Below are 288,358 nucleotides of genomic sequence, written 5' to 3'. Positions count from 1 at the left end.
GGCCAGTACTCCCCGCAGCTACGTGGGGGTCACACTGCTTTTTGCCTTTTCAGCCTTGGGAGGCCTGCTGTCCATCAGTGCTGTGGGAGCCATACTCTTTGCCCTTCTGCTGGTTTCCATCTCATTTCTCTGCCCTTTCTACCTCATTCGTCTGCAGCTTTTTAAAGAAAACATTCATGGACCTTGGGATGAAGCTGAAATCAAAGAAGACTTGTCCAGGTTCCTCAGCTAAGTTAGGGACCCCATTACATTATTAAGGCAAGTGATAGACTGGCATCCTAACCAGCATAAAATCTGAAGCAGAGTCCATTCTGGAAGCAGCAGGCTGATGTGCATGAGAGAACAAAGATCAGAAGAAAAAATTAACCAAAGGCTTGGGTGGTGAAGGTGCTTTCTGGTGCCCTCTTGAATTACTGCCTCTCATCTGTTATTCACTGTAACCTATGAAGTTATGTGGTCTCCGTTTACAAAGTAACACACACACACACACACACACACACACACACAAAAGAAGGAGAAGGAGGAGAAGGGGAGGGGAGGGAGAAAAGAATATCAGAATATAAATCAAATTATTTAAGTATATCTAAGAAAGAACAAATAAAATTCTTAAAAAAAGATTTCATAGGTTGACTGCCTTGTTAGTTTTGTGAAAACTTCAGGCTTTCGTGTTGTAAAGGTAATATATGATTAATAGAAAAAAATTAAGAAAATGAAGTTAAGTATTAAAAGAAATAATAATCATCAAACCTCCTGATTCTCCCTTTTTCTCTACACACACACACACACACACACACACACACACTAGAAACTAGAATGTTGAACTGGAAACTACAAGTAAAACCTCAAGAAAAGATACCAGATATAAAATTGAGTTATGAGACACCAAGCTGCAAATTCCAAAGGAACTTTTCAAGAATTACATATTCACCGTTAGCTTCCTTCCCGAATGGAAACTAGTAGACATTTGTAGGGAGGATTTATTTGAAGAGAGCTCCTCAGATAAGAGGTCACAGCAAGCCCTGAAGCACAGGTCAGTGCCCAGGGTGCTGACCTGCTCCCTCACTCTGGCTTCAGGCATGTCACAGGCCCACAAGTAATTATGTTCCATAATTAGATCTCCAGTTCCAAATCCCTGGATTTAGTACTTCTTTAATTGAACAGCATGTCTGGGCCAGACTTAAAAATGGCAATGGCCTCACGGTGACAGCTACATGCATTACTCCCCTGAGTTCAGTCTCTGCTCAGCATTGTTTAATCCCTGTGGAGGTAAATCACTAACTGACGTGGAATTTGGGTTTTTTTGTTGTTTTGTTCTACTTGTTTTTGCAGTGGTGGAGCAGTGTGGGGAAGAAAGGGAACTGTTAAAACAAATTTCTCTTTCCTAGATTTTGCAGTGCTGGCAGACCTCTGGCAAACCATTTATGCACCAGGAATCGACAGGCAATGTATGGTAGTGTGTTGCACAAAACTCAGGCGTCACGCTAGCCTTCTCTGCCTGCTTGTGAACTACTCTTTCCATTTCATAAAATGGGAATAGACATAATCTGTTGTACCAAGCAACAAAAGAGGCAGCAGTCTGAAATTTTCTCAAGGAAGGCTCAGCTGCCAATTCACTCCCTGGTGAAAATTCCTGGCGTGCACTGAGTATTGAGTTTAACTACTCAACAGGGCTCGTTATCTGTCTTGCTTTTCTTTGATTATTGATTATTTTTTCTTTCTAATTGGAAACTATAGTTCAAAGTTTTCTTGAAAGAAAAAATACAACACACGCCCTCAGATTTATCAGAGCTAGACTGTAAGACAGACATAGTTTAAAGCCCTTCAGAGATAAGATGCTCATCATCATCATTGGATTGCTAAGTCACCTCAGCGACCCTAAGGAATCTTGCTTTATTACCATTTCTCTAAAAAGTACTTTCCTTCTTCAAATTTAAAATTTAGAGAGAGAGAGAGAGAGAGAGAGAGAGAGAAAGGGAGAATCCTATTACACCTTAAGGGTCTGGTTTACAAACTTAGTCCTCTAAATGGAACTTTCAACTTGCACCAGCCTGTTCCCTTGTCCACCGATGCTCAGTTTATTTTGAACTCACCAGAGAAGAGAATTTTTACACCAGTCACTTCCCACCTCCTCCCTTGCCCCGCCCCCCCAACCCTGCAGTACAGGGAACAGAACACAGGGCCTTGTACATATTAAGCAAGTGCTCTACCACTGAGCTACACCTCCTCTTGAACCACAGTAAAGGGCCCCCTGCTTTGTCTTCTTGTATTCCCGGGCATGACACACACTTTTCACTTTAGCTGTGTAATGTTCCCTAACCCCTCAATTTTTTAGCCTCCCCTTATATCTATGCCTGAAGTACAGTTAAAAAAAATAACTCTAATGTCCCTTAAATAAATTAAATTTAACTGGGCATGGTAGTACATGCCTATAACCCCAGTGACTTGAGGGGCCAGGGCAGGAGGATCACAAGTTTGAGGCCAACCTCAGCAATTTATCAAGGTCCTTAGCAACTTAAGAGACAGACTCTGTCTCAAAGAATAAAAAAAGACTGGGGATACAGTTAAGTGGTAAAGTACCCCTGGAATCAATCTCCAGTGCCAAAAAAAAACAAAACAAAAAACAAAACAAAATTAAAAAAATAAATAAATAAAGGAAATTTAAATGAACCAGAGCTGAACATCTGTTTCATGATTGACTAATCATTGTGGTATTGCCACCAACACGTGCATCTTTTTAAGAATACCCACTGAACTGCAAAGTGGTGCAACCACTCTGGAAAGCAGTATGGAGATTACTCAAAAAACTAGGAATGGAATTGTGTTTTGAACCAGTTATACCACTCCTGGGTATATAGCCAAAGAATTTAAAATCAGCAGACTACAGTGACACAGCCACATCAATGTTTATAGCAGCTCAATTCACAATAGCTAAGCTATAGAGCCAACCTAGGTGTTCTTTACTTAGAACACCTAGTGGATTTAAAAAATGTGGTATATATACACAGTAGAATATTATACACAGTAGAATATTACTCATATATCATACATAGTAGAATATTATACACAGTATATATACACAGTAGAATATTACTCATCCATAAAAAGGAATGACTTTTGCAGGTAAATGGATGAATCTGGCAACTTTCATGCTAAGTGAATAAGCCAATCCCCCAAAACCAAAGACCAAATGTTCTCCATGATATGTGGATGCTAATACACAGCAAGCGGGAGTGGGGAAAGAACAGAAATTCAGTGGATTAGACAAAGGAAAATGAAGGGAAGGGGCGGGTACAGAAATTGGGAAGACAGTAGAATGACTCTGATCCAACTTTCCTATGTACATTTATGAAACACCACAATGAATCTCCACATCATGTACAAACACAAGACTGGGATTCTAATTAGAACAGTCATGTATATCTAAAAAGAACAAAGAAAATTAAAAACAAAAATAATATCCACCCTTCCCAATCCTTCCCAACACACATGCATCTATATATTTCATAGATAGAAATAGTTTTGACATGGGCAGGGTTTTGACACTTAAGGTAAATTTTGTTCTCTCTCCTGGAAAAAGGCAAGCTCTTCCCAGTCATCAGCAATTGACTTGTACTTATTTTACTGTCTGGGTCATGAAACTAGTGCCACATTCTCTAGCGGTGAGGAAGTCTACAACACTGCCTCTCATTTTAATTCCTCATCTGGCTTTGGACTAAACTGCAGGTCAGAACTTGTGCAAACTTCAAAATACTTCATTTATTCAGCATGTGGAGCTTCCACTATTGCAAGGAAACTGACATTTTTAGATGTCTACTATGTACCAGCAAATAGCATGCTCAGTCTTAACTCCTCACAACAGTGCAGAGAGGCAGCACAGCATTATTGAGGCCTGTCAAGCCCAACACGTTTGGCTTCATCCTAGCCACTCAGTCATTATGATTACAGATGTACCATTTAACCTCTGTACTTCATTCCCTCCATAGGTCAGTTTCAAGGTTACTTAGAAGACCAAAAGCAATAAATGTGAAACTCCTGGCTATAGACTTGGCTATTACAATTGTCTCCATTTGCTTTCAGAGAAGGAAATTGAGGCATAAAAGCATGCAAACCAAGGCCACTCAACTCTTTGATTTAAAATTTGGTCATCTTTTGATTGATACACATGTGCTTGATTGGATTTGTCCAAGTTAGATTTTTTCAAGTAAGGTATTTAAAAGAGCAGTCCAGGCCATAGTCTGGGGAAAGCTGCATGCTTCCCACTTGTCAGCACTACCCTTCATTGTCGTCTCTCCTGAAGCCAAAACACCTTCCCAGATGCAAAGTTTGTAACCCAATCACTACTACAGAACTTTCCTCTCAGCTACTGTCAATTAATCTCCCTAGAGTCTATCACACTGCTCTGTAGTTCATATTTTACATCCATTCCTGGATGTGACTATAGATAAACATCATCCACAGGAAAAAATTTCCACTCAAATAAAAGAATAAATCTATACTTAACAGTCACTATTAAGTATTTCAGATCGTCTTTGAATGAAACAGCATTTACTGAAAATCTTATGATAGAAACATCTTCTGTCCTTTCATAAACTGTTTTTTTCTTGTTACATGTTCCTTTCATTTTTTTTGGCTTATTTTTTTTTTTTCCTCTTGGTCATTCCAGTGTTGAGAAATTTAATAGATGTTTACTGAAAAGACCTGGACCATCTTCAGAACTTGTGCAAACTTCAAAATCCTTAGTTTATTCAGCATGTGGAGCTTCCACTATTGCAAAATTGCCACACACTTTCCAAATTCCTTAGAGACCTGTAAATGTGAAACTAATCAGGGATGGCTAATTTATTTTCTTCAGTCCCAACTGCCAAAAAAAATTTTGTTCTCTCTCCTAGAAAAAGACAAGCCCTTCCCAGATGTCAGCAATAGACTGTACTTATTTTACTGTCTGGGTCATGAAACTAATGCCACATTCTCTGGTGGTGAGGAAGTCTAGAACACTGCCTCTCATTTTAATTCCTCATCTGGCTTTGGACTAAACTGCAGGTCAGCTAAAAAGGGTGTATCTAGTCAAGTTGACCACCTTCATTAAGTGTTTACTATGCAGCAGAATCTGGGGACAAATAGGTAAATAAACCCGATTTCTGCTTTTTAGGATATCAGGGTGTTAAGAGAAACATACCCAGAGAAGAGTAACTATAATACTAGGGGAAATAAAAAACCACTTCTGCAAGTACAAAAGAAGACCAAGTTTTTCTGGCTTTGTAAGGAAGAACTAGATATCAGGAAAGAAACTAGAAAAAGTCTGAAGTGTGAATACAGTATGCCCTTCAATAATCAAATGGCTAAACAAACTGTAGTCCATGCATACACTGGTATACTCAACTCTAAAAAGGAACTGCAAGAGGTAACAACATGGATGATTCACAAAAGCATTATGCTAAGTAAAGGTTGCTGGACATAGAAGACTATGTGATGGAGGATTCTATTTAAGTGAAATTCTAAAAAAAAAAAAAAAAAAGGCAAAGCCACAGTGACAAAAAATAGGATCGGTAGGTGTTAGGAGCTTAGGGTAGGAGGTGGCATGAGGGAGACACAGCAAAGTGACAGGAGAGTTTTTTGAAGTTCTGTATCACAATTTGTGGTAGTCATCACATGACCATATATATCTGTCAAAAATTGTGGAATTTCATCTACAGTTAAAATTGGGAAATTTTATATGTCCATTAAACTGATTTTTAAATTGCATGAATAGAACTTTGCTATGTAGTAAAGGGGCATGGAAGTTTTCAGAAAAAAAAAAAAAAACAGCAAATAGAGGCATCACAGGACTAGGAAATGTAAAATAGCACTGGGGGGGAGGCAAGGAGCAGAAGTAAGGACCCAGGTAGGAATTAGATTATGGGGGACTTTCTGGCTGCGTTTTAAAGTTTAAGGCAGGAAAAGTTATCTTTGCAGAGCATTTTTATATTTCTATACAATTCTGCCTACTTTATCAGGGTAATAAGTTTTAGCCTAAATGCTCTTTTAATGAATAATACTTTTTAAAAATCTCTTCAGCCTCCTGCCTCTTAAGGATAATAGGGTAAACATCCTCTCTCCCCAAATGTATGTGGGTTTGAAAGTGTTCCCCCTTCCAGTATGGGGCAGGAATAGTCATAATGGGAAGGGAGGCTTTTGCCTATGGCTTGCTTATGCCCATGCTGGAACTTACTGAGGATTGTTTGACAGGCAAGCCATATGAAAATATTTGAGCTGAATTCCTAGATGTGTGAGAACTGAGATGGAAACGCAGAGAGGAAAAGATAGTTTAGGAAAGTAAAACAACTTGCAATGGGTTTGGTGCAAATTGAGGGAGGGTCTCTGAGCAACAGTACTCCTTTAATTGAGCTCATGTAAATCATACAAACAAAAAAAGGCAGGTAGAATCAGAAGTTCAGGAATTTTTTCTGTAGAGTTAGAAAAGATGTGTGAGAAAGAAACATGGTAGCACCCAGGGTGGATAGACCAAAGCAACAAGTTCAGGAAGGGTTGAGGTCAAAGGAAGCTGCAAAGTAGACCACTAACACAGACCAGATAGGAAGCTAAAGAGTGACTTTTTGTAATAGGAAAAATGTATATATTCTGTTCAGATGGTGAAATTTATTGGACATCACTCTATATCAAGCAGTAATGTTTTATGTACTTTATATTTGCTCATGATGTTTTCACAAGTATCTAAGTTAAGTATTACTATCTCCACTCTATAGATGAGTAAACTGATGATTAAGAAGTTGGGTGACTTGCTCAAAGTCACCCCACTGATTGAGAGCAAAAGTTGAGATTCTACCACAATCTCCTGACTCTGCAACCCAAGTGTGCAGGCTCTCTGCACGTAGAACCCTGACTTTGCACTCAGCTATGTTACATTGCTCCAGATCATCTGTTATAAACTGGATAGTGTCCTTCCAAAATCCATGTGTTGCCCTAACCTTCCATAAAACTTCATTTGGAAACAGAGCCTTCGAGGTGGTAATTCAGGTTTAATGTTGCATAGGATAAGGCCCTAACCAACAGGACTGGCATCCTTGTGAGAGACAGACACTAAGAATGATCATATTTGTGAGAACACAGTGAGAAGATGACCATCTACAAGCCAAGGAAAGAGGCCTCACCAGTAATCAACCCTACTGGCACCTTGATATTGGACTTCTAGCCTCCAGATTGCAAGGAAATAAATTTCCATTGTTTAACTACCCAGTCCATTGTATTTTATTACAGTAGCCCTAGCAGAACAATATACTAACAGTAACAAAATCTAACCTAAGATGTAAGATCAGATAAATTACAGACATATGATCTGGAGAAAACTCAAAGTACAAAACCAAGTAATTGTTCTTGACCCTCACCTGGACTATATTTTTTTTTCTTTTTTCTTTTCTTTTTTTTTTTTTTTTTTTTTTTTTAGAGTTTATACCATAACTTTGGAAGGTAGCTGGTGAGGAAAATTGAGCAGTAGCTCATTTATGTAACAGGAATCTATTGTGTTCCTGCAATAAGCTAGATGCAGAGAATCTTGCACATAAATGAATGAGATACACACACGAATAAATAAATATAATGCCATAATGAAGGCACAGTAGATAGGACATGGAATTGGAACCAGGTAAGCTTGTTTGAATTCTTGCTCTACCATTTACTGTAACATTATGAACTAGAGGAAATTTACCTCATCTCCATCCCCAGGGCTGTATTTTCACATCTATAAGATTAAAAGGCACACTCATACATTGCTGGTGGAGTTGCAAATTGGTTCAGCCACTCTGGAAAGCAGTATGGAGATTCCTCAGAAAGCTTGGAATGGACCCACCATTTGACCCAGCTATACCAAAGGACCTCAGCTTATACCCAAAGGACCTAAAATCAGCACACTACAGTAATGCAGCCACATCAATGTTCGTAGCTGCTCAATTCACAATAGCTAGATTGTGGAAACAACTGAGATGCCCTTCAATTGATGAATGGATAAAGAAACTGTGGTATATATACATAATGGAATATTACTCAGCCATAAAGAAGAATAAAATTATGGCATTTGCTGGTAAATGGATGAAGTTGGAAAATATCATGCTAAGTGAAATAGTCCAAGCCCAAAACACCAAGGTCTGATAAGTGGATGATGATACATAATAGGGATGCGGGGGATAAGAGAAGAATGGAGGAACTTTGGATTGTGTAGAGGGAAATGACAGGAGGGAGGGAGCAGGAATAGGAAAGATAGTGTAATGAGACAGACATCATTACCCTACGTACATGTATGATTATACAATGTTTTCTCTGATAAGTGGATGACAATATATAATGAGTGGATGACAAAATATAAGGAGTTGTGGGGAGAAGAGAAGAATGAAGGAACTTTGGATGGTATAGAGGAAAATGCAGTGGAAGCCGGTGGGGGATAGAAAGATAGTAGAATGAAAATGGAGTCTGTAAAAACTTTAAATTTTTTTTTAAAGCCTCAAGAGAGTTTATTTATATGAATTCCATCAATCAAGATTTACCATATTAGAACTTGAAATCAAGAAAATTTTAAAAATATGGACTGCATAAGCGTACACTCCCTTGGCCACCAGAGAGGATGGTGTCATTATGCATCATGTAGCCTCTGGAATTTTCCATTGGGCCTGCACAAGAAAATTGGAGCAAAAAAGGCAAATGACATCTTCGCATGATAATGAAAGCAACTGTGACCTTGAGGGACCCCTAAGAAGGTCTTGGGAATGCTCTGGGTCGGGACAATGCTTTGAGAGCAACTACTGCAAGAACAGCAGTACAGAAAGATGGGAAGAACTCAGCAGTTTGATGGGCAGACCGTTCCAGACTTCCATTTCTATGAAAATTGAGATGTTGCCAGGTGGTGGCACATACCTGAATCCCACCAGCTTGGGAGGCTAAGACAAGAGAATCGTGAGTTCAAAGCTCACCCCAGCAAAAGTGAGGTGCTAGGCAACTCCATGAGACCCTGGCTCTAAATAAAATACAAAAAGGCTAGGGATGTGGTTCAGTGGTTAAATGCCCCTGAGTTCAAGACTTGATACAAAAAAAAAAAATTAAACACACATTAGGGAGTTTAAATAACCTGTTATATGTAAAATAAATTTAACGTGCATGGCACATAGTAGGTACTCAATAAAGTGTATATAGTGTCATTCCTATAATTACAAGGTACAAAGTCTAGCGAGGGTAAAGGGATCATTTCCTCTACATGGGAATGTCAAGGAGACTTTTCAGAGAGTACAAACATTTAATCTGAGTATTGAAAAATGAGTATGCATTTACCTGACTAACAGAGAAAATGTATTTGAAAATGCAGTTCAAGTACAGAGAACAGCATGGGTAAAGGTGAAAACATACAAAACCAAACTGCAAGTTCAGGGAACTATATAAAATTCAACATGACCTACATAGTAAGGGGATAGCATATTAGGATATGGCACAGGCTATTTATGACAGACACAAAGCAGCAGTGGCTTATATCTGATGGTTTATTTCTCTCTTGCATGAAAGTCTGAGCATGTATGGGACTGCTCTATAAAGTCATCAGAGTCTGGCTCCTTCTATCTTTGTCCTCGTCCACATGGTCCAAGGTAGCTCTCCACCATATCTACATTCCAGTCAGTGAGGAAGAAGAGAGAGAGAGAGAACAAGCAATAGAGGTACCCACTATTCCTCCCAAGGGCAGAAGTCCCAGGTTGTGTGTCTTCCACCCACATCATTTTAACCAGAAGTTAGACACACTGAGCACATGGAGCTGCAAGGGAGCCAAGAAAAGAAGACCTATGCAGAGATGTAATTTTCCTATACCAAACTCTTACTTGGAGAATTTCATATTTTTGCTCTGAAACTGCCCAAAGTTCCCTAGAACAACAATGTTTTATCAGTAGTATTTCTAAGGATATTGGCTACTTTTGATAAACAACCAAGTGTCTCACTAATTATGTGTTCCCTCAAAACTGACTTCTGTCAGCAGGACTGGCTGGACTCTAAGCTATGCACTCAGCAGCCACCCTGTGTCCTCTTCAGTTGTGGGCTTACTGAGAGGAGGGGAGGGGCTTTCTTGCACTTGAACTAAAGAAAGAAGAGCAATTTCCAGACCAACTGTCTGAACCATGGCGTCTCCATTGAACAGGAACAGAATGACATGATATCTCTGAGCTTTGTAAGTTTATTGTCGAATGATTTTACAGCAGTTTGATGGGAGTTACAATTACAATTTTAAACATATGAAGCACATTTAAAAAGATAATTTAGATGTCATACTTAAAGATCTACCTGACTAAACTAAAAAAGTGTGATAAGGAAAAAAATCAAGTTAAAAAAAATATCAAAGTAAAACAAAAAGAATTGTATACATACTAAATGTATTTAAATATCATTAGAAAAACTTTGCCCATAAAAATGTGAATTAGATTTAGATTTCAAGAATAAATCAAGAGTTTGAAATTCAAAAACCCAATACATCAACAACTATATTCATTATTTCTTTTTAAAAAACAGACCCCAAAACTTCCTTTCAGTTGGGACAAAAAATTAATCAGCAAAAACAATTGTTTCATTTGAATACCATCCAATGATACTGAGGAGGCAACTTAGCCTAGTAACAAATTTATCAATTGAAGAAATGTTTAATTCATTACATTCAAAACCCTGTGTTCTGAGCTTGGTGCAATATGGAGTAAAAAGGGAAAAAAGGCATATTACTGCATTTTCTTTCTTTTTTTATTATAAGACAATGTAATAATACAGGTGTACCAACCTAATTCAGTGATTTTTCAATCTGTTTTCACTAGAATAATCTTGAATGCTTTGAAAAACACATATCAATGCCCAGGTCAGACTCTGGCAGAATGATACAGAATTCCAAGAGATTCTCATATGCAGCCATGGATTAGAATAACTGCCCTTACTGAACTATAAGCTTCTTGAGAGAAAAGTTTGACTCATTCACCCCTAAGCCCATCACAGTGCCTGACACATCTAGATATTCACATGTTCAATAATTGGATGAACAGATGAATGGACGGATGGATAGACGTATGCCTGTATGTATGTATGAACAAGTAGATGGATGAATGGATGGATGGATGGATGAATGTACAGAAAGTTAGCATTTCCTGCCCTTGCAGTGCCTACTGTCAATTGAGAAAAATATAACTTGCATACAGATAATTGAGTAGATACAAGTAAGTAGATGTTGCATGATTACCACTGTATTTCACAACAGAGATTATGATCTGAAAGAAACAGTAGTTAAGTGCATATAATGGGGTACTTTCATTTTAAGCCCAACAGGAAAGGTTTCAATTACACTGCTGATTAGTACTTAATTTTAAGAGAGAAAAAAGGAGTCATCACACAGATATTATCATTTAGAAGAAATAAAAATAAAAATGTTATTAACAATGAGGGAGTGCAAAGACTAAATCTGAAAAGTGAGGTTGAGAGCTACCGTAAGCCCTTTTCCACTATTACCTTTCCTGGAGTCAGTCATGGGTTTGGTTGAGTTGGGTTTTATGGTGAATTTCCTCCCCTCTTATCATTATTTCCAGATCACTTGTCCACTAATTTACAATCAGTGCTTCCATCCAGCTGGATAAGCTAGATTTGGATGGTAACCCTTCCAAGCCAGCACCATTCATACCTAACTCCACCACACCCTCTTGTCACTTAGCCTCTAAACTGAATCCAGATTCTTTGGTACCACACTCTTCTCCCAAGGGACCAGACAAATTAAACAACTCATCATAAACAGCAGGGCACTTATAATTAATATACCTCCCATTATAAATTAAATGAATAAATAAACTATGAAAACAAATTTGAACCAAAATCTTATTTTCTTCAGTTAAGCTTGTATATTTACATCTGATGAGGAAGAAAATTCTTACAGCTTTCCTGAAGAGGAATATATTAGAAAAATTTGAAATGTTTTCCAGCATAAAATTGTATAATGCGTGTACTCAAAAACAGCTCAGCACAATAGAGCTTTTTGTCAGAAAAGTGATACTCAACCAAACAAACCCATTGTACAATTGAGATTCAGGCATGGAAATTGAAAAACTAGTTTAAGTTAAAGCTAACATATTATTATCCCTCCCAAGATGCAAAGATTACGTCTCACATGTTTTTCAGCTTCTGATGAGTGGTGTACCAAGGTTCTAGAATCTCATTTTCAGGAATGAGACCAGGCTAAGGATGTCCTAACTACATTCCAATTCCTCACTGATAAGGAGCGCCAGAGACAAACAAGACATCACCCTGGGTGCAGCCTTCAGTGACAACTTCCCAAGCCTCAGGTCTGACAAGTGATCCTTATTATAGCTCTGTCTTCACATAGAACTTTGGTCAACCACAAAGTAATACTCAGGTATTTGACCTTTTCTCCCTCCCAGGAGGCAAATCCTTGCTGATTTTTCTCGTGATTTACTGTTTCCTCATTCATGGTGAACTTTTTCTTCATATTTTTCAAGTATTTGTTTAATATTCTGTCCATTTGTCTCTTTTATAGCCTCAAAAATGGGACTTCAGGGGCTGGGGTCATAGTGCAGTGGTAGAGCGCTTACCAAGCATGTGTGAGGCACTGATTTCTGTTCTTAGCACCACATATAAAGAAAATAAAATAAAGGTCCATTGACAACATATATATATATATATGACTCTGGCCGATCTTTTCTTCCTTTTTAGGTTGAAATCAAAGTCTCCAACTGCCTTCTGTTGATCTTAACTTGGACATCCAAATCTTTAAAACAAAATTCAGCATTATCTTATTTTCACAAAATCGTTCCTCTCTTCTCTTCTCCCATCTCAGATTTACAACCTCACCACACCCCGTCTTCCATACAAATGGCTGGCCAAGTGTTCTCAATTCCACCTTAAAACTACATCTCAGAATTAACTTCTGCTCCCTGCCCCCTCTTTCAAACTCTCCATTCAGACTCTATTCAGTTCTCATCTAGGCTAATTCAAGTGTCCTAACTGACCTCCCCCTTTTGTCTCTTCCCTACTCCCTCAATTATCCTCCTGGTTTTTGTCCTAAAGATCAACAAATCTATTTTTGTTGCAGTCTTCCTTATACATTTTTTCTGACTTTCCTTTGCCTCCAGGATTAAATCCAAACTTAATCAGAGAAACTATCCAAGACCCTTCCCAATATGCCCCAAATCAGTGTCGCTCTCAGCTACCCCTCATCACACTCTTCAGTGGATCTCTCTTTGTGCACCCAAATGGCCATGCTCTATTTTTTGCATGTATTACTTGCAGGAGACCCATGTGATCTCAGAGGGACATCTACCTGCCTGGGGTTCACCCTGAATATACATTCCCTGTATAAAATACTTGATCTTCCCCAGCCCCTCCACCTCAATCTATAAAACTTCTATTTTTTTCTTTAAAAAAATAGATCGAATGTCACACTTGAAAGTCTACCCTGGTTTCCTCAGGATTTAAACCATACACATTAGACTAGACCAAACACATAATACTAAGAACTTTGGAGCATCCTGCTGGAAAGTAAGCTCCTTGCCATAGAAATCTGCTGGATCCCCAGCATCGAACACTTTGCACAGTATGTAATCTCTATTCAGTTTATATCTTTAATGGATGAATCTCTTGCTCTCAGACTTTTTAGGACAGAGACAAGAAACAAGAATAAGACAGGATACTGGTGGGAGGGAGAATGTTAGGGAAAGAGGAAAATATCCCAGTAATTAAACTTTTTTAAAAATTGAGTTTGAAGACTATCAAAGAGACTTACTGAAAGACCAGATAGAAGATAAGGTTCAAAGGCTCAGGTGTGGACAGAGGAAGTGGTTAAAGATGCTAATTCAGGGTGAACCCCAGGCAGGCAGGTCTCCCTCTGAGATCACATGGGTCTCTTGCAAGTAAGAGCTTGTGTTGCAGTTTATCTGTTCACTTGTATCCAACACTCCTCACATCGTAAGTTCTTTGAAGGAAGTCACTTTATCTCCTTTTTTTGTTGTTGTTGTGTGTGTGTGTGTGTATGTATGTGTGTATGGTGCTGGGGAACCCAGGGAATTGTGCATGCAAGGCAAGCACTCTACCAACTGAACTACATCCCCAGCCCAACTTCCTTCATTTTTATTGCCTGAGACCTGATATCATGCCCACTACTGAGCCAATGGGTTACTATAAACACCTTCCTGTACTGAAAACTATTAAGATCAGTTCTTACACAGAATTATTAGCCTACTTAGCCAATTAAGTATATTTAATAAAATACTAATATATTCTTTTCAGATAATATATTATACATGAGGTTTCTTATGGAGAAATTACAAATTCTTTATTATTCTTCCTCTAATATGCGGATGCAAACACACAATAAGAGTGGAGGGAAGGAAAAAAGTTCATTGGATTAGACAAAGGGAAATAAAAGGAAGGGACAGGGATGGGAATAAGAAAGACAATAGAATGAATCGGGCATAACTTTCCTATGTTCATATATGAATGTATATGAACCAGTGTAACTCCATACCATGTACAACCACAAGAATAGGATCTTAATTAGAATAAGTTATATTCCATGTGTTTATAATGTCAAAATACACTCTACTGTCATGCATATCTAAAAAAAACAAACTTTAAAAAGAGGATTTTTTAAAAAAAGAGAGGTGAAGCCCATGTGCCTATGGGTGGGCTCGGACATCTCTGACCAAAAGGGCACAGAGGAGGAAACACCATGTGATTTCTAAGGTGAGGTCATTAAAAACTTCATTGCAGCTTCTGCCTGGCTCACCAGTGGAGACACCTGAGTCAGCACAGAAGAGCTCTGATTACCCTGAGCCCACCATGCTGGAGGGGGCACAGGCAGGCACTCCATGGACAATCCCTGCCAAGCAGGTTGTCCAGCCATTTCAGCCCTGGTGGGACACATGAGTGACCAAGCTGTCTTAGGAATTAAACTCCAACCCCAGACATCTGGGTGGTCCCAGCTGAGTTTCCAGCTCTTTCTCTGCCATACTCTTTCCAAGTTCCTCACCACACCTCATCTCATGGTTCTGACTGGGTATTGCAAGCACTTGATATCTAGAGGAGAAAAAGAAAGTCCAAGTCAGGTCCAATGAATGAGTAGAGGAGTGAGTTCCAGACCTACGGATTTCGACCTGAACTTCCTGGGTCACAGGGACAGGAAGGTAGACAAACCTATCACCAGGTATGCCTCTGGAGTCCTTCTTTCTGAGCATTCTTGAACACAGTTATTATTTCCAGCTTCACCTTTTTCTCTTCCCTTTGTCCTACATTCTTCATTGTTATGTAGAGGAACTTTTCCAAGTCATTTTAAATATTCTGATAAAGCCCGACCTTTCCTCTGTTTTTGGAATAGATGCTATCTTTTTTACTGACAAAATACTGTGGGCTGAATATTTGCTTCCCGCCAAATTCACATGTTGAAATCTTAACTCCCAATGTAACAGTATTAGAAGCACCTGAGAGTGAGGCCTTTGGTAGGTGATTAGGTCATGGAGGCTCTGCCAATTTATTCATTCGACAATTTGTAAGGGCACAGTGACATTAGTACCCTTATAAAGGGAAACCCAGCGAGTTTCCTTATTCCTTCCACCATGAGAGGACATAGTGAAAAGATGACCATCCATGGAATAGGAAGTGCCTTGAACTTGGAATTCTAGCTTCCAGAACTGTGAAAAATAAATCTTTTGTTATTCATAAGCCACCCTTTCTATGGTAGTTTGTTCCAGCAACCCAAACAGACTAAAACATCAGAGTAAGTGCAATCCTAGCAACACATCAACTTGTTTGGTTTTTCAGATCAGTGAAAACAACCTGGAAGTGGTAGGAATGTTCAAAGTAACTGAGACATTCACAGCATGAACTATTAAGCAATCTAAAGGAAAATATGGAGTTGTCTTGAAGAGATGTTCTGGAGGTGTGGGAACAGAAAAAGATAAACTATAACCTAGTGCATGTACTGAGACCCCATCTTTATCAAAACAGTGACAACCACAACACATACATACACACACGAGCTTGTAGAAATGTGTGAAAGACACTCTTATAAAAATTAACACTTATTGTTAATATTTGCCACTAACGGGGATCCAGAAGATTGGTGGTAGATGAGGAAACAGAGGTGAAAAAAAATGATGAATAGCTAATTTTTCTCCCTTATTGTTCTTTATATTATTTTGCTTGTCACACAAAGTTGATATATTTGTAATTTTTGAAGAGACATTAAAGGGAAATAGTTATTGTCTTTATTATATTTAACATTTTTATTAATTCAGTATTGTTACACATAATATTTGGGTTCATTTCGACTTAATAATTATTTTTTAAATGACTTTAGAACACACATGCTCTTTTTCTTCCCCCTTCCTCCCACCCTCCCAGGGCAATGTCTATTGACCTAACCCTCCCATTCCACCTGCTGCAGCACCTGGGGTAGAATTCAGTACTTCAGCAAAGATGTGAGGTCCCTGGCCAGAGGACAGCAGTCACCCCATAAGTGACTGAGCCAAGACTCAGATAAGCAGGTCCAGTCACTGAGAGCTCCTCTCATACATGCTGGTTTGGTCCATAAGGAGAAACTCAGAGGCTACTGTGTACTTATTTTAATTATCCACCCTTCTTGGATAGTTGTGTGGAAAATTCTAACACTTATATTTGTGAATAATTTATTAACAAACACACAATTAGCAGCAATTTCATTGTGATTATCAGAAGTTAAAAAGAAACCAATCTTAACTTTATAAGTCAAGTATCATTCATCTTGCCAAAACAAAAAAGAAATATGCTGTAATAGTATCGGATTCCATACACAATTTTGCTACCATGTATCCAATCAGAAATAATTTGCTTAAGGTCAATTATTTCCAAACACAAATTTATATTTTTTAAAGATAGCCTCTCATGGCTTAATTGGTTTACAATTTTAAACAGCACGTCAATCATTTTTATTAGCAAAAGGTATATTTCACAAGCAGTTTTCCCCGGAGGGTTCACTGTGAAGCTCTCAAACTCAGATATTTCACAAATGAATTTCTGAGATTTTTCTATGGGTGATTCTGCTTTGAAAATTTTCCAGGCTTAAATTGTGAAAACCATGACCTACAATGTAGAACTTTGGAACCATGATGATTGATTTGCCCTTATCCTGGAGCAGGCTCAGAATTGTTTTCTGAGAAAAATCTATAAACTGTCTACAATACTCTCCAGTCCTCCTCCATGCACAGTAAGCCAATGTCTACTCAAGACAAAGTCTAGGTTAAGCACCTTCATTTTCATAAGGGGACACTAACTTTTTTCTCTTTGTTCTGCTGATTTTTTGAATATATTTAGTTTTTGAAATATATAAGTTTTTAAAAATACAGGTTCTTAAATCATAACATAAATAATTGCTCCAAGACATCTGGAAGATAATATCTAACAGTCACTGCCCAACTTTTATCAAAAGTCAAGATACTAGAAATAACATAAGTGAAGGACTCAATAAAGGGTATATCATCTACCCAACACTATAAATTTCTTAGATTTTTATTCCTGGATCAATCCAGGCATGCATTGTGGCTTAAAGGCCACATTTCCTTTATGAAAGGGAGAAGCTAGGTTGGTTGCAGAGGATCATGGAGCCCTTCTGCCCATTTACCACCATAAAATGCTCTGTCATCAAAGGACTTTAAATAAGTAGGGCACTGTTACATAAAATCAGGTAGAAGGTGATTAATACCCGAGTGAAACAATAATTATATGGATTTAAATCCAATAGCATTGAAAACCAACTGAATATAAAAGAGGAAATGAAACAATTAAGATGGCTTCCATGGTATGGGCCCTGAATGGAAAACAAAGGAGAAACCTATTGGGGAAAGAAGTTATTGAGCTCAACGTTAGAAATGGTGATCTCAATAGCCCAGGGGTAATGGACAGAAATGAGTTATTAACATATCCTAGAGTCTGAAGTTAGAGAAATACACGCTGGAGACACAGGTTTGAGAAAAATCGCAAATAAATGAGAATTAAAACTGTAAACAACCAGGGCTGGGGTTGTACCTCAGTGGTAGAGCGCTTGCTTAGCATGTATGAGGCACTGTGTTCAATTCTCAGCACCGCATACAAATAAATAAAATCTCCATTGACAACTAAATACTAAAAAAAAGAAAAGAAAAAAAAAAAAACAACCCTGTAACAACCACCAACCTACTATGTCTTCTAGCCTAGTCACTTAACCCCTCTATACCTTGATTTCTTAATATGTGAAGCGAAGCTCATCATACCTACTGAGGATTACAAATTGAGAAAATCATTATACTTTCACTTAATAAGCACATGTTTAAATAACTAATTATTCAAATTATTGCTAAGATATCCTTGGAAGATCATATAGAATATAGATTATTAAACTTTTGGACATAAGTAAACAAACGACTTTGAGAATAATTGTAAGACATAGACTTTTTCATTTGAAAAATGGGACATCGCTGAATACCCAAAATTCTGCATACAATTTCAGAGGTTTGTGGATACCTTTTAAAAAATCTGTATTTGAAAATTGGAGCAGGAGGGATACCAGGGATTGAAACCAGGGGCACTTAACCACTGAGTCACACCCCCAGCCCTTTTTTATATTTTATTTAAAGACAGGATCTCACTGAGTTGCTTAGGTTCAGTAACTTAGTGACTGACTTTGAACTTACAATCCTCCTGCCTCAGTCTCTCAATGTATTTGAAAATTCTTGATGTACAGTGGTAAGAAGGAAAATCTGGAAATCAAATGGGGAAAAACTATTGACATTTAAGGAATGAGCAGCTTATGAAAAGACCCAGAAGCTACTCTCAGAAAGCTACAAAGAGAAGAAGGAGGAAATTGTAATCAATTCTCTCAAATTTGTCTAAGGGGTCCAATAAGATAAATTTAAAATGGTCATCAGCAATCTTCACAAATTGCATCAGTAAAGCGTGAGGTAGAAAACTAGAGTTTAGTAAGTTGAGAAGTGCAAAGGAGGTGGAAAAGTAACTCATGCACAAAAAAGGAAGGATAGAATCAAACAGGAAGGAGAACTTGGGATCAAAAAATGATGTTTTGCTTGCTGTGTCTGGTTTTGTTTGTTTGTTTGGTTTAGCTTTTTGTCACAAGAATTTATCATTTTGTTGACTTGTTAGCTTTTTAAGGATGGGAGAGTCTTTGGGTTTTCATTCTTGGCATTAGAACCAACAGCGAGATCAAGGTGGAAGACACAGAGCAGAGGCGGAATGTCTGATGAAGCAACATTGTGGTGATGGAGATGGGGAGGGAAGGATCGCAACCAAGGGCTGCAGGAAAGGGTTTGGTTCTGAGCAAGAAGAGGAACACATCATCCTCTGAGCATGGGGAAAGTGGGCAGGGAGTGACTGTATATCAGGGCATGCAGGGTAGGGCTGACAATTGACAGATAACCACAACTTTCCCAATGAAGTAAGATACTAGAGACCCTACTGAGAACATTGGGAGTTCAACATCAAGAAGACTGATGAAGATTTGGAATGAAAGCCAAAGAGGATGATAAAGAAATATAATCATAACACAGAAAATTCTATTACCCTGCAATAAGCTATCAAAATTCATTTCTCATAAGCCTTCAAAATCCAGAGAACCAGTAAATCCAGAACACACCCAGGAAATATTTTGGTAATTAGTTTTCATGTTTTGCTATGAATGATTTTAGGTGGAATCACTGTAATTACATCGTCACCAAGAATATATTAGACATACAAAACTTCAAAAATCATAGTAGGCATCGTGGTTGGATATGTTACAATGACAGGATGAATAGATATAGAGATAATATGTATTATGTGCTCCAAAGTATGGAAATTTCATTTGATATTTTGATGTATTTAGTGTACAATTTTTAAGCCAGCTGTTATATAGTCGAACATTCAAATATTGGTTTGTTTTATCCTTTTCTTCCTTCCAAAATATAAGGAAAGTTAATTGATTTGAACAACTTCTTCAGGAATATGTTTATTAGAGTAAATGGAATAAATTCCATTTCCATCATTACTAGTACCAAATTTGATGGTCCCAAAAGCAAAATGTAACCCAAAGATTTTTCATATATTACTAAAATTTTTTAAGTAGCATTCATTTTTAAAATTTTAAAATTGGTGCATAGGCATTTTCTCTCTCTCTCTTTTTTTTAAATCCAAACTTTGTGTCCTTTCATAATGAGTCATCATCTCAGGCAAATACTCTGGTGAGAAGGTAAATTTCTCCCACTAGATTTGTGCATAAAATGGAAATTATTCCTACTACCACCACACTTTCTAGATACAATGATAACCTGTTATAAAATAACTTCATCCAAGTTGCTTCTTTCTTCTTTTAGATTACACAGGAAATGTGTTGTGTGTTTGCACTCAGTATTTGTGCAAATGTTTAAAATTTTTCCTCCTTGTTGAGTTACAGCTATCCGAATAAGAGAAAGAAAGGGGAAAGATAACAAGCTAGTCTTAACTATTGAAAGCCTTAAATTTTCAAAATCAGTAATCAAATCTAAAGGTGTTTAAATTTCTCATGACCTGTGAGGGTTTAAAAAGCAAAATATGGCAGGTTTCTTAGAAAATGTTATGTTTTCTTAGAAAAATATGTTAGCTTGAAAAAGAAAACAATGTATTTGTCACATTTAACAAACTCTGAAGAACCAAGATAAAACAACTAGTTCATAAATTTGGAATTGTGCCCTTAATGTACATGTCCATAGTGCCACCAAGCGGTTGTACCAGTTTTACAAATATTTCGAACACAGTAGTTCAGTTATTCTGGGAGTTAGACACTAGGTGGCAATAGATCTCCTTTTAAAGGGACTTTGAGAAACTTGATAGAGTTGGAAACCATTTACTCATATTCAAGGCCATTCAACCAGAAAGAAGGAAAAAAAAGAAACGAAAAATAAGAAAGAAACTGGAATAGCAATAACCTTGTCTGAAAGCAGAGAAAATGTTACTTTTTTTTTTTTTACCACATGCTTTACAACAGAGGTTGATCAAGTTCTAAAAAATAAAGGACCCATTTCTCATACTTGCAATCATCCTTAGTTCTTGAATAGAAGCAAAATATGAAAACAACTACTCATTTCCTTTATTAGCAAGCCCAGTCTATGAAACAGATTCTCACTGATTTTCTCTCCTATGAAAGTCCTGTAACTAGAACAATAAAACCCAGTCATATTGATTCAATGTAAATAGTTACTAATTAATAAAACTGTACTAAGACTTAGAGAAGCCAAAGAGAAGTTTATGCAACTAGTTAGCTTAGATTCATTCATGTACTGTTTTCAATGACTAAAATTGAAATATAAGATGGTGACTAGGAGTATCATTTTTGTCTCCTTTCTATCCTGCTTCTAGGCTAGGAATTCCTGATTTATCCTGCTAATCAAAGAGAAACACTCTGTTCTACCTTGAAATACAACTCCAAGATGCATAATTTAGGAAGTTTCCCTAGTTGCAAACAGTACCACATAGTACATGGGAATTCAAATCATGGCTTTTTTTAAAAAATTGTTTTTTTCTTTAATAGAAATCAAATTCAGATCTTCCAAAACTATCAAGGGATGCTAAGAATAAAAAGGTATCAAGGGCATGAAGATTCGTCTTTAGTTGTCAGATTAATTTCTCCTAGGGATCTCACCTGTGACACACTACTGGTGCGGTTTAAGAGAGAAGTAAGGGCATGCGCATTCCCCTCAACATTCTATTTTTAGACACAGATCCTTCCTTTTATACCAACAAGCAGAGTTACAACAGGGCTAGCATAGTTAACAAGACTTAACCAAATAAAAAGGAAAAACCATAGAAAGCTTGACAGAAAAAAAACAATATTAGCTCCACTGGGGAGACCAGTGGAGTAGAGGAAGGGGAACAAGAAGACAGAGGAGGGGAGGGAAAAGAGAAGTACTGGGAAATAAAATTTTCCAAATTATACTTTTATATTGTGTGAACTTATTAATATGTAACAAAAATGTCACTATTATCTATAATTATAATTCATCAATAAAAAGGAAAAAAATAAAACTTCAAGATATTAGAATAGAGCCAGGTGTGGTGGTGTATGTGTATAATCCCAGCAACTCAGGAGGCTGAAGCAAGAGGATCTCAAGTTCAAGACCAGATTCAGCAATTTAGTGAGACCCTCAACAATTTAACCAGACCTGTCTCAAAACAAAAAATAAAAATGACTTGGAAAGATACTAGAATGAAACAGACAGTATTACCCTATGTATATGTATGATTACATGAATGGTGTGAAAATAAATAAATAAATAAACACAAAATTTAATGACAATGACTTGGGATGTCACTTAGCAATAAAGCATGACTGGATTCAATCTTCAATACCAAAAAAAAAAAAAAAAAAAAAAAAAATTCCTCAGCACCAATCATGCTAGATAAGATCCCAAAAACACAAACACAAAAACAAAAATAGACAAATGTGATATTATCAAACCAAGAAACTTCTACACAGCAGAGGAAGTAAATCAATAGAATGAAAAGACAAACTATAGAATGGGAAAAAACTATCTGCAAACAATCTATCTGATAGAGGGTTAATATCCAAAATATATAAGGAATATAAACAACTAAATAGCAAAAACTAACAAAATCCTGATTTTAAAGTGAGAAAAGGACTTCAGTAGACATTTCTCAAAAGAGGACATAGGAATAGTCAAGAAACATATGGAAAAATGCTCAGCATCACTAATCATCAGAGAAATACAAACCAAAACCATGAGTTGACACTTCACACCCACTAGGATGGTTATTATCAAAAAATTTTAAGGTAACAAAGGCTAATAGGGATGCAGAAAAAATGAAGCTCTTGCACACTTTTGGTAGGAAAGTCAATTGATGCAACCAGTATGAAAAACAGTATGGTAGCCCCTCAAACAATCTTTTTTTTTTTTTTTTTTTTTTACAGGAGACCCGTTTAATGTGGATGCTCAATACCAGGAGGAACAGGAGGGCTGAGGAGCTGGGCAGGCAGGCCAAGTGGGGGGTCGCAGGTCCCCACCTGGCCCCAGGAAGGATGCTGGGCAGTGGGGGTTGGCCCAGACAGCAGACTCACAGGAGACCAAAGGCCAGACCAGGAGGAGTCTAAGTCAGGTGGTGAGTGCTCACGGCAGTCTGGCCCAGGGAGGCAGGGTTGGAGGCAGGGTTGGGGCCTGGTTGGGGGCTCAAGGAGCCTAGAGGCTGGCATCACCAGGGGTCTCCCCGAGCTGCTGCTGGAACTCAAGGCGGGTCTGCCGGTTGGACTCCAGCAGCTCCTGGAGACGTTAATGGAGGTGGTCATTCTTCTCCTCCAGGTGATCTAGACAGGAGTTGATGGCCGCATACTCTGCTTCCCCAAAGCCATCATCCTCGCCTTCCGCGCCCGCCGGCTTGCCCAGGTCCCTGTTGGGGCCGGACATTGCGGGCTGGGGAGCCATAGGGACCACGCGACCCCCTCAAACAATCTTAAAGAAGTACTACTATAAGATTCAGAAATCCCACTGCTGGGTATACATCCAAAAGAAATGAAATCAGTATTTCATAGAGATATGTGTACCCTCATGTTCACTAAAGCACTGTTCACACTAGCCAAGGTATGTGAGCAGCCTAAGTGTATGCTAATAGATGAATGGATAAAAAAAAAAAAGTGGACCTAATGTAATACACTTCAACATTTTTCATTTGTTTTTGTACCAGTGATCAAATCCAGGCGTGCTTAACCTTTGAGCCACATACCCAGCCATTTTTATTTTTTATTTTGATACAGAGTCTCGCTAATTTGCTCAGGGCCTTGTTAATTCCTAAGGCTGGTCTCAGACTTTCAATCCTCCTGCCTCAGTCTCTAGAGTCACCGAGATTACAGGTGCGGCCCATCAGTTTTTTTAAAATGAAAGAAATCCTGCCACTTGTAACAAAATAGATGAACCTGGAGGTCACTATGTTAAGTGAAATAACTGACACAGAAAGACAAACACTGCATGATTTCACTCATATGGAATCTAAAAAAGTTGAAATCGTAAAAGCAGAGAGGAGAATAGTGATCCACAGGGGAAATGGGGGGGGGCGGGGGGGCGGTGGATTGGCCTATGGATTCGAAGATTCAACTATACAGGAGGAATAAGTTCTGGATAGTCAATGTATTTACTGGAAATGTATTATATACGTGAATCTTCTAGAAGAGTAGGTCTGAAACGTTCTCAGCACACACACATACAAAATAACTACATGAGATGATGAACATGTTAATTAGCTTGATTGTGGTACTCTTTATACAATGTGTAAGTACATCAGAACATCACGTTGTATACCCTAAATCTGTACAATTTTTATTTGTCAATTATACCTCAATAAAGCTTCAAAAGAAGACCTCATCCAAATGCAGCCTCCCAGATTTGGCAAAGCATCATATACAGAATACACCATGGGAGCCTGAGCCCCAGTGTTGTATCTGGGAGTTTCAGAAGTTCCTGTTGCTCAGCATAGCACAAAAGAAGAAATCACAGACCAAGTCTTTACTTTGGGTGGACTACAATGTCATCCAAAAGAAAGTGATAGCAATAACAATACAAACTGAACACTGAAAATGTCCCTCATCTTCCCAGATGAGTAAGGACCAGGTTCCTCATACAATGCAAAATGGAGAAGGTATCCTTTCCATTTATGAACACTGAACTTCTTGTCCACACTTTTTGTACCAGGGATTGAACTCAGGGTCACTTAACCACTGAGCCACAAGTCACATCCCCAGCCCTTTTATTAATTTTATTTTATTTAGAGACAGATTCTCCCTAAGTTTCTTAGGGCAGTGATAAATTGCTGAGGTTGGCTTTGAACTCATGATTCTCCTGTTTCAGCCTTGGAGTTAGTGGGCTTACAGGCATGCACCACCACGCCTGGTGAGAGTGATGCTTTTTTACTTAGACAACAGAACTTACAAATGATGGTATGCACTCCTTGAATTCTAGCTGAAATGAGGTTCCAGAATCCAAGTGACAGTCACTGTCTTGGAACCCACCTCCCACAGCAATGGCCAGTGTCTCCAAATTAGACTAAGAAATTAACGTCCAAAAGAAGAGGGGACTCCCTTCCTCCAACCAATGGCATTCCCGCTCAGGACTGTAAAAGCTCCTCTTCCCAGAATGACTTACTCCCAGGGTACCACCCCATTGAGAGAGGATCCACACACTGGGTCTGTGACCTTCCAGCCTCCTCAAAACCTTGCAACAAAACTCACCACTTTTATTCACACAGAAGACATGCCAAAAAAAACTTTGTATAATGTGTGTTCTGTTGTAGTCCCAAATCCCATCATCCTTGCATGATACAGTGTAATGATTACAAAATAGTCTTCTTTCAGAGGAACACTTCTTGTTCCAATCTTTAGTTTGCCCTAGGTTGATGTTGGGGAATATCTGTGGAAAGAGGAAATAAAGCTTCTGTTCCCCACTGTACTACTATTAAAAACATTTTGTTTTCAGGTTAAAGAATTTCTGAATGTGTATTCTCAATAAAATTTGACAAAGTGCCTCTTTTTTGCAGTCCTTGGAAGTAGTACTTCTTGAATCAGCACACCAACCTGTACAAGTAGCCTGGAAATACTACAGGCCTCAGATGACAGACTAAATTTTAGAATCCTTATGACAAAGCATTTTGAGATCCCCAGATGAGCCAGGCCTTTACCAAGTGGCCTTTCCACACTTAGAGTTAGATTAATATTTTCTTTGGGTAATTTGAACATTTTAAGCTCCCTGGGCTGCAGATCCTAAAGCCTTTTGTATATGTGGGGAATGTTTATTACTTCAGTGAGTCCTGGCTTAATTATTACAACAATTACTTTGCACACTTATATAAAATGCCAAGTGTCACCTACCTGCTTAATCAGCACATCAGGAAATAATAAGCCATTGCCAGTATAAGAAATCCTGACCTGATGAAACATCTTGGAGGCACTCCTCAGTACTAATTAAAATAATAGACACTGTCACATGGTGCAATTATTTTCCAGAAAACAGCTGACGTGTACACACTACACTTGGCAAAATTCCTGGCCTGTTTCGCAAGAATGTTTATTCCAGACTGAGATCATCTTTTTAAAATGACAAGAAAGAAAAAGAAATAAAGACCAACAGAAGGGATGAAGACAGAGAGACTCGAAGCAGTGTAGGAAGAAAGAAGGGAGAGAAGAGAAGGGAGGATGATTCTCAATAAATCAAAAGAATATTTTAAAGTTGCCTTTTCTCATTCTGATCAGATACCTACTGTAATTTTGATAATTACAGAGGAGGCACAATATTTTTACAGTAATTCATGAGCTTAAAAAGTTCTAACCTCAAATTCACATTAAAGAATTGAAGCATTAGGATTTGTTTCATTTTGATTTTAATGATCTTCCTGACATAAATGATTATAAGAAGAATGAATCAAAATGAAACTATATTTAGAAAGACTCATGGAAGGGAAAATATAAAGTGAATATTGACAAATAAAGACACAGAAATGCAGAATTGTGATTTACACACTCCACTTCTGTGGGTGTCTGGAATATATCTGGGAATCCTGAGCTCAGCCTCTGGAATACTGTACATCCAAAGACACAATCACTCACATACCCAGGGAACTCAGGTCATTGTCAAGTCATTCTGATATGTTGGTCCCTTATCTAGTAAGAAAACTGTGTTCTGCTCTATTTGTTTCTGATTTCTGAACCCTACCAAAAGGCAAAAGAGGATGAGATTTCTTCTTTTCATTTTCTTTTGATTCCAAGTTTGGAATTTTGACTACAAAGAAAAAATGTCTTTCTTGTTACTCAGTCCCAGGGCTTATATTTAGGGATTGAAATTTATTAGCTGCTCATGTTTTGGATTGATAGAAAATAAATATCAGAATTTTGGGTTCTGAAGAAGAAATACAAGTTTGTATTTGCCTCAAATGTACTGTAGTCCCCAAAATATTATTAAGATTTTAAAGTTTTATTATTCTTAAAATCTTCCTTTTGTTCATTTGTATTCTGTTTTTCTAAATGTTTGGTTCTAGAGAGATATATTTAAATGGCACTTACAACTACCATGAGTTTTAAAGCGATCCCAGATAATTTGAAAGATATATATAGTTTTAAGATTTCACACAAAGTTTTCCTTAAATGCTCATTCAACAAGATGTGCTCAGAAAATACAGAGAAATTGGTGAAGAGTTGGATTAAATTGTGGACTTGCTGACTTACCTTCTTTGTAGATTCTCCTTCAGAAAGTTTAATGTGGAAGACGTAGCACAGTGTTAATATTAGGGGATGAAGGAGACCATTGAATAAACATTTCTTTTGCTAGTTTTTAATCAATAGGATCAAAATGTTCATGGTAATTCTTTTAAGTCTAGTCAAGATAAAATATTATCAACACAGTAGCATTTTCTCCTTGCCATATTTTCATTTTATAGAGATTCTATTCTTAGAAATAAAAAATTTCCCACTACATTATAATATGGTACAGTTTAAGTGTCCATACTGTAACTACACTTTTATTAAGCTTTCAGCTCTGTTACTGTCTAAGGGGAGATATTTCTGTGTGTGTGCATATGGGGGGGGACAGGGGGCCCCATGTATAAGGGATCAAAGTCCAAGCTTCTACCCCTGAGTTACATCCCCAGCCCTTTTTATTTCATTTTGAAACAGTTTCTAAGTTTCCCAGGCTCTCCTCCAACTTGCAATCCTCCTGCCTCAGCCTCCCCAGTAACTGGAATTACAGGTGTATTCCCCTGTGCCCTGCTGAGATATACTTTTGACAGGAGAATTTTAAATAACATTAACTCACTTATGTAACTACCTTTTTTATTGTTTTCTGAAATAATAAAATATATTATTTTATTGTATTTTATGAAGTTTTCTTGAAAAATTTGGTCTGCTTTTTTTCTCTGCACGAAAAAACATTGAACCCACTTTTAAAAATGTATTTATTTGTTTGTTTGTTTGTTTGTTTATTGTGGTGCTGGGGATCAAACCCAGGGCTTCACACACACCAGGCAAGTGCTCTACTCACCTACTTCCCACCGCAGCCACCCCTATCGCTGCCATTTATATTCTTTAAGAAAGCATTCATGAAACCAGAAAATCAATATTATTGAGGCAAAATAAATATTATAGTTTTATTCCTTCAATCGATCATGTATTAAGCTCCTATTACATGCCAGGAACTGTATTAGAGATTGTGCATAGAAGTTAAATAAGACATGTGAACCCTTACCCTAAGAGGTGACATCCTTCTGGAAAGCACTCCAAACCAGAATATGGTGTGATTTTTGTGATTGAGGTAGTGTAACAGTTGGAAGTCTTTGGTTGCAAGTGACAGAAAACATGATCCAAAGTGGCTTACATGATAAGGAAAATTTGGTTTTCACAACCCAAATGCCTCCGGAGGAGGGGAAAGGTGCAGATAGTACATCTCAATCCTGGAATTCCAGTGGGATCCAGCAGAAGGGTGTGCTCCTCTCTTCCCTCCAACTCCATCAGCACTGGATTTGTTCCAGACCCCAGTAAAGGCCCCTGGCAGCACTCAGCTCATTCCTTACCAGCTATTATTTGAGGTTACCCTTTTACTATCCAATACTGACAGAAGAGTAAGTGATTTGTAGAACTTTAGAAAGCACCCTTATTTTGCCTTTCTCTCTTTCCACACTGGTTCTGTAATTCTGCTTTCCAAGGATTTGCTTTCTGAGAAATTTGCTATACATAAGTCTTTACCCTAAGCTCTCCTTTGAAGAGATCCAAGCTAATTCCCCAAGTTTGCCTCCTATGGTTTACTAAAACACACTTCCAACAACTTCTACCATTCAGTCCTGGTCCCCTGGTCATAGTCTCTCTGGGAACAAAACCTGACAGACAAGCTGGGCAACACAGAATTCTCCCCAGAGTGTTGAAAATCGATCTGGAGAAAGCCATTTCTTCTCTGTGGCGGATCATGTCTAGTGCAGTTAATGGCACCCTCCTTTCCATGGCGTACTGGAGCTAGTGGTTAAGCACTCAGGAATTTTGTCAGCAAGCTGTTGTTAAACCACCGGGAGCTGGAAACAAACCACAGCGCGGGTATTTACAAAAATCAGCAACTGTTACAAATCTGGTCCTTTGCCCCAGAAAAAAGGTTTACTCACACACCACCACCTCCCTTCTTCTGTATTCTAAAACCTGAGTAATACTCATAATAATCCAGAACAAAGTGGGCAACAAGTATTACAGGTCAGGCAAAACCAAATAATTCCAAAACAAATGGCCTTGGTAACTTGTGTTAGGCAGCACAACTGTGGGCGGACACCTCTCCTGAAATGAATTCCCCGGGGCCACAGAGCAGGCGCCATTTGATTTACTAACTCATTATAAACTGGGCTTGCCAGAGGCTATCCTCGGCCTGGTCTACTTATGGCTAGGAGACAAAGGATAAATGACGACACAGGTCCACAAGTGAGCAGGAAGCCAGAGTGACATGGGACCTGTGCTGCCCCCATTTCAAAGCCATGAGCTCACTGCTGCTTAGCAAAGCTCAGTGTGTGCTGCTCATTGCTCCATGCCACCTACAAGATAAACTAGTTTCCCTCTTATGAGGGTTAGAAGGAAGGAAAGAATCATTTCCTCAATATCGCTCCTTTGTGGAGAGAAATGGAGAAGGACTCACAGCTCAACAGAAGCTCGAGCAGCTATATAGCAACCACGTTATCTGAGGAGCAGAGGCAGCCTCTGCTGCTGAGAAGGAAGCGAGGAATGAGGTGAGGTACAGGACATTGCTGGCTTGCTCTCTGGTAGCTTTTAGATCCTTCCTGATGCCTGGCGTGTGAGGCACTTAGAGCAGTTGTGAACACGGTACTAGGCTGACCTCTTATTTGTCTGTGAATGCCAGAATGCTACTGGAAAGTTTGTTTTTGAATTCATTTAGCCAAACATATTTAGACCGCTTCCAGTTCTCTTTTCTTTTTCTCTTCTCTCTCTCTCTCTCACATATATGAAAACTTATTCTGTTACTTATTTTTAAAAGATTTATTCAAGATTGTTGCAATATAGATATGCTTTAGGGGAAGAAGATGAGGCTTAACTCTGAATCCAGCAAGGACAGGTAGGGATTTATCACCAAGGAACAGGATGAGGAGTCAGTGGATAGAAAATTACTGAGAGGAGACATCAAGGGTAGGGGGAATTCTTACTAAACTGACCTAACAGGATTCTTGCTAAAAATGAACCAAGGATTTATGCATCAAAGGTGAGGGGATGAGGAACTTGATCAGACATGAAGGGTGACCCAATATTAATGGGGAGTGGGACTCTTGCTAAACTGGGCTACAAAAGGGCAGGACAGTCACAGAAGGCTAAGGCTGAAGCACAGTGGAAGACTCAGAAGAGCCTGACTAAGGTTTGGTCAAGGAGAAAGTCTTTGTCAAAAAAGAGAAAGAAAAATTATTTGATTTGAACAAATTCTCAGAAATAGAATTGAGTCAAAATGCATGAAGTTTTTTTTATGGTTCTTGTTGCACATTATCAATGACTTTCTGAAAGAACTGGATTTAGGAACAAATACATGACAATGTAAGTTTCTCCAATTTTTAAGTTTTATTTTGACCAACTATTAATATACATGAGTGTCAAAAGTCCTTCATTCTGAAGAAAAATATCTAAGCCCAATATTCTAATTTTGAGTTGGATCAACACATTTGAATGCTTTCCTCATTAAACTTAGGTGCTTCTGAAGCATTTTTGGAGTTGTGGCCAGCATTTCTGTAACAGAGGTCAGGCATTCTGAAGTACACATTGGAATCTATTTCAGATGAAATGTTTTCTACTTTCCAACCACTTACTCCATTCAAATCTAGACCACTGCTCCACACAGGAGAATTAGCCTCCTGGTATTAATATTCTGCGTGACTTTTCTTTCTGACTCAGTTCAAAGCAAGGCAACTTCTCAACCACAGCCCACTGTTCATGGGGATTTTCTGTCAGTCGCTGAACCATTCACTAGGTATCTGCCCATTTTCTTCATTCAGCTTCCTTCCCAATGCCATAGATTCCATCAAATTGAAACAGCACAGAGAATGCAGGTTTAATAAGAGATCTCTTAGTCTCTAATAGATGCAGCATCTTCCCATTTTCTTCTTGCTAACAGTTGGGAAGGGTTTTGACAATATAATTCACACAACACAGACAAATCTAGCAAGTCATTAGAGCATTCCACAGTGAAGTTCCTGCAACACAGGAGAAAAAACATATCCCTGTTCTTCCACTCAAATATCTCTGCATTATCTTTCTAAAATGGAGAACTCCTACCTTGGACAAAGGCAGGCAGTTCATGCCATCCTGTGCATTCACAGCAGCTAATAGCAATGGCTAACACTGAATGTGCCAGTCTCTGTTTTAAGCATTTTTCATGTGCTTATATGCAATAATTAATTTCATTCAAAGTAATCTGATCAATTTTCTCTACACCTGTGATGTGAGGATCATTAGTGTCCCATTGCACAGATGAAGAAATTGAGGAAGCTAGAAATTAAGAATGTTGCCCAAGATCATGTAACAAGGGGCAGAACTAAGATTCAAACCCAGGTCCATCTAATTCTAGACAACAAGCTCTTCCAAACTTTAAGGACAAAAAATTGAGCAACAAAGTCAATCTTTCCTCAGTGAAACATTAAAGTGTCCATATTCATTAAAGACACATTCATGAATTCATTTCAATTGACCTAGTAAGTCTACTAGTTTATAGTACAATGTCTAAAACTTTATTTACAATGAACTCTAAAAACAAACTGATCAAGTTTCGGTGATACTTTGGAGTTGTTTTAGAACTCAGTTCTATACTTTGTAATTCTTAGATGTAAAGCAAAAACACATTCACCATCAGTTCTTGTCTTCCTGGACTGAAGCACACTCATTTGCTACCATGCCTACAGGCAACTGCTCTGACATCCCTTTTCCTTGTAATTGTTGGGCTTTCCCCAACATCTTCATGTATTTTTCTTAAAATGTGTTGACCAGAGCCACAAAGAATATTACAGGATTATACCTAAAAAGGCTTTGTTGAAGTTTCAGGGAGTTTTATTTTGTTTTTACTGTGCCTCTGATGATGAATCTTCCTGACCTTTTTGGCACTGGAGATACACATTGACTCTTCTTGGAAATTTCTGTCTCTGGGGTCATAATGAAATATCTAGAACTGTGGTATGGTGGGAAGAACCTTAGTATACAGATGGGTATCTCAGGTCCAGTTAGTTACCTACTTTGCCACAAAAGTGCAATTATGGGAAATCTACTTAAATTTGAAGTTCCTCACCCACAAAATGGGAAAACCAATGAGCAATTCTATTTGAGTCGTAAACAGCATGAATATTGGAGGCAAGCCTCCAAGTTCCAAGCCTCGCTTGATTCTCTATGGGCATTACCTTGAGCAACTTTACCCTTTTCTGCCTCAGTTTCCCCATCTGCAAAGAAAAATTATAATAGGAATTCCTATTTTCAAACATCAAATGGTTGTGAAAAACATCAGGTGAGTGAATAAATGAAAAGCATTTAGAACATAGGACATCAGCAGAGTAAGTGTTAGTTACTGTTACGTTATAGGAGTACTGTGAGAATTAAGTGAGGAAATGAGAATGTGCAGGGCCTGAACTATTACCAAGCACCTAGACATTCACCAACACTGAGCAGAAAATATTACTGAGTGAAAATATCAAGTCTCACTCAATAATCACATTCTCATGAAAAAAAAATGAAACTATAAACCAGTACATAAATGCACCACAACACAATAACAAGCATTTTTTGCACACCTCCCATGTGCTGGCCCCCTTCTCTTCCAGGCAGATGCACACCTTCAAGGTAAGCCTTTATCCTCAAGGAGTTTTCAAACTAGGGAAGCAGAGCTGATTCTTCATTGAACCACAGTTCAACACTATCGCTGCTAACATTAAAAAAAAAAAAAAAAAACGTGATCTGGAGTTCTGAGGGGATCCATGATGTCCCAGGACCAGATCTGTCTGGATCCAAAGTCTCAGACTTCTCTACCGCCCTTTATAACCTTCTAGCAAACAGATTTCTCCAAAGAGTGATAAGTACCAAGACCTACACTACACACGTGGGCAGTGCCATTCTTCCCAGTATGTTTTCTTTCTCTTGCCACCAGCTCCACAACCATCCTAAGGGTCTGTCCTCAGGCAGAAGTTGGCCCAGACTCAGGCATAACTTAAGCTTGTCTTTCCTCTGAAGATGCAGTAACACAGGAGGCTTTGTATGCAGGAGCTGACTTTGAAGATACCTAGTTTAGATCATTTGACTTCATTGAAAATAAGGTTATTAATGACCACTGTAAGTACTTTTCTAACTTTAGGCGAGTTAAAAACAGACATATTTTTTCCCTAATAAAACGTCATGTATATTCAATTAGAACAAATTTTAAAAATTCAAAAAAAAGTAAGCATGTGAGTTGATAACAATGACTAGAAAAACAAATAAAAATTAGCAATCAAGTGATCCAACCCCCTCCATAAATTTACATGATCTCAGAAAAAGGTTTTTTTTAAAGATCTAACTGATGTTAAATAATTACTTTCTTTTTGAGGAGCTGTTCTAAAAATTTTGTGGCAGGAAATCTTCCTTAAGGGTAGTACTGAATGTGCACCCCCACAAGCATTCTTTTAAAAAAGAAAACTACAAAAGCAGCACTGTTTTAATAGCCAAAATTGGTTCAATTATTTTTTTAAAAAAATATAAGGGAGTTTCCCTTATAAAAAGCCCCCTGATTCACAGTTCAGGAGTAGGAATTCACACACTTTCTAAGCTTGAGCAACCCTTAGAAATGAAAAAAGGAAACAAAGATGTGAAAAACATTTTGCATACACTCAATCAGAAAATAGGAAAGTCTGGTCAGAGTAATTGTATTTAGGAAAATAGAAATCTCAGAGGCAATGGATTTCTATGTAGCTAGCTAGAAATATTAATGGTGACTCAGGTGCCTCTCAGACTCTAATGTGCTTATGAACCACCTGGGGATGTGGTTGAAAAGGCAGATTCTGATTCAGTGGGTCTTGGTTAGCACCTGAAATTCAGCATTTCTCATAAGTTCCTTGATGATGCCAGCCAGTCTGACCTCTGAACCACATTTTCTCCAGTCACATGCAAAGAAAACACAGTTGCTTATTGTGATAACCACATCTACTGTTAAGTTTAAACATGATTTCATAAATTCATCTGAAGAGCCAGGCATTTTACACATAAAAATGTTAGAAAGTAATCATTCATTCAGTTGACATTACTGAATTTACTATATGTAAGGCCTCATGGTGGGTATTAACCACTGAACAATAACCAAAGCAAAAAGTACCCTCGATAATTCTCTTTTTGACTATTCTCCCAAGAGAGCAATAGGCATGTGGATGAAGACTTTTCCTCATAATTCAAAATGAATCAATCGTGTTCCTTGTGTTAAATTTTTCTTGGTCTGCTGTTTTTCATATAGGTAAAATTCAGATTCTTTACATGCTGAAAATAATTGACAATTTAATTCAATCAACTAATATTGCCCAATTATGTGTGAGCTAGTAATAAAATCTTAAAGGTTTTTATATACCTTTTTAAAGTATCATTTATTGGTAACTACATTAAATTTCAATCGGATCATTTCAATTAAAATTAAAGCAAGCATGTTTAGTAATGAGGCAAAAATGTTTCACCTAATTTTGAGTGCTCCAGATGAACACCACTGTTTCTGACTCAAACTTGTATGCACTCATCAAAGAATTCACCTGTTTTTTCATAAGCACCAAAAGGTACTGTCCTGCTACGTATGAAATGACAAAACAGAATCAGCAGTTAGTTTCAGATTCCATCAGATTGGACATACTAGGAGAATGGATGACCTATCTGAGCATTTTTTGTTCATTCCTCCAAAATTGGAGGAGACTAAGCAAGAAGGGAGAATAAATACATGAAGAGCCCTTATATTAGCAAATAGCATCTGAACCAAGTGGAAGTCTTTGCCTACTAGATTCCACCTCTTCAAAAGGTGCCAGGAGGTGGCAGCATATGTTGCAGCTTGTATGACTGTAGGACTCAAAGCACCCGCTCTTAGAGAGAAGGGTCTGGTGTATCTGATCTGGGGATGGGAGTGGCAACAAAGATGAGGCGGGAGTCCGTTTGGACTGAAAATGCATTGGGACAATACTCTAACATGATTTTGGACTTGAAAGCAAAACCCAGTATCACTGGGGTTCTTTCCCATCTTAAAAATCTTGGCTTGTGGGAATACACGTAAGTTATTGCCATTTTCAAAAAGGGGGAGAGGGACACAAAGGGAGCATAGATTTTAATTGAGATATAAATGACTGAACTGTAGATGCAGAACTGACTCCATGAGCAATTTGCTTCCCACATATTTACCAAAGGTTCGGCATGGTGCCAAGTACAGAGTAGAAAAGCTCAGTAAATGTTCATTTCCTTTTCTTAACCGATCCTACTACTTAGGGAGATTTGTCCCAGGGCAACTGCAACTTCATCAACCCCTAAGAGTTCTATTTTTGCTTCTCATACTTTTCTCATAGGAAAATCATTTAAAACGTAACAGCCAGAACAGATAACCCTGGCAGGAAGATAATCAGGATGAGTGATTCTTGCTGAGCAAAACTTCAGACCAAAAGTCAGTCTGCAAAATGATCACAACAAATATAATTGTCCTAATTGCCAGACTATCTTAGGGAAAAAAATACCCATTCTGAGGTTTTAAGTTTTAAAAAAAAGTAACCTGAATGTATCCTGAAATACATACTTTAAATGTCCTATTTTTCTTCTTTTCCTATAAAATTTTACTTCATCATCAGTGAGTAATATTTTTATTATTAGAAACATTCATTAAAACTTTAGAAACTAAAATTTGTTCTGGGGTAATGTCTCTGTTTTTGCACCTTGTAAATTCTTCATCTAGCATGAACTAAAAATGAACAAATAGTGAATCATTCATGGTTCAGAATGACTCAAAATTCTAAAGAACAGATGTGCTAATTGTTATATTTTATTTCCCAGAAAAATATCATGCATGTTTGTGACCTAAACTGCTTTCAAGAAAAACTCACCAAATTTTATTTCTTCTAAGGTTTCAAAAAGAAATTTTAGTGCTAGAAGGGGTACATAGAAATAATAGAATCTGGCATTTTTTATATGACAGATGAGAAATTGTTAAGAATGCAACCAGATTGTTATTCAGTTTTAAGAATTTTATTTTGAAATATTCACAGCTACACACAGTTACTATTATTATTTTATATATCATATATGAGAATACTTAAATATCTGGTTTTGATATATTACCTCTTTTTATGAAAAAGAGAATGTGTTGTAAAAATTAAGAATAGAAATAATATAGAGTGCATGTGTTCCATTCCTTGATATGGCTGTTTCATGAGATCTGACTCACCTGGCACACTAGTAGAGCAGACTTAAGAATTCATGAACCAACATTTGTGTACCTATATAGTTTGAAAAGAGGAGAAAATGCTTAAGGTAGAACAAATATTTGGAAAAGCAAGAGGAAAAGAGACAAAATGGGATGGTACATTTTTGTGGCAATATGAAGTACAAAGCAAAACCTTCTTAGGTCAATCATCAGAAATAAGAGGGAGAAGAGTACTTCAATGTTTGTGAATAACCGTAAGAAAACTACAGAGAGTTTTTTTGTTTTTTTGTTTTTTTTTTTTTTTTCAGGGATTTTATGAAGCAGGTTAGATTTTCCCAGTGTACTTCTTCCCAATTTTTCATTAAAATATCTATTAATATAGATGTTTTATTAAAATGGAAGTAGTTCAGTAAACTCAGAAGGCTTTATGACAAATTTGGGGTGAAATTTTCACTAAAGGTGATGTCCAGGGAGTTGGATGGACTGTATGCCAATTTCTTCCACCCTCTGAACCAGAACCACACAACTGCAATGAAAAGGAAGGGAATATACTCACCTTTATTTAGTGTATCAACTAACTTCATCTGTCTTCAAAATTTAGGAACAGAACACCTGAATATTCCTCAGATCTCTCTACTGCAACCCAGACCACAAATGTGACCCCAGGCTCAAAAGTTGGATGTAAAAATACATACATTTAAAACAAAATGTATCTGTACATTCTAATGTACAATTCCTGTAAAAGGGCAATGAGCATTTTGAAATTATCAATGTGGTTTTACTCTCTCTTTTGAGACACATGACTTTCAGTTAGTCTTCCCTAAATAACTACTTGCCTGGGTTACAAAAGAAATGCAAAAAGAAAAAATAAAATATTTTTGACCATTTCATCTAAAAATAATATTTCATACAAGACAATGAGCAGCCTTGTAAATCAGTTTAGACCACAGAGTTTAATATCAGTATAAGCAAAGCCCTTCCTATCCCTGGGAGGAAGAAAAAGAAAGGCAAATACATTATAAGTATTGTATTAAGGCTAGTAAACTGAATGCAAAAGCCTATAACCTTAAAAGTTGAACCTGACATATTTTTAAAAATAAATAAATATATAAATATCAAAATAGCTCTCTGAGCCTTGGTTACATCAGAAGGGATTGAATTTTGAGTTGAAGGACTGAAGCTTAAAAATTAAAGTTCTATTTTCCCATACTCCTTTGACCACATCCCATAACTATTAATAGGATGTTTTCTGAATTTGAATTTTAGTAACAAACTTAAATGTAGCAAAAATAAGCCACATTTATTTTTCTACAAATCAACTTAATATCTGCTTCAAGTACCCCTTCTACCAGGAGTCATTCAATTTGGGTCTTTCTTCTCTCTTTCGTTTTTTGTTTGTTTGGTTTTTGTTGTGTTTTGTTGTGTGTGGGGGGTAGGTTTGTACCAAGAATTGAACCCAGGAGTGCTTTACCACTGAGCTACATCCCCAGACCTTTTTTTTTTTTTTTTTGATACAAGTCTTGCTAAATTGTCCAGGATGGCTTCTGCTTCCCAATCACTGGGATTATAAGAGTATGCCACCCTGCCCAGTTCCTTCTCTCCTTTAACTAAAGTCATTCATGTAGCTCTGGGGTGAGAAGCAGGGTGTCTGTTCTTCATGTGGGCAAACCACACGGACACCTACTGAGATTTCCATCAGCCAGTATGATCTTCAGGGCTTAAACATCATTAGTCCAAACAAACTAGCACTGAGGTGCCACGACACCCACAGGCGCTCTGGGGCACTTTCTGTGATCCCTCTCAGCCCCGCCCTGCCCTGCCCTGCCCGCCCTCCTTGGAAGGTGCCCTTTTCCAGAACCCCAGCTCCTGAGGCAGCACTCACAGCTCTGCACAGAGCTCCAGGGATGACGGCTGATGATGGCTCCCCCTTTATCCCCACTCTTTTTCCAACCCGAGAGTATTTTTCTATTTTGAGTGAGACAGGAGAAAATATCTATTCTTCTAAAACAACCAATCGTCAGATGTTTTCTCTGTACCTCAGTCTCTCCCTAAAGATCCTAAGCTTTTCAAAGACAAATTACAGAACTGTTTAAAAGAAAAAAAAAAGTATAGGAAATAAATTATTTCCTCCTCACAACCCTTTCCAAAGTCAGTCAATGCAAATGGGCCTAGATATCTGAATGTTGAAGTAGCTGAAGAGAAGAAAAGGTTACATAGAGAAACTATATCCTTAGTATCCCCTTAATGCCGGCATTTTCATTTTTTGTTAACTTCAGATTTTTTTACCCTATCATAATTACAGAAAGACTTCTAAATTCCACATAGGTCTTTGTATTTCTTTAACCTTGGAAATTATTTCGAGATTGGCTACATATTAGAGAACATGTTGCTTAAAAGTTATGTTTGGAGAATAGAGCAAGGTTGCTTTGTAGCCACTATATTACTTTTAAAAGAAATAATGTCCATTTTATTTCCAAAAATTTTCTACTATTTACACATTATTAATTACTGTTGTCCCTTTGTGTCCTTAGGGGATTGGTTCCAGTACCCTATAGATCGCAAATCCCTAGATTTGTAAATCCTTTATATAAAGTGGTTTAACATTTGTATAAAACCTGCACACATCCTCCTATATACTTTAAATCACCTCTAGATTAGTTATAATACCTGATACAATGTAAATGACACGTAGATAGTTGTAATATTGTTTAGAGAAACGTAACAAGGGGAAAAAATCTGCACAGATACAATTTAATTTTTTTTTTTTTTTTTTTTTTTACCTTCAGTTGATTGAATCCATGGATGTGGAAACTGTCTATACAGGGGCTGACAGCATATTATGAAAATTCTCTGAAACCTTATTTATTCTTTTCCAACTTAGCCTACTATGTGGTTATAAATCTTTTTATTGCAAATAATATGAGCCCAATTCAAAGTAGCATAATTTATTAAAAGAACTAATTAAGTAAAACTTAATATAGTTAATATAACTGGTATTATCAAAATATAAATTTCAGCAAAGGCTAGATCTAGAGATGCAAATGATGCCATTGTTGCTGTGTTTCTTCATCTTTGAGTTTTGCTTACCTCTGTCTTCTTTTCTTATGTTCTGTATGTAACAAGATAGCTCCTGGGTAACCCAGGCTTATGTTCCATGCATCTATTCATAGGAATAGAAAGGCACTCCTGTCTAATCACTCGAATCAAGACATTGAAGGCTCTAGCCAAGCTTTAATAATTTACTCACCTCTGGACGTGCTTGGGTCAGAAAGATAAAGCCTTTTGATCAGTTGGCTCAAGTGATGTACTATCTCTGATCAAGTTTCACAGATTCAAATCTTAGAAATGGTTGAGGGTTATTTATTAAGAGCATGTTCTCACGAGAAAGTTGTAATAGTATGGAGAATGTTAGTGAAGCTGGGGAGAGCCTAGCATTTCCCAAAACATATATGGGAACTCGGCATAGATGACACCACAGAGCTTGTCAGTTCTCTGGTAAAGGGGTCCAAAATTAGGAGAGACTGAAGGGCCATAAAACTTCCTGGCATTTTCAGCTCAGCATTTGATCAAAGCAGATTTCAGCACCAAAAGTCCAGCCTCTGAAGGGCTCAGGTGCAAAGCCTTTTCAGCAAAACACACAAGAACTGGAAATAGGCTCACAGAACTGATTTTTTAAAAATCCTGCTGGGCGCAGTGGTACACACGTGCAATCCCAGCGGCTCAGGAGGCTGAGGCAGGAGAATCTCGAGTTCAAAGCCAGCCTCAGCAAAAGTGAGGCACTAAGCAACTCAGTGAGACCCTGTCTTTAAATAAAATAAAAAATAGGACTCAGTGATCAAGTGCCCCTGAGTTCAATCCCAGTACCCTCCCCCCTCAGAAAAAAAAAGAATCCCAAGGAATCTGAGTGGGGCATCCAGTGTCCACTGAATCTGCCCAGTCCTGTGGTGGAGAGGATGCAGCTCTTCACCAACATCAACAAGCATTCTCAAGGGCTGGAGGAAGGGAAGTTCCCAAAAAGAAAGAATATGGAGCTTAAAAAAAAAGTGACCACCGCTCTTTCAAGATTGAGATAACACCCTTAAATTTTCCTGCAACTATAGTATTTCTGTACATTTTCCTTTTCTCCTAATATTTTTTGATGATAGCATTAATGCTAGTCAATGCATAAAGGTTTGTGATTGTAATAACTTGATATTGTATATGGTATGCATGATTTAAAAATCCACCCTCCTTCTAACCATTTAAAGTTCTGACCATTGATACCTATCTATCTGATATCATTAATTCCATCACTTTTACATTTGTCTTATAAGCCTTTTTCTATCTTCTTATTTTTAAAATTGTGTTTCAGAGGTGCTCTTTGAAAGCAGCATGTTGATTCTGTTTTTTAGCCTTATTTGGAGAAACTTTGTTTTAATTGGGTCATATAAACCATTTAAAATTATTGTCAGAATTGATATACTTGGTCTTACTATGCTATCTTGGATTATTCTTTCTTTTCAGATTTCTATGCTGCTTCATTTGTTTTCTGTCATTTGCTCTTTGAGTTGATTTTATCTTTTGCTGATTTGAAAGATATGAATCCTGTTTTAAGTTCTACTGAAACTAAGTATTTAAAAATCATTCTTTTTCATTTTTGACTAACTTTCACATGAGATTTTTAAAAGTGGCTATCCTTTTTACTTTCTCCCTGTTCACATATTTCTCACCAGTGCATGATTTTTATTCATGTTATCTAGATTTAGACCCACAACATTGTAATTTGGTTTTGTTTGTAACTTTTACATTATTCTCTTCTAAGAACAATTTCTAACATCTGCATTCATTTTGTAGTCAAATTTTCAACAGTCATTTAAGCCTAGCATGATTGTTAATTTTAGGTATCAACTTGACTGTCATGGGGTACCCAATATTTGGTTAAGGATTATTCTCCATGTATCTGTGAAAATGCTCCTGGATGAAATGAACATTTGAATGGATAGACTGAGGAAAGCAGATTGCCCAGGGTGGATGGGCTTCACCCAGCCCATCGCAGGCCTAAAGAGAGTCAAGTGTAAGAAAGGAAGAATTTGCTCTTTTTGCCTGATCTCCTGCCTTAAGATTCAGACACAGACTGGAACCTACCAGGGTCCAGGGTCTCCAGCTTTCCACTGTGCATCTTGAGACACCTCAGCCTTCATAGTCATATAAGCCTATTCCTTATAATAATGTAGCCAATGATGTGGTAGCCCTACTTGAAGAGGTTTTACAAAATGTAAGGGCAGAATAAAGAAATATATAGTAGAGAAGATGATAGGTAGAGAGTAAAAATCTATGTTAAGAATTAGAGGTGTTCAAGGTGGAAATCAAAAGCAAAAGTCACAAATAAAAACAGATAAACAAGCAAACACTTTGCTGAGCAGAATAAAGAAACCCTAAGTATATTGTTTTAAAATATTTATCTTGTTACAAACAAAATTAAAGCATAGTGATCCATATCTTAGAAAATTTCTTCAATTTTAAGGATATAGAAGAATTTTAAAACAATCTTTTTTGAAATAAAACCTACACATATATTAAACATATGGGTGTGTAATACACACACACACAATTGGTTTTGTTATTCTAAAGAAACCTCACCATACACCTAGTTTTATACTTGAAATGTTTCAATGATTATTTAAGTATTTTCATAGTATGACTCCCCTATTTAAAAATTTTGATTTTCAAGATCATCTGAAAGATTCAGTTAGGTACATCTTTTTTAACACAAAACACCTGAATAATATGTTTTCTGAGTCATTATATATTTGTTAAGTATCTTTATGCAGTCTTTACAGATAAACAGAAATTGAATGAACACAGAATTCTTGGATTAAAATTTTATCCCTTTAAAATTTTCTAGAAAATATTCCATTATAAACTGATATTTATTACTGTAAAAGAGAATTCTCAAATCTGTCTGGCTTTTGTTTCATAATTAACATGTTTTAGATCAAAAAGATTAATTTAGCAAGATAAGTTTCTCTCTGTACTAATTTTGCTTGCAATATGGTAAGTCTTTCAAATTAATATACTTAGAATTTCTTTAAGCTCCTTTCCATGTCCTTTGCTTGTCTAAAAGAATCCTACCAGTATTTGAATACTAGTAGAATTACCATTACTACAACTGAATTTTTTACTCAATGTGATTTTCAGAATAACTAACACAAATTGTCAACAAATTTCACTAGGAACACACATGGGAGAAAAGTAGACACAATTGATAGTAGAGCTAATTAAGGTAAGTCAATATAACATTTGCCAGTGTTAATGGCTACACAAAGATAGACTCAAGGGACTGGGGCTATGGTTCAGTGTAGAGCACTTGCCTGGCACATGTGAGGCCCTGGGTTCAATCCTCAGCACCACATAAAAATAAAATAAAATAAAGATATTGTGTCTATCCACAACTAAAAAAATTATTAAAAAAAAAAAGATAGGCTTGATCTGTGATGCTGGTTCTGATGGTAAAGAGATAGTATTTTTTTCAGTGTATCACGTCATTAAGTGAGTTATTTCCTGCATTCAACTTCCTTCCTTCAGCAGGATTTAAGCTTGTTGATAAGAAGATGCTAAATTTGTGAAGGAGTAAAGTTTCTTATTCCATGACCTTTCAGTTAAAGATCAGATTCATAATTATTAAGAACAAGTGATTTAGCCCTGTCTATAAAACTATATATTAGACCTTCCTATAAAGGAATTGATTTTAAAAGACAAGCTCTTTAACTCTTCACCATGTAGCTGTTACTAGTTTTTTTTTTAAAGTTTAAACTCTAAACAATACCTAAAGTATTGTTGTAAGAATGTGAATTTCAACCTCAATATGTCATTAAGTACTTCACAAAAGGATGGCTGGAAATAAATATTTCACTTAAGTACAAGCACAAGTCATTCTGAATCACAGTAGTTAACAGAGTGGTAGGTTTTTAGGATAAAAATGATCTTAATGGGTTAAAAACTCTCCTCCACCCATGACCAGTTATAATCTAAATGGGTCAAACGGATATATCTGGAATAAGATAAGGTATATTACTACAGACCCTGCAGAATCAAAAGGAATACTACCAGTAACTCCATGCACAAAAATTTGGCTTAGATGAAATGGAATCAACTCCTATAAAAATATAAATTACCACAACCCCATCAAAAGAAAATAGATATAGATTTAGTATTCCTTATCCCAAATATTTGGGACCAGAACTATTTTGAATTTTGGATTTTTTTTTCAGATTTTGGAACATTTGCATGTACATGGGATACCTCAGAGATGGAATTCAAGTTACTATAGAATTCATTTATGTCTCAAATATACCTTATACACATGGCCTGAGGGAATTTCATATACTACTTTTATTATGTAATTTTTATTATATAAAATTTTGTTTCTATATTTTATTATATAATGTTTTTATTACATGTGACATATCACATGAGGTCAGATGTGGAATTTTCTACTTAGAACTTTATAATGATTCTCACTAAATTTTGGATTTGGGATTACAGATTTTCAGATTAGGGAGGCAATAGCATTACACTATTAACAAAATTGAATTTGTAATTTTGGAACTTCTAAAGGGAAATCTCCAAGTGCAGAGGTTTCCACCTCCCACTCACCTCCCTACCCCACCATACCTTCCCCGCTCCCACTCCAACCCAGAACTGGGGATTGAACCCAGGGCTTCACACATGCTAGGCAAGCACTCTACCACTAAGCTACATCTTCAGCCTAATTTTTATCAAATATTAAATGAAGGACCCACACTAATTCTATGCAGTTTCATGCAGAAAACAGAAAAGGAATGAATGTTGCTTAATTCATTTTATAGAAATAGTATTATCCTAATGTCCAAACCAGTAAAAAGACAATAGGAAAAATAAGATGGTGGAGGGAGAGGAAGGGGAGGGAGAGAGAGGGAGAGAGAGAGAGAAAGAAAGAGAGAGACAGAGAGAGAATAAACACTATAGACCATTATCTTTCATGAATTAGACAAGAAAATTTTCAGATAGATTCAGTAACATTTAAAAATAATTATACAAAGTGGGATTTATTCCTGAGATGCTTGACTACATTAATGTTTTAAAAATCAATCCATATAATCCACCACATAAACTCTGAAAAAGAAAAATTACATGATCATATTAATTGATGAAACAAAAGCATTTGGCAAAATGTAACACCCATTCATGATTTAAAAAGAAAACCTCTCAGTAAAATAGAAATAGAGAAGAGCTTTTCAACTTGATAAAGAGTATATACTAGAAAAAAAAAAAAGAAAAAAGAAAAAAGAAAGGAAGACCTTGCCATTAACATTACACTAATGGTTAAAGATGAGTGTTTTCCCCCTAAGACTGAAAACAAGGCAAAGACTCCCATCTCCCTACCATTATTCAACATAGTACCATAAATTGTAGTCAGAGTAATAAGGCTAAAAAAGGGTAAAAAAGCATGCAGACCAAAAAGGGAAAATAAAACCATTTCAATCTACAGATGACATTATTGATTATATAGAAAATCCCAAAGAATCTACAAAAAGAATTTGTACAACTAATAAGGGAGGTCAGCAATGTCACAGGATACAAGATATACACTCAGAAATGAATTTTGGGAGCTGGGGATGTGGCTCAGTGGTAAAGCACTCACCTAGCACTCATGAGGCCCTGGGTTCAATCCTTAGCATCACATAAAAATTAAAAAGGTAAAAATAATAATAAAAATTGCAGTAGAGCACAGAGGATTTGGGAAGCAGTGAAAATACTCTGTGAGATACTGTAACAGTGGACACATGCCATTACACATTGTCCAAACGCATAGAAAGTACAAAAACAAGAGTGAATTCTGAAGTAAACTCTTGACTTTGTGTGACAATGAGGTGTCAATGTAGGTTTAACAATACTACAAATGTAGCACTCTGTTGATACTGGGGAAGGCTGTGTTGGCGGGGGGGTGGGCAGGAGATATATGAAAATTTTCTTCAATTTCTCTTGGTTTAATTGTGAGACTAAGTCTGTTCTAAAAAAAATAAGACCTTCAAAAAAATCTGTTGTATTTCTATATATCAGCAAGAACACGTAAACATAATTTTCTTTTTTTTTGTACCAGGGGTATCTTACCACTGAGTCACATCCCCATCCCTTTTATATATATAAAATATATATATATTTATATATAAATAATATTTTTTTTTTAACTTAGAGACAAGTTCTTGCTGAGTTGCTTAGTACTTCACTAAGTTGCTAAGGCTGGCTTTGAACTCACAATCCTCTTGCCTCAGCCTCCAGAGCCACTGGGATTACAGGAATGCACCACCACATCTGACCAGAGCACAACATTTTAAAATGCAATACCATTTATGATCACTCAAAAAAGATGAAAAAAAGAGAAACAGGTGTACATCTAACAAAATAGATGTATAGAACTTACATGCTAAAAACTACAAAATGCTGTTGAAAGAAATAGAAGATCTAAACAAATGAAGAGATGCTGTGTTCATGAATTTAAGATTTGATATAACAAATAAATCAATTCTCCTCAAACTGATATATAGTTTTAATGCAATTCCTACTAAGACTTTTAATAGACAAATTATTCTAAAATATAATGAAAAACAGAAACTATAATAGAAACAAAAAGGACAAAATTATTCTTAAAATATATTTAAAAAGACAAAGAAATTAGAGTAGCCAAAATTATTTTGAAAAAGAATAATGAATTGAGATTCACAACCCTGTAAATTTCGGGAATTAAGACTGTAAGTTATTAGAAGTTGGATAGACATAGATCTGTGGGGGAAAATTAGAAAAATCCAGAAATAAACTCACAAGAATAGTCCCAGCTGATTTTTGACAGAGGTGCACAAGAATTCCAATAGAGGAAAGATGGCTTTTTCAAAAAACAGTGCTGAAACAATAATATATTCATAGATTTAAGAAAAACACTAACTCAAAATAGATCATGAACATAAATATAAAATGTAAACTATGAAACTTTAAGAAAACAATATAGAAAATCAGGGGAAAAATCTGGGGAATGATATTGGCCAAATTACATTGTTATTTTGTGTCCATGTACAAATATGTAACAATGAATCTCACCATCAAAATGCATAAATTAAAAAAAAATAGGAGAAAATCTTAGTGTTTAAGGGTTAGGCAAAGAGTCCCTAGTCTTGACAACAAAAGCACAATTCATAAAAGGATAAAACAATGATACATTGGATTTCATCAAAATTTATGCCAAAAAAAAAAAAAAAAACTTAGTTAAGAAGATTAAAAATCAAGCTACAGACTGGAAACTTATGTCTGCAAACCACATAGCCGAAAAAGGGCTGATATGTAGAATATATGAAGAACTCACAAAATTCAGTGTAAACAAGTAAGTAATCTAATCAGAAAATGTACAAAAGTCATAAACTGAAACTTAGGTGAAGAGGATAACCAGGAGGAAAGTAAATACATAAAAGTATGTACAACTTCATCAACCCTTAAGGATGTACAAACTAAAACCACAATGAAACAGTACTATATACTTAGCAGAATGGCTAAAATTAAAAAAAAAATTTATAAAAAAACAGTGACAACACTCAATGCTGGTAAGGATGTGAAGAAACTGACTCACACAAGTACCTCTGGTTGAAATGTGAGATGGTAGAGCCACAGGAAAGCAGTTTAGCAGTTTCTTTAAAAATCAAACATTTAGCTATCATGCAATCTAAAAATTACATTCCTGGGCAACTATCCCAGAAAAAGGAAATTTTATGTTCATACAAATACCTATCCAAGAATGTTATAGATGCTTTATTTTCAATAGTCAAAAAGTAGAAACAAGCCAGATGTCCTTCAATGTGTGAATGTATAAACAAACTGTAGCTACTTCTCAGCAATAAAAACAAAGGACTCTATAAACACACACACACACACACACACACACACACACACACACACACATACACTCCTCTAGATGAATCTTTAGGGAACTATACTGAATGAAACAACCCCTTTCTGAATGTTTACATACTATCCAACTCCATTTATTTAATATACTTGTTGTGACAAAATTATAGAAATGCAGAACAGATTAGTGGTTGCCAGGGCTTGAGGAGGACTGGAGGAGGGGGAGATTGGTGGAGCTGGAAAGAGCAGAAGGAGGGATCTTCCTAGTAATGGAAACGTTTTGTATCTTGACTCTATCAATGTCAAAATCCTGACTGTGATATTGTATTATAGTTTTGCAAGATATTACATTGGGGAAAACTAGGCAAAAGGTACATAGAATCTCTGTCTTCTTCCTCACAAATGCATGTGAATTTACAGTTATGTGAAAATACAAAGTACAATTTTTAAGTGGGTAATAAGGAAATACTATGACAACTTTATGATGACAAATGCAAGCACTTAGATGAAATAGCAAATTCTTTGAGAGAGATTAATTGCCAAAACTCACTCAAGAAAAATAGCCTGAAGAATCCTAGATTTATTGAAGATAATGAATTTGAATTTAAAATTTTTACAAATTAAGTTCCAGGTCTAGAGGGCTTCACTGGCGAAACCTATTAAGCATTCATGAAGTGGGGAGGCAGGAAACATTCTACACAAACACAAAAGCAAATCGAAGAGGAAGGGAACATGTTTCAACTCATTCCAAAATTCTAACATTAACTTGAGCCCAAAACTAGATAAAGATGCTACGAGGAAAAAAGAGAAAGAAGGAAAAAAGTATGGTTTGATATGCCTCAAGTATATAGATATAAAAATTCCAGCAAATTGAATTCAATAATGTATAAAAAGGATAATAAACATTAATAAGCAGGATTTAACCTAGGATTTATTTAACATTCAAAAACCAATGTAGTTCAATATATTAATAAACTAAAACAAAAAAATTCATATGATTATTTCAATGGATACAGAAAACACATTTGACAAAATCCAAGACATTCATGATATTTAAAAAATTCTCACAGGACACAGTGGCACATGCTATAATCCAGAAGAAGCTCAGGAGGCTGAGGCAGAAGGATCACAAGTTCAAAGCCAGCCTCAACCACTCAGTGAAGTTCTAAGCAACTTAGTGAGACCCAGTCTCAAAATAAAAAATAAAAAGGGCTGGGAATGTGGTTCAGTGGTTAAGTGCCCCTGGGTCCAATCCCTGTTATGAATGAATGAATGAATGAATGAATGAATGAATGAATAAATAAATAAATTCTCAGCAAAGTTATAATTAGAAGTTTATATCCTTAAACTGACATAGGGCAGCTACAAAGACTTACAGAAAATATCATACTTAACAGTGAAAAACTTAAAGATTTTCCCATTAAAATCAGGAGTAAGACAAAGACGTCCACTCTCACCACATATATTCAATGTTGTACCAGTGATTTCTAACCAGTGCGATCAGGCAAGAAAAGTAAATAAAAGATGTCTCGATAAAAAAAAAAAAGACTACTTTTTAAAAATGGCATGATTATCAATCATGAAAAACCAAAGGAATCTACAAAAAAAAAACCCTATTAGAACTATCAAGTAAATTTATCATACAAATTCAATAAATAAAAATCGGTTATTTTGCTACATACAGATGGTCCCTGACTTATGAATATTTTTTATTTCATGATAGGGTGAAAACATTATACATTCAGTAGAAATCATATTCTGATTTGAGTGTCAATGTTTATCTAAGATACCAATATGCAGGATGATATTTTCTCCCTGCGCTGAGCAGTGGCAACAAGCTGCAGCTCGCAGTCAGGCATGAGATCTGAAGGTAGGCAACCAATACTCCACAGAGTACTCTGTTGCTGAGCTTCGATGGCTGGTAGTTTAGGTGTGGTAGATACATTTTTTACATATAATAATTTCAACTTATGATGGGTTTATTGGGATGAAACTTCATCAAAAGTCAAGGAGTATAGGTATTAGAAATGAAAAAGTAAAACTAAACATTAAAATTTAAATTCCATTTAAAGTATATCAAGAACATAAATACTTAGTGGTACATTTTTTTTTTTGAGGTACTGGGGATTGAACCCAGGGCACTTTATCATGAGCTACTTCCCCAGCTCTTTTTATCTTATTTTAAGACAGGATCTTGCTACGTTGCTCAGATTGTCCTCAAATTTGGGATCCTCCTACCTCAGCCTTCTGACTAACAGTTTGTAGCATGCACCACCATGCCTAGCACTTAGGGATAAATATTACAAAAGATGTAAAAGACCTAAAGGCTGAAAACTAAAAAAAACAATGCTAGGAAAAATTAACGAATGCCTAATAAATGAGACAGATAAATGTTTATGGGACAGAAGAAAAAGAAAAAGAACATCAATACATATCTTTCACTGCTATATGCAAAACTTAACCCACACTGTACCATGGATTAAATTTAAGTCCTCAAACTATAAGAATTCTAGAAGAAACATAGGAGAAAGATTTTGCAAGTCTGAGTTAAGCAAAGATTTCTTGGATACAACACTGAAACCACAATGCAGTAAAAATCTAATAAATTACACTTCATCAAAATAACATTGTCTTCCAAAGATGAAAGACAAGCCACAGAACAAAGGAAAATATTTGCAAATCATAATCTGATAAAAGATTTATCCAGAACAAAAATGAGCCCTCTAAATTCAGCAAGCAAGAAAGAAAACAACCCACTAAAAAATGCGGAAAAAAATTTGAATATGGCTTTCACTGAATGACAAATAAACATGTGAAATGATGCTCATCATCATTAGACAGTAGGAAAAACAATGAAAGTCAGTGAGATACCAATACACACACCAATTAGAATGATTAAAATTAAAAAGGCTGGCCATATCAAGTGTTAAAAGTATTTGGTGGAGCTCCTAGAGGGAATATAAAATAATAGAACCTCTTTAGGAGAACAGTTTGCAGTTTCTTAAACTGTTACACACATGCTCACCATATGCTCCAGTCATTTCACTCTTGGGTATTTCCCATGAGAAGAGAAAGTACTTGCCTCTAGAAACAGTTACAGACAAATGTTTTAGTAGCTCTATTTATATAACCCCAAACTGGTCATAACCCAAGTATCCCATCAACAGAATCATACTCAGTTGTAAAGAGGACTGAATTATTGATACACACAACAATTGGAATGCATCTCTGGATAATCATGCTCAATGAAAGAAGACGAATTTAAAAAGAGTACATGCTGTATATGGGCAGCATATGTTCCATTCATATGAAACTCTAGAAAATGTCAACTAATCAGTGATGGGAGAGTGGGAATGAAGAACTATGGAAGGTCATGAGAAGACTTTTCAAGGGACCTGTATGGTACTATCTATATTGTGGTAACGATTCATGGAGTTATACGTACATGGACTTGTGTACTTTAAATGTGCTAAGTTCATTGTACATCTGTTATAACTCAATAAAAGCATTTTCAAAAACGAATAGTGTATGACCCAATTCAGGTCAATGAAAACCTAAAAAAAACATTGAAAACTTCTGGAAAAGTTCTTTGATCTGAAGTGAGAGCCCTAAGAACTGTCTGTCTCTCAGCCTCTTTCTCTGTCTCTCTCTCTGTCTCTCTCTCTGTCTCTCTCTCTCTCTCTCTCTCTGTCTCTCTCTCTCTCTCTGTCTCTCTTTCTGACTGTCTCACTGTGAAGAAGTATTTTGTCCATAGTACAGCTGGAAGTCATCTTTTGGCCAGCAGGAAAGCCAGCTTGAGGAAATTGTTAACATAGATACAGAAAAGCAGAAACAAATTCCTCTGAGAGGAACAGAGCCAAAGTTTTGATTTAACAGAATCTGAAGTTCTCTTTATCTAAGAATTGTTAAATACCTGACCCAATAATATTCTATAATGATTAAGTCATTTTGAGTCAGGATTCTATGGCTTCCAGAGTAAGCATTCTAACTAAGACCAGCATATTCTCATGTGAGAACCATATTAATAATTGTAATATACCATCAGAATGTAACTCTAGTATTTAATTAAATTAATTATTTGATGTAGTAAAAAAATGGGTATGTATCTGTGGATATGGTTATCAGTAAAATTGATATGTATGTTAATCTATGTATGTCAATATTTTATATCTATGGTGTATAAAATGAATAGGTACTATAGAATAGGGGATATGAGCTGTTTATATTCTTTCCCTCTCCCTTCTTCCTTCTTTTGGTAACAGTTTTCCCATAGTGAACCTCTGATCAAGCACTCTTGATTCATAACTTTTAGATTCAAAGAGTACTTTAAGAATGTGGAAGACTGAGCCCAGGTCCACCAAATTTCCTTCCCGATACCCTCTCAGTCACTTATTTCTAACAAGAAAAATGTTAAAGTAAGTAACCCCGGGCTCAAGAAGGATGCATCTGAGATCATAGGCTCCAGAATCACTGAAGGAAACCCTTCTCTCTTTAGGATAGGTGGGAGGATCCTGCAACAGACAGGCCAACAACAAAAATTTGAATTTCATGGCTCCCAATGAAAGCTAGCCTAGGAAGTCTGTAAGTCCCTCTAGGAAAAAGCTACATATGCTTGTTGATGTGGGTTCTTGTGAAGGATGGCCTAGTCTGGCCCTGGGCAGGTAATATCAAGGGGAGCTGCACTCATGAAATGCATTTCTCCCAGCCCCTGAGGCTAGGCAGGAGAACTCACCTGCACCCAAGGAGAGCTGGGAGAAGAAAGACTGCCTTCCAAAGCTTCAGCTGGGTGTTGACAGGTTGCCAGCTGGTTCACTGCCAGCCCACAAGAGCAGAAACTTTCCCCTGGTAGGTTTGCCACTGCATGAAAGACCCTAACTACTTGGTCTGTAATTATAGGTCAGTGTATACAGAGCAGGAAATGGAAAATAACAACTTGCCCTTGTAGTACCAGCAAGCCAAAGAGGAAAACCAAGATAAACACTTCAAACAGGTGTTTCATTTAAACTAGAACTGTTGGAAGAGTCAGATAAGAAGTTTTTCAAAAGCAATAAATACTCTCAAGAAGATATAATTAAAGATTAGAAGGTAAACAGTTAAATATATAATGGATACTTTAAAAATCATTTTTAAAGTGATTTTTAATAGCCATGTTTCTGACAGTGTTGTCCTCCTAATTAAATAACTAAAATGAAAAAACTGATGGAAATAACTGAGATACTGCATATTTTTTAAAATTAATACATTGCTTAGTTGGCATGAATGTTAATAATTCATCTATATCCAAAAGTGAAAACTATAAGGAAAAACTGAGAAATTTCCTGTCTAGCCCTTGTCACTGGGTAGGAAGAGAAATTCTCATCTGTGACTTCATAACTGCTCACACTACATGTGATGATCAAAAGCATTCAAAGGAAGAATTTAATTTGTATAGTGTACACAGAGTACAGGCAAAAAGAAACAAAAATTCTATAGAGGACTCAGTTTCAACCTAAGCTTCAAAGAATTTCACAAGGTAACATTTTAAGAAATACAAGCAAATTATTATCATTGAAAACTTCGTTTTTGTATTAAGCAGCTTATGAGACATGGTCGAAAAGTGAATTCGTGAACTGGAAGATAAATCTAAAGAAGTTATTGAGAATGCAATATAAGAAATAATGATATAACACATATTAAAAGTGAGGAGGTCTATAATATGCCTAATTTAAATTCCAGTAAAAGAGACTAAAGAACATGGAGGAAAGAGAATAATTGCAAAAAGAAAATGGACTTTTTGAAAGTCATTTTGAGTCAAGATTGATCCAATCTTGAGATCCAAGAAGTCATAAAAAACTCAATGAAATTCAAATAGGGCATACAAAAGTAGAATTGTCTGGATTTATTTTTCCTTCTTCTCTTCCTCCTTCTTTGTGTTGGGAATCTAACCCAGGGTCTCATACATCCTGAGCATGTGCTCTGCTACTCAGTTGCATCCACAGCCTCCAGACTAACTTTTTAATAGCAACAATGAAAACTAGAGAATCAAATGAAATCTTTAATTTTTAAAAAGAAAGTGATTTCTAATCTAAATTTGCACATCAGTAAAATATCTCTTAGGTACAATAACAAATATACTTCCACCATATGATATCAAAGGGAATCCTAAAGTATAAGGTTTTATATGTGAATCTGACCAGATTGTACTATTAAAAAGAATAAAAAAAGGAGCGCTGGGATCATGTCTCAGTGGTAGAGCGCTTGCCTTGCATGGTGAGGCACTGGGTTCCATCCTCAGCACCACAAAAAATCAATAAATAAAATAAAGGTATTGTGTCCATCTACAACTTAAAAAAAAAAAAAGGAATTTACACTCTAAGTTAGATAAAATTGTACCTCCGTTCTAGAGGCTGAAGGCCTGTTTCTATTTTATACTGTGACATTTGAGCAGAGACTGGAAGGAAGTGAAGTAGTGAGCTGTGTGTGTATATATGGGCCAACCATAGAAAACAGCTGATGTGTAAGCTCCACAGGCTGGGGAGGGGGGTTCAGGGGTGTGTTTAGGGGCATCAAGGAGACCCTTTCTGGAACAGAGAGAGTAAGCAGCACAATGGTAGAAGAAATGAGAGTCAAAATTCAGATCACAAAGAGATTTTTTATATGGTTGACTTTGGTATCTGTACTGAGTGATCAAGGAAGCCATTGGGGGATTTTGATCTGAGAAAGGATTTGATCTGACTAGTGGTTGAGATGCTTCAGAAATAACCTTGATTCAAGTCAACAGAAATTATTCTTTCATTGGCCAGGTGTGGTGGTACACGCCTATAATCCCAGATGCTAGGGAGCCTGAGGCAGGAGGATTGTAAATTTGAGACCTGTCTCAGCAATTTAGCAAGACCCTGTCTCAAATAAATAAATAAACAAATCATAAAAAGGGCTGAGGGGGAGCTGGGGAGATAGCTCAGTCGGAAGAGTGCTTGCCTTGTAAGCACAAGGCCCTTGGTTCGATCCCCAGCACCCCAGGGGGAAAAAAAAAAAAGGGCTGAGGGTGTAGCTCAGTGATAGAGCATACCTGGGTTTAATGCCCAGGTCCCCCCACCTCCAGTTTTTTGTTATTCTATGGACTAAAATAATCTGGTCTTTTAAAAACTTCTGTGGATACAGAGTTTGATACAAGGATAGAATTTAAGAGAAACAGAGCATGTCTTCCTTATTGATAATTTTCAACTAACAGGGTTTTGACAGGAACTGGTCACTAGGAGTACACTCTGTGATGAGGCCTATGATGCGCTCTTCACACTTTGATCATATGATGATGTTTCCAGGCATTATTCCACTCTGTCTCACTGCCTCCTCTCCCTGTCAGGATGAATTAGCTGCAACATGTGCCTGAATGGACCACGACACACTGATTGCTTGAGTACTTGTTTTACTGTAATTCAGTAGTTGTTTGGGGCTTTGCATTCTGTTCTGGAAGCCCTGCATTTGTCCTCCAGATCCTCTCTTCACCATACTCCATCCTGCTTCCATCTGGGTACCCTACTTTGGGAAACACTGAAGATGCGAGTGGTGGGAGGAGAGTTTGCCTAATACGTCCTCTGGCTCCCTGCCTACCATGTGGTGAGTTGTCAGGGGCTGGTTTCTCTAGTAAAGTGCCCAGCTCCTTTCAGAAATTCTACAGTTGCAATATTTTTGGTTCCAGCAACCATTCTCTCTCCTTGCACTTCTTCCACATGTAGGGGTGGTTAAGGCTCCCTGTTCTTGTGAGCCCTAGGCTGCCCTGGCATTCCTTCCTGGATTCCCTTAACTCTGCCCACAACCCTGTAAATAATCCTTCATCAAGAGTTCCTTAATTACTCTCTGGAGTGTGCCATTTGTTTTCTGTTCACACTCTCATACACAGAGGAAGTATAAGCTATATTTATTAGTTTTGCCTTTTTAAAATGTTTTACTTTTGTATTTATCTTATGAAATTAAATTTTGGAACTTTTACCTATCTTTATATTCAAAATTAAACACAGACTCAATAAACATTTATTCAACACAGTACAACTCAAAACAAGGAACTAAATGCAATGCCCTAAGTGCTACAGAAGCAAAGAAGAGGGGTGGGGGACTCTTAGGCAACTTTGGGGTTCAGTAAAGATTCCCTTAAGAAAGTGACATTTGAGCTGAATCCCAACCAATAGGCAGAGCTCAGTCATATCTCAGTCTAGGGCAACCACTTTCAACTCTGAAAGTGTGGGTCACAGCAGCAGAACCATGCAGTAAGTGGTTTGTACAAGCTCACTCCAAACTTCCATCAGGGTGCCTGCACCTCTGTAGACTCAAGGACATTCACCTAAAACCATCGAACTCCCCAACAATTTTCAACACTCACTTCATTCACCAGGGAAGAGGCAAAGCTGTTGTCCAGGCCATTTTCCTGTACAAAGAGAACCCCCTCCTGCACCAGGTACTAAGTGGGATTGGGAACAGTTTTGCTCACAAGGGCGCTTCATCCAATAACCCCAAAATAGTACTGATAAACATAAACTCCTTCAATTATACACAATATTTGTGGGCCTTCTAAGTACACTGTATGGGTAGAATCTTCAGGAGAGGGCCCCATTTTAAATTAAGGAAAGTAAGGCTGAAAGTGGGCAGAATGGAAGTGGGACTCACACACCTGAAGCCCACTTTAGAGGTCAGGGCTTAACCACCAGACCCTCTCTGACTCCTGCTGATGTGTAACCTAACTGCAGATGATCAATTCTTTCTCTGTGCTTTGGGTCTATTTGGGCCCCAAATGACATCCCACAGCAGGCACTATGCTAGGATTACTCTTGCATTATGTTTCTACTTGGGGGTAGGAAAAGCAGTCAGACTTTTGAGTCAGCTCTGCAGGGCTCAAGAGGGGCAAGAGCTACCTCTGCTTTTCTCATTACATCTCACCCCCAAATTATACTCCTGATTTAATCAGTAAACCTGAGTTCTTATTTCTACTTGTCACTTGGGACCTTGGACAAATTACTACACTTTTCTTACTTCCATTTCCTCATCTGGGAAATGGAGTAATAAGACTATTGGGATGACTGAAAAGCCACATGTAGATAAAACTCCCAGCATTCAGTGGGTGACAGTAAGTACCAGAAATTTAGAGAGGTATTAATATGTATCTTTAAGTGTCTTGAAGGACTGTTTCATGAATAAAGGAGTAAAGTTGTCTTGATGATCTATAGGACAGAAATAGGGAATAGGGCACAAAAAAACAAAAACAAAAACAAAAACAAAAAAAACAGATTTGTCCTCAACATGAGAATAATCTTTCACAGTGACCTCTTCAGGAATGGAAAAGATGCCTTATAAAATAGTAAATCCTTAAGCCAGTCACTGGAATTATTCACAGGCTTTGGGATACTGTACAAAAAACTCTCACCTTGTGTTTCAAGTTGGATTTCAAGGTCTTTAAATTTCCTTCTACCTCTGTTAAGTTTTCTAAAATTATATAGATTGATTTTCAGCAGACAAATGAATGAATTAAGAGCTAAAATATCTCCTTTCAAAAAAAATACAAGCTTTATAAAAAAATGCTTTTGAAAAGAAATAAGTAACTTACTCTAGTAGAAACATAGTTGTTCTCTAGTCTAAGAAATTAAACATTTCTCAAATATTTCCATCTACTTCCTAAGTAAGAAGAATCAATAGGATAGAAATACTTCTTCAAACACACATGTGCCCCCCCACACACACACACAATATTTACACACACACAGAGGAAGGGTTAGCTGTGAAGATTAAGTAAGTGGTAATTCCTTTACAAGCAATGAGTGTACTTTTAAAACACACTGGATCTGAAGATTTTTGTTTGTTTGTTTGTCTTTGTTTTTGGTACCAGAGATTGAATGTAGGGGCGTTTAACCACTGTACCACATCCCCAGCCCTTTTATATATTTTATTTAGACACAGGTTCTTGCTGAGTTGCTTAGAGCCTCACTAAATTCCTGAGGCTGGTTTTGAATTCTCAATCCTCCTGCCTCAGCCTCCTAAGCTGCTAGGATTACAGGCATACACCACCTCATCCAGCTTAAAGTTTCTAAAAACAGTGAAATTGCAAAATAATCAATGGATAAGCAACATTGCATGAATTTTTAACAAGCCCTATTGTTCTCCTTAAAAGTCTTGCTGCCAATATAACAATAGAGATCTATCATAACTAATATATTATAATGAGTTCTTTCAGATTTCTATAAAATCTGGTCAGGAGATGTATGCATGGAAAGGTAATATATCCTACCAGAAAGATATATATATATAAGCATCAGAATATCACTTTAAAATAAATTTGACAGCCATATATGAAATCTTTCAGAAGAGAGAAAACCCATTCATAAAAACATAACTAGCAATTGTCTCAATGGGATGCCCACTAGCTATGCCGATTTCACTTGAAACAACTTTGTCAGCTTCATGTAGCATGACCAATCATCACAGTTTATTGGGGACTGAAGGGTTCCTGGATGAAGATCCATATGTGTTAAAACCATGACAATCCCAGGTAACTGGAATGAGTTGGCTCTCTAGTTCTGTATTTTTATGCAAATTGATAAAAGATATCTATATTTTCTGAATTTTATGCCCCCAGACTTCATGGGTTGAAATAACCCCTAGAACCTCACAATGTAACTGTTTTCAACATAGGATCTTGAAAGAGGAGATTAAGTTAAAATGAGGTCAGTGGGATGGACCTTCATCTAGTGACCAGTGTCCTTCAAATAAGGGACTAGAACAGGGAGAAGGTGACCATCTGCAAGTCAAGGTGAGAGTCCTCTGAAGAACCCAGCCCTGCTGATACCTTATTCTCAGACTTCTGAACTCCAGGAAATAAATTTTTAGTGTTTAAGCCACCTAGTCTGTGGTATTCTGTTATGGCAACCCTTGCAAACAGACAGAACTCTCTTATAGTTATTCCTGGTTTTGGTTTGGTGCATTTCAGCTGGTGATTAGCGCCCAAGCTTTGCTTCCTCCAGCTGTTTTCTTCTTCACTCTTCTCATTTCCTACCAAGGAAGACCTCCCTTCCACCTTCACCTCGATTATGACCTCCACACATTCCACTTCTCTCTTCTGGCACCTCATTCCTTCATTAGTCTTTCTCTTATTAAATCCGCTAACTCATTAAACTATGTTTCCTCCTTTCTAAACTTTCTTTAACCCCAGCACTCCTTAAGAGTTAGTCAAATAAATGAAGGGTCACACTAACTTCTGCTTCCTTCTTTCTCACTCCAAACTTTTGGTGCCCTCCTTTTCCCATTCCCTCCTCACTTGTCAGCCTCCTAAAGTCTGGTTCTTGGCTCTCTTCTTTATATGGAAACTGCTCTCAGAAGAGAGCACTGCTTCAGTGCTGAGAATTAATAAAGTCCCCTTTTCCAAGCAGAGTGAGCAGGAATGAGCAAAACAAGAACCATTGCTGCCTCAAGCTTCACCAGCCATCCCCTAGGGCCAAGTTCAGAATTTCATAATTCCCAAATTCAACTGCCCTTTCTCTCTTCGTCTTCTCTTAGAAACTGGTTGCAGTATCTGATAGTGTTGAGCACTCTGTCACCCCTGAAAACCTTCTCTGGTTTTCCAAGTCTTCTCCCTACCTTTGATGGCAGGAGCTGTTGCTGTTTGCCATACAGGGATGAAACCCAGCAGCTCTCTACCATAGACCTACACCCCCAGCCCTTTTAATTTTTATTTTGAGACAAGGTCAGGCTAAGTTTTCTACTCTGGCTTCAAACTTGTGATCCTCCTGCTTCAGCCTCCTGAGTAGTGTGAATTATAGGCATGTACCACTGTGCCCAGTCATTTCAGGAGTCTTTAAGGACCAGTCTCCCTCTCCCTCTCTCACATCAGTCCCATGATAAAGTCATTCATCAAATTTATATCTTGGTCTTCTTTTTTTTTTTTTTTGCAGTGCTAGGGATTGAACCCAGGGCCTTGTGCTTACAAGGCAAGCACTCTACCGACTGAGTTATCTCCCCAGCCCTGTCTTGGTCTTCTTTTCTAATTTTCTGTGGCCCTTTTAGAAACACTCTCAAGACAACTACCACATTTTTAAAATAATCTCTCAATTTAGATTTCTAACCCTGTGTTTCTCTGAGCATCAGACTTCAGTTTCCAAATGAACTTTAGTCATTCCCACATGGACATGAGCCTATCACAATTCATATGTCTAAAACTGAACACATCCACATCCCACAGATCCTTTCTCAGTTAGTGTTACCATTTTAATCATCAAGATTAGAACAGAAACTCAGAGCCAAGTAGTCCACTCACTGAAATTACATATGTAATCTGTAAACATGTCCTATTGACTCTATCTTCTAAAATCTCTTATAGTGTCATTTCACATCATTGGTTAATAGTTTAGCAAAGTGGTTAATAGCATGAACATTTTTGCCAAATCTATGGAGTTTAAATTCTGGCTCCCCTACTACTTAGGAGTTATGAAAACTTAGGAAAAGTGTTCAACTTCTCATCTAAAACAGAGATGATAATGATGACCTACTGTATATGATTGTTTGAGATCACAGATGTTTATACATGTGTAACACATATCATATATTAGCCATCTGCTTACTTGATCTAAAAAAAACCATCGTTGATGGGGTCTCAGCATCTAATTGGAGGGATAAAAATGTGAGCACAAGTATTGTGTCACCTTCAGTCCAAAGCAGTTAGAAGACATACTTTTTCTATGTGCTCTCTTCCCCTTCTGAGGCACCTGTGGAAGCAACGCTTGATGACTTTCAGCTGGTGGAGGGATTCTGAGTCACTGGCTCACGACACTGAGGCAAACTGCCAGGTGAGCCATGCAGTCAGGAGCTTGGTGTGTGAGAGAAATAAATTTTTAAGGTGTTAAATTACTGATATTCAGTTTTTGTTTTTAAAAACATTTATAATAGCTGCTAGTATTATTTACCCCAAACATCATGTAAATACAATGGAAACAGTATCCCAAATAGTAAATACCCAATAAATGATAGAGCTCACTCTTCTACTGCTACTGAGTCCAAATCACCTTTCACTTAGAATATGCGGACTACATAAACATCAACTCTTCCCTGGGTAGTTAATTTACTCAGGGTAATTATTGTGAAGAGCAGTAAAAGAAAATTATTTTGTGTCTTCTATAAAAAGGAAAACATCAGGTACTCCATTTCTGATTTACTCCTTGAAATAAGCAGGATAAATGATACCAGGCCTTCCCCTACATACAGCAACTTCTCTCCCACCACCTGCATCTAGGACCCTGGATGTAGATGTTGAGTTGACTTAGGTTCAAATTCTGGCTCTCTCACACTATCTTCGTCTCCCTGAGTCTGTCCATGTACAGGATATGCTTTTATAGTCAAATCTTTGGTAAAACAATGTGTATTTTCTTTGTTTTCATCAGGTCCTACGTGTGTGTATGTTGTTGCTGAGGATTTAACTCAGGGCTTTTTGCATGCTAGGCATGTGCTTCACCACAGAACTAGAAAGAATTGGGTCTTTCTGAACATTGCTACGTGATTTATGGAATATATTTTAGGCACTATAAAACTGTGCTATAAACTGTGTTATAAACCCTGACTTCATGTAGGTTAGTCTTACCCCTACTCATCCATTTTCTTTCTCCTGTTCATTTTGATATCATAGCTTATCCACCATTTCCAATATCCACTAAATACTAACCTTTTCATCAAAATTTTCTTCTGAGAAACAACAGAACCAAAATAAATGAGGGTTTCCTGAGAATCTGACATTTTAGTAAGGCTTTATATACATGATGTCATTTGATCCTTATGCCACCACTATGAGCTAGGCATTATCATCATCCCATTTTATAGGTGAGTATAAAGAGGCTTAGGGTGGTTGTCACAGGGCAGAATAGGAATGAATTATTTTCTGTGAAGGTGCATTCAGGCTCTGACTTCCAGTTCGAAGGTAACACTGGATTTCACAGCCTGAGATCTGAACTACCAGACACTGCTCCTAGCACTGATCTCTCTCCCCATGTATTTGAGTATACCTCCATGAAAGCATTTACTGTGCAATTACATGCTCTCCTTTGTGCTTTGCGAACCCTTTGAAGTCAGCAGTGACAGTGTATAAATATTCATTTAAACTGATAGAAGAGATGCTAGTGTCTGAAAAACTAGTGACAGTCTCCATTCCAATTTATTCATGTCTCCATTCAGTGTGTCTTCATCATTTATTAAGGGAATAAAATTTTGAACTCTCTGGATGAGGAAGAATCATTCTTTGCTTTCTTTTGTTGGTTCACTCTCAGTGATAAAACCTATTGTACAAATCACTTTTGTCCTGGCTACTATACAAGTAGTCATTCTTCCAAGCTTTATGTTAGAAGTAGAGATCATATCTTCTTTTTCTTTTGTAATGTCTTATATAGGCTAGTGGAGAGTGCTCTCTCAATAAGATGTGCTATTATACAAGCACAAGATAGAACATGGCGATTGTTTTAATGGAGGTTTAACAAAATACTCCACTATGAATAGGGAGTGATGTAACATGATGCACATATGTTCTGGTGGTCAACAGTTCAAGCATTTATCTTTTAGGACTATGAGGAAATTAATTTCAATTTGTTTTAATTTATAAGTTCTTATAAAAATTGTTTACACTTATATAGGCCTTTGGTATTCTTTTTCTCCTGTGATTTAGGGTTATTACAATGTAACATGTGCTGTTATTATATATTTGCACAAGACAATATATATGTTAAGCATATATATTTATATAAACATATAATGGAAAGCATTATATAAAGTGGTCATATAGTTTATAAGCCATAACGATATATGCTTAATGAACAAGTGAAGAAATTGAGGCCCAGACAAGTTATTACTCAGCAAAAGTTACACGAGTAATTCAAGACAAAATTAGGATTCCACTTAAGTCTGATTTTAAGTCTGGTGAGGTCTTTCCATTTCATCCTGACTTCTTATAGTTAAGACCTGAGAGCACATATTCCTTAAGCATGTTGAGGTTGTCTTCATAACTTGCAGCAAGTTGTATCCTTTACAGAAATACAATTCACTCCTGTTCTGTTCTCAGCATGGTTCTTAAAAGTTTGTAAGACTCAGATATGTGTCTGAATCCCTTTCACACACTGTACAATTTCTCACTGTCAATGAGTATACTATATAGATTTTAACCTCAGAACCCTCTGTACACCATTTCTACTTCTTAGCTTCATGAGAAGGAAAATTCATGTGATTTCAAAGATTTAATGACAAACTCAACCTACCATTTCTACAATATCAGTGCCTGAAATCCTACACTTAGGCATTTTTTTTTTTCCTTTGCAGTCTGACAGTGGCAAATACCTTCTGACATGATAGAGTGGATGAATTTTTCAGAAGCTTTCCTAAAAGCAGGTTTGTATAGAGTATACAGAAAATGGGAAGGTTAAATGGGGAGCCCAAAAGGGCAAATGGGGGGCTTTTTTGGATGCTGTACTGCAGTAAATTACATACCACTCCTCCTTAAATAGAAGATATGTTCAAGTCCTAACCCCAGGTATCTATGAACATGATCTTATTTGGAAATAAGATCTTTACAGATGAAATCAAGTTAAGAGGTAATCATAATGGATTAGAGTGCACTCTAAATCTCACCAGTAGTTTCATAATAAAAGAAAGGAGATTTGGATAGGAGACAGAGAGGAGACAAGGGAAAGACAAAAGGAAGAAGGTCAGGTAGCAAGGGAGGCACAGATTGGAATGACACAGTCAAGACAAGGAAATGTCAAGGATTGCCAGTCAAGAGGAGCTAGAAAGAGGCAAAGGATTTTTCCCTAGCTTTTTGAGAGAGCATGACCTTGAGAACACCTTGATTTCAGACTTATAGCCTCAAGAAATGTGACAGAATAAATTCTTGCTCTTTTACACCATCCAGTTTGTAGTACTTGTTACTGCAAATGTAGGAAACTAATAAACCTGCTTCAATTTTAAGTTCATTAGAGATCATTTTGAGTTTGAAATTTAATCCCCTTCACTAATTAACACTCTTCAATTTTTGTTCCCCAAATATGTCATAATCCTATCATTGTTTGGCCATGCGGTGTTATAGAATGAAGGGCCCTTGTAGAATACTCACAACTGGTCCAAAAGAGGGGTGGGTTCACGGACATTAGCAAAAATCGTTTTATATAAATTATATAGCCATCTACTACAACTTAATAGCAGCACAATTTCTAATAATGTCTCATAAGTAATAACACAGACTTTCTAAAAAGCCATTGCCTTCAAACTGTATGAACGCTCTGAATTCAACAGTTTTGGGAGCTAAATAACTTGGAAGCATATTGTTAGGCAGCCGCAAGCTCACCGCAGAGGCTCACTCAATACCCAGTGAAATGGATCTCTCTTCCTTTACCAACCCTCAGCCAAGAAGCTTCTTATAACTTCATAGGGAAGAGGTAATGGGAAGTAGGCGTGAAAGAAGGAGGGCAAACATGCTGTGGGCGATCTGGGTACCATAGCAACACCGCCTAGTTACTACCTATTCTTAATGTTTCCAAGTGAAATTGACCCTTGACCTCATTAGTGAAACAGTGCGCTCTAAGATATCTACTTCCGTTTAAAACTTATTTGGGGAGCTAACCCACCCCATGACATCCCCAGACGTGTCTGCCTGATCCAGTGCCCGAGGAAGGAAGAAGCTCAAACGCCAATGAATGGTCGTCACTGGGAGGCCTGTCTGTGACACTAGTAGTGGATTCTCCAGATATAAAAGAAAATTCACCTCCAGCAGATGTAGATTTCTTTCTGAGCTGTAAACCTAGACCATCGTTCCCATAGCTATAATTCTCTCCACAGCAATTATAAAGGCCTGACAAGGCCCTGCAACTGAAAGTTCTGAATAACTGACATAACCAAGATATCACCCAAACCCAGTAGATGTACATACTTCACGGGTCACAAGTCAGTAATGATATCGAAATTCCGGTTTAATCTGTGACGAGATCTGAGTGTAACTGAGACACACTTAAATGGAATATACAGATGAGATTTATTTTTATATGCTGCACGCTTGGATCCATGCCAGTCCCTCTCCCCCTCCCGCTGCCGGGGCCTGCCCTTAGGGGCTCTGGGAGGCCCTCCTCTAATAGCCGCGCCGCCACCGCCTCCGCATCGCCTGCTTCCCCACACAATCCAGCCCCGCAGGCGCTTCCTAGGGCTTCCCTACCCGCTGTAGACCTGAGAGTTTCGGGAGCGCCAGGCCAGGAAGCGGGAGCCGCGCCGGACCCCAGCATCCAGGCCGCCTAACGCGCGCCCTCGCCCAGCGCCGGAGCGGCCCTGGGGCGGGAGCGAGCTGGGCGACCAGGCCGGGCTGGGGGCGCCAGGCGCCCCCAGAAGTGCGGGCTTCCCCCACCCCCGGCGGCGACCCCACCTCCCGCCCCCGCTGCGTGCGCGCGTGTGTCCGTCTGTCTGTCTTGTATCTCGACGTCAGTGGGAATTTCCAGCCAGGAAGTGAGAGAGTGAGCGAGAGAGAAAGAGAGAGAAGTACACCAGCGAGCCGGGGCAGGAAGAGGAGGTTTCGCCACCGGAGCGGCCGGGCGACGCGCTGACAGCTTCCCCTGCCCTTCCCGTCGGTCCGGCCTCCCGCCGCCGCCGCCCTCGGCCTGTACGCCGCCGCCGGCCCGGCTCCGAGAGCCCAGCGCAACCCAGGCCTGAGACCCGCGGCCAGGAAGGCGGCACCGCCGCCGCCCGGCCACCGCGCGCCCTGCGCTTCCCTCCGCCCGCGCTGCGGACATGGCGCGGCGCTGAGTGGCCCGGCACGACCCGGCCCGGCGAGACCGCGCGCCCGCTCTCCAGACCCGCTCCGCACCCGGGCTCCTTCGGGCTCCGGCTCCGGCTGGCCGTTGCTCTTCCTTCCCCAACCCGCTGGCCCTTGGAGCGGCGGAGGGGGAGCCCACAGGCGCAGGGAGGCCGAGCGCGGACCCGCCACCAGGGTAAGCCAAACTCGGGCAAGTGGGGGCCACTCTGGGGAAGTGTGGCCCGAGACCCGCTGCCCACCCGCTCTGCGCCCCCTCTGCAGCACTTGGACTTCCTCATTCCAGCGCTAACCGCTGGGCTAGACCATGGGACAAGGTTGACAGTAGTTCAGAGACACATGGGATTGGCGACAAGGGGAAAAGGCACATCCGGACCTCGTAGGTGCTGGTCGGCCGAAGGGCCGCGGCCTCGCGGGCCGTCATTTCTCTTTAGGTGTCCACTGGCGGGAAGAGAGTCAGAGGGCAACTCTTGCAAACTTTTTTTTTTTTTTTAAATCCCCACCTCCAGCCCCTGCTGGGGGGTGGGGGTGGCGAGAAGGCTGAGGTGCGCTGCGGTGCGGAGAGAGGGGAAGGTGGTTGGTGCAGTGCAGAGCCAGATTTCACCTAAGGGCGTTCCATGAAATGAAAGCAGAAGTGCTTGTCAGTCCTCTTGGCTAGGAAAGCCCTTCCCAACTCCCAAAAATTGAACAGGAGATCCTAATCCTTCCTTTCCGACTTCTAAAAGAAGCCACCACTTCTTTCTACCTCTTACACACACACACACACACACACACACACACACACACACACACACACGAGACATCAAGCATTCACCTGCTAGAGGACCTGCATGATGATTTTCAAAAAACAAGAAGGGCCTAATACTAATCCTTCAACTTCTGGCATTTGAGAGAGAAAAGAAATTACCCACGGAGAGCACTGTTTAGATACTTGATTATGTAAAACTCTTGGACAGTGGCACCATGCATTGTGCATGACCTCTGAAAAATATTGATATAAACAAAGCCTGTCCGACATAGGTTTTTCCAATGGTCTTTTAAAATAGACATCGATGGAGATGTTGGCCCTGGTTTATTGGTCTATTCTGTACCTTAAATGGGACTTAATGATACAGGATTCAATCATCAAGATTTAAGACATTTTTATGGACTCTGTTAAGTAGAGCTTAACATTGCCACTTATGAAATAACCATATTTAACTCTTAGATTTTGTTATAAAGCTCATAACTGAATAATGGCTGTGGTATTACTAAGATATTTAATAGCTGTGGTATCAACAAACTCTTGTACTAACTGATGATGTTTGGTAAATACTAAAACTTGGGATCAAGATGCTCAATTAGTTTTCTAGCAGAATTCCTCAGCTGAATATTCTTGTGTATTCATATTTATTAAAACTTTATAAGAGAAACTGGATTAAAATAAAGCCTTTAACTTAAGTAAATTGTTTTTTCTGATTTTAACATTGTGCCTTCTAGAGATGAATCCTTTTAATGTTTGATATACTAAAAAATTATGTCAATAACTTAAAGCATTTTTTGAGCTTATGAACTTGGAAAGATAGGAAATATAGAACTTTGTTTCCTGTAGCATTTTACATTTATCATTTAATTCAAGTGCTAAGATGAAGAGAACATATATAATGAATAGAAACATGAAATCTCCTGAAACTGTTCATCCATATCCAAATACCCAGAACTGCTAAATGTTCTCCCTCACTTGTTTAGATAAAATGTCTTCCTGGGTTGCAGACTACTGAACAAACCTGAACACAAAGGAGGACTCATATGTAGATTTAATGCTGGAATTAAAATGCTACTTGTTGGGAGAAGTAAACCACTTCTCATCTGTTTGAAAGACTCTTTAAGCAAAATAGTATAATCCTATTGAAGGTTGGTGGCAATTTGACAACCTATTATCTTTGTTTTGAATTTACAGTTTTATCTTGTGTTCTGCAGTTGGCAATCACTTGAGCTGAGTAAATGTCCCTGTTTTTCAAACTCAGTAAATACTGGAGTATACATACAAAAACAGTCGTTCCCCTTTGTAAATACTGCTTTGATCTTTGCACTTCCTTTTTTACTTGAACCAAGATCATCTTTGATGACTTGAGTTGCATTTGGTTAAAGCCCAATTAGTCTGAACTAGACATAACTCAGATTTAGTGATCATGTTCCTTACATTTTTCTTGTCATTGTTTCTTGAAACACATTGAAGCCAAATTGAGAAACCAAAGTTTCTGCAGACTGTTTTTATTACTCTTTTAGACTTCCAAATAACTGATGAAGTAAGTTACTGCTTTGACTTTCAGGGATTGCTCATTGTGGTAGGTAGGAGGTCTAGATAAGGGATTGGCAGCAGCGTGGATCTTGGACTATCATTCAATCAGCAAGCCCATATTTTTACCTAATTTATGAGAGAGATAGTCCCCTGTTCAGAAGAGGTGAAAGTTCTTGCTTCTGGGGGGAAGTGGTTACTTCATAACCTTCAATTAGTTTGAACTTAAGCAAAGTAAGAAAAGTAGTTGACGTTTTTAAACAATAAATTAAAATAATTAAATCAAGTTACTATAGGGATTTTTTTCTTATAGCTGCTGTTGCTTTGCAGTGTTGAGGATCAAACCCAGGGCTTCACACATGCTCTCCCACCAGCTATGTATTGCAGCTCTGCCATTTGGATTTTTGATGAAGTATTCAAAATATTATTTTCTTTTTTGTTTTCAGAATTTATTAGTAGATCTTCTGTTCTGAGTATAGAGATGCCTGCAGTAGGAATTATACCTGGAATGCAGATAGTTCATCAACAGAGTAAATACTCAAATTATATTCTTCTAGTCTACAGACTGAACAGGAGTCCCTGGAGCAGGAATGGATGTATATGAATCCATGGCTATGCAAAATTTCTCACTAATTTGTTGTATTTTTAGTGGGAAGTTTGTGTTGTTTGGTTGGCTTATTGACTTTCTCTTTATAATATGAATTACATAAGGTCATGGGATTGTTATGTTAGAAGAAGATAGGGAGGAGGAAAAAGAATACAATTTCAGAACTGGAGGACACTTCAAGATGTCTGCTCCTGCATCTACATTTATTTCTGATCAGGGCTAATTGACAAATGCTTCTTGGTAACCAGTAAACCACATTGGAACAATTTATCCTGTTTTCTGGAAATTGATTCTGATTTGTGATCTGCATCTCTCATAAGTGCTCAACCTAATTGTGGCATTCTCAGAGGTGAGCAGGTAAATCTTTAGGAGAATTTATATAAGATGTGAGGTTTTAAACAACTAGAGGCATTATTCAGCCTTGGGAAGGATGCTTGAATCTTGTGGCACAGTCTCTCAAGTGAGTTTCTTCCTTGAATATGTGCATGTATGTGTGCATGTTGTGTGTGTAAGAGTAATATTTGAAATGACATAATTTCACAGAGTTAATAGTTAAGGCAACATAACTAAGCCTTTTGTCTTTGTACTATTTCTTTAATGAGTATACAATGCCTTACTTTTAAATAAAGAGAGAAAAAGGAGAAAGTAGTAATATTATGTTCATAATGATGAAATTGCTTCCTATCTTTGGTCTCTGCTGTTTTAGAGGGTGTCCCTGGTGCAAATTAATAAACTCTCTTTTAGGTAGACCTGGCCTTGAAGATCAGCCAATTGTTTAGGAAGTAAATTGTGAAATAAAATTGTATTGCTTTGCCACAAAGAATTTAAAGCCTAATAGTTTTACATAAAAAGAGTATAGGGTGTAATTTGTTAAAGATTATAGAAACCATCAGAGTAGAGATTATGGATGAAAATATTAGTTTAGAGAACTAATCATAACCAATGTATTTTAAAATTTAAAAAGAAATCTATCAATATTCAATTCTTATGGCTTGTATAGTAACAAATGCAGATTTATCAGTAATACAAGTTTCATCTGCTTTAAGTCATTGCCTGTTTTTGAAATTGAAATAATGGTATATATGCTTTAATTATCCATTACAAATTGACTTGTTATTTTTCATTTCTCTTTCACCATTAGACCAAAAACCTTATCACCAGATTTTATTCTGACTCATGCTGTCCACAAATATCAACAGTTTTAAACTATCTGTAGAGGCTATTTCTTGAAACTGTGACAAAAATATTTGAACTTTAAAGAAGAATGTAGATGTCCTTGATGACTTATTCTTTTAAAGAACCTAAATTAATTTTTAAAAGGAAAAAAGAAAAAAGCTATTTGAAAAAATCAAATCTATAGTTCCAGCTAAAAAGAAAGAATAATTTAGACTGAAAAGAAATATCTGAGACTTAGCACTGTGCTTGTTGGCACATGGTGAACAGTAAATGTTGAATGAATTAATTCATTTAAGTTGTTTTTGTTTTGCCTTTTTAAATGAGCATCCTTTTCTATGTGGAAAAAAAATTATATGTTTTTTTCTTGCCTTCTGGTAAGAAAGAAGCCAAAAACATAGTTATTGCCTTCTAGACACTGTATTATCTAAAGTGCACTTGAAGATTTGTAGGACAAGTAAATTATTAAAAAGTACCCAATATCTTCCTAAAAGGAAGCATTTCATTCTGAAACAGAAGTTTATGAACTGAGAGTTGTTTTGTAGTTTCAAAGTTTTAGAGGCACTTGGTAAATAAGGTAATAAAGTAATTTAAATGATAAATGGTGCACATAAAAGAGAAAAATGTTTCTTTTTGGCAAAGTTAGAATTTCTCTAAACTCCATTGAAACTGTAATTTCAATACTAGCATCTCCAAAAAAGGAAACAATGCTGTAAACACTGCTTTCTAATCTAAGGATTATTAACACTTAGGTAAATTCATCCACCAAAAAATGCAAACAAAATGTTATGATCTCCAGAATTAAACACTTGCCATCCATAAATCTGTGACCGTTAGAAGTTCTAGATGGGAAACCTCAGAAACAAACGGGCAATTAGCAGGGTTTACAGTACTTTCCACGTTCATATTTTAATGGTTTTGCGAAACTATAAAACCCGGACCTCCTCATGGTGAGGTTTGTGTGTATTCTTTCTCAGTTGAAGCATTTTCAAAAAATTGACCTTGAAACTCTGCATCTGACTATTTATTCTTTGTGGATACAATTTAGAAATGAAATATACCTTTCAGACTACAAAAGAGCAAAATGGCAATACTCCTCATCCTTGCATTGTTGTGTCCCTGGAGAACCCTAAGACACTATGCAGGAAGACAGAACCATTTAATTGAACACTACTCACTCAGCTTTGATGCCCACCTAATTCTTGCTCTGACCCTGACCTCTCTTTGTGTCCCTCACAAACACATTCAAGTTTTTCCAATTAGTTTTAAAATTCAGTGTTTATATATATGTGTGTATTAAATCTTTTTGTTGTTGCCAACAAGCAAATTAAATGTGTACATATATAACAAGTACATTGTTAATCTCTCATTACTGAAAAGTACTCTGAAGGTGAATACCTGCACTATTTGTTCCTTAGAGTAATAGAATAATCCAGGCACTTGCTTCTGCTTCCCCATGGGATGGCTATCAGAGAATGATAAATTTTGCTATGTTCCATTACATGATCAGTTCCACTTCTGGGCATAAACAAAGCAAACGAATCTGTAACTCTGTCCTAATCTTCACTGTGCTATTCAAAAGTGTATGGAAAATTCATACATTTCATAGTAGACTTAATAAAGCTATTGAACTTTATTTGGATGGGAATGTTTTTGATAAATGAGGGTCACTGGAGTTTCTAGGATAAATTTACTTTTTGAACTAAAGAAAGAACAAGACCTGCAAAAAGTTAAACACATTTCTAGAGAAAGATTAGAACATTAAAAATAATTTATTGTTTTATTGTCTGATGCATTTTATTGGTTAAATAGCAGGCATTTCAAAAAGTATTATTTGTATTGTGTATCATCATGTGGTTTGAACTAGACAAACCATATTTGAATATCGGAGCATACTCATTCCTCATATTACCTGCTACTGATTCTAACATATATCAAGCATGCAAAGAAGAAAAATTAAAAGTGATGACAGACTCCCTAATAGGTCTATATATTTATTGGTTCTCTGCCCAAGCCTGCAAATAATTTAAATAGTGAAAATAAATTACTTAATCATCTTAGAAAATATGCCCTCCAAGACAAGAATTTTAGGAATGCAAAAATGACTAAGTTTGGATGTCTTAACATAAATTCCTAACTCATGTTTTATTGATATTTGAAGTACTTCTACTAATTCTTAAGTATAGGTTTATTTTTTAAGGTTAACCCTACAAAATTGGGTGTTTGGTCTTTAAGACTTGATTTATAAGTTCCACTGTCTTTTTCTTTTAAATGAAGTATGGGCATCGTATTGAGGGAAAAGAAGAATTCTTTACAATTTACAGTTGTAGTGTAATGCTCTGCATATAATGCAAGCACTTTTATAAATTAGAAAATGAAAATCAAGATGATGTGTAAGGTGGGAAGAAATATAAGAAATTTGAAGTGGAAAGGAAAAAACATGAAGAAGGTTAAAAATAAAATTAATTTGAATTTAATTGTGCTCTATTGGGTATTCAGGAAAGTACTTTAAAGGATTGCATAAAATCATTGATTTACATAAAATCAGAACTGAAAACTGAATACAAAATCTAGGAAGTAGGAAAGATTTTTTTTTTAATGCACTCAAATTGCTAATTTCAAACCAACCAGAAAACCTGGAAAAATACTTTTTGGAGAAGACGGATTAAAATGAATCAAATATAGCCAGTTTTGTACCCTACTCATTTAATTCATGCATTCATTGTGCTGCTAATACACATTAAGATATATAAGTATTATGTCTGCTTAGGTGTCTGTGTTACTAAACCTAAGAGATTTGATAGATTTGTTCAAAACAAAGGATAATAAAAGAATAGATAAGACTTAAGGGGAGAACATCAACAAAATTAAGTCTTCAATGTGAAGATAAAATAATCTAGAAAATGAATCAGGTGGAGAGTGTTGTAGTGCACATCTATAATCCCAGTGACTTGGGAAACTGAGGCAGGAGAATTGCAGATTCAAAACCAACCTCAGTAATTTAGCGAGGTCCTAAGCAATTTCATGAGACCCTGTCTCAAAATAAAAAATAAAAAGGGCTAGGGATGTGGCTCAGTGTTAAAGAACCCCTGGGCTCAAACCCCAGTGCCAAGAAAGTAAAAAATAAAAAGTAATAAATCCGAATTCCAGAGAAAAGGATCATTTACATATCACATGGTTAAAGGAGGAGGGGTTATAGTGAAAACATCAGAGAGGTTGTCCATCAGTAGAACTGTTTTGTAGGCATTCATGGCATAATATTTTATTTTAGATAAATTGAAAACCATGGACCCTCTCCTTATATTCTAAGAGCATGTTAGAAGTTTGTTGTGATTGAGTAAACATCAGTACACCTGGGAAATTAAATTTAAAAGCATGTTATCTGGTCACAATTAAATGTACTTCCTTGCTCTTATACCATATTATAGCATTCGTTTGACACGTTTTGATGGTTTCTCTCCCTGAGTTTACCCAATTTCCCATGTAAGACATTTAACTAAATTTAACAAGCTCACAGAACCTTTTAAATATTTCCTGATTATTTTAGAACATTACATTATCAGTTGTTTACCCTGCAATTATGGTTCTTTTTTATGATGGGTGGGGAAAGCATCCTGTTTCTTTTAGAAAGTCTACTGTAATAATTAAATAGGAGTTAGTCCAAGTTGTTTGGAGAGGTAGTTTAATCCCATTGTGAAACAGATAGGTGATTTTTTTTTTAGGTGATTGTTCTGTATTTACTAAATATTTGTTAAACTGTAGAAGTCTAGCCATCCCAGGCAATCCTAGAAAAAGATCTGTTTGCTAAGGCACTCAGGTATCTTCACCAGGACATATTTTAATATGCAATGTTAAATTTATCACCCACATTGTTACCCCAGCACATTAGGGAATGCAGTTTGTAGCCCACTGTGATCCATGCAGTGGGTTTCCCAAGCTAGCAAACTCATAGCCCTTCCTTCTTACTCACTCTTGGTCTCCTTCAGTCTGTCAAGTTCTATCAAGTCAACCTTCTCAACCCAGTGTCCATATCTTCCTCCACGAGTTTCTAGCTTCTATTTCTGCCATGTCTCCTGACATCATCTCCTGCTTCCTCATGCATCTTTCTTTTCTGTGTAAGGGTGAGCTTTCTAAAGTGCAAGTCTGACCGGGTCATTGTCTTTAATTTCTGAAGTGAACTCAGTTGTCCTCACAAGTGAATTCCTGCAACCTCACGTCCCATCCGTACTCCTCATCATCCCCAAGTCCTTCTTATCAGCTGTCATGTCCTTATCCTCCTTCTGTTTTTCCACTTTGGATGCCTTTGCATGTGCCTTCCCTGTGCAAGAATGCCCCTCCTTCTGACCACAATTCTCAGGTCTGATCTAGTAGCATCACCGCCTCTGCACCCCTCCTTTCTCACTCTCCCTGACCTCTCCATCCGGAATTACATTGTCCCAGTCTGTGTTATTTGTTCCAAAGAAGGAAACATCTTGAGGGCAGGAATTTATCTTATATTTACTTTTTATCTGCTCAATATCCATGTTTACTGAATGAATAAGTAACTGAACAAAATACTAGGAAATGATGCTACTGTTTAAGCTCTGTGCCTCAAGTTAATAAACTTCTCTGTAAAAAAAAAAAATGAGAGGGTTAGACTAAATGGGCATCTATGTCTAAAACAATTTGTTTCTTTGAAGTAGTATCATTAATTGGAAGACTTCAAATTTGCCTACTATATTGAGATAGATTGACTTAAGAAAAACACTTGAATAGTAACAAAGTCTATTCTTGATTATTAATATAAATATATGATCAATGGTCTATTTTATGGATAATAATTATAATCTTTGGTCCCAAACTAATTTCTTCCTGACATTGAGATATTTTATTCTTTTTTTTTATTTATTTTTTATTTTTTTTTTACATTTACATAGGGTAATGATGTTTATTTTATTTTTCCCCTCCCCCCCACCCCTCCCACCCCTCTTTTCCCTCTACACAGTCCTTCTTTCCTTCATTCTTACCGCTCTCCTTAGCCTAACTCTAAACCTAACCCTAAACCTAATGCTAGCCCCTCCCGCCCCCCATTATATGTCCTCATCCGCTTATCAGCGAGATCATTCGTCCTTTAGTTTTTTGAGACTGGCTTATCTCGCTTAGCATGATATTCTCCAATTTCGACCATTTGCCTACAAATGCCATAATTTTATCATTCTTCATTGCAGAGTAATATTCCATTGTATAAATATGCCACAGTTTCTTTATCCATTCATCAACTGAAGGGCATCTAGGTTGGTTCCACAATCTGGCTATGGTGAATTGAGCAGCAATGAACATTGATGTGGCTGTATCTCTGTAGTATGCTGATTTTAAGTCCTTTGGGTATAGGCCAAGGAGTGGGATAGCTGGGTCAAATGGTGTTTCCATTCCAAGCTTTCTGAGGAATCTCCACACTGCTTTCCAGAGTGGCTGCACTAATTTGCAAACCCACCAGCAATGTATGAGTGTTCCTTTTTCACCACATCCTCGCCAACACCTATTGTTGCTTGTATTCTTGATAATCGCCAATCTAATTGGGGTGAGATGAAATCTTAGGGTAGTTTTGATTTGCATTTCCCTTATTACTAGGGATGTTGAACATTTTTTCATATATCTGTTGATTACTTGTACATCTTCTTCTGTGAAGTGTCTGTTCATTTCCTTAGCCCATTTGTTGATTGGATTATTTGTATTCTTCGTATAGAGTTTTTTGAGTTCTTTATAGATTCTGGAAATTAGCGCTCTATCTGAGGTATGGTTGGCAAAGATATTCTCCCACTCTGTAGGCTCTCTCTTCACATTTCTGATAGTTTCCTTTGCTGAGAGAAAGCTTTTAAGTTTGAATCTATCCCAGTTGTTGATTCTTGCTTTTATTTCTTGTGCTATGGGAGTCCTGTTAAGGAAGTCTGATCCTAAGCCAACAAGTTGAAGATTTGGACCTACTTTTTCTTCTATAAGATGCAGGGTCTCTGGTCTGATTCCGAGGTCCTTGATCCATTTTGAGTTGAGTTTTGTGTAGGGTGAGAGATAGGGGTTTAATTTCATTCTATTGCATATGGTTTTCCAGTTTTCCCAGCACCATTTGTTGAAGAGGCTATCTTTTCTCCATTGCATATTGTTGGAACCTTTGTCTAGTATGAGAAAATTGTATTTATTTGGGTTTGTGTCTGTGTCCTCTATTCTGTACCATTGATCTACCTGTCTATTTTGGTACCAATACCATGCCGTTTTTGTTACTATTGCTTTGTAGTAGAGTTGAAGATCTGGTATTGCGATACCCCCTGCTTCGCTCTTGCTACTGAGGATTGCTTTAGCTATTCTAGGTTTTTTATTCTTCCAGATGAATTTCATAATTGCTTGCTCTATTTCTGCAAGGTACATCATTGGGATTTTAATTGGAATTGCATTGAATCTATATAGCACTTTAGGTAGTATAGCCATTTTGACGATATTAATTCTGCCTATCCAGGAACATGGGAGATCTTTCCATCTTCTAAGGTTTTCTTGAATTTCTTTCTTTAGTGTTCTGTAGTTCTCATTGTAGAGGTCTTTCACCTCTTTTGTGAGATTGATTCCCAAGTATTTTATTTTTTTCGATGCTATTGTGAATGGGGTAGTTTTCCTAATTTCTCTTTCGGAAGATTCATCACTTATGCATAAAAATGCATTGGATTTATGAGCATTGATCTTGTAACCTGCTACTTTACTGAATTCACTTATGAGTTCTAAAAGTTTTCTGGTGGAATTTCCAGGTTCCTCTAAATATATAATCATGTCATCAGCGAACAGGGATAGTTTGAGTTCTTCTTTTCCTATTCGTATCCCTTTAATTTCTTTGGTTTGTCTGATTGCTCTGGCTAGAGTCTCAAGGACGATGTTGAATAGAAGCGGTGAAAGAGGGCATCCCTGCCTTGTTCCAGTTTTTAGGGGGAACGCTTTCAGTTTTTCACCATTTAGAATGATATTAGCCATGGGAGAGATATTTTATTCTTAACTATTCTCTCACTAATGTTTCTCCAAAGACACTCATGACAAACTTGAGACTTAAATTGAATATAAAATTTAATATTTGACTTCAAATCAATTCTAGATCTCATTAATTATCGCTTTATTTGGAGGTAGAAAAAGGGGTAGTGATAGTAGTCTGAGCTGACTCCTCATCTGTCATAGAAAGAATGTCTAAGATTGATAAATCAAGAGAAAAGATATAATATTATTGGATATATGAATAAATCCATCAGATAAATCAAACAAAGTTGAGTATTAAAAAGATAGTATCTTGGACTGGGGATATAGCTCAGTTGGTAGAGTGCTTGTCTCATGTGCACAAGGCCCTGGGTTCAATTCCCAGCACCAAAAAAAGAAAAAAGAAAAAGAAAGGTAAGCGAAACTTTGGTTATTTATGTGTTTCCATCTTTGTGTGGTAAAAAATTGTTATTATATTCTTCTTTATTTTCCCTCAGCTTTATTACAGTGCAGTTGAAAAATAAGAATTACATATATTTTTGTTGTACAAGGTGATGTTTTTATATATCTGTGTGTGTGTGTGTGTGTGTGTGTGTGTGAATGATTAAATCAAGCAAACCAAGAAAATTAACATAAGTAGGATTTTAGTTTTTTAGCAGTAATTCATTTAAGTGTATATCAAGATAGTTTTATGTGCTGGGCACAGTTCTGAGTACTGGGAACACAATGCTGAGTGGAACAGAAATCTAGAATATCAGGGAACTTAGGTCATATAATGTTTCTTGTTTTTACATTTTTTTTTTAGTAGTCCTTTTTAAGTTGAGGAATCACCTAACCAGAAAGTGCACAGATTATAATGGTCCACCTTTAATGGCTTATCTCACTGTGAGACACTTAACCTAGGTGGTGGTCAAGGATTAGAAACTGCCATACCACAAAAGCCCCCTACTACCCCTTCTTAGTCAGGACCCCACCCTCCGCTCATATGAAAATTTCCATGAATGACTTGGATTACGTGTGCCTTACTTCCATGACTCATAAGACAATCAAGAGTTCACTGAATGAATTCATAACTCCGAAGTGCCAATAATGAGCTTCACAGAAACAAGAACTCTGCTATGGATAAAGACCCTAAGGTCGGTTCAGATATTCCTCACCAAACAAAATATTTTTTACCTAAGACATTAGTAAAAATATAGAACAAATCACATTCTCACATTAATTTACCATTTATGGATTTAAGACTAAAATTATGTTTATTGCAAAGTTGTCAGGGTCATTGACAGAAACTTGGAAGAAATAAGTATACACATCTCACTCTCTCAATGTAAGACAGAGTAGTTCATCTCTTCCTAGGGCTTTATCTATATGAGTGGTCAGTGTGGAAAGGGCTCCATAACTGGATCTAAGGACGGAAAGCTCCCCGTGTAAGGCCTGATTTTGATCCCTGCAAACCATTAAATTTTTATATGTGTAATTGGAAGGTCTTTGTTGTGATTGTTCCCTCAAGGGAGCCCTTTCTCCCTCCAGGCTGATGGTAGCCATAACCATAGAACCAAACATTACTGGTTCACATGATGAATCATTTTCTTTTAAAACATAAAGGACAAGGGGCTGGGGGTGTGGCTCTGTGGTAGAGCACTTGTCTATCTTGTGTGAAGCCCTGGGTTTCATCTTTAGCACTGCTAAAAAACAAAGGGTATATTTTTATAGATTTTTGAGGATTAACAAAATGAAAATCCAAAATAAGTCATATTCAGAGTCAAGAGAAAAGGATTTGTTTCTCTATATTTGAACAAAAGAATACTAGTCTCTAACTCATAATCCATGAGGTCTACTTCTACCTTAATCTGATAATATAAATTCTTCAAAATGGTACTGAAGGCAAGACTTCAAAATTAAATTGTCATACTTATTTTTTTAGGGAAGGAAAAGCATCTGTAACATTAGAAAAGTTAGAAGCAAAAGGTCAGAACAAAGTTCAGTATATCAAATCTTTTTTTAATGACACCTGAATAAAATACTTCAAATCATAAGTAGATGCATTGAATTGGTTTTTTTGGAGGAAATGGAAAGCAGGACTGTATCAAGAGTGACTTTAGTGATAACGTAAGTTTTTATCTAATTTGCTATAATCCACAGAGAACTTCTACAGCTACACAAATTATTCTCAGCAGGTTTGTCCTACTAAAATTAATAAAAATGAATTTTATTTAGAATGGAATCTTCCATTTGATATAAGTGACACAGTAATTAAAAAGTGTCCAAAACATCTTTTTGATCCTGTGAATGTTAGCTGTGATTAAGAACACAACCATAGGCGAAGATTTGTTTCTCATGGAACGCTCTGGAATGCATTCTAATCACTTCACTCAGAAAATCCCTGTCCCCCTTGGTTATAGTGAACATGATATGGCAGGAATTTAGATGTTTCTTTCAGACAGGGTAAATGAGGTTTTATTTATTACATTTAATTGATTCTAAGAAGCACTTTCCCCCCTTTGACTTAATTACATATGTTGAGGACTTTATTGATATCTTCCTGTTATTAGTTTCTGGTTTTATTTCATTATGTTTAGGTAACATACTATATTAGTCAAATGTCAGTATAATGAAATACTTGAGGTGATTTACTTATAAGAAGCAAAGGTTTTTTTGTTCATGATTTTGGAGGTTCCAGTTCCCAATTAGGTGGCTTATTATTTTGGGCCTCTAACAAGGCAGTAGTCAGGGTGGGAGCACATGGCAGTGAAAACCACTTACCCATCAACCAAGATGCAAAAGGGAAGAAAGACTGGACCAGGTTCCACAGTTTCCTTCAAGTGACATTAAGGATGTTCCAGTAGGCCCCACCTCCTAAAAGTTCACCACCTCCCAATGTTACCACCCTGGGGACAAAGCCTTTATTTATATTTAACATATGAACCTTTAGAAGGCCCTTAGCCAAACCATAGCCCGTACTCTGCATGCTTTATCTGAAATTTATATAGACTTGTTTTATAGCCCAGTGTGTGGTCTCTCTTTGGGAATGTTCCATGTGCTCTTGAAGGGAGTGTTTATTCTGCTGTCACTGATTGTAGTGTTCTATACATGCACTTAGGTTCATTTGATTCAGGGTGTTGTTCCTAAATCTTATATCCTTACTGATTTTTTAATTTAAAAATGTATCCACTCCCAGATTCACATGTTGAAATTTAATGGCCAATGTGATGGTATTGAGAGGTGGAGCTTTTAAGAGGTATTGAGGGCTCCTCCCCTCAGGAAAGGAATTATAAAAGACCTTGAGGAGGGAGTGCATTCCCTCTTGCTCCTCCACTTTCCACACCGTGCAGTACAGTGTTCTTTCTTTTGTAGGATCCATCTCTCACCAGACACCTAATGCCAATCCTATGCCCCCAAGTAGTTGGAATTACAGGCATATGTCACTGTGCCTAGCCATACACTACCCTTTTTGTCTCTTCATGCTTTTGAGATTTTTTTCTGTAGCATTAGTTTTTAACAGTTTGACTGTAATATGCCTAAGCATAGTTTTATTTGTCTTTATCAAACATGGGAATTTTTGAGAGTTTTTTTTTTTAAATCAGCTTTGGAAAATTCTCCATTATTATTTGTTCAAATATTTGTTCTATCCTTCCTTCCTTCCTTTCTTTTTCTTTTTTTCTTTCTTTATTTTTTCTTTCTTCCTTCCTTTCTTTCTTTCTTGGATTCTGAATTGCAAATATGTAAACTACTTGATATTGTACCACAGACCACTCAAGCAGCCTTTTCTTTCTGTCTTTTCTCCATACCTCAAGTTGGATAGTTTTTATTGATCTGGTTTATTAATCCTTTCTTCTGTGTTATTAAAGTTCTCAAAAAATCCATTTGCTGAAATTTCATTTCAGTTCTAGAATTTCCATTTGGTTATTTTAAAAAAGTTTGCTTTTCATTGCTGATCTGTATCTGTTCACTCATTATGTCCATCTTTTCCTTTACACTGTTGAATATACTGTTGTTAACTATTTTTAAATCATTCATTGCTAATTTCACTATTTGTGTTGTATTTGTTCTTCTGGGTCATATGTTTCTGTTTCTTTGCAGGTTTCATAATTTTTTATTCTGCATTTATGTATTACATTGTGGAAAGCTTGTGTTTTGTCTTCCATTATACAGTTTTGAGTTTGTATTAGTAATCAGTGATACCTTTACTGGTGAATCAGCTGGTTTTATAAGATAGATTTAGAGTAGCTCTTATTTTAGGGTGTGTTCCTAACTCTCATTGCATGGTTTTTGAGAGGTCACAACTGAATCCTCAGAGTGTTCAACAGTGTCTTTCCACTCTGGGATATTGGCAACTTCATTGTCTGTGAGCACCATTTGACCTCTTGAATCACCATTCAACTCTTATATCCCCAGCATCTGCTTTTTAGTGGGCTTTTCAGGGTCTTGTCTTACACTAGTATAGCTTAGTATTTGACCAATGACCAGTGGTAACCTCTATGCAGATTTCTGAGACTCATTTCTGTTATAAATCTTTCTCTCTGATACCCTGCCTTGTGAAATTGCTACTGTATTTGGGCTCTACTCCTTGTGTCATGGTTCAGAAAGTGACCATGGTTCAAAAAGTAAGGATGGACCTGGAGCTGATAGCCTATAATAAATAGCACTATAAAATCTGTTGTTCAGTGTCTTAACCTATTGCATTAAGTATTTTGTGTAGTTTTACAGTTGAATGTGACAAAGGTACAGGTTCAGATAACTGTTAATCTGTCATGATCAAAACCAGGAGTCTACATTTTTACAAATTTGATATTGCAATGCTTCTTACAATTAATACAATTTATTTATTTATTTTGGTAGTGCTGGGGATTGAACGCAGGACCTTGTGCATGCAAAGCAAGCACTCTACCAACTGAGCTATATCCCCAGCCCCAATTAATACAATATTAATCAAAAATACTTAGTGTCTACCAGTTGGGAAGTACAGAAAAACAAAACCCCCATTTATATTTTTTAGGTACTTATGCTCACTTGAGCAGATTATAAATATATAGGAAAAGTTAAGTTTCAGTAAAACAGTATGCAGTAAAATGTAAAATCTCTAGGACTATAAGTGTTATAGACCTAATATGGATTAAATGGCTATAAATTACAAGGAAAGGTATAAGGTTTTATGGCAGAGGTTGGATTTAAGTAGAGCTTTGAAGAATGGATAATACTTAGATAGGAAAGATGGCATTTCAGGATGTAGGACACACTAAATGAACACAAGAGATGGAAATGAGCAAGACATTTTTGAATGGCCAGTCTACCTGTAGTAATGGGTTTGGATTGGAACATGGTAATAAGTGCTGCTTATAATATGCTTATATTATAATATCATTTGATATAATATGATAATATGCTGAGCAATTGAGAGCCTTGGACTTATTCTTTTAAGTAATATAGCAAAAATGGGAAAGATTCTTAGAGTGAAAAAAGACTGTGATGAGGGAGAACAGTCAAGAGGCTGCTACCGTCATTCAGGGTGCAGCAATAAAAGTCTCACCTAGGGTGTGTCAGTGGAAATGGAGACGAGAGGAAGATCAAGAAGCAACTTGAAGAAAAAAATCAGCAGAAATTGGTTATTGACTGGATGTTTGAGAATGACATATTGGCAGACATTGGGAAGTCAAGAATGGAGCTTACTGCATCAAGAATGATAAATTGGCTTTAGAGATTAGAGAGCTGAAGAGATTGGAACATCATTAATTTGTTGTAAAGCTAAAATGACTTATTAATATTTGCAGTTTGTTGAAAGTTTTAGTAGTTCTAATTTTGTTCTTACACCACAGTATTTTTTACTAACTGTACTTGTTTCTGCTGTTCATTTGGGAATTGAATAAGACAATAAGAATAAAAACCAGACAGTGCAGAGAGGTTCTGGCAAGAAGTGAAATTACTGAAGTGTATTACCAAGATAACCAACTCATGCCCCACATATTCTCCATTTCCCTTAACACTTGCTAGGTTGCACTTTTTTTTTAACCTGTTCATCTTCATACTTACTGATCTGTACAGGAGTTAATTTCTGCTGCATAAAAAAATTACCACAAAGCAAATTGAAACACCAACATTCATTATTTCTTCTAAGTCTGTGGGCTGTGTGATCATCTGTCTGGGCTTGCCTGGCTGGTCTCTGAAGTCTTCAGCTGCTCAGCCGGTGTTGCTTAGTCCAGGGGAGCCTCATCTAGCCTTGCCCTTTCTGCTCCATGTAGTCTCTCATCCTCCAGTGGGCTAGCCCAGGCTGGTTCACTCAGCAGCAGTGTTCCAAGAGAGAAAGAATGTGATCACTGCAAGGCTTCTTGAATCCTGTATGCAGTACCCACACTTTTCCCTCATTCTCTTGGTCAGAGCTAGTTACAGGACTGCCAAGATTCAAGTAATGGAGACATAGATTTTTTTTCCCTCTGTTGGGTGGACTGTAAGAAATTTCTGGCCATTGTTTTCATTCTACCACAACTATAAGTTCTGTGAGTACAAGAACTCTGCCACCCTTATCATGCACTATCGTGTCTTCGGAAATGGACACACAGTAGGGATAACTGTTTTTTATGAATGAGTAAATTAATGAAGGAAGGAAAACATTCAGGTAACATTTCGAATGCACCTTAAACACAGTGCAGAACATGTGCACACACGTGTGCCACAATAGCCACTGGCTCTCCCCTCCTGGCTGCCACTACTGGCACCACTCAAATACACTTTACCTTTAAATTTGTGTATATTTTCATACTATCATCAGTAAGTATATTTTTCCTATAGACATGTTTCAGAGAGAATCTATTCTCCTACCCTTTGAAATTTACCAATGGATCAAGATATATAGATATAGATATCAACTATATACATATATATCAAGTATGTATGTTTATATATGTTTTCATATGTATATTTAAAATGCCACTTGAACTGACATTACTTGGTGTTTTCACTTTCACATTTGATTGCCTGTGAATAATTCATTTGGAATTCATGCATGCCAGAGTCCCATCCTGCTTTTCTGGCTATGCTACTGTAACCAAACACTATGTAGAACTAAGGGTTCGCAATTTTGTGGGTACAGAGCCAACAAGCATAACCAGGAAATCAAAGAGTGAAAGGAGGTTTGCAGCAAGTAAGGAGAGCATGGGGTGACTCCCAAAGTGGTATCTCCCCCAAAAAGGAGGCAAGGGAATCTAATTGGGGAGACTTGTCCATGTGTGTCAAAGGGCACACATTTCTATGAAAGTACATTTTGAGATCATGCTTCTTCATGTATCATGTGTTCAAAATGGTGAACTGGAAGCTTCTGGGGTGAATTTAGCATTCTAGGAGAGTGTAATGAGCAAGTTCACTCCAGGGCCCCTGATTGTTTGGGGCTGCTTTAAACAAGTTCCTTAATGGTCTTCTCTGGAGGACCTTTCCTGAAAAAAACAACTTGAATGGATGTTGGCTTTTATCATGGGAGGCAGAGGCTTCTTCCCCACAAGCACAGGTGGTTGATCCTGTGAGTTTCTAATTAGAAGTTTCTAGCTATAGCAGCTACCTTTGCAAGTAGACCAGCTCCAACTAGAACAGTTGGGAGACCTGGAGCAAATGTCTGTATTAAAATAATGAAGTCAAGAGGAAAATCCCATCTGCCTCTGAGAAAAGTGGTAGGAGTTAGATTAGCCAGCATTACTCTGTCAACCTGAACAAATTATTTTTCTCTGTAAACCTCAGTTAGGGCAATATTTCTCAGGATTGATGTGAGAATTAAGTGAAACATGTGAAGCACTGTCTACAATTCCTTTCTTGTGGGAGGTAGTCAAAGTTTAGTTCTTGCTCTGTGTTAACAAAAGTACAGTTCTGGTGCCATGGCATCCATCAGGGTTTTTCCTTAGCATTATTGATATTTGGGGCTGGAAAATCCTTTAACTTGAGGGGCTGTCCTGTGCTAGAGGATGTTTAGCAGTATCTCTAGCCTTTGCACACTAAAATCCTCTAGGATTGCCCACAACAGCACAAAATGACTTCAGACATTGCCAAATGTCCTCTGGGGACAAAATGCAAACATTTTATTTAGCAGTGACACATAGCCAATTTAGAGAAAGAATATAGCAGTGTACACATAATTGTAGATGGAAAAGAAATAAAATACTTGATTCTTCTCAGAATATTTAAAACTTGCTGTCTATATCCTCTTAATAATTTATGAACACCTTATTATTCTATTTTGCTAAAACAGCTAACATTTGCTAGGAATCATTCACTGTTCCTTTTGCTTTGCATGAATTAACCAGCTGAGTATTTTCTGTGTGTCTGCCATCCCTGTTAGATTGACATTCCATCCTCAACAGGGACCTTATCTTTTACTAGTGCTGAGCACGATGTACTTGTATTCACTAGGTAGCTATTCTACATGTCAATTGGTCACATTACACCCAAATAAAACAATATAAAAATGCAAAGAGGAGTAGAACAAATCAAAAAATGAGTTTATGCATACTTCAGTATGGTAGCATACAAATAATTATTGTTTTCAAAAACTTTTAGAAATCAGCTCTTCTGAAAAAAGTCTAGTGTTAATTTATCCTTCATCATCACTAGCACAATGTAGTATCAGAAGGATGTAAATAAACAGACATTTTATTTTATTTTATTTATTTATTTTTTGGGGTGCTGGGGATCGAACCCAGGGCCTTGTGCTTACAAAGTAAGTACTCTACCATCTGAGCCATCTCCCCAGCCCCATAAACAGACATTTTAAAGTTAAATTTTTTTCATTTGTATTTCTTATGAAAACGGTTTCAGAAGTACTTAGAAATTTGGGGCTCATTCATACTTCATGTTTTATTCACTGTATGTCATTATTAAGATGTCAAAGTTAAACTTTAAATTCAGGACAGGTTTAATTTTATCTTTTTTTTTTTTCCTGTTAAGAATGTATTTCCAATTACATAATTGAGTTAGAAAATTAAGATATAGGAATATATAACTAAATGAAATTTTCATGTTACTGTATATATCTGAGTTATCGTTTTTAACAGTTGCATAATATTTAACTTATTCATTAAGAGTCATGTAACTGTTAATTTGTTACCAAAGAACATTTAGATTGTTTCTAGTTTTTTGCTGATGTGAATATCCTTACATTTATTTATTTATTTATTTTTGCATACTTGCTCAGGTAATTCTTTAGTACAAATTCCAGAAAGTGAAATTATAGAAGAAAAGATCCTGTCACTTGATGTTTTACATTATATACAGTGCACGTGTACATTACCTTATATCATGTGTAAAAAAAAGGCTTTTCAGCAAATTTTTTTTGTTTATTACCTAATAGAAATGGTGTAAAGTCACCTTTTTTTCTTATGATTTCATCCTTATTGCTCTGCAAGATGACAAATGAAAATTGCACCTAAATGGTGTCTGTTGTGGCTGAATACACTCTTGAATATAGAGACCCCCTCATTTAATTCCCACTGTATCCCTGGATGGCACCTAAAATTCTATTTTCAAACTGAAAATTGTGAGCCAAACATAGTGAGTCATGAAATCACTCTAATGAGTTTGAAAGAGAATATATTTCTTCCAGTGGATCATAGTCAAAAAGTGTTTAAATATCTCTGATTCTAGGAGTTTTCCTGTTTGCAAGAACAGGAGTGCCCAACTCCATCTTTAATGGTTCAGCCTCATGGCTTTGAAGTTAATCCACTCAGTTTAGCTATCTTCACAGAGAAGCCCCTGAGGTGTTGGGGGTGGGGATCACAGATGTGTAGAAAGTAACCCACCAGGCATTTCATTGAACTCTTCACATATTCAGAACTAGGCTAGTTGTAACCTTTTGCTTTTCGTGTAGAAAAACAAAGTTCACTGGATATTTCATTTGTTGCTAGCTAGTTACATTTTCTGTTTCTCTTTTCATGTATGAAAATCTTCCTAAAAACCTCACCATTGCGGGAGGGAGAGATGCAGAGGTTAAACCCATCTTCTTCTCAGACAATTCAGTATCTCCTTTTCTGTTTCAAGGTCCTTCCTCAAAAGCACAGAGCTGAGCAAAAGGAAAGTGAGGGGAAGAGCTGGGGACCAGGGGCTCGGAAGGGGCTTTCCCTGGTTTTTTCAAATCCTTCAGTTCCAAAGGCGTAGTTGGTATTTCAACATTTTAGAAGTAAAACCTACCTTTACAATTAATGCAAATATTACTTTATGATTCATCCTTTCCAAATGATTCTTGGTTTCTCTTGACATTTTATTTTAAAATTTGAATTAGCATTGACATCATCCTAGGAGTCGCTCAGTGAATTTAGCTATCTTAAAAGGTGGTACAAGTTCAGTTTTTAACAGTCACCCAGGTGTCCCTCAGGTTGCTGTTGGGTTTTTAAAACTTTTTTTTTTTTTTTTAGGTACACAGTAGTGCATAAATCTTGTGGCAGGTTGTTATTGGTGGGAAGACTATTTAGTTTGGTGGTTTGTCCATATGCTTATAATTTAGAGCTCTTCATTAAAACTTTCTCTACAATAGTGATCATGATACTTAACCTGAGTCAGTTCTGCTAAAGGAAGTTGAGTTGACTTTTTAAAGTTACAGTGAAGGCTACTTTATGTTAAGTCCACACTTAACGATATAGGAAGCCATCCACACTTTTAGTATATACATAAGTCAGTGCCATACAGATACTGAATGGGTTTTATCGGTTTAAGAAGTCAACCATCTCACCTTCTTCACAACCTTGGAAGGCTGTGGACCAAGATTGTTTGGAAAGAATCAGGACAGCATCCCAGATTAGTGGAAAGTCTAAAATGAAAAGAATGGTTTCTAAAATTTTAATGAAAGTTTGGGCTCCTGTGGTGTTCTAAGGTTAAGGATTTTCAGAAAAATTGTTGTAACTGATATTAGCACTCTATTTCAGTGTAATCAGTATTTTTCACTGGTATTCTCCATATAACTGAAATTTATGATAACAATTCTTTAATATAGAAATATGCTTCTCAACAAATGTGTATACAAAGTTTTAGTGTAGCTATGCAATTAAAAATGTGTACAAAAATTCAAGTTTACTGAAGAATATTATGACTTAGAGCATGTATTCTTTGGATAGTCATTTATTAACTAGTACATATTCCAAACTCAACAAAGTTCTACCTTTTCACACTTCCATTCCATCCAAATCTCTCATTTTTACAAATGAGAAAACAGACCACAGTGAGTTGGTTAATTTCCAAGGTCATCCACCTAGCCGGGGCAGAACTCTTGAATTTCGAATTACTTAATTCCTCTTTACTATATCAAGTCAATTTTCCCCTTTTAAACTGTTTATCTTAATAGATATGTATTTAATTGCACCGGTTTGAATATTTGCACTCACTAGTTTCTTGTAGAAAGCAAATATTTCCCTGCCAATCTTCCTGGACTTCCTGTTCTATAGACTGGGAGCTATTTTTTTTCTCTTTTGTTAGAGTCGGACTCTGCTTTGCACCCCTGGGAGTTCTCAGTAGGCTGTCTCCATCTGTCATTCAGTGCTCTAGCAAAAGAGGATTTCATTGGAAATCAGGTTCCTCTTTTGAGGCTTTTGTGCTTATCAGAGTATTAGATGAAGTGTTCATGGGTGAGAGCTAAACTGTTTTAACAGAGACCTGACAGTACATTAGTTTAAAGAACACAGAAGTTTGTTTCTCACATCACCACCAGAATGAGCTGCTGGAGTAGTCAAAGGCGCTATCTCATGGTGTGGTTCAGAGACCTAGACTCAGAACCTCTTACTTATTGGCCATCTGCTAGGCTGTTCTTAGTCACCTGCGTGGTAGAAGCCACATCTGGATTTTATCCATTAGGAAAGAGAAGCAAAACATGGAGGGAGCTCCTCAAGGACCTTAAGCCCACAGCAGTTATGACTTTCCACTGGTGATCGTTTTGTCAGATGGCCATATCTAACTCCAGGGAAGTGTGGGGCAGTTCCAGCTGAGCTGATACAGTCCCCACTCCAACCCTGCTGCTGTGGAATAGGAGAGAGCACTTGTTGGTAGACAGCTCACATTCTTAGCTGCAGTCCCAGGTGCCCTTCAGTGCTTTGTAGACATAGAAAAAACTGACAAATTTGTCTCAGAAATTAGTTTTTGCTCTTGGAAACTCCTTTTTTCATGTCACATAGCTAATATTTGATCTAAATAAATTTCAACAAAATAACCTATATTTAAAATAATGAAAGGATATCTCTTAATTAAGTAAATCCCCAATGATACATGATTTTAAGTACTATCTTTATCTGAATTCTTTTTTTATCTGATCATTTTCATGTTGTCAGAGCCCCTGGTGTAATACAAGATTGGTAGGGCCTGCAGTGTATTAATACCTGGCTGGAATTAAATAAGTTAAGATCTATAACATTGATAAGAAGGACTCTTATTTTTTTATATTTAATTACACTTTTGATATTGCAGAGTTTCTATTCCAGGTGGCAGGGAAATGGCTTCAGTGGAATGCACCAGAAGACAGCCTGGTGGACTGTAGCAATCCTCCACTGTGCTATGCAAAACTCTGATCAGTCCCTCTGAGCTTCTCAACTGGAGTGACTTATAGAAAAGTTGGAGACAGTTCTAGGACATCACAGAGTTCTTGAGGGCTGAAAAATAATATACATAAAAGCCAAGACTGTAAATCCTTGAAGTTTGGAAGGTGATAAAAAGAAATTGCCTCAAGTATGCATAATTTTTATGTAAAGGATAAAGACCAGTTGTACCAAACTCAGGACACCGTGGGAGCTCAGCAAGAGGTTTCAGATCATACATATGTGATAATTCCTTCATTATGCAATCTTCCTGCTGTTAGATTTAGATATCAAAGAGGAACTACATCATGTCTTCTTCTAAAGTCTTTAAAAGGATTGTGTTTGGTCTTAATATACAGTTTACCACTGCATGAATTCCATGGTGATGGAATTTTTAAGGTTCATCCCAGTGTTACAGTTTTGTTTTGTTTTATTAACAGCTCCAGAATGGCAGGAAACAATCCATATGGGGGAGTGCCTGAACAAGTAAGTGTTATAATCTCACTGTGAATTTTATTTATTTTTAAATTTTATTTAAATGTATTCACCTTTCAAAATATATAGAGGCAACCATAGTAATTCAATACAGTACAACTCTAAAATTAGTAAAAATTTCAATTTTTTCTTCAGTTTTCCTGTCCTTCCAGGTAAGCTTAGAGAGGACATGTCATATAAAATGAGTCACTTAAACCACCAAGTCTTGTTGTGTAAGTATTGTATATGCTGTAGTTAAAACAATAACCCTTGGTTTCCTCAGGCTACTGTAACCAATTATCACAGATCTGTGACTTGAAACAACAGAAATAGAGTCTCACAGTTTGGGAGGCTAGAGGTTGAAATCAAGGTGTTGGCAGGGTTGGTTTCTTCTGGAGATTCTGAGGAAGACTTGGTTCCGTGACTCTGAGGTGGCATCTGCTGGCTGCTTTCACTCCATGGCATTCCTTGGCTTCAGGACACATCACTACAATCTCTGCCTCTCTTGTTACATGCCCCTTTCCCACCACTCCGTGTGTCCCCTATGTCTCTGCTACCAAATCTCTCCTTTTTTTCTTTTTTTAAGAATATAATAAATTTTATTTAGTGCAAAGACAGTTGAAATTCAAATGAAAATACTAGCTATTCTGAACTTCCATCTTAAATAAACCTAAGTAGAAATTAAGCAGTAACAATGATTCTCTTTTCTTAAAAAGGTATTAGTCATTGGATTTAGAGCCCACCCTTATCCAATCTGACTTCATCTTATCTTGCTTATTTGCAAAGAATGTTGTTTCCAAATAAGGGTACATTTGTAGGTTCCAGCAAATAGAAATTAAATATAGAAATATATTTAATTTAGTTTAACTTAGTTCAACTCACTATAGCCCTTTAAAATATATATTTAATACTCTATATTAAAAATATATATGCATTAAAACTCTTCTAATGAGGAGCCAAATTGGTGTAGTTGAAAAGAGCCTTTTGGACTTTAGAATTTGAAGATCCTTATATAAGTGTTGACTGCTACTGACCAGCTCATCTAAGTGAAAAAATCACTTATCCTGCACCCCCATCCTCATTTTTCATTTGAAAAATAGAAAATGCTAGCCTTTCATGCACTGGAGTTTAAAAATACTACATGTTTAAGTAATGTGTTTGGGAGCATGAAACTGTTCATTCTTATTAAAATTAGCAGTTATGAAGGGACACCAGTGTTCTTTTTGTTTTTCCCTTACTTTTTACTTTGAAAGATTCCAATAAATTTTTGTTAGTTACTAACACTTTGCTTCTTTCTCTATCTTCTATTTCTTGAAGCATTTTTATGTACCAGAACTTTGAAATACAAAAATAAGTGATACAGCTGGGCATGGTGATACATGCCTATAGTCCCAGCTACTCAGGAGGCTGAGGCAGGAGGATTTCAACTTTGCAGTCAGCTCAGAAACTTAGCCAGATCCTGTCTCAAAATAAAATAAAAAATAAAAAGGGCTGGGATGCAGCTCAGTGGTAAAGCACCTCTGGGTAAAAATGACCAATACCAAAACAAACAAAAAACCAAGTAAGTGGTACATAGAGTCTAGTCTCAGGAACTGCCATTCTAATAGGAGGGATGGAGACAGTTTCCATATGGTAATAAATACTATAGCAGTAGTGATCTGCATCAGCAGGACCAAAGTGTTGAGAGGGATTACTGGGTGCCACTGGGGGGAAAAAACAGAGTTAGGGAGGACTTTCCAAAGAGGTCTTTAAAAGCTGAGATTTGAAAGATGTGATTTGCTAGGATAGACCAGAAAAGAGAACCCTAGGTACCAGGACATGCTGGTCCATTATCATTTTCCACTAAAGTTTAGTGGCAATCATCTAAAACAATGGATTTCCCAAAATTATCCATGCACAAAATCAGCAGAAAAACAAAATCAAAAGTGAAAAGTTTTGAGGAATCTGGGGTTTCCTTAAATAAAGTAGACTTATCTTGATGTAACATTCTGATTGATTTAGGAAGAATGAGTAACTTTTCACATTAGGATATTCTTTCCAATTTTTTTGTAAAAATAGCAATATCAGGTAAATCTAGGAACATTTTCTTTGATCGCTGCATGAAAGACATTTGACGACACATATTATCAAAACCCTTTGTTTTACCTTTCACTTTTAATATGTGATTTCTAACAATTAAAGGCAAACGCTAACCAGCATAAAGGTTGTTTCTACTTGGTTTTAAACCATGCTTTCCTGTCTCTATACACAGGAAATCTTATCAATAAGAGATGGTCCTTTACACCACACAAGAGTAAAACCAGCTGAAAACATTCATTTTGAAAGCTTCTTATGTGGGCAATTTTGTGCTCATTAGCAACAAGGCTGGGGCATATTCTGGTAGTTCCATTTTTGAGGGGAGAGGTCTTTGAAGATTTTTTGTTTTTTTTTGTTTGTTTTGTTTTTGTTTTTTCTTGTCTTGAGCATACTGCCTGTATTTCCTAAGGTTTACATGTCCTTGGTGAGCTATCCTCTGTGTTTTATTTGTGTGTGCTGGAGTTTGCTCTCCATTCCTGAACTAATATTTTAAGCTGCAGCACAACATGGTGTTATCTTTTGGTGCTTTTGCTATCAATTCAGTCATTTCAGTCACCTCCAGGCTCAAAGGAAAGGAAATTTTTCTTCTAGGTCATCCTCTCTGCTCTGAGACTGGTAAGGTGGCACTCATTTTTACAGAAAATGGAACATGTTTTCTCATTCCTGTATTTCCTTTTCAGCAAAGAATGAATAGCATCAATGAGATTCACTCTGAAGCATTGAAGTGAAGCACACTTTTTGTTCCTCAATTGAAAATTTGCATCCCTAACAAGTAGACTGAAGTGTTTTTTTTTAAATTTTTTGAAGTATAGCTGGCCTTTATTTTATTTGTTGTGTGATGCTGATGATCAAACCCAATGCCTCACACTTGCTAGGCAAGCACTATACCACTGAGTCACACACCAGCCCTTAGACTAAAGTGTTCTTTATTTGAATACTGCCTTTCTTACTCTTGATTTAACCAGGTTCTTAGGTACCCAAGAGCCTTCGGTAATTTACGAATAAGAACCGGGGACTGAATATTAAAGAAAAGTATGGATTTCCAGCATACTTACTATCCTGTCATAAAAAGTAAAATATGGTTGGTTTCTGTGCTGTCCACAAACATTTCAAACAGATGTGAACTAAATGGAAAATAAATTTCTTGGAATTTTTTTGTTTGTTTGTTTGTTTTTTGTGCCAGGGATTGAACCCAGGGGTGCTTAACCACTGAACTTCATACCCAGCACTTTTTATATTTTATTTTGAGACAGGGTCTCACAAAGTTGCTTGGAACCTGCTAAGTTGCTGAGGTTGACTTTGAACTCATGATCCTCCTGCCTCAACCTCCTGAGCTCCTGGGATTACAGGTGTTAAAGGCATGAGTCACCATACCCAGCTGGTATTATTATTATTATTATTATTATAAACTTTAGGAACTTATCTGCTTCCTGGACTGAAAATTCTCTTTTCAGTTATTTTGAAATTGTTCCAGAGCTGCTGTCAATAATTCTTTTAAGCCTTGAAATTGAGGGGTTAGATTAGTGATATTTGCCATCATAAAAGAAATATTTATTTTAGGATTATATTCTTATATTTCTGAGAGTACTAGCTTCAAATAATTCATTCAAATAAATAGTAACCTATCAAAAGAGTTTAATTCCATCAAAATATATTGTGTACCTAATATCTTAATTTTCTGTTTTGTTTTTTTGTTACTGCTATAAAAATTAACCACCAATTCATGGCTTAGAACAACACACACTTATTCTCTTGTAGTCTAGATGTCAGAATTCTAAAGTCAAAGCAGCTTGGGAGGCTGAGGCCTGAAGATTGCAAGTTCAAGACCAAAGTCAACCTCATCAACTTAGTGAGCCTCCGAGCAGCTTAGCAAGACCCTGTCTCAAAAAAAAAAAAGAAAAAAATCACAGATGGTCTGCGGATGTGTCTCAGTGGTTAAGTGCTCCTGGGTTGAAATATTTATTGAGCATCCACTATATGATAAGCATATACTTGACTCTGAAGATGTACTAGTGGGCAAACCAGGGCCGTGCCTTTGGGATTTCTGGCTAGCCTGTTCTTCTCATTCCCTTTACTAGGTAAATTCCATACACAAGAAAGTTTAACTAGTCTTATTTAAAAAAATTTTTTTAATCCTGATTTAAAATATTTTCAGGTCTTCAGTTTTCATTCTTCTAATTTTTAGATATATCAACTTCATTTTCTTAATATAATGTTGGAAAAGTAATGATTACATGATTTATAATTTCTTCTTTACAGATATTTCATTTGAATCCTTTGTCTCATACTATATTTAATCCAGAATTATTTCCACCAGAGATGCCACTGCCCACAGGTAAGAGAACATCGTTTCTGCCCTATTGTTTTACTTTCACTTTTTAAAAAAAATTCAAGCTTTGCTAATAGTCTCTTAGAAATTTGGGCTGCACATAGAAAGGAAATGGTGATTTATATTTTAAAAACACATCTTTTAATACATTTTCTCAACATATATTTGCACAAAATTGTTTCACCTCACTTACCTATTATGTTAGCAACCACAATTGCTCTATCTGCTAGGACAACTCAGATGGAATTTCTTTTCTCAATATAAGGATTTCCTGTTTCTCCCAATTTTACTATCTCAGTTCTTTTTTTAACTCCTCTGTTGTGTCCCGCACTCATGTGAAGTCTCTACTCCTCAACTCCATTCTAAAAACATATCTGACAGCCTGTTGTGTGCCTGCCAGTCAAAGAAAACATTATAAAAATCAACTCAATAGAAAAACCATCTTTTAAAAAAAGCTCTTTTAGCTTTGCATTCTGGCCAATTGGAAAAAAATTACAATAATAATCCTTCCATGTAGCATGGCATAGTTAATTATCTGAATTCACAAATTGTTTAATCTCATATGTAGTAAAAAATTCAACCTCATATGGCCTCTTTTTTACTGATTTGTGCGAAGGCTTGGTTTGATGGCTCTTTCTATTTTGTTTCACCCCTCGCATCACCAGTGGAACTGAACAGATCAGATGTTCAGAAGAAATGTGGGTGAACGACAGAGATTGTGTACCAGAGAGTTTGGTAATCACTGGTGTGGACAACAGGTGTTTTGTTTACTGTGGATTTTCTTGCCTCATGGGGAGACATAATCCAGTTTTTATCACTGTCATTGAAAATTACATGGCTACGCTGGTACTCACCATTCATGCTTTAGATCAGAACGTTTCTCTGCATTTATATCTTTAATATTTCTAGGAGTTCATGGGAGGGAAGAAAGGAAATCTGCCACACTTTCATCTTCACTAGCAGAAGTTATATTGCAAAGGCCCTTCTGTCTTCATCCCACACAACATACTTTTCAGGCTACAGTATTTGTGGTCTTGTGAAGTGCTGTCCAATTTGAGTTCTAGGTCAACTTCCTGTGAACAAATAAATGTCTTGGTAGCATCTGTGTTTCCTGTCAACTTTTTTATTCTGGGACTCAAAATATTTTTCTTAGTATTAATGTTTTTCTTAGTATTAATGTTTTATTGAAAATGTAAGAACTTGGTTCTGCCCTCAGGAAATACACACATTTCTATTTAATACCTTGTGAATACCAAACAGTTATCTTGAGGCAGATCTTTCTTTTTTAAGTGGTTTTTTTCCCTCCCTTTAGGTTTATGGACATAGGAGTAAGATTATCAAAAGAACCATCTCAGTGAATACTCTGGTCAGAGCTTCATGTTGTAATTATTTTGCTGTAATATTGGAAAAGCTTTTAAAATTCTTTCTAAAATCTTATTTTCTGATTGGTATTACCATCATTTTTATCTGAATATTTCACTCTCTTTATTCCAGTCATATAGTTCTATTTTTATAGTCTAAGATATACGAGATATTTCATTCAAATCTTAAAGGAGTAAAGAGGCTGTCTAAACCAATATTAACTTGAATTTTTATATAGATTTTTGATTTCTAGAAATCTAAAACTATTGGTAAATCTGCTATTTGTTGAAAACTTTATGGGCTATGGGACAACTGTTAATTCTGTAACACTCTACTGTAATTTAAATTTCTCTGCGCACTGGGATGCCACTTTCATGACACAGAAACTTGGCCAAAAGAAAGTTGGTTGGCCTTTAAACAAATATATGCATATCAAATCTAATTTTCTAGTTGATTTAACTTGGTGTTCTCTGAAAGAGAAAAATGGAGCTATTTCACATAGAATTTCACATATTTAAGAAGATTAAGTCCTACAGAAAAAAATAACACCAAAACTGAAAGTATTTTTAGTAGAGTTAACAAGAAGGGAGATACTTAAAGTTTAATGTAAATGTGCTCCTAGCTCCCAATACATTTCCCATGGCTTTATCCAAATATTGCTTTCTTAGAAGGCTCTCTTCTTAATGTGTTCTTTTAACATTCTAGAGGAAATGTTTCTATATCTTTTACATTGTCCTACAGGCTGTATTTTAGTGGAGTGAAAATATTTCTATTTCTAATCAGTTTTATTTCCTTAGCAAAAATTAAATTCTTGCTTTTTTTTTTTAATTCTTACTTTTCTTAGTTTAAAATGTTCCAGGGATAACTTTCATACAAACAAAAATAAAGTAATTTTCTACATTACCGTGTTGGCCAGCGACTCCCCATTTTTCCTCTCTTATCTATGTTTCACTTCAAATCCAATCATTTTCAACTGACTTATAAATTTTTTGAATATTAACTAAATAATTATACCTTTTTTCCTATAGTTCTTTAGTTTTATCCTGATTCAACAAAATGCTGAAAAGACAAAAAATTCTGTTAAGTTATTTTATTTTAAATATCAACCTGAAGATTTATCTCTTCTTCGCAAATTGATTTATCCAAAATAAGGCTTAAAGTCTCTAGCAGAGAAACAGTGAAGATTCAAATGAACACAGAAGCATTCTTCTAGAATGTTTTTAATACCAAATATCTTCATTCACATTCAGACAAATATGAACTTCCATACATCATAATTTATTCCCAGAGGTTATGGTACTTTTGACATAAAAACCACTTGAGGTATTTAAGGACTTTCTCTCTTTGAACAAATTTATATTTATGCTCTCAGAGTTTCTGATTATTTGAATTTTCAAGTCAGATAGTCAGTATGTGGATTAATCCTGTAGGTTTCATTGTGTTTTTATAGTTATTAATGGGTATGCACCTAACTTCAATGAAATTATTTTCAGGGTTTTCTAAAATGCTTGTGGGGTTTATTTAGAACAGAGTACATATGATAGCACAATATTGAGAAATTCCATAGAAATGTCAAAAGCTACAGATTAATAGCTTTTGATAAGAATTCATAAGACAAATTCACCATACCTTGTAGACAAAATTAAATTAAAAGGGGGAAAGAAAACACAAACTAGTTAGGTAACGAATGCCATATTCAGGTAAAGGAAAAGAACAGAAATGTAGCATAAGGAGAAACAGGTAGCCTGGGATCATTATCTGTGTCTTTCACACATGTAGATGGCTAGCTCCATCTCTTAATTTTACATTGAGCCCATGAGGACTGAAAGTCAGTGTCCAGTGATATAAGGCAAAAGAACATGTCATAGTGCCCAGGAAGCAGTTGCTACATGTAATTGATATTCATGTTGTTTTGAAAATGCTGTGCTGGGAGACAAAATGGCGGGGTCTGTTGACTTCCCATGCTTGCCCACCAGCATACCCTTCCTTGGGTTGGGCAGTGTGCCATTGTCAGTCAGCAAACTTTCACTTATTGTGACTCTCTAGAACTGTAAAACTATTAAAATAAGGGTAATATTGGAAATTTAATAGTTCAAAGGAGGAAGAGAAATTATGCCCTAGAAGAATTTTAACTACAAAAGTGATTTGAAACCTCTATTTACAAATATAATTTCAGTTTTTGACTTGCTTTACATTTTATACCGCATTTGAGAAGCCTCACAGTTTCTTTTTGGTTTCTGTTTGTTGTTTTTGTTTTTAGCAGATGGCCCATACCTTCAAATATTAGAGCAACCTAAACAGGTAAGAAGATGAAAGGGATGGGACTTTTTCTGAAATGTTAGAGTCCTACAGCTAATATTAAGCATTACATAATAGTAAACAATGGTAAATAAACGTTATGAAGGGAAATAGCTTATCTGGAAGATCAAGCCTGCCAAATTATGTAACACTTTGTTCATCCACTTTACATTTCTCTTAGTCATTCTTTAAATGGTCTTGAACCTCAATGCATAGTTCTGTGGAACTCCACTTAATTATAGATCCTTAATATTCTCCTATCTCTGCCAACTTAGTTCATCAGCCACTCCCAGGAAAGGCATAGTTTATTTACATTCATTTTCATTGATAAAGAAATACACGCAGTTCACAGCCTTTGAGTTAAATCAATCATGTCCACTCATGTGTAGTATTTTCTAACCTTCTTCTTTGCTCTCATAGTTCCAACTTTTTCTCTTGTCTGTGGAAAATGTAACCTAAGACCTTAAAAGTACCAGACAGAGAGAGGTAAAATATTAGAATGGACTGTTGAATTCTCTTCCCTCTGGTGTTAGCTTTAGGCTCAGTCTCTTTGCAGCAAAGAGAGGAGCATTTTATTTAACCAGGCTCTTCCTCTGAACACTAGATTTTATAGAGGATGACTTGAAATGGAAATAGCCTCAAAACCATGTCTCAGCTCTGTGCATGTATATTTATTGGAAACTGCATGCCTCCATGCTGTAAAAAAAGGAGGAAAGAGAACCTTTTTTATTTGCCCATAGGTCATTCCAGTTATTAGGGGATGGAAGTAACAGTGTAGTCTCTCACAGAATGACAGTCACCAAATCACTGAATGGATGTGCTTTTCATATCTGTGTAGGACTAAGCATACATATACCTATCCTCCTACAGTTATATTATCCAATACCTTTTCTAAGTGTTCTTTGTAGTAACCCAGGTGAATGAGTGTAGCTTTATATTGTGTAACATTTAACAATTGCAAGAACTTAAATGTCAAGAGCTATATAAAGCGTCCACTGCATTTGTGGTTTCCAGAATCATGGCATTATGTATGAAATAGATTCGGTCAGCACATAAAGAATATAAATATCTTATTGATAACCAGACTATCCTTATAAGGTTGAAATTAGATGAAAGGTTTTGTTGTGGGGACAGGAATTCCATGAGAAACTTTGAGGAACATTCTAGTTGCTTGCAGATGGCACATCCTGACTCAGGGTTGCCAAAAACATTTTCCTTTGCTTTACCTCCATGTTCAACTCTTGTACCAGTGATTTCTCAAATTAATTCACCTATTCTTTCGAACAACCGTTCAGTGAAATTTTATCCCCTGAAATTTTACACAGTGATCCAGCATCCTGAAAAATTCTGTTTGTAAGATTGAAGAATACATCAACTGTTGAGTCAACGAAAATTTTTCTGCACAACAAAGTATTTTATCAAATACCTATTTTTATAAGGATAGCACTATAATAAAGATTTTAACATACAGTTCTTTATTAAGACCCAACAGTAGTCACAAGGAAAATTTGACATTAATGATTTATCTGAAGAGTTAATGTTATTCCAGAATTCAAAACAATTCATTGTGTGTGAGAATATAAAAACTCATGTGAGTAAAGCAATGTGTTTGTTTACCAAAGTGGTATTGTTTCCATATCTGACTTCAGTGAAAGTAGGCAGGTTGTATTTAAGTCAGTCTTTCTAACTGGATGGATGTAGGCTTGCCTTTGAGGTCGGTGACTCATTTTGAGCAAATGGAGTTACTGAGATGAGTGGCTGTGGATTGGCAAATCTTTAATCTCAGAAATTTAGAATAAAAATTACATCTAGACTATACATTTGAGAACATATATCTTCCTGAATTAAGAATTACAAATTTCCATCCTTCATTTAAAATCGCTTTTTATTGCCATTTAGATGCTCTTTTGCAATCAAGAAGAGTATCTTTTAAATGTCCTTAAAATTATAAAGTCTTGACTATTTACTTGTAGTCAATTTGACACTTGGGTCAATAAGATAAAAAAAAATGTATATATATATATTTTTTTCCAACTGGAAAGTTTCCAAGGAAACTCTGTGATTAGAGATAATGAACTGTTTTATTAATTTTTTTAAGTTAGAAAATGTTCTTTTTCTTTGGGGCCTTTGTGGTGTAGGTTTTCCCTGGTCAGATGGAGATGAGTCATAGCATAGACTACTAATCTTCAGAATACCCAGTTCAGTTGTGTTTTTATTTGGTGTTAATTATCTAATACTGTTTTTAAAGTGAAATTGTATTTGAATTGATTAGCAGCCAAGTAAATGTCTGTCTTCATGGTTAGCCCATTCTGGAGGCTGTTTTACATGCTATTGTTTTCTCATGCTTTTAGAAATCTTATTTAATTATTGGATATAAAACAACTATTGCTTCCAAAAGATGTAGAGCTGAATTTGCAACTTGTTTTTTTAATTTTGATTTTAATAATAGAAGAATTGCCCCTAAAACCTTACCTTAGAAGGCTCCCCCAGTATTCAGACTTGGGATCTCCTGTGGAGCCATATGCAAGAGTTGCTTTAGGTCTTACTTCAATGAGTTGAACCCATGTGGAACTTGAGGAACTTTCCCAGACTAGGGGATTTACTTCAGGCCTTCCTTTTCTAGAGGACCAATTTTCTTTGGAAATCAGGAAGTCCTCAGAGAATTTAGAGACAGTTGCAGATGCAAATGCAGAGATTTAAATGAGTGTAAGGCACCTGGACCACTTCAAGATTTTAAGACCCCACTAGGCATAATGAACCATCTAGGGAGACAAAGATTTTACTTTGAGCTATGAGCACAAAGCTGTTAAAACCTTCACATTCGCTGTGGATCTGTAGTATATGAGCCTGTGAGGCAGAAACCCTCATCAGCAAATAGTGAGCATGGGAGTTCCTGATGGCTAATGATCAGCACTGAGTATGGGGCACCTGCCCTACAATAAAAGTAAAAAAAAAAGATGAAAATGTTTCTTAAGTTAGGGCAGTAAATTATTCTTTTCACTGATAGGTGAAATTGAAAAAGGAAAAACCATACAGTTGAGTGTTTATACAGTTTTAAACAACTAATATTGCTATCAATTGATTGATTCATTTTGAAGCTGAATGTTTAGAAAATACAATGAAATCTTCCTTCATACGATGGGGAGGTCCATTTGCAAACTTCACTTTTTTTCTACATACAAATATATGTAAATATAGTTAAATTAGTTTTACAAATCACTAACTGTCAGACCTAGAGACCTTAAAGACAGTCTGGTACAGTCTTCTTATACGTTCAGCTGGAAGAACATGGCACTTAAGTATTTATCAGCCCACAATAGTGGCTTCCAGCTAGCTCTTCATTGATTATCCACATCTATAGACTTTCTGGATCAGATAATATAATGAACTATCTGGTTTTGGATTCATTCAGGTCAGGTAGTATTCAAACTTGAGCCCAATTACATCAATAATCATAAAATCAAAGATCTTATCTTCTGAATGGTTGAGGGAAGCCCACCAGATGCAGAATGTAGCATATGGTGTGTTCTACAACACTGATGCAATATATCTGTCATCCCCCCACCCAAGCAAACTGTAGTCAGAGCAGATAAAGGAGTTCCTTTAAGTAACAATCAAAGAAGCATAACTTGCTAAATATGGCAAAGTTCAGAGCTTGGCAGCAGCCATTTGAGATGAGGAAGCTCTAATTCAGACAAGCCATAGCACATCATATCCAAAGACTTAAACTCCAGCAGTTCACTGTCCACGTCTGTGCAGCAGGGGAGGAGAACCCAGGTGCCATAGCTCAGTGCACAGATACCAGTTAATACAATATTCATGATAATTTGAGGAAAGTAATTTTCATTTCCCATGTCTTCTCTCACAGTTTCATATTTTTTTCATCCAGTACACATAAAAATTAGAAATTTGTGTGTAACTTTATTTCTCAAACTTATTGGCTCTGTGTTCACCTTTGCAGAGAGGATTTCGTTTCCGTTACGTTTGTGAAGGGCCATCCCATGGCGGACTTCCTGGTGCATCTAGTGAGAAGAACAAGAAGTCCTACCCTCAGGTCAAAGTAAGTTCTTAGTATCCTACTATGCGGATTCTCGAAGATTCAATTTTCTAGGATCAAAACCAAGGAATTGCTTTAAATGAATACAATTTGCCTTTACCCCTAAGCAGATGTGTTCACATGAGTATTATAATTTTTAAAGAACAGTTGGTCTCATAGCAATAGAAGTGATAGGTTTTCGAACTTGGTCAGCATTTCCATTAAATAACAAAATTCTTTTCAACCTCAGCTAAGAAACTTTTATTATTTCTTGATCATCTTAAAAGGTGTTATATTGTATACCCTCTGAAACCTTAATAAGACTTTGAAACAAATGCTTGATTTTGGCTCTGTAGAGATTTAGGCAAAATAAATAGGTGATTGAATATATGGATTATATAGGATGTCATTGAAGATAATGAGTTCAGATCCAGACAGTGTGACAAGTTCTGTGGGATTTGAATAGGTTTACCCAACACTTCTAAACCTCAGTATCCTAATGTGTAAAAATGCAAAAATATTCATAAGGTCTTCTAGGGATTAAATGAGGAAATGTACATAAGTGCTCCCCAGAAAACTTGAAAATCCCCCAGACCCTCTGTCAGTGCAGTGCAGTCACGTGTGTTGGTCCTTCTTGGAATACACAGCTTCACGACATGTTGGTGGGGTAATTAGGTTCCCCTTTGCCATCTTCATGCTCTTCAGTTGTTGGCTGAATTAATGGAGAATGTCTTTCTTTAAATTAGGCTGAGTTTGATTTTCCTAATATGGTACCATGTTTCATAGACTGACTGAGGATAGCTTTGTCAGTCAGCAACTGCAGTTTAATCATTTATTAAAGCTTTTATTTATTCAGAAATTCAAAGCCTAGACAAAAAGTTACCAACACTCCCCCACTGGTGTGTATGTCCCTTCAGTCTTTTTGTTGGTGTGTTTTTGTCAATAACTGTTCAACAGATCTGGCCCTCAGCAAAATTGCTATGTAAGGGAATTAATCTTTGCTTTTACCAGCCTTGCATTCTGTTTCTTTCTTTTCCTCATATGTATCTCACTTCTAGGCCCAGGCCTTTCTGATTTTCTTATTCTTGTTCTAAAACAAGAGGGAAAGAACTGTGATGCCATTCTTTACCTTTCAAGTGTAATTCACCCATAGTCATGTTTTCATTTTCAGACTTTTAGCTCTAGTTATGGAATGACAGATGTTTTCCCTGTTTAAAGTAATTAGACAGGGAAATGCAATGTCTTTTGCCTACAGAGGAGGCTGTAGTTGTATTACTCCAGATTCTCCAGAGATCCAGGGCCAACAGAAGATAGATCAATGGATGGATGAATGGATGGATGGATGGATAGATAGGTAGGTAGGTAGGTAGGTAGGTAGGGAGGGAGGGAGGGATGGACAGTCCCACATGGCAAAGTTGAAACTCAGGGATGCTGGTGGCATGGCTCATTCCAAGTCCAGAAGCCTCAGAACCAGAGATGATGGTGGTGTAACTCAGTCTAAGACTGCAGGCTTGAGATCCAAGGAGTAGTGGGGAAGGTTGTTGGTATAACTGTGGAGTCCAAAAGCTGGGGATCCTGGAGTTCCGATGTCCAAGGGCAGGAGAAGAGGAGTGTCCTAACTTCTGGAAAGAGAGAGAGAATTTTCTCTGCCTTATTCTTCTTGGTGCCTGCCAACATTGAGGGCACATCTTCCCCTCAGTCCATTGACTCACTTGCCAAGCTCCTCTGGAAACACCCTGACAGACACACCCAGAAATAAGTCTGTCCCAGCTCTCTAGGCATCTCTAAGTCCATTCAAGTTAACACCAAAAATGAACCATCACAACAGTCATGGCTTCAACCCTTTACCACCCGGGTGAAAAATGAGGACCATCAATAAAGAAGGGAATTAGAATCTGTTCAGCCCAGCGATTTTGCCAAGTGTGTGACATACAGTATCACTTTTGCTTTTTTATTTTTGGTGGTGCTGGGAATTGAACCCCACATTATCACTTTTAATATTCATAACAACCCTGGTGAATAAAAATGTGTAATGCCTATGAAGAAACTGAAGCTCAGAGACAGGAATTAACTGGTGTTTCTCACAGGATTAGAGGTTCTTCATCCTACAGATGACTGTTTCTCACTGAACCTCTCATTTAGAATATGTGCACTTGAGGTTCTGTAGACAGGAAGACCAGGGGATCAGACACAAGAGGACAATGGTGAAATAAGGCATGGAGAGTGGAAATTGTGGAAGACATAGGAGGGAGAGGCTGGGGTAGGGGAAGTGTGCTCAGGTACCAGAGTCAGATCCCTCACTCTTTAACACGTGTGTCTGTCCTCTATGCAAATGTGTGTGTTTATGTATATGTATAATTGAAGGATAATTGAAGTCAGCCCTGATACTGATTGTAACTACTTAAGAATTAATTTTGTGAGAAAAACTGTACAGTCCTGTACATTCTTGATACTAACAAATACATAGCATTAACTTTGTTGGGAGTTTATTGACTAATAAAAAAGTTTATATCTCCATGTATGCTCAGTTTCATGCATCCTTCCCATGTGATGCTTCCACCCACACAGAAACTTTTCTGCCTCCCAGTCACAAAATAGTTCAGAAATGAAACAACTTGGTGGGCATTAGACATTCTTGAATCACATCTGCATCGAGGAGTTGGATACTTAATGAAAAATATAGATATGTGAGCAGCTGATAATAAAGCAAGTCAAATATAAATGTGGAAGATTGATCATGATTAAACTTCAGTTTAAATGGCACTTTCAATTAAAGGAAATAATTTTATTTACTTTAGAATCTCTCCACTAGAAGGCTGGGAAAGAGGGAAAAAGAGATAATCGTGAGGTCTTTTTTTTTTTCCCCCCAGAGATTTTCTTGCAGTGTTCCTTCTGATAGTCTTCCTTATAAGGAGTGACTATAGGTGACCTTTCAGTTTACAAAGAGATTGTAAATCCCGTTTTCTTATCAAATGTACGCATAGGAAAAGCTGCTTTCAGCCTCTCTTATCAGGAGGGCCTTTTCAATTGTGTATATCTTTCCTGCAGTAGTTTACTAAGTACCTGCTGTGTGTGAGGCTGCAAGGCAAGTAGTGACAGGTTCACCTAGATCAGGGTTTCTCAAACTCCTCACCGTTGACATTTGACATTTTGGGCCAGAAATTGTTTGTTGTGAGGGACTGTCTGGTGCCTTTTAGCATATTAGCAGCATCTCTGGCTGCTAATATGCATCCCATTAGCATCCCAACAATCACGACAACCAAAGATGTCTCCAGACATGTTCAAATGTCCACTGGGGTGCAAAATCAGTCCTGTTTGAGAACCACTGATCTAGATGCAATGTCCAATCAATTTTAACCTTATTCCTTTGTGTACATTTTTCCTCTGAAGCTGTATCACATAGAATAGTATAGACAGAATGTTATTGTACAGACACTTGCTTTCTTCCCAATTATTAGCAGATATTTCTTATTTTCAGGATGATGGTGTCTCGATGATTTCACTAGAATGTCTGAGTTATGTTCTTGGATATTAAGGAAAAAGAAAAGAAGGGAAAGTACATAAATTTTCAATGTTCTGTATTCTGTGGTGACTGCATATTTAAAAGTTAATGTCAGAGCTCTGTTGAGTGTCTGTTATAAACTTACAGAAGAGAAAGAGGAGGTGGAGCCAGGGATTTCATCCACGTGCTTGAACAATGGGAACCCCTGTGGATGGTGCTTTCAGGTCAGGGGAGGTATCATGAGAGTGCCACATGACACCCCCAAAATCCATTCCCGCAGGAGCCTCAGAGGGAAGGCATTTACATTTATTGGAAAGAAATGGTACTTAGGAACTTTGTAGATGCTACATATTTAATAAGTGCACTTGTTCAGGCTTGAAGGTAAAAATGTCATAAGCCCTGCCTTTCCCTCACCTATATCCTCTCTCTCCCTCCAACCTCATTCCTTGCCTCTGTGAAGCACCACCACCCTCCTTGTGCCCAGGAAGGCTGGTGGTTCCTGTATGCTCAGTCCTGTGGAGGCTTCAGCAAAGGGTCAAGGGCCAACATGAAAGTTCTAGGAGTTGACCATGGCTTGGGGGATGCACAAACTAAACTGCACTTTATAGAACATGTAAATATATAACCCACTTGGGTGACTCTCTCACTGATTATCTAGATTTGATGCCTCAAGTTAAATCATTTTAGAACCAACTCTAGCAACTTACCCAGGTCCTTCATTTTCTACTGGAATTGTGTCCCATGCATAAAACTCTGTTGCAAATAAGCAGGGTGCAGGCTAGGTTTAGACACTGTCCTGCCGTGTTAAAATCATTTCTAGAACTACGGCTTCTGTACCATGGCGTGGTACACATGTCTTTCACATAGCTGAGAGAAAGAATCCCATTTAGCTTTCTAATGTTGTGCGCAGGTATTTCACATTGTTTTTACAAAATATTTTAAATTATAAAATATTTCAAGTAAAAGGGATATTTAAAAACTAATATAACAGATACCATGTGCCACCTTGTAAGAGTTAAATTGATATAAATGTTTACCCATATTTGTTGCTTCTTTCTCTAACCTAACATAGTTGCAGCCAAGGCCCACCCTTCTATCACTTGTCTTCCTTTTCCATAGGTTAACTACTACTCTGAACTTCTGAGATGTTTTAAAAATATTTTTACTGCCTAAGCATGCATTAATAAATATTGACATTTTGAGAAAATTAATTTTTGCTAGTATCAACTCAAAATTTCGATTACATATAATGACCTCTTTTCAGACCAAATGAGTGTTAAAACTGGGTCCCATTCAAGATTAAACAGTGCTGGCTTTGCTCCTACTGATTCTTCTTTAGTAATTGGATAAAAAAAAAAGTTTCCTTCACTGTGTGGAATTTATGCTGACTCTTAAAGCAAAAAATAATATCCAGGAAAAAAAATCTAGAGAAAGTAAATATACAAACTAACTCTTATGTCTTGCCCTCTTTTAAGAAGTTTTCCTGCCGTTAAACATTTAATAATCCATTATACTGTCCTATAAAGCTTCTCTTTAATGTTTGCTCGGGTTTTTTTCGTTATGGAACTCCTAATGGGGGAGGCTGGCAGAAGAGCAGGGAACCTCCTCTAGGCCAAGCTTGTCCCTGCCTGTCTTTGACTCAGCAAGGAGTGCCAGGGGAGGCTTATTGCCCTCTTTTTCCCGAAAGTCATGCATAAAAATTTTTAAATCAAACTGCCTTCTTTTTCACAGAGGTGGAACGAGGCCAAGAGGAGTAGCCCGTGGGGCTTCAGAAACTGATCTCACTCCCATTCTCGGCCTCTGTGACATCCCCCTGTGTGCCTCACTGCAAAACACACATCAAGAGCAGTGACTTTGGGCTGGGGTTGTGGTCAGTGGTAGAGCACTTGCCTAGCTCGTGTGAGGCACAAGGTTCGATCCTCAGCACCACATAAAAAAGAAAAATGAATAATTAAGATAAAGGTATTGTGTCCATCTGCAACTAAAAATATATTTAGAAAAAAAGAGCAGTGACTTTGTTTCCAAGATACAAATAGTTTGTGCTTGGAATTCTTATTTTCTCTTTAGTTATAAATATCAAATGCAAAGCACTTGAAACAACTGATACAAGTGTAACTATTTTTTATCAAATGTTTTCTGAAAACTGCTTCTCACTTGTTTCCTTTCCTGAGTGTTTTATGTTGAGCAAAAGTGGTGTGTTGAAATGTTTAGGTCAACAACAGCTTTTTTATGCCCCTCCCACTTCCCACCCCCTCTCACCCCAATTAAAACGAAAATCTCTATTCTCAGTACCTTTCACTTAAAAATCCTAAGTGTTAAGTTTCTGTCAAGGTCAAATGAAGACTGCCTGATCTGCTTTGGCATTTAAGGATATCACATATCTTTGCATAACCTCCCTTTCCTTTGTATAGACTTGTCTGATTCAGGAAGTTTGCCACTCTGAGGATCTGGTTGGAATACTAATTTTGAGTAATTTAGTCTGACTCAGTTACTTAAAACACCAGGGGAGAAGATCACCAATGATCAATTGGTCATGTGTAAGGAAAATACATGTACATTTATTAGAATTTCCATTGATACCCTTAAGTTGTTCATTGTGTGCCTATGTTAATAAGAGAAAACAATCATACCCCTTATGTACATTATAACCTGTGCTCTGTAACTCACACAGAAAAGCTGCCCAATGCTTTGTAACTCAAAGTCCACAGACCCTTTTAGTGGTTTCTGAGGGCTTCTGGACTCCCAAATGCATATGCAGAGTTTTATGTATTTGTGTATGCATTTTTCTAGGGGAAATGCATGTAACTTTTTTAGATCAGATTTTCAAAAATAAACATGATTAAGAATTACCATGTCACTTTGACTTTGAAATAGCAGCAAATTAATTTAAAAAAAAGGTCTCTACTTTTTTTCTTTTTGCATTTAAACTTTTGAATATTTGCATATCTGCATTTTCTATTTTAAGTGAGTTTAAAAGGTTTAAGTTGCTCAACACTAAACTCAAGAAAGTTTCCCTTCAGTTTGCCAGTTGATAAAAAAGAGGCAAGACCCAATGCCAACAGCGGGAACAGGTGAATAGTCTTTACTAGCCTCCCCATCACATACCCACTAAACATGAAGCTAACCATTAGTGGTTAAACCAAAAGAGAGAAGATAGTTATTTCACAAATATTCATTGTACACTGTATATCAAGTATTGCTCTAGGCAAGCAGACAGAACCTCCCATATATAACCACATGCTAGACTTCTAGATAATATTTCTTTTAACTAGTTCAAAAGTTCTGCCTTTGGCTCCTAGAGCAGGATATTACCTTGTGGAAGGTTTTTAAACAACCCTTTAAATCAAAATCACCATTATAAACTGGAGAAAACTGCTCATTAAGAGAAACTTTTAGTACAGGATCCCAACTGTGAAATACACACACACACACACACACACACACACACACACACATACATACACATATATACAGGTGAAATTCTTTTTGGTACATTCATATATATATATATATATATATATATATGTAACAAGCTATTGTTTATTTCATTCTGTATTTCTACCCTCTTCCCTTCCTTCCACCCTCCTGATTTTCATTCCTCTGCTCCAATGATCTGTCTTATATCTTTATGATATCTAGTCCCCTTTCCCCCGCCCCACCTTCTTCCATTATTTTGCTCTAGCTTCCACATATGAGAGAAAACATTTGACTCTTGATTTTCTGAGTCTGGCTTATTTCACTTAACATAATTTTCTTCATTTCCATCTCCCAGAAATTGGTATTATTTCATTCTTCTTTATGGCTGAGTAAAACTCCATTGTGTATATATACAATTTCTTGATCCATTCATCTGTCAATGGGCATCTGGGTTGATTCCATAATTTGGCTATTGTGAGTTATACTGCTATAAACATTGAGTTGGCTGTATCACTATAGTATGCTGATTTCAATTATTTGGATAAATACCTAGGGGTGGGATAACTGGGTCATATGGTAATTCCATTCCTAGTTTTTTGAGAAATCTCCACATTGCTTTCCATAGTGCTTGTACTAATTTATAGTCCCACCAGTAATACATAAGTGTACCTTTTCCCCCCATCTTCTTCAGGATTTATTATTGTTTGTGTTTTTTATAATTGTTAGATGAACTCTTTAGTGTAGTTTTGATTTGCATTTTCCTGATGTCTAGATATATTGAATGTTTTTTCATATTTTGTTGGCCTTTTGTGTTTCCTCTTTTGAGAAGTTTCTGTTTAGTTCTTTGGCCCATTTATTAATTGGGTTATTTGATTTTTTGGCATTAAGTTTTTTGAGTTCCTTATATATTAAGGAAATTAATCTCTTGTCAGAAGAGTAGCAGGCAAAGATTTTCTCCCATTCACAGGTTCTTTCTCATCACTTTCTTAATCATTTCCTTTGATGTACAGAAGCTTTTTAGTTTGATGGCATCCTGCTTATTGATTCTTGGTTTTATTTCTTGAGCTTTAGGGGTGTTGTGGAGGATGTCATTGTCTGTACCTACATGATGGAGTGTTGACCCCTTTAAAACAACAGAAATTCATTCCTTCACAGTTCTGGAGCCTCTAGGTCCACCCACATGTCAGCAGGGCCATGCTCCCTCTGTGGACCCTGGAGAAACTTCCTTCCTTGCCTCTTTCCTGTTCCTGGTGGCTGCTGGCAGTCATTGGCATTTTTCATCTGCATCACCGCAGTTTCTTTCTCTGTTTTCATGTGGCTATTTTCCCTCTGTGTTCAAATCTCCTTCTTTCTCTTATAAAGAGATCAACCAATGTTTTTTTTGAGGGGAGGGTACCATAATCCAATGTGACCTCACCTTGGCTAATTACATCAGCAAACAATCCATATCCAAGAAAGGTCACATTCTGGGGTTCTGAGTGGACATGAATTTTGGGGGACACTATTCAACCCATTACAAGTGTATACTGGTATTGAGCTGATAAAACCATTAGTCCTAATGGTGTGGATAATGCTCATTACAGCCCCGTGACTTACTCAGTAAGAAATTTACATGTATCCATGGTGTTCCCTTGTAGGTCATTTTTATTTATTTAGAAGCAGTAGAAAATCTTTTAAGTTAGAGGAGTTTGCCAGTTTTACTGGTGTTTTAATTTGAGAAAGAGAAACTCCTATGACATTTCCTCATTGAGTAGACGATGGATGTGTTAGTAAATGTCTAACAACTGGCTCAGGAAGGACTCCCCCCACACACATACACACACACCTGATTTATAACATCTGCTAATTGTCTTGCATATTTAATTTTAAGATATTAGTGTGAAGTTAACTGGCTTGCAGAATTTCTGAAAATGTAACCTTTAACTCTTGTGAGCCGGTCAAGCCATTTCCAACATACCACTGCAAGACTTCATAAAGAAAACAGATATGAGATTACATCTTAGATATTAACCCAATAAGCAGTAGTCAAATCAAGAGAAGACAATAAATTGCTTCCTATAGAGTTCTGTACTGATGTGTTACATAATGTAATTACCAAGGACTTTGTAGGATCTGAGTAAACCCATTAAGTTCCTAAAGTGGAGACATCTGTTGTAGAGTAGTTAAAAAGAGCTGTGGTTTAGTGGGCAAAACACCATACTTGAAAGCAAAAGCTAGATCTTACTCTAGATTGTGCCACTTGCAGACTGGGTGATCTTTAACAACTTGCTTAATCTCTTCAAACTTTATTTTCCTTATGCATAAGTGGAAAATAAAAATATCTACCTTGCAGGAAGCGTCTAGGAATAAATGAGTAATTTACATAAAATCAACTAGCATAGTTCCTGGCATATCTATCTATAGCATTAAATGTTCATTCTGGACATGTTTATATTTTAATTTTTAAAAATCATGAAAACTGCCTATAATATGACTGTTAGTTCCATAAGGGCAAGGATTTTTGTCTGTTTTGTCTCCAGTACTTGGAATAATAACTAGTGTATACAAAGTGGCCAATAGTTTTTGCATATTGAATGAATGCTCATTGTGCAGAAAGCTGTTAGGATCATCTTCCTATAAGCTGCACTAGTATGACCAGGATGTAACTAAGGAAGAAACGGCATGATATGATATACCAGGTTGCAACTGACAACAGCAAGAGCCTTCAATCAGGCCTCCAGGCTCCTGTCCAGCTGCTGTTGCATCATGTTCTTCCATCTCCTCAGCCTTCTTTGCCTTTTTTTCTCTAATCCTACTTGACTTGTAGTGAGGACAGTCATGTCTTAGTCCCAACCAAGACCCTACAACTTAGATCTTGGGCATATCACCTAACCTTTTCTGGCCTTGTTTGACCTTTTCTGCCTCCATATTTCAATCCATTGGAAAATGGTAAACAGATAAAAACCAACAAGGAGACTTAGTTGTTTAAAAAAGTGAAAATTTGTAAGGAAGAATTAATTGGCTTCCAACTTCACTGAATTCAGAGCTAAAATGATGCAGCTTGGCTTCTGTGGCATGGGCTTCACATGCAGCTCAGGAAGGTGGCCCACATGGCAGCTCTAGGCTCACTCAGAGCTCCCCAGCCCTGCAACAAAGAGTCTGCTTCCTGGAAGCTGAAACAAAGGTTAAGAGATCTGAGACTGGAGGTGTCTAGGCCACCCACCTCTGAAGGTAACCCTGGAGATAGGGAATGTGGGGCCAAGTGACTTCCTTAACAGAAATTCCTAGACTCCACCCCTGTTTCTGGAAGAAGGCTTTAGTTACACCACAAACATGTGGACTAAATTGGGTTTGTGGATTCCGAGCAAGAGATCTGTGTACTGGTAAAATTCAGAAATAACATCAAATAATTTCTCTCTCCCACAGTCTCCTAAGACTTCCAAACCTTTTTTATTACTGATTGTGTGATCCTCTGTTCTCCCTCTCTGGAAAACATCTTCTTGGTGCTATCCCCAATGCATGACTTTTTTTTTTTTTTCAAGTAAGAACTAGTTTTTAATTTATTTTCCAGTACCTGCATTTGACAAAAATTCAAGTAATACAAAGAATAGCAAAAAGCAACTTTCCCTTTTATCCAAGATCCCTGTCTTCTGGGGAGAGAAGCACTGTTACAAATTTCTTGGATAGGCTTCCAAAAATATTCCATGCCCTTACAAGCTTGCATGCATATGTGTATTCTTGCAAGTGCATGTGTATTATACATCCAAATACATACCAAACATAAACAATAAGCATATGTATGTGTACATAAACTTTATAAATCTATAAAATATTCCATTCTTTCCTTCTTTCACTTAATGAATTTTAAACATTCTTTAGAATCCCATAGACATCCAGGGAGGTGAGATTACAAAGTAATGAATAGAAAACTGAAAAGTGGGCTACCCTGGGTTCAGATCCAGGTCTGCACTCTTATTAGCTGTGTAACCTTGGGTGAGTTGGTTAACTTCTCTGAACTTCTGTAAAATCAGAATACAAACAGCAGTGTTGCTGGGAAGATTAAATGAATAGTATTGTAAAGAACAGTGCCTATCACATGGTAAGTGCTCTGCCAGGTTTGAATGTCTACCTTCTTCTTCATGAAGACTCTGTGCCATTTCACTCATCATACATAGCTTCTCATTGCTGCTTTTGTGCACAACAACTTTGCAAGACTCTAAATCCATCTCCTCTTCTATCTTCATCACAGACATGCTCCCAAGGCAATAATCCTGCTTGACCCTGATTTCTCCACTCTACTAAGGTCTTTATATTTTTGGAATATGTTTTGTCATTGAGTTTCTTTTTACTGTCCATCAAGTTTTCCTTTTATAAATGTTCCTCATTTCCTATGAATTCTGTTTTTGTTTGTTGGTGTTTTTGTTTTTGGTACTAGGGATTAAATCCAGGGGTGTTTGACCACTGAGCCACATCCCCAGCTTTTTTTAATTTTGAGACTGAGTCTCACTAAGTTACTTAGGGCCTCACTAAGTTTCTGAGGCTGGCTTTGAACCTGAGATTCTCCTACCGCAGACTGCCGAGCCATTGGGATTATAGACATGCACCACTGCACCCATACATTCTGTTTTTTTTTTTCTTCCCCTGGCTTTGTTTTCAGTCTCTTTCATTTCATTTACTTATGGTTGTTTTTTTTGTTTTGTTTTGTTTTTGTTTTTGTTTTTGTCTTGGTGCTGGGGATTGAACCCAGAGCCTTGTGCACACAAGGAACACACTCTACCAACTGAGCTATATCCCCAGCCTCTTCTTATGTATTTTTATAATGTCTTTTTCAGTGTAAGGACTCCTTCAGAAGGTCTTTCCTGATTTGCTCTCATTCAACCAACTGGGACAGGCAACCTCTTAGTATATCCCTCCATAATGGGCCATAATACCCTTAAATGTCTCTGTTGCTGTGGGCCTCATATTGCTTCAGTTACTTACACGCCTGTCTCCTCATCTCTAGACTGTATTTCTTGAGGGCAGGAACCATGTCTTATTCTTCATTATATCATCTCCGACTGGTAGATATCTAATAACTTGCTGAATTAGATTGAAGTTCTTTTCATTCTTTGGGCACTCAACTATTGCCTCAATTAGTAATGAATTCACATGAAACATGTTGTGCTGTTTCCACTTGTCATTTATCTGTGTATCAGGTATTGCATAATTCTCATACAACTCTGTAAGAGAAATTTTATTATCTCAATTTTGAGTTTAAGAAACAAGCTTCATGGTAACTTAACTAAAAACAGTTTCTCTTCCTTCATTTCCTTCCTCTTATGATTTTATGTATAATACATATATATATACATTATATACATACATATATGTATGTGTCAGGAATTTCAGATTTTGGAGCATTTCAGATTTCAGATTTAAATTAGGATGGTACACTGATAAAATCTATGCACATATTCCCAAATCCAAAATACTTCAAAATCTGAAACATTTTTTTCTCCCAAGCATTTCAGAAAAATGCAATCGTGGATTCTCTTCTTACTCAGGATACTGTAAGCCATCTGTCATTATTCATTATGATTCCTAAATTGTTCTAGTCTTGACCAGTGGGAGCCTTTCATCTCACAGAAACCAGCAGACATAGATGCAGAGGCCCAAGTACTTCTTGCCTCACCATTAATTCTCCCTGTGAACCTACCCAGTGGTGTGGTTGAGGAAGCTAGCTCCCTTGTCCTTTAGATATGTTCTACCCATTTTTTAGCGCTTTCTTATTTCTGAAATCATGAGCTGTTCTCTACCTTCCCTGCCCAGTCTTAGAATCAGTCATCTCTCTAGGAAGCCCTTGTTTATTTTTGGTAGAGAAATTTCTTCTAGACTCTTTCATTGGAGCTAGAAAATTAATTTTTTAAGTCTTAGCCTTATACTCTAATCCACACCCCTAATTCTATCCCAACACCACAGGCTTCTTCCTGCCCTCTCCCCATCCGTGTATCTTTCTCAGATAACGAAAAACCCTGTTGCCAGTGATTGCTGTGTACTTACTCACTTGCTGAGCCCTGTTAATAGAAAGGTAGTATAGTTTAGAATTACTGTACCAATACCAGTTCTAGCAACAAATTTACTAAATATGGTTCAAAATTTATTTGCAGTTCTTTTGGCCAGATATAGTCAACAGAGGATGTTCAGAGTAATGTTTTCTTGGATTAATTTTTTTCCCTTCTAGATAGTTAAAGATTTTCATTAGGTTACAGAGTTAAGCTAGATCTTTGTGTCAAATTTTAGGAATTTTCTCATCCCTATTGATTTAATTTTACTTTTGAATATAGCATTTATCAGTCTCACATAATCTTTCATTTACGTAAAATTCACTAAACCCTTTAGAAATGTTTATAAAGTCAAGTTGTTTAATTACTTTTAAAAATAGGAAAATAAAACTCAACAGGCAGAGCCTTGATTTAAAGTGCATTCTGAATGGTTATTTCAGAAACCTGAACCCATCCATACCCAGAATATTCCCTTTTAGGTTTCAGAGATTTCTTGGTCTGCCTTCCTGCCTTGCGTTCATATAGCATGTGGTTATCCAGTGCACACCACCTGCCAGGCACAGTGCTGGCCTCTGTGGTTACACATTGGAATATGATCAGCTCTCTGCCCCTTGGTCATATGAAACAGCCAAGAAGCAGGCATATGTGAGATGGTATTAAGGAATTCCTGGTATTCCCAGGAATCGATGGAGGAGTGTGTATGGGGCGGGGGGTTGGGGAGGACTAGGGGAAATGCACCTTCCTGAGATCACCTCCCAACTAGGTGGTCCCTGCCCCTGTTGGCCATGGTATGGTTTCCACACTTCTGTAAGAGCAGATCACATCGCCCTGCTGCACTGTCTTCTGGAATAGGTTCTCTAAAATAGTGAGATGGTGAGGTGCTAGAGATCGCTATTACCAAACTTCAGAGGTCAACTGTCTGTCCCGGGCTGGTGACAGACAACCTGGAGGGACATTCCCAATGATGAACCCCAGGGATCTTACCCCACTATTTAAATATATTTTCTCAATCTTGAGCCCTTTTAAGATTCTTACCAGATTTTCAAGTGACATACCTTGATAGATAGCAAATAATTTAAATTTAGATTCATCTTGAAAAGCTGGGGCCAAGTGCCAGATTCTTAGGTAATGGTGTTTAAAAAGAGATACATGCATCCAGAAAATAAATTACCACAGGTAAAGGGTGGGAGAGATGATTTGCAGCAATGTATGCAAAAAGATCTAGGAGTTTTAATGAATGGTACACTCAGCATGAGCCAACAAGACCAGGTGACTGCCAAACGAGGAATTTAGGCTGCATTAATAAAAGAATAGTATATAAGACCAAGAAGGTGGTAGTCTCACACTCTATTGAAAGGTCACTGGGAATACGTGTACACTGCAGGGTCCCACACTGGTATAGAATAGAAACCAGAATGAGTTTGTTCGGAATGGCAGAACTCACACTTTACTGAAATGGGGAGTGGTTATTGTGCCTGAGAATATTTACAGCCTGGAGGGTTGTCTGGTTGTCTTCAAATAGTTGAGTGGCTGTCATGGAAAGAAGGATGAAATGTGCCCTGTCACTAAAGGACTGAATCAGGAGGCACCAGGAGCCCCAGGAGAGCAAGGTTTCAATTGTCAGGGAGAGTCAGAGCTGCCTTTGGGTGGAATGTGTAGCCTCAGGATGAAGTGAGTTCATTGCCACTGCACCGGTTTGAAAATTAACTGGAAAACTACAGGGCAGGGAGCTACCTGTGCTAAGACCCTCAACAACTAACCAGTCAATCCAGCCTGCCTGCCTGCCTCCCTCCCTTCTCCCACTCAGCCTCTCCCCTTTCCTCTTTTCCCCCTCTGTTTGTCTTCTTTAGAAAGAATTTTGCTTAATAAGTCATGACTTTATACAACAGCTAAACAAGATCTGGTTATAGAGAAGTTTTACTTTTCTGAAAAATCCCCCAAATAATAGAAACCAGTAGCTTGCAAACCATTTTATCCAAGGCTCAAAATGTGTGACTTATTTCATATACTTTGTGTTTTAATCTGTTTATACAAACTACACATTAAACTTTCAACCTGAAAGGGTTGATTGTTGTTTTTTTGCTTTTATTTTTCTGGTGTAAAGTACTGTCATACTTTACATTACTGGCTGATGTTATCCTAGAAGCTGGTAGAAGTTTTGGTGTTTCCCCCTTCCTACTTTTGTTTACATCATAGTATGCAGATGGTACAATATTTTGGTTAACCTCAGTCTGACACTTAGAGGATGATTTCTTTTTTGCCATACTAGTGTCTGGGGGTGTGACATGACAATTAAAGTGACACCAAGAAATCAGACAAAGAAAATTTCCCAGTTCTACTCACTTGTAATTCTCCTAATTTAGTAGGGGATTTCCACAGGAAATTACAGGAGAATAACTCAAGTGCTCTTTATCTTATGTACTTTCCTTCTAAAGGAAGGAGCAGCTCATTGTCTTCTTCCCAGAGTGGCCCAAATTCTTATACAAGGCAGCTGTATTTACTATGGTACAAATTAAATTCCAGACAGGAGGAGGCCTCTAAGTACTGTCAATCATGGAAAGCCTCACTGATCCTCTTAACCAGCAGGCTTCTATGAAGGTTGATAGGGCAGGTTTAACAAGCAAGAAAAAGTATGAGGCGACTGTGTGCCTCCACGAAGAAAGAAATCAGTCATGTTTGATTCCAAATGAGTTTCAGGATCACAGAATCAGGGATATCGCTTGTTATCTCAAATTAGATTTGGTTGAAAAACATTGTGTTAACCGGGCACCCTAGTGAATGCCTATGAATAATCCTAGTGACTCAGGCAGGCTGAGGCAGGAGGATAGTGAGATCCTGTCTCAAAATGAATAAAATAAATTAAAAGGGCTGGGGATGTGGCTCAGTGGTGAAGCATCCTAGGACAATCCCCATTACCAAAATAAGAAAAAGAAAAAGAAAAGAAACACAGTGCGTTGAGGGTCAGAGATGTAGCTCAGTGGTCAGTGCTTCCTACTATGCGGGAGACTCTGGGTTCCATCCCCACCACCACAATATATTAAAAGACTTAAAGAACATTTTAAAAGAATGGTAGAAATTTACATATTTATATTAATAATTTCTGTTTTCAAAAATTAAATATCAGAGACCTGAAATATTTATTCTGGAGTTACTTCAATCCTACCTAACATGTGTTTTAGTCCCTCTGATTATTTTTAAGTTATTCAGAAGGAATTTTTAAAACTTTTTTGATTAAAATTTGTTATTCTGTTGGCTTGTCTGATTTTCCTCCCCAAACTTGTATAACTGAAACATTTCTTACATAGTCCCAGAACAGACAGTTCTTTATCAGCTTTTAATGACCCAGGGCAGGGCACTCCTTGGATTTGTTGAAAATAAACACTTTGGGTACTCAGTTTCAGCTTTAATAATGAAAGTTGAAATCTTTGCCTAACATAAAGGTTTTTCTTTGTCTCTAAATTTTGATTTTCCATGCTACCAGAGGCCCCATTACAACAGGTAATTTGAGTGTTGATTGTATGTTTTCTCAGTTTGTAATTGTGGTAAAATGTATTTAAAATGTTCACGATTTTTAAATTAAGTTTATCTATAAGGTTTTTCCATCTCCAAAATTCTATGGTGTTAAACTCTTTTCTTCCTTCCTCCTTCCTTCCTTCCTTCTTTCCTTCCTTCCTTCCTTTTTCTTTTTCTGCAGTTTGCAATTGTGATCTTTGAATATTGTCCTATGTGTGTCTTATACATATGACTAGGAATCATAGAATTTTAGAGCTGGAAAATATGTGATTCTACAAACAAAGAATTTAGAGGTCCAAATGGCTATGTGTGGTGGCACATACCTGTAAACCCAGCTACTCTGGAGGCTGAGGTAGGAGGATTGCAGGTTTCAGGCAGCCTCAGAAATGTAGTGAGACCCTGTCTCAAAACAAAATTTTTCAAAGGGTTAGGGATGTAGCTCAGTGGTAGAGTACCCCCTGGGTTAATTCCTAGTACTGCAAAATTAATTAATTAATTAAAATAAAATACAGCTTTGAGTGTAGTTTAGTGGTAGAGTGCTTGCCTGGCATTTGCTGGTCCTGGCTTTGATCCCCAGCACTACAAAAAAAAAAAAAAAAAAAAAAAAAAAAAAATTCCCGAAGTGGCTAGGTGACTCATGCAAGATCATAGCAATAACTGGTGACTAGAACCCTGGCCACCTACGGCAGCACTGAAAATTAGCCCAAGTATTCTTACCTAAAAATTTGTAGTCTTCAGTCAAGCCTCTAAGTGAACCAGAAGTTAGGATATTTTTGAGAAAGGTAAGCATGGTATGCCATATTCAGGAAATGATTTGCCTAACACATATGTGTTTAGTATAAAGGGGAACAGTCTCCCATTATACCATACTGGAAATTTTGAACATTCTCAAATTTGAGAATTTTGAGGCAGTTAGATTAAACCCAACCTAGTCAGACTCATCATCAACATCCAAAATGCTTTCTCCAAACCTGGAATCAGACTTAAAAAACAAAGTATAACCTTAGATAGTTAAATTTTCCTGACTTTGCACTTCTAGATATTTTCAAATGACTCAGAAGCGTAAACTGACCTGACGCTGTGGGGCTGGGACTCTTTGCCAGTGGCAGAATGACGGCGTGTCTCGGGGACGCTGATGGGAAGCCTGCCTGTGGCTGCCTTGGCACAGTGTGCTGGCATGAAATGTGAGGTGCGTGCGTGTCCAGATGACAGGGACACGGGGCTCACAACCCAGGCAGGGCTTCTTCTCCGCCCAGTCTCACTTCTGCTTCATCTAGCACCAGCTCCAACTCTTTATGATAGTTTTCCACCCATCCTGCTGCCTTGGCCAAGGCCCAGCACAGTTAGGAAATTGTGCCTCAGGGTTGAATTCTACCTGAGAGTTAAACTTAGGAAAATTAAAGATATTTTAGCATTTCTGCTGCCAGGTTCTCTGGAAATGAAAGTTGTTTTTCTAAGTGGGAAAGGCTAAGAGAGTGTAAGGGCTTCAAAAAAATAATCCTCTTTGGTGTTCCCAACTCGGGCATCAAACCAATGAGTTAGTAAAACTGCACAAATTAATTGGCTTCATTTACTCACCTTTGCAGGTACTTCGCTGAAGGTCCTTAGGGATCCCTTAGAGTCAGATGATTGAGATGAATTCCTGTCCTGTCAGGACAGGAACACTTCCACAGTCCTTAAAGGAAGATGGCCTGGTGGCCCTGCTGTCGGCATCTTTTCCTAATGCTGCTCTGGACGGTTGACCACTTTTCAGTTCCCTCCTTCTTCAGTATAACTGGGAGCCGATCAGTTCTTTTCACAAATATTGATTCAGCAGCTACTGATTCTGTCCAGAGGGTTGGGGAAATAAAAAGAATTAATGTCTCTATCCTCAAATATTGATCAGTTGAACTGAGGAGCTACGATAGGCCCTTAAATATCTGAAATACAGTATTATCTTGTTTGTTGTACTCAACCCTGTATAAACCAGTGCCTACTGCATGGGGCCTGATGAGTAGACTATTTTTCGAATAAAAGAATAAATGATCTAATAGCTCTAAGCAGAGATAAATTTCTGTGAGTTAGCTAGTTGATTATAGAAGATTTGGGGGAACCCAGTCAGCACTTGTGCTGGATTTTAGGAGAAAGGTAAATGCTTGAAAGCATAGATCTATCTAGAGAAAGTAGCACAAGCAGAAGAATCAATAACAAAGCCTCAAAAATAGAAATCTCTGAGCTCAAATGGGGAATAGTGAGAGGTTCTATTGGAATGAAAAATACATGAGAGGACAGGTGGCAATAAGATAAGAAAGATATAACACAGTCGATCATGCAAGAATAGGTGGGCAGTGGAAGTTTTAATATAGGAACAATATATCATAATCAGAAGTGTGCTTCAGGAATATAAATCTTACAGTTTGAGAAGGGAAAAGCCCAGGAACACCAGTTAGAAGAATTGCAGTGATTCTGCATAAGTTAAACTAAGGCAATGAGAATAGAAAAAAGAGACAAATGCAGAGATTTTGGAGGCACCACTTGGCTAAAGTTTAGCCATTAACTAAACATAGAAGACAAGAAACAGAGCAATTCAAGATGACAGGAGGGTTACCATACAGTTGCTTAGAAGTTCTATTTAACAGAGGTGGATTGGGCTTGAGGAGGAAGGTACTTAGCCCAACCTTGGGCACAGAGAGTTATAAAGGTGATATAGACAGAAAGGTGTCCTGAGAGCAGATGAAATGTCAAATATGGCTAAAAGAACAATGAGGACATGAGATCTAAATTTAGTTGTCATCCGTATGGAGTAGAGAGTTAAATCCAGAGTGGATAAGAGGATAAAGTGATCGTGGTAAATATTAGAAATGGACCCACGAGCCATCTCTGGCAAGAGTTCTCTTTCGGAAGGAGACGAATGCCTTAGCCAAAGCAGCCAGTGATGTGGGAGTGGGGAGGTCTGAGGAGGGAATGGTAACACATCCCATGCTTCAGAGACATTAAGTGGAGTGAAAAAATAAGAAGTGACTAGTGGGTTTGGAAACTTGAAGTCAGTCATGACCTTTAAGCACTTTATTGTTTGTTTGTTTGCTGTTTTTTTAAGAATAGGGGAATTAGTTAATTTACAAAAGGCTGCAGATGAAGTAGATGGCTCCACTTTGGTAATTAGAGATTTTCTTTTGTACTTGGGAGGGGGAAAGAGAATGCCATTCCAGCATGTATGAGCAGAATCTTCTAAAAACATTTCTCATTGGATACAGAAAACATTAAATGAAAGAACGGGTCTTCATTTCTTGAAAGTCATCCCCCTTATCAGGAAAGGGTTGTTTTTATAAGGAAGAGGAGCATGCCTGTCTGGAAACTGAGGGAAAGGACTAATCCCTCAGAGAGGAGGGAGGATAGTGATTCAAAGTCTGGAATAAACTATGGAGTGGTTATTCCTGGAAAGGGGAACAGACTTAACATTTCTCTGAATTAGGGGGATATGTGAAGTAGCAGGGCGTTTTGAACCTCAGCAACAGTAAGGAGAAGGGAGGTTAAAGGAAATCCTACACTGTGGCTTATTAAAATCAGAGGAAATCTCAACTGCAGGTGTCTGTTAAGGCAGGAAGAGAAAAGTAACAATTGCTGTCATTTATTTCATGCCTGCTCTCTATCAAGAACTGTACTGAACACTTTGTCTCCTTAATCCTCATTAAATTCAGAAATTATGCCTTTGGTTCACATTTCAATAGATACAAAAACAAGTAGAAAAAGTTAAGTAACTTGCTCGGGGTCACCCAGCTGGTAATGGAGAGCCAGAATTCAGAGCCGGGTTCATCTGACTCCACAGACTGTGCTCTTTATTGAAGAGAGTCCATTCGTTTAGGATCTTGGAGGTGTAGCCCTGCACCCCATCATGGCAGGATCTTTTGACAAGATCCCTGGTAAGATTCCTATCAGCCACATCAGGGAAGGACACTCTCCCTTGAAGAGTGAGGGGCTGTAAAATTGGGATGGACCAGAGATGTGAATTCTGGGTGCCTGAGGGAACCAAGACAAGGTGTAGAGGAGTGAGGCTGGTGCTGAGCCTCACCAGCGCAAGGGAGAATGCCTTATGGTCAACAGCAGTCAGGGTAGCAAGATAGATGTACAAGGGGTGTCTGGGATCTAAGAGAAGAGCTGCTGCCTTGATATTCCAAGGACGATGATTAAAAAGTGACCTTCCAGGGCTGGGGTTGTAGCTCAGTGGTAGCGCACTTGCCTAGCACATGTGAGGCACTGGGTTCTATCCTCAGCACCACCTAAAAAATAAATAAATAAAGCAAAGCTATTGTGTCCATCTACAACAAAGAAAAAAAATTTCTTTAAAAAAGTCAACTTCCCTGCACTACCCCACAGCTTCTGGAACTCCTGACTTCAAGGTTAGATTCCTCTTACCCATAGGTCATGGCAACTACCAGATCCCCTAGCTAGACACCATTCCACTAGCATGGGTCAGTGTTCTGCAGGATGGTCACGTTCTATTTTAAGTCACCTGTTGAGAGGCTACTTTGGGTCCAGCCATCTTTTTAAGGACAAAATAATATAGAAAGAATATAGTTTCTTTAATTTTCTCCTGCCCAACACAACTCTATGTTTCAGTACATTGCCTTCACTAAATAACTTTTTAATCATGTCTTAATTATTTAATTATGCACTCACTGAAGAGTTAATGAATGTCCACAATATAATAAACATTTCTCCAAGTACTGGGGAATGAGAGGGGAGAAATCAATGTTTTCACTCTTAAAAGAGCCTGCAATCTGATGGTGAAGAGAGGCAACAATTAAAACACATCAAATGTGTAGTATATTAAATAGCAACTAATGAACAGAGAAAAATAGGGAGAGGAGCAAGGAATGTGGGGGATGGGAGTGGTGAGCGTAGGTAGGGGTAGGACAGACATGAAAGCCCCTCTGAGAATTGCCTGAAGGTCGAGAAGGGATATGTAGATGTCCTGGGATAGAGTGTTCTGGGCAGAGGATGTGCAGCAGCTCTCAGGTGGGAGCTCACCTGCAAGTTCAAGAACACCATGAGGCTGATGTGACTGCATGGAAGTGTGTGAGAAATCAGGTCAGGGAGGAAACGGTGGGTTGTGGGTGGGGAGTGTGCAGGTCAGAAGGTCTCAGGCCTCACTGGCTGTTATAAAGACTTTGGCTTTTAGAAAGGAGAGGCATTGGAGGGTTTGTTTCATTTTGTTTTGTTTTGTTTTTTACATGGAGATTTTTAAATCATATATACACAGAAGAGTATAATGAGCTCCCTGGTTCCAATCACTAGCTTCAACAACTTTCACTTTTGGAGAGTTTTGAGCAGAGGAATGACAAGCCTTGGCATGACCTGCCTTGGACCAGATTGCTCAGGCAGAACGATTGTGGGGAGACAGAACAGGTCCAGGAAACCTAGTTAAGAGCAAAAACATAGGAGGCAGAGGATGCTGGCTTTAAACTAAGTGGCAGTGGTTATGTGGGAAGTGGTCAGAATTGGGATATCTTTTGAGGACCTGACTTGATATTATATATATTTAATACCTGGTTCTAAAAACCATTTGAGAATCCATGTAAGGAGAGTAAGAAATATAAAAAAGAAAAGGTACCAGAATTCCACTATGTTAAACTTTATTATCTGCTTAAGAATGTACCTAACTGCAAAAGTTGGCTTCCATATGAACATTTGTAACACAATTCATCCAAAAATTGGCAACTATACTTCTCCCATATCCTTTTGCAATCATGGATAATTGACTGGACAAAGGTGAGAATTTATTTAGAATTTGTTAATGTGATATTGATACTTATTGAGGTGCAAGACCCCCGACAGTTCTGGTAGTTAGCAATAGTATATTTCTTGTACTTGATTTTCTGAAAGAAGCATGATTTAGAAACAAGTATATCTGAAGTCATAAAACTGAAAATTAAAATGAAACCTAGAAAAGGAAATCCTAGGTCAGCGTGTGACGCACACAAAAAATTAAATTTTCAGAGCAGTTATATGTAGGTAGAGATTTTATTCATCTTCTCTGAGTCGCGGATGAGTCCCTCTCAGCCTGTGGTGTTGAGATATGGTGGTTGGCCATTCTCCGCCCAGCCTAACATCTTGAGCCATTTGTGCTGTCGGTCAGTCAAGTAGGGCAGGAAACAAGGTAAAAGAACATCAGTAAATTCATGCAAATCCATGAGCACCACTGGAAAAGAGTAAGTGGATCAGAGAGGATGTTTTCGTGTCATCCCATACCTTACTGAGAACACCACACTGATATTCACAAGACTTTCAGAGGAATTCCAGGGTCCTCAGTGTCTTGACTGTCTGACTTAAGGTTATGTCACTTGTTACTCTATCTGTCTGAACTTGTTTTCTTATCTGCAAAATGGGGGCAATAGTGCCAACCCTGCCTACCTCACAATGTTGTCAGGCGGCTTAGGGGGCCTTTGGAAACAAGAGAAGGGGAAAATAACTATATTTCCATGGCACCTACCACCTGCCAGGCACTGTGTAGTTCTCACAGTGGCTCTCTGATGTCACATTATTGACCCATTTTGTAGACATGGAGTGTGAAGGTCATGGAAGTTATCTAACTTGCGTAGGACCACAGAGCTGGGAGGGGGAAAGCTAGCAATTGATCTCATAACTTCAAATGTTCTGCATTAGAGAGAAGGAAGAGACTAACTTTACTGAGCATCTTCCTATCCAGTAACTATGTTAGATACCACTTTGTACTCTGTCGTTTAGTGAAGTTAGTCTATACTTTCTGGTTGTTCAAATAATAAATAACAAAGAACAATAAGAACTGGCTATTTTTCATCCTTGAGAGAAGAAGCAAAATAATATTCTTTATTTCTTTCTCCTTTTTCTTCTTCCTCTTTTTTTCCCCTTATAATCTGACTCACAGCCTAACAGAAAAGAGTGAACGTGTGGTTTCATGTCCATAGCATGATTTTTTAAATGAAAGAGACTTGCAAGGGAACAAGAGAACTTTTCCCACCACTCACAACTGTCTCTGAGACCTCCTTTCTCACAGCACACACCAACAATACCAAACAAACAGGTTTTTCAGGAATAACTGTCATGTACCAGCACTGTGGTAGGCAAAGTAGAGCTATGAAACACTGAAGAGTTTGGACATATACAAAAGTGATCGAGCCAAGTGGTAGAACAGTGTAATGGAAAATGCAAATGGACTTGGAGGTGGCCAGACCCAAGCTCAAGGAACTGCCCCATTGATACACATTTAGGAACCAATTTACTTCATCTTACTGAGTCTCCTTTCCTTCAGTTGTGGAATGGGGTACCCCTACTGACCCCACCCCATCCCTGGGCTATTGTGGGGATTGACTGAGTTGGCATGTTCCTTCCCCTTCCAGAAACACAGCAAGTTAGCTAGTACAGAAGTAGATGGCCTGAGAATTAACAAATAAGACAACAACCCTTTAGTTGCTGATTGCATATGATTTTACTGCCCTTTTCCCTCCAATCACATTCCCCAAACAGGGACAGTATCAGGGCCTTAGTGGGCTAAAGTGGTGAGGAGGGTGTCATGAAAGATTCAGATCTAGGTCTTCCCTTGGAAGAGTGGCTGGATTTTGGCCAGAAGGAAAGTACATGGGTGGTAGAATGAATGAACACCTGTACCATGGCAGTAAGAAAGTCTGAGGAGTCAGAGGGGGACTCTCCTCTGGCCCTTGCACACAGTCTTCTCTGTGCCAGGAATACTCTCTCAACCCCCTTGGCCCTACCCACCCCTTTTATTGTTAGACTCCTTCTCTTCTTTCAGATCTCAGCCCTTATTTACTGTCTCAGAAAGCTTTGAACTTCCTGACCAGGTCAAAACTCTGTTAGAGATCTTCTTTGATAAGCTCTTCACATTTATGCCTTTACATTTGTTTGTGAGATTATTTGATTGGTATCACTCCCACCCTCTACTTCCCGTTAGAATAGGGATCAGACCTGGTCTGCACTCACGCCTCGTCCCTTCTCTCCCCGATGCACTACAGTTTGTGGAACATTTAAAAGGGGCTTCATATTTGCTCACTGGGTGAATTGATGAGTTTTGGTTATCAGTGAAGTTATAGCCTCCTTTGGAGAGAGGATCTATATTTGGGATTGCTAATCCCTGGAGGTGCCAAGCACTTTATTAACAACCCTAAAATAGCAAACATATTGGTGCTTTTAAAGATGGAGAAACTGAAACCCAGAGATGTTAGCCAACTTTACTTGTCGACACAGCTCGTTAGTGACAGCAGGGGATCTGAGCCCAGCAGCCTGGCTTCAAGAGCAGTTAGACTTCACCCCATTGTTCTGCAACTGTGTGGCAGAGAACAAAGTCAGGTACAAAGTTCGGTGACAAGTGTGGACTTTTCCTTCCTCCTCTTCTTCATTGTCATCATCATCATTACCACTTCCCAGGAAAATCTACGTTTGTGCTGCCTCTACTTTCTGCCAATGTGATCTGACCAAATTTACCCAGAGAGAAAACTGGACATTTCAAATTCTGATTTCTAGAAAATTCTAGACTACTTCATTTAATCAGCTTTGAAGAACCAACGAGCAAGTGCTTCTCCACAGTGTGACAGAATTATGTTAAATGAAAGGTGATTTGACTAAGATCAATATTATCAAGACCCTTGGTTTCTAGTTCTTTTTTTTTTTTTTTTTGCGGAGTAATGGGATTGAATCCAGGGGTACTCTACCCCTGAACCACGTCCCCAGCCCCTTTTTTTAATTTCATATTTTATTTTGAGACAGGGTCTCACTGAATTGCCCAGACTGACCTTGAACTATATCCTCCCACCTTAGCCTCCTGAGTTGCTGGTTTCTTCTTCTTATTTGAAAAGCAGATGTAATCTGTGAGTCCCAAAGCTTCTGGAAGAAAGTCTTAAATTTCATCAAGGAAGCCAAGAAAGTCTGAGAACCCTCAACAATGACAGCTGTTAGTATAAAAACATTGTTATTACTAGAAAATTAACAAAGCCTGTTAACTCAGCATAAAAGACTTACCCTAGGAATAAAAGTGGGGGTGTGAATTGGTCGTTCATTCCCACTATCTGCTTTTAAACAGGATGTTTTAAAAACTCATCAGGGCATTTGTGTTATCAAAAGATCTGAAGGTAGAAGAGCACATGACAGCAATAAATAAACTACCAGCTAACACTTGTATACAGCTATTATTTGCTGCACATTATTCTAAAAGCTTTGAGTGATTAACATGGGCAGTTCTCACCACAACCCTTTAAGGTACCATGATCGCATTTTACAGATGAGGAAACTTAGCAAGGTCACGTGGCTTGCCTGCCTCTCATGTCCATGCCCTTACAGTGTCCCTGCATAGCTGACTACTCAGTAATTTCACCTTTGTCTCCTTGACTGTATTGGAAAACTTAATTTATGTTTAAGCCAGTACTGTTCAAGAGTCTGTCATGTACAGACTCTTTCAGAAAACCCTTCCTAACAGATACAGTTGCTCTCTGTAAACTTAATTTTCAAAGGAGTCCATGTTCTAAGAAGTGAAAGGGAGGCAGAATGAAAACAAATTTTCCATAGAACAAATTAATTTCTGAATCAATTGCAAATACCTCTTAGTCATGGCATTTTATGAAGGATAGTCTCCCTGGAGTTAGTTTGCCAAGGTCTCCATGTACCATATAATTTGCAAATAGTATCATTTTTGTCTCTCCCCACACTTCAGCTTTCTTCTTTCAGTTGATACTTTGGAAAGTCCACAAAGCCCAGGGGCCTCCCTGTTGTTGCCCTGTGGTCTGTGTAAAAACCAAACGTTGCTATGCTGAGTTGGACTCTTTCAAATGGATCAAACAACACATTAGTCACTGGCAAATCTTTCAGGTCCTTTACCTCAGAGACTACCCAGTTCCTCATTCTTGCCACCCTTCTGGCATGAAGTAATCATTAAGAAAAACATGTGAGTGCTTGGTGACCACACCTCCCACCTCTTTCCATCAGTGCTAGTGAGTAACTCCCTCATAATGGTAACATACAAGGGTCCAAATGTCCAGGGCGATCTGGTTAATCGCTGAATCCTGGTGTGCGCTCAGGTGGATGGCCTGCCTGGTTTCACCCAAGTGAAACCTCCCAGTGTTGCTCTTGTGCCCACTGTTGTCACCTTAGAAGTGAAGTTACTTGGTTTACTTAGTGCTCTTACTTTTCATTAATGAGGACTGATTTCAGATGTCATTGCGAGGCCCAGAACTGGCATCAGTAATCCAGGGAGTACAGTCAGCCTGGAGCAAATCCAGCGCTCTTCATTTCCCATCCTGCACTCAAGGGCAAAGGCTTCCTGCCTACTACATAACAGGGAAACATGCTCATTTCATAATTAGCTTTATGCCCAGAAGGGCTTTTAAATGCTATGCCTAAGAAATTGATTTGTGCTTTGAGGTGGTCAAAATCAAATTTAATCTGACACCCCCTTTGTAATTAGTTTGCTCTACAAGGACTAGAAGCCACTCTCCAGCAGGTGGCCTTGGTCCTTGAGAGAAGGGATGTCTTAGTTCATTTTCTGTTGCTATAGCTAAATATTACAGACTAGGTAATTCATACAAAATAAAGGTTGTTCATCTGACTCACAGTTCTAAAGGTGGGAAGTTCAAGACTGGGTAGCTACATCCTTCTGGTGGGGACTGTTTGCAAATTCCCAAGGTAACACAGGGCATCATACGGTAAGACAGAATGTCTTGGCTTAAGCATCTCCTCCTCTTCTTAGAAAGTGACAGCCCCATTGGATTAAGGCTGTAACCCTATGGCTTATTTGACTTTATTTGTCTCCCAAAGGTTCCACCTCCAATACCATAGTTGGATTGAATTTCTACCTTCTTAGTACTAACAATGGGAGTTAAATTTCTACATGGGTGGAGGCATCCAAACCATTGGTAGATATTAAGAGGATTCAGAACTAACCTCTGCCACAGCTCAGAACCAGGGCTTGGGCAGAGAGGCCCAAAGTGTCTAGCAAAGCCACACAGTTATTGAAGGGGCATCTATCCTTTGCTCAGGTGGACAGTATCTCTCCCCAGCCATCAGAGGACTAATCCCAGCAATGATCATATTCTCAACTCTTGCAATCAGAGATTGGTCTAGAAAAAAGTTCATACTGGGAAGATCCTACAACAATCCTGCCTCAGCAGAATATGAATCCAGTTGATGGTGTTTATAGTAGAAGCAGGTTGGTTAAAAAGGATTCTTCCAGGATGTTTCATTGGCAAGTGTAGGTTCTACCTCGAGTTTATATCAGAAGGGCTTCCAGAGGTACAGTGCGTTTCTAAGAATTTGCCTGAATTTATGATTGAGTTCTAACTTAACAGGATTCAGGAGAGTAAAAATAAGGCCATGGGTCTTTTCTGTTGGTATGATTTCAGTGCTGGGACTTTCTCCAGGAAGGAGTTTGTGGTCTACTGGATAAACAACTACAGGAGAAAGAGTGTCCAAGCTCTTTTGCTATTTCCTTTTTGTTGTCCTCATTTTAAGGATACACAAATAAAAAAGATAAATGACCTAAATGAAAATATTTAGTTTTATAAAATAAGAACTGAACAACTAAACACATGTGAAATCTAAGGATTTGCAGTTAAGGAGTGCACTCTTTTTTAATTGAAGAAACCTAACAGTGACCTGAGCATATGCGATTGTGAATGTTAATTCATTATCAAGGCTCATGGCAGAAAGAACTTCTGAATGCTCAGGAATCCCAAAAGATGATCGTCATCCAGTTCTGCGGGCTTGAGTGTTCAAAGTCAACCTTCAGAGTCAGGTCCTAGGACAAGACTCCTGCCTAATCACACCACAGAGGCTTAGGATGCACTGTTTTTACTGTGTTCATTCCCTTGATTTCCATCGGTCACTAGTTCCTTTCTCATTGATCATTTACCCACATTTTGAAACCAGAAAATGTGATGAGGGTTCAGTGAAAAAGCACATTCTTAGATAGTGGTAAAGGGCTGCCTCATGACAACAAGGAATCCTCCAGGATATGCTATTCCAGCTTTCCCAGTGCATACTGCCTTCTAAATGGCCTGCTTCCTGGAGTGTATCTTCTCACCACATAACACAACCTCTATGAACATTTCAGTTTATTTCCATCCATTCATCTAGTCATCACATTTAAAAATAGATCTGTGGGCATATATGTATGGATACACATAATTTTGTATTTTACTTCTTATACTTACCAGTTGATCATAGATTTTTTTCATGTGGCCTTAGAGTCAGCTATGCTAACTCATTAAATGTGTTTCTTATATAGATATGCAACTATGTGGGACCTGCAAAGGTTATTGTTCAGTTGGTCACAAACGGAAAAAATATCCACCTGCACGCTCACAGCCTGGTGGGAAAACACTGTGAGGATGGAATCTGCACTGTGAATGCTGGACCCAAGGACATGGTGGTCGGGTAAGTGAGTGCACAGGAGGCTGTGGAAGGTGGGAACGGATAGAATGTGAGGTGCAGGGATGCGGAATTCGCAAACCTGTCTCACTAGGGACCCTTCTAAGACTCCCAGCAGACCTTGAAAGGGGCGAGGGCAACAGTTGCTCTTAGTTGGACTCCAAGGAGGAAGGCAACAACCCTTGTGTCTGTGGCCTAGACTAATCATTTGTAGTACCCTTTCCTACTCTCAAAGGTGGCCCAGTATGGACGATAAATTACATGGTCACTTGACTAGGAGGCATTTATGCCACTTTCAACAATATTGTCTGTCTGGAAAAAGATAAGGACAAATTTGAAGAAACCTGACTATCAGAAAGCAACACTTTAGAGATAGTTTTTACCTTCTTGATGATTCCTTCAATGAATTTATTTGGGGCATGAAGTAGATAAATATGGTTCCAACTTTGTGCTGCTTAGAAAGTGTGCACAGATGAGAAGCCAAGGAATGGAAATTCATTTGGTCATTCATAGAGTTGAAACATAAATAGGAAGTGACATGTTCATTTAAGGATTGGTCAAGTAAATAATTTTTAATGAATGAAGTTTTATAGAATTTAAATCCAAAAGTATTAAGATATTTTTTAATAAAACATATTTATTATGCTAAAGAATAGATTTTATTTCTCATTTTCCTAAAATAGCATATGACATAGTAATTTAGCACGTGATATATACAGTCAATAATCCAAGAAATGGTTATTTTAAGTCCTACCTTTGGACCTCTCAAAAACCAAAGAGATAAGAAATGTTTAATTAATCTTATTTAATTTTTTAAATATCTTTCACCATTTTTTAATCCTGGTTTAAACAGTTTATGCTAAAATTCTAGTTAATGTGGGCTGTTCACTCAAAAGAAAGCTGATGATAGCATTTCAGGTTTTAAATTCTGGTCAAGTTTCAGGTTGGTTGTAACCAAGGAGGTTGAGTTGTTATGTTCCTAGGTATTTCTTTGTTTGACTGTGAAAATATTCAAGTGTGAAAAACCTAGAGAGAGAGCTTTCTTTTAAGTTGCTAAAATCTGACTCTTTTGATGTTAGGGGAAAAAAGACTCTAGATTGAAGAAAGAAGCCAAAATTTATTTGAAAAATTCAAGTGTGTTTGATATGAACTTGTTTCAACATCCTCTTGAAAGACTGGCTTGTTTCCTACTGTATGTCACGGTTGGTTGGAGGTCTGTTCTGGAATACCCTTCCAGCTTCACTGACCTATGAGAGCTTTGAAATGGAGGGTGTAATTGTTATCACTTTAGTCTCATTCATCACTTAGTGTGTCTGCAGATTTACTCCAATAGGTTCCTGTTAGTTTGCAGTGTTGATTCCCTTTGGTCTTGTTTAATATGTGTGCTAATCTTTGTCTTGGAGAAAATTATAGTTAAAGCTCCCTACTAATAGTATCTATTAATGTAAACTTCCAGTATGTAGTCTGGTGTTTAGCAATCTTTGATGATTTTAGAAGGAACTAATGGATTTGGGGCATAGAATAGTACAAGCAAATCACCTGTCTACATGCAAGATGAAGATTAAGTTCTTTTACACTTTCATAGTGCAGGGGCAGGGGATATAGGACTTTGAAGTTGGAAGTACTCGTCATTCATTGACTCATTTATTCATTCATCAAACATTTTGAACATCTAAACTCCTGAGTTTGATCCCCCTGATATTGGCTCTGTGAGATTTTCTAACCCTAGACAATTTCTTTGAGGAATGTAATCAAGGAAAGGCCCCTGTGAGCTACAGAGACTCAGTAGCCTTTCTTGTTCAGTGGTCTGTAGGAGATCGGTACCTCCTTTCCCATTTGTGAGCGTAGAGATATTTGCCAAAGTACACTATTTCCTTTATAATTCATTTGTCTTTCTCTCTGTCACTGTCTCTCTTTTTAAGTTTTCAATATCAGAACTGATTGCTCTTTTGTAGAAAGCACACCATACAAACATTCTGCAAACCAGAATTCTATTTTCACTTCTGTCACTCTAAACGGGTAAGACGAGGGGCAAGTTGTGTGACGTTTTTGGAGACCTTAATCCCTTCCCTTACAAAATGAGTTTGTATTACAGAATCTATCTTCAGGCTCTTTATATCTCCAAAATTCTAAACTGAGCTAACACTAGCTTATATTAGGAAATAACCTGAGCAAACTTGCCCACATATGTTTCTGTGGCATGACGTCGATTATTATTATTATGTTCTGACTTGCAGACCAGAATATCAAATGGAAAAATCAGGAAGATAGCCAAAGTTAATCCTTAGACTTGTCAATACTAGAAATAGAACCAAGATAATCTGTTTTCAATAGTACAGATTAGTCTAAGAATATGGATTCACAAGCAGAACACTGTTCCAACACATCAAAAAAAGACATTAAAAAATGACAGATAAAAAGGCACATAAAAACTGACATATAAAAGCCTTTAAGGGGCTGGGGATATACCTCAGTTGGTAGAGTGCTTGCCTCACAAGCAAAAGGCCCTGGGTTCAAATCCCCAGCACTGCCAAAAAAAAAAAAAAAAAAAGGCCTTTAAATTCTCAAAATCAAAAGAATTACCTTTCTTTGGCTTCTCTTCACCTTTCTCTCAGCATAAATTTTCAATAATCTTAGTTTTTGTAGTTTTCAAAACTATTTTATCCTTATTAAAATATTCATGTTTTAAATAACTTGTCTGGTTTTTTTCTTTTCAAAATGTTCCTTGTTTTTTCCCACACTTCTTACTGGTGCATTTTAGTTGTACATACTGATGGGATATATTGATATATTGTTACATATTTGTACATGCACATAATACAAAATGTAATGATCTAATTTGGCTAATATTACTCCGCAGCACTTTAACCTAAGTCTTAATTACAGGTTTTATTGCTTTACTCTGAGATATTTGTCTTTTTGGTTTTCAATTTCTTTGTTTTAGTGAGTTTTCCTTTTTTTTTTTCTTGTTCATTTATTAGTTAGCTTTTATTATCTTTCTTGAAAAGATACTCTTAGTTTGGTTTTTTATTTTGACCTGAAGTAGCAACAATTTTCTTCCATTTTTAAAATTTGTTCTTTTTCACTATACATGGAAGTGGAGTGTATTTTGACATATTATACATACATGGAGTATAACTTATTCTAAATTAGGATCCCTTTTTCGTGGTCGTTACATGATATGGAGTTTCACTGGCAGTGTATTCATATATGAACACAGGAAAGTTATGTCAGATTCATTCTTCTTTCCTATTCCTATCCCCCCTCCCTTCCCTTCATTCCCCTTTGTCTAATCCAACAAATTTCTCTTCTTCCCCTCCCCACCCCCGCCTTGTTGTGTGTTGGCATCCATATATCAAAGAGAAGATTCAAACTTTGGGTTTTCGGGGGATTAGCTTATTTCTTTTTTTTTAATTTTTTTTTTTTTTTTTTTTTTTTTTTTTTTAGTTGTAGATGGACACAATACCTTTATTTTATGTATTTATTTTTATGGAATACTGAGGATCGAACCCATTGCCTCACATATGCTAGGTGAGCGCTCTATCACTGAGCCACAACCCCAACCCAGGATTGGCTTATTTCACTTAGCATAATAGATCCATCCATTTACCAGCAACAGTCATAAAGTCCTTCTTTTAATGGCTGAATAATATTCCATTGTGTGTATATACCACATTTTCTTTATCCATTCATTTGTTGAAGGTCACCTAGGTTGGTTCATAGCTTGGCTATTGTGTGAGCTGCAGTAAACATTGATGTGGCTGTGTTATTGTAGTGTGCTGATTTTAAGTCCTTTGGGTATACGCTGAGGAGTGGAATAACTGGGTCAAATGGTTCCATTCCAAGTTTTCTGCGTAATCTCCATACTGCTTTCCAGAGTAGTTGCACCAATTTGCAGTCCCACCAGCAATGTATGAGTGGACCTTTTCCCCCACATCCTTGCCAACATTTATTGTTACTTCTATTCTTGATAATTGCCATTCTGATTGGAATGAGATGAAATCTCAGTGTAGTTTTAATTTGCATTTCTCTAATTAGAGATGTTGAAAATTTTTTCATATATTTGGTTTTTTTACTTTTCAAAGTTTATTAAAAACAAATGGTCTTATTCTATTCTTATTCAACAGACTGTAAATTTCATAAAGCAGGATCAAACTAATACAAGATATTTCAGTAGAAGAAAGTCCATTACTGCAAGAAGTTTTATGCATAATTAACACTTTCAAGAATATCAATCATCTAAAGAAAATATACCAAACTGATATTTGGAAATGGTGAAATATTTTTATTCTTGGCACTCTACTTAAAGTAGAGTCCACAATTTTTTGACTATATTTTCCATTCAAATATTTTGTCACTATAAAGACAAATATCTCATAATTAATCATAGTTTTATTTTTTAAATAATAGACACTTTTTATTTATTCTCTAATTATTGATACATATTTGAATTTTTCCAGCTTGCACATAATGCTGTTGTAAACATTCTTTCACATGGTGAACATAGGTTCCACATAAATTGTCGACCATTCATATTTCTTCTTCTGTGAAGTGCCTATTCAGTTCCTTTGCCCACTTATTGATAGTTTTGGGGGTTTTTGTTTGTTTGTTTTGGTGTTAAGTTTTTTGAATTCTTAATGTATCCTGGAGATTAATTCTCTATCTGAGGTGCAAGTGGCAAAGATTTTCTCCTATTCTGTAGGTTCTCTCTTCACACTCTTGTTTCCTTGGATGTGAAGAAGCTTTTTAGTTTTTTAAACAGTTCCATTTATTGAATATCAACAATTTCTTCAACAACATTTAAATTCCTTGAAATTTTCATTCAGTGGAAAATATCTATAATTACTTATCTTTGTTGAGGTGTCTTTGCCCACCAATAATCACCACACACTGTTTGATTTCTGGTAGTCTGGGTTTAGAGAGATATGGAATATCTTTGTTCTTTTATAATTAACATGTACAGCATATAGCAGCTGGCAAACCCTAGAAGTAGATATATAAATATAAAAATGCAAAGGAGAAACATTAGGCCTGCCTACTGAGCTAGTGCAGATGTTAAATTGCTATTTTATAGATCCAAAACCAATTAATTATTGGTAATTTCTTTGGGTTGGACCTTAATATTCATAAAAGGAGCTGACTGAAGGAAATTGACTAAGTATGGACCAAGGGTGGAAGTATCAAACTTCCAAATTAGAGTATGTATTGTGAATCAAAGGCTGCTTTTAAATTCTATGAAGTCAGTGGCAGAGTCCTGCGAGAAAGGAAGGACACAGAAAGGGGCCCCTTTCGAATCCCAGCCCAATGACGGGAATTCAAATATAGCCAGAGGGCAGCAACAGTAGGATGATTACATGATGGAAACATGTGGCAGACTGTAGCAGGTTTGAACTTGGCCACTAATTAAAGACACCCTGGGTCACTCTGATGCTGGGCCCCTTCCCAAAGACCCTGATCTCGTTGGATAGAGTAGGGTAGAGTCAGGCTCTCACACCTCAGGGTACATCTGAAGCAACTGGAGGGCTTGTTAAAACACTAGTTGATAAAACTCACCCCCAAAACTTCTGATTCTGTTGGTTTGGGGTAGGGCCTAAAATTTGTATCTTAGTAAGTTCTAAGATAATGCTGATGCCTTATCTGGAGACTGGTCTGGAGACTACATGTTGAAAACCATTCATGCCAAAAATATGTGATTTTGAGTAAGAAATAGGGCTGTAGTCCCAGTCTCATTATTAGCAGTGATAACCTTTCTTTAAAAACTTTGTCAAGTATATTGAAGCAGAATCGAAATTTTATAGTACTCTCCCTTTAAAATGCTCATTTCTGTGAATTTTGACAGATATTCGTATAACCACCACAATCAAAAAACACAATAGTTCCTTAACCCCCCGAGTTCCTGTATACTCTCTTTTATTCAATTCTTTTTCCCAACTCATCCTGACAACTGCTGGTATGTTTTCTAGCCCTATAGTTTTGCCATTTCCAGAATGACATATTAATGGAACCATGATTAGTGGCTTTTTTTAAGTCTGGCTCCTTTCACTTAGCATCACGCAGTATTACATGGTTAGCCTTGATTGAAATATACTCCCACCTGGATATCTTTTGGCAACTGATATTTGATTTAATTCCATTATGGTTTAAAAAAATAGTTGGTATGATTTGTATCCTTATAAATTTAAAAAGACTTATTTTATGGCTCAGAATATGATCTATCTTAGTAATTTTCCATGTGTACTTTAAAAGAAAGTTTACCCTTGTCTTGCTGAGTAGATATTCTATAAATGTCAATTAGGTCAAGTTGATAGTGTTGTTCAAGTCTTTCATGTTGTTATGGGTTTTCTGTCTACTGGTTCTATCAATTATTGAGAAAGAGATGTTGAGATCTCTGACTATACTTATGGATATGTCTATTTTTCCTTTCAGTTCTATAAAATTTTGCTTCTGGTAATGTGAAGCTCTTCTATTAGGAACATAAATATTTAGGATTCTTATGTCCTCTTGATGATTGATCCCTTTGTCATTATGAGGTGATCCTCTTTTATCCTTGATAAAGTTCTTTGCTTAAAAATCAACCTCAACTGATACTAAGATAAGTACTTCAGCTTTCTTTTGTTAATGTTAGCATGGGACATTTTCTTCTCATCCTCTTAGTTGTAACTTATTTATATATTTATACTCAAAATAAATATGTACTCATATAATTGAGTCTTGCCTTTTTATTCAATCTGACAGTGACTTTTAATAGGATTGTTTAGGCCACTTATAGTTAATGTGATTATTGATAAAGCTGTGCTTAAGTTCACTATCTTGCTATTTTTTTTTCCTCCTGTCACATCTGTTTATTGTTCCTACTTTCCTTCTTTTGGATTAATTGATTATTTGTTATGATTTCATTTTTTTTTTTTTTGGTTTATATGTCGTATTCTTAGCAATTGTTTTAGGGTTCATACGATACATCTTGTACTTATCAAAATCTACCTTTAAGTAAAATTATTTCCTATTCTGTATAGTGAACCTTAGAACAGTTGTACTTTCATTTCCCTTCTCCACATTTTATGCTATTGTGTCATATATTTTACATACATGTGCCATAGATCCCACAATGATTTTTATTTTTGCCTTAGACAATATCTTTTAAAGAAAAAATTTAATTAGGGAAAAAATTTTGTATTTACACGCATATTTACTGTTTGCTATGCTCTTCATTTTGTTTTGCAAGTCAAGTTTTCTGTCTGGTGTCATTTTCCTCTGCCTAAAGCTCGTCCTTCAATTTTTCTTGTACCACTCATCTGATGCTGATGAATTCTAGCATTTGTCATATATCTGAAAAGTCTTTACTTCATCTTTGTTATTCAGAGATATTTTTGAACAGTAGAGAATTCTAGGTTGACAGTGTTAATTTTTCATGAGGTTAAAAATTGTTGCTTCTCTGTCTTGAGGCTTGCCTGTCTCCAACAAGAAGCCTCGTGTCAGTCTTGTATCATTGTTCCTGTGAACATAATGTGTAATTTTTTTCTTCCACTGTTTTTCAGATTTTCTCTTCATCATTACTTTTAAGCAATTAGATTATGATGGACTTTAGTGTAGCTTTATTCATTTCCTTGTCCTAGGGATTCACTGGGATTCTTGGATCACGGGCTTATATTTTTATTAAATTTTAAAACTTTTAACCCATTGTGTTTTCAGAGATTTTTTTTCTTCTGCTTACTTTTCTTTTATCTAATTCTGGAACACTGATTACACATATTTGACCATTTGCAATTGTCCCACAGCTCACTAATCCTTCCCTTCCCTTCCCTTCCTTTTCCTTCCCTTTCTTTCCTTCAACAGGGATAGAACCCAGGGTTTCATGCATCCTGAGCATGTGCTCTATCACTAAGCTTCACCCCTTCCTCGTCTTGTTTTAAATTCTTTTTTCTCTGTGTTTCATTTTGGATAGTTTTATTACTATATTTTCAAGTTCACTAATCTTTTTGTCTATTGTGTCTAATAGGTTTTTAATCCCATCTAATGTATTTTTTTTTTCCTCAGAAATTGTAGTTTCCAGCTACAGGTTTGTTTGAGATCTTTTTTATAACCCCAATGTTTCCCCTTTAACATACCAATGCTTGCTTTCTTTTTGACCATGTTGAATCTATAAGAGCCATTTCAATGTACTTGTCTACAAATGTCGTCTGCAGCATTTCTGGGTCTATTTCTATTTGTTGATTTTTATCCTCTGTATGAGTAACATCTTTCTTCTTCTTTCTATGCCATGTAATATTTTATTAGGTGCCTGACATTTTGAATTTTGCATTGTTGGTGCTGGATTTTTTTTGAGGGAATATGCCTTTAAATATTTTTGAAAATTGGAATGAAGTTAAATTTGGGAAACTTTTGACTCTTTCTAGACTACATTTAAGCTGACTAAGGACATCAAGGAAACCTTTAGTCTAGGTTAACACCATCACTCTGGCACTACCTTCTGAATATTCAACCTGGTGCTCCATGCATTATGAGATTTCTTGAATGGTTGCACCCTCTGTGTGCTATAAGAATTGCTCCACCTGCTCCTTTATGGTGCTCCTCTCCCAGCCTTGGGTAGTTTCCCCCATACATGCTTTGATCAGTACTCGGCTGAAGACTTGAGTGGATCTCTGAATCTCACTGCATTCCCTCTCTGCTGCTCTGCCTGTGAATTCCAGCTTCCTTGGCCTCCTCAACTCAAGTGAATTAGAAGCTAAGATTGGGTTCCCCCTTCCTGTGCCGTAACCTGGGACTCTCTCTAGGTATTAAGCTAGAGTAATCATAAGATTCACATTACTTATTTTTCTTTTCTTAAATATGGCTGTTCTGTGCTGCCTGTTTTTTGACAACCATTTTTTTCACATGTGAGAGGTTCAGTTCAATCTGTTACCCCATCATTAACCTAAAGCAGAAGACTGACATTGTTTTATGACCAGATTAAACTGTTCTTGATTCACCTAATACACAAGAATGATGCCTTTCTAGTAGAAAATAAATTAAATACACATCAAATAAACATCAAGCCAGGTGTGGCAGTGCACACCTATAATCCCAGCAACTCAGGAGGCTGAAACAGGAGGATTGCAAGTTCAAAACCAGCCTCAGCAATGGCAAGGCACTAAGCAACTCAGTGAGACCCTGTCTCTAAATAAAATACAAAATAGGGCTGGGGATGTGGCTCAGTGTTTGAGTGCCCCTGAGTTCAACCCCCAGTACAAAACTAAAATAAAAATAAATATCGCAAAGTATTTTATAGGGCTGGGGTTGTAGCTCAGTGGTAGAGTACGTACTTAGCATGTGTGAGGCACTGGGTTCAATCCTCGGCACCACAGAAGAATAAATAAAGGATCATATCCATATACAACTGAAAAAAAAGTATCTTATAGATGGTGCAGTGTAAAGTGCTGCACAGGTATTTGACATTCCATTCCTAGGAGATTGAAATTCCTAGATCACTATTTTCCCATCATTGTGGATGTTCTATACAGGAATAAGAGTTAAAGGGGCAAGTGGTACAGGTGCTGCTGAGGGTGGATGCCTCTGTGCACATTGGTCTATCATAGTGCTTAGTTTTCTGTGCAGCATTCATATATTCAATAGACAAGTACTGAACTCTCGTGTGTCAGGCAGCATCCTAGCCATTGGAGATTCCTGCCCTCAAGGGGCATCTCTTCTACTGGTGTATTTTATTCTCTGCATAAATCCCACTGCCCCCTTTATCACCTCTGTCTAGACACACAATGCATTCCGTCCTGGGCTTCCATGTAAGCTCATTTCATTCTGTCTTCACCTCTTCTGTTCCCTTCCCACATTAATGGGCACAGAGGCATCCACCCTCAGCAGCACCTGTACCACTTGTCCCTTTCAATCTTATTCCCATATAGAAAGAACATCCACAATGATGGGAAAATAGTGATCTCCCCATTTCAATCTCCTAGGAATGGAATGTCAACTTTCATTCAGTCCAGTTGTCATAACATGTCATTCTTTCCTCTGCAAATTTATATTATATTATATTGAATTGTATGTTTGTGTGGATATGTATACATTTTGTTTCTGAGCAAAAAAAATATATATATCTTTACAAAAGCTCACAGGTGTTTAACTCTGAGAGATCTGGGTCCCGTTGACCTCTTTGAACTCTTCTGGATGAGGACCACTTGTTCTTTTCATTCTGGCCACGTTGACCTCTGGACACTTGTGTTTTGAAAACCCAGCATGGTCCTATCCCGGGACGTGTGCACTTGCTGCTCCTTCTGCCCTGGTGCTCTGCATCCCAAAATCTGCATTTTTCCCTCACTTCCTCAGGTTTTACTCAGTTGTCACCCTTTTGCTGAGTTCTTCCTGCTCTCTCATTTTAAGTGTCATACTTTTCCTGCCTACTATTTCTTCTATTCCCCATTCCTATCTTACTTTTCTTATAACACTCATTACCTTTCAAATTATGTCATACAATTTACTTCTTCCTTTCTTTCTTTCTTCTCTGTTGTCGTACTAACACATAAGCTCCATAAAGGAAGAGATGATTCTACTGCTGATAAAAGCTCCAAGGACACTTCCAGCACTAATAAGAACCTGCTTAAATATTTGTTGAACGAATGAGGCTCCTTGATAAAGTGCTTTTTTGTCATTTATTAGCATCTTATTTTATATTTATTAAATATGCGTCTTTGTTTCATGCACTTTAAAAAAATTGATGGGTGGAGTATTTTATGTATTTTCCTGAAATTTTTTCATTTACTTTATTTAGTTTATGAACATATTTTGTTCTACAAATATGTAGCCTTCATGAGATGAAGGTTCTCCATCCCTGATTATATTTGCACTCTCAGTACATGAGTGCTGTGGAAATTAGATGATATTTTGGTGGTGATAGGTAATTCCAACCTTGTAGATCATAGAGGAGAAAATGGGGTTACAGGTAGACTTTAAATCCCACCAGAAACCCAAGGATGATAAAAAAAAAATTTCTTCCAAACATGATACTTATTATTCTTGTTCTTCAAAAATGTTAGTATATATTTGGAATTTTAAATTTATATCATATGATCCCATAGAAAATGCCCTAAAATGAATCCAGGTACAACTTCCTTATTGGGATATGTACAAGTATACCCCACTCCCTGAATCATAATTTGGAATTCTACTAAGCTCTGAAAACAAAAGATTCATTTAAGTTTACTGTAGACATTTGGTAGCAAAATCTACTCTGACCTGACATGCAGCTGTTTATAATTTTTGTTTTTCCATTTGATGCATCTAGTTATAGGTTTCTCTGTGGAAGTGTTAATGTGTTTGATGACATTGTGCCCCCCCCAGACCCCATGATAACATTATGTGATATGCAGTATATTCCATATAGTGCCCTTCTAATATTAAAAATATACACAATGTGTACCTTACAAAAGTGAAACCAGACACTCGAGTTATTAAGTAACTTTGGATTGTTTTTGCTGTTACTGTTTTCCCTTCAGCTTTGCAAACCTGGGTATACTTCATGTGACAAAGAAAAAAGTATTTGAAACACTGGAAGCACGGATGACCGACGCATGTGTAAGGGGCTACAATCCAGGACTTTTAGTGCACCCTGACCTTGCCTATTTGCAAGCAGAAGGTGGAGGAGACCGGCAGCTCACAGGTGAGCATCTCTGTCCCAGCCTTGTTCCTCTGAGGAGCTCAGGGATGTGTTTTCTCATGCATGCATGGAACTATATGTTCGTCTATATGCTTTAGGCTTCTCCTTCTCCAAGTCTATACCCCACACAGCTCCCACGCTTTCCCTCCTCAGAACCTTCTATGGCATCCTGCAACCTCTAGAATAAAATGGACACCTCCATGGCTTGGTGTACAAAGCCCTCCCATTCTGTCACCAGCCATCCTTCCAGGCTCATCTCCAGCCCCATCCTGCTGTCACCTCTTGCTATCACTGCTCTCAGAACACGAGATGCATAGTCATACCTACCTATATGTCTTCTTCTGCTGACAACACCCCATCCTTTCCTTTCAGCCTGTCAAAACCTAAGTACAATTGGTCCAAAGAACACCTGTTATACCTACCCCAATTTGCTGAATCATAAGGAAAACATCGAGTATTATCTTTATCATAATAATGAAATTATTTTCTTTTTTTTCGCCTATAGTCAGATTGTTTCTTTGAACCTCATTCCCTGGCCCAACACATGACCCATTTCCATTTTACATTTTGTCCTTTAGGGTTTTTCAGGGTTTTGGATTTTTCTTTTTGTTTTTGTTGTTGTTGTTGTTGTTGTTGTTGGGAGGAGGTGATTTTTTTTTTTTTTTTTTGTACCAGGGATTGAACCACTAAGCCACATCCCCAGTCCTTTTATGTATTTTATCTAGAAAGACCCTTCTCTCTGAGCTGCTCAGGGCCTCACTGAGTTGCTGAGGCTGGTTTTGAATTTGCAATCCTCCTGTCTCAGCCTCCCAAGCTGCTGGGATTACAGGTGTGTGCCACTGCATCTGGCACATTTTGTCTTTTAGTTTGACCCTCCTGTGATCATCTCATGCTCATGTAACCCACAACTGAACATCATTTCTCTACTAAACATTGCCGTCTTCTGCCACCCAGCCTCTGAGCCTGCACATCATCTTGGACTTCTTCTCACTTGTGCTACCTCTTCAGTCCCTGCTCCACCTCTTTGCTGAACTCCCTGGCATTCCACTCCTCACTCCATTTTCATTGCTTCAGTGATAGTCTTCTCCTGGTCTCTCCCCCTCCACTCCTAGTCCAGTTTACACCCTGTGGCAGATAGATCTCACTAAGACCTACAACCCACCACTACCTGACATTTCCCCATTGCCTACAAAGTCTAAATTCTGCAAGTTGCCATCTCAGACCTTCCAAATGCTGGCCCCTGTCTGCATTTCCAACTGTTTTCCACTCAACCCTTTCCTGTCAAACAGAACCACTCCATAGAAGAACCAAGGTTTCTCACTTCCCCCAAGGTGGCACATTCTTTCTATTCTTGCTGTCCTCTCTTCCTGAAATGACCTTATCCACACTCCTCACATGTTCAAATGCTACCATCCCTCCAAGATTTAGAACAAATGCCGCTTCCTTCTGCTCCAGAGCCTCTGAACTCTCCTCCCTCAAAATCCCATGTAACTCATCTGTAACTCTCAGGTAGTGCTTATCACTTGAACTATTCCCTTTTATGATACTATAAATTAAATGTGAATTTATGCATCAGCATGAAAACTCCATCAGGAGGAAAAGAGCAAATATGATCAAGTCATTTGATTTCTTTGCAAGTACTTTTTGAGCACCTATGTGTCAGACCCTCAGTGGAAGGAGCACAGTCCCTGAGCTTAATAAACTTTTGGGATAATTAACTTTCATATTTCTCCATATGGCTAGTGCATAATAGACTTATTACATCCCACTCCATCACAATCTTTGTGCCTTTGACTCTCATTGAATGGAAAAAAAGCAGAATGAGGGAGGACAGGAGAAGATAGGCAGTCTGATACATGAAGACAGTTATTACCAAAATCCAGAGAAAATTCAGATCTTAGTTTGATAACTTTAATTTGGGATGACATAAATGGGACTACTTAAAATTTTTTACTAACAATATAAAGAATTTCAAAAGAGAGAGGGAAAATAAACGGGTTTTTAAGGCCTCGTTCTTTGAGTTTATAAAGGCTGTTGTAGAAGTTGACACTTTCCGCTGCCTTTTGGCATGAACGACTGTGCTGTGTGATCCTAGATCGGGAAAAGGAGCTCATCCGCCAGGCAGCTCTTCAGCAGACGAAGGAGATGGACCTCAGCGTGGTGCGGCTCATGTTTACAGCTTTTCTTCCTGACAGCACGGGCAGCTTCACCAGGCGCCTGGAACCCGTGGTGTCAGACGCCATCTATGACAGCAGTGAGTAGTCGGCTTCTAACTGGACGCAGCTTGGTATGGTGTCAAAACAGGCTTCCAGCCCTGCCCTGCCACTTAGTAGCCAGCTCTGAGCTGTATGGAAAGTAACTTCATCACCTTGTTCCTGGAGTTTATCGTCTACAAAATATGAGCAATGCAGTCTAGCTTAAAAGGTTGATGTCTCCATTCAGTTTTAAGAAATGCTCAATAAATGTAGTTACCTTTCCTCGGAAGTGCATTACAGCTCTCACATGCAATACCAAGTCTCTCATTTATGAACACATTACTCAAGGATAGACTGTTGGTGCTCTCAGAAGGAAAAAAGTATCTCCATATGTTTTCTTGGAGGCTCTGAAAACATGTTAATAAAAGACAACTATTATTCTTGTCCGTCTCATTCCCACACCATTCCTAACATTACCAAGGTAGGAACTTCAAGTTAATAGAATGTATAGTTAGTATGTACCTTCAAAACTTTCTGTTTGTAGTTCCTAGAACTTTTTAAAGAGTTTTGCAGTGGTCTGTAGCATTTACCATGTAACTTTATTGTTCAGTATGCATGGGATTTATTAAACAGATATTTTCAGAGAGCCTACAAGTGCGGTACCTGGGCTCCTTAAGTGTTTACACAGTTTGGTACTAGTAGAAAATTCCATGCTCAAGTACAACAGCTAACTGATCTCTCTAATTTAAAAAAGTCTGAAGGGAAGTGAAAGGTTTACAAAATGATTCAAACTTATATACCACAGATCACCTTAAAATGCAGATGTTGAAGTTAAAAAAAAAAAAGAAGGAAGCTTTACAGTGTTACCACATGAAACTTTTGCCCCTAACCACATAGAACACAGAATCCTCATTTAGTTTGGGGAAAGGAAATTTAACATCTCCATTTTTTCTGTGTACAATGAAAATTAATTAGTAGTTCAAGAGAACTGTGTTTTTCTTAAAAATTTTAGGACTTTAATAAATGGTACAGCATTAGGGTGAAAACAAGTTTGGGGTTAAAATCTTCCCCTAATTGAAATTCCAGAGATCCATTAGCTTGGTACTTCCTGAAACATCACAAAAGCTCTTTCTCTTTCTGTATTGGTCTCTGTACTAGGAGAACAGGTACCATCATCTGATCTACCTCATCTATTCCTTCCTACCTCATCTGTTTTAGTGATAATGAATGGCCCATGTCCCAGATGTGCTCTGAGGACCTCGGAAGCCGTTCTTGTTTTATTTGTATCTTTGTTATTGTGATAGGAATGAAGCATCTATGTGAACTTTGTTCAGGTGATGTGTGCTAAGGGCAGCGTCCCTCAGAGGGGATTAACCTGTGAAACTGAGAACAAATCTTAATGTCTGTTGTTTTTTCCCCCTTTGAACAGAAGCACCCAATGCATCCAACTTGAAAATCGTAAGAATGGACAGGACAGCTGGATGTGTAACTGGAGGGGAAGAAATTTATCTTCTCTGTGACAAAGTTCAGAAAGGTAAGCATACCGTCTAATCTCAAGATGTGAATTATAATTTTCTCAGCACATTTATCAGTTACTTTTCAGCAACAGGACAGAAATGACCCTCTTTTTCCATAGAACACCTTGAAAATTTGTACATGTTCCATATCTCCCAGGTGTAAATTGTCTATGTTGTATTTTAAAACCAAACTGAATAATTCATTTAAAAATTTCCCAAAGAAATAAAGAGAAACTTAAAAAATAATGATAACTATAACCAGTGACTTTTAGTAATTTTATGCTTTAAGCTTTGTTATTGGCTTTTGGTTAAACTAAAATTAATTAATAATAGCCCATGCTTGATACATGTACAGACACATGCAGAGAATAAATAGTAAGTCTTATGTGGTATAAGATTGTTGATTCTGTTTATTTTTCAGTGCTTTCTTATAACACTGAGTTTCTTCAACCACTTTCACATGTCAGTATGATGTCAACTAGGAAAAGAAAAGAGTCTAGGAATATAGGGAAGTTCTCAGAGCACATATCTCTTGCAGTTACTACTTTGAGAAAAGACTTTTGGCACTTATTATTAGATACATTACAAAATTTATAAATTATTAAAAACTGAAGAAGATTTTATGTTATTTTCTCAAACTTCACTCATTTTTTTAAATAAAATGGTAAATGGAAGCCAGGAACAGTGGCTCACACCTTAATCCTAGCTGCTTAGGGGTTTAAGGAAGGAAGATCACAAGTTCAAGGCCAGCCTCAGCAACATTGAAAGACCTGTCTCAAAATAAAATAAAAAGGGCTGTGGATGTAGCTCTTAGGCTAGGTAGAACACTTGACTATGATGAATTACACCTTGGGATCCCTGGCATACAAAAAAAAAAAAAAAATAACACCAAGGAAACTACACTAATACAAAGTGGACATTTTCAAAGTAAGCAGATACTTAACAGGAAACGGTCCTTAAATAAAGGAATTATAGCTTTTCAAAAAATTTACATTTGGGGCTAAGGATATAGCTCAGTTGGTAGAATACTTGCTTTTCATGCACAAGGCTCTGCGTTTAATCCCCAGCACCACCAAAAAAAAAAATAACAATAATAATTCACGTTTGAAGTTAAATGCCCAAAGAAACAGGATCATATTATAAAGTAAATACATATATTCTTTGTTCAACAAGGTTTGCACTTTCTCTGCTTACCTTGCCTTCTTCCAACTACTCTATCCATAAAGTAATTCGCGTTTCCAGATTCTTGAGTGCGTGTGCGTGAGTAAACACAATCCAAGCACCTTTATTTGCTAATGTAGTTTTTAATCATGGTTGTTGCACTGGAATGTCTTCATAAGAGAAGTCCTGTACTTAGTTTAGAGGATCTGAATAACTAGACCCAGGGTAGCATCAGACTGGACCCAGAGCTCATAGATGTTCTATCTAATTCTAATATTTCTAAAATTCTAATAAAATAGAAATAAAAACTTAGTTTCACTAGTCAGTAGTGTGGTCCTTCCTACAAAATTGGAAATGAAGCTAGGGACATGCCAACCTGTACAGGTTATCATGTTTCTGCTAAAATGGAGCTCATGACTAGAATATGAAATTTAATCTCCCTACTTTAATCACAAAGGAACTGACCATCACAATACTTTGACTAGTTACTCAATATGGACTAATAAAGTATTATAGGGAAGGAGTATAGGAGTGTTTAAGAGCCTGGACTCTGAAACTCTGATGTCTGTATTCAGATCCTGGCTTCTTCATCCACTCACCATTCAACCTCAGATATGTTACTTGAGAAACTCTCTGGACCTGTTTCTCTTCTGCAAAATGAGGATAATAATAGTATACCTCCATCACAGGGTTTTGGGAAGATTACATGAGTAATATTTATGTATAAAGTGCTTAGAACAGCATCTGCCATATAGTAAAACATAAAAGTTAATTATTATTATATATATCTATATTGAGTTGAACCATATTTGGGGATTCTCATATTCTTTTACTACCATTCTTCATTCTTAAGGAATGAATTGGTACAAGATGGAAAAGTGGGAAGGTCAAACACTGATTAAGAGAAAACTCAGTTTGATTAGGTAAATCTAATATTCTGCCATTAAATAAAAAGTCACCAACTTGAGAAAATTTTAAATGACTCATAATCTATTTATATTAATTATTTTTTATAAATTTAAGTATATAGTAGGTAAAGTCAGCTTTATTTTTCAGCATGTTTTAAAATTTTATTATATTATTTACAATTACACCTGAATGTGGCTGTTTGCAGATGATATCCAGATTCGTTTTTATGAAGAGGAGGAAAATGGTGGAGTCTGGGAAGGATTTGGAGATTTTTCCCCTACAGATGTTCATAGACAAGTAAGTAGAATATTATTATTGTTATTGTTTAAACATTCATTTTCTGCCTTGTTGACATTCAGTATTTCATTTCCATATATGAAAAAGGAAAAAGCACAAGTATTTTTAGCATTTGTGAAACAGTACTATTTTTAAGATTCTTGCAGGTTATGCAGAAAACTAACCTAACCTATCATAGAATTATGGGCAAGTTTCTACTAGACCATTGGTTCTGAGACACAGGCAAAACATTTCATTTGGTGTTTGATTTTCTGTCCCTTAAGGCAGTGGCTCTCAGTCCTTCAGTAGAAATGTTTCAGGTATTTTATTGATGTTGTTAGGGTGAGACCTGTTGAGAAAGTAGTGTGTTGAGTGTAGACAGGAGCAGGCTTCTAGTAGACATTGATGCTACTCTGATAATGAAGGACAACTGGTTATATAACCAGGAGAGGAAACTCTGAGTCCCTATCCTCAGGATTACTCTCCTTCTTATGAGTGGTTGAGAAATACTGTCTTCATTAAAAGTTGAAAACAATCCAAACAATCCAAATGTTAATCAGAAAGTGACTAGTTAAATAAATTATGGTGTATCCATGTGGTGGAATATTATATAGTCATTAAAGGAAATGAGAATTCTGTGTACTAAGATAGAAAGATCTCATTCTTCTCTTCCCCCACCACTCCCCTCATTATATATTGTCATGCACTTATCAGAGAAAACATTTGGCCTTTGGTTTTTTTGTTGTAGAGGAAAATGGGGTGGGAGAGGGTGGGGGACAGAAAGATAGTAAAATGAAACAGACAGTATTATCCTATATATATTTATGATTACATGAATGGTGTGAATCTACATTGTGTACAACCATAGAAATGAAAAGTTGTACCCCATTTGTGTACAATGAATCAAAATGCAGTCTGTAAAAATAAAAAAGATTTTAATAATAAAAAATAATAATTAAATCAAAAAAAGATCTCAATGATATAAATGTAAAATCCATTAAAAGACAGGTGTAAAACTAAGTGTATGTAAAAGTGGTTCTTTGCTCATATATGAATGTGCACAAACTCTGGATGGGGATGTAAGAAACTAGTAAGAGTGTATGTCTCTGGGGGCTGGCATTCTTAGGAATTGTGTGGAAGAGGGACAGGGAAGATTATCAATATATACCATTGTGTGGGCCTTTTATATTTCACAAAATCTTGATTCCTGTGAATATTTTACATTGTAAAAACAATCAAACTAAAAAACGTTAAAATGCCTAACTATTCCATCACCACTGGAGGAATTAATGTGCTATGTTGCCTCCTGAGCAGTGTTCGGTTTCCTCTCCCTCACCAGCCGAACTGCAGACTGATTAGTAAGACCCCTTGCTTCAATGTTTTCCACACCCAACTTTTCTGACATTGCTTTAAATGGTTTTGCAGTCTTTTGAGGCTAGTTTGAAAGAGAATAAAGAAGTATATGCAGTGAATTTCATATGTATAACATTTACCACTGGAAGACATTTGAAATATGAATAAATTGAAATAATAGAGATTTGCAATCTGTTGTCACAGGGTTGTACTTCAACTTCACAGTGGCAATGTAATAAAAGTGTGTGTGTATTGAACACTGAGTTTTGAACTTTTTCTCCAAGGTGCTATGTTTTTTAGCATACTTTGTTTAAGCATTGGGTATAAATAAAAGCATAAGGAATGTGTTTAATGTACAGGATTGCTAAGAAAAATATATACTCCCCCACCAATATTTGGATCTTTGTATCCTGCAGTTTGCCATTGTCTTCAAAACGCCAAAGTATAAAGATGTCAACATTACAAAACCAGCCTCTGTGTTTGTCCAGCTTCGGAGGAAATCTGATTTGGAAACTAGCGAACCAAAACCTTTTCTCTACTATCCTGAAATCAAAGGTAACTCAGTTGTTCAGACTCTTATGCTTGATAAGAGGTTGAGCTGATTAGAAAAGATTGGTTGGTCCCCTCCTTTGAACAGCTTCCTAGAAAGCAGTCCCTGCATCTGTGGCACTTATCGTTAGAGAAGGGACAGGTAATATGCTATTTTCAGGTCATGGAATTAGTGCAATTTAAAAATAATGTTTTCTCCATCAACCCTGCATAAAATATTGACACTTGAGAATTGGTCCTTGAATTTTGGAATCTACTATTTGTTGAGTAACTCAGGTTTCAGACAGTTGAGATGAAAAATAAGCCTTGTTGTTAGGGAGAATCAGCCACTGCGACAACCAGCCCCAGGTCATTGAGCAGAAAACTCGGCCACCATGCATGCAGTACTATAAATGAATAAGGCATCATTCTTTTTCTCACAAAAAAGGACTTCAAGAAAGAGACAGAATAGTCTTAATTAAAGTTACATTGCAAAGTATGATGTTAGTAAGTACCCCAAGTAACACATCCATAGAAGCAGGGGAGGATGGTGAGACGGTCCTTGATACCAACACTCTGAAGAAACCTCCAAAGAGAAGCCCTCTTCCAGGAGGTAGTGTTCAGGACAGAATTTGGAATACAGCTCAAGATAAACAGAACTTAGGAGTTTCCTAGGTTTGGAACACTGGAGGTATGCTCAAGGACAGTGGTATGGCAGTTTGTGTCTGTTCAGAGAGAAGTGACCATTCCAGTGCTGAGGTAGACTAATGAAGGCTGAGGCAGGTGCAGAAGGCCAAGGCTGGGCTGAGCGGTGCTGTGAGTTTCAGCTGAAGAATTTTGCCTTGATTCTGCAGAGGGATGGGCAGGCCCACCTGTGTTTGGGATGATGGCTCTGACATGTCTGTGTCAACACTGAGGGTGCTGCCTGAGAGTCAGACAGTGAGTCAGAAGAGTAACACAAGAACCCAAGTGAGCAATGGTGAGGTTAGGCAAGGTGTCCGTGGGCTGAGGCTGTAGCTCAGTGGTGGAGCGCTTGCCTAGCACGTGTGAGGCACTGGGTTCCATCCTCAGCACCACATAAAAATAAACAAAGGTATTAAAAATATTAATTAAATATTAATTTAAAATAAATATTAAAAAGGGAAAAAGAAAAGGTGTCTGTGTTCAGGTACAAAAGGAGAGGGCGGATCCAGTAGACAGTGCAGCAGTGGCATCGAGAGGACCTGGATGTTGGGTAAGCTGGGAAAGGAAGAAAAGATTCAGGAGTCATAGATGATTCTAGGATTCCAAAGTAGGAAGCTTATGACATGTTGACTGGATGAAAGGAACAAGGGAGAAAATGTAGGTTTGGATGGAAAAGAGCAGTTCCGTTTAAAACATGTACCATTAGGTTCCTGTGGAAGTTCGAGTGCAGAATCCTTGTAGGCTGATCTAAAGGCAGAACTGGAATTCAAGAAAGGGCAGGATGGGAAATTCAGCATTCAGAAGCATCTTGAGATGAGATATGACAGGCACCAAACTGGATAGTTATTCAAAGGCATTCTTAATCCAAGTCCACTGACACCCCCGCCCCCGAAACAAACTATATGTCCCCTTATTTTGGATGTTACATATTGAAAACTGTGATTCTGAGATGTTCCTAGACTTTGCCAGACTACCCAGGAGTCTGGGGTTCAATAAAATCAGAAACCTCTGGATTAGATGCAGTGAGACTGGAGAGGGAGGTCAGGGACAGAGCACCCAGGACCTGGCTGAGGTTAGAAACCACAAAGGTGCAGCAGCAGCAAGCCACACGGATGTTGGATCCTGTGATAGCAGATCATGAGGGTGATCTATGAAGAGGGCTTTCCTTTCCTAGAATTCATGCTGAGGCAGAAGCATTTCAAAAATTCTTCTCTGAGTTCATGTTTCTTTCTGAGGTTGTGACCTCTCCATTGCTGGGTCAGATTGGCAGTGCATTCTGTGCAGGTGGTTTGCAAGCATGGCCAGCACAAGAGCCTTTTTTAACTTCATATGAGATTTCATGGGAAATCCTAGTGTCCAGGCCAGATGGGCACTGGAGAATTTGGCCAGAGGCCACCTCTTGGCCTTTCCTGGAGGTTCTCCCACCTCTTCTCACTTCCCCAACTTCAGGCGCTGCCTGTAGCCTTCTGAATGCTTCTGTCTATACAAGAGAATGTGAAAGTTGTTGTTTTGGTTGAAACATCTTCTTTTAAAGTAGACACAAAAAAAGAAATGAGCCCAGAAATATTCAAAGCTGAACGTAGTTTCTAGACTACCTGTCTACCTTTTCCAGTGGTATCTGTACATCAAGAAAGTGTGCTGTAACGAGGGCATATTCAGACTGTTCACTGCAACCCTGTTATAGTAGGTTTAGAGACTTACCTCCCCTGAAAGTTCAAAGTTGTATCTATATGTTTCAGGCTATCATTGATTCAAAGCTCCATATAATACAACCAGAGTAAGAACCACCTGGAAAAGAGAGAATTAGCCATTGAGTTTAAAAGGAAGAAATGGTCAACATGTATGTAATTGAGTAATTATTAGAACTGTCTTGGCCAAGCACAGTGACACCTGTAATCCCAGCAGCTCAGGAGGCTGAGGCAGGAGGATTGCAAGTTCAAAGCCAGCCTCAGCAACTTAGCTGAGCCCTAAGCAACTCAGTAAGACTCTGTCTCTAAATACAATATAAAAAAGGGCTGAGGATGTGGCTCAGTAGTTTAGTGCCCCTGGGTTCAGTCCCCAGTACAAAAATAAATAAATAAAAACTGTCTTTATTAAGTCTAACAGATTGTCTTATTTTATAAAACCTTCAGAGTTATAGATACCCAAGGGAGTACGCCAAAGGAGAAATAATCCTGCCAGGCTGTGTGGATTCAAACTGTACATCCGACAGAGTCATTATTTACATTTCCCAGAAGTCACTGAACACACCTGCCACTACTCCAGTCCCTGTAGTCGCTCCCTATCTCATTGCCTAATGTTATATCTTAATTATTTCTCTCAGTATGTAAACCTCCCTTATCTGTTGGTCTCTTGTCTTCTTCCCACTCCCAATGGGAAGAGTCGTCTTCAGAACAGAGACTTGGTATTTGTGTTCACCGTTACATCTCTAACATCCAGCAAAGCATATGTCACATACTAGATGCTCATTAACTGTCTGTGGGCTGGCTTCTTGATTGGCCAGCCAAGTTGCCATCTTAATGCAAAGGGCCAGTAATATGTTGGGTGCCATCAGGTAAGACATTAGATCATAAAACATTGTCCTCTCACTATATTCAATCTCCACCCTTGAACTCTGTGTCCTCTGTGGTCATTGGCATTGCACCTTACAAAAATTTCATGGAGAAGGTTGGGTCCAGGAGACACAGTTACAATAATCAAAAGAAGGATGATTGGCAAGGGAAGAACATAGTTGAGGGACTGCTAAATGAAGGCAAATAAAGACCACAGTGACTTGTCAGTCTGAAAAGGTGGAGATTAGGAAGAAATAGACTCAATATTTAAGTCAGGAAAGGTATGGTAAGAATAAATGCAGGCATCTCCACTGGTAATAAACAGGAAAAGGTGGGGGAGGCTAAAATTTTATCTGTATAATTAAACTGTGGATCTAAAATCATGAACCATTATCTAAAGTCATAGATTATTAAAGTAATCAGTTATTACCACAAAGTTATTTTGGAGTGTTTCCCAGAGAATGGCAGTCAAATATAATAAAAGATGATTAGACTTCAGGTCTGATCTTCACTCTGCCCTGACGTCAGACAAGTCACTTAACCACCCTGGCTTCTATGAAAGGAGACTCTGCAGTGGTAGCCACTTGGGTTCCTTCTGAATTAGGTTGCTCTTTCATCCCCTGGAGCCACTCTCAAAGGCAGTCCACAAGGGAGTGTCATATTTTCACCAAGTGTGAACATCTCCATGCTCAATTCTGTGGAGATTTGGATCTTTAGGTTCTTTTTTAAAGTTTGTCACATGGAATTTTCTGAATTGGTTTCTTGTCATTGAAATCATGCTGGCTACAGTATAGATAATGTTTTTTAAATTTTCTCTTAAAAATTCCCATTGTAGAATCAGACATGACTTTCCTATGTTCATATATGAACATAGGAAACTCTACATCATGTACAACCACAAGAATGGGATCCTAATTAGAATAAGTTACACTCCACTGTCATGTGTATCTAAAAATAACAAATTTTAAAAATCTTTTTAAAAATTCCCATTGTGGGGGCTGGAGTTGTGACTCAGTGATAGAGCACTTGCCTAGCATGTGTGAAGCCCTGGCTTCGAAACTCAGCACCACATATAAATAAATAAATAAGTAAAACATCCATTGACAACTAAAAAAAATTTTTAATTAAAATAAATTTAAAAAAAAATTCCCATTGTACAATGAAATATAAGCAGTGAGCATGTCTACTTTAAGAGGTAAAAAGAGGACACAGAAAATACTAACCAGTCTCTTTGCTGAACATCATGTCAATAAATAACATTTATTCCCAAAGATGAATAAGTTGCTCCTTTTTTGTGTTTCATATTTCTATAACGAAATAATTTTCTATTGAGATCAACAGTTTATATGATAGAAAATAAGTATATCTATTAATTAGTTATGGTATAACTGATGGGGAAATTTTACAAATCTTTCCATAATTCTTTCATAAGAAAATTGTTAAATTTTATTCCCTCGTAGTGAAAACTTATTTTTCTCACCTTGGCCTTTTTCTTCCTAATAAGTCTAGGTATACTCAGTTTTTAAACTAGTCAGTGCACTTTGTACCCTGCTTTCCTCTGTTCAATCTTTCAGCTGCAGTGAGATGATCATGAGATAATCAGTAAACAACAGCCTTCCATCCAGGCTTGAGATGACTGAAACCACCACAGAATTAGAAATAAAGAGACAAAAACTGACAATGAAGAATTAGAAATAGGACAGTTCTTAAGTATTGGGAAGCTGACTGAAAAAAAGAATACCATGTTGACTATTCATTTAATGTAAACAAACAAAAAAAAAAAAAAAAAAAAAAAACCTCCTTCACTCCTTCAGACAGAAGGGAGAAAAACGATAAGGGAGAAAATCACAGAGGAGAAAGAAAGAGAAACAGAAAGAATAAAAAAGAACACAGAGGTGGACAACAAAGGCAGTGATAGAACTCAGAAGAGGCACTGGAGCTGGTGAAGAAAAGAAGAAAAAGAGAACCACACAAGGAATGAGGGAAGGAAGACCAAGTGGCAGCCAGACCTGGATAGTTGAGGGTGTCAGAGGCCATCCCTGCCTTTTGGTCAAGGAGTGTTCCAAGATTCCTGGACCCCTATACCTTCAGTCACCAGAGCCTGTAGATCCCTCTCTTAGTCTGTTTCTGGGATCCTCTCCATTTCTGTTATCATGGTGGGACACCTTAATGGTCCACCATTAAGTGCACCACTACCTTGTCTCTGCACTGTCCTGTCTTGGTTGAGTCTTCACTAGACCCTGTGCACAAGTGACAGATGAATCTCCTAAAACTATAAGCTGAAGACATCATTCCCGTTGCTCTCCCGCCTATGAGCTAAGAACCTTAGGTTCATATGCCAGATGCATCTCAGCATGGCACCAACCAGCCCCGCCTCTCAAGAATTCCTCATACTAAGCTTTCACTTAAGTCCAAAACATCTATCCTTGTTCTCTAACCACGCCAGGCTTCTCTTCATTACTTTGTGCCATCCATATCCCCTTCCCAGAACATCCTCATCTTCTCCTTACAGCTGATATCCTATGAATCTGCACCATCAATCTAGCATATAACCACTAAGGGGCTGTCTTGCAAGTCTCTCCCCAACTACCTCAAAATTTATGTTGGGGGATTCTTGAGATCAAAGACATGTCCTGCTTCTCTTTATCCCCAGCATTTAGCTCACTCTAGGTGCACAATGAGTGTTAGCTGGTTAGTAATAGTTTTGTGTGACCAAATGTGTTCAGTAATGTTTTTGTATTCCATATCTTTGATATGTCAATCTTTGATGGGCGATCTAATCTCTCACGATTTTACCAACGCTGGGGACTTAGAAAACTGCTGCTTGCAGAGTGGAATTGGGTGTGTACTACTCTGTGGTCTCTCTGCGGCTCGTTCTCATTCTTCGTACCTATTGGGATAAATATAATGCTTCTTGAAATTTGGCATCTCTTCCTCCTTGAGTGCTTTCTATTTCCCTTTAAGATGTTTAAAAATACCATGAGAATCAATAGTCTTTCTGTGGCTAGTGGTGGAACAGAATCAATCTTTTCTCCTCTGGTTTCTCTTCCTGTAAATACAGATAAAGAGGAAGTGCAGAGGAAACGGCAGAAGCTCATGCCCAATTTTTCGGATAGTTTCGGCGGCGGTAGCGGTGCCGGGGCTGGAGGCGGAGGCATGTTCGGTAGCGGCGGTGGAGGAGGGAGCACGGGAACTACGGGTCCAGGTACAGAATCATCACTTCTCTTTAAAAAACTTTCTCGCATTGGAGAAGGTACCGTCGTTTTCCTTCCCTGGTTTTCTAAGCCGGGCTGTGGGTTGAGCGGCTGTGCCATTATTAAGTACACGAGTTTCAATTAATTAAAATTTCCCTACAAATGTAAGTTTATTTTTCAAATAACACACGTTTTACAGTACAGAGCTCCCTTTATCCACAGTTTCACTTCTCATGGTTTCAGTTACCTGTGGTCAACTTCAGTCTAAAAATACTAATAGTTATCTTGACTTTGAAGAGAGAAACCACATTCACATGATTTTTATTACAGTATTATTGTCCTCAGCATTATATTTTGTTATTATTGTTGTTGATTTCTTACTGTGCCTAATTTAAAAATTAACTTACAAGTTGCGTACCTTTACATAGGTATGTATGTATTGGAAAAAATGCAGTGTGCATAGCATTCAGTATTATCCCTGGTTGAGGCACCCCTGGGGATCTGAGAACCTATCCCTTGTGGATAAGAGAAAGCGACTATATGTGGAACCTCCCAAAAACTGTAAAAAGAAAGAAATTCATTCAGTGCTAGGATGTTACTCAGTGGAAGAGTGCTTGCCAAGCCTGCATGAGACCTTGAGTTCAATTCCTTATACTGCCAAAAAGCAAAAACATTAAATTTTAAAAATCATCTAAGCCAATTATCAAAAAAAAAAAAAAAAAACTCTCTAAATACTGTAGTGTACCAGTTGTCCTGATATTCTTTGGAAACATTTAAAAGATTACATATTATACATACTAGACAGTCAATGTCTATTATGTACCTACATAGGCTACATTGTAAATTATATATACATTATAGGAAAAATTGAAAATATAAAATCCTGTCATTGAAGTTTAAACATTTATAATTGGGGTAGGAGGGACTGGTTACCAGGGATTAAACTCAGGGGCACTCAACCACTGAGCCACGTCCCCAGCCCTATTTTGTATTTTATTTAGAGACAGGGTCTCACTGAGTTGCTTAGCGCCTCCCTTTTGCTGAGGCTGGCTTTGAACTCTTGATCCTCCTGCCTTAGCCTCCCAACCTGCTGGGATTACAGGCATTCACCCCCACACCCAGCTTAAATATTTATAATTTTTCATGCACATCTTATGGTAAATATGTATGAATTTTCCTAAGTGCAGCTACGATCATCATGCATATTACTTTAATTCGTTTATTTATAGTAGCTATTTATTATCATCATACCATGATTGTGTGTCTAGAGTCATATGTGCTGCTTTCAACTAACATACTAACATAAGCATTTTTCCTCATGGTAATATAGACTTCACATAAGCACAGTTTATTAAGCAACATTTTTTAAAAACATATTTTTAGTTGTAGATGGACACAATACCTTTATTTTATTTATTTTTTTGTGGTGCTGAGAATCAAACCTCACACATGCTGGGCAAGTGCTCTACCACTGGGCCTATAACCCCAGCCCCAAGCATCATTTTTAATGACAAAATATTTCATCAAGTGAACAAACCATAGTGTAACTTTCTTGAGTGTTTCCCATATTCTACATAAAATACTGCACCAAACCCCTACCCAAATAGCTTTTCTTTTATTCCAGATTGTTTTTAAATTAGATTCTTTGAAGTAAAATTACCATGTCAGAGGTTATGACGTCTAATGCCAGCTGCTTCCCCAAAGAATTTTACCAGTTTATTCTCTCACCAAAAATGCCTGAGAATGAACAGTGGTGGCTCTTGTCCTCTGAGGTATCAGTAGGTTTTTCTGTGTTTTGTTTTGTTTGTTTGTTTGTTCTCCTGAGGAAACGACTTCTTGGTAGGCCACTCTGAGCCTGGTGTGACCTCTCCCCAGTATCCTCTCTCCTTCAGGAGGGAGTGGGACACATTCTCAGCATGAACTCCTCCATTCTGCCAGTCTGGGCACTGCCTCACCTGCCAAAATTTAACTTTGCGAAAGTGGAATTCAGTGGCCCCACAGTGTGCCTTACTGACTATAAACTGATACCCCAATTGTAGGCACGGCACTATTGTCCCACACTAAAATCTGTGCTCCATGAGGGACCACACTGAGTTTTACTGAGTTATAAGTCATCCTGACACTCCATGTGCTTTACCTGCCATTCCAGGGTATGGCTTCCCGCACTATGGATTTCCTACGTACGGTGGAATTACCTTCCACCCTGGAACCACTAAATCCAATGCTGGACTGAAGCATGGTAAGTAGTACTTTAATACAGGGGAAGAGAAGAAGTCAATGCTGAATAGAACCAAATCATCTTTAAAAAAATTTTAGAAGATATTTTTCCAAAAACATTATTTCTTCTGGATAGTATAAACTCTATTCCTAACATTTGTCTATATATTTACTTTTAAAGTGGCATGAATGGGGGTGGAAGAAAAGAGCATTACAAAGAAGCTTACGGAGACTTGACTGTTCAAACATTAGAAAAAGATCAACATGCTTCTCTATTGTCTTTCTGCTTCCACTGCTGCACTTTTGAAATCATTTTGAGTTTTATGGGGTTGGTCTTTTCCATCAAATGCTTCCTCTAAGTAGCAGTTGTTACACTGTGTTCATAGTTTACATTAAAATTACATACTAATGTATGCACTGAAGAAGTAATTCTATAAATCTTCCCATCTACTAAATGCCTGTTTTGTGACAGGTGCTTTTTGCCCTAACTGCAATCTTTTTTTTTTTTTAAACTTTAGTTTTTAATTGACTTTATTTTGTATTCAAGAATCTGGCAACACTTCATTCCATAAAACAGAATAAGTGTTTCCCTCAACTGTAATCTTTATTCTCTGTAAGGAAAATGTTAGCATCTCCATTTTATATACGTGAAAGGTGCTGAGGCTCAGAAACGTTCATTCATTCACTCAAAGTACATGACTGTTAGTGGCAGAATCAGAATTTGAACCAGGTCTGCCCATAAACCCCAGGTGCTCTCCTAGTACCTTTCAGATAACACATTTGGACCAGAAAGTCCATGATTAGAAACAGCACTGGGAGACCTCCCACACCAAAGAATGGGAATCGAGATCACGTCTTTGCAACTTACCTTAAAAAAAAAATAAAGCTGTCCTTTTAAGAACTTTAAAATTTTCCACTTCCCTTCAATACACAGAAGAGCTTTATTTCACTTTTCTCCTTTACAGGTAAACAAAATAAGATCTGAGTTTTAGAAGTATACTTGAAAAATATTTTTAGAAGTGTTTAAAATAGCTCCAAAACATGTGATTTATGAAACGAAAATTTTAAAAAGATCTCAAATTATGATTTCTATTTTCCCTTTGCAGTTCACTTGCCTCCTGCCTTTATCTGATCTTCATTGAAACAATGAATTATAACCTAATTAACAGATTTTACTGAGAAAAGGCTGATGAGTTTGCATTTCTCTTAGGAACCATGAATGCTGAATCTAAAAGTGATCCTGAAGATTGTGACACGAGGGGTGGCAGAGAGACTATAAATCTCTCTGGGAACGTTATCAAAACCACAGAACAAGATAAGGAACTGGGCATGTCCAGCGACGGAAATGAGGAGGTGACGCCGACGTGCACCATGGGAGTAAAGGAAGAGGATGCTCGGTTTCAGGGTAGGTGGGTGCACAGAGCAGCACATTGTGCTGGCTGGCTGGAGAGGGGTCTAGGGACAGAGCAGACTTCCAGAATGGAGGTTTCTTTTCTGGGAACCTGAAGGTGCTGTGTCCATATCCAGTTCTGTGTGCTTGCCTTTTGAAAAGCATGTGTTGGTCATTTTATTCATGCTGGGATTTCCATTTTTTCAGTGTGAACCAAAGCACAGACATTAACATGTGCATGCTCCTATCACAATTGTGCAGTTTCAGGGGATCAGGAGAGACCATCAGCTTCTCTTCTGGCACAGATAACAGAGAATGATTTCCACATCTTTTAGTCACCCCTCTCTAGCATCTAGCTTGTGGTCATACTAGAGTGGAACTTTGCCTGAAAATGGAACTTTTCTTTACATCCTGTTGCCCTCTTCGAAGAGGTTAGGATTTAGAGGGAATGTACTTTTGTGTTTCCTTTGAAATAGTACTCGTTTGTGTATGTTGTGATTTTTGGTCATCTCCAATGGTACTCAAAAGTCCTCCGTGAAGGGAAAGAGAGTAAATATGGAGACTTGGTGGCCATATATGACCATATACTATTGTGTATTCTTTTTCCTTTACTTTTAATGCTCCTTTAAAAATGTAGGAACCATGTTTAGCCAAGGAGACATATAAAAAGTGGTTAATGTGTCCGGTTTGAGGCCCAAAGGTCACAGTTTGCCATCACCTGGCCTTAAGGGAACAAACTTCATAAAAACACCAATGGCTGATTGAAAGTTACCTGCCTATGGCAGAAATGTGTATTTTTTAACACATTAACTAGACAGATAGTTGCTAAAGATTCCAGCAAAGGATTATTTTACCAAGATATTGATTAGTTAAAAATCATGGCAAAAATCTCATCAACATTGTTTGGGGATTGATCGGTTGCCCTTAAAATAACCAATGTTAATTTTTCTCCTTAAAATAATAGACATTTCTAAATTTTCCCCCATAACAAGTCATGGACAGATTTTTTTAGGTCAATCTCTGTATTTTTTAGTGAGTCAATGTCTAATCGTGCTCTCTCTAGTAAACACAACCCAGAAGCACTGAGAAGAGCATTTTCAATTAAAATGTGTGTCAGTATCAGAACACTGACGCTCATGGTGCTGGCCTCAGGCCTGCCCTGCATGTGGAGCAAGTGTAGGAAACTCAGTTGTGCTTGTGGTCATTGTCTTGCAGATAACCTCTTTCTGGAGAAGGCTATGCAGCTTGCCAAGAGGCACGCCAACGCCCTTTTCGACTATGCAGTGACGGGAGACGTGAAGATGCTGCTGGCTGTCCAGCGGCATCTCACTGCAGTGCAGGATGAGAATGGGGACAGGTAAGTCAGGGCTTCTATAGGACAAGGGTTGTTTTAGGGCAGGGCAGAGAGAAAAACATTGTGAAATGCATACTGACTAGAGGTACAAAGACTTGCTCAAAGTTATTAGGTCCTGTAAGTAGAACATTCTGTCAAGAAGAAGAATGTGTCATGAGGTTGAGTAGCATGATTTGGTTCTCCTGGTCTGCTGCAGTCACCTGCTGGACGCTAGAGTAGCTGAACCTCTCATCTAAGAATAGGTTTCACTGGGGAACAACAACAACAAAAAACTAATCTGTTGTTAATAGCACTTTTTGAAAACCTTGCCTTATTTATTGAAATAATATTGGGAGAGTCATTAGTTTCCAAATCCCTGAAGCAATGTAATCCCAACTGTATATTTGAAAGGATAGTGTATTCAAGAAAAGCCCAATAAAAGGCAGCAGCAGCAATGAAGTGACTAAGAGATGGTTGTCATTCTCTCCAAGTTACTGGTCCTTCTCTGCTGCTTCTATTCGTGGTCACCAGTATTCGAGTGGTTCACTCTTGTGACTGCTCCAACCCATGCTGTGTGGGAGTCTGACATTCCAAACACCATGCCTTCCATTCCTGCTATTACTGAGATTCTATTGCAAAACCACCTGGCTTCTTTCTAAAAAGGTCCTCTTGTTCCTTTCATTGAGACTTCTAAAATGATCTCAAAAGCCTACAGAAATAACAAGAGGCAGCAGCCTTCAGATTCAAGTCAAGTGCTTTATCTAAAACTTTCCAAAAATAGCATCAACACCGAGAAATCCTTTTCTGCGGAAGATCTCTTGTGTGCCGTGTTTTAAGTCTCCGTTTTAAAAACTCAACCAAACGCTTTAGGAAAGTGCCAACCTCAGGGTTTCAAGCAGAGACCTTTGTTCTCATTCCTTGCAGCGTAACCAAGGATGTGGTATAACCACTGGCCTTGTTATACAGTACAAGAGGAACTGGTACAACCCTCTTTGTGTAAGGATGTGAATAGCAGAACGTTTTCTCAGGGTTAAATAATCTAATTAGCATTCAATGGCATATAACCACAAGAGAAAGCAGTTAGCCAAGACAGGACAGCAGTGTTTCAAGTGACATTTTTCAGAAACTGCTGAATTTTTGAGTGTAAGGAAGATGAGCGCAGGCAATTTGGAAGGGAATGCTGAAGCTTGAAGGGAGGATGTGGAAGAGCTGCAAGGCACATTAGTCCAGTGGGTGCATTAGGGGAAGCACAGACACACGGAAGGATGCTGGATATACCTGGAGAGGCTGGAAATTAATAGAGTCCCCTCCTGGGCCTTGAACATTCACACAATCAGGCTCTGAGAGGTCAGAGAAGTGGTACCAAAACCAAACAGGAGCCCTCTTAGAAGCATAGACAGGGCAGCTTTTGGCCATCACAACTCAGCCTCTTGTTTTCATTGAGTTTATCTTTTTTGGCTAACAGTCTGAATCCTGGGGCCATTAGTCATCATAGAAATTACAATAAAGAAAAAATATAAAGCCCCCTGGTATTGGGGAAATTCCCATGAGGGTGTGAGGATTTGAGGGGGAGGAGAATTGTACTTCTGCTATGAAATGCTGAGCTGCACATGGAAATTTTTAGGCAGTTTTTGAAGTACAATTTTTTTCTTGGGACATGTGCATCATGTCCACGTCAGACTCTAGGTCCTTTTCAGAAGTCTTCTTCCAGCACCCTGTGAAATAGTCAAACCCTGAAAACATTCATTGAAAAATATCTGTCAAGTAGCAAAATCACAGTATAGTGTTTTAGACCCTCCTATGCCAGTGTTAATCCCAAATAAATCATACATGTTATTACTAAAACAGAGGCCTAAATAAAATGGCACCTACAAATATCATGCTAAGTGAAAGAGCCAATCCCAAAAAACCAAAGGCCGAATATTTTCTCTGATAAATGAATGCTGATATATACCTGGGTGGGGGGAGGGGGTAAAGGAAAAATGGAGGAACATTGGATTGTGTAGAGGGAAATGAGGGGAGGGGAGGTTGTGGGGGAGGAAAGACGGTGGAATGAGACAAACATCATTACTCTATGTACGTGTACTATTACACAAATGTTGTGACTCTACATTGAGTACAACCAGAGAAATGAAAAGTTGTACTCTGTGTACAATGAATCAAAATTCTGCTGTCATGTATAACTAATAGAACAAACACTAAAAATTATATAAATAAATAAATGGCACCTATATCTTTGAATTGGAAAAAATCCAGCCTGCTTCTCCAAGCCCAGATGTGCTGCCTCTATCCTCTGCATCTCAATCTGTCCATGTTTGAAGTAATCATCCTGCTAGGTGTTCAGTTCCAACTCGGTAGAGCAGGGCACATCTATCCCTTATGCAGGATGGCTGAGGAGATTAAGAAATGGCTTTGGAGTGAGACAGGCCTGGGCTTGAATACAAGCTTCACAGCTGCTTACTAGCTCTGTGACCTTGGCTGAGTTATAGTACACCTGTAAGTCTGTTTCATTATCCAAGAAGCAAAGATAAGATTACCTTGGATTGTTGCTAAGCTTATAGTATAACATTAAAGGCTTATTGTAGTCTGGTAATTAGAATAGAATCTCTAACAAATAGAAGCCACATTTGTTACTGTGAGTTGTTTCAAATTAATTTTAATGAAAAGTATTCTGACAATTTAAAGAATTATTCTAGGAGTGGTGCTTGACACCCACCAATATTTTCAACCTCCTTATCATCAGCCCCCAAGGTTCCATTACTCTTGTTTTCCTACCTAAAGTGTGTGCTAGGGCCTTCAGGCTAACTGCCATTGAACCTGCCCCAGAGAAGACCACAGGCCAGAGAAGGAGTGTGGCATATAGAAAAGTGCAATTGCCCAACCTAACAGAGAATTCAGAGTTTCCTCCCAGTAGTTAAAGTCTGCCTCTATTCTCCCCTTTTAAGATCTAGGAGATCTTTAAAAAGGCACAACACTGTAACTTGAAGCAGGTAGCAGGGCTAAGTAACTAAATTTTCTGAAAATTTCTACTGCCAGGCATTCGTTTTACATACACCATCTCTATGTCAGGGAACATCAGGGAAGAGGTAGAGAAGATGCCCAAAGCTGTAGTATAGAAGTAGAGCTGGGATTTGAGCTTAGGTCCCTCCAGCCTTGAAGCCTGGGTACCTTTGCACTTCAAGGCGTCAGATAGGAACACTACAGAGGCCAGGCAGAGACCATTCATGAGCATAGCAATCCTAGGTGGGCGGTTTAGAGGGGCAGATCCTCTGGAGAGAGTATTCCACCTCTGATCAAGACATTTAATAGATTCAAACATTTTAGGGCCAAATAAAACTAAGTATGAGAGTCGGATTCTATCTTCATGTTGAATCATTTCTTGAGGATCTTTTTGTATGTTAACACCTTAGTTAATTCTGCATTTCCATTCCAGTGTCTTACACTTAGCCATCATCCACCTTCATGCTCAGCTTGTGAGGGATCTGCTAGAAGTTACATCTGGTTTGGTTTCTGATGATATTATCAACATGAGAAATGATCTGTACCAGGTAAGCAGAAATCTCAGGGAGACCACTGAAGAAAACTTGTTTTGTTTTGTTGTACATGTGTATACTATTTTGGTAATGTTACCAGCAAAAACACAACAAAACTTTACTGGTAATCCTAAAAGCCTGTTAGTTGGGAATGTTATTTTTTGAATTAGGATCTTTCCATCTGTGGTGATGATAATAATCACCCTATACTGAAATTCAGCATCCCACTGGGGAAAGGCAAACTTTAAACTTTAGAAATCAAAGAGTTACATTTTAGAGGGAGAACCTAGAGTAAAAATGTCACATCTGTCAAGAAAAATAAAGTTGAAAAAAATTGGGTTTTTCTGAAAAGCCCATACTTTATGAGAATTCTGAGGTCCACTGAAGTGCACTTTGACAACAGCCAGATTAAATGTATATCAAATAAAGAGTACTGAAATCAGAACACAGAAAGGTGAAGGGGTTGCATGAGGAGGAAAAGGTGTTTTTCAAAAACTGAAAAACAGATCAAAGTGAGAAAAATTGGGAACACCAGAGTTTTGCCCAAGTGAGTTCTAAACAGAAATTAGCTGGGCTAAAAAACAACCTGAGGGGCTTTTTCAGATCTTCCTACAGTGCAAAAAGAGGATAACTGGAGACTCAGGCCCTGATGGGTACATGCAGATTTCAGGGTAAGGTGGGGATGGCCAGTGGAAGGTGCTTGGACATATCCAAAGCCTGGGTGCAGGGTGTTGGGAGGCCAGAGCCTGAAGCCGGTTGGCATTCCACCACTGAGGGATCCTTACTCTCCCCTCCCCTGGACCCTTCCCCACAGAGTTATCTTACCAAAAAAAATATGGTCAACAATCATGTATAATTATTTACCTAGTAAAAATTCCAGTTCTCTGGAATTTCTTTGTTTTGGGTACTGGGCATTGAACCCAGGGCTTCACATATGCTAAGCATGTGCTCTACTAATTTAAATTAAATTATTAAATTCATTCAATAATTTTAACTATTTAATTTATTAATTTAATTTATGTCCTTTTTTATCTCCACATTTTAAAATATGCTTTAAATGTACTGAAATATTTATTTGTGGCTCTCCGAAGATTTCTATCTGGCAATAGGTATTTCATCCAGTATTAGACACTAGTTTTCTTCTTTGACTGTTGTGCTTCATATCAAGGGGAAAATAAGAGTAGGGACTCTTCACTGATTCATAGTATAAAATAACTAGGATGAAGTCTGATTTTAAATTTATAGTTAAAGGAGTATCTTCTTCAGACTTTCATATCATTTGGGGAGGCTATTGGTATTTGGAAAGTCCTTTGTCCCATAAAGCTGTGTTCTCTCAGATGTCTTGATTATTTCTTTAAACATCACAAGTATATGAATCAAACCAAGAGAAGGATGTTGTAGTTTTTCAGTCCTCCTTTCAAAGATTACTTACCTCCACTGTCTGTAGGTCAGATTCAAGGAAGTGCTTGTTTTTCTGTTTATAAATAGGATCTGCAAAGGACACAGCACAACGGGATTAGTAGCTGTGATTTATTATGTGCTAAACTCCTTTCTGTATCATTTGGTTACACATATTGTGACTCTTCAGTGCAATCGAGACAAAAACCCTGAAACCACAGCCAAGAACACTTCTGCCCCTTCTAATTCGGGAACCCTCAGGAGAATACAGCTCCGTTTCCCACACCTTACCGTCTTTCTGGATAATGGGCAGAGAATCTGGATTTCCTGGTGTGCCTTTTTGATGGGAAACACATACCCCAGGAGAGCCTTGATTTGAAAGCTAGAAAATGCTAAGATGTGAACTCTCATTTATTTGTTGTCAAGTTTTCTGATAACTTTTCTTGATGGAAAATTATATATTCTCTAGGTAATGTGGGTTTTTTGGCAATTATCTTAAACATTCTCCCCAGATACCTTTCACTAATCTTTAAAGTACATTTCTGTGACCATCTGTCATGATCAAATCCCTCTCCCACCCACCCTGTAGAGAGTTACTCAAAATAGTTCAAGAACATAGAGTTCAGATTTTTCTGAGCATATACTCTTTAAGTTATATTCACCTTCCCCAACAGCAACCACTCCATTATATTTGACATGAATGGTTTTATTGTACATGTTCCTATAAAACATTATTGTTTTTCAAGCATGTATTTTTGTCTTTAACTTTAATAAATATAACATATATTCATTGTTTTCAAAATACTGCAAAAGGACATATATTGGAAAGTCAAAATTGCCCTCCCTGGCAATGTGCAAGTCTTCTATCTCTACTTCCAAAGTTAACCGTTGTGTTTTTAGTTATGGTATTTTCCCAAGAACTGGCTATATATACATGTGCAGTTGAAATACATAGATATTTTAGTACTCTCATACAACCCACCCACATTACATTATACATGCACCTCCCACCTTGCATTAACCTTTTTCTTAATTTTTAATTTGATATGCTTATAAATTCATAGGAGGTTAAAAAATCATAGGGCGAGATGTTAGTATATTTAATGACTGCTAATGGAAGGTTCCTTCCTCCAGCTTCTCGCACTAGTAATGTGCTGCATAAATTAGCAGTAATACTGATATAATCCACAGATCCTAATGAGATTTCACCAGTTTTACATGCACTTATTTGTGCATATCTCTATGGTATTGCCAGGAGTAGTGACATGTATCTATAGGTAGTTCCAACTATTTGTGAGACTGAGACAGGAGGCTCACTTGATCCCAAGAGTTCAGTGCAGCCTGGACAATACAGCAAGATCCCCCAGTGCAAAAATAAAATAAAATAAAAAAGTAAAATTATGGGTATAATATTAATATACACACTACTGTATAACATATAATTATACTAAATATATGTGTATATATAATATTTTATATATAATACACACATATAGCTTTTGTATATAAAATACATGTAGTCATCCCTACATGCCTTTTTTTTAAATGTGTGACATTTTACTCGTCACTCTATTTCCACCTTGGCTATTTATTGAATTTATCTATACAGTTCTGTGTATGGTTCATTGTTATTGCTTCCAAGGAGAATCCCCTAATGTGCATCTTCATCCTCTGAGGTGCTTGTTTCGCAGTAGTAGACATTTCACTGCTACTGACTTCCCACCTGGTAAATACCACTGCAGTGAGTGTCCTTGCCCACAGCCACTTGTAGATTAGTGGGTCACTCGGCATTTGAGTACATACTTGGCTGGACAAGATGTCTGCTGGATAGAGACATGACATGCATGGTCCCAGAGTCCCACATTTATCATTGTTTAGGATATAGCCCTGGTTTTAATATCCAGAAACCTAAAATGTCATAAAAAACCTTTGGTGGCTCTGAGGGAGAAACTTTTTTAAAAATCCTCTTTCATGATAAGAAAATTTGTATGACAAAATTATATTAAACAAGAGATAAATCTTAATTTCTACATTACATATGTAAGTATATATGATTATATATATATGTATATATACTTGTGTATATATATCTTACAACAGGGGGGTCTTTTTTTTTTTAATTTTTTTTAGATGTTGCTAGACCTTTATTTTATTCATGTATTTATATGTGGTGCTGAGAATTGAACCCAGGGCCTCATGCATGCTAGGCAAGCAGGCAAGCGCTCCACCACTGAGCTACAACCCCAGCCCCAACAAGGGGTCTTTTTTACCATTTCATTCTTTCTTATTCCCACTTTCCATAACAGACTAGTAGGCACAGTCTTTGTTGACTGATTTATTTTTTGGAGAGGAAGGCTCTTGGCAACACCACCAAAGTTTTGAGAAGATCATTCTGTTTCAAGCCAGGATGATAGTCCTAGAAGTTGAGGTAATAAGGAGCATGATAAGTTGGCAGCATACACACACCTGCCTCATTTCTGCTGTGTTGCATAATCGCCCTCACTGCGGTTTAGACAGCCTGGACATCTTCATCGAGGCAGTTCCCTTGTGTGGTGGCCGCCCCCACCACCTAGGGTGTTAGCAGCTCCCCGCCACTGCTGCCCCCGCCAGCGACTCTTCGCTGCAGGGGAGTTTAGGTAACTCACTGCTGGACACACTGGCTTTTATAGTAGATTCCTGTGAAATAGACTGATTTTTATTTTTAAAAATATATACTGTTCTCTGTCAGTGATTCAGTTCTTTGAAAGATTCTTTCATGGTTGTATTCGTCTTGCTCTGTTTTGAAAACAGTTTTCGAAACATCTCATTTGCCTTCGCCCACTACTTCGTGGGCAGGGTAGTCCAATGGACTGTTTTATCTGGTAGGTGCCAGCAACTCGGTTTTTCTGTTCATTGAGCCCTTTCAGTGACCTAACTGTATTGTCCTGATTATGCCACTTTGAAACCTACATCACCTTCTATGAATTAGGAGTAGGGGAGTTGCAATGAGTGGTCTTGGGAAGCCAATCCCAAGTAGATTGGAATCTAGATTCCTACTTGAAACGCAAAAGGATTGAATTTACTATGAGATGAGCTAAAGTAGCAACAATTGGACTGTGATAATAAACAAGAAAGTTGCTGAAAGTGATAAATGTAAAATCATCCTAATAATCTCAATCATGGAATGATTAAATGTTAGTTCAGTACACCTGCTTTGTTAGAAGATGGTATGGAACAGGGAGCTCCTTTGCCAAGGTCTTGGAATGGGAAATGGCCCTGCAATCTGACCTCCCATACTGCCATGACATCACCAAGCCATGGGTTATAGACCACTGACAGTGAATCTCCTTCCCCTGCTCTTTTTAGACGCCCTTGCACTTGGCAGTGATCACTAAGCAGGAAGATGTGGTGGAGGACTTGCTGAGCGCTGGGGCTGACCTGAGCCTTCTGGACCGCTTGGGTAACTCTGTTTTGCACCTAGCTGCCAAAGAAGGACATGATAAAGTTCTCAGTATTTTACTCAAGCACAAAAAGGCAGCACTACTTCTTGACCATCCCAACGGGGAAGGTAAGAGTCACCATTGTTGGTACAACCTGCTCCTGTTCAGCTTCTAAATGCTTACTCATGTGTGCTGCTTGAGTTTCACTCACAGTGCTTTTTCTTAATCATCTGGAGTTGATCATATCTCAGTGGAATATTGTGGCTCACCATAGCTAATGCCTTTTAAGACGGTTTGGAATGGTTAGTCAGTAGGAGGAAAAAGCAGAGGCCTGAGCAAACACTGGCCTTGAAGTACATAAAGCATCATTTATTTGGAGAATGTTTATTTATTCAGCATCTCCTGAGAGCTTAATAGAAGACTGTAGGTTTTAAAGACAGAACAATAGACTTACAGAGCCTTTACAGAAAACCCTGAGCCGAGACTCTTTCGACACTGTAAGTGCTGAAACCAGAAGGCTCCCCTCCCTGGGATCCAGTTTTTCCATCCCTTCAGCTTCACTGAGAGCTATCAGTGAGCAGCATCCCCACCCTGTGTCTGTCCCTGTGCTTGGGCCCTAGGTCTGAATGCCATTCACATAGCCGTGATGAGCAATAGCCTGCCATGTCTGCTGCTGCTGGTGGCCGCTGGAGCAGACGTCAACGCACAGGAGCAGAAGTCTGGGCGAACGGCACTGCACCTGGCTGTGGAGCATGACAATATCTCCTTGGCGGGCTGCCTGCTCCTGGAGGTGAAGGATACACTTATCTTTGCATTAAATTCCCAGGGGAGAAGTCTTTTCAAAGAATGATGTCAGTAACAGCTTTTATCCTTATACCTAGCCCTACTTACTTAACATTTTTGCAAGACTTTAGCATAGCACCTTCAGGCATTCCCCCCCACTCCTTGCCCCTCATCTCTATTTAGGGATTTCTTCAATGGCAGAACCAATCCAAGTAGCAACTAGGCTAGTAATGTGACCTGAGGAGTCATATACAGGGGCAGGTACAAACCAAAGGCCAAGAGAGCCTTTCACTAACTCTTCTGTGTGGGGGCTGGGCCTTAGGGGGATGCCCACGTGGACAGTACCACCTATGATGGAACTACACCCCTACACATCGCAGCCGGCAGAGGGTCCACCAAGCTGGCAGCTCTTCTCAAAGCAGCAGGTAGGTGACCTCGCCGTCATTGATGGACATGTTATCCAAAAGGCAAACCTGACTTCAGAGCAGCACTATTGCTGCCTTTTGACTTCAGACATACTGCCAAAAGTGTGGGTATGCAGATTATATGACCAATCACATTTTCAACTGCCATTAAGGCACTCTTTGGACCAGTAATCCTGGGCTTTACCCCAATTGTCATATTAGTTTTTACTCTCTGATTCATTTGTGTGTATTGGATTTGGATTGTTTAGGTCGATTGTCATAGCAAGGGATCTTTCTGAAGTAGAGTTTAATTCCTTATGGAATTCTGAGCTGTGTCATTCTCTGGTCATATCAGAAGTCTCTAGGAGAAAAATATTTAAAGATTTCCTTCACAAGAAAGGTCTCTTAGAAGAAATCATTTAAAAACTTCATTTTATAAGAAAGGTTTCTTAGAAGTTGAAAGAATAGGAAAAATCCAATAGGCTACGTATTATTATACACAAGACTGAAAATTGCTATCACATGTTGACCTTACTGTGCACCAGGCACTGTGCTGGTATATTTTACATGCACCATCTCATTGGTTTCATTAATTCCACAATAACCCTTTGAGATAAGAATTGTTATTATTATTCTTACCCTAGAGCCAAGGAATCAGACTAGAGAGGCCGCTAGGCCCATTCCTGTGGGTCACACCTCCACAGACCAAACCTCCAGACTTTATCCTCTCACCATGTTTTTCTCAGCTTCCTAGCTTGTGGGTTTGCAGATGTTATTCCATTTAATTCTCGAATCCTTTGAAGTATAGAAAATTATTCCTGCTCATCTTCAAATTTCCAGCACCTTGCATATTTAGAACCTTAAAAACTATTTAATGAAATTGGTATCTCAAGCTTGCCCTGGCATATCTGATTTAATTTTAAAGTCATTTTTAAATGTTTAGAAGGTAAATGCTTCAGAAATTCAAGAAAATAGAGCAGGCTAAGGTACCAGTTTGAAGATATAGCAACTTTTTCTTTGAGGGCACTGTATTTTTCTGACAAGTAAAAATCGTACCCCACATAAGCAGTCGCCTTTTAAATTGAATGTGTTCTTTACTGAGAGGCCTTAGTTGCAGCAGGTATGAAATGTTTTGAAAGTCACTGGTTTTATGGGAGAAAGGCCTTCAGGCAAGAAGCTGTAGAGCAGTTTCTCCAATATAAATAAAGACACTCAGATGAAAAGCCTAGATCTGAGCTCAGAAGCATGAAGAAGGGCCTTAAGGAACAGCCATAGCTCAACCTCTCAGTCCTAGACATTGTTCGTCTTTATTTCTCCATATTTGTATGTTCAGGTTACACTTACTGCTTCATAGTTCAGGCCAGGCCTGGTGGAGTAGAAGCAAGAAATACCACAGTGATTGTTCTTTGGCTTTCATTAAGCACTCCCCCATTATTGAAGCTGGCCCAAATCAAATGTTCTACCAGAGAAATAAAAACAAGTTCTTCATCCCAGAAGGGTGCACTGAGCTGTTCATTAGACCCCCCAGCTAATCACTCTAAGAATAGTCTCCAAACCTTCGATAAGTAATCTCACTCTAATCTTTGAGTTACTTTTGGCGTTTCTGTGCTGGAAGTTCAAGAATAGACTAAATTTCCCAAGAGTCATTAACCCTAAATTTTCTAGTAACTACACATCCTAGCAGAAGATTCTTCGAGTATTTTTCTTTTTAAGGATCAGGACCCTGTCAGTGCTGAACCCACAAATAAAACTGACCATGTCATCACTAGACATCAAGCATCTTTGCTCTTTTGAGTGAGTGAGAGAAGAGGATGAGAGATTCTCATGGGCAGTCATAAATTTGAACATTTAGGAGTCCGATCCTCAGAATGCACCCTCATCTCTACGAACTACTGTCCATTGGTCCTCAGATTAAGATGCATCATTCAATTGAAAAATATCCTATAGAGTTGAATGTGAAAGTCAGAGTATTTGGAGTCTTGTTTTTGATAGTGTCCTGAGCTACAAAGGTACTACCTTTATAGTCAAAGTAAATTAGAATTTAAAAAGATGTTCTTTTTGGTATCTCAGTAGAAACATGTCTCATGCACTAGCTATTATCTGGGTAATTACCTCCAGCAGCTATGTGCTTTGCTTTTGAAATACAACCCCTGTAGGCCATTGGTGGTTGAGATCTGGGTTTATCTAACACAGTGCCACCCTACTTCACAGGAGCAGATCCCCTGGTGGAGAACTTTGAGCCTCTCTATGACCTGGATGACTCTTGGGAAAAGGCTGGAGAGGACGAAGGGGTCGTGCCTGGAACCACACCCCTAGATATGGCTACCAGCTGGCAGGTGAGTGCTGCTCAGTCCATCTGATGGCTGCTGAGGGAGCCAGAAGTTCAGGAAGGTGCAAACAGATGGCCTTCTGGTGCTTTATTCCCTAAAGAACATGCTTTCATTTTTAAGAAAGTCTGCCTGTCAAGAGCCAACTTTATATTTATCTTGAAAAGCCTATCCATGAAAGATCTAGGTCAGATGGCTCAGAGTGTAAAAGTGTATGTCTAATCAGATCAGAGTGAGGTTAGAAACGAGGGAGCACAAACTTTACATGAGAGTTCTGCATTCAGAGCACACGCCAGTATTATTACCGTCTCATTTCTGAAGCCAGATCAGTGCTATCATTTGCTTAGAACTTAGGTGAGTGATTTCAGAACATAAAAATAAACTGGGAATTCTTCAGAGGATTTCCATAAATATGAACAGATAAGTAGATTCAAAGCTTTCTCAAAACTCCACTGAACTGAGATCTGAAGGGGAAGAGCAGATACTAGGTCTTTTTTGACCCAGAAGAGAAAGAAGGGAGAAGAGCCAGAGGGAGGAGCTGGCAGCATACAGATCTCTGACACCACAGGAGACTTTTCTAGGTGGTCCACATCTATATAAAGAGATGTTTATGTGCCTCCTGGTGGCCCAGTTTGTGTGGGGCTGAGTGACCCCACATGATGGCACCTTGTCTGCCCCAGAAGACCTTGCCCCAGAACACAGAAAGCTCATCTCCTCAGTGACCCCAGGTCATCCTCACCAGGTTCACCAGCAACAAAGGGACTGCAGAGAACACCAGAAAGACTGGTATAGCTACGGATTTTTTTCTTTTAACTTAAGACATTTCTGTATAACGTGTTCCCATGTTTTTCTAACAGGTATTTGACATCTTAAATGGGAAGCCATATGAGCCAGAGTTTACATCTGAGGATTTGCTGGCACAGGGTAGGTTGTGGTGGAACCAGCTTCTCTTCACCAATAGTGGCTCCACACTACCTTCTGAAGAGGGAGGGGGAGAGCCACCATTATCCAGGGTGTCCTGAGAAAGGCACAGTTTTTATTTTAGAATCAAAGGCCCTGGAGGTTTGCAAAGGAGACTGTCCAGTCTTAATCTACTATAAATATATCCTGCTTCAGCTCAGCTGGGCCTCTGATGACTTTCAAGTAGAGTAGTCTGGCTGCTTCCACTGGGAGTAAGGGCAACCAAGGTGGCAGAGATCTGTCCCTCCAGAGTGTCTCTGTAGGTTAGGACAATGGTGTTTCTTCATTTCCTTCAGGAGACATGAAACAGCTGACTGAAGATGCAAAACTGCAGCTCTACAAGTTGCTAGAAATCCCTGATCCAGACAAAAACTGGGCTACTCTGGCACAGAAGTTAGGTCTGGGGATACTTAACAATGCCTTCCGGCTGAGCCCTGCCCCTTCCAAAACTCTCATGGACAACTATGAGGTACCACATCGCCTTATATATTTAACCATTTTTATTTGACTCTATCCTGTTAACATCACTGACCAAGGACAAACCTCTTCCTTGTCGTCCCTTAATTCAGAGAAAGAAAAGTAGTCCTTGCCCAAGGGCTGGGATGGGGACCCAGGCCAGGATGGAAGCCCACTTTCCTGACAAATCTGTTTTCAGAAGTCTGAAGATGTTCCCTATTTTTAAACACCTGGAGACTTCCTGCAGGAACACTGCTTAGAGAGTTGAAGTTGTCACAAAAGCCACAGTCCCCTGAGCCAACGGGATAGATAATAATCAACTTGCACATCTTCCTGACCCCAGGAGCATGTCCTAGTCATATGTCAGGACACAGAATCATTGTTGTGCTGGATGATTCCTGGTGGAGCCATTACCTAAAAAGAAAAGGGATTAAAAACATGGAATATAATTATTTTCTTTTGAAAATGGCACTGTTAGCTATTGTTTCTCTGTATTTTACAGCTTTGGCTTCCACAAGGGGACTGTGTAGACTTCACTCTAGGTAGTGTTACTGCCTCAGCAGATGGTGTGTGTGTGTGTGTGTGTGTGTGTGTTTTCATGATAAACTGCTTCTCTGTGATTTCCTGAGTGGTCTTTGAGCTGAAACAGGAAACTTGACTCAAAGACAGTATTTTCTCAGTCACTTTTCTCTCTACCCTTTCTAATACCACTTGCTCTCTCTGAGCAGAGAAGACAGTTTGGAAGAGGACAAGGGATGGGTATTGGTGTTTACAGCCTGCATAGTGACTCAAACACAAAAGAACATGCTCTTGGTTTTCCCACAGGTCTCTGGGGGGACGGTCAAAGAGCTGGTGGAGGCCCTGAGACAGATGGGCTACACGGAAGCAATCGAAGTTATCCAGGCGGCCTTCTGCACCTCAGAAGCCTCCAGCCCTGTGAAGACCACCTCTCAGGCCCACTCACTGCCTCTCTTGCCTTCCTCCACAAGGCAGCAAATAGGTAAAGATAAAAGACAGAAAAAGCAGTGTAGAGATCTCCCTGCTCCCAGACTGGAATCTTCAGTTCCCTTGGCATATGCCAGCTCCCTGCCCCCTCATCTCCTGAATATGTCCTCCAGTATGACTATTCTATCCTCTGTTTCACCCTCTACCCCTCTGGAAGCTTCTCTTCAGATGAGGGTGCTGTTCCCGTGGACAATCACATTGACATACAAGTTCCGTAGATTCCCAATAAATATTAAAAGCAGTGTGATAGGGGAGGGTAAGGTAAATACTCGCTCTCTCTTATCTTTTAAGTGTAAAGAGAGGGAGATTCAGAGGAAGAAAAATGTATAACATTTGTAGAATGAGAACTGGAACCCAGATGACAGATGGGCATCTACCACCCCTCTGTTCTCCACCTACTTCTTCAAGTGATCCCCTGACCTCAGCTCTCTCTCCCACGCTCATGACACTGACCCTGTCTCCCATCTGTCATCCCATCAGCAAAGCATGGAACCATAGGGAATGGACCCTCCACACAGCCCATGTATCTTGTATTTCTCTTTAATCTTATTCTTCCACTCCAGACAACCATTTCATCCCCTCTCACTTTCTGCAGGTCCCAGTCTCTGATTCTTGCCTCTCTCACCTGCATAGCAGTTCCTCCCCACCCCTCAACCCACCCCCTACCGGATCACCTAGCAAGCAGGCTAGAATTTCCTCATCTCTAAAAACAAAACAGAAAAAAATTGCCTCTTGATCCCACATCCCCTTTAGCTACCGTCCAATTTCTCTGTTCCTCTGCACAGCAGCGCTTCTCAAGAGAATTTTTCAAAGCTGTTCTCTCCTCCTCTTCACCTTCTGTCCTTTGCCTGAACCCCGAGTGAGTTCTGTCCCCAGCACCCCACAAGCCCTGCTGTTGTCATAGAGACCAGTAACCTCCAGTTGCCAGATCTGGTCGTCACCCTTCCCGTCTTCTTGGTGTGTGTGTGTGTCACTATTGGCCAGTCCCTCCACTCCTGGCCTTTCCACAGCATGTCCTCTTGCAGCTGCCTCCACGCTCACTTATTCAAGTTGCAGCCCTCTAGAGCCCGTCCTCCGCCCGCCTGCCTTCTCTGTGCAGCACTCTTGACACCCACACACACCCCATATTGGCTCCATCTGTAGAGGCGCTGCCACCCTCCAGGAGGTTAAGACCAAGTCTAAGAATTGCCCATAGTACTTCGTGGCCCTACTCCCCTCCCATCCAACCCATCAGGTTTCCTTCTCTCCATGACAGCTCCCTGATCCATTCCACTCTCATTTCTTGTCTGGTTTCCTCCTACAGCTCCTAATCCTCCCCTGTGTTTGTGTCACAATGTCCTTCCTCAGTCCACTTTCTGTACCACCAGTTACTGGGATGGTGTGACTCCAGTTGAGCTCCCTCCAGTCCATCCACTTAGCAAATCCTTGTCTGGCATATACTGTGAGTCTGACACTATTTCATGTTTTGAAGATCAGGCCAGGACCCTGCTTTGCCCATTTGCTCTTTTAAACATGGCTTTCATACTCTCCCAAGAGTATCCTCAGCTCACAAGTCTGGATCTCACAAGTCTGATCCAGCCTGAGGGTTTTCCCCTTCCCTGGAGAGCTCCTAACCTGGCAGACTCCCACCATTCACTTTCAGTGCCAATGTCACCTTGACAGCAGGGCCTTCCTTGGGGACTAAGACAGGTGGGATTATGCACAGTGCTAAAAGAAATGTGTCCATCAAGAAAACAACCCGGTCCATATCATGACCTGGTGCTCCTTCTACACAAATAGTCAAAGAAGAAAGTAAATACACCTTTAAAAAGTAAATATTTACACATTCAGACTTTAAGGTTATTTTTTAAATACCTCACATTTCCCAGCACACAATAGATACCAAATAATAATTGGTTGATTGAATAAATCAGTAGCATGGCACTGTCATTAAAGTCTTAATATTCTAACACATATCTACATAAGAAGATAGCATTTTGATTAGTGTATTCTAGATTTGTTTGCCTCATTTCTTTCTGTTTGCATGTATATAGGAAATGATTTGCATTGATTAGATTCCTAAAGGTACTTTTCAACAAAAAAAAAATTCACATTAATTTTCCAGTATAGATGCATTTGCATTAAAATCACCTAACTTTCTTGCTACCAAAAATGTTTTTGAGGCAGAATACATTGTTAAATAACATGTGTGGCCCAGAGAGAGATTTCATTTTTAGTTCCTACTTCAGTTACCAATTTGTTTTGTCTAGGATCAGCAGTTTCCCCAGCTATAAAATAGGTAATGCAGTGGTTGGAAAATTATACCTGATTTCTAAGAAAAAAAAAAGATGTATTTTGAGTCAAGGGAATTCAAAAAATATTCTGATAAACAGAAGACTAGATTGCAGGAGAAAGATATGAAAACATTTGCCCGGCCTGACATCTCCACAGGGTTTAATGTCACTCGGTACTATCTCCCTTCATGTCACTGTGAACAGTACTGATGAGCAGGGGCCACAGAAGGGGTATGTGGTGGCTGGTGGGATCAGTGGGCAGGATGTGCACATCGAGGTCCATCCACAGCCTTTCAGAGGCAAACATGGTGCCCAGCTGGAGCATAAGGTGTATGGGAACAAAGGCTTTGCCTTTTTCCTTGCTGTGCCCCCAGTGAATTCGTGCTTTCTCTCCTCAGATGAGCTGCGAGACAATGACAGCATCTGTGACAGTGGTGTGGAGACATCCTTCCGCAAACTCAGCTTTACAGAGTCTCTGACCAACAGCAGCTCATTGCTAACTCTTAACAAAATGCCCCAAGATTACGGGCAGGAAGGACCTATAGAAGGCAAAATTTAGCCTGCTGGCAGTTTCCCACGCTGTGTAAACCAAAGTCCTAGAATCCCACTGCGTTGTCCAAAAGAAGGAAAGTAAAGTGCATCCAGAGGTGCTCAGAGGAACAGCGGCCTGCCTGAATCATGCTGGATTTAATTCAAGGCTGTCTAAACATGACTTCCTTTCCTGGTTTTTCAATGAGTTTTAGTTGATTCACTTGCCAATAGTATCTAGCAATCCCAGCACTGCGCTGAACTGATGTGTCCTGGGGATGAGGTAGTTTATTGAGCTTTACCGGCTGCTACTGGATTACAGTTGCTTTTTGTTGTCATTGCTGCTGTCCCTCTGCTGCATTCCCACTGTCAGGGTGTCCTCACCTGGTGTTCTTTCTAGCCGTCCATGGCACAGTTGTGCATTCAGATTAAGGATTAAGAAAAGAGATATTTGAATATCAGAGTCACTTAGTGTGCAATTAAAAAAAAAAGGCTTATTGCTTTTTTTAATGTGGTTATCTCTGTGATTTGAAAAACACATGAACTTATCAATATTTAAACATGGTTATAATCAGTGCTGAAAATGATATTTTCCCCTTTTTCTGCATTTTGCTATTGTAAATATGTTTTTTAGATCAAATACTTTAAAGGAAAAATGTTGGATTTATAAATGCTATTTTTTATTTTACTTTTATAATAAAAGGAAAAGCAAATTGTTGACCTCACTTTGTTTGATCTCTGCTAATACTTTTCTAAGATGATTGCTTATAATCATGGGGTCATCGTATTCTGGTTATCACATTCCCATTCCCCTTTAGAGTCAACTTTCTGAACAACAACAACAAAATTATCACAAGAAAAGCATTTTAACCTAAGATGAAAAGTTTGGGTTTGCCAAATCCTGGCCCTGCTCCTCTCAATTAGTCATGTTCATCTTCTTCCATGTTGTGTGTGTTCACACAACACTATACCTCTTTAATGTCTTTTCTGTGTCTCCATGATGCTGAAAATATTGAAATTTCAACGTACAAGAGACCCTTGGGCAAGAAACCCTCCAGTATGAGGCTTTGTCAAATGGCTCTTCACTGAGAGTTGGAAAAAAGGAAGAGGAAAACAAACATTATTGAACAAGGTACTGTCGTGGATTCTGTGGTGTGTAACCAAGATCCTTCCTGAACAAAGCATTGTCCCCTGAATGCTGGGAGCACACTAACTATCAGCTCCTCAGGGAATAGCCTTAGCCACACAGAGCCACTCTCCCATTTCCATGGTGGCCCCCAAGCAAGGATTCGCTGGTGTGGGAGTACAAAAGCCCGTCCAACCCCCAGGCAGTGCTTCTGGGCTGTGAGCTCAGACTTCCCCAGTAGGTGAGCTGAGGCTGCGACTCTCATCTCCTCCACCCAGTCCTGCTTCCTTCCCCACCCTTCCACATCTGTTCATCTTGAGAGCATTACAAATAAACATCCTGCGCATGAATCTCCATCTCAGAGTTAATTTCCTAGAGAACCCAACCTGCACAGGTGCTAGGAACCATGCTGAACAATTTTGCACATAATTAAGTCACTTAGTTTTGAAAATAGCCCAATAAGGTATGCATATTTACCCCCAACTTACAGAGTAAGAATCTGAGGTTTAAGAGGTCAAGTAGGCCATAGTAAAAGTACTTCTAAGCTTACACCCAACTCCGGATAACTCCTGTGTTCATGGGTGAGCCATCGTGCCTGGCAAAAGTAAAATTTCAAATAAAGACAAGATGATTATTCAATAAACAGATGTTCCAACTAGTTAATCACTTAGAAAAAAATAACCTGAACACCTACCTCTTTCCTTTCATTAAAATAATTTCCAGATGTGTCAAAAATTAAACCATAAGAATGCTAAGACATGGATGAAAAATCTTATTTGTGTGTGTGTGTTGGAGTACTAAGGATTGAACAAAGAACCTCGTGTGTATTAGGCAAGTGCTCTACCACTGAGCTTTATTCCAACCCTGGATTAATAATCTTGATGTAGAGAAGGTTTTTCTAAACAAGACAATTCTCTTATATGAACAGTTTGGGTTCTTCATTTTACAGCATGTTCCAAATGAATCTCCATTTTGTTTAGTTTTTAAGAAAATCTGTTTCCTATTACATTGCTGTTATCTACCCCAACCCATCACATTTTTCCAGTTTTTGAGAACTGTTATCTATAAAGTAAAAAAATAACAGTTCTGACTTCCCTTAATTTTCACAAAAGCAGCCCATGCCTCCATTCCTCTGCCAGTTCCTCTCTGTGGCAGTAAACTACTGTCCAGCTGCCCACAGCAAAGTCTCCTATCTTACAATATGAGGCTGACACTCCTCCCACTGAGGGAGGGGCCCACCTTCTTGCCCTGTGAATCTAGGCAGCCTGTGATGAGGGTAGAAGAGATGCTAAGTGACTTGCAGAATTAGGTCATACAATGTAATATAACTTCTGCCCAGGCACTCCCTCTGGGAACCCAGTTACAGGGCTCCCAAGGAGCCAGGTGGCCACATAGAGAAGTCAAGTTCAGGTCTCAACCTTAAATGAGGTCCCAGCCACTGCAGCATGCACTGTAGGATAGGCAAGGGAGCCTGTCCTTCAGCCATCTCAGTCCCCAGTCAGGTGTCCCCATCTGGTCTTTAAGCTGCCTCAGCTGGTGATGCCTATAAGAGACAAACTGTGTCACTGAGCCCTGTCCAAATTATAGATTCATGAGCCAATTAAATAACAGTGAATGTTTCACAATCTCAGTGTGGAGTGGATGAATACCGTTCTCCAGAGCACTAACTTTACATTTCTCATGCCAGAAGTTCACTTTAAAGAGAAACTGACTTGAGGAGGAAGAAGGAGGAAAGAACTCATGCCGAGATAGAAAACTTATGCTCCCCTGCTGTAATAAAAAACCCTATTTCTCTTGTGATCCAGAAACTGACTCTTCTTCCTCGCAAATCTCAGCTCAGGCCTGAACCTGTGCACCAGGCTGGAACACAAAGGCTACCAAGGCTGCCTTGGTCCCTGTGGAAGGAGTGTCTTTCACACTGTACCAGCAGATGGGGATAAATGCCAAAAGGGATTCAGGAGATCAGTGGGAAAGCTACAATGGGCCTGAAATAAACCTGCCCAGAAAGCTTGTCAAACAGCAGGAGGCTGGTTAGAAATAGCTTCCTCAGAACTTTGGTCATCTTTTGAGGTTTCTATACTCTGCAGGCATAACCAGGCTTTTTTCAGGATCAGTGGTCATACTTTTTCAGCAAAAGGAAGCCCTGCTGCTACTTGTTGACCCATCTGGGTCCCCTGTGGTGGTTCTATGTGGCACGGGCATCCCCGGTCACCAGCCACAGAACACAGCCCCACAACCTGGACCGTGAATGTTTTTAGCAGGAGAAAGGGGGAGCGATAGGAGCCAGGGAGAGCTGGGCCCTCGTACCTTCCAGTCCCTTTGAATTACTTATTTCTAATTAAATTCTCCCAACACCCCCCCCACTTGATAGTAAGGAAACAGGTGATCTGAGGTTTAAGTAACCCACCCCAGGTTCAAATCCAGGTTCATCTAATTCCAAAGACTATTCTTTGATGATTTCCGAAGGTCTTTCAAGAAATGGGGCCATATTTAAAAGAGAAAGAAAAAATTCAGAGACCTGTTCAAAGGTGATGGAGTCATCAGGTACCCAACCCAAATTGCAAAATGAACCCAGAATATCACTAAAAGGATATTACTTGGTTAAAATGACTTGATCTCTCCCCTACTCACAGGCTAAATTGCTTATGAATGAATTATTCAGGGAATGAAGAGTATTGCGTCTCTTTCTTCTTCCTGTTTTTTCACCTTCGGAGGCGGGGTGGATTTTCTTCTGATGTGCAATTCCCCAAGTAACAGACCTGGGAAGGCATAGGAGTCAAGAGAGGGTAAAACTAAAATTCTGGTTATTTTCTTAAAGTTCATAGGACTTACATTTGGGTAAGATCTTAAAAGATCACTGTTTTAGTCAGTTCCTTAACTGCTGTGACTGAAAGACCTAACGAGAACAATTTTAGAGGAGGGCAGTTAAGTGGGGGCTCACGGTGTCAGAGATCTCAGTCCATAGGCAGCTGGGCTCCACTCCTTGGGCCAAAGTGAGGCAGAACTACATGGCAGAAAAGTGTGGCAAGGGAAGCAGCTCACATGATGATCAGGCAAAGAAAGAGACTCCACTCTCCAGATACAAAATATACACCCCAAAGCCACTCACCCAGGGACCCACCTCCTCCAGCCACTCCAGCGATTAATTAACTGATTGGGTTAAGACTCTCATAACTCAATCATTTCTCTTCTAAACCGTCTTGCGCATTTTCTCACATATGAGCTTTTGGGGACATCTAATATCTAAACCATAACAATCACATATCTAAGGACTGAGGGTGTAGTTCAGTGATTCAGCTCGTGCTTAGCATGCCTGGGTTCAATCCTCAAAACACCCTGCAATGTGAGAACAGCTCCTCCCCATTGTCTTCTCAGCAACCAGCTGTGTCAGGTAAATGCCAATTCCGGAGATTATGAGTTCTTTTCCATTGGTTTCATTTGGCTGTCATTTGACTTTGGGTTTGGGGGAGACACTTAGGAGGGGCTGTAAATTAAAAGAACATCATTGCATTATTATGTATTCCATTATGTCTACAATAGCCTTCCTACATTTCCCTGGACAAGTGAATAGTTATACAAACTATTCAAGCATCTTAGAATGAGAGGAAAGAAAGGGCCAGGTCGCACAGCATCTTCTGACTTCCATCAACTAACTCTTCCATATTGATATCTCTTCACAAAAATGGTTATTTCATTTCAACCTTCGAAGAACAAACATATGTATTCAATCAAGATTTCTTGAACCTCTGTTGTGCACCAGGCACTACAATGGGTGCTCATCACACAGTATCACTACCTGTTTAAAAATCCTGCACGGTATTTTATCAGTTTTACAGGCAAGGAAACTGAAGCATGGACAAAGCATTACCTGCAGGATCTTCTGACTCCAGTAGTGTTTTAATCAACCACTCTTGCAGCAGGCTCAGGGATGAGTAGGGCATCTCTCTTCTTAGCCATGAAGGAATCCAAACTAACATTCTTCCTCTATCGCTCAACTCCCAAGGTCTTGCTGGGTGTGATGGCCCCTGTCACCTGAAAAGGGAATCAAACTTAGAGGAGTATGTGTTGCAGATTTGAATGAGCCACTTCCTCTCATGTCGTGCTAGAGGAAAACTTTAGTCCCATGGCTACACTGAGACCAGGGAGACTCAGGGAGTGGTATTCTATTCCCAGTATTGAAAAGGTTATTGATTTTGGTGAACAGATCACAGTCTGAACCCTCAGGTTGTTTTTAATTCCAACTCATACAAATATTCACTCTGAAAGTACCATAAAGGTAAATAACTACTATGAAAGGCAAAATCATTTCCCAAAATTGAGAATGAAGGATGAGGGGCTGGGGATGTGGCTCAGCGGTAGAGTGCTTGTCCAGCAGGCACAAGGCCTTGGGTTTGATCCCCAGCACAATGCCCCTGCAAAATGGAGGATGCCTTTTAAGTACTAAGTCACAGTTTATCTGAAGGAAATCCTCAGAGAACATCAAGGCTATGATGGGAGCAGAGAGTACAGCAGCAAAGCCTGCAGTCCTTACAGGGAGAGTTATCTCCAACCTCCATGCTCCTCTGTTCCTTCAATGCTGTGCATAAGATCTTGGCTCACAGATGTTAAGGTTAATGTTTCCAAGACACCATGCCCTTTGGGATCATATTAGGATTCTCTAGAGGAACAGAACCAACACACACACACACACACACACACACACACACACACACACGCATACACACTGTACATATACTCTGTATACATAGTTATACATACATATATTTGTATATGTTTAGTTATAATTACAGTTTAAAGGGGGACTTATTAGATTGGCTTACAGGATCAGAAATTAGATAGTTCCACAATGGCCACCTGCACATTGAAGAGTGGGGTGCACTCTTCTCAGTCCAAGAAGATGGAGCCTTGGAAGAAAAGGAACAAATCATGCAGCCCCAGTCTGGGTCTGGAGGCCTGGGAACTCCCTGATCCAGAGGAAAGAGCAAGGGCCAGACCAGGACTCAGTCTCAAACCCCCCCACTGTGCTCTTCAGTCTCACTCTATAACCAATCACAGAGCACAAGGCTGTCCTGAAGGTACTGGTCATTCCCATGTGCCCAAGAGAGGAAAGGAAAGCTCTGAAGGGCATTATCTGCAGTGGGTCAAGCAGCAGGAAGCTGGCACTCCACCAAACAGACAGCTTCAGCACTCACTGCACTGGGCAGGCACCCTCAAAGAGGCTGCAGGAGAGTCCCCAAGAGTCTATGATGGCCTTCCTTCTACCCATTCTCCTGCAGCCCCATTTCTTTTGCTTTGGGGCCTTCAATACCTTTGTTTTGTTTTGTTTTGTTTTGTTTTGTTTTGTTTTGTTTTGTTTTGGCTCAACATCCTGCCTAGTTCTGTTTCCTTGTGCCCATCCCATTACTCCAACAAAGAGCCCCGACGGACCACCCATGTTCAAGTAGAATCTCTCTTCCCATCACAAGCACAGCCTGACCCAGAGTAGCCAAAGACACTAGAAATGACATTGCTGTGAAGACCCACCACAGCCCCATAGGAAGATCCTGCCCCAAAGCAGAGCCTCCAAGAAGAAATCCTTCTGTTCTCTTCCAGGAGAGCCCATAGCCCCTGTGTCTCTCCTGTCACTCCTGGGACCGTGGAAGCAGGAGTAGCTTTGCCTCCCCCAAAAGATGGGCACAGTGGTGCTCAGGAAGTACTCATAGGCTCATGGAAGAAAGAACCACTCAGTCGGATGCAAAAGCAACCCTTCACATTCTTCTCCATTCCAGTCTTGATCTGGGAAGGTCAAAGCTACCATTTGGCCCATCCTTCTTCACCCCAGCCAACTGCACACGGTGAATGATGAACAGCATATGCACACAGCATGTGGGCAGGGACCGTCTTGGTTATGAAGGTCAAAGCCACTCTACAGCTTCAATGAGGAGGGAATTCGTGGGAAGCAAGTAACCCACAGGAAGCAGGGCGTTCCCTTAGACAGAAGAAGCCAAGCCTGGCCAGAGAAGACTCCTCCTCCGTGCTGCCCCTTCCTCAGCAAAAGGTCCTTACAATCGTGCCACAACTCATGGTTTCAATCCATTCCCAATCGCTTTGTTACTGTGCCTTTTCCAGCTCATCTGACTTCTCCCTGATCAGTCATCTATTCTAGAGGCTTCGTGCCAAGTTTTCAGAGATCCATAGTAATTAAATTTCAATTAAAAATCATTCAGCTGCTACTTTTTGCTAAGGTAGTTAAGACAGATAGAAATGAAATGAACCAAAAGGCAGAGAGCAGCAAAAGTTGCTCTGTACATCTGAACCTTGGGATCAGCCCTGCTGGTGCCTGACTTTGTTAGCTCTGGAGCCTGGGAAGAAGTCACCTTTCTCCATAGGTACAAAATCTTCTGAGCAAACCAAACTAAGCACTATGCAAATATGGCTGGCAAGGTCAGACTGGAGGAAAACATCCAGACCAATGGCAATTATTAATAGCTCCTCAAATGCAATCATAAGTTGTCAAGAATCTGTAATATTCTCTCTCATTGACAGATCTAGTATGCTAAATCCCAAATTTCAATTTTCTAAAATATTATTTTAGTTCCTAATGGACCTTTATTTTATTTATTTATTTATGTATATGCGGTGCTGAGAATTGAACCCAGTGCCTTACACATGCCAGGCAAGTGCTGCACCACTGAGCCACAATCCCAGTCCCCAAATTTTAATCTTTTAACATTCCTTTCCTAACAAGTCTCATTTAATAATGAAGACCCTTTCCCACAAAGCATTGCATCACTAAACTTTAGAGAGAGGAAGAGAGAGAGCCAGGGAGAGCTCAGTGAACACAGCTGCTCTCTGGGTTCCTTCTTTCCCTTCCTCCCTCCTCCCTGCCTTTCTTTTTCTCTGTCTCTCTTGCTTTCTTTTCCTCTCTTCATTTCTCTCTCGCTTTTCCTTTCTAGCTCTCCTTTTCTTTTATCTTTCTTCCTCTATCAGTTTCTCTTTCCTCTTCTCTCTCTCCCTTTCTCTTTCTCTTTTCTCACTTTCTCCCACTCTCAACCTTTCTCTTTCCCTTTCTCTCTCTCTCTCTCCCTCCCCACCTCTTCTTTTGTCTTCATCGCTTCCCTCTTCCCTCTCTCTTTCTTTCCTTCAGTAAAGTAACTCCTCTTGAATCATGCATTCCAGAGTAGGTACTGGTCTCCAGCTCTCTGAACCCTGGAAGGTAGTCGAAGACCCTCCCCTCCACCGCTTGCCCCATGAGCTCTCCCTTGCACTCCCCGCCCCACCTGAGGGCAGCGGGGCCCAGTCCTCAGTCCTTGGGGAAGCCAACCTCCCGGAAGCCAGCGCCCCGCCCAGGGCAGTGCCACTCCACCCACCACCAGCCTCATTTCTTGTGCACAAGAGGCCTCTGCTGGAAGAAGTAGAACTTTGCACAACCACCCAACAGCTGTCATGTCTCTTTCTTTTTTTTTCCTTTGATAAAATTGGAAATAGCCTTACCCAGCCCGCCACAAAAAAAAAAAAAAAAAGAAAGAAAGAAAGAAATTAGAACCACCTTAATCTTTCTGCCAGAATATTCTCCTTCAACTCAGATCACAAAACCTGGTGATTATTTTCCCTTAGTACAGAATCCTTAAATGACTTTCACTTTGGGCAAGGGGAATAAGACCCCTGGCTGGAATGATCAGGTAGGGGTCTTATCCTTGGAATAATCGTAAGCCTGCATTTACTACTTGTTTATCCTGTCCTGGGCACTGGAAAGACTTTATCTTATTGAATCCTCACAATAACGCCATGAAATAGTTATTACATTAATCTCATCTTAAAGATAGGGAAACTCAGGCTTAGAAATTAAGTGACTGGCTCAAGGTCAGTCAGTATGTGTTGGAGCCAAAATAATGGAGGCTCAATATCAGCATGAGCCCACGGCCACGGTGCACACACACACAAATGTATGTGTTATATTTGGATATTTTACAAGGCAAAACCTCAGTTATTGTGTTTGTAAGTTGACTAGTTAAAAATCTTTCCATTCAAATACCAGTAATGTGGCTAAAGAAGGATGTCACACCCATCTCGCGCTGGGTATCATCTCATTATAAAAGAGTACGGGTCCTTCCCTCACCCACCATGGCAAACCATGCCCCAAAGAGCCTTCCTCACTAGAAATCTCACTGCCACTGCCACATCCAAGTGTAGGGGAGTGGTGATCAAGTGTCCCTGGGCTGAGGGGAAACTCAGGGCCCCACCCTGCACTTTCCAAGACCTAGTTATATGTCTGACCTCAAAGCCCTTACCTTTATCTGTGAGGATGCTTTTGACTGGAAGATGAGAACACCTGGCTATAAGTGAATTTTAAAAGTAAGGGCTTTTTAAAAATATCATTATAAGGTAAAAAATAGAAGGATCTATGTTATACATGATCTCTTCCCCCTTTTTAAAAGTTAGCAAATAACTCAACTTTAAAAACCATGGTCTAGCTGTCATCTGCTGGCCAAACATGATCTATGTGTGACCTGACCTTCGTTTTCTCCCCTCTATCCAATGCCTGCACAGGTTTCTACTTGTCCCCCTCCCTAAAGTTTTGCTTTGATGGCTTAACACAGAGTTAGTGATAATTTTAACAGCTCATATTTGTTGAACAGCTATTGTGTGCTCTATCAATATGTATGCATCCTCTCATATTAATATGTATGCATCATGACCCCTATGGTTAAATATAAAGTAACTAAGGCCAGACAAGACTTGTATCCCATGTCAAATCTCCTGCTAGTATTGCTACAGGACTCAAACACACTGATTTCAAAGCTCATAGTCTTTAACTGCTTTATCAATTAGGATGCTCTTTGTTGTAAAATCAGAATTTTTTACTTAGTCAGAACCTGACTACAAGTGGCTTAAATAAATAAGGCCATATTTTTTAAATCACATTATGTGAAGAGCAAAGTTAACAGTATGGAGTTTCCTCAAAAGAATAGGTATGGGACCACCATATGACCCAGCTATGCCACTTCTCAGTATTTATTTGAAAGAATTAAAGTCATCATAATACAGTGATATGTGTAAATCCATGTTTATAGCAGCACAATTCACAATAACCAAGTTATGGAACCAGCCTAGGTGTTCATCAGTGGATGAATGGATACAGAAAATGTGCTATGTGTACACAATGGAGTTGAACTCCACCGTAATGAAGAACAGAATTGTTATTTGCAGGAATGTGAGAGCATTATGTTAAGTGATAAGCCAAACTCAGAAAGTCAAGAGTCGTGTTTTCTCTCATGTGTGGAAGCTAGAGAGGAAAAGGGGGAATTAAGCAAGGGGGAAATCTCATGAAAATAGTAGGAAAAGAGGACCAGGGGGAGGGAGCAGATGAGGGAAAGGGGAGACACTGAGAATGACATTGCATGTTACATGTTATGTGCATGTACAAATATGTCACAATAAATCCCACTATTATGTATAATTATCAAGTGCCAATAAAACATTGTTTAAAAAAGAAGAACAAAATTAGATGATTGCAGGGTTAGCCTAGCAGCTTAATATCTCTACCATCCCTCTGTCAATGTCTCTTCAAGGTCACAAGGCTACAGCAGCTCCAAGCACTGGGTCCTCAAACTGTAGCTTCTCAACTTCACCCAACAGCAGGAAAACATCACCTTCTGTTCATGTGCCAGAATTGTGTCACATACTTAACCCTACACCAATCCGTGGCAAACGGGAATAGGATTAAGTGTAACAAATTATGATCCAATTCCTGAGGCTGGAGCGGAGAAGAACCTGACTGTTCGGTGGTCAGTCAGCAGAGTCTGCTCCAACTACTGGGAATGTGTGGATTTTATCAATAAAGTTGATACAAACCATAATGAATAACAATAACAGAATAAGAAGAAGGTGCTCCCACATACATTATGACACAGGAATGAGTGCTAGCTCTCACATAGGAATGTTCATGACTGGGAATGTACGATTGCCGGGACCTCTAGGTAATTCTAGATACCATGGTAATTCTTACTTCTCACTGCATGGCATGACGGGGCACAAGAGGAACTCAAGCAACCTTGTTTAAAGACTGAGACCAACCAAAGGAGTTCAACTGTATTATTATTGCAAACTTTTCTTTCAAGGAACAGTTCTGTGACACTTGTCTACAAAATATGAGAGATATTTATAAGACTTGAAACTGTGAGGCAATGCCCTTATTTTTGCTAAGCCCATTTACTGTTTGGCACTTGCTCAAGAGCTCAGTGGCAGCTTCAGCAGTCAGTCTGCCCTCAGCTTGTCCATCCCAAGCCCAGAGCTCAGCACCACTGACCAGCTGATCTTGAGCTTTTCCTCCCTTATAAATTAATTAAGTGAAGGTCTTTAAAGAGTCATTTCTCAATTGAACTTTCTTTTCTTTTTTATCATAGGTTTTTCAAAACACCTTTCTTTTTCATTTTGTTTTGTTGATACCTCAGATTGAACCCAGGGGTGCTTTACCACTGAGCCTCATCCCCAGACCTTTTTTTTTAATATTTTTTATTTTGAGAAAGGGTCTCACTAAGTTGTTGAGGTTGGTCTTGAACTTGTAATCCTCCTGCCTCAGTCTCCTGAGCCGCTGGGATTACAGGTATGCACCACCATGCCCGGCCATCCTCAAGTATTGAACAAGATGGCCTGTTTAACATGGCTGTCCCTCACTGTCACCTTAACCTTATAGGACTTGGCACTAACTGCAGTTGCCTTATTAGTTAGCTGGCTTATTTTCTTCTCCCCTACAAGAATGGTTTACCAAACAGGGACTTGTCTTCCCTTTTCATCACCATAACCCTAGTAACAAGGACAGTGCTTGCCCATAGATCCACAATAAATGCTTGAAAATGAATGAATAAATCTTAAGTAAACAGTTTTTAGGGTCAGAATATAAATGCATCTTAACATCAGTTTTGTCTGTTTTTTAGAATTTTGTATATCACTCTGGTTTCTATCTCTGATAAAGCAATTAGGAAAATAAGAATTCCTCCATTCACTCCACTCACTTGGAAATATTACTAAATGCCTTTTGTGCGTAATCCTTTTAATTTCCTGTGCTAATTGAATTGATGATTGCATTTGGTCAAGGGGGACTCTGGGAATGTTGTTAAATGCTTTGAATTTTCCACACAAACAATGCTTACTTGTTCTTCTTCCTAAATCTTACCAAGTTGGGGGATAGGTTTCATATCTGAGAGCAAGAGGTAGCCGAAGACCGGTCTTTGTCACTTGAAGAAAGTTGGGAAACATGTCTTTATTTCTCTTGTCCTCCAGTTTACCTTCACTCCAATAGAGAACAAAATTTTTCTGTGTATTTTCCAAGTGACTTCCCATGGTTTGAAAATGTCTCATAAGGAAAAGTCAAATAAGAGAGAAAGTGAGAATAAGAGTTATAGTGAATGTGAATGAGAAAATTATCATTTTTATTGTTCTCTCTGTTCTGAAATGGGAAGATACAATCCTGTGAACTGAACTCTTTATTCCACTCTCTCTGGAATGTGCTTTGCAAGATCGCAGCTAGGACCTGAACCTGGTCTATCTTCTTTTGTTTACACAACTACTAACAAAAAACTTCTCAGAAACCCAAGGCTGAAGGTAAGTATAGCAGATTCTATTCCAGCAAATGTGGCGACATAAATCTATTAAAATGCTAACAATAACTATCCACAGGGACACATGTGAACTGTGGAAGAACAGTTTGGCTATTACTAGTCTCTCCTTTTTAATAAGTTGTTGCCAGTATGTATTTATGCCCATTCATTCTGCCTTTATAAATTATTCTTTTGATATCTTTTTCTGAAGGAATGTGTCTATATTTGTTTCATTTTCACTATTGCTTCATGCACTAGTTGGGTGATAATGATTACTTCAAAAAGTATAATCACAATAAAAGTACAGACCCTATTTGTCCTCAGTACTACCTTTGAAAGTCAGGGATTATCATCTGCATTTCAGAGAGGAAGAAACTAAAGTCCAGAAGGTCAAATTGTTGCCCCAGATCACACAGCTAATAAGTCTCAGAACACGGATTTAAATCCAGGGAAATGTGGTTGGGAGCCCTACCCTCTTCAAGACACCAAGTGCAGGACCACACTGTGGTCGAGCAGGGGCCGACCCCTTCAGCTAACTTACTTTATTTATTCTCTAAAACAAAATTACAAGATGTATGTTATTATTCCCTTTTTACCACAAGAAAATTGAACATAGAGATTAAGGAACTTGTTTAAGGTTGAAGAATCAGTAAGGGCAGATTTGCAATGTAAACTCTGGTTCATCAAATTCAAAGCCCACTTCACAGGGCCTCTGCCATAGCACCTGCATGGTTAGTGAAGACCAGAGTCCTCCTTTCTCAGGTCCAGCCCTTGATAAGCCTGTGTGTGTGTGTGTGTGTGTGTGTGTGTGTGTGTGTGTGTGTGTAAGCACATAGATGAAAAAACTCTTAAATACTGAAGGAGAGGAGGGGAATATCTGTATTTATTTTCTTTTTCAAGTCACTGAACCTAATGCTTCTGTTTTAAAACCAAAACCAGCTGGTCATGCCTGTTAATTCCAGCAGCTCAGGAGGCTGAGGCAGGAGGATCACAAGTTAGCAACTAGTGAGGTCCTAAGCAACTCAGCAAGAGCCTCTTTCTAAATAAAATATATAAAAGGGCTAGGGATGTGGCTCAGTGGTTAAGTGCCCCTGGGCTCAATCCCTGGTACCAAAAATAAAACATAAAAATAAAATAAAATAAACAAATAAAACCCAAACCATTGAGTCTCAATTTTAAATCCAAGCATTCACTATTGGTCCATTCCATAACCAATTACATGATTCTTTCCAGAGAAAAATGTCTCAAATATTCTAGTTTAGATTCTTCAAATTCTCCCATTTATCAAGCAGAAATTAGTGACCATCTCAGTACTGGGCACAATGGAATGTTTATAGAATGATTAAATAAGCCACAGATGAACTATCAAAATGTCAGTGCAATTTATCTTTTATTTTTATCATTCGAACTTAGAGCAAAAATGTAAAAGCAGTACAAAAAAATTTCACATACCTATCTATACCCCCCTACTTATTAATGTTTGGCCCCATTATTTTTATTATCAACATAATTATATAGGGAAGATAATGTGGAATAAAGCAATTTATAGCAACTTATAATTCATTAATATAAGTAAATTGATTTAAACTTGAGCTAAAGGGAACATCACTTTGGTGCCAGAGTAAGCAAATCTATATTCACTACTCTTGAATTGGAAAACTCATTGAATTTGGCCAATCTGAAACCCACACACAATCCCCATGTCCGAATACCTTAAAATTTCCAACGTGAACATGGTGATGTCCGTGTCAACATCAGCTTATTTTTCAAAGAAGGATCACTCTAGCAGTTTTTTTAAAAATAAGTTATTAAAAGTATGGTATTTGTAGGTAAACGGATGGAGTTAGAGAATATCATGCTAAGTGAAATAAGCCAATCCCAAAAAACCAAAGGTGGAATGTTTTCTCTGATATGTGGATGCTAATTCACAATGGGGAGGGGGGACAGGGAAGAATAGAGTTACTTTATATTAGGTAGAGGGGAGTGCAGGGAGGGAAAGGGGTATGGAGGTAGGAAGGATAGTAGAGTGAAACAGACATTACTACCTCATGTATTATATGACTGCATGACTGATGTAATCCTACAATATTTGTAATCAGAAAAATGAGAGATTACACTGCATTTATGTATGATCTAGCAAAATGTATAAATGCATTCTACTGTCATGTACAACAAATTAGAACAAATAAAAAATAAGTTGCTAAAACTATGTTTTAAAACAAGTCCCACTATGAAAAAAGAATCCTACCCCAGATTGGAATCAAATAGCAACAATCAACCACCTATAGTGTCCAGCAACAACAATCATTATGGCTGCCACCAAGAAATCTCTATTGTGACATTTGACCCTCCATTTCCTCTGGAAATAATAACAAAGCACTTCGTCTTAATAATTCAGTATTTCTCAAGGCTAAGTTTGCAAGGCCTACAATTACCTCAAAACCTCCCACATTTGTCTCAGTAGACATTACCATGGTCAGGTTCTTCTGACTCCCTGAAAAGCAATCTGCTTACAACTGGTTCATTTAGTGCTAAAGCTGTACGTTGAAGGGCTCAATAGTTCTGGCACAGATTCAAGAATACGTAAACCAGGTGTAGCGGCACCTGTCTATAATCCCAGCTGAGGCTAAGGCAGGTAGATCACAAGTTTGAATTTTATTAAAAATATTTATTATTTTTACTAAAAAATAAAAAGGGTTGATGTTCTAGTTCAGTGGCAGGGGACCCCTGGGTTCAATCCACAGAATGTCAAACAACAATAGCAAAACAGAACACAGAGGCCCAGCCTTATCTGCGGACATCACCTGGGGAACAGCCTTCCCTGAAAGTATTCATTGTACAAACTCGAGAGAACGATCAGACACGTGGGAGCAAGTAGATGCATCTCTCAGTTTCCTCAGCTTCTCTCGGGTTGTCCTCCTCTCCAGTGAGAGCTCTAGAAATGCTTGGTTTCCAGTGTCCACCGAAAATACAACCAGATTCCTTCAGTAAATATCTGTCAGGGAGGTCACACGAAAAGATTGCTTCAATTCATTCTTGCTGGTAGGTTTCCAAGGGTAAAATAATACAGTTTGTTTCTTCTCAGTCATGAGGAAACCATTGTCACTAAATCTCCCTGGGATGCTGCCTACATCCAACCAAACAAAGGGAGCAACAGCTGAGGTTTCCAGGGCAAAAACAAAAGTGTCATGTTGCTGAGAGATATTGGCCTGGAAAAAAGAAAGAAAAATGAAGTGAAGGTTGAATGAAGAACTATGTAGCGCACAGGCAATGTCTACCAGAACATTTATGTGGGCCTGATAAGGAGCACATTGCCAATTCTTTCATTCTGCCACTGTTAAAGTCACATATTCCATGCATGGTTTCAGACACTTGAACAACACTTGCAAAATGACTTAAATCTGTGGAATATTACCAAGTTGTAATCTCACACCAAGGAAACATGTAGACTCCACTTATTAAGGAGCTATTATTATTTCATAATAGGCTCAAAGTTTTATATTTTTTATAATTTTTCTCAGAGTAGCATCAAGAAGGGAACATTGTGGCATAGGCTGGCTGGTTTAAATGACCTCCTGAAAATGTACGTGGATCTAGCTGCAGAGTGAGACCATGGAGTGTATACTGGAGTCTTCTGAAAAAGTTCAGCATTCTAGAAGCTAATCAGTCAGGCAAATGCAAAAGCTCTACCATTCTCTCTTTTTATACTAAAGTCACGTTGTTAGCATGTGCAAATTCCATACAATCTCAGCAGAGAAAGTAAGAGAGAGAAGGCCCTTTAAATCCTGTAGACCCATTCCACTTAATTAGCCAATTTAGCAGAAGCCCCAGAGCAAGGATGAGCTGCCTCGGGCTTGTGAGCCTTTCTCAGTAAAGGATCAACTGTGACCTGGTGTTTAAAGCTGTATATTTGTCACAGACCCTGGCTCCTCAACATGCATGAACGCTACGCTCTACAGTCTTTCTTTACATGTGTGGCACAAAGAATTTCAAAAGACAAGTTTTACTATATATAGTTCAGCTTCACACACTTGCATTATTATCATTCAAGTTATAAAAAAAGAAAAATTACATTGATAGAAGCAGGAAAATATCTGAATAAAGTGCATGAGGTAATTCTAGAAGGATCTGAGACTCAGGCTTGAGGTTAGATGCCAGGTTTTTCTGGTGAAGACCCTAAAGCAGCCACATGTTCACTCAACTCACTCTAGCCAACCCAGAGGCGGCTAGGGAAGCCTTGGCTGCTGCTGCTCAAAGCCCAAGGCCACAAGAGACACTGGCACCTCACTCACTCTTGCTGTCTTCTTCTAATAGGAAATCTCATTTCTGTGCCTCTGACTGCAGAACCAGAGGTTCAAGTTTGTACCCTGGCTTCAGAAAGACCAGGAGAACAAAGGCCTCGCCTACAGTAAGCCCCAAATACCATTGTTATATCTCTTTAGGATGACAAGTCTCACTGAAATGCAAATCAGCAAAGAGAAATATAGAAGCCCTAGCTCTCTTCTGCCCCCAGTCAACTTTAGGAAATGAAGTCCTTAGCTAAGGGATGAAAAATTTTTGTTTTTAGAGTCATAAGTTTAGAAAACACAAATTTGTTTTTTTTTTTGTTTTTTTTTTTGGTATTAGAGATTGAACTCAGGGGTATTTTATCATTGAATTACATCCCCAGCCTCACCTCCCCACCCCCTTTTTTAAAAAAATATTTTTATTAGTTGTTGATGAACCTTTTTAAATTTATTTGTATGCGGTGCTGAGAATCGAACCCAGTGCTTCACATATGCTAGGCAAGCAGTCTACCACTGAAGCACAATCCCAGTCCCTCACCCACTTTTTTGACACAGGGTCTCACTAATTTGCTAAGTTTGGCCTCAAGCTTTCAATCCTCCTGCCTCAGCCTCCTAAGTTGCTGGAATTACAAGTGTGCACTACCATGCTGACTATGTCATTCCTTTCATGTCTGTTTGTTCTATCTCAGTTGTTACAGATAACTTAGATTTCATTATGTAAAATTTCCATACCAACCCAAAAAGAACCTATGTTCTCAATTTTCAGGCCTCTTTCAAATAAAACATAGGACTAGGTGTTTTTATATCATTATTTCTAAAGTCAATTTTAAAAATCTTTCTCAATGAATGAAAAGCACAAAACAAACTTAAAAGTTATTAAAAATAATCAACTTTCTTGAAAGATTCTGTCAGTTACTATATGTAGGGGGAAAAGATGGAAAGGTTTTCAATCAACTAGACAGAGTCCAAATTCTCCAGCTGCACAAATTTTCTAACACATCCTAATCATTCTATTTTTTACCTGACAATTATAAAGAGATTTGGTGTTAAGCTGCTTTGAAGCAATAAATCAAAGAGAGAGGAGTGATTAATAGACTGTACTTAGGTCAAAATTTGGAGTGTGTTGACTGGACTCCAAGGCTTCATAGGTTTAGGACCTTGAGCTGGTTGTTTAATTTCTCTGAACAGGTTTTCTTACTCATAAAACACAGAAGATCACACCTCAAGGTTGCTGTGAAAGTTAGAGATTATCATGGGACAAAGTATCCAGAGAGAGCCCGGAACCTGGTGGGAGTTAATCAGTGGGGCTGGCCGGAGCCTCCTCTCCCACCACTGGAGTACCAGCCTCACTAGGGAAGGATGAGGGGCCAGCACAAACGGCAGAAGTGGAGAACTCCGACAAATCCTGAATTAAAAATGAAGAGACTCATTTGGTCTCTGCTCCCAGTGGGAAGGAGTCTATCTTCCCCAGGTCTCAGGTAAGCTGACTACCAAGAGGGGAACTGGCAAGTGGCAGGATGCAACACACTAGCACCAGAGCAGGGCGCCCCGCCAGACCACCATGCTTACTGTGATATGGGGCTTGAGGAGGCCCACGGCATACTTCAGAGAGGACAGGAAGTGATAGTTGGTGGGGCTCCGGTGTCCTCCGTCAGTTGAAAGGTAAAAGGAAACCACACAGCTTTGCCGGGTACAATTCCCACATCTCTTCAGCAGTTTATACACTGGTTCCTTATAGAGGGACACAGCCTCCCCGGCTTTAATGACAAGAGGGTTAGTCACAGTGGAGCACAAGGGTTTCAGGGAACTCCACGAATGGATTCTCACCTGGGGAGAAATGAAACAATAAAAAACATTCTTGGTTATTATATTTCTTTAAGAATAATCATGGTAATAATAGCTGGAAGTCAGAATAGCAGAACTGGTTAAGAAACTATGAAACCTAAATGTGAATCCCAGATGCGTTAAGTACTACTTATGTGACCTTGTCATTCCACTTGCCAGTCTCCGTTTCTTCCTATGTAAAATGGCAATAATAACAACTCTAACTTCACAGATTGGTATGAGAGTTTAAAAATTAGTCCGTGGAAAGGCCTTACCTCTCACGCTGCAAGGATTCTATAAACATGACCTATTTCTAGTGTCCTCCAACTGTCACCATCGGAGACATGAGCTTCTACTCTTTTTACTTAACCTTGTTTTAAAAACAAAGTTGTTGTTGTTTTTATTTTTCCCTACACACTCACTCTGGATAGTTTTACTGATTTCAATTTTTAACATACCATTTTAAACTATTTTTGCAAAATCTGGACTACTTCTAGCTCCTTGTAATTATAAATAATCTTACATTTACATGGCACTTGATGCTTATATAATCTGATTTCATCTGTTTCTTTTATTCACTGTTCATGGAAATCATTGAAGGATACAGGCTGGTATGATTTTACAAAGGGAGAAATTGACTCACCACCATGTTGAGAGTTTTGCTCAAGGTCATGTAATAAAAATGGCAGGGTTTCAACCTGAATACCACATGACTGCATTCTTACTCCACGTACAACCCATTTTCTGCTACAGTAGCACTAAAAATATTTTGATACAATTAATTTCTTTTTTTTTTTATTTGTCCCAAAAGCAAAATAACCAAACAACTAAGGAAATAATCTGAAAGTCTTCCTCTTAGACAGGAAAAAAAAATCCGAATGACTTACGGTGAGTTTCACTTTGGACTCTGAGTGAAGGTCTGACACACCATAGATATAAAATACATCTTGATCCTCAAAGCCTACTGGCAACAGTGGAGCAAAGAAATTTCGAGCAAAGTAATGAAGCATTTTCCACTTTCCTCCAAACTCTGAAAATAATCAAGAGAGTTAGGGGAAAGTAGGGCCAAACAGAGTCCTTGTGCACACAGTCCAGCTGTGTGTGGCTCATCAGGATTTTCTGGAATAAGCGTGTGAGGGAGTTGACAATGGAGGGAACCCCAGTTTGTTAAGGACTCTGCTCAAGTATTTGGATATCACCTTCATCACATCTGAGTGAGTCAGGCAGTAAGAACTCACTTTCCAAAGGAGGAAGCAGAGGCTTGAGGAGTGAATTCAAACATGCTAGAAGAGGCAGTGTTTTGAGCCTAGACCAGACTCCTAGATAGCGCTTACATGCAACTCTGCTTCAACAGCTCAATACCTCAGTGTTCCTTTTTACCACAAACACATGAAGGAGAAGGTTGCATTGGCAGTGAATACCTGTTGCAAATATTCATTTGTAAGTATTACTGAGAACTCAAAGTTTCCTTTTTCCATAGGCACAAAACCCTCTGAGCAAACCAAATGAAGCACTATGCAAATATTCAGTGTCAAGGTCAAACTGGAGGAAAACATCCAAATCAATGGCAATTAATAGCAGTTCCTCAAACATAATCAAAAGCTGTCAAGAGTATGTAAAATTCTGTGTCTCCTTGGCAGGTCTTATAAGCTAAACCCCAAAACTTAATCTTTTAAAATCTTCCTTTCTCAACATTTGTTATTTCAGAATGAAGACCCTTCCCCACAAAGCACTACATTTTCAAATTTCAGAGACATGGAGGAAAAGAGGAAGAGGAAGGTGCTGAGCACAGGGAAGATCTTTCTCAATGATATAAAAGCATAAGACACATTTAAAATTTGCTAAAAACAGAAAATGAGAAAATATTGTCAGTTACTATGTGTTGGGGGGAAAAAAGGATGGAGAAGGTTTTTCAATCAGCTAGACAGGTACCAAATTCTGCAACTGCACAATTTTTGTAACAACACATCCCAATCATCCTATTTTTTTCTTGGCAATTATAAAGAGATTTTGTGATTAAGCTGCTTTGAAGCAATAAATCAAAGACAATAGAGTGACTAATAGACTATATTTAAAAAGTCAAAATTAGAGTGTTTCAACCAGGCTCCAATGCTCTCTAGCTACAGAGCCTTGAACTTGCTGCTTAATTTCTCTAAACTGATTTTCTCACTTTTAAAACACAGATGATAACATTTCAGGGTTACTGAGAAAGTCAGAGTAAAGACCACAGAACCCAGCCTGGAACCTAGCATAATCACCAGGGAAGAAATGTCCGGATACATAGCATAAGCAAAACAATGACCAAACCAGTTCCTTTGGAGTTTTGCACAATTTCAGTTCTCTATAATCCCAAATGTTAGTATTTTCTCATAGCAACAACTGGCAGGGGGACATGTGGGGTAGAGAAACTTTTCCTACTAGATCTACAAAATAAACAAGAGCCAGGTGTGGTGGCGCATGCCTGTAATCCTAACAGCTCAGGAGGCTGAAGCAGCAGATCTCAAACTCAAAGCCAGCCTCACCAACTTAATGAGGCCTTAAGCAACCTTATCTCAAAATAAAAAACAAAAAGGCTTGGGGATGTGGCTCAGTGGTTAAGTGCCTCTGGGTTCAATCCATGGTACCGAAAATAAATAAATAAAATAAAATAAACAAGAACTAACATTTGAAAAGTCCTCTCCTACACAGAAGATGGCTCCTGAGGTAACTATACACTCTGATGTGTGATATCCATAATAGGGGAAAGACTGTAAATGGGTGGTTCCAGAAGTCAAAGCCACAAACAGAATATGCTCAGGAGAATAAGAATTCAAGCAAAAGGTCTCATTGATACACACTCTATGTTACTAATCAATAATAAAGTTTGGCTAACAGCCTAAAACTGTTATGTGATATGAGGCTTTGCCATTAGCTCTATGCCTTTCCAAGTTTATGAATGAAGTAAAATGCCCAGGTGGATTTTTTTTTTAATTTGCAAAATTTTAACTACAAATTGGACAAGTTTTTTAAAGAAATATATTCAAACCTACGGATTCTAAGTCACTATTTAGCCCTTTAAAGTATCACCATTTCAGGTCATAAGAGATGACAGAAAACTCCCAGTTGCACCCACTATGAGCAGGGGATTTATTGAGCCGATTTAACAGAATTAAACAGAAGACAAGAAGCTGCCCAGAGCAGGAGCAGATATAGTAGGCATAGTCACAATCTCTCTCTGGTACTGGTAGAGCATCCCTAATCCAAAAATTCAAGCTCCAAAATTTTCCAAAATCTGAAACTTTCTGAGCTCCAGCGGATACCACATGAGGAAAATTCCAAACTAACAAAACAAAACACACATAAAATCCGAAATACTTCTGGTCCCAATCACTTCAGATAAGAGATATTTAAACAGTACCTGTCTTCTCTAAAAAGGACAAGGAGCCCGAGATGCTCTCCATGCAGGAAGGGTCCTTCTGGAATTTAGAAAACACTCTCGCTCTGCCATTATGCTCTTGTACTTGGGGCTACCTACCCTTCCTGAAGACGCATACAAATAATCCACATGCAATCATTTAAAGCAAGATTTACGAAGGTTGCACTCTCAGTTTCTTGAATCAAACTCGGCTTCAGAAGCTCACAGCCCCTTCCACAGACAGCAAGCAGGGTCAGCATCTAAGTGTCGCTGAACAATATCTCTTTGTCCACCTTCCTCACATCCCAGTCACTGCCCCACAGTCCACGCAATTCTCACTCAAAGCTCTTTTATGTGGTTAGTGCTGATAAAGAGTTTGGTCAGAGAAACCTGATCAAAAATCCAGTTCCCTGTAGGAGTTATTCATTTGGCAATAATAAAGCATGTTTGGAATGAACTCTTTTGGATTTGCATCCATAACCAGTTTAAAAGCCTCACCCAGCAAATGGCCTTTTTATTCTATGGGCTTGCCTCAATTTTGACCCAAACAACTGTTTATATTACAAGTTTAACTTGGCTTCAAATCACCTCTAGTGAAGGCCAAAGACATATTATTCCTCCTTAATTTTTAATGTACCAAAATAGAGAGATTATTCAAACTCATAGTTCCATGCCTGTCATCTCACCTTTGGATAACTGAACTGGTTCAGCTAGTACTTTACTACCTCCCCTCCCTAAAATTAACAGGGCATAATAAAGATGGCTTTATGAACTTAAAGGGCAGTCAGAGAAATGGGCACACTAATGCTTGAGTAGTATTTTCAGTCAGAGAAATGGGCACACTAATGCTTGAGTAGTATTATTCCACTTGGTTGAATTCTCCCACACGGCACAAGGGGCATTTAAGTTCAGAAGGGATGCTTAAGTTCATTCCCCTTTGGCCCTGGAACTTTCTCTTAAATAAATTCAAAATTCTATGCAATATAATTGTAAGACACATTACTGAGGTCTTTGCACATCCCTTACTAGCCTGCTATTGTGACTGTGCAGGATACATAACTCATGGACCACCTCTAGGGCTCTTGGAGAGACAGATCATTAGATGAATGGGGTGGCTGTCCTCCACAGCCTGGGTGGAGAACAGCCTCTCTTGGCCTCACTTCTGCTTGGGTTAATCTGATCCTTCAGGCTCTGAGCTTTCTAATTCCCTCTCCCCACAGGTATTCCTTTCTCTCTCACACACAAAGAACACCGAAAGGCTTACCAAGAGAAGACCAGGAAGGAGCCTGCCAGATGTCATTCAACTGCCAGTACATCGCCCCCATGGTGTGGCCTTTTCCATTTACTATCTCACTGCGACTGCGGAGATAGAATTCAGTTTCCGTTTTGACACACTGGGCCTGCATCACCTGATTCAGGGGAAGAGAAGTCACATTCACAAGTGTTATTGTTTGATGCAGATCAAACAATATCAAACAAATCAAACTGTCTAGATCCGAGAAAATCAGAGGTTTGGGAGTATTATGTTTTGCTTTTTTAAAAATATTTTTAGCTGTAAATGGACACAATATCTTTTATTTTTTTATGTGGTGCTGAGAATCAAACCCAGTGCCTCACACGTTAGGCAAGTGCTTTGCCACTGAGTCACAACCCCAGCCCCTGTGTTTTGCTTTTTGAATAAATTATATTAGCATTAGGAATACCATTATTGTACTAGTCCTGGAACTAGTCCCTTAGCACAAGAGAAGCTGGTCCTATAACAGTGGGTTTGTCTGGGAGGCTTAGTGTTTGAATTATTATAACAATGCATGACAGAGGAAATAGGATGGTATGAAGCTTTTTGGCTAATGATAGTGTAGGAAAAGAAGAAATCAAACACTATTATTGCAGAGCAAATCTACATGTAGTCAAATAGTAGGTTTCCTTCATGGTGGATTTAACTAATACATTCTTAGCTTTAAAAAAAATTTTTGTATTAGAAAAAACCCCACAGGAATTATGGGTTGGATATTATCCAATCTCTAACCCTTTTTTCTAGTTCAAACTATTGTTTTTACATCGGGAGTTTGAAAATGTAAGATTTCTTATGAATGTAGTTCCCTCATTATAGCAGAGCAGATGGTAAATTTCAGCAATAAGACAAATAGACTTAGTTCTTGTTTAAGAGGCACTGAAGACTTACATGCAGGATTACTGCAGATTGAAAAATGCCAGTCTCCTTTATTGCTGCTATCACTAACACTGAGTATATCTCATGCCATTAGCTTGGAGTTGTACTCAAAAGGGGCTCATAAATGGGTCATCAGGGAGAACCTAGAGAGATGGTCAGAGCTGGGAAGTTTTCAGTTAGAGAACAGGATGGCCTTGTAGGGCCTAGATTTGTTCCCAGGATGAGAAAAACAGTGCATTTACAGTCACTGGAAGACTAAGCCCAGATGCCTTCCTATAGAATCAAAAAAATCTCAGATAGAAGTAAGTGAGCTAGTGAGGAATTATGGGTAAGGTGACTTACTTACATGATCCAGAGCCATAAAACTCCAGAAGGGCGAAGCAAAAAGTAATCATGGTTATTTGGTAAGTGTTTAATAAGTACCTACGGTATGTATTTTATGCTACTAATAGCAAGCTAAAATAGAAAAGAAAAGAAAGAAAAAGACATAGCCCACCCTCATAGTTCCACCCTGGAACTTACAGTCTGTGTAGAAGACAGGCTTAATCAGAGAATAACACAAATAAAACGTAAACATTAAAGAGTCCTAAGCGCTGAGGAGGAGAGGCGCACAGTGCTATGTGCTCACACAGTAGGGTAAAAAGGCTTAGTTGAAGAGTGAGTATTGGCCTAAAAGAAGAGAAGACAATGCATGGAGAGAGATAAGAGTGCACAGGTTGTTGGCCAAGAACTGAAGGAGGGCTAAGGTAGACGAGAGAGGCTGGTGACAGTGCAGGGTCCAGACCAAGGAAGGCCATGGAAAGCAGGAGAAAAGTTTGGTGCATCCTAAAAGCAATGGGAAGTCACTGAAAGCTTTTAGGTTAAAAGGTCATTTGACCAATTTTCATTTCTGAAACATGACTCACAACACTGAGTGGAGAATGAACTGCAAGTGGGCTAGAGTGGATTTAGGGAGAACATGTAGAAAGTTATTTATTCAAAGCTTCCAGGCAAGAGACGATGTTAGCTCTGAGCAGATAAAGAAATGCCCTGCTCACTCAGGGACCAGACAGTGGGACCACAGCAATGAGAGCTACAAAGTATGCTGTAAGAAAAGTAAAAATCTCACGAAGCAAGCAACACTGGTGTCCCCTCAGAATGCCCCCAGGATACAGTTTGAATATGCAAGTCTAAAAATAAGTCAGAGGGGATGAAATAGAAAATAGGCCTAAGAATTTTTCTCTGCCAGTCAAGTGTACTCCACAATTACACTCAGGATCTCTAGCCAAGTTCCTTGTAAAAATATCAATCTTGTCTGAACTCAACCAAAAAAGAAAGAGAGTTATCTACTTCAAAGCCTAGCTAGCTAGGCATAGGGAAATCAAATCCCTCAAGCAAGTATCCATGTTTGTTGAGTTATTGTACCAAAGCAGTGTTATAGAGTAACTTCTAGAAAGTTCAATGAAGATGAGGCAGTCATGAAATGAAATCTCAGTAAAGACAATCAGCAGGCTGCACTGAATATCAATCTATGCCCACTACATATTTTACCCTGCATCAGCATGGAAAGCAATCTTTATTTTTGTTTTCAAGATTTAGTACAATCTGAACACATTTAAATCACTCTATGAGTCTCCAAATAATGTCACCATCAACCAAAATAAAAGTATTTTATAGGCACAAAATCAGTCACCAATGCAGTGCACACACCCAAGGCCCTGAATGTCTATTTCATACCCCAAAGTTCTTGAAAAAGCAGCCATTGCTTGATGGACTGTGTGTGAAGGGATCACTAGAGAAGAGGCAGAGGAAATCTTTATTATACTGGTGAGTAACAAAAAGGGGAGAAAGGATTCTGGTCACCACATACTATGGAAGCTGCTGGCCCAGACCTGCAGGCTTCACCCAGGAATGAATGGCACCATCATAGCATCCCACTCTCTGCACCTGCCCAGAATTCCACAACTCCCAGGACCCAACGTATCCCCAAAGACTAGGTCATTCCTGATGTACCAAAGAGGAAAGAGAACCTGCAGCACTTGGATAATAACCCTCAGGAACTTGGTTCAGCCTTGATTTTGAGTTACAATAGGGAAAAAGGGGCGCTTAGGACAGGAGTTACTCTCCTTGGATTCAGATTTATGAAGTAATGGGAAAAGGAGAAAAGTGAAGCAGAATTCTGATATGGCAACAAAATATCAATGTACACCAGAGTAAGTCATTAAGCCATCCATTTCAGGCAAAAGCCAAAACTTCCAGGACAAAGCAATAACTTATCAAGAAACTAGCTCATGCTTAGTTGGATCTAAACTAGATATCTTCCTGATGGACTTGGTAATGGTAGGTTATATTTTCTATTTCTTCATGGTAAATTTAATCTATTTTTCTCAGGGCAAAATATGATAAGAACCAAATTATTTATCTGTGTCTAAATTCTTTTCCAATCTTTGTTATATATTACAGTTCACATACATCTAATTGCTCTGCTCTCACTTAATTTGGACATATGTACGTTTCCATGCTTTGGCACTTTGTGTTTTGAATGGTTATATGGTTATAGCATAGTTTGCTTAATCATCCTTTGAATATTAGGAATTAGGAAAACTGGTTTCCTGTTTTTTTTTTCTTTAAATATAAGAGCTAAAAATGTTTTTCTCTGATAAGTGGATGCTGATACATAACTGGGGGGCAGGAGGGAGTAAGGGAAGAATGGAGGATATCGGATTATGTAGAGGGAAATTAGGGGTGGGGAGAAGATGGGGGGAAGGAAAGATAATGGAATGAGACAAACACCATTATCCTACGTACATGTGTGATTACACAAATGGTGTGACTCTACCTGGTGTATAACCAAAGAAATGAAAAGTTGTACTCCATTTGTGTACAATGAATCAAAATGCACTCTACTTCATGTACAACCAAATAGAACAAACAATAAAATAAATAAATAAATAAATATAAAGGCTAAGAATATTTACTGTTCGTATTAAATTTTCCCTTCTTGTATTGTCTCTTTGAATGATAATATGGCAAAATTTAACATTCTTGTTCTATATTGCTATACTATATTTCAGACAAGATGTTGCCATTAACTGGCAGCAACCAGGCTGAACTTGGCTCCTGACAGGTATTAAGTGGCCCACATGGTATGTTTTCTTGTTGTTGTTGGTGGTGTCTATTGTCTTAAGTCAGGGTCAGTGCACCCCATTTTGCCATAACCCTCAATAATCATACTTTCATCCATTTAAATTATCTGCCAGTTTTCGGTACCTAAGTCATATCAATTTTCATAACTATCTGCAAGATATAAATATTTAGTTCTGTTCATCCATTCTAACACTAATCTCCTCAACTGTAATTTACCTTTTCTAGCTTCATAGGTAAATATCATTAATCCCTTTGAATTTTCAAACTTTAAAAACTTTTAAAATGCATGCAGGACTCCTAACCCTTGCTAGCAGTGGAAGGGAAGTTTCACTGCTAATGTCCCCTAAGAGCCTATCACACCTGAATCTAGTGTGAAGGAGGATAACGAAGGCTCATAAGCACCTCAGGCTCTAGCATAGTGTGGCACACTCCTCTTACAGATGCTACCATGCCAAAAACATGGATCTGAGTCTACCCAAACCAGTTAGTAACAGTGAGGGATAATGAATGACACACACTGCTATGGTTTGGATAGAGGTCCCTGTGTTAAATGCTTGAACTCCAGCTTATCACTATTGGGAGATGATGGAAACTTTAAAAGGTGGGGCCTAGTAGATCTTGAGGTCACTGGCCTCTTTGATCTAGCAGGAATGACCCAGGATTTTGAGTTCTGCTCCGGAATTGTGGGTGGGCACTCAGAATGAGGTGTCATGATGGTGCCATTCATCGCCTGTGTGGGGCTTGGCAAAGGGGACTGTGGAACCCTGGTCTCTCTCTCTCTTTTTTTAAAATATTTTTTGTTATAAATGGACATGATACCTTTATTTTATTTATTTTTACGTGGTGCTGATGATCGAACCCAATGCTTCACACATGCTAGGCAAGCACTCTAGCACTGAGCTACAGCCTTAGTCCCAAACCCTGGTTTCTTTCTGTCCCTTTTTTACTTCCCGGCTTATATAAAGTAGTTTTGCTCTACCATGTGCTTCTACCATGACGTGCTGCAACATGCCCAAAGCAATAAGACCAACTGATCATAGACTGAAACCTCCAAAACTATGAGCCAAAATGAACTTTTCTCTTTTTAAGATGATTACCTCAAGTATTGCCCAAAGCAATAAGGTCCACAAATCATGCAATAAAACCTCTAAAACTGTGAACCAAAATAAACTTTTCTTTTTATAAGCTGATTATCTCAGGTTATTCATTATTGTGATGGAAAGTTGACTAACAAAATTGGTACTGAGAAGTGGGGCAGCTATTGCTGCACTTGAGATGATGTGGAAAGGCCTTTGGAATTGGTTTACAGAATGAATTTGGAGAAGTTTGGAGGAATAAGTTAGAAAAATCCTAGAATGCTATAAGCAGAACTTAAAAGTCAATTCTTTTTTTTTTTCCCATTTCATTTACTAGTAAGTTTATTTACCAACAAATTTCACTTACTGATAAATTCACTAATTTATTTATGTAAATAAATCATTACTATTTATGGTCTTTATTTCACTTAATATAATTTTGTATAATCTGGTGCTGGGCATTGAAGCCAGGACCTCACACTCACTAGGCAAACACTCTACCACTGCTACGTCCCCAACCCTTCATACATTTCTTTTTAAATTTTTTATTTGTTTTATTTTTATAGATTGCATTTTGATTCACTGTACACAAATGGGGTACAACTTTTCGTTTCTATGGTTGTACACGGTTTAGATTCACACCATTCATGCAATCATACATGAGCATCGATAGGGTAATGAGTCTGTCTCATTCCACCATCTTTCATACCCCCGGCCCACTCCCTCTCAAACAGTCAATTCTCTTAGGGCTTAGAAGACCAGAATGCTGAGAGGAATATGACAGTAAAGGCTGAACTGATGAGATTTAGGATTAAAATCAGAATTCTATTGGGAATTGGACTAATGGTCATACTTGTTACACCAGGGCAAAGAACTTGAATGCATTTTGCCCATGATCTGAAGCTTTGTGGGAGACTGATCTTGTAGGTACAGACTAGTTTATCTGGCAGAGAAAATTTCAAAGCAGTAAATCACTCAGGCTGTGACATGGGTATTGCTGGCTGCTTTTGGCCACTGAAAACAAGGAGAAACAAGGAACAGAGCAGAAATTTTTGAAAAATTTGAAGGCTGGCCAGAAAACAAGCACTCATAACGCTTCAGCCAAGGGAAATACAGTTAGTAAGCCAAGTGCTTTGCATGGGAATGATAGGAAAGATGCCTTGAGGACATCTCAGGCAAAGGTCCATCCATCATAGGCTTACAGATGCAGAAGAGCAAATTCAGCTCAAAGGCTTTCCAAGTAAGAGTTTTTTGAGAAGATCCTGGGATGCCCTGCTCATCCAAGTGTGCCTGGGCCAGCAAAGCACTCAGAGACAGCTCAACCATGGTGCAAGCAGACCCAAGTATACCTTGTGTCAGCAGAAAGACGTAGCATCTTCCATGTTATGCTGATTTTCCATGTTATGCTGACTCAAGAAGTCATGGAGGCTTCCACTGAGATTTCAAAGGAAAGCCTGGGAGGCCAGGCAGTGTGTTGCAGGTCAGAGTCCCTGCATGCAGCCTCTGACAGGGTGATAGAGCTATGAGAGTGAAGTCAAAGTTGCAGTGGAGACCCTAGAAAGTTAGAGATGTTAGAAATATGGGACACCTGTCAAGGGAAGCTGCAGAAAGTATGCAAAGCTTCCCATGTGGACTGCTACTAGCAAGGCTACAGGGGTGAAGCTGCCCAAGCCCTCGGGAGTCCACATCCGACCACAGTGTGCCCCAGAGGTTGGACACGGAGATTTAGGATTTAGTACCCTGCTGGTATGGGTCTTGCTTTGTTCAGATCCCTCCTTGCTGTTTTCCTGCTTCTCCCTTTTGGAATAGGAATGTTTACCCTATGCCACTTGGAAGTATACAACATTTTTTTTTTTTTTTTAATTTAAACAAGGGCTTGCTTGCAGCTAAGTTTGCCTTGAGTCTCAGAGGAGATTTTGAACTGGGACTTTTGAGCAATGCTAGAATAGCTAGACTTTGAGACTCTTGGAGGTGGGTGACTGAGTGCATTTTACACTGAGAAATGGACATGGACCTTTGGGGGCCAGGGGCAGAATACTATGGTTTGAATGTCTCCCTGTGTTAAAGGTTTGGTCCCAGTTTGGCACTACTGAGAGGTGAGGGAAACTTCAAGAGGTGGGACCTAGTGGGAGGTCTTTGGGTCGCTGGGGGGTGGGGGGGTGTGACTTCAAAGAGGATTATGGGACACCAGACTCTTTCTCTCTCTCTCTTTCACTTCTGAGCCATGAGGCTCTGCCATGCACTCCTGCCATGATGTGCTGCCACAGGTCCAAAGCAATGAAGCCAACTCATTATGAATTGAAGCTTCTAAAACTGTAGCCAAAATAAACCTCTTCCCCTTATAAGTTAATTATCTCAGTATTTGTTATGGTGGCAAAAAGCTGACTAATATATGCATCTTTGTTCATAAAAATTGAGAGGCTATTTCCCACTGTATATCTTAAAGGAATGTTATACAATCACAGTTCTCTGGAAAATCTCAGAATTGTCCCTTCCCTTTAAAAAAACTGTACCTATATTTACATTCCCATGCATTCTTTCCTAAAGATGGCAATCTACATATAAGAAAGATAAATGCTTAGTCATTTCCTAGGTTACTCAGTCCCACTGTCAGCAGACAAATCTTATTTTAGTTTTTAAAATATGCCTACTTTCAGCAGCTTGCTTGATTACACTTATGAAATCAGTCTCCTTAAAGAGACAGATGGTATAGTGAAAAGAAATCAGGCCAGGACACCAAGACAGAGGTTCCAATTCCAGTTTCTCCACTGTGTGATGAGGTTGCTAGTTGTCTTCCTAATCCCATAACCCTTTCCTCCAGAGTGATGAAATTGTAGCGGGGTTACCTCTTCTAGAAACACCACTCCCAAACCTGAAAATAGGAGTAACTATGTGCCTCATTTCCCCAATTTTTAGATATTTAATTTACTTAAATTATACTAATAATGAGAATTTTCCAATAAAGCTGTTTTTAAAACTAAAATATAATTCACAAAACACATACAATTTTACAGTTTACAATTCTTTGGTTTTTAGTATAGTCATAAGATTGTGAAAATCTTTCCATTATTTAACTCCAAAAATATTTTCATCACACCAAAAAGAAACAACTTACAAGTTGGCCACCACTCCCCCTTTTCCCCTCTCTCATGAATGTGGAAACCATGAATCTACTTCCTGTCTCTATGAATTGCCTATCCTGCCCATTTCCTATAAATGGAATGATTTAATATGTCATTTTTGTGACTTGTTACCTTCACTTAGTGCTTTCAATATTTATTCATGTTGTAGCATATGAATACTTCATTCGTTTTGTTTCTGAATATAACATCATATGGATATGCCACCTTTTCTCTAACCACTCATCAGTTGAGCATTTGAGTCTTTCCCCTTTTGGCTACTATGAAAAATACTGCCATGAACAACTGTGTGCATGTTTTTGTGTGAACATTTCAATTTTCAATTTTCTTGACAATAACTAAGAGTAGAATTGTTGGGTCATATTGTAATGATATGTCTAACATTTTGAAGATTTGACAACTGTTTTGCACAGCAACTAACCCATTCTACACTCCTATCAGCAATATATGAGGTTTCTTTTTTCTCCACATCTATGCCAATTTTTTTTTTTCTTTATGTAAAAAATATTCCAGGGCTGGGGTTGTAGCTCAGTGGTAGAATGCTTGCCTAGCATGTAAGAGGCACAGGGTTTGATACTCAGCACCACATAAAGAAAATAAATAAATTTAAATAAATTTTTAAAATAATTTTTAAAAATTCAAAAATAAAAAATATTCCAGATAGGACATATGCTAACAGTAGTGGGACTGCTGGATCATATGATAGTTCTCTTTTTAATTTTTTGAGGGACCTCAATTCTGTTTTCTGTAATGGCTGCCCTAATTTACTTTCCCAAGACAATAAAGTGGGTAAGTAATAGTATTTTCAACAAATGGTGCTGGAATAGCTAGATTTTCATAAGCAAAAGGATAAATTTGGACCCCTACCTCATATCATATGCAAAAATTAATTCAAAATGGATCAAAGTTCTAAACATAAGATCTAAAACTACAAAACTATCAAAAAAACAGGTATAAATCTGTGTCACTTTTGATTAGGCAATAGTTTCCTAAATAGGATACCTAAAGAATAGGCAAACAAAGGGAAAAAGTAGATAAACTGTACTTTATCAAAATAAATTTTTCCTTCACAGACCTTATCAGCAAAGTGACGAGATAATCCCTACATGAGTTCATGTACATGTGAAATCTATAAAAGTTGAATTCACAGAAGCAGAGAGGAGAATGGTAATCAGGAGCTGGAGATAAGGAGAGGAGTTGGGGAGATACTAGTACCAAATTTCAGTTAGAAGGGAGAAATAAGTACAAGAGATCTATTGTAAAACATGGTGATTACAATTAATAACATTGTACTGTATACTCAAAAATTGCTGAGAGTAGATCCATTGTTCTTATCACAAAAAGAACACATATGTGAGCTAATGCATATGTTAAATAGCTTGATTTTGTCATTCCACAATGTATGTGTATCATATTGTATACCATGAACATACACAATTTTTATTTATCAATTAAAAGAAAACAAATACTTAAAATTTTTAAATCAACTGAACATAGATTTGTTTATTTCCAGGTTCTGAATTCTATTAAATCAATCTGTCTAGCCTGTTGTTGGCACTACACTGTCTTGATTATTATAGTTTTTTAGTAAATTTTGAAACTGGAAGTATGAATTCTCCAATGTTATTATCCTTTTTCAATATTGTTTGGACTATTTGAGGTGCCTGGCATTTCCATGTGAATTTTAGGATGGACCTACCCATTTTTCAAAAAAAGAAATAGGAATTTTGATAGAGATTGCACTGAATTTGTAGATCAATTTGAAGAGTATGGCCATCTTATTTTTTAAATTTTTTTTAGTTGTCAATAGACCTTTATTTTATTTATTTGTATGCGGTGCTGAGAGTCGAATCCAATGCCTCGTGCAGGCTAGGTAAGTGCTCTTATCACTGAGCTACAACTCCAGCCCCTAATACTGTCATCTTAACAATTAAGCCTTTCAGGCCATGTCCCTGCCAGGGTGTCTTCATTTCTTTGATTTCCTTCAACAATTTTTTTAAAAAATTTTTTTAGTTTTCAGTGTGAAAGTCTTGTACCTCATTGGTGAACTATATTCCTAAATACAGGGATTATTATAACAATGTATTCCTAAATACATTGTTAAGTCAAGGACTTAACAATGGTTTGACTTATGATTTTTCAACTTTACAATGGTACAAAAGTGATGGGCATCCAGTAGACACTGTACTTCAAAATCTGAAACAAACACCTGTAATCCCAGTGACTTGGGAAGCTGAGGCAGGAAGATCACAAGCTAAAGGCCAGCCTCAGCAATTTAGCAAGACCTTGTCTTAAAATAAAAAAAATTAAAAGGGCTGGAGATGTAGCTGTGGTAAAGCGTCTCTGTGTTCAATCCCAGTACCACAGCAGCACCGGGTCAGCACTCCCAGAGCCACGTGATCGGGAAGGCAAACAACAGATACTCAGCTGGTTGTGTGTTGCTAAGCAATGATGTTCAGTAGATTGGTTATTAAATGCACTTTTTTACTTAAGATATTTTCAATTTATAATGGGTTTATCTGGAGATAACTTTATTGTAAGTCAAGAAGCATCTGTATTTTATTCTTTTTGATACTATTATAAATGGTATTATTTACTTAATTGCATTTTCATGTTGTTCATTGCTAGTACATAAAAATATAATTGATATTTGTATGTTAATCTTATATCTTGTAACTGCAGAATTTATTTATTAGCTCTAATACTGTTTTTTTTTTTTAATTCTTTAGGATTTTCTATATGTAAGATCATGTCATCTGCAGATAATGGCAGTTTTACTTATTTCTTTGTAAACTGGATGCCTTTTATTTCATTTTCCTGTCCAATTTCTCTGGCTAGAACCTCCAATACAAGATTGAAGTGGCAAGTGAAGGCATCTTGTATTGTTCCTGATCTCAGGGAGAAAGAATTTGGCCTTTAAATACATCAGTTGTGAGGTTTTAAAGATACCTATTATCAGGTTTAGCAAGTTCCTACTCATCCTGATTTGTTGTTTTTATATCTTTCTACCATGAAAGGGTACTAGATGTTGTGAAATGTGTTTTCTTCATCTGCTTAGATGATCATGTGGTTATTTTTCCTTTATTCTACTAATATGGTATCTAACATTGGTTGACTTTCATATGTTGAACCAATATTACATTCCTGGAATAAATCTCACTTGGTCATAGTGTATTTTTTTTATGTTGTGGATTTTGTTGATGATTTTTTCCCTCTATTTTCATAAGGGATATAGATCTGTAGATTACTTTTCTTGAGATATCTTTGTCTGGCTTTGATATAAAGGGAATATTGGTTTCAGAGAACGAGGCAGGAAGTATTTACTCCTTGTCTGTGTGTGTGTGTGTGTTTATGTGTGTGTGTGTGAAAGACTGGTGCTAATCTTCTTTAAACATTTTTGGAATTCACTTCACTAGTAAAATCACCTGGTCCTAAACTTTTCTTTTTTGGGGAAGCTATTTGAAGTTTGTTTGTTTTTTTCTGATTCAGTCTTTCATTGTTACAGATTCAGATTTTCTATTTCTTCCTGAGTCAGTTTTCACAGGTTGTCTCTCTAGTAATTTGGCCATTTTATCCAGGTTATTTGATTTGTTGCCACACAATTGTTTATGGTATTTTCTTATTTCTGTAGGGTGAATAACACCATTCCCTCTTTCATCCCTAATTTAGTAATTTGAATTTTCCCTCATTTTTTTTGGACAATCTAGCCAAAAATTTTGTCAATTTCTTTTGGGGGGTTACTAGGGATTGAACTCAGGGGCACTTGACCACTGAGCCACATCCCCAATCCTGTTTTGTATTATTTAGAGACAGGGTCTCACTGAGTTGCTTAGCACCTCACTTTTTGGTGAGGCTGGCTTTGAATTCTCGATCCTCCTGTTTCAGCCTCCAGAGCCACTGGGTAATTTTTTTGATCTTTTTAAATAACTAACTTTTGGCTTCATTGATTTTCTCTAGTGTTCCAATAAGTTTCTTAATTAATTTGCTAATTTTCTTTTATATCATTTTATTGGTGCATTAAAATTATACATAATAGTGAAAATTATTGTTATATATTTGTATATGCACACAATATAACTATCGTCTGGTCAATTTTATTCAAAGTGCTGAATGTCTGCTTTACATAATTGCTGAAAAGTAATGTTGTAAGTTAACCAAAGATCTCAGTAGTTACAGAACTTCCCTTATCTCAACCATGAAATGGTAGAATATTATATATAGTCTAAAAAGCAGAAACACTGCTCCATTCATTGCCCTGAGACCTTGACAAAATATTAATTTTTCTGAGGTTCTATTTCCTCATGTATTAAATGTAAATAGCAACATGGATGTCTGGAGATGTTACTAGAATTACATGAGAAAATACAGAAAGCACTTCAAGGCCCTCAGTGAGGTGTTTGGTGGACATCCAAAGAATGCTGATTGCTTGACTATCAACTCACCTGATTTCTATAAAGGATTCTGACAGGCAATGTGCTATGTTAGTAATTACTCCTTCACCGTCCTCTTTTCCCCACTTGCCCTTTCATAAAAGTTCAGTGTGGCCTGAGTCTTCTTCCATCATGTCTCAGGGATGCTTATCATCAACACCTGGGCCAACAGTACAACCAGCCTTTGTCCTGAATTCTAGTGATCAAGTTACTTGCAGCACAGGGAGACAAAATGGGCCTCTAAAAAATATGAGTTTCTAAGGGATGTCTCCAAGTAATCATTAGATGCTCAGCAAATATGCAAAGAATAAATGAAGGCACTAGAAGAAGCTATTAAGCTCAGGGGGACAGTAAAGACTGTCAATGCCCAGCTTCTTGACCAGGTGGCAAGTTAAGAGGCCACATTGATGCAGTCATCACTTAAAGTTAGTTTAGGCTGGGCATGGTAATGCACACCTGTAATCCCACCAACTGAAAGGCTGAGGCAGGAGGACTGCAAGTTTGAGGTCAGCCTCAGCAGTTTAGCAAGGCCCTAAGCAATTAGTGAGACTGTCTCAAAATTAAAAAAAAAAAATTTAAAGGGCTGGAATGTGGCTGAGTTGTTAAGCGCTCCTGGGTTCAATCCCCCCCCCCAAAAAAAAAAAAAAAAAAAAAGTTAACTGAGATGTGTTCCTTTTTTTAAATATTTTTTTAGTTGTCAATGGATCTTTATTTTATTTGTTTATATGCAGTACTAAGAGTCAAACCCAGTGCCTCCCACATGCTAGGCAAATGCTTTATCACTGAGCTACAACCCCAGACCCAAGATGTGTTCCTTTATATAGTCTTCAAACTTGGGAGTAAGATGTGTGCAACTAGGATTAAGAGGATGTGTCTGTTTGTGGGTTACTTGGAATACAATATAGCAAGATGAGAAGGGAGAATGATAGGTGAGGCAGGATTATTCTGAAATATTAGGAGAAACTAAAGAGGCAAGAGCCTACTTGTGATTATAAGATTAAAAGAAGTTTGAAAAAGATCTACATGTGAAGAAACTTAGAGCACAGCTTTCTCAGTCAAGACTTTCATGACAATTACAAAATGTGGTGAATTAACAGACTGTCTTAAAAAGTGGCCCATGGGCAAGCACCCTGTTCTTCAGAACAATATGAGAGACTATGAGAAAAAGAAAAGAGGGTGGGACTAGGATCACAGAAGATAGATTAGAGAAAGGTTTTACTTCTAATACATAGATTAAAGATAAAGGCTCTAACAGCAAAGTGATGGGGAATTTTTCCCCCTCTAACATTTCTTGTCTGTATGTTGGGCAAGAAAATCCAAAACTAAAAACAAAACAAAACCAAAAAAAAAAAATTATTCTGATTTCTTTCATTGCAGATCCCATCTAACATAGAATTAGAAATATCCCACCTAACATAGAATTAGAAAGCATCAAAGTAGAAGTAACAAATCACATAAAGGTCAAGTCCAATTCTGAGCCAAAGTTTACTAGGAAATTAGTACTAAACTCTCAGACAAAACCCATCAGCCACAAAAACCAGGCCACAGATATTCCATCTGTATGCCCAGCACCCAACTCTGTACCTTGAATGCTAATCAATTCAGAAAAGATTATTTCTATCAGGACTTTGAATGTGGTTTTAAGGGGGAAAATAAAGTAACAATAATAAAATGAACAGCTGCAAGAAGGAAAGATAACATAAAAAACAACTAAATATGTCTCTCTCCCTCTCTCTTTCTCTCTCCCTCACACACAAATATGGATGACCTAATTTATAAATCACAATATTTTCACAGAATGTTGGCTATGAAAATCTCAAAAGATGAACTGCAACACTTTTAAGGGACAGGTATTACCTTTAAGCTTGTGTTCTGGTAAGCTCATCAGTTACACATCACACTGGTGAAACTTCCCTAACTTGTAAGATTAGGGTTGAAACATTAAAATTCTCTTCATCATTTCATCACCCACTAAAAATAATTATCCTTCTGGCTCACCATTTTCTGCTTCAGTTTGTCCCCAGGGGTTTGTGTTTTCACACTGGAGAAAACTGATGAGAGCAAGCACAAGTTTGGATAAAAATTGACACAATTTAGCCAGGCACGATGATGCACACTGGCAATCCCAATGACTCAGAAGGCTGAACCAGGAGGATTGCAAGTTCAAGACCAACCTCAGCAATTTACTGAGGCCCTAAGGACTTAGGGAGATCTTGTTTCAAAATAAAAAGAAAAATGAGGCTGGGGATGTGGCTCAGTGCTTAAGAGACCCTGGATTCAATCCCCAGAGACGAAAAAAAAAAAAAGAAAAGAAAAAATTGATACAATTTTAGATGCTAAAATAGAAAAGATTCCAGTGCAAACAAGTTTAACAAAAGCTTCTGATCTACTTCAGAACAACCAATATGACTGGAATTGAGTCTTCTTTCTGAGAACTTGAAATGTATACAAGAAAAAACAGGTAAATAAGCAATGGCTTTATCATAATCTTAAATGTGTGCAGTCACAGGCATATGACATGAAATATGCAAACTTAAAAAGTAATATGGAAATATTAAGAAGAAAATATTATCTAATATTCAGTTTGGCAGTTTAACTTTAAAACTTAAACATAAATTTGCCATATAATTCAGCAATTCCACTCATATATTTCCTAACCCCCCCCAAAGAAAGAAAACAAAAATTCATGTATGAATATTTATAGCAGTACTACATAAAAGTCAGCAGGGCTGGGGCTATAGCTCAGATGCAGAGTGCTTGCCTAGCACATGTTAGGCACTGGGTTCGATCCTTAGTATCACATAAAAATAAACAAATAAAATAAAGGCAGGATGTCCATCTACAACTACAAACTTTTTTTAAAGTGAAAACAATATAAATTTCCATCAACTGATAAATGAATAAACAAAACATGTATATAAGTATAAAAGAATACTATTTGGCAAGAAGATGGAATGAAACACAACATACATATTCTAACACATATGAGCTTCAAGAACATTTTGCTTGGTGAGAAGGTCACCTATTGCATGATTTCATTTGTCTAAAATGTCCAGAAAAGTCAGATCTATGAAGATAGAGAGAAGGTTTCTGTTTCCTTGGGGCCAGACGTAAGAAAGGGGAATGACTACACATGGGCATGAGGGATCTTTTGGGGCTAACAAACATTCTGAAATTGGAGCATGGTGATGGTTTCACAACTCCATAAATACGTACAAAAAAATCACATAATCGTATACTTACAGTGAGTGAATTTTATGGCATGTCAATTATGTTGCTATTGAACTACTAAAAATATATATCCAATAAGATACAGACTGTCACATGCACAAATCTTTTTAGATGTCTGTTGGTGAACATATGCACTTATTTTTATGCTCATTCAAAAGGAAAGCAAATACTTAGCTTCAGTAGAAACTGCCTTAAATTTTGCCAAAGTGGTTAAACACATTTACACTCCTACTAACCATGTCTAAAATTTCCAACTATTTCACTTCCTCACCAACAGTTGGACTGTCAATTTTTAAAATTTTTAGCCATCCTGCTGGTTGTGGTGAGGTGTTCTGGTATGGCTTTAATTTGAATTTGCTTGGTCAAGGATGAGTTTGAGCACATCTTCACATAGTATTGGCCATTGGGGTATCTTTTTAGGTGAAGTGCCTATTCAAGATTTCTGTCTATTTTAAATAAGTTTTCCACTTCTTTCATGTTTTATAAAAGTTCTTCACTATGGATATCTTTCTTAGATATATATATATGAGTTATGGTTAGGGGAACAGCTCAACAGTAAAGCACTCACCCAGCATGCACAAGGCTCTGGGGTGGATCCCCAGCCATGACAAATAAAAAATGATAGATGAATTGCAACTGTCAGTCCCCAATCACAGTGTGCATTTTCTCCTTCTTAGTGATGCTTTTTATATTCAGAAGCCCATAATTTTAATGAAGTATAATGTATCAGTATTTTCTTTTAGATTTAGTGCTATATCCTAAGAATTCTTTGCTTATCTCAAAGTCATGAAGATATTCCCCTGTTTTCTCCTAGAAATTTTATTGTAGTGCCCTTAACATTTGAGTCTTTGGGTTTTATTATTTGTTTGTTGTTTTTTGTGCTGGAGATCAAACCCAGGGCCTTGGGCATGCTAAGCATTTTCTCTACCACTGAGCTATACTCCAGCCTCCACATTTGAATTTTTGATCAGTAATCAAACTCATTTTTACACATGGAATCAAGGTTCATTTATTTTCCCATGAAGATGTCCATTTGATAAAGCACTATTTATTGAAAAAATTATTCTTTTCCCACTGAATTGCAGTGGCATCACGGCCATAAATCAGGTAGCCATATTATATATGCATCTATTTCTGGAACCTCTTGTATTCCACTGTTGTTTTAGCCTTCAGAAATGATACCATCTTAGTTATTGAACCTTTATAGTAATCTTGAGCTAGGGAGCATTTTTATGCACAATTTGTTTTAGAACTTTATAAACTCTTCCATGAGAAACAAACACCAAAAATTAACTATTTCAAGTCTTTTGAGTTACCATACGATTGCAAAGAAAATACTGCTAGAATGAAAACCTGAATATTTTCCACTACATAAAACCTACCAAATCCACACAATCATTTACATTAACTACAGAAACCTACTCAGTGTCACAATGAAAACAACCTACCTGAGTAATGTAGATGGTGTCTTTAAATGTACGTAATGGGTCTGAGCTTTGGGGCAGTTTGAAATGAAGTCCAGCCTGATAAAGCATTTTATAGTTACCACGTTCATGATGTTGTCGATGAAAGGAAAAGCTGCTGTTGTAAAACCAGTCCTTTTTAGATGAGACCTTTTGAATAAAAAAGGAGAGCTGCAGATTGGGAAGTTAGCAATAAAACTGCTTCTCTGTGAGTCCCTGACAAACTCGGAAAGCATGCTACACACTGGGGAAGTGCTCAGGCTTTGCTCTGTGGCTCTGATTTCATAAATGTTTTGCCCTTATGCTTCTTATTGGTGAAAAACTAGCCTTGTGCAAAGTGGAATCACAAAACCAGGATTTGACACCTTATTCTAACCTAGACAGTTATATCTTGGTATTTCTCCCAAAGCATTACCTTATCAAAACATATTTCTGGTTTTTAAAACATTCATTGTGTGTATTTTAGAATCTTATTTCATCTATTTAGGTAAACATCATTTTATGTTATCAGTTTATCAAAACAGAATAATAATCAACAGATATAATAGAAACTGTCACAGTTCTTGAACAGGAATATTGTAATACCACTATTACAATTGTAAATGTTTTGGAGCTTGATCTTATTCATTCCTCAGAGCAAAACTGATAAACGTGTTGGACCTTGATAAAGACACAAACCAAATAATGATATACCTCTCCTCTAAAACTCAGTATTTTGTAACTCCTATAGCATAAACACTGTTAAAACAACCAGCTGCCCACATGCAAAAAGTAAATCTAAACACCCACCTCATGCTACACAGAAAAAAATAAACTCACAACAAGTCACAGATCTAAATGTTAAAACTATGACATTTCTAGGTGACAATACAGGAGTAAACCTTCATCACTGGGATTTCTTAGCTGTAACACCAAAACCTCAAGAGACTGATAAGGAGAACTTCCTCAAAAACAAAAGTTTTTTTGTGCTTTAAGGGATATCATCAAGTTAGCAAAATGATAACCCACACATTGGTAGAAAATATCTGCAAACCATATATCTGATTTAAAAGAATTCTACTCATAGGTACCCACCCAGTAGAACTGAAAATGGGTTGACACAGAAACCCATGGTTGATACAGAAATATTCATGCCAGCATTATTCACAATAGCCAAAAGATGAAAATAATAAAAATGTACATTAACCAAAAAATAGGTAAGCCAAATACAGAAAATCCATGCAACAGAATACTATTCAGCAATAAAAGAGTAATGACGTATCAATACATGGTACAACATGGATGAACCTTGTAGACATGGTAAGTCAAAGAAGCCAGTCTCAAAAGACCACATATTGTATGACTCCAGTTACACGAATTGTGCAGAATAGGTAAATCTACAGACATAGACAATAGATTGGAGGTGCCTAAGGCTGGGGTAGGAGGGACAGAGGACAGAGGAGAGTGGCTGCTAAAGGGTTCAGGGTTGTTTTTAAATGATGAAAGTGTTCTAAAATTAGACTGTGATAATGGTTACAGAATTCTGAATATACTGAAGACCACTTAATTATGTACATAAAAGTAATATAGAAGTTATAATCTCCAAAATGATAATTTTAAGAATTTAGCTCTCCAAAAGTTACAGAAAAAAAGTTCTTTTCTTCTATTCCTAATATGTAAATTGTATGGCAAGGGAATTAAATCTCAATAAAGATCATTTTTGAAAAGAATACACACACAAATCTGAAACAGAGAGCATGGAAATCCATACTGAAAACCAAATATATTCGCATGAAGAAAAAGAAGGAAATGGGAGAGGAGAGAAAAATAAAACTTAATAACATTAAACCAAGATTTATTTATCACATTCACCTTTCTTACTGTAGTGAAATATCTAGTTCTAAATATCTATAAATGATAAAACAGCTATAGAATTACAGAAAGAACAAGTAAGAGATATTTTCATGTGCAAGAAGTCACACTTCAGCAACCACTAGTTTCCTTTAACTTTCGAATGCTCCTGAGAAACATAATTAAAATGAATATGTAACAACAAATCTCAACATTTTTTACAATTAAAATGCATCAATTAAAAATGCAGGAAAAAGGGGCTGGGGAGATAGCTCAGCTGGTAGAGTGCTTGCCTCACAAGTACAAGGCCCTGAGTTCGATCCCCAGTACTGCAAAAAAAAAAAAAAAAAAAAAAAAAAAAAATGCAGGAAAACGTGAAAATTAAACAAAAATAAAAATACAGAAAAGTTATAATCTCCAAAATGATGATTATAAGAATTTAGCTCTCCAAAGGTTAAAGGGAAAAAGTCTTTTTCCTCTATCTTCTTCCTAAACTTTCATTTAAATAAAATTTCATTTAACCCTCTGAAACACTGATCAGAAGCAACATATGCCCATAGTCTGCTCTCCTGAATCAATGGAAATCAAACAAATGATGGCTTACCGTCTCTAACGTACTGAAGGAAGGCCAGGACTGATATCCATACTCAGAAACAAATCGAGCTTTTGGGAAAATTTTCCAATTCCAGCAATCACTATCATAGTCATAAAAATGTACATCACCAAAAAACTTGCTCTGAGGATTCTGAGAGACCCAGCCTTCTTCAACAGATTTGGCTCCATTTGAAGGACTGGACGTTACAAAAGGACGACTCTTATCTCCCTAAGTACAGAAATAAAATACTTTTAAGGATAATAATTTCTTTTGATGAAGTACAGATCATTTATTATTTAAAAATACTCTCAAGACCCAGAAATGCCAAGTAGTTAATAGAAAATTAATAGGACCATTTGCCTCCTTCCCCACCAGTACCACTCTGCTTTATAACTATATTTAACCTCATCTCCCACATCAGCTCTTCCTAATCCTTTCGATCACATTTCACCTCCACTCTCATCCATCACAGGTAGTACATATACAGTCTAGCAAAGAACTTAACAACTTTGACACTATTGACAATTTGGACTGGATAAGTTGTGGGGGTGTACATGGAGGTGGGGAGGTCTCATGCATTGTGGGATATTCAGCAGCATCTCTGGTCTCCACCCTCTACATGCCAGTAGTTCCTACCACTGTCCCACCCCCCACCAAAAAATGTCTATAGACATTGCCAAAAGCCCCCAAGGGGCAAAATCACCTGCACCTAGAACCTCAGGTTAAGAACAAAATCTATTGAGTCAGATGCAATTGTAATTATATCCCAAATCAGAATCTTAGTATTTGGGGACATGTCTAATGCTCAGTATTCTTATCTGTAAAATGAGATAATAACAATACTGTCTTCATAGAGGTACTATAAATAGTAAGCAATTTATATGTGAATGAGATGACCAAGTGTCTACCAAAATTCATGTTCTCATTTCCATAATACCAAGCTGTCACTGGGAAGCGGCCTCATAGCCACACTGGATCTCACCTTTATCCTCTTCCACCGTTTGTGGGCAAGGGCCTAGGAGGTGGTATGACTGGAATATGGAAGGAATCCAAATGACTAAGGAGAGCTGCCTGATAGGAGTAACCATTTTACAGCACTTATGAATAAGAAATAGAGTTTTCTTATGTAAGCCACTGAAATACTATGCTGACTTGCTACATGTGAGTACCTAACATGATACCTAGGACACAGAACTCAAAATGTGTAGTTACTATCATCTCAATAAATGAGTTAACTTTCTATTTCATTGAGAATATTCATCTATTTAGCACAATTTTGTCAAGTGTTTATAGTGTGCCAGACATTTTGCAACTCTGCAGAAAGAGAATCCATGATTTTGGCAAGTACTGATACACCAAAACTCTTTTGAGCTCTTATCATGTGCCAGGCCTATAGTCCTATATCCTGGAAGTTCAGCAGGGAACAGACATGGTGACAGACCTCCTAGAATAATGGACTGCAAACTAGTGGTGAAACCAGATACTAAACAAGTAACTAATGATAAGTGTGATGAGTGTTTTAAAGGAAAGGTACAAGGCTTTTGGGAAATATAAAACATTATAGAAAGTCAGTAAGGTTTTCCTGAACAATATTCAGAAAATAGTTTTTTCAGTTTTGCTCCATTAGGTCTCACATTTTTTGGTATATCCATTCATATTTTTTCCTTATTTCTTAGCTGACATAGAAAAAAATCTAACTACTTTTCTTTGCCAGCCTGTCTTGTGATCATTTTTCAATTTCACTTTGGTACTATAGTGTTATGATTTGAAAGTGAGGTGTCCCCCAAAAGCTCACATGTGAGTGCAGGAAGGCTCAGAGGAGAAATGATTGCATTGTAAGAGTCTTAACCCAATCAGTGAATTAATCCCTAATGGGATTAATTGAAGTGGTAGGGTGTGGCTGGAGGAGATTGGAATTGGGGCATGGCTTTGGGGTACAGATTTTGTATCTGGAGAGTGGAGTCTCTTTCTCTCTCTCTCTCTGCTTCCTGATAATGTGAGCTACTTCCCTCTGCCACACTCTTCTGCCATGATATTCTGCCTCACCTCGAACCCTGAGGAATGGAGCCAGCTGTCTGTGGATTGAGACCTCTGAAACCTTGAGCCCTCAAATAAACTTTTCCTCCTCTACAGTTGTGCTGGTCAGGTCATTTAGTCACAACAGCAAAATAGCTGACTAAAACATAGCAAATAAATTATTCTCCATTCTTTTCTTTTTAAAATCTCTCTCCTCCAGTAACGCAAAAAAAAAAAAAAAAAAAAAAAAAAAAAAAAAAAAAAAAAAAAAAACCTCTCTCCACTGCCCTTTTCCTTCAGCTTCCTTAGGCCTTCTCTTCTCCTAATAAAAAGTTTCCTTCATTCCTTGCAGTCCCCCAAATTTCTCTACAACTCCCTCATTCCTCAATCCCTGATACTCAATTCTTGATCATTCCACTTCACTGAAATTGTTTTCAAAAACTACCCATGAACTCCTACTCATTAAATAAAGCAATTCTTTCAATCCCTAAGTAGCCCCTCTCTGGTGTGCAATAAATGACCCTATTTACCACCTGTTACACCTGAAGCTCTCTCCACCCCTAGCAGCTCATTCACTACTCTTAAACATCTAGTTTCTTCCAACCCTTCTGATTCTTCCTTCTCAAGCTAACCTCTCCATTCTCAGGTGGACACAGCTCTCCTTTCAACCTTTCCTTGTTCCACTCCCTCTCCCAAAGCACCTCCTCTCATCAGTGTTCTGATTACTCCCAGCCTCACCTCTACACATGACCTGGTATTCACCTCCATACTTACATTAACAGTAACCAGCTCCACATTTCCATCTGCATTGTCCAGCCAACACCTCAAATCCAGCTTCCAAAGAAGAATCCCTTATTCATTAAACCAAACATTCAACTATGCTCCCTACTTTGATGACTGATACCCAAATAGAACTCTCCCCTTTTCTCTCTCAATTCCTATATTCAGTCACTCTGAATAGTACCACCGCTATATTAAAATATTTTTTCATCACCTATTTCCAGTTCCCCATCACTAGACTCCACTTCCTAGGACCTTGTGACCTTGTGCACTTAATCTCTCTAACCCCCCAATATCATCATTTCTAAAATATATATATTACCTACATTCCACAGTGCTTTTAAAAATTAAATACATAAGTTATATGAAGCATTATATAATTAACATATTAATATGTAATAGCATTAACATAATTCTTATAATTAATGTACTAAGGTCTGGCATATAACATATTCTAGTAATTTAGAGTTCTCAGTTATTATAACCGATATCTTCATCGGTTATAATATCAGGTGTAACTGGGTCAGATAAAGTTCATCCTCTCTCACCAGATGTTCACTAGCTTGCTGTTTTCTACTGAATAAAGTTCAGCCCCTTAATGTGACTCAAAGTCCTTATATGACTAGCTTCTGGACAGTCATTTCTATCTTTGACTCCCCTACACAAATTCAGGAGTCCCTCTCTTTGAGCGCTGGACACTGCTTCCTGTTCCCTCTTTGTACCACACACTTCCACACCTTTTTGCCTTTATTCATACGGTCTTAATGGTCTAAAATACCTACTGGACAATGCTTTGCCTCAAAATTCTACTCCACCTTCAAGGTTCAGTTTGAATGTCACTTTTACTTAAAAGCCTTCTCAGATTCTTCCAGTTAAAATTAGTGGCTCTCTCAAATAGTTTTCAGCATTTTGGAACTACATTTTTAATAGCACTTCTTTCACCTGTAAAACTGGTGATTTTTTTTTTCCATGTTTCCTACTGCAGACTTAATTAAGTTCCATGAGATTAAGAGTATCCTCTCATTATTGGGAATGAGGCTTGGCTCCTGGTAATAGGTATTCAGTACATATTGGTTGATTGGATGGTGAGATCATAATTCAACTAATCTTGATTTTCTCTTTCTCTCCTCTCCCTGCCCCACCTTTTTTTTTTTTTTTTTCGTACCAGGAATTGAACCCAGGGGTGCTTAAACACTGAATCACTTCCCTCAGACCTTTTAATATTTTATTTTGAGACAGGGTCTCACTAGGTTGCTTAAGACCTCACTAAATTGCTGAAGCTGGCCTTGAACTTGTAATCCTCCTGCCTCCTGAGTCGCTGGGATTACAGGCATGTGCCACTCAGATTCTTCAACAATTTGATAAACTGAGCCAGTAAGTAAAATTACTAATGAGCTCCTGCCTAAAAATATCCACCTTGATGATGCATTATAAGTTGCTTCCACTTACAAATAAGTTATCAGTTATTTTTGAGGCCTATTTTTTCTCTCCAGTCTCACAGATAATTTCCCTCCAGGTCATGATCTCAAATGCTTACTTAGACCACAAGAAACCATAAGGTAAAGGGAGCAAGCATGAAAAGAACGTGTGAAGTGAAATAGGAAACTAACCATTACAATTAGAGTGTAAATGAGTCCTTTATGGAACTTTTTCTTAAATGCCTTATGTTTGATAAAAATAAAAACAGTAATTACTATGTAAGCATTTAGTTCTGTCCATCTTCAAAGAAGTTTTCAAATATCCATTATGACTCACAACTCATTTTAAGATAAGTTGGTCCTTTTGGGAAAGGCATCATATTCCCATTTCAGAGGTGAAAAGGAGGCACACAGAAGCTCATTTTTGTAAAATCAACAATTTAGATTTGGGGCTGGGGTTGTGGCTCAGTGGTAGAGTGCTTGCCTAGCACTGGGTTCAATCCTCAGCACCACATAAAAATAAATAAAGGGGCTGGGGAGATAGCTCAGTCGGTAGAGTGCTTGCTTTGTAAGCACAAGGCCCTGGGTTTGATCCCCAGCACCCCAAATAAATAAATAAATAAATAAAATTAAAGTATTATGCCCACCTACAACTAAAAAACAATTCTAAATAAATAAAATGTGTAGGTATCGAACTGGACATGTAGCTCAGTGGTAAAGTACATGCCTCAAATGTGCAAGACCCTAGATTCAACCCCCAGTACTGCAGGGGGGAAAAAAGTGTAAGTACATGAAGCCCTAACTTGTTGAGTAAAACAAACAAGGATGATGATAACTAAAATTGTTCTTAATAAAAATGTTACCATATGCCAGAGTCTGGGTTGTGTACCTTCCATTCATTATCTACTTAATTCACATAACAACTCTTTAAGAGTTAGTCCCTCTTTCTAACTCAACTTCATAAATAAAAGAGATTAAGCACGTTTTCCAAGACAATAAGTGACCTAGAGAGAATTCTGAGTATTAATGCTTAATCACTGTACAATAAGATCCATTTCTTATATCTATCAGATATGAAAAACACAATACCAATACTGTGAGTAAAAAGATCATAAAATTAATGGTCTACAAATATCAATTAAAAGGACTGGGGTTGTGGCTCAATGGTAGAGTGCTTGCCTAGCATATGTGAGGCACTGAGCTCAATTCTGAGCACCACATATTAATAAATGAATAAAATAAAGGTCTATCAACAACTAAAAAAAAATTTTTTTAAATATATCAATTAAAACTTATACCTGGGCTAGGGTTGTGGCTCAGTGGTAGAGCACTCATCTCACATGTGTGAGGGACTGGGTTCGATCCTCAGATAAAAATAAAAAAATAAAATAATAAATAAAAATAAATAAATAAAATAAAGGTATTGTGTCCATTTAAAACAAAACCAAAAAAAAAAAAAAAAAAAACTTAAACCATCACATTTTGTGAACAGAAAAGTTCTTTTTAGAGGGCTACTGGGGATTGAACTCAGGGGCACTCAACCACTTAGCCACATACCCAGTCCCATTTTGTACTCTATTTTGTATTTTTTATTTAGAGACAGGGTCTCACTGAGTTGCTTAGCCCCTCGTTTTTTGCTGATGCTAGCTTTGAACTCTCAATCCTCCCGCCTCAGTCTCCCGAGCTGCTGGGAATAGAAAAGTTCTTCATGACACATGATTTAATATACCAGGTAAACCGTAAATTTGAACCTATGTTTTTCATATGTGCTCACATAAATTTCTTAGCCTAAATGAGATAGTGTCATCAACTGGGCATATTTAGATGCTAATATCATATACCATTTTTAAAAACATACCACTTTTTCAAATTGCTTCAGGATATATTATAATTACAGATAAAAAAATTGTAAAGGCAACCAGGTTATTGAATCACATGTTAAACATTAAAGATTTTTTTAAGAAAAAAAAACTCTTAAAAGCATTCCTGAAAAAAAAAAAACTATTTCCTCCTCCCACAAAGAAGGTCAACTTCTATTAACATATGCCTATATAATATGACTATTAGACAAACAGCAGTCTAAATAGAACCATCATAGAGGAAGGGCTCAAAGATGAGATTGGGAACCAGACCTCGCCTCTCTCTGTACCCCTTAAATCACATACCAACATATTCATATATGACATATACCAAATTCTATGTTAACATTTGTGATTATAAAATTTTAGAGCCGGTATGTCAATAAATCATCTAATCTAGAGATTCTAAACCTGTATGGATCCATAAATAGACTCCAAAAAGTCTGTGCAAACAGAAATGTGTCAGAGTTTTGTTCATTTGTTTTGGGGCAGTGCCAAACTCAGGGACCCACACTCACTAGGCAAGCACTCTCTACCACTGAGCTACGTCCCCAACCCCAACCACCTGCAACTTGCAAACACCCTACAGGGCACATGTGGAGGGTTCCATAGACAAGTTCATCCTCAAAGAAGTCTATATGCAATCCACAAATTTTTCATATGCTCCAAAATTACAATGAAATATTCCGTTTTCAAATTATACTACTGAGGACTGCCCTAAAAAGGGGCATAAAACATATTGTACCGACATTCAAACATCCATTTTTTTTAAAAAGTTCTTAAATTCTACTGCATTTAAAGCCACTACTTACTGAAAAGACGACCTCTCTGATGTTTGACACATAGAGTGCCACATAGTCTTTTATGTAGACTGGCAGATCAACTAGTTTTATACCAAACCAGTTCATCATCAGTGCTTCTTCATTTTCATTATTGCCACTCCATACTATGATAGAGGGATGAGACTTCAGTCTCCTGACCTGAAATTTAAGAAAACTTAAAACAATTTTCAAATATTTAACATAAAAAAACTCAGAGCTGTAATTATTCACAAAATTATAGTTACTGCATTTTGGCACACAAATTCTTATGTGAGCCAAAGAATTCATTAAAAAACTGTCAGTTATGTTAGTTGCAGGAAGACATTTTAAGAATTCTCTGAGATTCTTTGTATCTAGATTTAGCACACACTGATAAGGTAGGGTCCTTTTTCTCTGCTGTACAAAAACTGAAGAAAATATAATCCCTTTTTTTAAAAGCAGGCAGATAAAGAAATCGACCTGATCATTATCTGAATTGCCACAAAAAAATTCCAAGAATCACAAAAAGCAGGACACATTACATTATGTGAGGTTATTATTCTGAGGTTAGTTCTCAGAAGCAAGCTAAAGGTTTGTGTGAAGAAACAAATGAAGAAGACCAAGCGCTACCCCTGCAAGAGGGACGGAGGTTCCCCTGCTGTCTCTTACAAATAACCAGGAGAGGAACTCAGCCTATAAACACAAAGTAATGCTGAGGAGATGGAAATGTTCATTACCCTGATTTGATCAGTATATATTGTACACATGGATTGAGATATCACACTATGTCCCATAAATATGTACAATTATTATGTTAATAAAAAAACATTTTAAAGGTTAAAGGAAATGGACATGCTAACCACCCCATTTTGATCATTACACCCTGCATACATTTATCAAATTATCGTATTGTTACCCATAAATTTATACAATAAAAAATAATTTTTTAAGTTAAGAAAACCAGAAGGAGAACTAGAGAAGGTTATACAAAGCAAGTGAGTACTAGAGGGATTTGGGAAGTAAAAGACAAGCAGATGGAAAACTCTAAAGGAAAACAGAGTAGAGAATGTCTCCTGAAAGAGCTCTCAATGTCATGTATCAAGAAAACAACTAAGATTTAATAAGCTACTGAATATACTGAATACAAAAGGAGAAGTCAGAGAATCTGTCTGAAAACCCTGCCAGTTGGGAGCAGAGGAGCCAGCAGGAGATGGGCTCACCGGGGCAAGCCCTAAGTTAAGGCAGAGGATCCAGACATGAGCATGCCTCTGTCTTCTGACATACTGGGCCCTCTGCCCCAGCATAGGTGGGCACTTCAATGTCTTTGAGAATGACAGACTCGATGGTCAAGAGAAATTCTTCAGGAACATGTTTTGACACTATTACCTTATTGATATAAAACCTTCTCTTTCACTGTAATAGACTACTACAGCAAGAAGCTACAAAACTCAGATAAATGAAACAGAGCAGCCTAAGTGTGTATTAAAGAGATGTGCTTCATTTTTTTAAAAAAATGAAAAGCTTTGTAGTACTTTGTAAACAGTACAGCATTTCCTGTTTTTGCAAAGGTACATACCCAGGAAAGTGAGAGTTGCTATCAGACTGTGGCAGGCAGGCTTATGATGCTGATGAAAACACAAATAAAAATCCTGAAGAGGCAAAAAGCATCCATGATTCTGTGACACACACACCCTTCCACTGACTTAGAGTTTAATGGTAAGTTTTACCTTAAAATTTTAACAAACTCTGCCTAAAACCAAAAGAATTGAAGGTGCATCGATATTATAGCTTGTGTAACTATAATTAAAATTTTAAAAGTTACTCATGCATGCATCCATCCATCCATCTACCCATTCAATGAATAATCCTGCCATGGAGAGGGAATGTAGAGGAAAGCCAGCCATAGGCCTCAGGGAATGACAGCTTTACAGGGGTGACAAATCCCTAAACAAATGTGTGTGAATCGCCAAGGGAAAATGAGGGTGTCCTAATCTAGACTTGAGGATTTAGAAAGGTTTTTCCCCAGACCAAGCAGAGACCTCTCCCCCAGAGGCCCTCCACATACCCCTTCCTACTCATAGATTCTTTCTCCTGACAGAGTAACCCTTATCTTGAGTGTTACAGCAGTCATTTCTATGCATTTTTTCTTTTTAATTTATCTTTATTTTTTACATTTTTTTAAAAATGTTTGTATTTGTTTTAATTAGTTATACCTGACAGTATAATGCACTTTGATACATCATATATAATGGAGTATAATTTCTCATTTTTCTCGCTATTCCATGCATTTCTTTATGATTTTCCACCCAAATATACATCTGCAGATATCATTTTATAAACTTAGATTTAATACACTGGATGGACTTCAATCCATAGACATTCTTATACTTTTTGAATCTCAATTTTTCGTACTTTTGATTGCTTAAAGCCTCTTCAAAGTCTTTTTGACTTTCATAGATTCCTTGTTATCTGTATGTCGAGACAGACCAAGATCAAGATTCTGAGGAGTATGGTACCACTCAAAGTGTGTCGGAGAGATGACCCAGCACTTCTGCTGAGTGTTCACTCACACTGGGAAAGACCCATGCTAAAGAGGCTGACTAGAAAACAAATGCCAATGTAGAGAAGAGAAAAAAATGAGAATTTGAACTAGTGTAGTAAGTATAAGGCTGAGAAGTTAAGTATAAACATTCTACCATTTACATATATTATGTCGTTTAATCTTCAAAATGGTTTTATGAGAAGAGTAAAATCATACCAGCTTTAAAGACAGGACTGGTAAATCTCAGCTCAAGTGGTAAATCAAACTCCCTACAGTGGCAGGCTGACTATTTAAGAAGAAACCAAAATACTTATTCTTTGTATATCACCGTTGCAAAAGAAAATCTAGAAGATAATTGAACATGAGAAGCTGAAGTCTGAGTCAGGAATAAACTCATAGTATCTTTACCTGAAGTTACTGAGAAAATGAATGTTTCCTCCTTTGACATACAGCAGAGCATTTTAAAACAGACTCAATATGTCTGCATAGTGTTGTAAACTCTATAAAGTAGATGTGATCTCCTGGTCTAGTGATCATTTTTTATAAAACCAGTGGATCACTCCAGTGAATATTTCAGTAATGTTTTGCTAAAATATAATATATTCACAAGTTAGTTCTTAGCTATATGATTCAGATTCAGATTCAGAATTTTCTTGTATTGCCAAGAATGCCAAGTTGAGCTACATGGAAACTTAAGATCTAGGAGATAGGTAAAGTAATGTAAACTGTGTTTCAAAGCATAATCACCCTCTAAACAGACCCTGCTGCAAAAAATAAGTATATTCAGCATGTGACTGATCAACCCCCAATCTGTGGCTGAAATTATCAGTTGATGACATTATAATAAACACCAGTCTTTAAAAAAAAGGGAGAGAGAGATTTCAGGATAATTGAATATATTTCTGTTCCAGACCTCAAATCAGCCATTTCTCTAAGAATCTCTGCTCTGTCTTTTGTAATACTGGGGATTAAACCCAGGGTCTTGAGCATTTTAGGTTGGTATATAAGTGCTCTATCACTGGGCTATGCCCCAGTCCAACAATAAGGAATTTTCTTTTCCTTCTCTTCCTCTTCCTCAATCTCTGATTTTTTGTTTGTTTGTTTGTTTTGTTTTGTTTTGTTTTGTTCCTTTTAAGACAGGGTCTCACTGTGTTGTGGTTGTGCAGTTGGCTTTGAATTCCTGGGTTCAAACAGTCCTGCTGTTTCAACCTCCCAAGTAAATGGGACTATAGGAACATACCATGGTGCCAGCAGCAGTCTTTCTCTTTCATATGGAAGACTATTTCAATACAAGGATACTTAATATACCAGGCTGGCTACTGTTTGTAGGCCTTTTCAGTGGACAAAGATAGTATCTATTTCTTGCATTTCTGTATCTATAAATATAAATATAAGTGTGTATACAAGGAATACAAAAGAAATCAGAGTCAAGAATCACTTTCAATTTTTGTACAGAGCAATTCAAAAAACAACATTTTCTGAGGTGGGGAAAACTGCAGAAGCAAGATTGCAGGAAGTGATATAAGTTTGGTTTGGACATGTTACATTTGAGATGCCCATTAAACCTCCAATCAGAGGCACAGGTAGACATTTCAGCAGAGAATTTAGCACAGGGCATAAATCTGAGACTTGTCAGCAAACAGGTGGTATTAAAGACATGACTGGGTGGTCTACCTAGGGAGTCAATTATCTGACGGATTTTTCACAGGACTTAATAGGGAACAACAAAATGAAATGGGGAGAGATTTAACGAAAGGCAAAACTAAAACACAAGCATTTTCTCTCTTCTTGCAATAGTAATAACATACCTGGTGAGCAACTTCTGCTGCCACTGAATCCATGAAGCCCTGTTCATTTGGATAAAGGGCACAGGCAAACATAAAATCCTGCCATACCTAGCAAAAAAAAGGCAATAAAGTACTTCTGTAAATTGTATCACACAGAAAGAAAATCTTCAGTTTGAACTTAGGGGATTATCTTTCACATAAATGAGAAATCAGGTTGACTGATTACTGTGACCGTTTGAGCCCGGCTGTGCCAAAAGGCACACAGGAGAGGCACTGGCACACCTAGGACTTTCCAGAGCTCCATAAAAGTTGTCAGAAACCTGAGGAGCGAAAATGTTAGATGGGTAGAAAAGAAGAGGATGAAAAGAGAATTCAGAAAAGGAAATAATATACATGTTGGGGGAAAACAAAATGAAGCTTTTACAAAGTTCTCCTAATTCCTAATTCTTTTTTCATTTTCATCAAGAATTTGATATATAGAGAGATACTCCAAAGTAAATAGCAGACTTTACTTATAAAGGAATTAATCTTTGATGCCCAAAAGGACTACTACATGCCCGCTTCAAGGGTGGAACCATGAAGTACCTTCCTAGGAAGGTTGTGTGATGTGGTGGTTAAAAGTCCAGTCTCCAAGCCACCTGCCTTAATCAGAACTTTGATTCCACCACATACAGACAGCTGAGTTTGATAGAGGTGTGTATCCTCTTCATGTGTCAGTTTCCTTATCTGTAATATAGCAACTACTTATTGATGGGTATGAAGATAAAATAAAATAATACATGCAGAGCATTTAGACAAATGCCTGGAACTCGGTGAATATTACAGAATATTGTCATCAATATCATGATGATCAACATTATCATTATTATTATGTCCTACTCTTCTATGATATTCTATATATCTGATAACTGCAATATTAGAACTAAAACTATATAAAATGGTCCTCCATATTTATGGATTCTACATCCATGGATTCAACCAACTGCCAATCAAAAATGTTCTAAAAAGAAACAAAAAAATCATACTTATACTGAACATGTACAGACTTTTTGTTTTTGTCTTTATTCCCTAGCCAACAACTATTTATATAGCATCCACATTGTATTTGGTATTATAAGTAATCAGAGACATGCCAAAGTGTACAGGAGGATATGCACTGGTTATATACAGATACTCCACTACTTTATATATGGAACCTGGAGTATTTGTGGATTTTGGCAACCATAGGGTTCTAGAATCAATACCCACAGACACCAAGGGATGACTGTATTTCCTTCGCTTAACCTTCACCATTGCAAGATATGTACTTCCATAACAACATTGTTTTTATTATTTTGCTTCTCTCTGGGATCAATCAGAGCTCCTTAAATTATTTCAATATTTTATTTTATTAGGTATATCTACATACCACAAAGAAAATGTACATAGATATATATGTACATAGACATAACCAATATATACAATACCTATTGTTTTTAAATAGATAATCCTGATATTTGCCATCAACTATGGATCTGGGTTTACAAGATGTCATGTACTCCTTTGGCAAAAAATGGAACATTGCACCAGACTTCAAAAAAAAAAGTAAAGAGCAATAAACATCCACTCAGAACACTGGAAGATAAACTGAGGATAGAGTAACTTATCAATCTACAAAATGCCATCAACTACTCACCATTATTCCTAGTTCATCACAGAGTTCATAGAACTCATCCTGCTCATAAATGCCTCCTCCCCACACCCGGAGAACATTCATGTTAGCATCCACAACAGACTGCAAAAGGAGCCATAACCTGGAGGAGAAACGGTAAAATGAATCCTCTTTAGACACTTGGGAATATTAAGAAAAAATTTTAAAAACATTTCAAATCTCTGTTAGAAAAACCACCTGAAAATTACAATGACTTGGATATAAATCTAATTAAAGAAAGTGAAGTAAAATATTTAATTATAGATAATATGTAATATACATGTAACTACATAAAGCAAACAAACTTTGAAAAAGTATGGATGATATCTTTACTTTCTGTATTTTCAGTAATGTTACACTATTTTTAAAACTAATTTTTGTTTTGTATTTATTCCTAAGAAAATGTAGTGTAAAACATAGAAAGTTTGCTTATTTTATATTGCAAACAATATTATATTATATTGCAATTCACCATTGCAAAAAAAATTTTTTAATCAAAGTTTGAATATTTTTTGTCTCACTCACCCTTATCTTTTTAAAAATTCCTTCAGCCCAACACTTTCTGCAGTAAATGTCCTTTCTACTTTATCCAATTCTTTTTCACTCCACCCTCAGGAAAATCTAGAACTTTACAGCCAGCTGGAGTGCATGGCCCCTCCCTCCATCCCCAGAACACTGCTCAGGAATGAATTGGGAAACCAAAGAACAGGATGGCTCCCTAAGAACTCTGCTCTTGGGGAAGACATCCTGGGAAGGCTGACCAAAATTGGCCCAGCTGTGATGAACAGAAAGGCCAAATCGGTAGGAGGAGAAAGGAAAAGATATGGCAAATTATCCCATGTTGCATCTGGAGGAGCATTTCATTGTCTTATGAAATCTAAAATAATACACACATTTTGGAGTAAAAGGAAATTACTGTAAGTATTATAAAATTTAGGATTTAGTTACTAATGACATTTACATTCTAAACATCAAATAACATACCACAATGCATATTTATACATTTGCAAACATGTTGGGCTGTTATTTAACTTAAGGCAAAAAATGTATTTTTGTTTCACAAAGTTTATTTTCACTATCACGAAGATAGTTTATACAACCGATTAGGAAATATTGCTTTCTTCTAAAGTTCTATTCCAAAAATCTTCAGAAAAACACTCCAGGTGTTTTCCTAGATGTAGAATTTTTACGACTTTGGTTTTCTTTTAAATAAGTTGTATATTTAAGTTGTACAATATGATGTTATGGGATACGTATAGAGAGTAAAAAGGCTACTATAACAAAACAAATTAACATAGCCATCATTTCATATAGTCACCATTTTTCTTGTTTGTTTTTGTGCAAGGAGAAGCAAAAATATACTCATTTATCATGAGTCCCACGAATGGTCCAATTCTATTTCCCATGTTGTTCATCAGGTCTCCAGACTTGCTCCTCCCACATACCTGCAGCTTTGTGTCCCTGTCCCCCAACCAAGATTTAGTTATTTTATTAAGGTAAAAGTAAAACAATATATCTTAGCTCAAAAAGGTAAGTATGGATTGCTATATCTTAAAACCATTCTCAAAAATACTTAAGGTATTCTTTGAAGAACTGACCAAAAAAAGTTAGATTTGATAATATGTTTTTTTTCTGGGACTAACTACCCAAAATGTGAATCTGTAATTTTCTTGTTTATTCAGGGTAATAACCTAATAGTTTTCTAAGAATGGATGGCTATGGTAGTCTCAAATGGTTTAGCTGTAAGACCATCTATAGCTCAGGAGACTGAAATACATGGTTGAAAAAAATCTGTCCTTTCTAAAGTTTCTATCATCCTGGAATTCTGTACTACCTCTTGGTTCTTCCACCGAGACTAAAAAAAGTAGAAATGAGTAACTCTTAAGCTTTCTGAGACTGTTAATAAAAAAGGAACAAGAAAAGAAGGCCAATACTTACAAGTCAGAAGTTACTCGATCCTGGAATGAATCTGCTGGGATCCAATTGGATCCTTTCAGAAATATGGGAATTTCATTAATTTTGAAGTAGAAACTTAGACCATGAGATCCTTTTATGGGCTCTTCCATAAGTTCTACTGTTCTAAAATAAACCTGTCATGAACATAATTAAATACTGAATATCAAATCACACACATATGCAAAATGTTTTTTGTTAAAAAAAGAAGCATGCTTCTTAAATGATTTCTAATGTAATCAGCAGATCTTAATATAAATTTTCCTATTTGCTACAAAGCAATTAATGTGGAAATAAAATTTTCAGAAAATATATTAGTCTTTTTTAATTTTCTCTTTTAAGAGAAAAATACAGAAACAAAGAGCAAAATATATTGTGATCTTCCTCATGGAATAGAATTTTATAATTACATAAGAAAAAAAGCAGCCGGGTGGCACACACCTGAAATCCCAGCAGCTTGAGAGACTGAGACAGGAGGATCGAGAATTCAAAGCCAGCCTCAGCAATTTAACAAGGCCCTAAGCAACTCAGTGAGACCTTGTCTCTAAAACACAATAAAGGGACGGGGATATGTGTGGTTCAATCCCTGATACCAAAAAAAAAAAAAAAAAGAAAGAAAGAAAAGAAAAAAAAAAAGAAGAAAAGAAAATTTGAAGACAGCTTTTCAAAATTAAAACAAAAACTGATGCTTCTTCACAAAAGTAGAAAAAAATAAAGTACCATCAATTAAACATCTTCAACTGAAAAACACATGCTCATTTCAGTGTTATTAAAATGTGCCCAAATGTGCATCTTGGAATCAAAGGGAAAAAAAGCCTAAGCACTTAATAATTTAACAACTGTCCAATCTTAATAGCACATTACTACAAACATTACTTTATTTAATGGGCAATTTAATCCTAACTAATTATCACATTAAACTCAATGTTTGTCAGGGCTCTGGTATCTCAACTGGAGCTCTATGGGATATATTAATTGGAAGAAGATCTCATAGGAGCACACACTTCAGTGCTATCATTGCTACAGGAGAGGAGAAGACAGTTCCTCAGTCTAGCCAAGTTTTCCCAGTAGGCAAAGGTAACAAAATTTTTAAAAGTTCTGATATTCTCATCAAAATCTTTATTTTTGTCAGGCATAAAATGGATCAAGGAATGAGTGACATTGCTGTACACCAATAAAGCCTAGCCTTGAATCAAAATTACACACTTCTCAAATTTTAAAAAAAAAATGTATTTCATGTAATGACAGTGTCTACATTCATTCATTCTTTTACTTTCTTACCTTTGCCCTTATTTAGAAGACATGACAAAAGATATCAGAATTAACTTTATGAGAAGACACAGAACATGGCCTGGATGAGGAAAATCTTGACATGGAATTGCCATACCTGCTCTAGGGTGGTAAAGAAGGCACCATGATTTTTAGAGACCACTTTTTGATGGTGAGTTCGACTTTCTAAAAGAGTTCTTTAAGTGAGGTCTCTTAGGACCTTTCAGGGGTCCTGGGGCTCCAAATTATTGGTACAGTAAAGTTAAAACCCTATTTGCCTTTTTCCCTCTTACTCTTTCTTGCGTGTGAGTGGAGTTTTCTAGGGATGATTGTTCTAGTCAACTTTTTCATTGCTATAACCAAAGACCTGACAAGAATGATTTTAGTGGAGGAAAAGTTTATTTAGGGGCTCACAGTTTCAGAGATTTCAGTTCGGCTCCATTGCTTAGGTGAGGCAGAACACCATGGCAAAAGGTATAGCAGAGGAAAGTGGCTCAGGACCTCACATCAAGAAGCAAAGAGAGAGATCCATTCTCCAAGGACAAATATATACCCCAAAGGCACACAGCTCCAGTGACCCAGCTCCTTTAGCCACACCCCACCTGCCTACAGTTACTACCCAGTTATTCCCTATCAGGGGATTAATGCACTGGTTAGGTTAAGGCTTTCCTAAGTCAATTATTTCACCTCTAAATTTCCTGCATTGTCTCATGAACGAGTTTTTGGGGTACACCTCATATCTAAACCATAACAATGATGTGAGATGACATCATAACTGGTAGCTAATGGATATATACATGTATATTCTATATGCTATATTTTGTTTTTTCCTTTGTTTCTTTAGTGGTACTGGGGATTGAACCCAGGGCCTTGCACAGGCTAGGCAAGCACTCTACCACTGAGCTACATCCTCAGTCCTGTGTACTCTATCTCTAAAGCAGAGGTTTTGGGTTTGAAGAAGTGCTTTGTAAGAGATTAACTCAAAGTTTATTCTCAGTACTTTTAATGTGCTCTTTCTAGCTCTCTTTGGTTATTTCTATTGTAATCTCTGTAAAATGTCTCTACTATTCAATAAATCTTTATTTTAAACCCCAAGGTTTCCCTTGTAACATTCACCAAAACATAAGACTGGGTCCTGTTTGTTAGTTTGATTCATAGTAATATTTTTAAGGTTTTTTTTATCAAATATTAATTTTTAAATCAAAAATCATTGTAGAGTTTAGTAATATTTTATCTCATTCTAAAAGAAAATTGCATTACAATGTACTTTTTCCTAATCTAAGGATGAATTTTTAAAATAAGATTACAAGGTTTAAGCCAGGTGCAGTGGCACATACCTATAATCCCAGTGGCTTGGGGGCTGAGGCAGGAGGATTGAAAATTCAAAGCCAGCCTCAGCAACTTAGCAAGGCACTTAGGAATTCAGTGAGACCCTATCTCTAAAAAAAAAAAAAAAAAAAAAAAAAAAATTTAAAAAGGGCTGGGGATGTGGCTCAGTGGTTAAGCACTCCTGGGTTCAATACCCAGTACCAAAAAAAAAAAAAAAAAAATCAGAAAGTTTAAATTCTCAACCTCCAACTCTACTGTCTACATCTAAAAGTGCTAAAAAAAAAAAATGAAACTGACATGTAAGAGGGTCTTTTGACTTATGGGAGTGGGAGGAAATAATCTACTCTGAAGAAACTGGATAAAATTATAAATAACAAGTGAAATTATGACGATACCTATCTTTCCAGTTACTTTATTGTGTCTTATGCAATGAACCATCTTTTTAAAACGTTTCTGGCACAGTTAAGATGTAGTCCTTTTGAGACCAAAGACTCAGGGGCTGGTGATGTGGCTCAGTGGTTAAACATCCCTGGGTTCAATCCTTGGGAAAGAAAATTAAAGGAAGGAAAGAAGGAAGGAGGGAGGGAAGGATCAAATACCTTAAACTTAGACATGATAAGCTTTTTAAAAGTCAAATATTCTTTGTTCCACTTTTTCAAATCAGTGATGAAAAAGGCTCTGCAGTGTCTTAAAGAGTTACTGGTGCTGCCCTGGCTGAAGAAGTACACCTGTCCAGTTGCTGAGTGTCCCCAGGATGAAGAGTCAGTGAAAGAAACCACAGCATCACCATTTTGCAATGACACAGTAATACATGCAATTAAAATATTTAGCTGTAATATGAAGACTGAAGTGATATTGGAAAAATCATACTTTTGCTTTATAAGAGGGTGAACCTCCTGACATTGATAAACTTGCTATTTTGCATTTATTTGTCTGTTATTGGCCCAGTAAATCATCAAAGATATTTTATGTGCATTTTTGGCACCAAAGTACAAGAGGTGTTGAAATACTCAGAGTACTGGATATTTTTAAAAAAAAAACTCAAGGTTATAGTACAACTTCTGTGTTAGCATTTGCACACGTATTACAAATGCACAGGGTAACACTGCAAGTCCCTTAGCAGAAATCGAAACAGTAACTCCAAACTGTGCCAGTTGTCATTATTTCCTTCACATTAAAGCATTAAGAGAAAAAAAGTGCCAGCATCACTTCAGACAAAGCAGCAAAAAATTGTCAATGTTATTAAATATCAAGGCTGAGTACACATCATTTTAACATTCTGTGTGATGAAATGGGAAATAGTACGCAGGACAGACTTCCTGAGGAAAAGTATCTGGGCCATTTTTTTAGTGAGCTGGATCAGCATCTCATTTATTAAACTCCATTTTTACTTGAAAGAAGGACTGATCGATGAGCTGTGATCATTCTGACATGTATACCTAGCAGACATTTTCTTGAAAGAGTGAGTCTATCGCATCAAAGAAGACAACTGGCTATAATTGTGGACAGTGATAAAATTCAAACTTCCATGTAAAAAAGTAGGATTTAGAAAAACTTGTATCCATTACCCTAAGCTTGAGAGCATCTGATACTTAAAGATTTTCCAAGTGACCTCAGGGGAGATATTAACAAATATGAATGTGATTCTGTAAAATGAAACCATCTCAACATTTGGAAGACGTGTAACTCTCAGGAAACCAACAATTTTAAAATAACCAATGTATTATATTACAGTGTCACACACAAGTAAGGAATCCATTAAAAAGTGCAAGATAGACCAATGGATTTTAATGTAACAGAATGAAAAGTTCATTCAAATGGCTTCAGAGTTGCAACCAACCTTAAAGAAACTACATGGGCTACAATCATAACTCAGAGGCAGAGCACTTGCCCAGCATGTATGAGGCACTGGGTTTGATCCTCGGTACCACATTAAAAAATAAATAAATAAAATAAAGGTATTGTGTCCATCTACAACTAAAAAAAAAGTTAAAAAAAAAAAAAGAAAAAAAAGAAAAGAAACTATCACTTGTTGCCAAACACAGTCCTGTAACCCCAGTGGCTCAGCAGGCTGAGGCTGGAGGATCACAAGTTCAAAGTCAGTCTCAGCAATTTGGTGAGGTCCTAAGCAACTTAGCAAGACTGTCTTAAAAAAAAAAAAAAAGCCTCGGGATGTGGTTCAGTGATAAAGTGGCCCAGGGTTCAATTCCCAGTACCAAAAACGAAACAAACAAACAAACAAAAAACTACCACTTGTTAAGTTCTAGTATAAATACCAAAGAATATCCATAATTATCTGAAAAGATTATTAAAGCACTCTTCCTTTTTACAAGTACATGTACTGTATAACGCCAGATTCTCTTCATGTTTCAACCAAAGAACATATTGAAAATTGAATGCAGATACAGATAAGAATTCAGTTGCCTTTATTAAAATATTAAAGAGATTAGCAAATACATAAAACAATGTCATTATTCACACCAATTTTTTATTTTGTAATTACATTTATATTTCATAAAATAAGTCAGATAAACTAACATGTTATAATTTCTTGTGGTGGTTTTAGATGAATAAGTAAATATTTAATTCTAAGTATAAATATTTACTATCATAAATAGCAATACACAGAGCCCACAGAAACACCAGCACATTGGGGTGCTCAATACTCCTTGGGGGGGGGTTTACTGGGTAGAACTCAGGGTTCTTGACCACTGAATCACATTCCCAGTACTTTTAATTTTATCTTATTTTATTTATTTATTTAATTTTGAGGCAAGGTCTCGCCAAGTTGTTGAGGTTGGCTTGGAACTTGAGATCCTCCTGACTCGGCCTTCTGAGTTGCTAGGATTAGAGGTGTGCACCACCATGCCTAGTTGCTCAATATTTTTTTGTGAGTGTAAAGTAGTTCTGAGTCCAAAATACTCTGAGAATCACTAATGTAGGAAAAATAACTCATTTATTCCTTGCTGTCTAATTAATGCTACAAGTAGCATTAACTTTCAACATTTTTCTTTTATTTAGAAAAAGACATCTCTCCCAATTCCAGAACTCCAAAATTTTACATCCCAGGTCAAAGTAACCACTAAGCCACCTGCCTGAGCCTCAGAGGTAAAACAGTGATTACCAGCCACCTTGCCCCTGGGCATGACTTGACATGCTGGTGCACCTGTAATAAGTGTCAGTATTCACCATGTCCTCTGGCAGTCTCTATAGGTAACATAAAAGCCTTCTGCTACAGGTAGTTTACTTCAGAGAAAATAATGGGCTCTGAAAACAGGCTTTTTAGAAAACACCCTTGATTAACACACATTTGACCCAGAGTGTACACGCCATCCTCCTATGAGATGGAAAAAAATTTAAACACTGCAACAAAGCAAATTACTGTCTAAAAATAGGTGGGAAAGGCATAAATATCTAAGATCCTTAAAAAAAAAGTGAAAGTCAAGAAGTTTAGATTTTAAATTTTTTAACTTTCAAATTTTTCTGTGCTAAAAATTTTGTTCGCTAGCTCCCCCAGATCTTTATAATAATAATTAGTAGTAGTAATATTATTATTATTATTGGCTTCATAAAGATTTCATCTTTTAAACAGGATTGAGTGAAGAAAAAAAGAACACATTCTTTCAGATGGAGCTGGGATATCTTAAGCATAGGTCTTCAGGGGTGAGTGACTCATAAGTAGATACTGTACTCCTCTAATGTCTTTCTCTGGAAGACCACACAGATGAGGATGTAATAAATCATTGATTCATAAACCAAGCACTGCTCCTCAGCTATCTGTAATCAGGCTGTCAGTATCATTAGGTTTGCAAAAGAATAATTCTCTTCATAACAACAAAAAACACTTCTTTCTAAACACTGGCAAATGTTACACCTTCTAAAATCATTTCACACCTACTACCAAACATTTGGAGAGACAGTAAACATCAGGTTTGTCTCTGCTCTGAAAATGCTCAGTCATGCAGAAGTATGAGAAAACGGGCTCAGGGTCTCCACAAATAGCGCTTGTCAAATTGGCCTGTGCAAGAGGACAGAAGTTCTTCGTGGTGCCCTTGCCAAGAACACAACCAGGAGTTAACAGATTAGCACCGACATCAGCAGCACAGTCATCTGACATCCCTGAAGCCAGATGTGTATCTGACACCAAATGAAATCACTTTTTAATACACTCCTCTTCTATACAGTGAAATTGTTTTTAGAAGTAATACTGAAATGAAATGAATAATAATAATGGCCAGAAAAGAAATACGGACAATAAAAACTGTCTTTAATTGAAATTTGTTTTGTATAATGACACCAATTTCTTTTAAAAAAGTAAAACAGAGCCAGGCACAGTGGTGCACACTTATAATCCCAGCAGCTCTGGAGACTAAGCAACTTTGAGACCCTGTCTCAAAATTAAAAAAATAAAATAAAAAGGACTGGAGACGTGACTCAGTGGTGAAGTGCCACTGAGTTAAATCCCCAGAACCAAAAATAAACAAATACATAAAGTAAAATACATTAACGTACAAAAAGGAAAAAGTCTTAGATTCTTATTTTTATTCTATTAACATTTTTAAAGAAGAAATAACTTACCTACATAATGGTATTTTGTAGTAATGAAAATAATATCTGCTATTTTGAGTCTTAACTTCTAAAAACCTGTCAACAAGCTTCTCAAAACTGATGTTCTTTGGATATTTATGTTCAATAAAGAGTGTAGCCAAAGTCAGGCATGGTGGCACATACATGTAATCCAAGCTACTCAGGAAGCTGAGGCAGGAGGAACACAAATTGGAAAGCAGCCTCAGCAACTTACCAAGAGCCTATCTCAAGGACAAAATTAAAATTCTTAAAAGGCCAGGGATGGGACTTAGTAGTAGACCATTTGCCTAGCATGCACAAGTTCCTGCATTCAATACCCAGTATGGGGAAAAAAATTAATATATTTATGGCCAGATTTGTCAATCTATCTTATCATAGCTGATTTAAAAAAAAAAAAAAACCATCATTGGTTTTTAACCTAAAAATACTCCTTCAAGTGAAATCAAAGATACACAAATATTTTGGAAAAGCATTCAACACAAAGAGTCATATAAAATCCACTTCACATTGAATTTCAAATAATGCAGTAGTATCCATGTCTTTGTTTTCTTGAGATCTACTCCAACTACTTACTAATGAGTCTGGAGTAAAAAATATTTCTACTTTTCCAATTTTTCTTCTGCAAAATCAGAGAAAATGACTGGATGGTAGTGAGCTCAGATATTATTTGATCCTTTGATTTAGAACAAGTGTCCAGTTCTTGGTGAAAATGGCTGGGGCATCCCTGTTTGGATTTTTTCTGGGCATGTATAGCCAGTATCATTTGTTATTTCTCCTGGCATTCATCTTCAAATTTTAACTCCTTTTTCTATGTAAATCCCCATTTCCTTACATTGTGTTGTTACACAAAAAAAAACAAAGAGCAATTAAAAGCTTGCTATTTCACTGTACATTATTTGAGAAAGAGTCTGGCTATTTATAAATGTTTCTATCTGATTAATCTCTTCTAAAACTACACTAGGAAAAAAGATAATTCCAAAGAGAATGACTGTATATAGCAAAGAACAAAATCTGAGATAATTTACATGTCCATGTCTTCTTTGGACGGCACAGTACCTATACTTTTAAGTTGAGATTAACTTTTCAAAATTTGTCTCGTCTGTGCCCCAGCTTCACAATGTACATTCCATCTTGTCTAAGATGGAATTTTGAGACTTTGTATAGTTTTTTACATCTGTGAAGTGAGATTAAAAAGAATGAACAGGATTTTTCCAAAGTACTAAAAAAGTGTCACACATAAAGAAATATTTCCAAGCAAATTCGTCGAGGTTTAGAGAATGATTTCCAGGAGGTGAAGATTGATTTCTTTGATTTTTGCAAGAACTTCACTGAGAATCTTGACCATATATGCAGCATCTTTTATCTTGGACTATGCAGAGGTTTATGAAACAATGATCAAGTTATTTGAAGATACCCTCTGTGAGTTCAGCAGCAGTCTTTCCAAAAATGGAAGTATTTCTTTATTTCAACTTGACTATCTTCTATATGGACCTATCTGATCAACTTGTATGTTGGATCTCTATATATCTCCAGTGAAGTAAAAAAGTATTCAAAGATATGCTTTCTTTTTTTACTATCTGTCCCAACAAAAGTATCCCACTAATAGCATGTTTTACTTTTATTTTTTCTTTAATTTTGAAGCAATTAACAAATATAAAAAAGTAATTTCAATTGTAAAGATACTATTAAAATTAGACTATTCCATGTGAACTAAAATATACAAAAAAGTTATGTATTACAAAAAAAATTACATATTACCCCCACAGTTTACATTTTTCCTTTTATAAAATTTTTAATATTAAAGTGACTCCAGAAAGAGTTCAAAGGAACTTTCACTGACTTTCTTCTTGTTTATGATCACTGTGATTTCTAACTTCTTTTAAATGCAAAAATATGTACTAAGGTGTTATGGTGGGATATGTGATGTCCCCCCAAAAGCTCATGTAGTAATGCAGGGATATTCAGAGGTGAATGGTTAGATTACAAGAGCTGTAACCTTATCAGTGGACTATAATAATCTGAATGGAATACTGGGTGGTAATTGTAGGCAGGTCAGAGGTGACTGAAGGAAGTCAGTCACTGAAGGCATGCCCTTGGGGATTATATTTTGTCCCTGGCTCCTCACCTGCTCACTCATTCTCTGCTGCCCAACTTCCATGAGCTGCACAACTTTCCACTATCACATCCTCTAGCCATGATGTTCTGCTTTGTCTCAGACCCAGAGCAATGGAGTCAGCTGACCACAGACTGAACGTCTGAAACCGTGAACCCCAAATAAACTGCTCCTCCTTTAAGTTTTTCTTGTCAGGCATTTTGGTCACAATGACAAAAAGCTGACTAATATAAAGGCAAGGGCTGGAGACATGAACTGTGTTCCAAGCAAACTCAAACAAACTGTTATAAACTTTGCTTTCAAAACAACTATATGAAAAGGAGTCTATTTGCCTGGGTAACTTAGAGTTCTCCAAATTAACTTCCATGTAGAATACAACATTTATCAAATGATTAATAGTAGAAATGTGCTAAATCAAAACCTACATATATATTATGAAAATTCAAGAGTAACCATACACATATGTACAACTTGAACCAATGAAAGATTTGAAGGGACTATCACTGGCATTGTTTAGAACTTCTAATACATAATAATAATAATCCAGGTGAAACTGTAGTTTACATGAAATGTGCCCATTTCATGCCTACACCTAGGGTGAACTGCTATTATGGCCCACTCTGGGAAAGACAGTGCCTAGAGCCATTTTGGAAATCCTTAAACTTTTGTTAGGGAGAGGATGAAGGAAGGTGTACTGTGTTGCACAGTACAGCTCCAAAATTCATGTCCACCCCAAAATTCAAAATGAGACCTTATTTAGAAACAGCATATCTGCAGATAAAATTAGTTTAGTTAGAAGGGAGTCATATCAGGCTCTAACCCAAAGCCTGGTGACCTTATGAGAACAGAAAAGAGCCTTAGGATGACAGAGACAGATTAGAGTGAGGTTTCTACAAATCAAGGAATGCCGAGGATTGCTGGCAATGACAAGAAGCAAGAAGAGGTAAGGAAGGATGCTCCCCAGTCTTTAGAAGGGACACGGCTCTGCCAAAACCTTGGGTTTGGACTTCCAACCTACGGAACTACAAAAGAACACATTCTTGTTGTTTAAAGCTAACCTGTTTGTTATAATTTGTTCTGACAGCCCTAGGAAGCTAATATGAAAGGGGACATACTTCACAGTCTCTGCAAACTCTCAGTATGGAAACACACCTTGATTATTATGAATTCCATCTCATCTGGCTTCTGGATTCTAAAGATATTTAGAGAGTCCAGAGTAGCACTTAGAAAGAAAAAGGGAAAATTCCACTAGTGTTATGTTCTCTTTCTGCCCTATGGAAATTGAAAAGATAAAAATGGGAATTTAAGTGATAAAGAAAGAAGTGGAAAAAAAATTTAAAGAAAAAGAATAAATCTCAATTTTTTTTCTAATTATAATATCAGTTGGCAATATTTTACTTCTTCTGACTTGGGAATTGAGAAATACAAGTTCTAACATTGTGAAACACATTATTACATTACTTTATTTACTTTCTTATAACAAATTAATCAAAGAATCTTGATACCAGGAATGAGTATAAATAGCAACTGCCCTCTGTGGCTTTTAGCAAAATGAATTACATTGTATAGGGAATACTTGGAAGACTCGTGAAATAAGCTATGGTAAAGACAAATATCAATGAATATATTTTCTATTTTTCCAGAAAGGCAAACCATAATTGTCATTCAAAAACATTTATGCTACTAACACACATTTCCTAGTCAATCCAGTGCAATCCATTAGTAGGATAAAACAATTTATCTAGGTATAAAGTGGCAAAACCAGGCAGTGACTGGGCACTTTTTATTCCATCTACCCCATCTCCCATTCCCACTAACATACAAAGCTTTCTCTTTTGCTAAAAAATCAACTTGGCTTTCCAAACTAATAAAGTTGACTTTCCTAGGCTCACATTCTAAGGTTCCCTCATACAATGATGGGTTTGGCAGAATTTATGATAGCCCAAAACTCATGTTTTATTTTATTGTTTATAATGTTTAAAGTACAGGTTGATTTTTTTTCCTCATATTAGTTTTTTTCAAGTTTAAACTACTTACTCCAGAGTCACTTTGTCTTAGTCTTTTCCTGTTGCTATAAGAAAATACCTGCAACTGGGTAATTTAGAAAGAATATAGGTTTATTAAGTTCATGGTTCTGAAGGCTAGGAAGTCTAAGATAGCACTTGAATCTGGTCAGCGGGAGGAGACTTTTCACTTGGTGGAGGGTATCACAGAATGCTACTTCTTTTTTTGTTTTTATTTTTTCAGTGCTAGGGACCAATACCAGGGCCTTGCACATACTAGTTAATTATTCTACCACTGAGCTACACCCCAAGCTCTCTGTCTCTTAGACAGTTAATGTCAATTTAGCCAGCCACAACACAATACTACTGCATGGTCCTGTGTATATAAAACGTTTTTAATGAGCAAAAATAAGCCAGGGCTTGATGTCAGAATAGTGGTTCACTGGAAGGAGGGGCAGCAATGATTGTGGAGGCTCACAAAGGGGAACTTTTGAGGAGCTCATACTGTCCTATTTCTTTTTTAAATTTTTTTATTTGTTCTAATTGGTCTATTTTATTTCTTGATTGTGGCAAAGGTTATGTAAGTGCTTATTTTCTGATAACACATTAAACTTATCAGCTATGTTCTGTATATTTCTCTGTATATGTGTTATATTTTACAATGAATAAAACATAAAAAGGAATTTTTGTCATACCCATTAGAGAAAAGCTAAAAAAAAAAAAAATAAGACTAAGAAACCCTAGCCAGGATATAAGACACTGAAGGTAAAGATGCAGATGCTGGTTTGCTGAAACACAGGCAAATCTGAAATATCCAAAAGATTGGAAAGTTTGGTGAGAAATTGAATTCCCTAAAGAACCTATCTGAAAAGAAACAAAAGTAAGCTAGATATCATCTCGCTTTTACCAAATCTGGCATTAATATATACATTATATTAATGTTATGTTAATTTATGTTAATTTCAAAAGCACACATTGATCCTAAAACTTGCAAAGATTTCTAATTCCTGTTTCATTCTAGTTTCTTTCTTTCTTTTTTTTTTTTTTTTTTTGTTATCCATTCTAGTTTCTTTTATTGGGCAATCATGGAGTTAAGTTGTAGGGAGTCATAAGGGATAATTCAACCCAGCCTCAACCATCCCAGTCAAATTAATAAATGGTCAAATATACCATTTGAAAGTTCCCACTGAAAGTGAATATGGACTGTTTCTCAGTCATTCACATTAGTATCAACACCCTTGGTTATCAGAGCGTCTCTCCCATAGGTGACCTCAATCTCACACATTCCACTCTTAGATCACTTCCTCTTCCACTGTATCCTACTATAAATGTATGAAAAAACAAAAGTCATCAGAAAACAAACTAAAGAACTACAAAGCATCTCCTTAGCTCTTCTTCAAATTAAATTATCTTACCCTTTATCCTTTCTTCCTTTAACACTTTTTCTCTTCTGAATCTTCTAAGAACAAAATACAAAATGACTAAAATGTCCTAGTTAAGGTTTTACAGGCTCAATAAAATAGTACCTTAAGATTCCTATGTGATTGTAGAGCTAGATTTTTGAAATCTTACAAAAGAAATACAGGGTATAATGATCAGGATTCTCTTTTAAAGTTTCCTCGTATCCATGTCCCCTGATAAGTCTATATTATAAAGGTTTGAAAAGCCTAAAGGTGAATAATTTAAATCATAAATTACATAAGCCTCAAAACCACTTTTTCTTGTCCCAAGGAGACCTTTTGGTTATATGAATTAAAAAAAAAAAAAAAAAAAAGACTCCTACACAATATAGAATTATTTATTGCTCTTCTTCCATTTTAAAAATAAGAAGGTAATTTCAGAAAACATAGCATTATATCCACAAATCCAGAAAATAAGATAGAAACATACTGTATAGTTTTACTTCTGGACCCAACTTTCACCTCAAAACTTTAAAGTATTGCTCAATGTGAGAGATTTAACTAGCAAGTGTACAAGCAGGGTGGGCAGAAGGCCTGGGAAACAGTTTCAAACCCAGTCACCTATTTAAAATGCCTTGCAAAACACCACTTACCAAACAGTCTAATGTGTTGCAATCCAAAATCAATAACCTTTCAGAGTAAAGGCATTCTGATTCTCAGAGAGTCAGTCTTCAACCTCAACTAGGCCTTCATGCTGCCTAACAATGCTACCATGTTGCCTCAGCCATTTCTGACCTTTTTCTAGAAAGACCATCTTAACCTTCATTTTCCTCAAATTTCCAACTTGCCCAAATTAAGTTCAGCAGATGGCATTACAACCTAGTTCCCAGGAGAAAAAAAAAAAGTTATTTGACCAGAATTCCCTAAACATTTTTGTCTCAGGCTCACTTTTTCCTCTTACAACTGTGCAGAAAGAACAGTTTGCAAATCCAACACAAAGGAAATAGACTTCAGTGGTCCCAGACACCTTCAAAATTTCCTCCATCCTCAAGTTGCCTCCTTTCCTCTATATATGCTATTTTACCTGTACCCCTATTACAACCAAAGAACAGAGCCCCTTATCCCAAAGTAAACCCATCCATGAGTATGGTGGATGCCATCTCCTCTTGCCTGATCAGAGACTCTCTACTCTCTCCCGATTTTTAAACTATTTTCAGTCTTTTCCTCTTGGCTGCTCCCTTCCATTCAGAATTTTGCAGTTGTTGCTTTTCATCCTTTAGTGGTGTGCTTTTTAATGTTTTAACAACTTCAGACTCATAGACAAGTTGCAACAATAGTACAAAGAACTCCTGCATACCCTTCACCCAGACATCCCATTCAAGTTCATCAGTCATCCCAATAACATTAATTATAACAAAAAAATATCACACACCACACCTACTCGGTATGCCTTTATGGTTTCTTTGCTTATGAAACGGTTCTCAGTCTTTCCTTGACATTACAGTAGATTGACAAGAAGTAGACTTAAAGAATTTTAGCAAATGGAAATGTTTTGGTGTTTCCCTATAATTAAATTCAGACTGTCTTGCTTTTGGAAGTACAAACAGAAGTAATGCTGTGTCCTTCGTGTGGCAGCTTACTGGATGGACACAATGTCGCTTTGTTTCATTGGTGAAAATAATCTTAATTCATCAAGATAGTATCGATTAGGTATCTCTATGTATATTTTCTCCATTATAATTTTCTCCATTATAATTTGTTGAGAGATGCTTTGTGTCTATATAAATATATATTTCATAGCATTTTTACACCCTAATTTTGGCATCCATTTATATTTCTTACATGAATTACTTATAACTACAGTGTTGTCAAATGTCCAGTTCCACCATTTCTTCTGCATTTATTAGTTGACATTCTACCTTATGAAATGACTTTCCTTTCTTTCCTTCTCACTTATTTACTTATTTCTTTATAAAAGTGTACACTCAAGGATTTTCATTGTATTTAATGGGTTAAAATCTTTTACTATCATTATTTATTTTGATGCTCAAATTCTCCCAGATTTGGCCAGTAAGACCCTCATTACACTGGTCCTGTGACCTTTGGATGTGTCACATTCCTGAGTACCTCCTTACTTTCCGGCACAGTACGAGATTTCAGACTCCACCCCCAGAATCAGACATTTCCCCAAAGGACCCTGATACCTTTTACAAGACAGTGGTATTAGAAAACCAAGATATGGGAACAAGCTCTGTTCATTGCTTCTAGAATGAATGCCACTATTCCAAGGACCTCTGGGCAAGGGCTGGGGTGTGTGTGTGTGTGTGTGTGTGTGTGTGTGTGTGTGTAGAGTAAGCCTGGTCTTCTTTCTGAGGAATTTAACTCAAAGAACAGAACTGTCATCCATTCAGACACATACATGTACATCTACATTTATTTCTTTATCCATACACAATGAAACACATGAGTTCACATTATTAGCTCCAATTCTAATCCATTCTGTGTACACCACCTTTCTCCATCTGTGAAAAGACTGTCTCTTTTTACTTCAATATGTTTCCTTAGTGCTCAATCACCAGTTGGTATATAGCCAATCTCCTGAACCCCAACTGGCTACCATTACAATATGGATCGGGTGTGATTCCCAGTCATACCTCTTAAAACAATAGCCTATAATCACTGTCCCCATGGTCCTCAACTCAGTCATTTCTTAGATCCACTGCAATTTGATTTCCATTCTGGTCAAGGTAACTGGTGATCTTCTTGCTGCCAAACCTAAAGGATCTTTCTCAATCTTTTCTAACTTGAACTCTCTTACAGCATTTGATACTCATTAACATTTCCTGCTTCTTAAAATATTCTCTCCCTCTGGTTTCTGTAACTCCCTACTCAAATGGGTTTTCTCTCTACCTCTTTGACCATTCCTTCTTAGAATCTACTATGAGCTTTCCCTCCTTCCCTTCCTTACTGATTATTATCCCCTGGGAGTCTGTCCTTTCTGTACAGTCTCTTAGGTAGTTCATCCCCTACCAAAGGGTATAATTATCTATGTCCTGTTGGGGGGTTGGGGAAGTCTAGCTCAGTGGTAGAGTGCTTGCCTAGCAAGTCCTAGGTCCTAATAACAAAGAAAAAATTTTAAAGCAGGTCCCTATATTCCATGAATTTATACATCTATATTGCTAATTCAGTACTAATTCTTAAGCTCCAGACCTGCATAATGAAACACCTATCAATTATTATTCCTTGGGGATCTCCACCCTGTCCCATCACCCAAACCTGCTTTTCTTTCTGAGTAATTTAACTTAAAGAACATAACTATCCTTCATCCAATAAGAAGACCAAGCCAGCAACTGAAGAGCCAGTCTGAACTCCTTTTCTCCCACCCCACATCATCATACTTAATGAAGTTACCTCCTAAATCCTCTTCCAATTTGATTCTTATTGATTCTGTAGAGCAAGCAATCATTATCTTGTACCTGATTTACCAGTAAAGTCTTCTAACTGGCCTCTTGCTCTTGCTAGTCTTCCAATCTAAGTGACACAATCTTTGTGAAACACAAATATGATCATTACTCAACTCCTTCCAAGAATCCCCACTGCCCTGGGGAAGCACTAGTTCCATTACATAGTTTACTAGGCTATGCATGGTCTTGCCCTAGCCTGCCTTAATGACATCATCTCTTGTCCTTAAACTTCAAGCTTAAACACAGTAGCACTGGAATTTCTTTCACTTCTACAAACACACAATACTCCTTTGAGTCTCTCTGCTCTCTGCTGCATTACAAATTCTGCTTATCTCTCAGGATCCAGATACTGTGGCCTCTAGGAATCTTCCCAGAATGCTCTGCTCTGTGCTTCCACAGTACTCTAGTTCTCTAAAGTACTCCTCATCCTTTATTATAACCAGCTTTATCAGAGTCTCAAAGAAAAATGTCTTACTCCCAGTTCTATCACCAATACTTAGCATAGTAGCATAAACACAGTAGGTACCCTAAGTATTGACTCAATGAATGAGCCTCAGAAATAACAAACTGTACAGCAGACACAGTAAAAGTGTGCATTTCACACACATGTATGAATGTGGGGTGTGGTACCCTCTTCACTCCTGTTGCTGTGCAATTCAAAGGTTGACATCTTCACATATAATGAACAATTATGCAACCATATTAGTTTGAATGAAATAGAATTGTTTACCACAAATTCAAGAAGGCAAAAGTCCTTCTTTCTCTGTAGCAAATTAGAATGACTCAATATTTTTAACATTTTCATGAAGATGACACACAATAAATCATCGTGTGAGAGAACACATGTCCTCAGCCAAAAGGGTTAGAATAAGAATGAATGGTCAAGGACATTCTTCTCAGTTATTCTCTGTAGGCATGCACACACAAAAACACACACTTCACACTGTTTCAGAAAATTACAGTATAACTCAATAGAATAAAAATAGAAAATGAGCTTCTGAAGGACATATTCCAAATTGTGGATGGAATCTGGCCCACAGAAGTCATAGCAAACATGAGAGGTGACACCAGAGGGCAACCCCGGACAACTGTAAATACCAAAGGTTGATGTTGCAGGAAAGGTGAAATCTATGAGCAGGATTAATACTGTTACCATGTGCTATACACTGTGACTGTTATAAGCCAGATCCAAGTTACCTCATTTTTATTCTGTAAGTCTTACATATAAGGAAAAGGCACTTTGAAGTGTCCTAGACTTAAAAAATAATAAAGTGAAGTTCATTCCAATTCTTAGCATTGTATCCTGAACTGGGCAAGTCTGAAAAATGAGAAAACTCCAGAAGTAGCATGTTATTTGGGAAAATGAAGTCAAATATCAAAAGAAACAAATAGAAATTAAAATTTTTGGCTCTAGGGATTAGGAAATAGGAATAGGAAGAGTTAGGTAAGAAGTCCCATTTTTATATGAATCCTCTAGTAATACTTGAGCTTTAAAATTATACATATGTATTACTTGAAAATGAAGCAGAATTTAAAAGCACAGCAGGAGAGGAACTGGGGTATAGCTCAGTAGTAATCACTTGCCTAGCACATGTGAAGATCTGACTTCAATCCTCAGCACCATGGGGGAAGGTGGGATATAAAAGTGCCAAAAGAGATTACTATTGCCAAAATAATATGTAAAGTCTGATCCATTCAAAATATAAATTTAAATACATATACACAGAAGCTTTTGAATGCTACTACTCTGGAAGAGTTGTAAGTTTTGCTGGTTTCTTCTTTTCCTCCAAAGATCTATACTGCTATTTTAACAAAAAATATAATTTTTAAAAATATTTTTGTAGTTGTAGATGGACAGAATGCCTTCATTTGTTCATTTTTATGTGGATCAAACCCAGTGCCTCCCACATGATAGGCAAGCGTTCTGCCTATCACAAAACATTTTAAAGTATTTACTTACCTTAGCTGATCTTTCAATAGTTAAATTTTTATCCAGTTTAAAAAGAATTTTCATGTTATACCCAGTCTGGTTTCCATGTCCATGAGGCCACCAAGTTTTCACAGGAATATTCTTTTAAGAAATAAGATAAGAGCATTATATCAGTTTCTCATATAGTCAAGCACAGAAACTCTAGGTTCTATGCAATTTAAGTCTCCCTACCTATATCATGCTAAATCAGACCAACCCACTGGTAGTATTTTAAAAACCAATGTGCTAGAAGGTCAGCACAGATTAAAACACCAAAAGGGAAGGGAAAGAACAGAAAAACATGTATGTTCAGAAAAACAACCCTTCCTATCTCTAACTCTCAAGCTGACACTTATCCTACATCCATAACACTTAGACTTGGACTTTGAAGTTGACTGTTCTTTCAAAACCAGAACCGGGAAATTATGTGGAGTTCTTACTTTATCTAAATAGTTACTGAATGTGATTTTGCTCCATCCTTTTCAGTTCATAATTATCAATCAGAGGAACAGAAAAAGGGGGGAGGTAAAATCCATCCTGCTCCTTCCAATGAAAAATCATGAGTTTAGAATTAGAATCTACATACAGAGTAAGCACCAGTATTCAAAATAATTAACACATAACAAAAATACTCACTGCACTGAAATATAACGTGTAGAAAGTATTTTGTATTTAAGATTCTGCAAATACTACAGGAAAAATCCAAATACAACTGTCTTGAGAGGAAAGATTGCCAAAGTCATCATATATTCTCCATTTTCTTAATTTTAAAATTCAAAAACAATCATTCCTTATACTCTCACAAAATATATGAAAGTTTAAAAATAGAGGATACAATGAAAAAAATAAATGAAGGAAGTAGATTTTTTTTTTCATATTTAGACCCTTCTTTTTAACCATTTCTTGTGAACAGCTTTCACTTTCATCCACAGCTGCTCAGGAAACACCATCATTCACCTTATTAATTTTCACAGACAGCTCAACAATCCTTGCCCCAGGTTGAAGTGTAATGCTATTTGTCTGCTGTATTTTTAATTCAGGGATGGCTATGATCACTTGACCACCAACTGGAGTTGGGCTGATGACATCAAAAAATGCCTGTATTTCAAGATTCCACACCTGGGTTCTTCTGACTAAAGTATAAAGAGAAAAAGAAAAAACCATATACAATATGCTAAGCATCATCCCTTCACCCTCAGGATTCACTGAAGATAAGACCAAAGCAGCTTCTTACACCAATAAGTGTTCTGCAATACTATCATTTTTAAATATTCAGTAGAAATGTTATTTTGATCTATAGAGCTTAATTCTTCATTCTGAACAATAACCAAAATTTTGTATATTTTATATAGACTTCCACTCTTCCAGTAGCACATGAAAAGTTAAGCAATTTAGGTTCACAAAGAACAGTTTTAAATAACCAGTAATTTTTCTCATATTACGAGGTTACTTCTTTTTACTTGCTAATTTCAAAATGTATGATCCTATTTCTAGTTAAGTGGAGATCTATCTTATAAATTAGGACCCAAGTCTAGAATACAGTTTCCTATCATATGTCTCCTAGCGTCCACAAGTTACCATTTTCTAAAGAATATCTACTATTCCCAGCTCTCCTAAATGGATGCAAGAAAATTTCAAGAGGAGACGGTGCAAGATAATTTCCAAAGTACTGGGGGTGGGGGTTGGGAAGAAGGATTGTCACATCATTCAGAATCCCCTGTAGAGCTCATCTTTCCTAATTACACCAAGCTTGGCATTATTCTCTCCTCATCCTGACACTCCGGGTCCAAATAAGACAGGAACTCCTTACCAAAGCAGGAGGTCAGGCAAGGCTGGCCTGCCCTCTCTACAACTTGAGGCCCTGCTGGCCTGAAGGCTCAGAGATGCCCTTGCCGATATCCTGGGCCCTTGAATAGATACGGTTTATAGTTTGTTCATATGACCTCAATCAGGAAGTCAACCCAGAGGATGGCAGGGAATGTGGATCTAGCCACTGACTCATTTTAAGTTTTTCCAAGAGCCAATTCATTGAGGTTCTTGTAAGGAAGGGAAGGAGGAAGGTAGGGAGGGTAGGGATGGGGAATGGAGGGAGGAAGGTAGAGCACCATGTGCCCAACTGATGGGAATTTGTAGAAAGGCTAGGCAGGTTCACAGCCCAGATTAATGTGTGTTGTTCATTCACAGATCAGTAAGACATCTCTGGTTTGTGTCCAATATATTAGACTTTTAAATCCTTCAAAGAATACTAGCTATTTTGTTCCTATCCTGTCTTCTTCTTTGTAAAGATATGACTGGAAAAAGGAAGGAAAGGGGAGAAAAACTGCTTTATTCCATCATCTAGAAGAAAAAATACATATGAGACATAGAAATTAGAAAAACAAAAAGATGACATTGAGGTACCTTACTACGAGTATGTCAATAAGCACCAGGAAGACATAGTGTCAAACTACATCTTAAGCATTGCTTTAATTGATTTTAATAAATCCACAAATGTCAATGTCTTCATCTAGTTGTATGATGTCTAGCTTCAAGGAAAACTGGAATCTTCCGCATTTAAACTCTCACTAAGTTGTACTGGTACATCTAGTTTATAAACAAATAGAAAGATCCACGGAAAGGCAGAGGTGGAAGAATCCTGTCCTAGTCACTTTACAGATGAGGTTTTGGAGGCCCTGAGTGCAGTCCTAACTCAAAGTCTCCTAAGCTAAAGGAGAGGATGGGGACCCAGGCTTCCTGAGTGCAGTGCTCACTCTGCCTTCCACAAACCCCTAATGGGAGCACCTTCCAAAAAGAATGATGCTAGCAGGTATACACTGACAGAAATCTGTGTATGAATGATAAGGAAAAATGAAAGCAAAGGGAACCTGCCCTTCAGAATCCAAGTCCAAATAGCAAATAAATACATTCCAAGTGAAACAAAGCATTTGGGGGAATTATAACAATAAAACATTACCCTCTTAATGAGAGTCCTTATTTTAAAAAAGTGAGGAAGACTGGAGTCTAGGAACACAGAGAATGTGTCTGACCCTCCACTAACCATATAATTAAGTGGTGCCTCAGCTCCTCCACTCCTCAAAATACCATCCTTGTAACCTAAACTACTGACAAGGGCGCAAAAACAGTTATGTGAGCATTTCTGTCAAACAAGTGAAAGATTCCTTGAATAATTACTATCTGTAAACCTTGACAGGCACTATATATTACACCCTAATCCAAAAAGGCAAAAATGCTGTCTCTAACTCTGAAAATATACTTAGAGAAACAAAAATACATCCAAAGGTCACAGTTAAGAACACCAGATGGCATCTGGGGGGTTAAGGACTAGCAGGGAAATGGAAATTCAGAGGCAGGGAATGTTCAGGTCGGCATGGGAAAAATCTGCAAACGTCTGCTTATGTAAGATGAAAAAGATGCTTCATCTCATTGGAGGAAAAAGCTATTCAAAGACAGCTGCCTTGATTAGCTTCGCCCTGCTGGGCTCCTGCGGCTCCCCCTTTGCCCACTCCTTCCTCCTGCATCTTTAATAGGAAACAAAAAGCTACAGGGAAAAGGTAGTCCTGTGCATTTAAAGAAATAGTAATGACACCACACCAAACTGACCAAGTTACAGAATGTGTAAATTCAAACATAAGCTATTTTCCTGAACTCATTCTAGTATTAGAGGGCAAACAGAAGCAGCTGCTTTTCAAAGAGCTAACAGTTGAATTGGCCAGAAAGGCAGGCGCACAGCTAGCTACAACAGCTGTTTTATCCCCCTTCACCAAACAGCAAGATCTCCTTGCCTGCTTAGCAGGACAAAATCCCTGAAAATGAAATCAAGGCAAAAAGACCCAAAGCAAAATCCCCCTCAAAACAAGGAATGGAACAGTATGTTCCAAGGAAGAAAATGTACCTGGAGCAAGGCGGCAACTAATAAATGAGGAAAGATTATTCAAGCAACCTGACTATCAATACATCTATATCAAGGGAAAAGAGTGTTGTTTTAGGAGAAAAGTAATTCAGAGATGAATAAAAAAGTGACTTCAAAGGAATGCATGAAAAAAATGAATGAATGCTTACCAAGTAAGGCAATAAGCAAGACTGACAAATCTTTGCTATATTTTAATATTATATTTTCTGTGTTATGCTACAAGCAAAGGGTAGCAATGTCCTTGAACATAGGCCTCTATTGGGCAGGGCAGAGTCCAGCCAAGATCTGGAACTCACTCCTACAACTCAAAGGCTAGTTCATCTACAATGAAGGAATTGGTGCTTTGGGCTGAGGCAGCTGTACACTGGATAGGCCAGGGGAAGGAAGTGATGGAAGTGTCCCGAGCATGGGTCAGAAATTCACAGTCACCCCCACTCAGATAGAACTACAAAAGCAAGGAAATTCACAGGTTGAAAAACATCTCCATGTTTTTCTAACTGTACAAAAGATTAAATGGCACAATGTTTCAAAACAGATTATATATTTTGATTTTTGTCTATATAACAGTATAGAAAGTTCACAAAATTAGGCAATCATTGCTCCCTAAGAAATGTATGACCCAAATGGAACAACACACAGCATGGACAATGAATATCTGCATCTCTTACACACACACACACACACACACACACACACACACACACGCACACGCACACACACTCCCCCAAGGCCTACATTTTAGCACAGATTATTTGCTCATAAATGTACTAATCTTTGGAAGCAAGGCATCCACCTCCCCTGTTATAGTCTCCCCTACATCCCCACATACCTCAGTACCCAAGTTCAGCCCAAACTTCCCCTTCCCCTCCCTCAGCACATGGAGTCAGTTTCCCCACAACCCCCACCCTAACTCCCATGGAAAAAGATCAATAGAGGCTTGCTGCGTCTCCACACCTGGGCAAAGCATCTGAGGGCTCTTTTTAATACCAGGGTGAATCTTTCACTTTTTAAAATAGCAAAAATAGGGTTTTCCTGTAACAGTTACTGCTATTTAAACCTGATGAGAGTATTTCAGGGCTAAGGATGAATCACTTAAATAAATCTGTTAATCAGGTTTTGAAGAAAGTTATACCAATGCATTGTTATCTTAAAACCCTGATAAATTTCAGTAATCTTAGAAACAGCAGGTTCCTGCTTTACTTTGACCTCAGCAATATTTTCAAATATAAATTATTATTATTTAGCATCTTAAACATTAAGAATATGTAAACATTGGGTCTGGGAGGTATAGGTCAGTGGTAGAGCATTAACCTAGCATGTGTAACGCCCTGTATTCAATTCCCAGCATGCCAAAAAACAAAGAAAGAAGAATGTGTGAAAATCATTTAGGAAGCTGACATTAGGGGAAAATCAAACAAATGGCCACAAGATACTGAAAAGTATAAAAGTTTAGATACCACTATTATAAGGATTGAGATTACAGAGAAATGTATATATATGTATATATATGCATATGTATACATTCAAAAATAAAGTAAATTAATGCACAAAGAAATTCAAATCAAATTTTAAAAGTCAAACATCCCTCTTTGGGTTACACTATATAGAATTAAGTTGAAGAACTATAGTTGGTCATTTGGTCTTCAGGCGTAAACTCATAAATTTTAAATTACACAAACAAATGAACATTTTAAAAAGCAAAATGTTGATCTTTCTAGTCTCAACAGCAAGGAAACAGAAAGTGCCTCATAGATGAAGTTAGCCTTTCATATTGAGTTGTCTGAAATTACCCGAGAAAATTCAAGGGTAGGAATGGAGAATGAGAAAGAATGAACAATTATTCGATTTTAATAGCAAAAATCCCTAGGTTGAATGACTTTTCAGAAGACTAGTTTAAGAAGCACTAAGTTAGCCAGGCATAGTGGCATACACTTATAATCCCAGTGACTTGGGAGGCTGAGGCAGGAGAATGGAAAGTTCAAGGCCAGCCTCAGCAATTTAGCAAGGCCCTAAAAAACTTAGCAAGATTCTGTCTCAAAATAAAATATTAAAAAGGGATGGGAATGTGGCTCAATGGCTGAGTGACCCTGGGTTCAATCCTCAGGACTAAAATAAAAAAAGAAGCACTAAGCTAGAGAACTATATACTCAGATACATTTATATGTGAACTTTAAATTAGATCTTTTAAAGTTTTTGTAATATTTAGAAATACCAGGAGCACCAAATAATCTCTTCAATTACCAATCATCTCTCTTTTGCTTTTGTCTTCTGCCTTTAGAAAACACAGATTTTAATTGACAGTCACTTAGTATCACCAGGGAGCAGAAAGGTAACAGAATTCTTGAACTCATACATCATATTCTTTCTTACTGGTCTCACTTAGTTAAGACCTCCATGTAATTGAACTGAGCATCCTCTGGTATCATTTAAGATCACACTTGTGCCAGGCCTGATGGCACGCACCTGTAATCCAGTGTCTTAGGAGGCTGAGGCAGGAGGATCACAAGTTCAAACATAGCCTTAGCAAAAGCGAAGTGCTAAGCAACTCAGTGAGACCCTGTCTCTAAATCAAATATAAAAAATAGGTTGGGGATGTGGCTCAGTGGCTGAGTGCCCTGAGTTCAATCCCCAGTACCAAGAAAAAAAAAAAAGATAACATTTGTGTCCAATGTCACCTTTGATTTCCCTAACTTCTTGAATCTTCACTTATGTTTGATTTTTCTAAACTCCTGGGCTCTCATCCTGGAAGGCCAATACACAACATTGCTTGGATTTGTAATTCTTTTTTTTTTTTTTCCCCATACCAAGGATTGAACTCAGGGGCACTCAACCACTGAGCCACATCCCCAGTCCTATTTTGTATTTTATTTAGAGACAGGGTCTCACTGAGTTGCTTAGTGCCTTACTGTTACTGAGGTTGGTTTTGAACTTTCTATCCTCCTACCTTAGCCTGCCTAGCTACTGGGATACTGGGATTACAGGCAAGTACCACCACACCCAGCTGGATTGGAAATTCTTTACATCACCCCCTCCCCACTCCAACCAAAGTGCACTGAGAAATGATTGGATGTACTCGATTTCTTTTCTATGCCAAACACAGTGCTCAGCAAAGAACTAAACAAATATTTGATCAGATTTTAACTGATTCACTACTTCTGTGAGATATCTGGGTTTTATTTCAATAATCCTTGAAAGTGAATAGTTCCTCCAACTAAAAGAAGTCTTCTTCACTGTGCAAAATGTTGTTTGTGTCTTCTCTGCCTTCCAGTTCATTTTCAACTCTTAACAAACATATGTTGGGGACTCAGAGGTGCTCTCTGAGTTACAGAGATAATATACGGTGACAAAAAATTGGTCTAGTGACTGCAGCAAACCAAGAATATGACACTGAAAGTGACCTTAGGGACAGCAAAAAGGCGTACAAGCTAGCACACCCAATCCTTCCAACAAAGAAGACATAGCTCAGGAGGCATTGGAGATGCTCTTCATTTTTTTCTTCCTTTTTTTGCAAAATATGCTAAAAGGTATGTACCTACCTGCCTGCTTGATATTGTCAATTTTTCTGACAAGTCAGTTTGTAGCTACTTCTTACGTTTATAAATTGACTGTGCCCAGTGTTTTTTAAAAATTAAGTCTGAAAAGTATATATTCAAATTACAAACTCAATATTTATAACATGGAGGAGAAGACACAAAAACAAGAAATTACAATTCTTAACTTACCATACATTGGGACAAATGTGAAGTCATTCAGATGACAAATATTATAGGCTTCAATTCTAACATCTTTCCAGATTCCCTGGGTAGGAAAGGAAGGCCCCCAGTCCCAACTAAAGGAACACTGTTCCTGTGATTTAAAGGGGAAAAAAAGAAGATACATTCTGGTTACTATAAAATCTAAACATTATGAAAAAACATTTTCCTTTAAAATATTATAAAAGTATATGCATATCAATTTGCTAAAGCTGCCATAACAAAATACCACAGACTAGTTGGTTTTATCAAATGAAATTCATCTTCTCACAGTTGTGAAGGCCAAAAGCCCAAGATCAAGGTGTCAGGTTTAGTTTCTTATGAGGTCTCTCTCCCCTAACCACTTTCTCGATGTATCCTCACATAGTCTTTTTCTATGCTTAAGCGTCCCTGATGACTCTCTCTGTTGTCCAAATTTCTTCTTCTTACAACACAAGTCATATTAGATTAGGGGCCACGCTAGCCACTTCATTTTAACTTAATCGCCTCTTTAAAAATTTTATCTCCAAATAGTTATATTCTGAGGTACTGGGGGTTAGGAATTCAACATGTAAACGTGGAGAGCACAGTTCAGTCCATAACAATATGTGTGTGTGTGTGTGTGTGTGCACGCACATGTGTAAGTGGACACACAATTTCTCTGGAGCAGCCCACAATTTTCCTCTTCTGATGTCCGTACCCTTGTATAATCCCTTCCCTCTCAAAAAACAATTCTAACCAAGAGACTATAGCAGGGCTGGGGTTGTGACTCAGTAGTAGAGTGCTTGCTTAGCATGTGTGAGGCACTGGGTTTGATCCTCAGTACTGCATAAAAATAAATAAATAAAATAAAGGTATTGTGTCCATCTACCACCAAAAACCTTTTTTTTTTTTTTCGTGGTGCTAGGGATGGAACCCAGGGCCTTGGGCTTGCAAGGCAAGCACACTACTGACTGAGCCATCTCCCCAGTCCTAACAATTTTTTAAATGAATATAGCAAAGGTGATATCATATTCACAATTAGGTTATAAAAAGTGAGCCTTCTGTGCTGAGCTCTTTTGGTCAAGGAAAAAAGTCAGTGGCGATATCAGGAAACAGCTCTGTGGAGAGACCCATGTGAGTGCTGGGAATTCAATCTGAGACCTGCCAATAACCATGATGAGCCTCACCCTCATCAAGGCTTGAGATGCCTGCAGCCTAGCTGGGTGGCAGCTTGACTACAATCTCAGGAGAGACTTTAAGTCAGAGGCAACCTGCCATCAGGGTCAGGTTCCTAGTAGACATAAACTGTGATAACGAATGTTTTAAGATGAAAATTTTTGGTGTAATTTGTTGCACCAGAATAGATAACTGTTACAATAACCAATATACCAACCTATGTAACATAATTTTAACTGCTAAATTTATTTAGCAGAAATTTTTCTAAGAACATAAAATCCACCTAATAAGAGTTATACATTTGGGGTTGGGGTTGTGGGGCTCAGTGGTGGAGCACACTTGCCTAGCATGTGTGAGGCACTGGGTTTGATTCTCAGCACCACATATAAATAAATGAATAAAATAAAGGTCTATCAACATCTAAAAAAATATTTTAAAAAAAAAGAGTTGTACACGTATTCTTCAAAGGATCTACACTGAGGCAACACCACAGTTACCTTTTATAAATGCCTTCAAAAGATCTCTGGACATAACCACTTTATTAAGTATAATAACTATAAAGAATAAGTAATGATATTGAAAGATAAAAACAAGGCTGGGCACAGTGGCTCATGCCTGTAATCCCAGTAGCTCAGGAGGCTGAGACAGGAGAATCTCAAATTCAAAGCCAGCCTCAGCAACTCAGCGAGACCCTGTCTCTACATAAAACACAAAAAAGGGTTGAGGATGTGGCTCAGTGATTAAGCACCCCTGGGTTAAATCACCCGGACCAAAAAGAAAAAAAAAGATAAAAACATAATGAACAGTTTAAAAGAAACTCTAGTTAGACACATCAAACCCTATCTCCTTAAGTGTAAATTCAGAAGTCATTGTTTCTGAACACAGAGCCCTAAATTGATCAGTCCAAATTTTAGATGTGGACACAGAGGCCAAGACAAATATCTCATTTGATCTTATCAGCTTGGCTATCTATCTCTCCCATTATGACACTCAATTTCCATATTACAAAGTTATAAAGGTTCCTATAGAAAAGTAAAAAATGGTTCTCGTAATAAAACCTTTTCAAGGAGAATTTTTGTAATTTCTACTTTTTTAAATAATCTTTTTTACTATATGTTTGTTTGTTTGTTTGTTTTTGTGGTGCTGGGGATGGAACCCAGGATCTTGCACATGCTGGGTCTTGCACTGAGTTATATCCCAAACCCTAATTTCTGCTTCATAAAAGAAAAAAATTATCTTAAAAACAGTTAATTAAAAGGTGAGAGCTTTTGAAAAGGAACAAGCAGCTGAGGAAACACTAAGAACTTTCTAACTGAAGGCGTTTGCAGAACAGAGCCTAAGGGTTTGGCCAAACTTCTTGTTTAAGGATTATGTCCTTACCTCTGTATTTAAGACAAAGGTAAGTCTGTGTCCATCACAGATAAAAACAAAGAACTAAAACATATCTGCATCTATCTAAATTCACAACTTATGTATCAGATTTTCAAATTTGAAATGAAAACCAACTTGGGGATATATATTTGAGAGTTTGTAAGTCTATGTGTATAATTTTGTCACCGGCAATAGGGAGGAGGAGGTGAGCCAAATAGTCAACATCTTATCAGACTAATAGTCTTATAGTCTTATTTTCCCCATTGAGAGCTTCAAGTCACCCTTATTCACTTACCTTTTTCCAATGGGAGTTTTCACTGGGATACATAAATGTATAACATGAACACAGCCTTCTGCTTAAAATGCCCACAGAAAAGTAAAAAATGCAGGCATCAAGTTAACAACAACAAGCATAATGAGTTTTTAAAAGGAAATAGGAAATATACAGCCAGAAGTTGCAGAGTGGGGGATTGAAAGCACCCAGAAACCACTCGGGACGTGGGAACTCGTGCAAGAGATTTTATTAAGCGGACAGGCAGAGTGTCTTCCTGCAGGGTGTGAGAGAGAGAGAGAGAGGAGGAAAGAGAGAGAGAGAGAGAGAGAGAGAGAGAGAGAGAGAGAGAGAGAGATTGCATGCAAGAGTGAGAAGGAGAGAGAGAATGAAAGCCAGGAGGAGAGAGAAAGAATGGAGAGGGAGCTATTCTTAAGTAGTGGAATTTCACAGGCTAATAACAATGGACCAATGGCTGGCCAGGAGGTTCGTGGGCTAACAGGGATCAAGACAAGTTTCCTTGGATAACAAATTAACTTTTATTTGGAGACCTGAAAGGTGAGTGCCTTTTATCTCTGGTGATTAGGAGAAAGGAAAGTAGAAGCATTCCTTTGAGAAGGAACACCTTGTGCAGACGTGGAAGTCAACATGATATGTTCCAGGAGACAAAGAGACAGCAATGGGAATTGATGGGGAAAAGACTAGAGAAGTAGGTTCAGGTCACAGAGCTGAGAAGTACGAACTTTGGCCTAAAGACAAGGGGATCTGTGGACAAGTTTTAAGAAGAGGAGTGTTGTGATCATTTTTTTCTGAAAAAGCCATTCTAAATGCTCTGTGAACAACCAATCAGAAGAAGGCAAGTGAGACTGTAGGGATATCAGTTAAGTGACCAGGGCAGTATTTCATGTGAGAAATGACTGAATTCAAGACCTAGTAATAGAAATGGAGCATGCCTAGATTTGAAGAGCTATTGAAAAAAGTAATATTCACATCATCAAAAAGATTTAGTAATGAGTTGGAGGAGGAAATAAAGAGAGAAGGGGTACCAAGAAAACTCTTGAATTTCTGGCTTCAGTAACTGTTGCAGGTAGTATCATTCAGTAAAACAGGAAACACAGGAAAAAGGATTTAGATCACAAGTGCTGTGTTGGATATACTGAGTTTTAAAGTCCCTGCGAATCAGGCAAATGACAGTGACAAACAGAACTTGAGTGTAAGGTCTGCAATTGAAGAGACATGGAGCTGAAGATACAATATTGGGAGTTACTGGCAAGTTCATTAGCTAGTTGTTGTTATTGCTGTGTTTAATTTTTATGTTTTAAGTCAATTGGGTATTAAATGAAAGTAAATAAGATAGCCTACAGAAGGTATGAAATTAGAGAAGTATCTGTAACAGAATGAGATTTGAATATTATAACTTTTTTTTTTTTTTTGTACTAGGGATTGAACTCAGGGGCCCTCACCGGACCACATCCCCAGCCCTATTTTGAATTTTATTTAGAGACAGTCTCACTGAGTTGCTTAGTGTCTTGGTTTTGCTGAGCCTGGCTTTGAACTCTCAATCCTCCTGCCTCAGCCTCCCAAGCTGCTGAGATTACAGGCATGCACCAGTGTGCCTGGCTTGAATAATGTAACTTTTAAGAGAAGAGACTTAGAAGAAATAGCCAGAATGCAGGCTGGCAACAAAGAGAATGGTGTCAAACACTGGTAGGAATTTAATACCTCCGACTTTTCCATTGCTTGAACAATGGAAAATACAGAGGCCACCATCTAAACTGAGCAGAGGAGGAAGCAAAGATGAGATGGGATTTGTCTTGATGTGGAGAAAGTGGTCCAACAATTGGTGAAGGAGAATTAAGATTTTCCTCGTAAAAGCCCAGTGTCACACAGAATCTAATGCAATCACGCACTAGTATAAATTCAAGTCCTCTAGACTGAAAGACTCAAACAAAAACAATCACCTTGGTGGCTTTTATTATCTTGCTTTAGATTTTATGAGAAACTAGTAGTAAAATATGAGAACATGTCAGCATATATACTATATATACATATATGTGTACATATAACATATATAAATATATATATATATATATATAAAATATTTGCTGAAGGTTGCCAGTCCCAAGAATTACTAATAAAGTTTCATATTTGGTTAAAAGTTTGATAAACCTAAAATTAAAAAAATAATTTATGGGCTGGGGTTGTAGCTCAGTGGTAGAGCACTTGCCTAGCATGTGTGAGGCACTGGGTTCAATTCTCAGCACCACATATAAATAAATAAAATAATAGTTCATCATCAACAACAACAAATATTTTTTAAAAATTTTTAAAAATAAAAAAATAATTTGTAAAGTTACTTATCAGTTTCATCATTTTCTTTTTCTGGTGTTCCCTAAGTTCTGAAATGTTCAGAAGAAAATCTGGGAAGATAAAGATTCCCCAGGAAAATCCAGATACTCCTTTCCTTATTTCAAATTTTCAAGACCCACCAACAGGTCAGGAAAGAGACTTTGAACTTTTGAAACGCCACTGGAGTCTTCAAGCAAGCATTTCATAAGTGGGCACACCCCCACCCTCAAAGCTAAAAACCCATCACTGTAAGAGATCATTACCTTTCGAATAAAGTTGACATGGCATTCACCCTTCTGCACAAGTGGAGGGCAGTTGGGGGGCACCTCGCGGCTGGTGTAAGCTTTGCTCTGCTTTGCAGCGTACAGCACTGCTGACTGGAAACGCAGCTCAATGGAGTTCATGACTCTAACCACATTGGTAATATCGAAGATCTGAATTAAAGGGGAAGAACAGTCAGCCCCACGATGTGGAAGTAGTCGTGTGTGTAAAATTTTAGATAAAGGTAGAATATATGAAAAATGTATCAAATATTCAAATCTAGAGTTAGCCTGCTCAATGGAAAGCAGCTCTACAAAATAGCAGAACTTAGTTGCACACTTTTAGTTATAACTAAGCATATTCTCCCACCCAAACACAGATTTCTAGGTTTCTTCTTCTATTTTTACTGACAGATGATGGTCCAGGGAAACAGACAGAACAGAAAGTATCTTTAGTATGGGAATGTCTGCTCTAGCTATTTGCACGTGGCCTTGAACTGCCAAGGATTCCTAGACACATCATGACAACCCGACTCTCTGGAATGCATAGCATGTATTTCTAAGTCATAGTTATTTTTGTTTTGAAGCGTCTATCCTTGAAAGGGAAAGGAGATCAGGATACAGTCTCTTAGTCTATTCCAGAAAGAAAACATTTTCTATTCAAAATAATTTCTCAGTTGTCATCTCCCATGAAACTCTGGATCACCTAACAAATGAGATCAGAATAGCATCATTCCACACATCCTAGATGCCAAGAACTTGCCAATCATCTCGTATAATTTGTTTATTGAATCCCCATGATCTGTAGTGTTCCATGATTCTACAAATGTAACTTACCCCATGTTGCAAAGAGCTTACACTTGTCTCATGGCCAATTATGCACTTACCATTCTCTATTCACAAAACAACACAAATACACATGAATTTTTTTTTTTTTTTTTTTTTTTTTTTTTTTTTTTTTTTTTAGTTTCTGCAGGTATTTTATTATTTGAAAATTTACATCATATGGTGCTTAGGACAGGTTGATGATAAACTCCATTAGGTTTCTCAACAGATTTCATGTTGTATAAAGTTGACAAGATAATGACATTCCCAATCTCAGTATACCAAGATTCCTTTTTTGTTTTCTTTTCTAATATGCCATGCCAACAATAGAGGGAATAAAATAACATGAAACATATCAACGGCTGGATAATGACATTAATCTTAGAGGAATGCCTTTCCTAAAATTCTATGTCATTATGACTTTTTTTTTTTTTACATTTACATAGGGTAATGATGTCTATTTTATTTTTCCCTTCCCCCCACCCCTCCCACCCCTCTTTTCCCTCTACACAGTCCTTCTTTCCTTCATTCTTGCCACTGTCCTTAGCCTAACTCTAAACCTAACCCTAAACCTAATGCTAGCCCCTCCCACCCCCCATTATATGTCCTCATCCGCTTATCAGCGAGATCATTCGACCTTTAGTTTTTTGAGATTGGCTTATCTCACTTAGCATGAATTTTTTTTAAACCTGATTACTTACGTATTTGTTGAACATGTTGTCTGTTTTCCCAATAGTAACGTTATTCAACAGGATTTCTGAAACTGTATCAACTCCCTCAAATATCAAATTTATTATTTGCCATTTGCTAGAAAAAGATTTTGAAAACAAGATGCATAAAAATTGATTTGCAAAAGTCTTTTTGTAATTAGTTAAGAACTAAAGAAATATTTTACAGAAAACGTATATTCTTAAACAGTCATTTTCAACCGAAGTTTCAGGAATATTTGTTTAATATATGTTGCTATTTTCTAAGTGATCCAGCTCATCTTTCCATATAATATATCAATCAATCACCACAAAATCTAGAACACACCTTACAATTTCCAAGTGCATCAATTTTTCTTTCAGTTACTTCACAAAGTTCTTATGAGAATCAAGTTAAATAATAGACACAAAGCATTATCACAAATTATTACGTTTACTGACACAATCTAAGAGAGCACAGTAACTACTAACTTGAATCTCTAAGTAGATGCTATGTGCCCAGCACTCTGCTAAGCCTCATGGGAACAGGCTCTGAACTTAAGGAATCTGAAAGCTGGCTGGCATTCTAGCCAAATACACAGGAAACAAAAACTTGCAATCTATCCTACTATGTAGTAGAGCCAGAAACACCGTAGGCATTGAAGACTGGAAAATAGTGCTTCATTAAGGGAAAAGAAGAGGCCATTAGGACATAAATTCAGTTTTAAAAGAGACTATCAATTGGTTGAATTGGGGGTATGTAGAGCTCAAAGTGAAATAGGACTGCTAGGGAGGTATCATCTGAAAATAAAAGCCTGGAGCACAGTAACTCCATGATACTGAGCACAATGTTCTGAATTTGTTTTTTAAGAGACTAGTAAATAATTACCAAAAAAATTCATATTAAGGGAACAGAAAATTTTTTAAATTTATTTAATATTAATGGTGATATACATACTTAAATTATATTCTTCTTTATGTAGAAATATATGCTTATAATAACAGAATATTACTTCTTTTCATGCCCTCATGACATGGCATAAGGTCAAGTCGTGGTCTCAGTGGCTGGTTAGCACCACACAGAACAAATAATGTATCTATGATTCTACTTAACAATGCTATAAATGTACACACTTTATTGGTTACTGGGGGGAGGGTTGGGAGGAGGGAATTTACATAGGAGAACTGAGTAGGTCTAGGTGACTTCATTATAATCACTGGAAAAATGATTCCATAAGATGCAATTTCATGATCAGTGGCACCATCCTCACACACAAAACATTAATCACATGTTCACTCTTGCAGTGCAAGGCTTTAATCTGACTTAACTCTCTGATATGAAACCTACGCAAAGGTAAAAGAAGAAAAGCTCACAAAATAATAACTATAGTGTATGTACAAATAACTATTATGTATTTACCTGATATCAAAGGGAATTTTAAATTCCTTGCTATAAGTCCAGTTATCCAAGGAAATCCATCTATAATTAAGGTCATTAAATCCATAGTAAGGATCCTGTTGATAAAAGGTAAAAATTATGATAGACACCTAAATATGCAAAAATAAATAAATAATACAAATTACTAACAACAGTTATTGATTACCTAAAAATTAATGAGCTCTTGGTCTAAGAGAACAAAGAGGTCAGATTATTAACACTAAAAAATGTGGAGGAATTATTTCAATAGATGCAGAAAAAGTATTCAATAAAATACAGCATCCCTTCATGCTCAGAAAACTAGAAAAAATAGGGATAGTGGGAACATTCCTTAACATTGTAAAGGCCATCTATGCTAAGCCCATGGCCAATATCATTCTAAATGGTGAAAAACTGAAAGCATTCCCCCTAAAAACTGGAACAAGGCAGGGATGCCCTCTTTCACCACTTCTATTCAACATCATCCTTGAAACTCTAGCCAGAGCAATTAGACAAACCAAAGAAATTAAAGGGATACAAATAGGAAAAGAAGAACTCAAACTATCCCTGTTCGCAGACGACATGATTAAATATTTAGAGGAAACCGGACATTCCACCAGAAAACTTTTAGAACTCATAAGTGAATTCAGTAAAGTAGCAGGTTACAAGATCAATGTTCATAAATCCAATGCATTTTTATACATAAGTGATGAATCTTCAGAAAGAGAAGTTAGGAAAACTACCCCATTCACAATAGCATCGAAAAAAATAAAACACTTGGGAATCAATCTCACAAAAGAGGTGAAAGACCTCTACAATGAGAACTACAGAACATTAAAGAAAGAAATTCAAGAAAACCTTAGAAGATGGAAAGATCTCCCATGTTCTTGGATAGGCAGAACTAATATTGTCAAAATGCCCATACTACCAAAAGTGCTATACAGATTCAATGCAATTCCAATTAAAATCCCAATGATGTACCTTATAGAAATAGAGCAAGCAATCATGAAATTCATCTGGAAGAATAAGAAACCCAGAATAGATAAAGCAATCCTTAGCAGGAAGAGCAAAGCAGGGGGTATCGCAATACCAGATCTTCAACTCTACTGCAAAGCAATAGTAACAAAAACGGCATGGTATTGGTACCAAAATAGACAGGTAGATCAACGGGACAGAATAGAGGACATGGACACAAACCCAAATAAATACAATTTTCTCATACTAGACAAAGGGGCCAAAAATATGCAATGGAGAAAAGATAGCCTATTCAACAAATGGTGCTGGTAAAACTGGAAATCCATATGCAGCAGAATGAAATTAAATCCATATCTCTCACCCTGCACAAAACTAAACTCAAAATGGATCAAGGACCTCGGAATCAGACCAGAGACCCTGCTTCTTAGAGAAGAAAAAGTAGGTTCAAATCTTCAACATGTCGGCTTAGGATCAGACTTCCTGAACAGGACTCCCATAGCACAAGAAATAAAAGCAAGAATCAACAACTGGGGTAGATTCAAACTAAATAGCTTTCTCTCAGCAAAGGAAATTATGAGCAACATGAAGAGAGAGCCTACAGAGTGGGAGAAAATCTTTGCCACTCATACTTCAGATAGAGCACTAATTTCCAGAATATATAAAGAACTCAAAAAACACTACACCAAGAATACAAATAATCCAATCAACAAACGGGCTAAGGAAATGAACAGACACTTCACAGAAGAAGATGTACAAGCAATCAACAGATATATGAAAAAAATGTTCAACATCTTTAGTAATAAGAGAAATGCAAATCAAAACTACCCTAAGATTCCATCTCACCCCAATTAGAATGGCGATTATCAAGAACACAAGCAACAATAGGTGTTGGCAAGGATGTGGGGAAAAAGGTACACTCATACATTGCTGGTGGGGCTGTATATTAGTGCAGCCACTCTGGAAAGCAGTGTGGAGATTCCTTAGAAAACTTGAAATGGAACTACCATTTGACCCAGCTATCCCACTCCTCAGCCTATACCCAAAAGACTTAAAATCAGCATACTACAGAGATACAGCCACATCAATGTTCATAGCTGCTCAATTCATAATAGCCAGATTGTGGAACCAACCTAGATGCCCTTCATTTGATGAATGGATAAAGAAACTGTGTTATATATATACAATGGAATACTACTCAGCCATAAAGAATGCTAAAATTATGGCATTTGCAGGCAAATGGATGAAATTGGAGAATATCATGCTAAGTGAGATAAGCCAATCTCAAAAAACCAAAGGACGAATGATCTCACTGATAAGCGGATGATAACACATAATGGGGGGTGGGAGGGAGCAAGAATGGAGGAAGGAAGGACTGTATAGAGGGAAAAGAGGGGTGGGAGGGGTGGGGGGAAGGGGAAAAATAACAGAATGAATCAAACAACATTACCCTATGTAAATTTATGATTACACAAATGGTATGCCTTTACTCCATGTACAGAGAAACAACATGTACCCCATTTGTTTACAAGAAAATATATATACATATATATGAGAAGTTTAATAAATAAAAAAAAATGTGGAGGAAAAAAATTCCAACAAAACATCTGAAAATGAAAACGTTCTGAGATATAAATAATATGATTTCATTATCAAAGAACATGTGGAGTCAAGATTGGTAGCACTTGTTAAAACCTGATAGAACCACTGAAGTATTGGTAGAGACTGAAAGATAGGGTTTTTTTTTGCTTTGTTTTGGGTTTTTTTTTTAATATTTTTTAGTTGTCAATGGACCTTTATTTTATTTATTTATATGTGGTGCTGAGGATCGAACCCAGTGCCTCACACGTGCTAGGCAAGTGCTCTTCCACTGAGTCACAACCCCAGCCCTGAAAGAGTTTTGATGCTAGCTAGCAATCTTTCATGGCCCTTTAGTTCTCACTTGGCTTGTTGCTGCCACTACTCCAGTTGGCCTCCAGGGGGCACACTTCTCTACTGCCCAAAGGTCAGTAAACTCCCATTCCTTTAGAAATGATATATGACTGTTTCATGCTGCAGTGGCAGAGCTGAGTAGACATGACAGAAAACATATGGCCCCCAAAATCAAAAATGTGTAGTATCTAGCACTTTACTGAAAACACTGGCCAACCCCTGCCCAACACTGACCAAAGTGTTCAAAGATCTTGTTCCATTTCAGTGTCTGGTCCCAAGTCCTCCTTTTCATTATCTCCATATCTTTTTTCCCTACCCATTTTCTACCTTTGACCTTTCATAAGAGGGCTCCCAGACAGAGGTAGAACAGAAAGTAGTAAGTGAAGCTTTTCTGTTCATCTGTGAACATCACCTGGCTACAGAGAAGAAACCTGGGCACAGAGGGACTTCCCCCTCCACCAAGGACAGGGACAGGGGTTTTTTACTTAGGGAATGCAACTCCAGATGGAGAAAGAAAAACCAACTTTGTCTAGTTTCCACAAAGGTAAGAGCTAAATGACCCAGTTAGGCTGGCAGTGGCCAGCTGGACAGCTGTCCAGGAGACTAATCTATCAGAGGCACTAGAACATCATTGGGTGTGTATCAAGATCAAGATCAAGACAGTAGGAGTCAGTCACAAACTGTTCCTAACTGGATGAAATGTTTCGATAAACTACCAGGAGAGAGGGAATAAATGATGAAATTTAATAACAACAGATAATTATCAAACTGATTTTTTTTTTTTTTTTTTTTTTTTTTTTTTTTTTTTGGTAGCAGGGACTGAACCCAGGGGCACTCAAATACTAAGCCACATCCCCAGCCCTTTTTAGTTTTTATTTTATTTTGAGACAGGGCCTTGCTTAGTTGCTTAGGACCTCACTAAATTGCTGAGGCTGGCTTTGACTTGCGATCCTCCTACCTCAGCCTCCCAAGTCACTGGGATTACAGGCCTGTACCACCACACTTGATTGTCAAACTGATTTGTAAGTTCTGGTTAATGGTAAGGTTTTGTACTGTTAAAGGGTTTGTGCCTGGCCCAGCTAACTTGCCTCTTTTCCTCCTCAGCCCACACACAGGACTCAGCTCCTCCAGTGAACAAACAGGGAACAAATATTTAAAGACACAGGTTTGAAGAAGTACTTCATTGTTAATTTGGCCATGTGTTTCTACCAGGCCCTATTTATAACTCTACATTGTGAACTTAGTCCAATACAGTTAAAAATATCATATGAGAAGGAAAGGGTGAGAACAACTCAGTCACAACACCTCACACCTAAACCAGGGCTGGCTGGCCATCTGGCTGGCAGACCTCAAGTCCCTGTCCTGTCTCCCAGGTCTTTGGTGGAAGTTGCCTGTCCAGTTCAAGAAGGCAATCTTTCTAGGTATATATTTTTTTAATATACAAACAATTTACAGGTTAAAATGTTTCTCTGACTTGAGAGAACCCATCTGAGAAATCATCATACTGTACGATTCCACATACGTGACATTTTTCAACAAATATCTGTCTGGGACTGAACTCTTGTACTAGGCCCTAACAGACTAGATCAGACCAAAATGGCATCACTTGTGCTAAACGAACTTTAAGGAAGCAGGGAGATCCCCAAACTGAACAGGTTTTTCTACACCAAATTCAGTGTAATAAAGAACTCGCTGCTTTAACCCTTTCAAGAAAAGGAGCCCAGAGTAACTTGATGTTAACAAACCCATTTTTTCTATTTTCTGTTTGCTTGTTGCCATCTTAAAACCACTACTGTTCAGTCAATGAGTGGGAAGTCTCATTCTGTTTTAGAGAATGGAGGTGGTTCTGGTTCATGAAGTGTGAATAAAAGCCCACTGGATCTTTAAATTTGCTGTCATATTTTGTGATTTAACACAGAAAAGGCAAAACTACAAGAGACCATAAAAGACTCAGTAGCTGCCAAGGGTTGAAAGGGAAGGAGGGATGAATGGTTGGAACACAGGATGTTTGGGGCAGTGAAACTATTATGTGTGGTTCTACAGTGGTGTATATGTGTCATTACCCATTTGTCCTAATCCACTGACTGTACAACCAAAAGTGAGCCAGAATGCGAAGTGTGGACTTTGGGTGATAATAATGTGTCAGTGTTGGTCCCCTGATTGTAACAGATGCACCACTTTGTATCACTCTGGTGGAGAATGTTGATAAGAGGGAGGCTGTGCCCCGTGGTATATGGGAACACTCTGTACTTTCCATTCAATTTTGCTCAGAATCCATAAGTGCTCTATAAAAGGTAGTCTATTATAAATTTTGTTCTTACTAAGGAAAAATACCATACAGAAAGCTTGCAGAGTCTTAAATTACATTTATAATAACTACTCCAAATGTTAATCAACCAACATAATTTAGTTTCAGATTGGTCTGACCCCCTTGGATCATATTAAAATTCTGAGTGCTATTTAAAGCAAACAGCAGCTCAGTGTTACCTATTAAGACTAAGGACCCATGTATGTCACTGAGCTTTTAAGCAAACTCATGAACCCTAAGACCAATAACAGTATTATTTGTTGACCACGTACTGTATATCACCCTCCAAACAGGCACTCATGTACTCTTATCTTCATTATAAACTCATGCAGTAAATATCATTTTACAAAGGAAGAAACTAAAGTTCCAAAAGCTAAAGTGTCTTTCCTGAGGTCCCACGACCAAGCAGAAGTACATCCCAGAATGAAACCAAGTTACACCTTATTTACTTACACTTTTATACCAGATGATATCTGCAACATTCATAACAATAGCTAAAAGTTGCTGCATGTGACCCTACTAGGTCAGCACCATTATCACTCCCATTTACTCACAGAGAATTCAAGGCTCAAAGGCAAGCAGCAATTAAATTACGGAGTACTGACTCAGACCTAGGAAATCTGTCTCAGAGTCCACACACGTAATCATTACCTAGTACTGCCATTAGTGTCACAAACACCATCAGTAGCTACAATGTCAATGCTATTTATAAAGCACAAACCATGAGATAAATATGGCATGTGTGTGCCTGAGCTGGTTATTTATAATTGATATTTACCCTCCTTAAAACATATCAACAAACCAGTTATCATCAGAACAACTGAATGACAGCATTAGTCTCATTTTCTCAGTAAGCTTCTGGCCTCCATTTATTATATCTGGTTATAGAAATACAGACTACTTTACCAGATGTATAGATTTTCCTCCCAAATTCTGTTTCAGCCCAAAACCTGGCATAAAGTCAGATATAACTAGCTCAAATGGAGCTAAATAAAGACTTTATAACCATTCCATCTTCTTGGACAAAAATAATAAGTAAATAAATATTCTGAAAACAAGCAAAACTAAACAATATACTGATTAAGATACACAGATATTTAAAATATTAAGACCTTAATTTGTAAGAAACAATGAAATGATAATTCAGAATAATAATGTATAGCTTGGATTTTTTTTTTTTTTTTTTTACTCCCTTCTACTATGCTGGGGATTGTGTGCTCTACCACTGAGCTACATCCCTAGGTTTTTTTTTTTATTTCTGAGACAGAATCTCAGTAAGGTGCCCAGGCTAGCCTTGAATTTGTGATACTCCTGCCTCAGTCTCCCAAATTGCTGAGATTACAGGCATGCACTACTGTGCCTGGCTTAGCTTTGATCTTAAAAGTCCCCCAAATGTCCATATGGTATAAAAGCTTGGTCTACAGCATGGCACTATTGGCAGGTGGCAGACCCTTTAAGAGGGAGCCTAGTGGGAAGTCTTCTGTCATTGTGGGTGTGCCCTTGAAGGGGCTGGAGGTGTGAAGGGGATCTCAGCTGCTTCTCTCCTTCCTCTATTTGGCTTCTCAGTCATGAGGTGAGTTAATGTGCTCCACCATGCCCTGCTACCATGATATACCACCACAGGCCCAAAACAACAGGGCCAATTGATCATAAACTGACATCTGCAAAACTGAGAGCCCTTTATAAGTTGATTATCTTGGATATTTTTTACAGTGACGAAAAGCTCACTAACACAGTGGATAATTTTAAGAGAAGCAGGCAATAAGATTGAGGAGAGGCAAATAACTGCAATGGTATCAGTGATATGCAGGCTTGTAAGTCTGATGGTGGGTATATAGCTATTCATATAATTATTAGACTTTTAAAATCATAAACACAGGGCTGGGGACATAGCTCAGAAGTAGAGTGCTTGTCTAGCATGTGAAAGGCCCTGGGTTCAATCCCCCATACTGCAAAAAATTTCCATGAACTAAGTACTATTATAAGAAAAAAAAAGAAAGAAAATGTTAGGGTTGGGGATGTAGCTCAGTGCTAGAGTGCTTACCTCACATGCATAAAGCCATGGGTTTACTCCCCAGCACCAAACCAAAAATAAATAAAGGAAAAGAGAAAGGGAAGGAGGGCAGGAAGGGATATACTCTCTGAATATTGGTTTCTCTATTGTTAGACACAATCTTCAGCTATGATTCTGACTTCAAAGAGTGTATAGATGCAGCCCACAAGTCAGTCAAAACATTTTGTTCAGCCTGAACAATCTTTTTTTCTAAAATCCTTATGTAAATAAAGACTGTTTCCATCTAATACTGCTCTAGGTGAAAAGTAATTGCAATTTAATAAGGCTCCTTATTTTTCTGACCAAAGAGACTAAGAGGGGGAAAAAAGACAATTTGCTTAGCCCACTGTTAAGTGCCAAGCATCACGCAAGGGACCTCAAAGAGACTTGAGGTAAGTGGTTTGATCCCCTCACTCCAGTGTAGCAGCAAGCTGCCAGAAGCTAGAACTCATGAAAGTCTAGAAAAAATGTTTAGAAAGATTCTTTTTTTGGGGGGGCGGGGGTGCTGGGGATCAAACCTAGGGCTTTGTGCTTACAAGGCAAGCACTCTACCAACTGAGCTATCTCCCCAGCCCCATAGAAAGATTCTTAACCTACACTTGCTCAGGGAGCAAGGCTGAACAGTTGAAGAGTCCCACAGAGATGGCTGCTGTCTCTGAGATGAAGTTAGAGGTGCATGGAGCTCATGGGTGGAAGAGGTAGTGAGACAGTCATTTTTTAAATGGGTTTGTGCCCCAGCTCAACCCTGGTACTTGTGGGACCTCATGAAGCTCATAAAGCACCATTTTCTCAGATCCTGAATGGAGATAATAAGTATACCCACATGCCTCACAAATCAGTACAAAGATTATGAGATAATTTTGAAAAGTGCTTAGAACTGTTCTTGGCACACAGTGAGCACTCAATAATGAGAGCTGCTGTTTCTATTATACATAGTAATCTGAAATGATTTCTAAGATTTATCAAATCAAAAGTCAGTATAAGGACTAGGGAGATAGCTCAGTTGGAAGAGTGCTTGCCTTACAAGCACAAGGCCCTGGGTTCAATCCCCAGCACCGCAAAAAAAGAAAAAAGAAAAAAATAAGTCAGTATAAAACAACTTAGATGTAGAATGCCATCATTTGTAGGGAGAAATAGATAAGTCTATAGATGATATATGTCATATGTTTATCCAGAAGAATATACAAGACACTAATTGTTTCTGTGGAAGGAAGGAACTGATGAACTAGAAGACAGTGATAGAAGACTTGCTTTTCACTAAATGTCCTACTTTTAAAAGTTTTTACCACTTATATGCTCTATTTATTTCAAGAAGTCATTAAAATTGAATATTTTTAAAAAAAATAAGTTACAGTGATAGCAGTAGAAATGACTAGGACAAAATGGCTATACAATATCATAGGTGGTAAGGTAGTGAAGGTTGGACCACAAAATTCAGTACCTGCAATATGAGGTAAGAAGAGAAGAAATAAAAACAAAAATAAATGGCATCAAGATTCTGAGCATAGTACACTAAGAAAATACTCATGTTTTTATTAGAGATAGGTACAGTAAGAGAAGCTGAAGATTGAGAGGACTTCAAGAAGAGATTTAGATATACTGAGTTTCATATACCATGAGGACATTCAGGTGAGAATGGAGTAGAATTTCTCAATGGAAACCAGGAGAGAGGTGGCAGACAGAGATAAGTGACTGAGCTATTTTGGCACAGAGGTAATGGTTCACCAGAGTCTTCCAAGATACAGAGAATAGTGATATGTGGATTAACCCTCAAGCAATGCTTATATTCACTGAAAATTTAAGCAAATGGGATGCTTTGGGTGGCAAATTTGAACAACAGTATATCATTCTCTTGTCACAATTTTCACTGGGCATTTTAAAATTAAAACAATGATTGTTTTCTTTGCTAACTACTTACTTTTTTGCATTTTATTTTTTTATTTGCTCTTTTTGGATATGCATGATAGTACAGTGTATTTTGACATATTATACATACATGGAATGTAACTCATTCTAATTAGGATCCCACTCCTGTGGTTGTAATGATGTGGAGTTTCATTGTTGGTGTATTCATATATGAACATAGGAAAATTATGTCCAATTCATCCTGCTGTCTTTCCTATTCCCATCCCCCCTCCCTTCTCTTCATTCCCCTTTGTCTAATCCACTGAACTTCTATTCTTCCCTCTCTCCCTTTACTGTGTGGCTATTTACTCTTCCTGCTAATAGGCACCACAATGGGTGAAGAGAACATATTGGTTTGAATCGCTGCTCCATCATTTATTAGACAGATGATTTTGGGCAATAACTTCTCTGAGCCTCAGTCAATGTGAGGCTTTATGTATACTTTCCACATAGTTATTGTGGAAATTATATGAAAAATTGCACTGAAAGGGCCCAGAAGAGTGCAGTGAACATGGAAGACATTAAATAAATATTACATGAAAATAAATTTTATAGTCTAGGTTGAAGAAATACACTTATATGTGATAAGGACCAACCAGTACCCCACCTAAAAATTCTATTTCAGACAGGCCTTTGATTCTCAGTGTTGGGTCAAATTAAGTCAATCTTTCCATGGCCCAACTATAACCTGTATGGCATCAAATGTGAAAGTATGTGACCAGGTTTAAGAATCAAATTTTTTTTTTTTTTTTTTTTTTTTTTTTTTTTGGTGCTGGGGATCGAACCCAGGGCCTTGTGCTTGCGAGGCAAGCACTCAACTGACTGAGCTATCTCCCCAACCCCAAGAATCAAAATTTTTTAAATACTTTTTTAAAATAAAAAATGAGGGCCTAAAGACCTCATGATTCTCTCTTCCCAGAAACTGATGTTGTGAATTTATAACTATTTCTGTTTAAACTTAGCATAATATTGCATGCAGTCATTAGCTAACTTATCTCCATAATGTCACACATGGTTTAAGCAGACAAACTTTTAGAAGAAAACATATGGATCCTTAAATGAGTCCTCTATTAAAACTTTTGAAGCAATTTCCCATCATAAAATGATCAAAGTCTTTGTAATGCCTAAGACCTACGTGGATGGTTAGTATAACAACTAGGAAAGTATCTTCTGTTTTCAGAATAAATTTATGTTTAGTAATTTTGAACTGCACTTATGAGATTTCCTACTTTGAAAAACATCAAAATATCTCATGGGTGATAATGGAATTGTGGTTATATTTTTTAAAAAGAAAGTCCTTAAGCCAAACCAAAATATTTGTGGATGGAATAATATATCTGAAAGTGCTTCAAAATAGTAAATAGTAGTGTACTGGGTAGGGGAGGAAACAAAATTAGTTCTAAATTGATAAATGTTGAAGCCAGGTAATGAATAAATGGAAGTTCATTTTGCTATTTTTATTTTAGTATCTCTTTGAAATTTACCACAATAATTTTAAAAATATTCACATGAAATTTGCTTCTTTACAACTTAAAAGAACATAAAAATGTACATTCATCAACTCTGATGTACATGTTATTAGAATGTATTTATGAATGATAACCTGCAGATTAGGGCCTCTAGGCAGAATGATTAAAACTATGTTAATCACATGTATTACACATGATATGATCCTATAGTTTATATTTGATGTATTTACCTGTCTAAAAATATCCTTCTTTAGTCATTTTTCCAAAGTACATAAGAAGAATATAAGGTAATAATAAAATTTAGAGACAAAATACTAAACATCTGGTTCCCACCCCTTTTTAACATGTGTATATTTATAACATATTTTCTTCTATTTTTAAGTGTATATTTTGAGGAAGGCATATCTTTACAATGGATCCTAGGTGTTTATTGAAAACTGCCCTGGATTTATATTTATAAACAGACACAGAAAGATGTTCATCACATATTTTACATGAAAAAATAGCTTTCAAAACCATCTTAGACAATTGCTTCATTTTATATTATTGTACATACTTACAGAATGTCTGGAAAGATAAACTCTAAATATTTTACAGGGATTATCTTTGTTTTACAGTGTACTTTTAATTGGTTTTCTTTATTTATATTTTCTACTCTTTTTCTGTACTGGGAATTAAACCCAGGGGCACTGAACCACTGAGACAAATTCCCAGCCCTTTTTATATTTTGAGACAGGGTCTCACTTAGTTGCTGAGGGCCTCGGTAAGTTGCTGGGACTGGTTTTGAACTTGTGATCCTTCTGCCTCAGTCTATCAAGCCACTGGGAACTACATTAATTTTTTGTATAATAAAGATTAAACTTTTATAATTCTTTTTAAAAGATTAAAAGAGAAGGAATAAGAAAATTATATCGGTATATGAGATTTTGGTACATAATAAAATTAATACTTCAGTGAACAAAAGAGAAATTGTTCAAATGATGGATATGAACAACTTATAAGCCATTTAAAAATCAATGTGTCAAATTTTTAAACATAAAAAAAGGGAACCATAGGAATAGGGGGATGTGCTTTCTAAGCATAGCACCTTTCATGTAGTTTCCAAAGGTTCCTGGGTATAAGTTTGAATGTTGGGAGGTGGTGGGATCTTTAAGAGGTGGGGCCTGGTGCAAGGTTCTTATTGGCCCATATGTTCTCCTCCCTCACACAGGCTGCCTGTGATAGGATCTGCCATGGTGTAGCCTATAGGACTTTTGCAAAGCTAGCAAACTGCTGTTTGAACTTCAGCCTCCAAAACTGCTAGTTAAATAAACACTCTCTTTTCTGTATGAAGTACCCAGCCTCAGTATTTCATTATAATAATGGAAAATTTACTAATACACTAACCAAAGAAACAATCAGAAAAGAAAAATCTTAAAATATTTCTATATAAAACTTTAAAACACCTACATGAAAAATATATCATTAATGGGAAATATTTGAAAATATGTAACATGTAAAAACATCTTAAAGTTTATATTTTTAAAAAAATGACTAGCCAGTGGATAAATAAAAAAACATGAATAGCCTCCAAATCACTAGCAAACATACTCAATAAACACATCAAAGGTATTTAACCTCACTAAAAGGTAAATTGGGTTTTTTTTGCTCTAATTAGTTATACATGACAGTAGAATGCATTTTTGACACACCATACATAGACTGAGTGTAATTTATTCTTCTGGTTGTACATGATGTAGAGTTACACCAGTCATGCAATCATACATGCACATAGGGTAATAATGTCTGATTCATTCTACTGTCATTCCTACCCCCATAACCCTTCCCCTATTCACTCACCTCTGTCTAATCCAAAGTACCTCTATTTTTCCCTAGCAACCCCCTTATTGTGAAATAGCATCTGTGTATCAGAGAAAACAGGTAAATTGGGTTTTGTTGTTGTTTCTTTTAACTAATATTCCAACCTAGCGCCTAAAAAAGTAATCTGATAAAATGGTTATGGGAGTGTACAATTAGTATAGTTTTATGAAGAACAACCCAAAAGTGCATACAAAAACTTAAACCTGCATTCCCTTTGAATTGGTTATTCTACTTTTAAATATTTGTCTAAGAAAATAAGGATCAATACTAAATTTTCATTTAAAGGATTGCTCCCTACAAAAAGAAAAAGATGAAATCAGCTCTAACCATCCAATAATAAGTGACTGATTATAGGTGAAGGTAAATGTGTAGTGGAAGAAAAGAGATCCATTAAGCATGGTTTGTAGAAATATGCTTACTGAATATAAGACTATCACAAAATATTAAATATAAAAAGTTGTTAAACCATACATTTAAATACTTACAAATGTGCAGTCATAGAAAAATCCTGAATGGATATAGTATCTTTTTAAATTTTAATAGTGGTTATCTCTGGAAGTCAGTTTTACAACTTTTCTTATTGTTATTTATATCTTCCAATTTGGACACACTGAACATACCCTTAAAAATAATCTTTTCAAAATTTATAAAAATAAAAAAGTACATAGGAAAACTGAGAACATTCCTAACAAAAGAGTCCCCTTATCTATGCACTTCACATATTATATAGCAATTTGTTAGGTTTCTGCCTCACAAAATTACCTTTCACAAAATAGAAACTCGAGTCTTACTCATTTCCTTCCAATTTCTGATGCCTATTACTGCATGGCATAACAGGGCAAATAAATAACAGGGAGTGCAAGCTCTCCAAGATATCTGTTGGGCTCAGAAAACCATACCCCAAAATAGAACTAAGGTATATCTGACCTTTACCACCACTCTTACCCCTCAAATTCCAACCCTACCCCATCTCTCCTCCCCTTTGTCTCTGAAAGTGCAGGAAGGGGCTTTATCTGAAGTTCCCCGCTGTGTTGTCCTTAAAGAACAGGGTACAGTAAAACACCATGTCCCTGAATGCCTATTTCTATTCCCAAATACCTAGCCAAGTCAAGGGAAGGAAGAGAGTCTGGGCAGAAGTGCCCAGATAAATATTTTCATTTTTTTTTTATGGTGCTGGGGATTGAACCCAAGGCCTGGTGCATGCTAGGCAAGCCCTCTTCCACTGAGTCCCATCCCCAGATAACACATTTTCTTGAAGGACACTGACTCTCTCTCAAGTAAGGTGGGAATTAGGGCAAGTTAATATTATCTGTAGAGAGCTGCTTTCTTGCATGCATACCAAGTTTCCTGGGGTGTTGCTAATACAATAGAATAAAGCAAGCTAAGTTGATGCTTATTCTGTAAACTAAACTATAATACCCCCTTCCTGTAATAACAGATCAGAGCATCGCAGAGAGGGAAGTGCTTATCCAAGGAGCTGGCCCCGAATGAAGCATCCTGAGGTATAGGAGGTGCTGCTCTCTTGGGAGGTATGGGAGGGAACTGCATGGAACAGAGGTATAACTGTCTAGCCCATTGCAACTGGAATTTCTGGTGAACACCTGTCTATCCTGTTGACAATAGGCCTTTGGTGAAACTTCTGTCTGTCCAGTCTGTCACCACTGACTTCCCTTGTAAACATTTCTCAGTAAACTCTATACTTCCTATCTCATGTCCAGGTGTCTTCCTTGTTTCTTGGCAATCTGTCCCACTTGCCTAGTGGGTGGTAAACATTACATTCCCTTATTTACCCAAAGCCTGGATCCTCCAGAAGATTAACTAGAAAGAAAAAAGACTAGAATTGACACCATACTCAAAGCCCAGACAAACTTCATACTGGACTATTGTTTGTTGTTTGGTCCTATTCATCTCCCCTAAAAACCATTTACACTTTCTTTAAAATTGCCTACAGCCTTCACTTTCTTCTCCCCAAGAAGTGAGTATTTAAGCTTCAACCATCTGACCCTCCTTTGAATTTCTTATTTTGTATGACTCATTGGTTCTTGCATGTTTTCAGTTTGTATGCCTTTTCTTCTGCTAATCTACCTATTGTCAATCTACTTAGTAGACTCAAATTAGTAAAACTTCAGTGAGTGGAAAGAAAGTTTCTTTTACTCCTCCACACCTAAGATTAAGTTTTTGTCAGGAAATCCAAACAATCACCTATGAAACAGCCCATTGGTCACAGAGCCTCTCAGTAAATGCAAATTTCATTTAACCAGCAGTTTAGATTTTTTTTAAAATCCTCAAGTTTTCCTTGATTCCTCATTCTCTCCCCTCACATCCAATCCATCAACAAACCCAACTGAACAATTCCTGTTTGTTGTACAGTTAAAATGTGTTCTTGTATTTCCCATTGCTTTAATTCTACTAGTAAAACAAGGCAAACAGAGACCCTGCAGATAAACACAGGCATTCTCAAAATAAGTGTAATGAAGCCTCAGGCACGGAGGCTATGGTCCATGTCACATGTACTTTATTAACTAAAAATAAAGTACTTAAGATTGAAAATGATTCCCTAAGAACATTCGTACAGTCTCAATATCATATCATTCATTTCCTTTCTGAAATACACCTGAGGCAGGAGAGTACTAATGAGTACCAGATCAGACATTTTGTCCTGTCATTGAAGTAAATTTATAATGATACTCCTCTAAAAGACATGATTAAAAAAAAAAAAAAAAAAAAAAAAAAAAAAAAAAAAAAAAAACCATGTTAAGAAAACAGAATATAGAATCCAGGCTATGAAGTTGGGTCCAACAACTTGAGTAAGAATTCCATATCTGTCAACTTCATTGCTTGTGATAGTGGCATGTTCTCTAACTTCTCCTGAAATCGATAACTCCTTATCATCAATAAAATCCAGGTAAGAACACTTCCTCCCTAATTGTTTTGAGGATTGGAACAATATGTGCCAACGATAAAAGCATCAAGTACATCTTGCCCTGAGCAAAGACAAGATGTGAGAAAACAATAAGCAGCAATTGGAACACCAAAAGCTGTGGAAGATGAATGTCTGTTTGCAGATGCCCAGGCTGCCAAATAGAAAACATCCCTCCAAGGAGTCTGTTATTTGGAGAATCTATTATGTGATGGGGACCTACACATATGCAACACATATGCATCCACACATACATCCCACATGCCTGCCACATTCCCTCATGTAACAGTCAGTCTTAAAATTTATTTTAGGTTTCAACTAGGGATGGAGAGGGCCCTGGTACCACCAACCCCCATCCAATATATTCAGAATTTACACTGGCACTGACAACCCCAGATTTATTCTTTTAAAAAAAAAAAAATTTTAGATGTTGATGAACCTTTATTTTATTCATTTATTTATATGTGCCTCACACATGCTAGGCAAGTGCACTACCACTGAGCCACAACCCTAGCCCCAGATTTACTCTTGTAGATCTCATTCTCCTTAACCTATGTGTTGTATCAAGCCCAAATCTGACTCTCTGAAGCTTAAGAGCAAAAATGAAAACCTGAGATATTACTTGATAAACTCTTAGTTAGCTAAAAGGCTATACAGTCTCCTGCAGCGCCCAGGTAGTGGGAATAGTTATCTCCCACCTTACGCTTGCCAGTGACTTGTCCTTTGTACAGCGCTTCTGTCCAGAACTATGGCAATAAGTAAACTTCGAACAGAAATACTGTTTTCTCTGACTAAACTTCCTCTTTCCTGAGCTACTGATCTCCCAGCTTGGTTCGGTCAGTCTCCATCTAGCCTATAGCCACTGCCCCCGTCCCGCCTCTCGGACCACAAGATGCAAAGCGGAGGTTAAATGCCAAGCCGACGAGAACAGCCAGGCTCGAGGGCTGCAGGCGGTCCCGGGCCCCCTCGTCACTCCGGGAACTCGGGCGCAGGCTCCCCGATGGACGGCCGCACACCGTACCTGGATTAGGCCCTGCTGGAACAAGGCGCTGTGCACGCAGCCGGGGACGGTCCCGAGCAGCTCCAGCGAGCCGTTCCCGCTGCGGATCCTCCAGCTTCCTCCTAGGCCGTAGCTGAGCGCCCCGGAAGTCGAGCCCGACCGGCACAGCACCAGCAGCAGGAGCAGGTGGAGGCGCATCTCGGTGCTGGAGCCTGGCGGGCTCGCCCGAAGGGTCGGGTTCCGCCGCTTCAGGGGACCCAAGGCGAGGACACCCGTCAGTCTTGCTGAAAAGCCGAAGCTTTAGCTGTCCCCACCCCAGGGCCCGGGACCCGCCCCCAGATGCCGGCCCCGCCCCAGGTCAGCTGAGCGCTCTCCACCGCGCCTCGGGCCCTGGACCCGGAGGCCCGGCCCCCCGAGCGGGAACTTGGGCCTTCGTTAACGGTTCCAAACTGGGAGTCTCTGCGGGTTGCGTCCTCCTGTAGAGTTTCTTCCCGCTTCCCTGGTATATGTGCTGGAAGGCAAGAACGTTATACGGTAATTGGGACACACATCCCTGGGAACAAAGTGGCACAAAGTCTGTGGGAGATCAGGGGCAGACAGTATGTGGAGACCACATGTAGAGAGGAGCCTCATGTCTGCAGAGAACAGAAACGGGAGACATCCCACCACTTCCGTTCCCCACAATATGCACAGACTTTGTGCACGCTACGGGGGACTGCCTATTGGTGGAAACTCCCACCTCCTGCAGGTCGACCTTGGGGTCTCAGAGCATACCCTGTTCTTCAAAGAGTGAACAAGTGCTAACAGTGTAAGGTAGTTTTGAGGGCTTGAGAAAATGGGTCTATTGCACGCAGTATAGGGCCCGACGCAGAGAGAGTACAGCATGTTGCTTATTGTTATTAGTGGCCTATGTCCTTATGTTTCATAAAGCCCCACCAAAATGGCTTCTGCAAAGACTTGCAGGTGAGTTTAAATTTTTCTACCCTCACTAGCTGTGGAATTTGGGCAGATAGCAAAACCTCCATTTCCTGAAGTAAAAAAAATGTAGACACCTACTCCTTTTTCAGGTCATCAGCATAAAATGAGTTAACATAGATGGCAGACCATAACAATGCCAGGGTACCCCAAAAATATCATGATGGGTTTCGGTCTTGTAGTTACATGGTCTACCTGAGTCTCATGTGTTTATTCTAGTGGTCCTAGGATAAGAGGAAATTTCACATTGTGTAAAATGCTTATTCCTGTGTTGATGTTTTCTGCAAGTTCTTCTCTCATCAAATCTGGGCTTTGTTCTGCCTTCTAATGGCTTTGAAATTGTCTGAATTATAGGCACAGAAGAATACTTTACTTCTGCAGAGTGAGTCTTTTTACAAGACTGGACCCTTGGTCATTATGGATTTTCCAGACCCTGGATTTACAGTGGGGAGATGTGGGTCCAAAGAGGTCAGTTGACTTTTGTGTCATACATTCACAGACAGAATCAGAACCTTCCTCTCCTGTCTCCTACACTTCTTTCAGTAGAGCCAGTTGATAATACAGATGAAAGGCAGGAGC

At 37.8% G+C, this 288,358-nt stretch overlaps 3 protein-coding genes and 1 pseudogene across 9 annotated transcripts in view; 2 read left to right on the top strand and 2 right to left on the bottom strand.

Annotated features, from left to right (window-relative positions):
- LOC124994195 (phosphatidylinositol N-acetylglucosaminyltransferase subunit C-like) overlaps positions 1–232 on the top strand; it is an 897-nt gene extending 665 nt beyond the window's left edge. Inside the window, exon 1 of the mRNA XM_047565998.1 lies at positions 1–232. This exon is cut by the window's left edge and continues 665 nt beyond it. Within this exon, the coding sequence (XP_047421954.1) occupies positions 1–232 (232 nt within the window).
- A 22,999-nt stretch (positions 233–23,231) lies between these two features.
- On the bottom strand, positions 23,232–23,456 carry LOC124994194 (bublin coiled-coil protein-like; annotated as a pseudogene).
- A 39,258-nt stretch (positions 23,457–62,714) lies between these two features.
- Positions 62,715–178,864, top strand: Nfkb1 (nuclear factor kappa B subunit 1). 5 transcript variants are annotated; one of them, XM_047566731.1, is made up of 24 exons: positions 62,715–62,732; positions 89,146–89,191; positions 93,515–93,590; positions 97,207–97,247; positions 101,206–101,304; positions 129,977–130,125; positions 141,603–141,766; positions 143,859–144,017; positions 145,388–145,492; positions 147,751–147,842; positions 149,591–149,729; positions 156,000–156,143; positions 158,282–158,371; positions 159,560–159,754; positions 160,955–161,096; positions 164,506–164,620; positions 169,349–169,550; positions 170,043–170,212; positions 170,528–170,630; positions 172,821–172,945; positions 173,794–173,860; positions 174,193–174,365; positions 175,178–175,352; positions 178,029–178,864. In XM_047566731.1, the coding sequence occupies exons 2-24, from the start codon at positions 89,153–89,155 to the stop codon at positions 178,187–178,189; spliced, it is 2,925 nt and encodes a 974-aa protein (XP_047422687.1). In that variant the 5' UTR covers positions 62,715–62,732; positions 89,146–89,152; the 3' UTR covers positions 178,190–178,864. The 5 variants fall into 5 exon arrangements, with proteins under 5 accessions (XP_047422687.1, XP_047422688.1, XP_047422686.1 ...); XM_047566732.1 differs by lacking the exon at positions 62,715–62,732 and adding an exon at positions 64,471–65,311 and having other exon boundaries at positions 97,210–97,247; XM_047566730.1 differs by lacking the exon at positions 62,715–62,732 and adding an exon at positions 64,471–65,311.
- Manba (mannosidase beta) lies at positions 143,676–287,124 on the bottom strand. Of its 3 annotated transcripts, none has more exons than XR_007110524.1 (25): positions 286,826–287,124; positions 270,389–270,483; positions 268,984–269,089; positions 267,461–267,631; positions 262,040–262,163; positions 255,365–255,540; positions 254,399–254,509; positions 236,259–236,410; positions 234,306–234,423; positions 232,652–232,738; positions 228,314–228,481; positions 221,438–221,656; positions 218,989–219,153; positions 201,632–201,776; positions 197,861–198,003; positions 196,719–196,976; positions 193,668–194,072; positions 183,153–183,316; positions 181,916–182,043; positions 180,703–180,827; positions 179,773–179,879; positions 166,038–166,096; positions 152,088–152,174; positions 144,236–144,365; positions 143,676–144,175 (listed from the first exon to the last, which is right to left on the bottom strand). XR_007110524.1 is itself a non-coding variant. In XM_047566735.1 (17 exons), exons 1-17 carry the CDS (start codon positions 287,000–287,002, stop codon positions 193,848–193,850), a joined length of 2,640 nt encoding a protein of 879 aa, XP_047422691.1. In that variant the 5' UTR covers positions 287,003–287,124; the 3' UTR covers positions 193,500–193,847. The 3 variants fall into 3 exon arrangements, 1 of the variants encoding a protein (XP_047422691.1); XR_007110523.1 differs by having other exon boundaries at positions 143,676–144,152; XM_047566735.1 differs by lacking the exons at positions 143,676–144,175; positions 144,236–144,365; positions 152,088–152,174; ... (3 more) ...; positions 181,916–182,043; positions 183,153–183,316 and having other exon boundaries at positions 193,500–194,072.
- Positions 287,125–288,358: the final 1,234 nt, after the last annotated feature.

Source organism: Sciurus carolinensis, chromosome 10, assembly GCF_902686445.1.
Source record: "Sciurus carolinensis chromosome 10, mSciCar1.2, whole genome shotgun sequence".
NCBI classification, from domain to species: Eukaryota; Metazoa; Chordata; class Mammalia; order Rodentia; family Sciuridae; genus Sciurus; species Sciurus carolinensis.
The sequence above is the reverse complement of the archived record's forward strand: the minus strand, read 5'-3'. Positions and strand labels throughout refer to the sequence as shown.

Bases quoted from the DNA above. Each gene is read 5' to 3' on its own strand.
- Nfkb1 (XM_047566731.1), top strand. From the start codon at position 89,153: ATGGCAGGAAACAATCCATATGGGGGAGTGCCTGAACAA. The intron at 145,493-147,750 runs GTAAGCATACCG...GGCTGTTTGCAG, and splicing joins CTGTGACAAAGTTCAGAAAG to ATGATATCCAGATTCGTTTT. The intron at 170,631-172,820 runs GTAGGTGACCTC...CCTACTTCACAG, and splicing joins AGCTCTTCTCAAAGCAGCAG to GAGCAGATCCCCTGGTGGAG.
- Manba (XM_047566735.1), bottom strand. From the start codon at position 287,002: ATGCGCCTCCACCTGCTCCTGCTGCTGGTGCTGTGCCGGTCGGGCTCG. The intron at 270,484-286,825 runs GTACGGTGTGCG...TTTTATCAACAG, and splicing joins TCCAGCAGGGCCTAATCCAG to GATCCTTACTATGGATTTAA. The intron at 254,510-255,364 runs GTGAATGATGGT...ATTTCTTAAAAG, and splicing joins TGTCTGTGAAAATTAATAAG to AATATTCCTGTGAAAACTTG.